The sequence below is a fragment of the Anser brachyrhynchus genome (genome assembly GCF_964034855.1).
Source record: "Anser brachyrhynchus genome assembly, chromosome: Z".
NCBI classification, from domain to species: Eukaryota; Metazoa; Chordata; class Aves; order Anseriformes; family Anatidae; genus Anser; species Anser brachyrhynchus.
This window is the reverse complement of record NC_137697.1, coordinates 60,569,069-60,830,296: the sequence shown is the minus strand read 5'-3', so window position 1 is coordinate 60,830,296 and position 261,228 is coordinate 60,569,069. Positions and strand designations below refer to the sequence as shown.

Genomic DNA, 261,228 nt, shown 5'->3' with positions numbered 1-261,228 from the left:
TGAATGCACTTGGAACCTTTGAGAGAAAGTGAATCTTCAGTGGCTTACTGAATTCACTGTGTTTCTCATAAATTACAGTACATTCTGTAGGTGTGTCACATACAGCATGACATCCAAAAGCAGACTAGGAGGCAATCTTCACCTGAAGCATTTATTTAGACCAAACAATTACGTATGTATTTGTTTTATTTATATTGAGCCATTTCCATTTGAAGACTGCTATGGTTTGATGAGAAAGATCCAGATACATGAGGATTTCTTTTAATGATTGTTGTAATAAAACATAGGGAAGACAGAGGAAGCTTGCCAAAGACATTTTTTCAAAAATGTTCCACAGAAGATGTACCACGATGCTGAAATTATGCAAATTAATTTCCTACAATTTCATAACTTGTCAGTGAATAATGTGGGCACCCAAGAGGATTTTGATGATGGGAGTTACTTTTTTTTTTTTTTTGCAGTTTTTCTTGCCTGTTTTTTGCTGTGCACACCTTAACCTCTGGGCTTCCATTCCATGAGAATAGTTTTCAGGGGCATCCTGAATATGATTCATCTGACCTTTTTTAGATGCCAGCACCTTCCTACTTACTGCAGGGGAAGTGGAGGTAGTAGAGCTGTTGGAAGAGTTACTTAGTAGTTGGATACCTATAATTAAGTGATGTGAATGTACTTGGTTCACTCTTCAGAGTGATGTCATGTTTGGCCATACAGCTGCCATACACCAAGATGACTGAATGCCCCAGACACCCTACTTAGAGGCTTTGGATAAGCACAGAGTACTACTGGATAAAATGGAGCCAATTCAGAGATCAGAAAAAAATACAACTTGAAATAAGAAAAGCATCCACTTAACAGAAATGAAATTCTGAGTTTCTTTCCACAGTTCTTATCTGTCACTTGGCAACGCTTTGGTTTTTGAGCTAAAGTAATAAACTTAGCACTGTAGCTGACCTGAGCTGTGTTGTTTAAAGAAACAACCAAACCTCCAAAAATATCTGTCAGCCAGGAACAGCAGTACCTCTAACTGGGCCTCCCATCGTCTGTGTGTGCATGAAAAATCTAAATGCAAAGTGAGAAGAGACACATGTGCTGCAATTGCCTGTGTGCTGAAATAGAGCATAAGAAAGAGAAATCTGGTGTCAGTGGATGGGCTCAGAACAAATTTGTAATCTGCATTTTTGAGAACATGAAGATCATTGACTGTGGTCATGGCAGAAGCATGAGCTGAATAAAGATTTGTGAAGGACAAATATTCAATTTGAAAAAGCAAATATACAGTTTGAAAGGTCTTAACCCTCACAAATCACCCTTAAAATGACTCACCTGACTTGTTTTGTTTTTCTTTTTTTCTTGTGTGAGAGCAGTGAACAAAGGCTTGAAGGACACAGTTTCAATCTTAAGGGATACTGTGCAGACAAAAAGATAAAAGCATGCCTGGTGATCTTGAGTTACTGGAAATTTGTGAAGTCCACCATAGCTATCACCGTAGCTCTAGCTGCAGCAGGGAATAAATCTGAACAACTGTGAAAGGATCTAAAACAGGTTAAGGTGTAAATATTGTCAAATCCTGGAATAAATAAATTACCAGATGTGGAGAATGAGGATTCAAAAGTCACCTGCTTTTTGCTGGGTTTCAGTTTCTGTACAGTGTATTCTTATACAGCACACATTAAAACAAATTACACAAGAAATTGTAGGGCAATAGGAGATTACTAAATGACATAGGATTGGGATGCCAGAAGACATTCAGGGTTTGTGGTTAAAGATATCTGCTAGGTAATCAAAGTTGTGTCCTGGATAATTGGATAATTGCATACAGCTGGAAAGCCTGGGTGTTTTCAGTGAGAGCTGCACATGCTGCTCCTATGACTCCCCACTGTTCTGAGCACAGTGGGACAGAAAGCAGTTGCCAACTTGATGCAAGCATGAAAAGTAGTGTCTGGAGGGTTTTATCCCTGGAGAAGGTGAACTCATGTATAAACTGCTGGTTTTATTGTTCCTAATTTGTAGTTTGTCTCCCACCTAGGGCCCCAAAGCCTACACGTGGTACACTCTGATGTCATTCCTATTAGAGAAATGCTGATTCTGTGATCTTCGTCTGGCTAAAGCGTGTGCTCTGTATATTTGTATCCTTAGTAGCTATAGAATCCAGGTGCCATAACTCCTTCTGTTTGGTTTATAATCCTCCAGGCAGATCCCCTTGGCATGGGTCTAAGTCAGGCCTCTGTCAACGAAGTATAAGCATTTCCCAGAAGAGCTGATCAGGGATTTTCCAACAAACATCTTCAGAAAATATCATTTGACTACAGCTTTCAACAGCAGCACAAAAGGTTTTAGATTACAGCCCTTGCCAGAAAAGGTCTTCCCCTGTTCCACTGGGAAATTTCTGGTCAAAAGGAGGGAGTGGAGTCATTTGCTAGTGAACCTCCCTGTGTCCTAGTAATGCTCTATCTGTGGGCACTGTGGACATAAAGAATGGCTTTTCATGTTCACTGTCTCGCAAAGACTGCAGAATAAGACCTTTCTGTGTATGTCCTGTAGATCTGTATCAAAGCCAATTGATACGGCATTTGAGAGCCCTGAATTCACAGTTTCATATTGCATGGCTCTCCTAATTTTTGAAGAATGATACCATTCTTCAAAATGAGCGAAAGTCATTTGCTGGGAGCTTTGTTTTTTGTGCTTGTCTGATTGTTTTTTTTGTTGCGGGTATTTGGGATGGACAACACCCAGATACGTGCAGTATTAGGATGTGAGTGTGACACTTTCTGTCATCAGTAGAATGGTGGGCTATGTTTTGTCCTGTAATAATAAAGCAGCATTTTAGTAATATTTTATTTATTTCCCTTTCAGTCTCCAGGCTAGGTGGTACATATGTTGGTTTACTAGGTTACAAGTGAATAAAATAACTATGTTCAGCAAAGTTGGTGTATGAAGGAGATGGAGACAAGCAAACAGTTCAGATTTAATATTCACTTCACTGAGACTGTCATTCAGAAACCTTCTTGTAGCATCAAGCTGACATAAGATCAATATTATGACAAAATATGATTGACAGCATAGCCATAAAAAAATACTCAAAAATCCACTTATTTATAATAAAATGGCAACTGTCTCAGAATGTGTTGTCTGAGAGGCAATCCACTGCATGTTTTATCACCTACCATTACAACAACATCAGAATATGGCCATGCAACACAGTTGAAAGTAAAATGACAGCACATCATCTGCTCAGCATGAATTAATACATTAGTGAATGGATCTTGTGGCGCCATAACTTTTGTCTGCTTGTGGAGTGAGATTCAGCTCCCTAGTACCACAGAAATATTCTTTTGCCTTTTAAAAACCTACTTAATGAAAATCTGACAGAACGGACTGTGAAAAAATATGGTCTCTGCATTCATAGTATCATACTAGTAGGCTTAATTTTCTGTCATGAAGTGGTTTCTCAATGACATAGTGGGAATAATTTCTCAAATTATAGTGCATTTCCTATTGTAACATCAGAAATGTCTGACCGTACATCAACTGTGACCAGGTATAACTTGTTACCTAACTGGATTTTGAGAAATCTTGTTTCATTGTTTATACAGGTACAAATTGAGGTACAAATACTAAGTTGCAAGTAAGTAGGTAATTGTGCATGAGGACCAAGTAACATAGATGAGCACTGGCTAACCTGCAGTTGTCATCCACTGTTTCTGCACAGTATCACGGTTAAATCACCTCCTTGCATACACCAGACATATTACCACTGTCTTTACCCATCTTTTCTTCATTATATTGACCAGTGAATGCATAACTTTGACCCAAGTATCAGAGACTGCAGCCAGGAGAAACAAGGTAGATCCTTAATATGCCACATAACCTCTTCAAAATACAGAAGGGGTAGTACATAAACAGCATCCACCATCCATCCCCCTAGCACACATTTATTAATGCTTTGCCAGCTCTCCAGATACTCCAGCTTTTGTACCATGGGCTGTTTTTGTCTAACATATATGGACTGCTATAAATACCAGCTCAAGCCATCTGTTTCCTGAAGAGAACATTACTCTTTGTCTTTGACATCTGCACAGCCACTTCCTTTCCCACTCTGACTGCTAGGTGTTTTGGTATTGTGCTTACCAGCAAGCAGTGTACGGCAGGAAGGAAAGGATTTATTCTGGGTATATTTGGGAAACTGATAAGAAATCCAGAGGCCGTTAGAACACAGAGCTAGCTTTTATGTATCTCTTTTGTCAGAGTCAGTAGTACTGCTCCAAGAAAAGATGAAATAAAATCATGTGGGTCTGCAAGGGAAGCAAAGAGGCCTGGAATGAATTTAACCTGCTTCAAGTATAGATGTGAACATAAATGTTGATGGTGTAGAGATTTCTGTTGTATCTCAAAAAACTGCGGTGTGGAGATCAAGTCACAGGTTTGGCAATGACTATGGTCCTGCTTATGCTTATGTGTGTCTGTGCATGCATGCAGATAGATTAGATATCTATATGGAAGTGCTATTAGTAGAATAAGACAATCTTTGCACTTTTTGTCACAGCTGTGGATATGGACAGCCAACCTTAAAAAATATATTTAACAAAGAAGCACATGTGAAGCCCTAAGAAAGCAATGAAAACCAGTAATTTACTGGGGAAAATAAATACATAAATAAATTAATAATAAAAAGAGTGACAAAGGCAAAACAACTGTGTTCCAGGGCATAACTAAAAAAGAGATTGGGAATAAATTGCCCCTCTTTGTTGCTCTACACATTGTCTGCTATGTGTAGACCAAGCAGCAGTGAATATAGAACTGTAATAAAAGGGAGAGAGGTAATGTGTTAGTAAAACTTTCCACAGTAATGATAGCACCATAATCAATAGTCTGGGGGAAGATGTGTGAGAGTCATAATTGGAGAATTTTAAGAACAAGTGGGAGAAAAAACTGTCAGAAATGTGATGGGGCAGGCAGCTGAACTTCGATGACCTCCTGAGATCCTTTTCAAGCTGCTCTCTTTTAATGGGTCTGTGATTCAGCTGTGGCAGAATCAGCCTAAGAGAGGAGAAAGCTGTTATGGTCGTTACAACTCGTGTCTTTTATAGCACTGTCAAGACAACCAGCAGTTCTGCCAGAGGTCTGTGATATGGCATTTATTATCTGAGAGCACTGATCAAATAATATCCACATATGGGTTTGCTAAGGAATCTAATAGGTGGCATACATTTAGACTTCCTTGAGAATGTCTGTCTGAACTGTGGCAGCTTCTAAAATGTGTTTCTGGTCCATTAGGAGACCGGATAAATTCCTTCTCTTCAGTGCAAGGCCGGTTTTCGCTGGGTACCAGGTTTCTGAGCCATAAGAAAATGTTGTTTTCCAGCATCCTCAGGTTTTGCTGTACACACAGTGATGGTGCAGGAGAAAAGAGGAGAGAGATCGCTCACTGAGAGTGGTCCACATTTAGTGAAAGGGCCTCCAGCAGCAACTAAAGTTGCCCAGTTTGGTGAAGAGAATTTGCCATTGCCATAGGAGCAAGTGTGGGATGGCAAAGTGGCGGAGCTGAGAGTGATCCTGGCCCTGTATGGTGCCCATTTCCTTCAGCTCTCATCCCTGTTGCTGAAGTGTGTTTTCTGTCTCTTCCTTGCTGGAGGTACCCATCAAAAAGCAAGCCAGAGATATCAAGAAGATAAATGTGGCTTCTACCAGCAGCAAGGGAAAAAGTTACTTTTTCCATTCCGGTGAGAAACGGTTGGGCTATTGGCATGGAAAGGTCGCAATGGCAAAGGGCCCTTGAAAGGCAGACTTGCTGGGGCTGCTGCTGCTGCTGCCAGGTTCTGGGAGGAAAAGAGGAGAGGTGGGCTGCATCCTCAGCCACAGCTGCTGCCCTGAGCACTCCTGCCTCTCCCCTAGCCATAGCCACTATTGCTTCTGCTGCCTGGACACCTGCAAAACAGCATCAGGGCAGTCACACTGCTGTCCTGGTGCCCACACGTCTGTCTGCTCTGCCTGTGATGGGAGCATGGCTTGTGCAGAGGATGAGAGCTGCACTGACAGAGAAAGTGTGTGCAAACCAGGCTGGTGGTGAGCCTCTCCCTCTGCTTCAGAGGAAAATGCCTGTGGGATGCTGTTGGGTAAGTCCATTACAGGTACTGCCAGCTCCCTTGGGACCTGGTGTTGTGGCACACGCTGCACCTCTCACTGCCTGCTGCCATAGTCGGGGCTGACTCAATGGCATTGCTCAAGGACCCACTTGGCATTACACATGAGATTGCTGGCTGCACATGTCACTCCAGGCCTTTTATTTACGTGGGCAAACCATCCAAGTTCTTTTGTTTTCTGAAGCAGGATGCCTGGTGGTTCCCCTAGGAGAGACGATGAACTTCACCTTGGGGTGAAGATTTGCTCCCCAGGACAGCGGCTGAGGCAGCTGCATTTGTACAAAATACTTTCTCAGGTGCTTAATAATGAGCATATGCTTTAGGCCACTCTTTTTAGATGATGTTTCAGTTCACAATTGTCCTTGAACTTTATAAAATCTTACCAGAAATAAGAAGTATCCTCAAAATACTTAGCCTAACTTTTTCCTTGTCAATGATTTTGTAAGAAAGTATTTTTCAATGCACAGCTTTTAAATAAAGTGCAAGTGCTTCTGGGTGCAATGTTCTGACTGTTCTCAACTAAAAGGCACTTAGAAGTCTCAATTTCTTGAAAGTGTTTGCCTAGCATGTTCCCAGGCATCCCCTTCTAAGCTTTGTCTCTGAAGATTTTTTCCCACCGTATTCTGAAGTACTTAGGAGACGGACAAACATATTTATGGGCAACACTAATTATCTGATGGAAAATTCACCATTTTCAGTAGAACTGTGCTTTCTTTGTAAATGTAATGGTGGTGAAGGTAGATACTATAAAGTATACGTCAAACCTTTAAAAGACAACAAGTACAAAGAAAACTCATAAAGCTGAGCAAATGCAGCAACAGATGACACAGTAGAAGAAACAAGGAGCAAATCATTTTCATTCTGTAGGAAAAAAAATAAAAGGAATGAAAAGAAAAAGCATTCTCCTTCTTTGCATTTTATTATACTTCTACAACAAACATCAAAGAAGCACATACTTCAGGCAATGTTAAATCGGCAAAACATCCATATGGAGATCAAATGCTTATCTGTGCTCCAATTTGTTTTGGAGTTTTATTTATAAAAGTCTGCTACTAGAAAATGAGTAATTCTCTTTTTTTTGAATTAGATTTCTTTTGGTGCAGAAATTTGCCACACTTCGGGAGGAAAAAAATTGTCATCTTTAATGAGGTGTTATTCATCCCTTCTCAGCCTTTTTCAATGGAAAGAGAGGAAAGATTTCTACCTCAACATAGAATTTTCAGGGGAGAAGTTGTGTGTGCTTAACAGATGTGTTATCTGCTCTGAACAGGCTTTAAAATACGCCCAGACCATATGCAGCAGAGACTAAGTAGGAGAGAGCTTGGTGTTGATTGAAACCAAAGAAGCTATGCCACTTGGAGATCTCTGTTGCCCCCTGTTAGAGAAGTGCTGGGCTGTCAAGAGACCACTTCATGCTTCTCCTGTAACAGTACCTATTGAAGCTTCTGGAAGTCACCATTTCTTGGGCAGGTAAGTCAGACATGGGAACAGAACAAATTTATTCTGGGAACAGAGAGAGCACAAGCATCCAGGAACAGGGGAACTCCACTTCTGACAGAGAGAGATTTTTGTGCCTCCATCCTTGTCCTACAGACGGATAGGTTGGTAGGAAGGTGGGCATTCTTCCATATGTATATATAAATCTGTATATACCAAAAGAATTCAAGATGTTGCATATGTCTAAGACACAACTTGGCAGTTACCTGCTAAACTAACAGGTGTTCTCTGGCATTTTGTGCTCATTACATACATTTGTGTAGCACAGCTTGTGTCAGCCAGCTGCTGCGTGTTCAGAGCGATGGCACCTTCAAAGCGGTGAAGATCTGCTGTGCAAGACACAAGTGATCTGTACAGGAAATATTTCAGATAAAAGCCTTCTTAGGAGCCAGAATTTTCCTGATGACATGTTTAGGTCTTGATTCAATATCAGTTTGGAAAGAATTTATTTACAAACTTTTTAAAAGTTAAGTTCAAACTACATTTGAAACTCAGTATTCACAAAATCATGTCAGCGGTATGAGCACCCAATTATCACCTATCCTTAGTGCATTCATTTCCCTTTCCAGGCACTTTTTGTGTGCCACTTCCAGGGCAGCCAGGCCCAGGATTTAGAGCATAGCTCTCACGTGGTCTCCAGAGCCTGGCACTGTGGTGTTATGGGAGCAACCTTCAGCAACCTGCTGACAAAATGGTAATTGCAGGGGCTGAGCTGTCAGCACGCAGTGCTTGCAGGCGAGAAGGCAGGCACCGTTTGCATTCGGCCACGCGTTTTTTAAGCTGCAAATGAGCTGTGTCCTGCGTGTAGAGCGTAGGAGGCAGTGAAACTGCAGCTGCAGGCGGCGGCCGGGGCTGCTCCGGGCCGTGCAGCCACCAGGTGGAGACAGAGCGGGGCACGGCACGATGCTAGGGGCCTTGCCTCAAGGCAGGGGGAAACTGTTGCTACTAAAAAGGGCACGTCTGCCTTAATATTTAGTTGCCTCGATACCTTTTTATCTAATAACAACATAAATTCTGGGGGTCAGAGAACTGCACGTTCCCTTTTATAACCGTGATTCTTGCAATTAGTGTGCGCTACAGCGCAGCTGGGGAGACAGCAGGGATCACCTCCAGGGCCTGACACCTCCCCAGCTGTGAGACCTGCCTGTGAACGATGAACTCAAACCTCCCCTGCCAAAATAATCAGCCAAAATAATGATTTAGTGGTCCACAGTGGCAATGACTTCTGGAGGAAAAATAATAATAATAATAAAAAATAATCTGTCATTATTAATTTAAAAATCATGGTGTTGCTCCAGGCAATAGACCTGCAGATCTCAGAGGTGTCATAATTACCTGGATAAGATGGGTTCTCACAGCTACCAAAGCTAATCAACATCTTCTGCTCTCAGGAAGTGAGATTTGCTAACTGCCTAGCTGGCTGAATGTCTCTGCTCTGGTTTCTATCACACCTTATTGATAGGAAAGGAAAAATTGGCAGCTTATTGATTTGAGAGTAGCTGGGCTGTCAGACATTGTTTTTCACTGCAAGCCCATTCAGTGTGGTTTCTCTGACATCTCTCAGAGCAGAACCATCCTTTAATAGCCAAGATAACATGGAGGCTCAAGTACTCTACTACAAAACACATGCAGAAAATCTGTCATTTCTTGCCTGTGCCTGCCTGTGATTGTGGGAGGAATAGATTGCTTTGCGCTCACTTTAAATTAGCAGGTGCAGTACAGTTTTCGGCTATTCAAACACAGAGATATGAAGAGGTCTTCAAAATATGGGGGAGAAAGACCCAGCTCTCACAGCATACAATTGTTCTGTAAGGTAACAAAAATCATTTAATCAGGAATTTTGTTCTGTTCAGAAAAGTGTCTTTGTGTATGGCTCTGGCTTTGATCCATTTTGGCTATTGCAACTCCTTTAGTTTGAGTTTGGAAAAAGTGTTCCATATGCTGGTTTTATGAACCATTTATTTTGCAGCATTGAAGTGAATGCTATTTCTGGATCATTCAGGCCAACGGGGTTACCTGGTTGTTAATTGGTTGGGTTTGGCTTTCATGGAAGTTTTTCGTGTTTAAGAATAAGCCTACACAGCAGGCACATACTATTCTTTTGTTACTTTATTTTCTCTCAGATTCCAAGTTTCTAAGAATATTTCTTTTTTTTTTTCTGTTTCTAACTCTATTTCTAATAAAAATAAAAGAAATAAAATTATTTCTAATATTTTTTCTAATATAGCTAAGCTTCTGCTAGTTTTTACATGGATTCTACTTAGCGGGTAAGGAGAAGCAGCTGTATGTGATTTTGCAGGAAGTTCATGTATTCACCTCGATATGATGTGAGCTGGATGTTTGTGTGTCAGTGTTAGCTTAATTTGCTTTAGGAAATCTCTGTGTTAGAGCAAACAGGAAGTTAAACTGAGGACAAAAAGTTTCTGAAGAAGGCAAAAGCTTAACTTTATACCTCTTTTGAGCACCCATTCCAAGATTTCTTTAGAAAATATACATTACTATTACTTTTACTTTTTATTATTGTTATTATTATTTTATTTTGCTATTTTGCTCTCTTATTTAGTTATTTACACTGTATCCATCCTGAAGAAATTTAGCCATCTGTACTATGTCGTGTGAGCCAAATACTCCTTCAAATGAAGTCCATGGGAATTTTGTCATTAATTTTCAGCTACACTGGGAATTTTTCCCAGTGTTCTGCAATTAAGTAATGCCTTGCATTTCCAGAGACCCTCAGTGCTTCCCACTTGCCGCAGACCTGCCCCCAGGATCCCTGCTCCTTCAGGGAGCTCGTTTCCAGTTATGGGCTCCAGGCTGTCGTTCAGCCCCCCGGGTGTTGGGTGTGCATATATTTAATGTTTTTATATCAAAAGCAAACAGTTTTGCAAAGGTGCTTGTGTCTGCATATGCTTGGGCAGGCTGTGAGCTTTGACCAGCAGAGGCTGGCCGGAGGTGACGGAGGCACTGAGCTCCTTAGGAGCCAGGGAGACAGCTGAGATCCAAAGAAGCAGTTCAATTCTTTCTCATCATCTGCAAAAACATGTTCTCAGCAGGTTGGCGTAGCCTGCTGGGGGCGTGTGTGTGTCTGTCTCACAGCTCCCTGCTGCTGGAAAGGCTGTTTCTTCTCCAGACCTTCAGGCAACTTTGGTGAGGAAAGACCTCTGGCAGCGTGAAGGTGGAACTCACGAGCCCTTCCTATGAGAGGCCAACTTTAGAGAATTATATTAATTAATTAATTAATTAATTTAGTCTTTTGATTTGAAAACTAATATACATTTTGATAGAAACTGCTAATAACCCCCCTTAGATCTGCATGGATCGTGTTGGAGCCTGAGCTGCCACGGCCACTGATTGCTCCTCAAACTCCTCTGTACCTTCCTCTGTGCTCTTTCTCCTTTCCCCAAATTCTGGAGGGAAGGAAAGGTTAAATCCATGTCCTCACAGAGGGGTAATAGTTCTTCCCAACAGACAAGTCACAAGCAAACTATTTAATTGTAAATGTCTCACTGAAGGATTGGTACACGAGTGAGACATGACTTCATCCTTTAACCCACATGCTTCACTGGTCTAGGGAACCCTGGTGGGCTTGGCCCATTTTAGTCATAGTTGTCATGGGAGAGCCTTAATGACTTAGTAAGGTAGCTTAAAAAATCTCCATACAGAATCCAGCATATGGTATATTTATTGGCAAATGCTAATCCCCATAGGAACGAGTTCTGTAGTAACAAATGATGAATTATGTGGCTTCATAAGCACTCATGTCATCAAATGCACCATTGACCTTTTTACATTTTCAGGGGGATTTTCTGCTCTGCGCAGTTTCTCTGGTTTGGAAGTGAAGCAGTTTAACAATGTGTCCTGAAGGAAACAGGTAATCAATAATTTCATTTTTGGTTACCGTAAAAGGTAAATGAGACCCATATATTTGTTGGGCAAGTAAGCAATCCAGGGGTTAGTGAAGCTGAAGCAGGAGCTAACAAAGAACACAAATGCTCACAATACAGGAACACAAAGTAGAAATCCTTGTTGGGGGAAAGAAGTAAGGGTAGGTCAAATATATCTCACAATGACAGAGAGAAAAATGTTTATTTTAAGCATGCTTTTTGGGCAAGAAGCAGAGCTGGGAAAGCACCTAACTCCAGTGAATAAATCTGTTATGAATTTTAGCTGAAGATGCTTATAAGGTAGCCTGCTGTTAGCAACCAGGAGGGTGGATCCCATTCAGATTAATCTGCTAAGTGATCAGAAACAGTTGTCTGAATCCCATGAATAAAATTTTGGGCTTGGGCTTTCTAAGACACAGGAACTGTAGGATCTGTCTTGGGAACAGGAGAAGGGGTTCGTGCAGTGACCAAACTGGGAAATGCAGCAGAGATCAGGGTGCAGCCATGCCTGCGTGTCCTCCTAGCTGGACGCTAACCTGGCTGCAAGATGGCATTGAACCACCTATTCAGCAGAGCAGTAAGACAGCTGCTGGTCCAGAACACCATCCCCAGCAGAGTGGTCTTCTCAAAGTAATGTTTTAAGGTCTGTTAGCAAAGATCAGCTCTCAGTACGTGTATGTAATGCAGACAGACCTGAGTGCACAGTGCGCTGTCTGTGCTGGTCAGGCACCCACACACAGCAGTGCAGGCAGATCTGGGACAAAGAAAGCTTTATTTTTTCTTGTTGACCCTTGTATGTGTTAAATTCAGAGCTACACCCTGCATGGAGCCAGCTGACAACTTTGAGCTGTTCTGTCCTCGTCTTAATCACCGCTGCAGCCTGCTGTGCCCAGGGCTGTTTCTGAAGGCTGGTGCCAGAGCTGGTGCCAGGTCAGGCAGCCCAGCTGGGGGAAACCAAGCCAGGGCTTCACAGGCTGCCTCTGCTGCCAAGTGAAACCAAGGCACCCGTGGCTGCTGGGTGATGCATTTATTTCTGTGCTGGTCTCTCCCTGCATACCATGCAGCAGCTGAGATGAACTAACACAAGGTGGTGGTGCCATGCTTGTGCTGCTCAGCTCTGGGTGGGCAGATAGCTGTGGGTAGCACCTCTTCTCCTTGTGCCTGAGGCTGTGAAAGGCGTGTGAGTAAACAGCGAGTTATCTTGGTTGTTATTTACTCGTGAGGTTGCTGTCAGCAGAGTCCTGAGAAACAGCTTGTATTTGTTTGCCATGTGTCGCACTGGCACGCTAAGTGCTTCTAAAACCAGTGCTAGGGATCAGTGATTAGCCAGAGGGAACAGGTGAGCTCTCATGGATTGCCACCCATGTTTCTTCATGTTGCTGTGTTTCCTATGGTGCTTTCCATCCTTGGCCTGTCTGAGCTGGACCTTACATCATTGCAGAAGACCAGCAGGTGACGTTGAGGTAAAAGTGCCACTTTTGTTACAGTCATGAAGACTGCCCATGACCACGGTGGGGGTGCCTCTGCATCACACATCAGGCTGCCCATTCATGCCCACAGAACAGCTCAACCTCCTCTCTCCTGTCCCTGCTGCTCACCTTTTCAATCCTCAGGTCCCAAGGTTCATAAATGCCTTCTCAGCACCGCAGAAACAGCTCTTGAGGTCCCACTTGCCCTAGACATGTGAGGCAAACCACACCAGACCAGCACAGGCACACTGAAAAACAGAGAAATTTAAGCAGACTGAATTGCTCAGGGCTTGGGCTGCCAAGGGAATTTTTGGGCCCTGAGAACATTTATACGCCTCGGGCCTGGGACGCTTTCTCCATCCCATCATGACTAATGGTCCTAATTGATTGGAACTGCCAAGCCCAGCTGCCAAGCAGAATATTTTTACAATCCCGGGTCTATTTATGCACTGACAAATGCAAAACTCGGTGTCAGAAAGGAAAGTGCAAAGCAGAACTGCAGGAAAAGAAACACATCTGCGGAGAGGGCTGTGAAAGAGAGGAGGCCTTTGCAGCACAATGGGGTGGGACCGGCTGAAAACCTGTGCCAGGTGCCACCATGGGTGGGCTCCCCCAGGGCTCCAGGCAGCATGTGGGACATGATTTGGGAAGGGGTCCTAATCTGAAACATCCACTGGCCTCTGCTGGAGATAGATGAAACACTTGTCTTTCTGATTTTAGTCTATTTCAGGGACAAGTGCTACCCAAATTTGTCACTTGCATCAAAATGCATCAAGATAAAGAACCAAAGCTATTACAAAATGACAAAGAAGCTCAGTAAGAACAGATTGTTTTTACTGTTCATGACTGGGAAAGAAAATATTTAAAAAACAAAAACAAAACAAAACAAAAACATTTTCCTCTGAGGCAGGACTGCAGCTTGTTCAGGGAGGCAGAGGAGAAAGTGTATTTCCTGGTTTGACCTCTTCTGCTTGCCGGACTCATCAGCGCACGTCCACTTGCCAGAGGAATCACCCTGGAGTGACTTTGTACACTAGCACATGAGAACCAAGCTCACCCAAACTGAAATATCTTTTCTCTCCTTGTACTGCCTATGAAGGGCAAGAGCACAGTGATGATGGTGGAGATGGGTGTCCCTGCCCATGCATGAAGTAAGTGACCCGATCTTTTAAGTGATCCTCCATAAGCAGAACTGCTGCAGTCCTTTGCCACCATAGGGCTGGGACAATGGCTGTTGAGTTTTGCCCTTTTGTCTGCCCCCAGATGTGAAAATTGATTGTGTTCTGATTGAATGGCACCTTGGCTTCCCGCTAACACCCTAAATTAGGGCTGTCGATCTGCCCACCTTTCACAGCAGCACAGGCTGGCGCGAGGGGCTATCCACACACAGTGCGCCCTGCCACTGCTCCCATCCTGGCACCGCTGGCAGCAGCAAGGCAGGGGCAGAAAATTGCCACTTGACCCCTGTGAGGGGACAAGAAGCTGTGGCACGGCCGGGCAGCAGCGGGCACAGTGGAAAAAAGCGTTTTTAGGGTGGTCGTATGGCCCCTCGCCCATCTCCTCGGGGAGAGGGGCGGCCAAACCCGCTCGCCATCCCTCCCACAGGAGGGATGCTGGGCTCTAATATTCCCCCCAAAAAAACAAAAACGGCTGAGCCCAAGAACGCCGGCGGCAGCTGAAAAAGCCTGTTTTTCTCCGGAAACTCGTTTCCTGGAGGAGAGCAGCAGAGGGGGCTCTTGCCCTGCCGTGCGGCACCGGCGCTGCCGGAGGGGAGGGAGGAAACCGGGACGCTGCTCCCACTCGGGGAACTAGAGCCCGAGTTTAGTTAATGCCCAGCAGGGGCACTAGGGAGGGTGGGCAGCCGTGTCCTTTTGCTGTTCCCTGCTCCAAACGCCTTTTCCTGCAAGGGGCAACCCGAGAAAATGCTCTTCCCCATCACCATCCAGTGCAGGGTTCGGATGTTTGCGCCCCCTCACTGAGGCACCAGCGTGGGCATGGGTGTTTTGGGCATGGGTAGGCTTCTAAAGAAAAGAGAAATCTAGTGAGAGTGAAGTGTTCCCTTCTTTTTCAGGAAAATCAGCCACTAAGTGTGGCACACAGTCCTATTTGACTTTCTGTGAAAGTAACTGTGAACAGCACACATTTGCACCTCATGAGACAAGAACGACAGACAGTCCGCAAGGAGAGAATTTTCCAGCTTATTTTCCCTGTGTATCAAGAGCATTGTATGAAACTCATTAAAAGTATGGAGTGAGTTTTCCCTAAAAAGGCTTCAATTTTTAAATCATGTACAGAATTAAAGAACAGATTGTGAAGAACAGATTGTGATGTAGCACTCACCCATCACCAGATTTCATCTTATCTCTGTGCCTGAGCCAACGACGCAGCACTAGTGGCGATGGGGCAGTACACAGAAATATTCATGATGGAACCTGCTTGTGAGACCCTGTCCTCACAAAGTGTAACTGTGACAGCAGCTATCACTGCAGAAAGGTTTGTTTTGGTAAATGCTGTTTCCTGAGGGTTCTTGTTCTCTACAGGAATAAGAGTGAAGAATTGTCACATATGATTCACTTTTATACCATTAGTGTTTATTAAGCAAGAATTATGTACCTCAGCATAAAAGGCAACCAATCTATGCTGCACCAGCCTACAATTTAGACACAAGACAGAAATAGAAGGAAAAAGAACAGTACAATAAAAATACACTTTTTTAGAATCACAGAAGGGCTGAGGCTGGCAGGGACCTCTGGAGGCACCTGCTCCAACCCCTGGTCCAGCAGGGCCACAAAGAGCAGGGTGCCCAGGACTGTGCCCAGGCAGATTTTGGAGGTCCCTAAGGAGGGAGACTCAAAAACAACTCCAGGCTTCTGTGCCACTGCTCCTCACCTGCACAGCAAAGCCGCGCTCCTGGTGTTCAGAGGGAGCCTCCTGTGTCCAGTTTGTGCACAGAGCCTCTTCTCCTGGCACTAGGCACCACTGACAAGAGCCTGGCTCCATCTTTCAGCCTCCCTTCAGGTATTTATACGTGTTGGTAAAATCCCCTTCTGCCTTCTCTTCTCCAGGCTGAACAATCCCTGATCTCAGCCTTTCCTCACAGAAGAGATGCTCCAGTCCCTTCATCGTATTCATGGTCCTTCCCCTGGGCTCTCCCCAGGATGTCCATGCCCCTATCATATTAGAAAGCCGAGAACTGGACCCAGCTCTCTGGTGTAGCCTCAACAGGGCTGAGTAGAGGGGCAGGATCACCTCCCTCCACCTGATGGCAACTCTGCTCCTAATACAGCCCAAGTTACCATTGTCCTTCTTGTGACAAGGGCATGTTGCTGTCTCATGTTCACCTTGACATCCACCAAGATTCCAGGTCCTTTCCTGCAGAGCTGCTTTCTGTCTGGCTCCCCCTCCACCCATACTGGTTGTTTCTCCCCAAGTGCAGGATGCTGCATGTCCCCTTGATGAACTGCATGAGGTTCCTGTCAGCCCATTTCTCCGGCCCGTCAAGGTCACTTTAGATGGCAGCACGGCTCTCTGGCATATCAGCCACACCTTCTAGTTTTGTGTCATGAGCAATGTTGCTGAGGGTGCATTCTGTCCGATTGTCCGGGTTGTTAACGGAGATGTTAAACAGGATTTGAGCCGGTACTGGACCCCTGGGATACACTGTTAGTTACTGGTTCCAACTAGACTTTATGCCACTGATCACCACCCTCTGGGCCCTCTGGGCCATTCAGCCAGTTTTCAGCCCGTCTCAGCGAGACATAGAATCACAGAATCATTAAGGTTGGAAAAGACCTCCAAGATCATCTGGTCCAACCATCCCCCTACCACCAATGTCACCCACTAAATCATGTCCTTAAGCACCATGTCCAGCCTTTCCTTGAACACCCCCAGGGACGGTGGCTCCGTCACTTCCTTGGCAACCTGTTCCAGTGCCTGACTGCTCTTTTCTGACAGGCCTGTAGTTTCCCAGGTCCTCCTTACGACCCTTCTTATAGATGGGTGTCACATTAGCAAGTCTCCAGTCATCTGGGATCTCTCTGGATGACCATGACTGCTGATGGATGATGGAGAGTGGCCCAGCAATCACATCCACCAACTCCCTCAGCACCTTCAGATGGATCCCATCTGGCCTCATGAACTTGTCACAGTCCAGGTGGAGCAGCAGGTCTCTGACTGTTTCCACCTGAACTGTGAGGGATTTCTTCTGCTCCCCATCCCAGACTTCCAGGTCAGGAGGCTGAGTACCCTGAGGATAAGTGGTCTGGTTAGTAAAGACAGATGTAAAGAAGGCATTAAGAACCTCAGCCTTTCCCTTATCCTCAGTAGTCATGGAGATTCTCCTTGGCCCTCCTCTTACTGTTAAGATATTTGTAAAAACATTTTTTGTTATCTTTTACCATAGCAGCCAGGTTAAACTCATGCTCAACAGCTGGTCTATGGGGACCTTATGGAAGAAAATGAAATGTTTGAGTCCTCAAATGGGCAAATTTTTTATGATTATCTGGCAAAGAATTTGTGTAGAAATTGTAAAGAACTTCACCATTGTTGTTTTCTTTTTTTTTTTAAAGTGTCTGGACAGGAAGACAGCCTGAGATGGGGAATAAAGAGATAAAAGCATTAAGTTACATACTCTGATTTTAATACTGGATTAGAGTTTTCATGCATAAAGGAGAACATAATTTTCCTTCATGTTGTTTTTAAATAGTCAGGAAGAAAAGTTTAGAAAAAGTGTGGAAAATGGGCAACAACTTGAGAATTTGAAACAAAAGCAGCCCATCCTTTCAACAGCTATGCAGCATGTGTGCCTCGGCAAAGGCATCACAAGGTAGCACCAAACTGGGCTTGCTTGGGACCAATCACCAGATCAGTCTGAGGGCACCTGCACACCTCCATGAACTTGTGCCACCCTGACGCCAGCTGAGAGCCTTGGAGCTGTCTGATGTCCACACCTGCTCATGGGTAGCCAAAAGCACGAGGAGGCTGGCACCTGGGCTAGCAGTTATCACCCAGTGATGCTGCAGCACTGAGCACATTTCTATGGACCTTCAGGGAGCTTTCACTACGAGCAGTCACTGCTTCCCTCAGCTGGGCAAGGAAGCACGGCTCTTCATGGCTTCCTGCTGAGCAGGGGCAGAGTAGTTACACAGCTCTCACCACCTGGAAGCATCACATCAACACTGTGCCTCCTCCCAGTTTGTGGCTCAGCACAGCGCTGAGGTGTCCCTCCTGTCACATTCCCATGGGACCACTGGCTGGAGGTGCTAGGTCCCTGTTATAGTGCAGGTCTACCTGGAGAGATCCAAGTCTGCCTTGGTGTTTACTGTGTCACTTCTATCATTATGCATTAGTGCTGTTGCTTCTTGCTGGATCTTGGTTTTACAATAAGTCTTCTGAAAATAATAATAGGAATAATAATTGAGCATAAATAATGTGCAGTAATGATTATTCCTGGGGACCTGGTCTTCCATATTAACCCAGAAAACCAGCACTTACTGGCTTGCATTATACTGCTGAGGTGCTGCTAACCTGATACTACTTCTTGTACACCTTGACTAAAACGGTAGCATTTGATTTGGAAAAGGTACATTTTTTATTTTAAATGGAATAGAAAAAAATTGATTTTAAGCCCTAATTGCATACATGTCAAATAACACATCACATTTAAAGGCTGCCATGGGAGCCAAACAGTGTAATTGTATATGGACAGTGTTATCTAATTTACCCTGGTTTGTATGATTTACTGGCATGTTTTGCTGTGAGCTGCATTATTTAGTTGTTTGATAATCTCTTTTTACTTTCTCTTGTGATTTATGAGATGGAATTTCTGTTTGTTTTATATCAGTGTGTTATTTTGTCAATCACAATATCTTTGTGCAACAGTGATGTACCAAAAAAAAAAAAATGACACTGGAGAACAACCCACAGAGTATATGTAATGTGTGTTTTAAGCGTTATTTATGGAGAAACATATCAGAGGAACCAATTTGGAAAGCAATGGTTGGTTATATGTAAAGAACAAATGCTGCAATCAGCACTCTGTGGGTTTGCTTGCATGTGTTTGTGGATCTGTACAGTTGTCTACATGATTAATGAGCACAAAATGAAAATTCCTTTTTTCCTTTCGAGCCTTTGTACTTTTCCCTTCTCTCTCCTAATAGTGGAGTCATATGCTCTGTCTTTGCTGCACCGCATTTCCTCCTCACCTTCCCAGCTGTATCGGGACCGAGCACAGGGAAAGCGTGGCTGTTGTCTTTCCCCGCCAGCAGACTGCATATGCAGGCTGGGGGAACTTGGTCATTTTCGTGGGATTTCGTCACTTTGGGTTGGTGGAGGAAAAGGGGATGGCACACATGCTGAGTGGTCAAGGCACTGTGCATACATGACAAAGACTGAGTGTAGAAAAATAACTTTATTGTGGTCCTTAATATCTCCTAGTGAGATGAGGATGCAGGTACTCCGACTGATCTCTTTCTACGCTATCAGATTTAGCATTTCATGGTATATGTAATTTTAAAAGCTCTTTAATGACTGTTAAATTAGGTTTTTATCTGGGAAAAACACTAAGAGCAAGCACTTACTGAAATGAAATAAAATATGCTTTAGACCTGTGAAACATATGGTTTACTATGAACTCTCCAAAAAAACATGGTAATGCAGTGACAACGAGATTGCTATTGTAGGAAGTAGAGCAAAGAATCTTGTGAGGGTACCCAATGCTTAAAAGAAAAAAAAAATCATATTAAACATATTCCATTTTATTGGAACTAACTCTGCTGAAACAGATAGCCATTCATAAAATCACCCTGAGTCCCCAGCTTTTGTATGATGATGGATGCAGTACACGCAGGCAGCCTTCCTGCGTTCTTACAGAGGCACAAACACTCTGCCAGATTGGTGCTGTTCAGTTTTGTACCTCTGAATTCACAGTTCTGTTTCTGGCAATAGCAAAAATCAAACTGGCTTCTCTACAAGACAAAAATTCACCCACTACATTAATTTATGAGCTGAAGCCTTCAGTCTCTAATTATGACCTCAAGTATTTAGTATAAATATGGTTTGTGTAACATACAAATATGTCAGCATGATATAATTGGGAATTTGCATTAATATAAAGAAAAGAATGAAATTACCTCTCCTGAAAGGGAGCAAGTACATGAGTCTGAAATAACTTGGGAAGCTGGGGCTGGTTTGTTGATTTCAAAGAGCTTTGAGGGGCATGCAGACTGTTTAGTGCAATGTTGGTATAAGGTGTGCTTATACGTTTAACGCACTTCACATATTTGTTGGGGAGAAAAAGTGAACCTATTTTTAGAAACAAACTTTGCCAGAGAAAAGGGAGCATGAGAAAGTGCAGTTCCCACCTAAGCTGTGAACTGGTATTTCCGGGTTAAGAGACCAGCAGCCTCCCTGTCCCATGTGGAGTCCCTACTCACAACTACAGTTTTACTTTTTTTTTTTTTTTTCCTGCCTTTATCTCTGCACTTACACACTCACTGGGTGCGAGGTATTTGGCCAGAAGATGACAATCTATTTCCTCAAAACAAGAAAATCTCACAGGTCTGGGTGACTTCAAAATTTTCAAAGCAAAAAAACAAACAAACCCCAAGATGGAAAATGAAATAACATAATTCTTTAGCATCAGAGAGACTGCTCAGAAAAAATCAGGAGTATTCATACTTTATTATTGTTATTATTATTATTATTATTATTATTATTATTATTACTGTTATTATTATTACTATTACTACTACTACTACTACTAATATTTCTAGGCAACCAAAGAGCATTTCCAAAGAAGATATAAGACAAGCAGAATTCTAGTTTAGATGGAGGAAATAAGAAACAGGTATGGTATTTTGTTATCTTTCTGCCAAAATGTAAAAATTCAAAAAATTAACTGCAGAGGCCGTGTTCACAGTGTGTATAAATCAAAGGCTTTCCTTTAATCTATTACTAATCCCTTACTTATCTCTCCTACTGTACAGGCATTGTTAACAAAGATACAAATGGAACAGAGACACGCAGGCACTCTAAGGGAGTTAAATTCCAATATTTCAAGTCCAAAATGCAGAACACCTTCCACTGAAAATGGCGTTATTTAATTATTAATACACAGCGTATTTAATTATTAAGTTCTATAAAACATTTTCACAGTAGTTAGTAGCTCCCATATGCACATTTGTAGATTATTGAAACATTTTTTTTTCTTTCCTTCTTATATTTTTTTAATGATTATTATGTTATATATGGGAGATTTTTAAAGATAATGTAATAATCACCTTTGAACTATACCAATATACTAAATTCTCATTATTGTTTAGGAATAAATAATGGGAATGTAATTAAACTTCCATTTTTTCACGTATCTTTTATGAGAGCTATTGAGTTAAAATATTTACCTTTTGCTAGAAAAATACTTCTGGTGGAAAAAAAAAAAACAGAAGTTGGTCCCTAAATGATATTTCAGTCCTTTTCTGAAAGTTAGTCCAAAATGAAGGTTGGTGGAAATAGTGTAAATTATTGACAGGGAATGCACTGCTTATATCTGAAGAACAGACCATTCATAGTGATAATGAATTTGGCATTTGAGTGTTCCAGAGACCTGCACGCTTTTGTTAAAGGATATCGTGCAACTGGAATTTTCAATCTGCTTTATTTCAGGCAATTTTAAAGAGACATGGCTACAAAAATGAAACGCAACTTTGACTATTTAGGTTAATCTTGGTTTTGTTTGATTCTGTTACATATATCATTTTGACTATAAAGTTGCAGTGAAGGGGAAAACCTTTGTAGATATGAACTTGTATAATCAAGTGTTTTTAATTCCACATCCCTCAGGGTGTATTTTAATGGCTAAATGTGAAGGATTATCAAGTCATCGAGTGCGGAGGTGCCTGTGACTACAGTATTTAATACTAGATATTTTATGAGAAATCTACACCATTGTTCACTTCATACATGATGTTGCTGGAGGAGGTGTGAAGCAAAGTTACAAACAAACTGGGGGAAAAAGAAAAAAAAAAAGAAAAAACTCTTTAGAGACTGGATAAATAGTAAGAAGCATGTTTAATACAACTAATTTATAGATGAATGTGGTGCCAAGCCAGAATACATTAACAAGGTAAGGCTGCAGGGTCTCTAGGTAAGATAATATATTGCTTTCATTAAAAAGCAATCTGCATGGACCATATCCACTAACACTGGAAACTCTGCAGCTGTCACCTTTATCAGGGGAACAAGAGCAAGCCACTACATTTTAATCACTGGAGTTTGTCAGGAACGAAAAACAGCCAGCTTCCCACAAATCAACAGACATGTATCCTGATAAGGAGAGTGAATTGGAAAAGGACAGCTACACCCCGCACTACACCACCTATTCTGGAGTGATCAAAGCGCTGTAATTGTAGCAGATAAATCTACTGAATTAGGCTCTGGGATGAAACACCCGTCTTTTCACAAAACAAATGTGTGGTTTCTTGGGTCATCCATGACACAATTCACTTTTTATTTTGAGTATTTCCAGTAGCTTGCAAAAGCAGTGGCAGAGAAAAATAGGATGCTTGTATCCAAAATCTGGCGGCATTTTTCCAAAGTACTCTTTCCTGATCATTACACAATTATTAATATCTGCACTGCAGCTACTGAGCTATTCTTTTGAGTAGCTCTGCCAATAAAAGTAAACATTTTTTAAAAAATATTCCTAGTCTTTACATTTTGTCATATCTGATATATACAACAACAGATACTATTTCTCTATGATAATTAGTCTTTAAAAAGACAGCAATATGGAATTAGAAGGAGCAATGCCTGAGATGAGAACTTGAAGATTCTTGCAGAATACATATTGTGAGAGAAAAATTTTAACCTCTAGTGTAATCATAGTTATATGATAGCTATAAGGTAGGCAATGATAGTTGATGTGACCCCTGTAGAGATAACATATTTAAAATAAGGATTTCCTTTAATGAACAAAGAATTAAGCATAAAACTGTCGTAGAAAAATCTGTTGTACAGGGCAAATATGGAAATATTTGCTTGTTTGTGAATGGATGACTTAAGTTTTTTAAGGCATGGAAGGAATAATGGGCGGTTTTGTTGTGGGTTTTTGGTTTGTGTTTGGTTGTTTCTTTAATGAATTAACACATTAAAAGCAAATTAGGTTTTGGGGAGACGTACTTTCATTTGTAAGAACTTTGGAATACTGATTAAAATAAGTATCATGTAAAAGATGTCTTTTAAAATGAAGTAATTCTAATTCTGTGTAATCAAAACTTGGAGGGAATTAAATAAATTGGTTTCATAGGATACACAGTTCTACTCCCCACTAACCTATTAAATTGGCTGGGATTAGCCAGTTTCCGTGTGCTGGTACAGGCCTTGCTGGCAGTCCAAGTGAGAGCATTTAGCTAAACAGCTTATTTGTACCTGTAGATCAGGTTCTTCACCAGCAGTGAGAGGGGAATAAAATAACTATTCTTCACAGAGCAGCAGTACTAATTTTGAGAAATACAATGCACCGAGGATCATTACTGTGATCTGTTATTTGCTGCTCATTAGAAGATCAAATTTAGATGGCACATTTCTTCTTATTTATAGCACTACAAAGCATTTTAGTATTCAGAAAATATTCCAAATAAATCAAGTATATCTATAGTATTGGAAACCTTCAAGGTAGTCCATGTGTAAGATGCATTCTCCATTGCTTATCTGCATACAGTCAACAATCATCAAATGGTAATGGTACAGATCTCAGAATTTCAATTTATTTCACGTTTATAGAATTAGGTTGCTGCATAAACTTAGGAAGTGCCTGGGCAGTTGTGCAGTTCATACACCCAAGCTCCCACCAAAGGCTTGAAAACTGAGACTCTAATTTCTAGGGGCAATTTCATATGTTCATATGATCTTTAGCTGTGTGGCTGCTTCCCCCCACCCCTTCCCCACCCTCATAAGGCCATGCCAGTGCACACAGAGGTCACAGGACTGTTCCTCATTTCTTTTGTCTGACTGTAGGCCTGGCCAGCTACGCTTGAAAAGGGCGTGAGGTGATTGCGGTGTTGCCATTGCTAAGCAAGTAACTACACAAACCAGACCCCGATGTAGTTCTGGTTGTACCAGAAGCTGTGACATCCAGGCATCCCCCCTCAGCCCCACAGACACAGGCAGAAACATGCATGCCCGTGTGGTCAGCTGCACTGTGGGATGCATCCACAAATACAAGATTTTGCCTGGTTTCACTAAGGGATATTTATTTTATTCTATTTTATTTTACTTTATTTTATTTATTTTATTTTATTTTATTTTATTTTATTTTATTTTATTTTATTTTATTTTATTTTATTTTATTTTATTTTATTTTATTTTATTTTATTTTATTTTATTTTATTTTATTTTATTTTTATTTTATTTCGTTATTTTATTTTATTTTTATTTTATTTCGTTATTTTATTTTATTTTGTATTTATTTTTACTACTACAGAGATGGAGATGGCATAATTTGTTCTGCTGGGTGTAGGAAGCTCACTACATCAGCGAAGAAGTGCTACCTACACCTATTTTTAGGCTCTCTTTTATTCTACCAATTTTCTCAAAGTATGAGAGAAAGATGTTACTAAAGTCTTTTGGAAAAAAAAAAAAAGAAAGAAAAACAAAACAAAACAAAACCACAGAATATCACATTTGTATCTTCTATATCTTCCAAAGGTTTATGTATGAGGAAATCCCAGACAGAATTTTATAATATGCTTGAAACCTGTTGGTTAGCTGAAGACCAGAAAACCAAATATAAGTCAGTATATTGTTACGTTTCACCCTTCAGAATCAATTATTTTTATTTCTTCTGCATTTCAACAGTCCTTTTAAGGGTAAAACAACATCCAGAATGGAATGAAAATCAAAGATTTCTTTTCAGCTATCATTTTCTTTTGGAATAAAAATTCATGTAATCCATCATCCAGAGAGCTACTGAAATAAAATCACCAATAGTCTGTCAACCCTACTAAGAAAGTCCCATTGTCTTTCTGTTTTCTTGTACTTTACAAGAGAAGATCCGAGTATTTCATGTTGATAGCTTGATTGGCTGCACTGGGACTCTTTAAAAATACTAAAAAAATCAACAGCCTGGTACAAATCAAACACAGGCCTCTATCAATCATGCGCTTGGAGTATTATCTGAGGTTTTTACCCAGAAAGATGTCATTAAAAGTTGCAGAAATTAATTGGTGCCATTGGCTGTAATGGCCTTTCCTGACACAGTTTCTCAAATGTAAAGAAAATTATGGATAAGGCAAATTCCTCATGGGATTTTTATAGATGCCTGCTTTGTTCTGTTATTGTTTATTGCAAATGTTATTACTGTGATCTATTGCCCCATCATGCTTTGTCTGTAATGCTTATGCCATTTTGCAGCCCGCAACAACTGAGGGCTTCCGTCACTGACCAAGAGAGCATTTATTTTTAAATTCTATGTTTTATATATTCCCGTAGCAATCTCTGGGTGTTAATTTTGTATGTATAAAATTTCATACTCAAACAGATCTTGTTTTGATTGATTAAATGTTGCCAATGATCTTCCTAGCACAATTGTGAACCTTCTCTCACTATGTGCATCTTCTACAGTTGGTTTAGTTGCTGTACAAAGCAATATTATTTCAGTTGATGCATTTTGAATATCCGTGAAATATGTTTGTTACAAGGCTGTTTTCACTGTCTTCATTTTATAATTTAGTAATTATAAGATTATCTTCTTAACTACAGGTTAGATTATCCTGAGAGCTAATCTTCAAGAAAGGTAAACCTTCTAGGAGCAGAAAACTGTAAAAATGCAGCCTATGCCTTGCAGCAAGTGCAAATATAGCAGTAAGTGAGTCCAGAGTTTTAGATTTAAGATTAACAAAAGGTTTCATATCTAATACCAGAAGGTCTTCTTAATAGTACCACTGAAGCTGGATCATGCCATTATATAGCACTGCATTTTTCATTCATTCTGGGGCTTGAAAGACCCATTTAAAGGTATTTGGGATCATAAGTCTTGCTTTATTAAAACTTCTGCAAATTAAACTTTAAAGTATTTCTTCATTAAGCATCCTCAGAATATTCTGTGTAATTTATTGGACCTTTAGGTTAACCTGTTCACAGTGCTTTCTGCAGAATGCCATAAATTGAGTATGAAATGCTCTGGCAATGTAATCAAAACCCAGCAAACACAGGGGAAGAGGAATACCTCCTGCTATATTATAATTTCAGCTATGTAAGAGTGTTGTTTCTGTGTGTTTGTTTGTTTGTTTCCCTAGTCTGGGCTTCAGGCTCATCATACACAAACATACGTGAAGTAACATAAAAGGATCAGAGTCTCTAACCATCTGCCCAGCCCTTGATCACTAAAACAGTGATGTTTAGCCTGTCTTCTTCCAGTATTAATCTGCTCTTGTAGTGTACATTAATAGCCTCTCTTCTCCCTGTCTATTTTAACTTTGTGTCTGGTGGTGTAATGACATTAATCTTTCAAGTTCTAACTTCAGCATATGGCTTTTGAACGCACATTTTCTCTCTGTGACTGTCGGTTTGTTTTTGTTTGGATAGCTTCAGAGCTGTGCTTCATTATTTGAATTGATTATCCTGTGCTAAAGTTGTAAATCCTTTCAGAGCCTCAGCAAGGGTTCACTGAAAATGGCAACAATGGGCTGCATGGCCCCAGGGATCAGTAACATAAAGCTTCTCTTCTGTACAGCTTTTTGTGGTGCATGTTCCCTCACAACTGATAGCCTTACCATAGGGCAGGCCTCTGGTGCTTATTTTACACAGCATTGCAGTCACATCCTGGTTCTAACAGTCAAACATAGCCATAGCAAAATGTGACCATTGTCGTGTACACTTCTGTTGTCACTCTCAGGAAAAATGGGGTCTGCATTTTAATAATTTAAGAGGTTGAACATGGCCTCTGTCATGAAGGCAGTCCCTGCCAGGCAGAGTTGTTGGGCTGGAAAGGCTGACAAGTCCCATCCTGAGGATCTCTCTGATCAGTGGGAAAGGACTGTCTCTACCCTTTGCTGGTGATTTCCAAGATTACTGCTCTGCCATCTTCCTTTCTTCATGTTTATGGTCTCACTCCCTGCTCTCTGTTATGGACTGGATGTCCCATACCATTTAATGGCCCTCCATGGGGCCAGTAGGGACCCACAGCTGTATGTCTGGTGTGACATTGAGTCTTATGGATACCCCATCAGAGTGGCACAAATCTAAGCTGGAGCTCCCAGTGACACTGATCCTGTTGGAACAACTGGCCATGTTGTTTTAGGACACCCCCAGAGAGAGCAGGGCCACTTTGCCACCTGCATGGCAGGACACACCATGCTTCCACCCAGTTTGGGTGTCTTGGCAGAAGGACCCCTGTCCTGCCCTGTTACAGCTCATGTACTTCCAAAACACGTTCTTGCTTGAGAAGTGAGGGGGAAAAAGGAAGAGATGTCCCTGTGTTCCCTGAGTCAATTAATCCAGGGTTCCTTCCTCAGGGCTCAGCTACCACATAACTTGATGAGTGCTTGCTTTTGCTGTCCCACACAGGCAGGTATGGAACCATCCACCTGCTGGAGATTGCTTACGTTAAAGCAGCCAGGGCACATGTATTTCTGTGGCACCTGGGACTTAAAGCAGCGCTTAAGGCATGCTGACATCTTGCCTCCCCTTGTCTGAGCATCTCTGAGCTCCATATGGTTTTCCAGGTGCTCATAAATATGCTGAAGCCATTCTGTGAAGGTGTGACACAGACGTCAGGTCATATGGCATATATTTGACAGTTGCAGTAAAAGCTGGAAGTGCTCATAGTCAGGCACATTTTTAAAGCCAACCGTTCATCATATGATTTAGATTACCCATTATTTTACAAAGTTGAGGTCTCTTACCAAGCAGATCACAAAAAAGCTATGTTTGCCAGACTGTTTTCAACACCCTATTCAACTCTCTGTAATTCATACCTAGAGAGCTAAAGTGACATGTCTGAGGTCTCATAACCACTGTGTGTCCTTGTTTGTACTGAAAAGAGAAACTGGGCTGTAAGTCAAGTCCCTTGCTTGTATTTGTTTAAATTCATAGGAAGAGAATCCCTCGGACAGTGTTCTATTTTTAATTTCTCATTCAGATACACTTGTACAAATGCACTCAGAAGCAAGGCATTAGAAAGATTCTGGGTGCCCAAGCTAACCACCCATATCTGGCACCCTCCCTTGGCTGATGGTTCCCACATTAAGACCCTGAGCTGATGTGAGGAGCACCACCAGGGAGGGTGGGCAGTCATTTTTTCCACACATTATCTTCCCTGCACCTTACAGGGTAAGGGAGCAGGCTGATCTCACCCACATCCGATTTCCACCAAGGGCTGGTCAAATGGTACTTGATGAATGCAAGGACATCATCTTGCCAAATCTCAGCCCCCTGCTCTGTTTTGCACCAGTTTGCAGTAGCAGCAACCAACAGGTCTCAGAGTGGTATTTCCAATATGGGCAGCAGAACACAGGCTAATTATGCTCTACATATTGCTTTTCTGACCACCACCACCCTTACAAAGAAGAGCTGTAAAAGTAAGCCTGCCAAAGTGCTTTGGGAGTCGAGTTAGGTTCTCTGGGAGGATATAATTTATGGAGCCCAATGATCAGTTGACAAAGCAACTAGAGAGAAACTTTTATTTTTATCTGGTCATCCATGTAGTCAGGCTACAAGCCTCTGTGTGAAGATCCTATAACATACACACAAAAAAAAAGAAAAAAAAAAAGCCTGCTGTGCTTCTAGTAATGTTGAAGAGATACAAAGAGGACCTTCTGATTCCTCACTGTGCAATTATGATGCTCCCAGAGGTACAGAAATAGTACATAAGAGCATTATGTGGCCTGTTTAAAGCCCTAGAACAAGAGAATGCAGACCTGGCCAGCACTTTTGCAGAAATGAGTATGTGCTGGATCCTCAATTTGTGTAAATTGGCACAGCTGTGACTAGCTCTAGTAGGGAACTTAAGCGATTTAAAACAGTTGAGAGTCTGGTTCCCTAAGCAGAGCAATGAGAAATGTAGGACAGCTAAAATGAGACACAGACCATTAAAAACACATTGATAATCGAGATTTTATATATATATATACTCACACATATATATACACAAACACTAAGTTTGTCTTTAATCTTTAATGTTTTAATTTTTGCCGTCTATGAGTCAGAACATGTCGAATTTTTGATGTATTTTCAAAGGTCAGGCCCGAAGCCACGCTCCTTTAGAGGCCTTATGACTGTTTGTGCTTTTTTTGATGTTTGTACCATCATCCAGACCTGATAAGTAGATGAATGACCATGATAAATGTGCATAATGAGAAAGTGATAAGAATTCCAGCATCTGACATGAGTTATGTCTCTCTTGTCCAGAAATGGAGATGCTCTACTTTTATCTTTACTTTCTAATTTCTTAATTAGAAAGAAAGCATATTTTCCACCCAGTGCATATGTATTTGGCAAGCATGTTGTCTAATAACAAGACATCTCAGCCAATGACCTTATTATAGATACTGCTGTAATTTTATGTTTAAAAATGTCTCTCCTCCCTGTAGAGAATGAGCCACAGGACAAAGCTTTATGCAGTGATATATAACAAAAATTGCTAGACATAAAATCTGATGGGATCCTGACGATTTGAAGAAAAAAAAAAGGAAAGAAAGAAAATAAAAGAAAAAAGAAAAAGGGGTTAGGGCCCAATCCCACAAGCTTTTGAAAATACATGCTCATTTACTCACATATATGGTCTGATTCAAGTTGCTGGGATTAGTTATATGAGTAATGACACACACATGTATTTAGAAAACCTAGCTATGCAGATCAGATTTTAATCTCAGATGCCCAGAAAGTCTGGATCCTGAAAGCCTTATATGGTCAAAATTCCCTTTAATGAGATTTCTCCCATTGATAGGACTCTGGCTTTAGAGAGACAACAAAATCAGAGCCATTAAAATATTTTTCTTAAATGAGCCACTGCATGTTGCTGGAGAATTAGAGCTGTGTATTTTTTTAACAAATAGAGTCTGTATTCAGGAACCTTAGTTTCCGAGAAATCAAATGAACGGTCTGAATTAATTTATAGCAGGGATGCTTTTAATCCAGTGATGGTCTTATGTCTCTTCTCTGCAAAGATTGACACACTTGCATGCTTTTTTGTGACATGTATTTCTGCTGAAAGGAAAAAAAAAAAAGGACATACATTTGTGGAAGCAGAGCTTAATGGATTGAACCTACTTCTCTCCTAGTGAGTGGCAAAACTGTTCACTTGAGTGAGAGGAAGATAAGATTAACCACAATAAAGCTATACTAAGTTAAGAAATTCTGCATGCTGAAAGCTGCAAAACTGTATTGGCTTCAAAGCTACAGAAAGAGAAATTCAGTCATCTCTTTTGATTAACTACTGCACAATTTCTGTAATACAGTATTTTATTCTGACATTTAATTATTTGCATCACTTTACTGTAATAACACCAGATTACTTGTGCTTAAAAGCTATCATGAACTGGTAAAAGCAACTATCCCAGGTGGCTATAATAGTATATTGTGCATTACTTTTTTGTTTGTTTGCATAAAAATGCAAAGTTTATAAACATTGGCAATACAATGTGTAGCAAGCAAGAGAGAAACGTTTTGTGGAGGATGTTTATTTAGATTTTCTTGGTTTCCTTTCAAGCTAAGATTTGTTTACTAGAGGCATTACAATTTAGTGAGACAAATTAGGCTAAACTTTTTATCTCTGGTGGTTTGCACATGCACTGATTGAACTAGTATTTCTTCTAAAGATTGCCCAGGAAGATAAATGAACAAGAGGAGCAATTAGAGTAAGGAAAAACTAAAGATTGGCTGACATGATTTAAGTTTACCGCTAAGGCAGTTTGTCATTTTGTCTCTATAATCTCTATCAGAATTGACTAAAACCGTAAACATAAATCATTATACTAATTTATTTCAACACACTGTGGTCTGGGAGAAGAAGATTTCATTTTTTTCCACAGACTTTGGGGGATTCAAGCATTTGCAGAACTTTTTTTAATATAGTAAAAAAACAAGATAGCCTAAAGAATCATTGATTAGTATTTCAGCTTCTTTAAAATCTAATTTTTTTGGTGGTAAGCCAAGAAATGCCCCATTACTGTTGCTAAAATAACTTTTAAGAATTCAGAATAAATGGGCATGGATTTGATTTTTTAAGTGACTGTATAAAGCTTAATGCATGACAAAATGTAATGCAAGGCCATCAGTTAATACTTCACAGTAGACCAGTTAATAAGCAACCTTCTCTCCTGAGATGCATCAGAACAAAGTCTGTGGGATGGTGGGATACCTTTGTGGGAGAGAAATCAGTAGATATCTGAGGACATCCTGCAGTATAAATCTCCATTGGCTGTCACTAGGCCTGTTATAGACTCTCCAAAAATAGAGCTCTGTATATCTTCATTAGGAACTGTACTAACAATGCTGCCTGCCTGCATTTTATTCAGAAGCCACAGCAGAGCAAGGATTATATTATGTTGTTCTCGTCAAGTGAAATATTCTTTATCAGGGACTTTAAGGGAATGATTTTCCAATGCCATTGACACATATAAGCACTGACCTCTCTGGTTGTGAATGGTCCATTCAACTCACTGGAGCTCCTTGCAGATGCCCATGGCAGCAGGACTGCTGCCTGCATTGTTCCCCCAAAAGAACATGTCGAGATATTTAGCCTCCCCCATGCCTGCACTCCTTCAGACCCCTGACAGCATCACCTAATTTCACTGTCCACCAACCCTACAAAACCAAAACAAATCAAGATCAGTTCTGGTCCCTAGATCCAATGAAGGAAGGAGGTAGAGGCTACCTCATGGTCTGGGAGGGCAGTTAAATCAGGTTAACTAAGTTGCAAATGTTCAGAGTATGTTTCTGAACATGGGCCAGGGGTGATATTTCCTACAGAAACCTTACTTAAGAATAGGTAGTTCAGTAATCACTGGAACTGGAAGAGTCTGGTTTCCTGTGGATTTGTGCTTCCTGGTTAACTTGCTTCATAGCCAAGAAGAGTGTCTGGCACAGACATGTCTTCTGTCAGATTATCTATAGGTCTCTGTGCTCGTCCTTGGCAATTATTTTCATGAAACCTTATGGAGTTTCACTCTCTCTTGGACCATTTCACCTCCTACAGCTCCATGTAATCAAGAGTTCAAATGGTATTATGACAGACAAACAAATGGGGTTATATACAGACAAATATTACACATACCTAGAGGGCATGATTGCACAAGCCATAGGAAATTATATTAAACCAGGATCCATCAGTATTTTCAAGCAGAAAGCTTCAGGGTTTTCAGAAGTCTAGCTTGCCTTGATAAAAGTTTCAGATATCAGTCTGTGTCTGTACTCAGATTAATTTACACTAAATTCAGCACAAGGAAAATATGGCAAAAGAATGTGTCTTTCATTACTTTACTGCTGCTTAACATAATGCACACACCACAGATATGCACATTTTATTGAGAAATGTGTATAGGATTTAATATTCCATTGGTTTCAGAGGCACATCCATTGCAGATGGCAGTTCAGAAAGTGGGATGAACTCTGCTATCTTTATTTTTCTTTCCTTCCATTTCATGAGTTTCTTCCTTTTTTCACTGGAATGTGTATGTAACTGAAATCTCACTCTTTTCTGATTTTATATCTAGACCAGAGCTTTTACCAATTAAGTTTTGTGAACTTTTTTTTTTTTTTTTAAAGTGGCTCTCAACAGCCAAATTCCCACAGAAGACAATAGAACCACAGGGACCATTACTTATTTTCAGCTTGATTTCCTGTGGTAGTTTTTAAAAAACTTGCTGCAAAATATGTTAGCTGAGCTTTTCATCTGTATTATTTTTTTTTTCTCTTCTGTGATGGCTGTTAGATCTGGAGCATTAATTTCCATAATTAATGGTAATGTGTGGGAACAAGAAAATGCTGATGCCCAGAAATGCTAGAGACTTCTAAGCTTCTTTGAAACTTTGTTCTAAAGTCAAGATAAGCATTAGTAATGTAATGAACCAAGATTAGCAGCACTGCTGGCTTGGCCCTAAAGCAAAAAGCGCATTTTCAAGGAAAAAATATTGCAGTGCTCTCTATACCAGCAGGCCAAGGAGGGCAGGCTGACTGAAAGCTAGAAAAATTCCTGCTCTGTTGAAAACTCTCCGGAAGGAAACAAAGAGACTAAAAGTGATAAGTCTTTGCCTGTTCAGGAAAGACATTTTGTGTTGAGAAAACGCTCATCCCAGCATTGAACTCCAGAGGGCAATAGTCCACAGCAGGACCGGTATGCAAGCGTCTACTGGAAAAAAAGGAAAAAAAAAAAAAAAAAGAGGTGATTTCCGAAAGCTTTCATGATACTACCAGCAGGGTTGGGGTCATACCAATACTCGTATGATAAAAGATTGCCAGAACCCCAACTGGTAACAGAATGTGGGACTGATAGGAAAAAAAGAGAGTTTACTTGGCTCTTAAAACTATCAAAGAGAAGTTCAGTAGCGCACTGCAGAAAAAGCAGGGTATTATCTAGGGGGGTGGAAGTCATGTTGTAGAAGCATGTCAGAAAGATCATGTAATTTGGATAAGTCCTTGTGTGTGCTTATTAACAGCTTTAAGCGAAACAAGACAGGTGTATAAAAACTCCTGATTATTTATTCTGATTATACTTATAAAGTCACATTTTTCACATCCTTAACAGGGAAAATTCATATAACACAGGGCTTAAAACTGCCATGCTTGCCTGTAACTAAATCCAGAATCTGTTCTATCACTGCCTTCGTACTGAAAGCACTACATTTGCCTGTTTTAGATACCTGAGGGTCACATTTCCTTCTGCAGAGATAACCTCTTGGGGCAGCTGCATTCCACTCTACCCAGGAAACTACCATGCAGTGAAACTAAGGAGGATTTTGTTTCCTTCTTATTCCTCTTGACTGAGAACAAAGTTTAGAATGGAAGCATGCACACAATACAAAGTGACACTGAGTGAGATGATCCTATCCAGTATAGAAGTAAAATCCAAATCTGCATTTAACTCTTTGAGTTCAATGTGAGTTTAAAATAGAAGGAGTGGCAATTTTGAAAGCTCCAGTACGTGAGGTCACATGTCAGGCAGAAAGGCTCGTAAGAAAACTGTGATACTGTGTTCAACTTTACAGGTTGGTAAACAGTTCATAGCTAACAGAAAACAAGTGATTCAAGCAACTTACTCATACAAGGTTCAGTACATTTCCTCAGTAACTGATCTTGTGGAGAAGATAAAACAGAGCTTCCCAGAGTCCAATAAAAAAATTGATACACCCTAACATGGAAAATGATAAGTTAAAGATTAATATAAGAACTGTGAAGCTAGTAGGTAACAGGATAAAAATGAGGTGACAGCAGGTTCTTTTGAATATGAGATTAAATACCTGGTATGACGTTACAAAGTGTCTGAGTGGGCAGTGATATACTCAGCAATCTTTGCACAAAAAGTGCAGAGTGCATTTATAACAATTGTCTCAGGTGCAGAGCAAAGAAAAGCTGTCAGTAGAAGGGGCTCCAAGGGTCCTTCAGGAATAGCCAAACAAGCATGAGGTTACAGTAACAGAACCAAAATGGACTTAATCATAAAAAGTGCTAGATTAATAGCATAGGCACTGGTAAAAATCTCTGCTTTGAGTGACCAGCTTTGTACTTGAAAATGAGAGAGGGAGGGGAAGAGCAGCAGTCATTGATCACAATATAGTCCTCAATCATGTATGAGAAGACAAATAAATGATGATATAATAAACCAGAAATACCATAAAACTGACAAAGACTTGCTGAGACTTCATGGGGATGTATGGGACATAAAGTTTTAGTGTCTGTTAAACATAAAAAAATTCTGCAGGTGTTGAGAAAGATGTTCAGGGACAAAAAATATATTACAAAGTCATTTCCCTTTACTTGTGTTGCTTCTGTGTGTACTCAAGGTGGAGTGTTCTTATTCTCTAATCTTACAGAGGACAGTTCTTTATACGTGGATTTGTAATTGTTGTAAATCTTGTAACTCACTTCCTATTCTTTCACTTTCACCCTGGCTCTCCTTCTCAATGGTCTTTTTTGGAGAGGTCTTTCAGAGCTCTTTTCCAATGGTGTCATCTTTCTGAATGTGGAAATTCAGTATCCTTGGCATCTGCCAAGGTTTCTTGTGTTTCTTGTGTTTCATCTGTTTCTTGTGCTGTTTCTAACTTTGGAGTCTAAAATGTTTCCTGTGTACCAGGTAAATATGAGTGATATCAACAAGCTCAACTTTAAATTAAGGTTCTGCAGTTATTTAAGAAGAAGATTTCAGGTTAAGACTAGGTGTGATCTTTGGATCAAAACAGAGACAGGCCAGTTAAGAAAGTTACACGAAAAATACAATAATCCACTACCTACCGTATGACCAGTGGTATGTGTGTGTGTGTGTGTCTATTTCCAGTGCAAGAAAGAGACATTCAGTAGATTTCAAATCCTGTATTGGGTAGGAAAGGAAAAAAATTGCATTGAAACAGAAGCTTACATGGGGAATTCTTTGCCTCAATGAGCGTCTTGGCATCAACATTAAAAAAAATCAAAACATTGAAGCAGTACGTCAGCATTACTCAAATACGCAACTAAGGCTGCCGCGTGTGAATGTTGTACCAAGAATTTCCATTACTACTGTTGTATATTAATCTTAATTTATGTGAAAACAATAACTTCATTCCTAGCATAAACTTCATCTGTATTAAAAGCGTATTGTACCTTACAATGCCAAAAAAGTGCTGCAACACTGCAACATGAGTTTATATCCACTAATTCTGTAGGTTTTTTTTCCACCCTTACCTTTCCATATCTCTCCATTCCATCCACTTGCTTTCCAAGACACACACTAACTAGATTAAGCATATTATGGGATAAAACAATTAAGTTTTAGTTATAAATATATTGCATGCTGTTTTTCTTGAAGCACAGTTTTATTCCTTGTATATTTAAATCACGACCTCCTAAATTTGTATCCAGCCTTTCTGACCTTTTTTGTCTGTGCCTGCCTGATGCTCTTAGAGTGCTGACAGCAGTCTGCAATGCTACCCTACTCCTAGTTTTGTGAAGAGTGGATGCATCCACTGAGAGAGCATGTCCTGTATCCAATCTGGTCACAGATTTGCTGCATCTCCAACACTTAAAAAAGCCCCAGTAAGTTCATTTCTAGTGTGTTTCCATGCAGGGTCAAAGTAAAAAGATTGCAAAAAGTAACAAGGGGCTCTGTTCTGAGGTGTAATCAAACCTTCTTGCACAAAAGCCAGCTCCAAGCTGTGTTTAGTTCATTTTATTTGTTTTTCTAGGGATATCTTACTGAGGTACCGTCTACACAAGTCCATACCACTCAAGTATATTTTATTCAAATGCATCTTTCAAAAGGAAAGAAAAGGTATGATGAACAAAATGTATGATTGCTAACAAGAGCTCACGCAACTTTCAAAGTGTGATGTGGCAGGCATCTCTTCACACACTGGGCAAATGGCACACGGTACCAGGAGACATTAGGTTTTTAAAAGTGAAGTTAAACTGATAAATTAGACCTCATTTATTGAACAGCAGTTACAGCCAATTGCCCAGGGAGTCATTTGACACCTTTGAAGACCCTGCTAACTTAATTGGTGATAGTTTGGGGGCTGAAGGAAACATTTAAGCCTGTAGCAGCAGGACACCGTGCAGCATGAAAATGGAGAAGACAGGCATTCTCACTGACAAGGGGAGTCATATATAGATTTTTGTGTCCATTGTTTTCGCTTATTTGTGTGTGTGCTTTACTCAGTCAATCAAATATAATTGACACCACTGGGTTCTGTTGTTTTGTGGATGACAGGAGCAAATGCAAGGGAAAAAAGCTGGAAGTAAACTTCCCCCTGAAAGGCTGTGTAAAGGTTTTTCCACCGGGCTTGTGACATTTTTTGCTCAATTGTATTAATTGATGTAGTGACAAGGCAGTTGGAAAGATGATGGATACTGATCACTACACTTTTCTCTTCCTTTTTTTTCTTTCCTTTTTTTTTTTTTTGAGGTATTTGGGCATTAACATAAACTCTGCTTTTGTGTAAGCAGTAAGAATGCAGCCAGTGAGAGCTTAAGGTGAAGGTCTAAGCACCTGCAGATTGAATTTATGGGACTCCACAGTCACAACTGGACATTGCTACAGAGTGAGCAAGAGAGGTTGCCTTGGGACAGACACTGAGTTATGACACCCCATGTTCCCACCCCTCTTCTGTTCATTTTTTTCCCCTGCTGTTGGATCTCCCCAGATGTTTCAGATATTTGCACCAGCTCAAAGAACATACTTAATTAAAAATTTCCTGGTGTTTCCCTAGATTTAACATATTTTCAAGTTCAGGTTGGACTCTTGATTGCATGAATGAAGAGGGAAAGGAGACCTTGGTTCCTATTCACAGTTAGATAGCCAGTTGGCTACCTCCCAGCTCTGCAGAGTACAAGTATGTGTGATGCCTGGATTCAGGGCACAACATAGTAATTACCATGTGCATTTCAGTGAGGATGCAGACAAAATCATACACAAATTTATTATTCTGCCTCACAGCTTTCCTTAGAGCACACTGTAGTCCCAGCACAAAGAAAATGTCCCCACGTACACCTGACCAAGTCCAGAGACATTGGGAATGTGGCAACACAAGTGTAGCTTTGAATATAGATGCCAGGTCTGGGCTAATACAGACATCAATCAGTTGGTTTCCTAAAGGATGTCATCTCTGGAGTTTTCTCAGTATGTAAATTGCTTAATCATAATCTTAGGGTTTTTTTCTGAAAAGGCACCAACATCAGTTCCTTGCTTGTGGACTTTCATTAAATTGAGGTTGCTGAAAAGGGGGGTTTGTAACAGTCTAGACTATTAAAGGAGAAAGTCTGAGTCCTCAACACAAAAAAAGAAAGTACACCTGTGAATCAACATTAGGGGGAGCATAGGTATTGTCTATGAACACACAGATTAAGTGAATATCGAACCAGTCATATTCTTCCATTTAGTCATTGTCTATAGTCATGGTTCCTAGGTTGGGATGATTAATGCATTTCATGCATTAATCTCCTAATCAGAAACCTCACTTTAAATGTCCTGCCATCTTCTGCTGGATACCATTACCTATCATCGGCTTAAGACCTGCAGATAAGAGGGGATATTGCCCAAAGAAAACTCTCTCTAGAAACCTCATCCAGATACACAGTTTCGTTAAGAAAATTCAGGCAAATTCAGGAAAATCAAGGCATATTCTTTTCAAAGAGAATTGTCTCCATGGGTGACTCTATGTCATAACTATTTTCTTAAGCAACTTGAAAGAATTGTGCCTACAATTTAAGTGATCTGCAATCACTTTCTCCTGTTCCACTGATATTGTGTATGATGGTGGCAATTTAGGAAGAGAGTCACAAAAGAACTTAACCTCTTGCTCCTTCTAGAAATCCTCAGTATAAAGCAAAACACTCTTTTCCTTCCCACAGGGCAAAGATACACAAAAACAAACAAACAAACAAACAAACAAAAACTGGCTATGTTTTGGTCCAAGTTAACCAGAAGGAAATATGTGGAAGGAAGAGACTCAGCTCTGTCCTTCTCTGTGAGCTAAGAAAAAGGAGGCATCTCCTGCAGCCAGACCAGTAGCTGGGTAAATTTCCTTTTGCCAGATTTCTAACTCAGTTCTTCTCACACAGTGCACCTTGGTGGTATAGTGCCTCACAGGAAATGATACCTGGTTATGGGCTGACTGTTCTCTTCTCTCTGACATTGGACACAGTTTTGAACCTGGTCTCCGGGAAGCATCATGACCCCAGGGCTGTGGGATGCCAGAGGAAGGTTCTTGTGTTGACTCATGCTGGAGCTGTTTCAGAAATGGCTCTGGCCACTGTCAAGCCTGGCTTCTGCTGTTGGTGGCTATGGGAAGTAATTCTCTGCTCTAAGCAGTAAGGAGTTTAGTGCCAGGTCTTGTCTGATAGTGCAGGAGCAAAGGTACATAAGGGTTTTGCTGGGGGACATGAGAGTCTAGAGACTCTGTTTTTCTGTATTTGAAGACAGTAAAATTATTTTACATGTATAGTTGCAAATCCCCAGGGAAAGTGTAAAAAAAGGGAAACCATTGTTACCCTCTGATTCCAGCTTCCCAGACTTTCCAGTTCGGACTCTTTGGTGTACCTGATATGTGTATCTGACTTGTGTGCCTGGTGGTGTGCCTGGTGATGTTCCCAGTGGGTAATGTGTAATGTGTGAAACAATCAGGTCTTCTGGAAGGGCAGATATCTTTAGGGGAAAAAATAAAAATAAAAAATGTGGTAAGGCTATAAAATGGGGCCAAGGACACCTAAACTCTTTCAGCTCCCCAGCACATCCTCCACTCTATCCAAAAGATATCAGGCACCCCTCCAAACCTCATAGCCTAGTGGACAGTGGGCATCACGGGGATCAGAGATAGCAGATGCCTCCCAGTGGCTGCTGAAATCACTGAGTGCTCTGTACATACAATAAAATACTGGGATATAGGTTTAAACTTAGAGGCTCACAGAAGGAAAAGTGTCACTTGTATGAGAATGAAATTTTCTTGCCTATGTAGAAACTCACAAATTATAAGGAAACCAAACCTCAGCATCTTGAAGCAAGGCGTGAAACTTAAAATGTTAATGTGAAAAAACTGCTTCGAGACTTTCAAATTTTATGCCAAATTCTTAAGAATATTTAACCTGTCTTCAATATTCAGATGTAGTACAATGTGGAGAACATGATTTTCCCAGAACAACATACCCACTACACAGAGGAATAAAATCTAGAATTCAGTTCTTCTGCAGCTAACGTACAGCTCCGTTCTCTGAAACATACTGTTACTGCAAGCTGCTGATTCTACCAGGGAATCAGCACATCACTTGTGTTAGCAAATTAGTAGGTAGCTTCTAAAATGTGTAAATAGAACCAAGCATTTTCTGCTGCCATAAAAAGCAACACACACCTGAAAATGTGGATTTCTGGATTTCTTGCAATGTGTAATGAAACATGTAATGCTTTCTGTTAAGTCCCCTTTGAGGTCCAGCAGTACAGGTCTCTAAAGATAAGGACCTATACAGAAAAGATGATTTGGACATACACAGGCAAAATGGAGTTTGGAACTTTTTCTTTTTTTTTTCCCCTTTAGACCCACTATTGGTATCACCTTGGCACTGACCTTACTAATGCCAACATCCTTCTAAATTTCATCATATATATTTCAGATAATTGTATCTGTCATGTGTCTGTATCAGGAGCATGGCCTGACATCACTGAAAAATTCTGTCAGTGGGTATTTTGTTTGATTTCTAACAGGAGAGTTTTGTTCCATACAGCCCTTGTATGAACAGAGAAACAAGCTATTTTCAGACTTTCCTGAAACTGAAATAACTTCATGTTCGTACAAACAGTGTGAAACAAATGTAAAGACACTCCCCCCTGCAGATGTTTTTAATTTTCTGGTTAATTCTGTCAATGTAATTATGACAGTGTGGGAAACTTTGGCAACAGTGGATGATTTTGTAGTTAACATCCTTTCTGTGCTTCATTATGAATTTGGAAATACTCCTCTGTGATAGGAAGATAAAATCCAGTATAGCCTGGGAGTTGTAGCTTTGGAATCAGCTATGTCTCCATAGTGAAGTGAGTTTTCTTTTCAAATAAAAACCAAGAAAATTGAAGGTGAGTAGTGGTATTTCTTGTCGAGGCTGTGAACATCCTAAATTAAACATCATGATTTTTATTTTTTCCAGTTATCCTTTTCTTGTCTGCATGGCAATTACATATGTCCTTAAGATAAATAGCAATGGAAATCCAAGTGCAAATTGAAAAAAATAAATAATAGAATGAAGACTGAATTCATTCAAAGTAAAACATTTCCCAAAGTATTCCATAATCAATCATCTGTGGGAACAGTGATGCCTTTAGTAAAGATCACTAATGCATGATACAGCTCATCATTCAATTTACCATCCATCTATTGAAAGAAATCCATGCATTGTTAATTATTAGTCTTCCTGAAGTATACTGAGTGCTTTACAGAAGACATAGACAAACATGACTTTTATCCAAGTGGCTTACAGCATATGCTTCAGTGGTATCATAGTAAATGCGACAAAAATAAAGACAGCAATGGGTGTAACCCAGTATAAAAAATACAAATGTGTGAATCTTCACTGCAGAATTGACATATTGTATTATTTTTTTCCAAAGTACAGTCTCATTGTAATGTTGGTCCCTTCCTACTTAGTCATAACATGTATGTTTTTCAGAAGCATATTGAAAGCTGATCAAACATTTTTTATTTTCAATCTGTAAATTATTTGATAGTATCCTTTGGATGTTTATACCTATGTCATTACCTATGTCATAACAACATGCTGATGGTTGATGGTGTATGTTAGATAACATGTTAGATAATATGTTAGATAACTACAAGTCTATCTACGATTGTATTTCAATGCTCTTTTATCTATATTTAAATGCAGATGTATGCTTGTTATTTGGACAAAGCCAAATTTATCTGTTTATCCACCAGTCACATTTTACAAGAACAGAAAAGCTACAACTTTCTTTTAGAGAAACTTGATGTAGCTGAGACGGCATGTGCAGAGACCAGCTCTTCCATGCACAGAGATGCACCAAATCTAAGTGCATGAGCCAAGTCAACTCACGGCAGTTTGTGCTACTCCTTTCAGGTCTCTTGATAGGTAAATTTTGTCTTAAGATACACTAGGACCCTGACTCATGCCTACTGAAATCATGGATATACATCAAGTAGAGGGCTTATGTCAAGGCAGGGAAGGCTGAAGCAGCTGCACCTTAGGTGCCCATCGGATCATTAACGCCTTGTGGCTTTTCTCTGCCACCACTGCAATGCTTCTTCAGTTTCCCATCCAGAGCACAGCTGAATGTGGTCCTAGAGGTAACTTTCTTGCACCAAATCGTGTGGGAGCTTGCCTTTTAAACACCTCCATTACTGAGATGCCTCTGTAATTAGGCTTATCTAATAGTGTTTATCAGAAAGTAGTGTCCTTTCCTACTTTGTAATCAGCATCTAAATTCTGTACATTAACTCAACATTTTAATAAGGCTTCAGAAGATCTCAGTCTGGAGAGTGTATCAAGGAAGTAAGCAATAGTTTAACAAGTAGCATGCATAAAATATTATGTACATGTGGAGACCATTATGTGCGTGCATTACTTTTGATAACTTCTTGGATTAATTAGTCTGCAATCAGCATACCTGCAGTATAAAATACTGTATTTTGACAATTTAATAACTGCAGCCCATCAGAGCACTTCATTTCCAGTTTTTCACTCAGAGACAAGGCAGGTGCTTAGATGTATATGCAAGTATGCTAGAGTCCAGTGGGCCTTGAATGAATGCAAACAGCTGCCAACATTTATTGTAAAATCAGAATATCCTTTAGTAAATAAATAAAAGATTATTTTTTGTACAGATCTCATGACACTTTTTTACTAAACTTATACTAAAAAGGTCAAGGCTGAGCAGTGAAATTTAGTAATATAATAAAAACAGAGAAGGGTCAGGAAATGTAGAACAAAGTACAGCCTCCAAGTGAATTGTCTTATGCTACTGTTTTTGCTGAACCTATGCAAATGGCACATAGGTCTAAACTTTGTGTAATCACAATGTGTGTGTGTACGCTTGCATTTGCCAAGCAGGATGAATTTTTCAGCTGATTTAAACCAGCATATTGGATCAATGCTGTTCGTGTTTTACATCAGTGGAGAATGCTGCCTGTACTATGCAGCTGGCATGCTAAAATAAAAAGCTAGGTTTTTCTTGAACTTGCTTCTAGGCTTACCAGAGCGGGAGGCAGAACTGGGGGGCACATGCCTTTAACAGTTTCATAGGTGAATGAAAATGTAGTGTACAAGAAATATTTGACACCAGATGCAGTTGGTTTCATGTAATAGACACAACATTTGTATGGTTCACTCTAGCTTTGACACCTGCTCTTCACCAACCCAGTGTGATTGTGCCTGCATGTTGGAGTGAAGCTGACAGCATCCTTGCAGGCCCTCCAGGGGCTTGTGCTATTACTTTCCACAGTAATAGATGAAAAACGAGCACAGCAAACTGTTGGTGTGGTTATCCAAAGTTCATTTTCTCTTTCTGTTTATTGTCCTGCAATTGTTTCTTTAACCCTCTCTATTGATCTAGGGAGGGAAGGCTTAGTGCTGTGCCACAGTCACCTGCTCCTTAGGGAAAGAATAAATGATCCCAGAAAAGAAGGGGGAGAAAGAAGGGGAAAAAAAAAGAAAAAAAAAAAAAACACTGAAGATTGACTGGCTGGCTAGGGGCCCTAGTGGTTTCCTTCTTACACCAGAGCATCATTTAAGTCTATGTTCTCCCATCTACCTTGTTTGCAGTAAATAGCTGCCCATTATGTCAGGTCAGGCAAGCGCTGTGGCGTCACAGCTCAGCAGCCGTGATCAGCTTGCCAAGCATGCAGGGGACAGCCTCTGGGGAGCAGGCACATGTGTCAAGTTCTTGAGCTGTCAAGGCTCAAAGCGACAGTTTATCTGGAGGGTTTAAAACATCCTCGCGAAGTTTCCCCTTCCTTCCTTCCCCCCTCCCCTTGTTGACAATCTGCTTGAAAGAAGACAGATGCTGGAGGAGTTTTCTTTAGACTTGCTTTAATTCCACAAGGTGCAATACAACAAATGCAATTCTGCCCGTTGTTTAAAAGGCCACACTGAGGAGCAAAGCACATAGCTGGGGGGGGAAAGAGGTGTTCCCTTATGCGGGCATAAATATTTCCAGATAAGTTTAATGATGACATTATGTCATCCTTATGTGCTTTGACCACAATAAACACACTACATTAAAGTTCCTAGAGCAAACAAAGAATTGTGGCTGAGATGATGTTTTTCAATCCACTCTTCAACCGCATTTAGCTGAATATTTTATAGCCTTTTAACATAGCACCAAGTACTCCATGTGACATATTTTCCTCTTAGATCATTCTAGGCTAACAACACAATAGGATTGTCTGTGGACTTGTTTGCATTAAAATTTTTCCTGTAAACAGAGCTGAATTGCTTAGGAGAGCATATCTTATGATGCCAGTTTCATATTACTGCCACCTTCACAAGATGATTCTGCTCATGGTACAAATCCAGAGTCGTTTTTTAGTAAATATCTCCTTTAAAAAAAAATAGGAGAAGAAGAAGAAGAAGAAGAAGAAGAAGAAGAAGAAGAAGAAGAAGAAGAAGAAGAAGAAGAAGAAGAAGAAGAAGAAGAAGAAGAAGAAGAAGAAGAAGAAGAAGAAGAAGAAGAAAAAGAAGAAGGAGGAGGAGGAGAAGGAGGAGGAGGAGGAGGAGGAGGAGGAGGAGAAGAAAATTATTCTATACTGTCTTTGCACTTTGTCATCCTCTGATAACAAGGAAGCACATTTTCACTCCGAGCAAACTTTTTTCTTTCTGTTTGCCTTTTGATACACATGAAAGATATTTTCTATATTTGCTTCCTAAGTTGCACCTATATGAGGAGAGGAAGCCTTCAGGCCATCCTCTCTCTTTTTACTATGCTCTCCTACTGTCTTCTGCAAACATTATCCAGGCAGGCATTAATAGCAAACCTCCCTTGGACACCCTCCTGCCATTTGCCATCTCCACAGAATAAAAGAAATTATAGAAGTAATGAAGAAAAACTGGAATGTTTCTCCCCCAACACTCTCATTTCCATGTTAGATCTCCTTGAATAATTGCCTTTGTCCTTCAGAAGTTTAGAAGAGTTCCCAACAGGAGAAGCATAGCTCAAGCCAGGAATTGACAGAAAGGTGCATCAGGTTTCTTCTGTTGCAGTCTCAGTTCTCCAGACATGTTAAGGAGTGCCCCTGAGCTGCCTGCAGACACAAGTGATCAAATGCTTTGGGCTTCCACATAGATATCTTCAAACTCGGGGCCAGCAACCTGGTCTGCATGGCATCCTCACTTCTCTGTATGGTTTTCCAGTGCAGTTCATGATGCATACAAAACAAAGAGACACTGGTTAATCCTTCCTCTAACAGGTAACCAGTCAGACCTGGAGTTAGCATCATGACCCAATGTTAGCTCTCCTGGATTTGCATTGTGCAGAAGATGCAGTTGCAGTCAGTCTGGAAAGCCTCTTGTCACAGAAGCCATCTGACTAATCAGAGAGGTCTGTTATGACATCCAACCATACTTTACTATCCATTTCTTCAGAAGGAAAGTGTTCATAATGAGCATATTTGCAAGAGATCAGCTGATGGCTGAACTTCTTCACGGAAGCTCCTTGCTAAATGCCTTCATGTTGCCATGGTGTATTCAGAAGACTCCTGTGATTTTCTTCTGATTTCCACACAAAGCCAGAAAAAAAAAATCACAAATTTATGCTGGCCCTGTTAGCACTAGCAGTGACATCAAGTCCGTTTCTCTGGTCTAGACAGTTTTCTGTGCCTCTCTCAGATTTCTTAAATGTGTTACATTAGTTATTGCATCCAAACCTGAGCTGTCAGGTTAGTTACTGCCAGGAGGGCACTATTAATCTCACTCAGACACAGCCTTACAGTAGCACTAAGCTCTACATGTATGACCTGCACTTTGCTGAACTTGTGGCATGTACAGCCTAGAACTGAAGAAAAGGAAGGCCAGTCACTGTGGTATAAGTAATCTTTCTTTTCCCAGACAATCAGCAGGCCATTTAGATAATTTTTATAGCGAAAATTGTTGCAGATCAAGTGTCACAATTTATTTATCACTTGGTTGCTCTGCAAGTCTGAGACATCCCCTCTACTTTTGCCTGGCTGCTCACCAGGCACTGGCCAAGGCACAGAACAGGTACATCTGGAGCTCTTTCAAACCTGTAAACCGGGCTGGTATGTGATGGCACAGAAATGCCAGAAAGTAAGGTTTCCAACCTGGAAGTCAAGCTTCCACGATAAAAGAAACAGAAAAGTAAACTTCTCCAGCAGCAAAATTTTACTAGTAATGCAAGTAAATACACTGATATTTGGGCTCCTCAAGCCTATTCTTACAGCACAGGCCAGGCATGGTTCTGAGTCACGGAGTGGGGTTTGGAGTTACACCTTGGTACATGATCTCCAGGCGGGCTCTGTGCTTCTGGGGCAATCTCTTTTCTCTCTGCAGCTCTCTCACAAGGGAAGCACAAGCTGACCTTGCAAAACTAAACCTGCATTATTTTCAGCCCCAGCTATCCCCTCTCTTATCTGTCCTACTTCATATGAGTGTCAAGGAATGGCATGCTTCCTGTTTGCTGTGTCCAGCATCCTTAATCTTTTCTTCCACTAGGTAACTGCACATTGAGTGAGAGACTGAATTAATGGAGCAATTGTAATACTCCATGTTAGAGTTTCTTTACATCCATTGCACAAGCCAGTAAGTTGCGAAGATATGCTCATGAGGCAATTAAACTTTTTTTTTCTTTTTCTTTAATGCAAAGGAAGATGTGAAGGATGTATCCTACACGTAGGGCTGGTCTCAGAATAATGAAAGCAAAATAAAATGTCGACCATGCTTTCTTTTTCCTCACTGAATAATAACAGGAACCTGTGGAAAGTATGAAAGTATGTGTTCTTAAGGCATACAACTAGATGATGCGGTTGGCATCATCATATTTTTGAACGCGTGATGCACTATGCAAACTTGGAGTTATTTCAACAAAGATATTCAGCAAAAATGTTGCATTTTTCTTGTTGTTGTCTGTTTGCTTGTTTTTCTTATGTGCTTTTCACTTGTGCCTCCATGGAGAGGAATGATTGTTCATACCACATTGGAAAGAAGGAGTTTGATTATAGCAACTGCAAAGTACTACAGTGACTGATGAATACAAATTTTAAAATATTTTTCCTATTACATAGAAATCAATAACCTCAATATATTTCCTCACAACTAACATGATTCCAAAGTCACCTTTTGTTCTGTCTCTTTTGTGTCTTCCAATAAATTGAGAAAGTGGTAAGGTTAACTATCTTACGTGGCATTCAGATTTGCTTTTGACAGTGGCCTTGCACACAGCAATCCATGACCATGCCTTTTGAAGGAGCTCTTCTCTGCCATATTGAGGCTTTGAAAGATGCATTGCTATCTTTAGAAAGCCTTTCTCAACTTTGAAATGTGTTTTTAAGAAGATGTATTTAATCTTAGACGGCAGAACTGTATGGATTTGGCTTTCTCCACTAAATTTCAAGATTTCAGAGAGTAATAGTAAGAGAGCTCAGGATAACACTGTTATGATTCTGTTAGTGCCCTACTTGTTATTAGGTCCAGCGAAAACTTGCTAAGCCATCCTTTAGGATATCAAGACTATACATTTCAGAAATGCTCAGAATTATAACTAGGAAGCATTTCAATTCATAAAAAGCAAGCTGTAGCCAGGAAAAGAGGATTTATCAGAATGACATCTTAAAGTGATTTTTGCCGTTAAAATGCATCAAAATGAATAACTGAGCCATACTATTGCTATTCAAGGAAAATTTACCTAGTGATTAGAAAATGTCATTAAAAAGAAAATGATTGGCTTCCCTGATAAAATGTGTTGACCTAAATGATATTCCTCAAAGGTAAGTCAGAGTGTTATGTGATGTTCTCTTATTGATTGTTGATTCTGTGTGCACCTCTGGGAACAGAAACCACAAAGAAATGTTTTGAAAGGAAAAAGAGTGACCTTTTCTGTGGAGGCATTTTAATACTATGTGATGCTGAAATAACTAACTGAAAGTTTAACAAAGGTGTGGGGGGGATTTTCCTGAAAAAGTAGGCATTTTTATATATTCAGGATGAAATCAGAGTTAAAATACAGCAGCTGCTATCTGCTGTGTCAGCTATAACTTCAAACCAGCACTTTAAATTCATGCACTAATATTGGAGAGGTAATCTAAAATGGGTTTTTATTTTTTTTTGTTTGCATAGGAAGTATAAGAACACTCTCTTGGAGAACAATAAACTGTCATATCACCATCAGTGTTGAGAACAGTAATTTCTGCAGTAAGGTTTTGCTATCCTCTATATCACAAAAAAATATATGTACTTTCCAGGGTTTGATATTTCAGCCAAAGCTAGTGGTATTGTTTATTAGCCAAGGTTCTGCAGTCTCATATCCTTAAAAGAAGAGGCTTGGTAGATGCTATAAGAGTGGAAGGAAATTAAACTACTTTTATGTAACTGAAATAACTCAAAGATCATGACTACTTTTAGTGCAATATTTGAATCATGTTACTGGAAATCTTATTTCTGGCCATCTGTCAGGCTGACTTATATATGCTCAGTTATATACAAGGCTTACAGGGAGTACCATGTGACTTATTCTTCATCAGTTTCTTTATGGTCTAAAGAGAAATAAACAATCCATCCTAAGCCTAATGTATTCCAAACCCCGAGAGGAAGAGAGAGGGTAAATGTGGATCTATAGAGGGTTATGACCTTTAAGAGAACTCCAATTACAGGTACGGTGGGTAATTTCTCTTGGATCTTTACATTCCTAGAGACTAAGTAGTTACTATTCTCGTGTTCAAGATACAGCTATATAAACTAACATATATCATGAAAGTATTCCTAAACATTTTAGCTGGAATATATTTTGTACATGGTATTCATGAGTCACAGGAACAATTTAATACTGAAAATCAAACAATGCAGAATGGAAATAATGAGACACTTATACTAGAAAGCGTTTTTGTGGCATAGTGCAAATATAAATATATTTTGTTTAGACAGAATATTCCATCTGTATTTTGTATCTCGTTATTGCTAATTTATAGTAGTCATAAAGCTGAGTAAACTGAGATGAGTAGCTAGTATTAAGAACTAAATCTAGAGTTGGGATGCCAAGTCTTAACTGGGGATAGGAGGCCAGAGGCTTAATCTTCACCCTTCCTTCCAAGGAAACCAGAATTCTCATTTTTATTTTTATTTTTATTAGTCTTAGAGAGTTGATTAAACTGTTTCCAGGTACTTAACTTTCTCGACTTTTTTTAAAATCCTTTCTGAAATTAGAAATGAAGTATGGAGAAATGTACAATATATCCAATCCATTCCTGGACAGGAAAGCAGACGAGGCAAGTATTCAGCTGAATCTTTGTAGCTTCCTTGCAGAGCTATCAAAGGGATACACAAGCAGAATTTCTCCTCTCCAAAACTGGATAACAGATTTGCTCACTTTTATAGTTATTGTTTGTGTGAATTTACACACTCTAGTTTACCTCTGCTCCCCAACAGCATTTGAAGCCAGGGAAGATATCTCATTTTTGCCATGAGTTGGAACAATGACTTTTTCTTTGGATCAAGTTTATAAAAACTCTGAAATTACATTTTGGTAATTTATGCTACTCTACATAATGACACACAAATTAACCTCACTGTGATTGAAGATGTTTTAATTTTAATGTACAGAGGATAAGACAATAGAAACACTGTGCAAGTGTTATGTGGTTCAGTTCATGTACTCCAGACAAGAAGAGGAGAGGAGGAAATACCTCTGGTGCAGAATGTGGGCTGGAGGTCTGCCTGCCCAGCAGATCAGCATGCACCAGAAATTAGAGTATGTCAACATCCACCAGAACTCAGCAAAGTGGATACTACAACAGAAAAGGCAGGTGGGAAAGGACACTGAGCAGATGGCTTGTGACTTTCTCTCCCCAATAAGATGGCATAGCTCTGAGTGGGCAGTATGGGGACTGAACTCTGGTTAGAAGAGAAATCTTCTTTTTCTACATTTAAATATTCCACAAAAACTGTAGGGAGCCTGTCAAACTTGGAAACATTGTCCTTCCAAAAATCAGATTAGGCAATTCCTTCACAATTCATTAATGGATAGGGCTGTAAAGAACAGAACTTTTCCATACTTGCGCAAGCCCAGCATGTTAAATAAGAGAGCAAATCTGATGTTATCCTGTGTTTCTTCTTCATCCCCATGGCACAGGGAATTCTCCTATTTGTTAGCACTGTTCCTCCTTTCTTATGGAGAATCTGGCTCCAGGGTAGTAAGAGGAAACTGAATATCTGGCAAAGAAGAGCACTGCAGAGGAAAGCAATGCTTTGATACTAGTCAGGAATTTTCCCAGCATCTCCAGAGCTTTCTTGGTTTGAAGAGATGGATCAGGACATCAGCTTCACAGCTGGCCAATTCTTCAGGTTCTTTCCTTCCATAACCAGTCTGTTTGTAATTATAAGACATGAATGCGGACAGAAGCACTACCAACAATGCCATAGTTCAGTACTCAAACCTGATGCATGCTCTATCACTAGAGCATCCACTCCATATTGCTATCCAGGATAGCAAACTTCTCAATTACTCCTTCACTTCCCTTCATATTCAGTCCCTAGGTTTCAGGATAGCAAAACCACCAACATGTTACCAGTGTTGGTACTCCATCCCTGATCATAGAATCACAGAATGTTTTGGGTTGGAAGGGACTTTCAAGACCATCCAATTCCAACATCCCTGCCATGGGTAGGGACACCTCCTGCTTGACCAGGTAGCCCAAAACCCCATCTAGCTGTCCTTGAGCACTTCCAGGGATGGGGCATCCACAATTTCTCTGAGCAACCTGTCCCAGTGCCTAAACACTGTCAGAGTAGAGAAGTTCTTCTTTCTATCTAACCTAAATCTACCCACTTTTAGTTTCAAGCCCTTACCCCTTGCCCTATCCCTACACTCCCTGACAAAGGAGATATGGAAGCAATGTAGAGCAGACAAATTAGAGTACTGTGTCTTTATTGCATGCAGAGGCAGCTGGGATGGAGCAGCTTCTAATGGTGTTCCAAGCCTACAGGCCTTCAAGGCCCGGGCTGCTTTGCACAAGCAAGAAGAGCTGGGCACATGGTAGCAAGGCAAGGCCCCAAGCTCTCTGCCTCTTCCAGAGCTCTGGTAGGAAAAAAGTGAGATGGAGAGTGCCAGGGCACCAGTGGTGTCTGAGTGCTGCAAGAGCAGCCAGCAGTGGCATAGTCCAAGGCGCTCACCAAAAGCCCTGGCAAGGGGCCATGCTCCATGCTACAGAGGAAGGAAAAAAAACCCTGGGGACTTGTGCCAATCTGCCATGGGGAAAAATTCCTTCCTGACCCCAGATGGCTGGTGATCAGCTGTTCCCTGAGCATAGGTGCAAGACCTGCCTGCAGGTCCCACGTGCTGCTGCAGCTAAAAGCCCTGCCTCAGCCCTTTCTTCCCTCCAGCTGGAGCCATCTCAGGGGCTCCTGCAAGTGCCAAAAAGCCGCTGGCCTGATGGCTGCATGAGGAAAGCATCCTCTGTGGGTGGCAGGACACCAGTGGGGGCTCCAGAGCTTCATGGCAGGGCACAGACACTGGTACTGCCTGCAACAACTTCGCAGCCCTGTTCTTACAGCTGCTGCCACTGGCTGCAGAGGGGGGATGATGATGGCCACCTCTGCTCCCCTAGCTCCAAGAAGGCATTTCCCAGGGCAGGCCACCAAACCCACCCTTTAACAGGGCTGTCCAGCTGAAAAGGCCAGGGAGCCATAGGCCCCTCCTGAGGGTGGCTGTCGCTCTTCTCAACTCACCATACACTTGTGTCCATTTCCAGAAGGGAGCTTGCTGGGAGCTGCAAGTGGAGCAGAGAACCTCCAGAGGATGCTCCAGGCTCCAGTTTTTGTCCTTTGGCCCCTTCCACTCCTTCCATGGGCTCCTCCAAGACTTGCTCTCTGATGTCGTGGGGCTGGCCCCAAGCCAGCCTTATCCGCATGGCCAAGGCCAGCAGGCTTGCAGGGGGACACATCCCGTTGTATCCTGCCCTGGGCCACTGTGACTGGCAGCACTTTGACACGCAGGTGCCAGGGCCCTGCCACAGCCCTACACACCACTTCTGGGCCCAGTGGGGTCCTGAGGAGAATAAAGGTCCGGGGGGCTGCTGGCCCCAACAGGGCATGAGAGGCTGTAGAATAGCCCCACACCAAAACCTCTGGGGCTTTTGCTCCACTACAAGTTGAAGTGGTGTCAATGGGAGTGCACCTTGGCAGCCCAAAAAGCCAAGCGTATCGCAGGCTGCATTAAGGCCAGGAGAGCCAGCCAGTTGAGAGGAGGGCTTGTCCCACTCTCCTCTGTGCTGGTGCGGAGCTCATCTCAAGTCCTGTGTGCAGCTTGGGGTGCCACAAGAGAAGAAGGACATCAAGCTTGTTAAGCACTTCCAAAAGAGGGCCGCCAAGATGGGAAAGGCCTAGAGTGCACAAGGCAGGAGAAGCAGCTGAGATCACTCGGTTTACTGAGCTTGGAGAAGAGAAGGCTGAGGGGTGACTTCCCTGCGCTCTCGAGCTTCCTGATGAGGGGGAGCAGAGCGGCAGGTGTCCATCTGTCTCTCTGACGCCCAGGACTAGGACAGGACCAACTGCAATAGCAAGAAGCTGCCTCCTGACCAGCTTCAGCCAGCATATCAGGAAAAGGTTCCTCCCTGACAGGCCTGTCAGGCACTGGAGCTGGCTCCCCAGGCAAGTGGTCCCAATCCCAAATCTGCTGCAATTCCAGAAGCCATTGGAGAAGGCTCTCAAACACATGGCTTCCTCTGGAGGGAGTCCTGTGCGGAGCCAGGAGCTGAACACAGTGCTCCTGGTGGGTTCTGTGGCTGGGGGTCCAGCAAGCTGTCCCTGCCCTCGGTGGCCACGCGCTGGGCACAGCTGGGAAAGCCTACAGGGCTCCCTGCCCTCTGGGCATATGTTTCCCGCAGGAGGAGTGAGAGTCAACCCCCCCAGGGGCTTCTCCTGCCACACGTCAGGCAGCCAGGGAGCTTGTTGGCAGAGGGCAACCTTGCACTTGCTCTCAGCCTGAAGCAGTGGAGTGCAGCCCTCCTCTGCTGGGGCCAGGATGTTCTCCACTTGCACTTGCCATAAGTCTTGCTCAGGCTGAGGGGCCACAGGAGGTGACTGTTCCTTCACTTGGACAGCTCCCACGAACAAAGGGAGGTACTTTCTTCTAACTGGTACCCCTTGAAATCCCTCCTGGGGAAAGGATGGATCACAAGGGAGTCCAAGAACAGCGCGGTGAGAAGTCTGAACCTGACTAGCAGTCAATCCCTTTCTCTGTGGTGGTTTTACTGTGCTAGGCAGCTAAACACCACAACTGCTCTCTCACTCCCCCTCCTTAGAAGAGGAGGGGAAGAAGTAAAGGAAAGAACAACTCACAGGCTAAGATAAGGATAATTTAATTAAAGGGAAAAAATAATTATTAAGGAAAGATTATTATTAATTAAACAATTTAACTAAAGGGGAAAAAGGGAAAGGGGAAAAGGGAGGGGGAAAGGGAAAAAACAAAACAAAACAAAACAAGTAAAGGCTATGTGGAAGAGCAGAGGAAAGAAATTACTCTCTAATTCCCACAAATGAGCAATGCTTGACCACGTCCTTGAAGCAGGGCCTCAACACATGTAGCCAGTGTTCAGGAGGGCAGATGTTTTCACAACAAGAGCCCACCACTCCCCTCTTCTTCCTTTTTCCACCTTTTATTGCTGTGTGACATCATATGGTATGGAATATCCCTTTGGTTGGTTTAGGTCAGCTGCCTTAGTAATGTTTCTTTCTCACTTTTTTGTCCACCCCCTAGGAGGGTTAGAGAGAGTCCTGAAGCTGTGCCAGCACTGCTCAGCAGCAGACACAACACTGGTGTGATACAACTGCTATTCTAGCTACAAGTGCAGAGCACAGCACTCTATGGGCTGCTGCAGGGAAAGTTAACATCCCAGCCAGACCCAGTATATTCTCTTAGAGAGAGAACAGCCAGAGAGAAAGGTGGTGGAGTAGCTTTTTCCCCAGCTCAGCTGTAGTTCATGATTAACTCCTCTTACATCAGTCCTCCATTGTCAATCAGTAACAGGCCTAATGGGTGAGTATTAACAGGCACTCCCTGGTCATCTTTCCAACCGTGCAGTCTGGGCTCTGGGGATTACCAGAAGAGTGCATTTTGGAAGGTACCAGAATGGCAGGCTTGGTGGAAAATACCAAAATATCCTGCTCTGAACCACAGTCAAGATGGAAAAGTACAGAGAATCAGAGGATGCATCAGGGAGTGGTTTTGTTGGAAGAGACCTTACAGACCATCCAGTTCCATCCCACCCCCCGTGCCATGGACAAGGACACCTGTCTCTAGACCAGGTTGCTCAAAGCCCCATCCAGACTGGCCTTGAGCTCCTCCAGAGATGGGGCATCCACAACTTCTCTGGACAATCTGGTCTAGTGCCTCACCACCCTCAGTGAAGGATTTCTTCCTAATGTCTAATATAAATCTACCCTTTTTTAGTTTAAAACCATTACGCCATGTCTTATTACTACACTCCCTGACAAAGAGTCCCTACCCAGCTTTCCTGTAGGCCCCCTTTAGGTACTGGTAGCCCACTTCAAGCTCTCCCCAGATCCCTCTTGCTTCTCTAAGCTAAAAAAAAAAAAAAAAAAAAAAAGTTCAATTAGTTGACTTATTTAGCAAATGTATACTCACCAGGGCTTGCTAAAACCAACTCCCTCCCTGAGCTTCTATGTGTTATAAGATCTGGATTGGTAATATGAAGAATGAAAAGCACAGGAAAATTGTTACTGCCTACACAGTTGCTTGTTTTATGTGTGTTTTGTTTTGTTTTGTTTTTTATGTTTTACTTATGATTTTTTTTCAATATTTTATGTACCTTTGCTGCTGTTATTTCCCTTTAATGTTTGTACTCTTTTTTTTTTTTTTACTATCACTGACTTCACTTACTTTTCCAATTCACTCATACAACCTGTTTGCATTTGATTTTCTTGTTCTTATCTCTCTTTGTATTTGATTTCATTGTTTGCACAATTCATACCAATTAAACATTCTGTTTGCACAAGCTGCCTGCCTTCCTTGTGAGAGGTTTGGGCATGGAGGATCAGGAGAACATTAAGACCTACTGAGGACCCATTGCCTGCCATACATAGCCAGTCACACTGGCAGGCAGAAGGTGGAGGGGGGAGAAATTGATGAAGGAATAAGACTAGACCAAATAGGAGCTAGTGCTGGGGGAAACAATTACAGAAAGCAGCACTCAGAAAACATCAGGTGCAAAACATTTCAGGTTCTCCATAAAACAGTGACATGGGGTTTCCTTGCAGTACAGAGCTTTCTTGCTCTCATGAGCAGCAAAACACGGAAAATGGGTCCTGCCATTTCCCCTTGAGTGTCACTATCCAATCCTTCATTTGCTGCAAAACATAGCAAATGACAAGTATTCAATTGACTAACAGAGGGTCAGCCTTGAATGTGGTACAAGTGGGTTTCTGTCTTTCCTTTCAGACCAATAAATACATATAGCAACGCCACACAGAAGTTGCTGAGGCAGTAATTGATGTCCCTTGGTAAGGTATATTGATGCTCATGAATGTTTTTTTTGGAGCAAGATCCAGGGTGCAACTAGCAACTCTGCTCTGTTATCATCCAGGGCTCCTGAGGATGCTACAGTGAGGCTTGGCTGAGTAGTCTTAGCACAGCTGGAGCTGTGAGGCACATGAACATCACACTCGGTTGTGTTTCAGGTTGTGGTAGATGGCCACCACCAACAAAATGATGTCTTTTTTGTCTGACGAAGAACTGTAATGCCCAAGAGGGAGCAAATAAAGATTACCATTTTTTCCATATCTCTAGTGTAATCTTTAATGCCCATACTCACAGTGGTCCTTGCTTAGGCACACACATCAAATCGAGACAGTGTGGAATGTGATCAAGCAATGTATTCTCACAGACTGCAAAGACCAATGACCTTCCTACTCCAAATGGCTCAGGTAAAATATGGAGCTACCAGGAGCAGTTGACAGACAAATACAAAAACCTCTATTCCTTATGGTTTAAGGGAACAGAACATTCATTCACTGATGCAAAGTGCAAAGGCCAAGATCAGAAGTGAGCCCTGTGACAATCAACACCTTTTCATGACCCTCCCAGCTTTGCAGCCTGAACTGCAGTCACCACCCATCCTTCTCTTTCCTATACAGACACAGTAGGTCAGGGTAGACGTTCATAGGATCCAAAGACAGGGTCCAACAGAATGAAATACTGCCAGTTTTGAGACCAGGTGCAGGTCCTCCTGGAAACTGTACTAAGGCACATGGAGAACAGTGAAGTTAAACTAAAAGAAAGTAGATTTAGATTAGATACAAGGAAAAATGTTTTACTTTGGGCGCTAGATGATCTTCAAGATCCGTTCCAACCCAAACCCTTCTATGATTCTATAATTTTTTCCCCTAATTTCCAGAGTTTAGTCTAAAGAAGCCTCCCAGTCCCCCACACCAGGTGCTGTATGACAGCCTCATCTCCCCAGAAGGTTTTCTGATGAGCAGTGGTCACTGATCCATCCACTGTGAATCACTGTAGACACACACATGGGCAGAGATGAGAGAATCTTGTTCCTTCTTAGTTCACATGACAGTCCTTGCTTCCAAGGGCTCATTTTACCCCCTATGTCTAGTGCAGGGCACAAAATTAAGACAGTTTTACAGCTGTTTCCAGGTGCCTAAAAGAATTTTCCACCTACCTGGAAATGTTCAGAGGAAAACTAAGCCACAGCAACTTCTCCCAACAAAGGGACAATATCGTACATTTTGGGGGAGGCAGAACAAAACTGTAATCTTATCCAGCACTTATATCAGTTGTGTCTACAGGGACACGGTGAAATAAGGTCCTGAAAATCATCCTGGCAGTTTTGTAAACAAATAAAATACAAGATCTTATCCAGTGTATAATTTTATTTGCTCAGGTGATAGATTTATTGTGTTAATATGAAACACGACTTTAAAAAATTGTGATTGCCTGTAATCTAGCCAGTCTTGATTGTATCAACATTTTGCTGTAAGGCAAAAATGTGACTCTGAAAAATATCCTGATCTTGTGCAATCTGGGACTTACATGGGAGAGATGTTATCAAGATGTATCCAAACATTAGTTACAACTCAAGGAAAAATAAAAAGAGATCTGTATGGCAACACTAAACTGTGTTTGTCTTCTTCAAGGCACGGACTCTCATCCATTTACTGCTACAGACTGCTTTGTAGGTTTAAAAAATAATACCTGGTAAGAGATTGTGCTCTCTGCTGTGATCGAAAAAAATATAACACACAATGAAGTTTCCTGCTGCCTGCCTTCCCCCTCCTTCTGGTCTATTTCAGTGTCTTTTTACGCCAAAACAATCCAATTAATATTAACTCAAAAATAAGATTACATTTCCAGCTGCCTGCAGACAGATTCCTCTATATTAAGTATTTTTGTAACTCCACAGTGACTCAGTTAATTTTGGTGCAAAGTAATTCTGTAAATTTCTTTTACAGATTAGAACAAAGCACAGAAGGGGATGCTGGTGGAGTATCTATCATTAAAAAGGTTCAGCAGTTCCTCAGGAGAATAAAAGTTTTAAAAGTGTAGCAAATCCTGGTAGATAAGTGAAGAAGGAGCTTAAAAAAATCACACAATATAAATGTGGACGAATGATCACTGTGTTTGTAAAGCAACTTTTTTAAGAGTCTGCTAATCTAGAAATTATCTGATAGATAAACATATCTAAATTTTATTTTGTGGCACTTATGATAAACACATTATTAATATCACTTAAAGGAAGAAGATATATCATCAGCTCCTTCTGAAACATCATTGACTTTTGCTAACCTGAAGAAAAGGCATCTGAGGCTATGAAGCATCAACATGGACTCCGATGGCCTTGGCGCAGTCTCATAGCTTTTTGTACGTTTTGGTAAAGTCAGTTCAAAATCAAATTCCTTCTCCTGGACACAACTGATAGTAAGAAAGACCTTCATCTGAGGTTTGTTTTCCATAGAATGGTTTGTGGGAAGGGACCTTAAAGATCATCCAGTTCCACCCCCCTGCCATGGGCAAGGACACCTCCCACCAGACCAGGTTGCTCAAAGCCCCATCCAGCCTGGCCTTGAACATTCCCAGGGATGGGGCATCCACAGCTTCTCTGGGCAGCCTGTGCCAGTGCCTCACCACCCTCTAAGTGAAGAATTTCTTCCTAATGCCTAATCTAAATGTATTTTATGTTGAACACTTACTCAGTATTATAAGACAGAACAAATATACCTACCACAAACTAAGCATGGGCCTTTATCTGATATGCACTATCAGTAGTAATCTTCAGTAGTTGATCATTGCAAGTCAATAGCCATTTAGGATTTGTTCTCCTTTTAGTTCCACATGAAATATATATTTGAGATTTCTAATTGAATGGGTTACCAGATGATCCATTTTGCAGTTATTCAGTAAAATAGTGAAAGGAAAGAGTCTGTGATTGGATTTCTACTCTTCTGCCCTTAGTCCGTACACATATCCTATTGATTCAGGTAATGCATCCATCAGGGAAATAAAAATGTTAAGCCTTATTTAATTAAACCAAATTACTTTCATGGCTTTTACATACTTCTGTTTATTTTCACCCTTCTGGGAGTCCCAGTAACTTGTGTTAAAAGCTTTGCATTTTATATGTAACCAAAAATATAAGAGCAGGAGTTAATTTTCTGAATTGCAGTGATATGTAAACTATCAGATAGCCCAAATCAAAAACATTAAGTGAATGTCCTTTGAAATAACATTTAACTTTAGAAAAGAATCAGAAAGCCAGCAAATCTCATATTACTTTATTTGAATCTTTGTTGCTGTATTCTTTTATGTATAAAGCCTTTCATACATTCAGAATGGCAGCTGACTGCAAAGCAAGTTCCAGGTCTGAAAAGTTCTCAGCTGGAGACCAGTAAGAGATAAACATGTGATGGTAATTGCCTACAAAATACAGTTGCCAGCAGTAGTGTCATTTCAGTGATCAGTGATCATAACATATGAAATCTGCAGGGTTGAAGACAGAGTTTCATATGTATTTTGGAAGACTCACGCCTGAGCCTTGTTAAAATAATTCAAATCCATAGAATTCTGATTACTTTGTGCACCTTTGAACTCCAGTTATTGCAAATCTGTTAATGATGATGTGAAATGTACTTGCTTCAATATGCATGTTTCCGTGCACCCATGTGATAACAAAATAGGAGAACATAAGTGTAAAACCACCATATCCCATGGCTATCCCCATTCTGACTTGGTCTCATTATGTCTGTGTCATACACTTGCCTGGAATTCACAGAATCACAGAATCACAGAATCATCTAGGTTGGAAGGGACCTCCAAGATCATCTAGTCCAACCTCTGTCCTGACACTAACAAGACCTCCACTAAACCATATCACTAAGGGCTACATCTAAATGTCTTTTAAAGACCTCCAGGGATGGCGACTCAACCACCTCCATGGGCAGTCCATTCCAATGCCTAACAACCCTTTCAGTAAAGAAGTTCTTCCTAACATCCAACCTAAACCTCCCCTGGTGCAACTTTAGCCCATTCCCCCTCTTCCTGTCACCAGGCACGTGGGAGAACAGACCAACCCCCACCTCTCTACAGCCTCCTTTAAGGTACCTATAGAGAGCGATAAGGTCGCCCCCGAGCCTCCTCTTCTCCAGGCTGAACAATCCCAGCTCCCTCAGCCGCTCCTTGTAAGACTTGTTCTCCAGACCCCTCACCAGCTTCGTTGCCCTTCTCTGGACTCTCTCAAGCACCTCCATGTCCTTCTTGTAGCAAGGGGCCCAAAACTGAACACAGTACTCGAGGTGCAGCCTCACCAGAGCCGAGTACAGGGGGACAATCACCTCCCTAGACCTGCTGGCCACACTGCTTCTTATACAGGCCAGGATGCTGTTGGCCTTCTTGGCCACCTGGGCACACTGCTGGCTCATATTCAGCTGCCTATCAACCAGTATTCCCAGGTCCTTCTCGGCCAGGCAGCTTTCCAACCACTCATCTCCCAGCCTGTAGCGCTGCTTGGGGTTGTTGTGCCCCAGATGCAGGACCCGGCACTTGGCCTTGTTGAACTTCATACAGTTGACCTCAGCCCATCGCTCCAGCCTATCCAGATCCTCCTGCAGAGCCTTCCTTCCCTCGAGCAGATCGACACACGCACCTAACTTGGTGTCGTCTGCAAACTTACTGAGGGTGCACTCGATCCCCTCATCCAGATCATCGATAAAGATATTAAAGAGAACTGGCCCCAGCACTGAGCCCTGGGGGACTCCACTAGTAACTGGCCTCCAACTGGATTTGGCTCCATTCACTACTACTCTTTGGGCCCGGCCATCCTACAAGCAGCTTCAGAAGGAGCTCTAAATGAATTGCAAATCTGAAGAAACCAATTTCTTCACTATATTGAGGAATTTTTATAATACTTTTTTTTAGAATATTTAGATTCTCAGCTGACTTAAACTGTCATAATTGCTATCTAAATTACACTGTTCTTTCCTCTAAAAGTATTCCAAACTATGCAACAAGAAGGAGGCTATTCTTCCCGTGGAGTTTATTTCAGTAATCTATTTTGAAACGTAATTTCCAGGGAGGTAGTGGGGGAAATCTCAAATAAGCAAACACATTATCTTAGACCAGCTCACAATCCTATCATTTCTGCTCATTTTTTTCATAGACACTCATAATGGATGCATCTGTTACTCAGGAGGATAGTAATTATGCTAAAGCACTGATTTGTTTTCATTGAGAATGTTTGTGTAAATAACTAGATGAGTACAGAGTGAAAAATAAAACAGGAGGCGTTACATGGCAATTTCCTCAGCATCCTGAGACCATAGTAGGCTCTGTCAGATTACAATGGGCTTTCTTCTTTGCAAATTGGTTATCACACAGAACTTTTCAACCAAATAAATTATTTTCCAAGCTATTTGCTACCTGATATAATACAGAAAAACAAGCTGGGTGTCTGGACTTAAAAACACAGATTAATTCATCCTGTTAAGTCTTTCTTTCCCGTATGCAATATATATACAATTACAAATATATTGCTCACAGATATTTCCATGTTTCACTAGCTCAGCTAAGTGAAGAAAAAATAATGATAGGGGCTTTAACAACTGAAGTATATTCTAACAAAATTTCCCCCATTAATGTTGCAAGAACAAGAAACATCTCCCCACAGATGTTAAGAAAAAGCAATAACTCTGCCCCTGTTGGAGGAAAACTTATGTGCTTCCTAGAATGATTAATGTTACTTGTGAGTGAGAGAGCTTTTTCTTTTTGCCAGATACCTGTCTTAACTGTTGGCACTCGTGTCAAAGGACTGTGAGCGAGCAGGACAGGACAAGACAGCCAGGCCAAACACGGGACAGGGTGACAGAAAATGTAAAGGGGTTCAGTACATCATGGCTGGGAGCATGCCAGCACCATAGCTAGCCTGAGCAAATCGTAGTCCCGATTAGGCATAGTGCAGTAATGGAAAACCATCAGATTCATTCAGTATTCAAGGTGGGCAGCTGTATAACAATTTGTTTCACAACAAAAAGTTGACAGAACAAATCCAAAACAACTCTGTGTGCATGTTTACATGGGAAGCTATTGGCATCAGCAGTGCATTTGAAGGTGTGCTTCAAGTCCCTTATGCTTTTTGTAACATTTTCAAATTCATTGCTGTCTTCAAGATGACAGGAAATTCAGGTCTGCCTTCCTCCTGGGAGATCTTTATTCACAGACAAGTCAAAAACCCTTGACAAAAGGCAACCAAGGGAACTTGCTGACCTTTTAGCTGCCTGTCTAACATCAGTGCAAGTATTGCTTCCTGATAAAATGAGAAATTCAATTTAAGGGGAAACGTAGCAGGTATTTGAGTAGGCTCTCATTTTATTTTACTTCTCGGGCTGTCTCTCAAACAGAAAACAAATGTAAATAAACAGGACTCCGTCCTTCATTCCCTGGTGCACTTACCAGAGCTCACAATGCACACAAAGGTAACATCATTCTCGCATCATTGTCCTCCCCTCTGTCTGCTGATTTTTATCTCCCCAAAATAAAACTGTCATTTATAAATCCTACCCTCATATTATACCACCATTTTTTTTGTCCTTAATTTTAGGAGGAGATGTCCCAGTTATATCAAAAACTCATCCTTTTTTTTTTTTTTTTTTTGAAATTAGCTGAGTGCTTAACTTCCATAGCTTGGTTACTATGGTAACTTCCATAGCTTGGAGGAGAGGCATAATGGGAACATGCACTAAGGTTGCTGGGGGGCAAAGGTAGTCTAGATTTGTGTTTCAACATATCCAACACCTTTTCAATACGAACCCCTTTACATCTACGTAATTTGCCCCTCATGAACTACTTGCCCCAAATATGACCAGCATGGAAGCCTTGAGATGGTGACTTGGAGAGACTTGGTTGAGGGATGAATCAGGGATTGGAGCATCTCTCCTATGGGGAGAGGTTGAGAAAGCTGGGGCTGTTCAGCCTGGAGAAGAGAAGGCTCAGAGGGAGGTCTTATTCAGTATGAATACCTAAAGGAAGGGTGCAAAGAGGAAGGAAACAGACTCTTGTCAATGGTGCCCAGTGCAAGCACAAGAGGCAGTCGGAACAAACTGAAACACAGGAGGTTCCCTCTGAACATCAGGAAGCCATTCTGTGCTGTGTGGGTGCCTGAGCATTGGCACAGGTTGCCCAGAGAGGCTGTGGAGTCTACCACCTTGGAGATCTCCAAAAGCTACCTGGACGTGGTCCTGGGCACCCTGCTCGGGGTGGCCCTGCTGGAGCAGGGGTTGGATCAGGTGCCTCCAGAGCTCTCTGCCAGCCTCACCCCTTCTGTGTTTGTGTGATGCATACAGGATAGTCAAAGCCAATAGATATACTGGGTTCTTCAAAGGAGAAGAGTGTCATTTTATGCTTGGGAAGAAAATTAAAAGAGCATGTGTCTCCAAGTTTGAGAAAGAGGATGACATTAATGAGGCTTGCATTAATACATTATCATTTGCAAATATCTCTCTTTGTACTCTGTCAGATTTTTTTTTTCCTTTAGTTTACTAACAAGTACAAATATTTCATATGTTGTTACTTTATTTGCTTTGGGGTTTACATAAGGATGTATTGTTTCATTTGTATATAGGAGACAAACAGTAGGATATTTGCAAATAGAAATTCTCCAATGCTTGTAGAAACCAATACACGAGTCTAACAGTAAGTCATGGTCCGTTATGAAAAGTAACCCCTAAATGTAGAAAACTGTAAGTACAATATTTGATATCACAGCTTTATTTATCTGACTTGATTTGTATGCATTACATATATTTGGCCTCATTAGCTAAAATTTGCTAAGCTGGTCAGAACAACTGTATCCAGAAGCTATGTCTTCAGAGTTTGTTCCCTTCCTAAAGTTACAATGGAAAAAATACCTGTTGTGAAGAGTCACATAAAAAAAGGCAAAGTCTGTGCTTGGACTTATAAAGCAATTCACATTGTATTGTCTTTTAATTATTTGTTCTTTACCATTATCACCTGTGTTGCAATTGGTGCTTTTAGGAATAGTAGCTCTCTAGCTCTACCAAGTAACGTACTACAGCTGACCCCTGGAGTTCCTTGTGGTTTCAGTTTACTGCAAGTAGCTAAAATATACTTGCTAACTCACTGCCTCCCTCCAAGCAATCTGCAAAATTTACATCTAGTGAATGGAACAAAACAGATTCCTATTTCCTGCATTAGATGTGCAGGAATAAATATAAGCCTTATGGCAATCTGCTTTCTTAACAAGCCTTGCCATTTACATAGCACTGTATTCAAGCACGTGGGACATCCTCCAGCACTGAAGCATGACTCCCTGTCACAGTAACCTACTAAAATTGCCTGGCACCATGTAGGCCTGCCAGCCAGCACCCTGCAAAGCATGTGGAGCATTCCTGGGACTGCTCCTAACAGGCAGCTCATGTGCAGCCAGATGGTTTTGGGCTTAAAGAGATTTTATCTGAACAGCTGTGGACTGTTCTATGCAACTTGGTCTTAGCTGACTCCTTTTAAATAATAACATGGATTCAGCCTATTATCAGGGCTCGTACATGACTGCTGGTAAGCTGTGGAGAGGGTGGAGCTAGTAGAACTTGTGCCTAAGCACAGCAGGTTTTGCAGCAGTCTCCTTTTCACCATGTCCTTCTTCTGCTATCTTTACATTGAAGAATTTCACTGCAATTGAACAAAAAGCACAATCCAGACATATTTTTCTTCAGGTAAGTAATATTTTTATCTGCTGTAAAGATGCATGTGGAAACAGAGGTGACCAGCACTCTGATGTCAAAGTCTATGAAATAGCTGAAGTCTCTCGTCTTCCTCACTTGTGTTGTCCCCTCAGCAAAGCTGCAGTTACAGTGAACGTGGATGCGCGAGTCCCAGAAAGGCTCCCCATGTGATACCAGCAGCAAAATTAAAACTATTAGGAGTGATTTTGCCTTCATTCATATCCATGGTAACAAACTTTACCATGCATACACTGTATGTGAAGGTCTGCAATACTGATTTCTCTTCCTTTTGATTGAGCTGTGAAGTTGTTTTCTCACTGGTATTTTTGCTATGTATTACCGCCCTTCCTGCTTGAGCAGTGGGGTAGAAAAAAGCTTATTGAAGGTACTTCATGGGAGGCCAGAAAAAGACAAGGAATTTTGAAGAAAAAAAAATGGAAATGTAGAACCATGTTATTTCTCCTGAGCTTTCAAAAGATCCAGGTAAATGCTGCAGAGATAGCACAGAAATAAGATTTCAGATTGACACCACAGAGCTCTGTAGTATCCCTCCTAATTATTACATATTACTCCATAGGACCAACGTTTTTCAGAATGTCATTATCAGGAACCTTGGATTAGTGATGGCTATGACAACTAGAATTTGATGATTGAAATGCTGTCTGCATGCTCCATCAAAATATCAAAAGGTTTCTCACTGGAAAAGAAAACACACTTCCCTGTGTAATACCACATGTCCTGCATTGCTTCAGTGATGGTGTATTCAGGATACTGAATATATACAAAGGACATACAATAATCAGATCATACCAGCTGCTTCATATTCAGTCCACATTTCCTGCCAGAAGTGGCAACCACCCTTTGAGAGTAGCCTTAGCTTCCAAGTGGAAAAAGAAAAGGCAAAAGAAACTGTCATAACTGAGCCAGCTGCCTTTCTAGGCAAGTTGCCTCTTCAGATTTATATTTGCTAAACCAGTCCACTTCGTGCACTGCAGCAAGGTGGTCTCCACACACACCCATGTTCTGGTAGTGCCAGTTGGTGCACATAACCTTCAGTGCAGTAGTGCGTATGGAGAACAGAGACTTTAATTGGTGAAACTGGGGAACAGTTTATCAAACGTCAACACCTGCTAGACCTGCTGCCATGAGTTGTCACTGTTCCTAGAAGTCATATTTTTGAAACATTCAGAGAAATTGGTTTTTCCAAATGTCAAGCCGGAAACAGAAATGCAGAGGTAAGGAGGTTTTCTGATAGCTCATTAAGATTTTTACACTTCTGCTCTCTGTTCTGAATAAAATTTTGATGCCACAGGAAACCCCAATAGTTCAAGCTACATGAACCACATATGAACACTTGAACTAAAATACAGAGCTTCTGACATCTGTCTACCTATCATTTGTCTAATGAGTATAGTCTTCCTTGAAGAGGAAGGCCACGGCTAGCAGCACAGAATCCCACAACAAATTTTGGAAAAGTTAAGATGATCACTTCCTTGATGCTTATTAGTGTTTCATTTTGGCTAAAAAAAAAAAAAAAAGGATCACATTTATAAAGTCATCATTCTTTTTATTTGAACTCAACTATTTTGCACTATCATGTGGTTGCAATACATTAGGGCTTCATTAAGATTTAAGTAGTGTTAATTTAAAAAAAAATAAAAGCTACATGCAGTACTATAATTTCTTCATCGTTATTACTAATAGATAATAATAATGCGGAAGTGGATGTCACATTGTGATGGATTCATATGTGAAGATTGCTCTTTCAAATATTCATCACAAATATTTTAGCTAAGCAGCATAAATTCCCCCATAATGTTAACTTCAGCTGCCTGTGATTATACTCTTTATGGTGGCTCCCTTGAAAAATCTGAAAGAAATCCTTCCACAAGGGTGAGCTGAAGGACTCTTCTCAAAGCTGTAGTGATTGCTGTTGCTACAGCGTTTCTGAGTTACTAATCACTGGCAAAGGAGCCATTCAGTGGCTATTGAAAAGAGATTATTTCATCCTCTCTGAAGGTGCAACAGGGCACAGCAGTGCTGTGGCTCTGTGGAAAGAAAATGTTGCTCTACATAAATATTAATATTAATAATAATAATACAGATATTTCCATAAGGAGTAAAGGCATACCATCCTGCATAGCAAAGTCTCCTTGATGTTTTCCTTTCAGACATGAAAAGGAAGGTAGTCAATCACACTTTGTCTTACCCCTGCCATGTCCCATTATGCGTAAGTACCAACTTTTAAGATAGGGTAACAGTCTTGTTGCATAATCTAGATTATATTAAAAGCTAACTTGTTTTCTAAACCTGGCTGCAGCATTCACAGCCTGGAAGAGCTCAGAGGCACTATGTAAAATGCAGCCTCAGAAGAGAACACGGAACAGTCCCTTGGTGGAGTTAACCGCTAGGGATGGAAGACTTGGATGCATAAGCTGGAGCAAGGAGGGTGTAGGAAGGACTGAGAAAAAAGGGCAGATGTAGTGATCACACAGCACAGTCCATATTGGCATGTCTGAGTTGCACTGGTCACAGTCCCTGATGGCATTTACCTACTTGCAGCTTTGTTACTGGACCCAGCAGACACCGGCTATTACACATTTTAAAACGAGGTTCCTTTTGGGCTGCTCTTTCACCTTTCTTAATCACAGGCTCCCCAAGGCCACATTGGTCCCAGCTGACTGCCAGGCACCCAACAATGCTAACTTCTCCAAAGCCATTTTTTCTTTTTGTGACAGCACTTTCACATGTCCTGGGGCACTGCAAAGCCACTGAGCAGCTGGGGCGTGTAACACTGGGAGGAGGTTTTTGAAGTAACCCTGCAACAAGGTGAGCTCAGTGGGGCTGAAGTGAGTCACCAGGTCCACCACAGGTGACATCTTTCTCCAGGAGGTGACCTCTATACAGTAGGAAACATCCAAACATGGCAGTATGTGTCATAAAAGAGAGGCATCTTAGGTGAAGTTACCTATTTGTTATGGTTTATGAGAGGAAGTTCCTTCCGTGTCTTGCCACAAGCACCAGATGGTGAATAAGAGGTAAGGAGAGCTGGAATAGTTGTCCCCTTAGAACAAAGAGCATTGTTCTGTGGCATAAAAAGAGAATGGATGTAAAGAGATGCACATCCCAGACCGCCGTCCCACACAGCTCCCCTGCCACAGCACTGGTGCCAAGGAGCAGGACCAGGCACAGTGCTGGTTTCAGGGAGAAAAAAGGTAAATTTCTGCAGAGCTAAAGCCAGCAGGAGCAACTCATCAAAGAGCTGTCCTGCTGTAAAGGACCTGTTGGGCTGGCGACAGGCTGAAATAAAAGTCCACCCAGCAAATGTCTGGCTCCCTAAGTGCACTCTATATTCTGTTCGGACCAAGGCTGAGGATGCTGTGGTTTGATGGAAGGGAAGCAAAGCAGGTGTCTGAGCCTTCAATTCTTCACCTAGCCCTCCCTTCCTCTGCAACGTGCAGAAAGGATGATGGAATACCCTGGAGACGATTTACAGTTCACTGAGCTATGCAACCTACAGGATTCAAACTGAATTTAGAGATAAATCAGGGGTAATCCAGTGGGTTTTCCACAGTTTATCCCTGCAAAGCTTGTCATTCCCTCGGTATATTATTGCTCTTGAGCCTGTTTCTGACAAGAGATGTTGGTAAAGTGGGCAGATCTATTAAGGTTGAATCATATTTGATAGAATTTACTAGTTCATATTTTATGTGCTAGCAATCCATCTAGAAATAATATTTTGTCCTAATTTTGCCAGATATTTTGAAGATCTCTGCGCCTGGCATAAGGAAAGTGCACTCTCTGTGTTCCTGCTTGAAATCCTTGTCCTTGCAGTTCCCCCAGCAGAGCTACAGGTTCTCAGGAGACCATGGAAGAGACCCAGACTGCTGCATGCTATTGATCACAGGTGAACAGGCTCTGGTAACAAATCCTAGAGATAGCTCGCCACTTTTTTTTTCTGAAGACCTTTTCAAACCTTTATCCAATCACTGGGTGGAAAGCAGTAAATTACAGCAGCAAGTTCAGGCTTTGGAATTGCTTAGCAGGCAGGGTGCAGCAGGAGAATGTACAGGAGTTTGAATTATTGTATGCTGAAACCTTCCACATTTACATTTGAGTCATAAGTTACAGAAGTGAGCATAAATAAGAATTAAATATCTGCAAAGTCTTTTTTCTTCTGTCCTTTGATTACAGCACTATTTTATTTATGACTCCCAAAAGAAAGCCAAACTTCTATTATGTGACATTTCTTCTGTAAATTGTTAAAGAATCACAAAAATGAAATATTTCACAGCGGGTTTTTCCTCTATTGCTACCTGCCTGTGGTATTGGCTTGGTCCCTGTCCAGACCCTTACTTTAGTAGATGATCTTTTTTTGCTAGTAGAGAAGCATCTTATTATAGTTTGCCTTTTCTATAATTTTCTCTTAAGCCAGGTGATTTAGATGCACAAGGTATTTGATGTTTCTGCCACTTTCTAGGCTGCTGTAGTATTTTCACTGCTAGTTCCTGAAAAAGGAAGGAAAGGAAGGAAAGGAAGGAAGGAAAGGAAGGAAAGGAAGGAAGGAAGGGAGGGAGGGAGGGAGGGAGGGAGGGAGGAAGGAAATTTCTGGATGACCAGATGACAAGTTGTGCACCGAACAATGTTAGAGTTGATAAAGGTGTTCATTTGGGTGGTCAAATCAGTATCTTCTTGTACCCCGCAGTGCATCCCTGGGCCACAGCTCTGGAACATCCCTGCATTGACAGAAATGCTCCTCTGAGTTTCATCCTTGGTTTATTTCTTGCCATGTCAAATTTATTTTTCATTGTATCAACACCATCCTTAAATAGTTCTTCTCCCTCACAGGTATTCATACCTAGTTGTATTTATGGAATAGCTTTTTCTATCCTCAGCTTTCATTTTGCTAGACTAAATAGCCCTAAAAATATAAGAAATAGTGCCATGAAGGGCATAAATCTGAAAGTAACATTTCTGTAACTTTATAGTCTACTGCCTCCTGCAGCCTTTATTTGTATTTATTTCATTCTTCCCCAAGCAGAATACCCCCTTAAGTATTGCAGACATGATTACTAGTCCAGTCCATTTCTATTTCTGTCATATTTGGTTTCACGCTTTGCATTGGTAATGGCCATTCTTCCAGCACGCTGTCTGAGCTTCTTGCATTAGTATAAAAACATTTTGGTTATTTCTCTCTGGTCACACTCTAATTCTTCAATGAATTATATTCAGCCTTTTCACTGTTGCTTTTACCTGCAAGACTTCTGCTGTTATCCATATTAGTCTTCATTTTTCTCATCGTCTTTCTTTCTCTTCTCCCTTTTCATCTACTGTTTTACCCTTTCACATCTGGGGTTTCTATAGGAAATGTAGATTTGGAGGATACACGGACTTCGTGACTATGCTCCCTTCGTTTAGAATTCTTATCACTCGTGGCAACCTCCATTCCCAAAAGCTCATGCCCATGGCCCCAGGCGGGGTCCATCTGCCAAATAGGGCTGCTTCTCCCACGCAGGTGACCTTCCTCATCCTATTGCCCTTTCACTGCTCCCTCTCTAGGACAAGATGCCATTTTTAAGCATCTTCCCTTTTCATCCCTGATCTCTTTATAGGGGATCTCATGCTGCCATTTGTCTTGGAGGGAAAGCTTACCATAGGTCCCATCAGGACTATTCCCTTACCTTACACATGCAGCCACATCCCATCCTTGTTCCTGGTGGTCAGTGACTCCTTCCTGGGGCTGCTCTGGCACCAGCAGGACCCACTCCTGATGAAGGACTCCTAAAACCACAGGTTCATTGCTACCCAACAGTGCCAGTGCTCCCTATTGCCACAGCATTAAGCCCTGGGCCATTGGTGATCTTTGTGTCCAGCATTTCCCAGGACTAGCAAAGGGCTCTTCCCTCTCCTCTGCTCTTTTCCGAGAGCAGGAGCCGAGGAGTGCAGGTACCAAAGGGTGACCCAGTGCTGGGTGTGATTCCCACCGCACAGCTGTTCCTGCACAGCGCTGCCGATGTGAGCTGGGTGCTCGGCTCAAACCCACACAGCAACGTCTCAACAGGGAGAGCGTGACTGTACCTCATATCTGCACCACACAGATGGTGCACACCTGAGTGTTATTTTCCAAGAACTGCTAACAAAAGGTCCCTGCTTAAGACACTACTCACTCCTCTGACACCAAGAAGTCTGTTGAGTATAAGTAGAAGCATCTGACTCTTCATAATTCCTTTGGGGTTGTTCAATTGTGTCTGATAATGAGCTTTACTCATTTTATATACACACACACACACACACACACATATATGTATATATATCTTTTACAATCATTTTTGTTTAATTTATTTACAAGTTTGGTGTTTCATTATTCTTTCGAGAAGGGACTTGTCCAATGAATGAAGGAAAACCATGCTTAGGCAATGTTCCCAAAACCCAAACAAACAAAAAAAACCATTCTGTTCAATTGTGAAAATAAAATAAAAAATAAAAGGAAAGCAAGGGAAGGGAAGGGAAGGGAAGGGAAGGGAAGGGAAGGGAAGGGAAGGGAAGGGAAGGGAAGGGAAGGGAAGGGAAGGGAAGGGAAGGGAAGGGAAGGGAAGGGAAGGGAAGGGAAGGGAAGGGAAGGGAAGGGAAGGGAAGGGAAGGGAAGAAGGGAAGGACTTTTGTAAAACCTCTGTTTCAGCATTTCCTATTTTCTACTTGCTTCTTATATAATTTCTTTCTGACCTGTGTTGTAACCAAAGTCTGATCCTGCAAACTGTTAACACTTGGAATTAAGTTTATTTTTGCACAGGCTTATTTTGAAGATCTGGCCAGGTCGTAATGGTCAGAAGGCAAACTGCTGTTTGATCATTTAGCTCATTCCTATCTGTTTTGTGGCAAATCATGGCAAATTATGTTATGTAAGAAACCATTGCTTAATAACAGACACACATTCAGACACATGTTTTGTTAAGCACTGCTGTCTTCAGCATACAGCATTAACAGGAGATGACAGAGATGATAACTTGCCCTCTGACACCTTATATTCTCATTCTCAGTCCATTATCCTAAATGCTGGAAGGGTCTGGACTGAGACCTCCTTGCCATCTGGCTGTCTTTCAATGTTTGTTCCTGTAACACCTATCTCTATGCTATTTATGGACTGAAGGGCACATATGGAGCAGGCTCACCACCCCATAAGCCATTCTTGTATCTGTGTCAGCATGTGGAAATAGCAGAGTCTGACCACAGGCTGTGTACACACACCGCCAGCTAATCCTAGCAACGCTTATAATATGTATTTTGAAAGAAAGGTGATGTCCAAAGAGATCTCTCCAATCTGTTGTTGTTCACTGTTGTTCCCACATGCAGAAAACAACCCGCAGCAGAAATGATGCACCCCAGCAGCCCAAACAATAAAGACAAAAAAATCCTAGCATACAGAGTTTGAGTTAAGCTGCACACAATGGAGTCATTTCTGCTTTTTTCCATTAAGAATATGTTATCAGTAAACTCACAAATAAAACTATATCACATTGTCATCAGCCTTTTCTTAATGTACTTTGAAAATATTCATCATCTAAATCTGTTTCACTCTCAAACCCAGCTCTGGAAGTGAATCAAAAAGATTAAACACGGCTCTCCTAGCTCAGGCTTTATCACACCAGACAGCGAAGTTCCCTCTTCTTCCTGCCTCTCGCTTTTAAATGTTTTTGTAAATGAATTTATTGTTCTTATTTCTCATTAGCACTGCCAATTCGGGGAAACACATTGCTGCTATGAAGATGGAGGCTGTTCACATGTTCCTTTCTGGGACTGGTGTAACGGGTTTCTGTAAGGATCATATCAAAAAAAGATAGCAGAGAGTGTCAAGATTCCTCTTTCCTTGGCCAAGAAGTTTCCCCAAGATTTCTACAGTGTGCAAATTGAAAAAAAAAATTAATTTTAAAAAAAGAAAAAATGCTGTAATTCAGCTGTGTCATCATACAAAGGTTGTCATCTCAGAGTGGGTATCCTGTGTCTGTGGTTTCTGTGCTTCCATCTTAAATCAGCCTCATCCTATACCATGCAAATTCCAGCAGCCCTCTGAGTGTCACCAATCTGCACATACTCTACATTTGCCTTCTTAATTGCATTAAATTTCTCAGGAGAAATATTGGCCCACATATTGTCTACCCAAAATATTTTTTGTCTGTAAAGCATATAGCTTTAATCTTGGAATCGAATAATTTTTAAATCATCACTTGTACTATATTAGTATTATGCTGCTTTCATACATATTCTGTCTTCTCCTCAGAAAAATAATTTTGTTTTTATTCTATAGTGATTTTTATTATTCTTTATGTCCATATTTTGGGGGATTGAATCAGGTAAATCACTCAGTATTACTGCATAATGTTGTCCTCTGACAGAATCATTGTGTGCTCTCTTGCTTGAAAAGTAAGTTGATAATTAAAAGCTGCACTTTTCCCTTAGCTCACAGTGTGCTTTTTTGCTTATTTTTAAAAAATTAAATTCACTCAACAGCACTCAGAAATTAAACTCTGATTCTCAAATGTAACAAAGTTGTAGCTTGGAGTATTGATTTGCTAACTGAACTTTTGTGGCATTATTAGAAAAGTGGGTCATCAAATGAAACAAGGAGATAGAAATTCTGTTTTCCAAAGGACTGTTATGAGCAAGGATTTTGGAAGATTAACTGAGGGGCATGGATTCTTTGGGGAAAACACAGGAATTCTCAAAGAAATAAAAGAAGCAAATATTCCTGATTTCTAGTGAAATGTCAGATTCCTTAAGCAATCACCAGACTCAATTAGGTGATAAGGTAAATTGTTATTTGGCTCCCTGCACATGTTTGAGATCAGACACTCGACTTCTTCCCAAAACACTGGCTGCTGTTTTGGCTCTCCTTCCCTCTTCATTGTTCCTGGAAATCAAACTGGATGTTTTGACAAAAAAATCTTTTCCCTGCTTTCACACAATCTAAAAGCTGTCCCTGTAAGGATTTAAACTGTATTCAGGTAGCTGCTGACTTGAGAAGAGGATTATGTAGTTGAGCCTGAAACCTGAAAGGCATGGTGTCTTTGTAGGTTTTTCTCCCTCTTTGGGCATATCAGGAACATTTTGCTCTGTAGCTCTGATGAGTGTTATGATATGAATGACTGAAGACCAAACTGCTCCACCCCCAGTGCTGCAGCAAAGCTGTTCCACAGAGATACTGTAGTATCAGCCCATGAGGACGCTGCAGAGGCTGTCCTCCCTCATGCTTTTAGTGTCCCCGCTCTGACATGGGACCCCACAAGCATCTGGCTGCTGTGAGAAAATGTGCAGACGTCCTGAGAGATTAGATATCCCCATCTGAGCTTCACAGAAATGGAAACTAAAAGTGATTGAAACATGTCAAAGTCTGCATGCCCTGTCTCTTCCCGGAGGGCTCATCCCATAGCCGGGTGAGGGACAGCCCTGACCGCCTTCCCCCACCGCCCCGCATGCAGCACTGCCCTGGGCACGAGGCGGTGCTAGGCCCATGGGGAGATAAGGGCTGATGGATGGCCTGAATGGCCTGCAGGACCAGATAACGCCAGGGACCTGGGAGCAAGTATGTGGGGAGCAAGTATGTGGTGGGAGGAGATGCTCCCTGCGACCACCACGGCCCCATCTCCCTCCGCCACGTGGGAAGGAGGCAAGGCCTGAGCCCCCGTCTTTTGTTATGGAAGCATTCCCACCTTCTTCAAGGGAAACTCTTACCTCAGAAAAAGGCTGGAAAATGACCTCATACCTTCAGAAGCCTCTACCGGGCATCCTGACCCACACACCTACTCCTCCGTCACACTCCTGGTCCATTGTTCTCTTAAGCACCCAGTGAGCTTGCATGTGCGTGGTGGGTTATTCCCTGCCTTGCTGCCACTTTACACCCACCTCATCTTGCCACCTCTTGGTACTGCGATGCAGGAAAGTCTTCCACCCTTTGTTGGCATCATCTTCAAGAGAAGACGATGACTCTCTTTCATAATATTGAAGACTTTCTTGCAACTGGAAAAATTGTGGAAAGCTCAGAAGGAGAAAAGGTATTCCATAATTCTTTCAGACAAAAAAAAAAAAAAAAGCACAGGAGACTTCTAGAGTTGTGTTTCCATCTGTTTTAATTAGACAGTTCTACTTGCTATATTAAAAAAAAAAAAATTAAAAAATCCCTTCCCCAAATTTGAAATAATCCTTTGAATCTTAATAATACATTGTTAATATTGCTTCTGCCACAAAGGTATCTGTGAAGATGAGGATTTTTTAAAATGAATGTGAAAAAAACAGGTGTTTTTAAAAATGTGAGGTCATGGAATGTGGGAAATGAGATGAACAAATTTATTCTACTTTGAAAAGACTTTTAACATTATCAAGTAAAGCTGGCTGATGATCTCTTCAGGAGTGAAATCTCTTCAGCAAATGAGTGTTTAATAATCCTCATGCTCTCATTTTTGTAATCACTTCAGTCTGATATTAAATATGACTTGTTCAGATGTCTCTCTGATACAAGGTATGTGTGTCAGTGTTTGGACAGAGAATAATTGGATTTATATCTCTGTTATGCTTTCAAATTGCTAGGTCAGATTTGGGTCTCTGGCTGTAAATTCTTCAATTCTATTCTAAGTCAAAGGAATGTGACAGATTTAATACCTAGAATAAGTTATTAACTGCAATGATGCATAAACCAGTGGCACTTTTAGAAATCGCAGCCTATACTGCTCCTGTTTTCCAAAGGAAAAAAAAATTAAATCTTATTTCTTTGTTTCTTTCAGTTCTTGTAAACATTTTTCGTGATTAATCCATGAAGAGCTTGAAACTGATGTGTCCATAAGTACGATCTTCTGTTACTTTTTATTGCAGTAATAACTTCTGTTGGAATTAGTTTTACTTTCAAAATTAGTATTTAATTTATGAAAGTGAGAGGAATTTATACACACTCACAACATTAAAGCATCACTATCTATAAACAGAAAGTGCCTGTTCCTACCATGAACTGTTTATGAAAGACTAATATAGAATTACGGGCTGTGTGGAAAGAAATCAAGAAAGATTAGGCAAGCAGGGAACTTTGCCAACCTGTGCATGTGCTCAGCTGAAAAATAGATGGAGTGACCTGTTGACTTTGTAAGACTGAAAGTACTTGGATTTGTTTCTCCCACAGATTGGTTAGTTGCTGTATGCTCTGTGCTTTCCATGCCAGCCTGCTTTATCCCTGTGGCGGCAGGGACCCTGGTTTGGACCTCGGAGATGTGGTTTCTACATACCATTTTGCCAATAGTCTAACTGTCCCCTCTCATATTTTGGAATCATGGCTTAGCATTACTTCTTTTCTAGCCCTCTCACCCAATTATCCTTTGTGAGAAGAGGTTCTTAACACTTCCTTCTTTAGTTCATAGATGATAGTTAGTGGACAGCTTAGTAGAAGGCAACGTACTAGCCCTGCCAATATGATTCATTTTTCACTTAATTATATTAGTGAATTTGTCTATGTTTGACAGACTAAAGGATCACTGGCCTACTTTGTGTTTGGAGGAAGGTCTGTGGGAAAATGTAATAATGTTTTACTATATAAGCTGATACAACCCAAAAAAAAAAAAAGTGTATCTGCAGCACACAAACCAGATATGGAAATTTTGATATGTGAAACATAGTCATATATTGCCTCAGTTGGTATTTGCTTAATATAAGCTAAAAAACAAGTGCCATACGTCATACATTTCACATGCTGATATCCTCCAAAATCCTCAGCATTGTGTATACCATTATTGCTAGATATCAATTCTTTCTTTGCTGCTATTTGGATGAATGCCTTCAGAAACATGCCTTTTTTTTTTTTTTTCCTTTTTAAACAAAACAGGTATTTTTTTTAACCAGAATAATATTATCTTCTTTTGTTGTCCAAATTGTAGAACTGGTCTCCTACATTACTTCAAGAAAAATGATGTAAAGTAGGTCCTTGAACTTAGGGCTCCTATGTCCCAGAAAAACAGCATAATTTCAGAATTATGTCTCTCATTATGACTGAAAAATTTATCCTAGATCCAAGAAAATGATGTTTTTGTAAAAAGTTCACATCTCAGTATGTTTTCAGAAAACATTTTTACTGAATTGTTGCCAATTAGCCCTAACCAGAACACAGAATATAGTACATAGCGTAGAGCAACTCTAGAAGAAATATACTTTAATGAGTGTTATATCCTTTCTACTACAACAGCGGCGTTTTGGGAAAACTGTCTACTAGTCTAAAGCCAAGAGAATTTATGAAGCTGTCATGAAAGCCTATGAGAACCATGAAACCTGAAAAGGACACTTTTGCTTATTAAGTAGCATAATAATCACAAGACATGATGACAATGTATTGTCCTTTTAGGAGTGCTCTCAAGAGAACCTTCATCCTTCCCATTCAGAAGCCATGTTTAATAAGTGTTAAATATTTTCCCTGAGATAGTCTGTACTAGAAGGTCTAACAGCTCTTAGCTACTAAGTAGTTAAGCACTAGTGGTAGGGGAAAATGACTGGGCTGGGAGACACTATTTATTTATTTATTTATCTTTATGATCCTGGTAATATCTCTATAAACATTTATTATTGCCTTTTGCTTTTTTGAAATATTATACAAAGTAGTTTAATATAAATATGACATCATCATGGCTAAGTGCTTGGGCTAAAGTGATAAATTATAGGAAATCTTGAAGCTGAGACTGCTGTGCTATCTTTAATTCACAGTGTTGTGTCTAGTTATGGCTGGGACCCCAAAGCAGTGGGGAACAATCTGCATCTATAAATCATGACCAGTCATATGCACTCTTGTGTCCTCAGACTTATTTTGATATGAGAATCAGTTTATGATGTTTTGGGTACTTTGGGCTTTTTTTTTTTTTTTGGTTTATGAATAGTTACTTTTATACCAAATGATATATTACACTGTGACAGTGATCAAAGACATTTTTTCTCTTGCACGCGTTAGGCAAGGTCACTACACAGGGCACCACTTACTAGTGGCATCAATAGCGCCTGACCATGGGAGGCCAATATGGCAATAGGAAGCACGCAGGATGGTGCAACCAATGGCAAACAAATTTGTTAGAAAAGCTTTATCATTTCACATAACCAAACACTGTAGCTGCTCTACGGTGGCAATAGGTGGACTGGAGACATGAGAAGTGATAGAATTCTGTCAGTGAGTTGATTTTGATGTAAAGCTCCACAAAATGCAGGAACAAGAATTATCAGCAAGAAAGAAAAGGTCATAGGGATTTCAGAAGATTGTTACTAGGATCCTTCCATTGTTATTTCGTAAAATAAACAAAGCTACTGTGGTGAACTTCATGACTTTAAGGTTATTTGATTTTTGGTTGATTTTTTTTTCTTGTTAAAAGTGGGAAAAATCTCAGTAATTTGAGAGGTATGTCCAAATGAATTGAAATTAATTCAGTTGAAGTTTCCAAATTTTATCTTTTAGAAAGAAGTAGCAAAACCAAAATCATATCTTGGAAAAAATGTTGAAATGGGCTTTCATTTCATTCTTTGTTTGATGTATTGAAGGTAGTTTTCATGATGTCATCCAGATAGTTTAAATAAACTGTTTGCATATAAGGTTAACAAGCTGCAGTGGTAGCAGGGTCTGTGTGGGATTATATTAGAATTAATTTGATCAATTGCTCTTAGTTCCAGAGGTCTCCAGATGAGACAGAAGCCAGCATATGCAGTTTGGCAGATGAAGAATCAGTGCAGTCAACACATGCCGTGAAGGTAATGAACATTCTTTCAAACTTCATTTTTCATCCTGAGCAGAGAAGACAACTAAGCCCAGACACTGCTGCTCAGAGCAGCCAAAATGATAACCATAAATAATCATAATAGAGGGCCCATAGTTTAAATGCATTTGAGAAGGATAAAATAAGTATTTTACCATTAAGATGATGTTGTTAAACCTGGAATTTTCATTATGATTTGCCCCAGAGCACATGAAGGTTCCTTTACCTTGAGATGCAGGTTCTGAATTAAAAGATCGCTGAGCATTTTTGTTTGACAGATGGCTTGAAAGAAGAAGTTGGGGTAAACAGCATTTAGTCAGATCAGGGGAAACTTCTCTGACAATGCATTTCACTTCCATGGCTGAAGTGAAATTCAGGAGGATCAGGTCTGCAGGCCAGCTCTCACAGAAGGCAGCAGGAGGCTCACCCATGAAAGGCTGCCGTCGGTTCAGAATTGCCCAGGATTCGTACTGCTGTGTACACAGACCTCCTGGTGATTCATTAGGAGCTTCTGACAGTGCTGGAACTGTAAAATAGGACCGCAGATTTTCTACATTCAACAGCAGCAGCAAGCAGCCAGCCATCCATAAATTGAAACTGTTACATGATAATGAGAAAAAATTTGTTATTGGATGGAAATTTGTTAGAATCCAAGCATAACTAAAATGATACCTTAGTGGAAATTGGAATGAAAATTGTGACAACAAATGCGAAAATGTTATATGTCATGCATTGTTATGCATATGCACTCTATTTTCTGCCAACTGCGTTTTCTTTCTTTTCCTGTCTCTCACTAATAACCTCTCTATGAGTAAGCCAGATGTGCATATGACAAGTCAGCCACAGGGCCATGAATACCAAACAGTTTGTTGTTGCTCCTGTTTTTTAAACAAATGTAACGATGTTGCTTTTCTAAGACAAAGCCATTGTACATTTAAATTTCAAAACATAGATTTAGCGTGTTATCCTTTATTTATATATGAACTTACTATAAATTTTCATTTAAGGGTAGGTGCAGTTTCACATTAGGTTGAAATTGTCAAGTGGCTTGTATGTGTTAAAAGTGTGAAAGTTCATGATTTGTTTTAAACTATGTAAAATTCAGCTAATACAGTGTTGGGTTTTTTTGTTTGTTTTGTTTTGTTTTTCTTTTTAAATGTCTTCTTATAAATCTAATTTATCAGTTGGAAAAGAGAAATAGTCTTTGTGACTAATTCCATGCAACTTTTTTTAATTTCCACATTTTAAAGTAAGACTATGCAGAATTGAATCACATTCTGTTCCTTTCTGTCCTGTCCTGTCCTGTCCTGTCCTGTCCTGTCCTATCCTATCCTATCCTATCCTATCCTATCCCATCCCATCCCATCCCATCCCATCCTATCCTTTAACTTTAACTTCTTCATTCCAAAAACCTGTGATAGCAATATTTGCAACCTGGTGATTTTTTATACCACAGACATTTATATTTGCTGCAAGCCATCCTGTTCTGCTTTCAAATTCTGAGATGTACAGTCTCAAAGAGATTTATCTCTACCTGCACAAAGGCAAATTGCAATCAACCGAGCTTTGATGCCCAGATTTCCTCTCACCTTCCAACACAGTCATCTCATCTGCATACAGCTATTACTTAATGATTAGATCCACAATCATGCCCTTGTACTTTTCAGTCACGTAGCCATCCCACTGTGCTGCTCTTGAAGAGAGATTCTGGTCAGAAATCCTGCAGGACACCTGGCACATTGATTATCCTTATGTAAGTTTTAATCTTCACTGCAAGAGCAAATATGGCCTTGTTAGAGGCTGTATTATCTCTGCCTTCCTCCTCCACATCTCCCACTGTTTTTTCAATAGCTCACATAAGTGCTTTCTCAGCCTCTTCTGCGTGCAGCACCACGAAGAGGCAGCAAGCTATCTGCAGCACATGCACACCCAGCAGTGGGTGGCCATCGGGTGTACAGCACACCAGGTCATTAACGTCTGCAGTTCGCAGGGAGAGCAAGGAACATGGCATGTATAATCAACACCCACTGTTCATTAAGTGCCTCTCGACTGCTGTAGGTGGTGGTGCCTGTCAACTGGTAGCAGCCCACTGCAGTCAGCCTTGATAACATTATTTCCCTATCAAAAATTTGGCTACCGCAGACATAATGAAATGGTGACAGTAGGCCTTTTTACATGTTTGCAGTGTTCAGGCACTGGGAGGTAGGACTTCCACCATAGCTTTTACTAGATAGGAGACTGTGCATCACCTGGCACCACAGCAGTCCTGGCTGTCAGGACACGCTTGCCTTCAGGCTGTCTCGCTTGCTGTTTTATCTAAGAGCGCATGTCTGAAGAAACGCTTATTGACTTCAGTGAGATTTAGAGCTTATATGTACAGGAACACTCAAGAAAATAAATTCAGGTTAACAAAAGGTGTGAATTTAAAGTTGTGATTACTTTAACTGTGTTACATTCACATTCTCATTCAAAATTAAAGTGGCCCTAATTTGATTTAACTAAATTTACTTCCGAAGTAAATTAATACATTATAAATGAGAGTTGGCTACACAGACATTTAATGTGGTTTAGCCAATCCACTTTAGAAGTTAAATCAGATTGATTTTTCTGCATGTTCTAGACAAAACCATCAGCTCTTAAACCACCTAGCTCTGAAATGGAATGTTAAATCCTATTTCTTTCATGTGTGTAGTTTAAAATGTTACTCACCAGCTCCTCTAAGGATTACCCTACATGTCTGCAATCCATGCATTATACCTAGATATATTCTTTAAGAACTGAAATATTACTTTTTTCATTTGAAGATCTTCTGCAACTGATAGTGGAGGATTCCTACAGAAATGTCACCCAACGTCTCCTGACCTTAAATCAGCAATAACCGAGTGTTTTAAAAAACTATGTTTTTTCAAAACAGCTTTGAGAGCTGTTCTGAGTCTCCAGAATGAAGAGAAATTAACAGATTACTGTTACCTCATAAAAATGCAGAACAAAAGTCATGGCCATTGGTATTTGTAGGTAAAAGTTAAACTGGACTGCATCAGAGAAGTTGTTCCAAAGTTAATATCACAAAGTCAACCATACAGCTCTAGTCTCTTCATAAATTAAAAGCTAATGACATTGGACTAGGACGTGTGACACCAAAGACTCACATTAGCTGCTGGGCCACTGTCAGTGTGTCACACACTTACTTGCTGCCTCATGCAACAGCAGAGTGAAATATAACAAAAAAGCTGATGGAGGATGAGGCTTGATAACACCCCCCCATTCATACAGAGGTAGGGAACGATATTTTCTTAGAGCATGGCATCACTTAATACGTTTTACCTATATATCAGATTTAGAACAGGAGAGCAAATACTATTTTTCACAAAGCTGAAGCATGCTTTGCTCTCCTGGTGAGAACTGTTAGTATATCATTAGTTTGCCATTAGCTCAAACAGCCCCAACTGTTGATTGATTGATAGATAGACAGATAGAAGAACTATATTTATTACATGTATGTCCTGTAAAGATAAGTTAGAGGAAGACTTATGAAGTGCCTCAGTCAGTTAGTATAACAAATTTTACTGGCAGTCAATAAAGATTTGTGCTCCTAACCTTCCTGGTGAATTTGATGAGAAAGTGAAGATACGTCTGCCTAAGAAAGTGCAATTGTATCACATCCTAGTATACAGATTCTAATTTAATTAAGTGTCCCTGGAGAGTTTCTTTTCTGATAGCACACACTAAGACTGTGCTGCTGCAATGGCTGTTATTGCTGCCAGTGCTTCCACTATGAGGTTGGCATGGATAAACTACCATGCTACGGTCATAGTTCAATTGTGTTGCGTAGATGAGCCTGAGGATGACAAAACATCTTTGAAAAAATGATCATTATCTAAATAACATCCAAAAAATTGGAGGCAAATTTAAGTTAATATCTAGGAAAGTTAGATATGAAGGACCTTAGGATTTTTAAAGTTAGGTTATAAATTGTAAGATAGATTTGTCTTCTGGCATTTTGCTCCTATTAATATTTGATTTAACTTACAACTGGAATAACTAAATAGCTAAATTAGGTTTGCAGGTAGGTAGATATTCATGCAGATGACTTTCATGATTTTAACATCTGGTCTTAAAACCTTATCTTTTCCTTTCAGATCCTTTGGTATTTCAAAGACCTAAGGGTAATAAATCTTCCGAAATCAAATATATAAATGCCCAGAAAAATGTCACATGTTTAGGTCTAAAGCAATCAAAATCTTATTACTCAGCACAGTCCTGTCTAGGAGCCATACAAAAATTTAATGTCTCAGTGTGTATACAAGCTGCACTCAGAAGTCAAAGCTAGTTCTTTGGTTCTAGCACTGCATTTTCATACTTCTTTGAGGGTAGTCATGTAAGAGATGTTCCATACTTAAGGAATTTTCTACCACCCTTCTGAACTAGCAGTTGTGCTCATGGAAATAGAAAAAATGAAATTATCTATGAAAAAGAATGCACAGATGATATGCCTCTTAGTCACCTTCATGTCATGCTTCAAGTCCTACTCAAAAGCAGGACCCTCATCACATATAAACCATTTCCAGAGTTCATTCTTATGCTATTAACATAAGGACAATTTGAGAAACAATAAACTACACTAAAAAAATGAAAAAGCTTTAATTAACTGTGGAGCAAATTGATTTCATTTTCTGCTTGGTAAAGGCTATTTAATATTCATTCCTGAACATACAAAGATTTCTCTGGGACTGATAAAGCAAAGTAGTAATGATAAAAGCAGAACACACTCACGTAAAAGTCTAACCTATGCTACCGACTCCATGACATACAATGTTTATTGAAAGTGCTGTTGGTTGCTTGATCTCCTAGGTTCATGAGTATATGAACAAGTCAGATGATCTGGTACAATATATTGGAAAGCCTTATGTCTAATGCATGCGGATCTATTTGTGTAGAAGCTGTAGTTAAGCTTCAGTAAAGCTATACCAAAAATAAATAAACAAACAAACAAACAAACAAGAAAGGTAGCATTACACATTTGTGGGAAACCCATGAAACAAGCTGTTTTCCTAAGGTCACTGCTATCAGGCACCTGTGAGGCATTTACACCGCAGCACCAGGAGAGGTCTCTGGTAGCACCTGTAGGTGTTCTCCTGTGCAGCTGGGCTGGCTCCTGGTCCTGTGCAGGCTCCCACCACACTTCTCTGCTGCTGCTCCTGCTGCAGCTGCTCGCAGCTCCCGGATCACTAGCCAAAAAGAACGGGGAGATTCCACTCTAAACTTCAACATCACGTTTCATTTTGTAGCTCCCAGGGAACAAGGTGCTTGACTTCTGCTGTGTCCCCTGCTCCTTAGCAGCTCTTTCCTGCTGTCCCTCCTTTCTCTGTGCCACGCATGTATGTCCCACGCTCTCCTTCAGTATAGCAAAAAATTCAAAAGGGCTCACAGGGGTATTTCTAGATTTCTGTATGAAAACTGGCCTCCCTGAGAACATTTTGAAATGTGTGTGTCTCTCCAGTCAGATACCTTACTCTGCATCAGAGCAGCCTAGATGCACAAGTAGCACAGTAAAAGTTTCTCCTCCAGTAGGAGTCACAGCACCTATAAAAGTTTCTTTGCTGGTTTTCAATTTCCTTTTACAAATCCTAAAGTTTTCAGCAGACTAGTTTTGATGATCCTTTTATTAATTTTAAGGATGCAGGGGTCATTATAAAGATGTAGCACAGCAATCCCTCTCACTGTAGGTTCTGTAACAAGCATGTGTGTTCAGTTTGGGTTACAACAAATTCTTCTCCCATAGTATTTTGGGTCCTTGGTCATAGATAGATAAGAGTCAGAGCACTTTTGGCACTGGATGAGAACATGCAGCACACAAAGGTATCTACTACCCTTAGACAAGTAGTTTAAGACAAGAAACTGTAAGTAGTTGAAAAAATGGGAAAGACTAACGAAATGGTACAGTTGTACAACAGATGTACCCATTCATTTTCAAGTATGAAGTCTCTACTAATCAAAATAGGATTTTACCTGCCCATTGAAAGAGAGTACTCAAGTTTTAAATGTATTTTTATGCCAGACTTCTTAGGCATTAGTGTTAAAGCTGGTAAGAAAGACCAGCGAAGTGTTTTCTCTACAATAGTGGCTGAAATATAATTTGATTTTATTCTTCTTAAAAATGCACACATTGATTTTGTTCAAAGTTCCAAGAAAAAATTGACTATTCATAAGACAAAAGTATATTTCAGCCCCAAAGGTAAAAATCTGAAATTGGTGCAGAGGAGAATACCACTCCAATGAAAGGCTGCTAAGTTTATTTGCCACAAAAGAACACTTGCCCCCAGATGTTTACAGACAGGGGAACACATACGTGCATCTGCTATATAAAGCATAGGCTTGGAAGGTTACCTACATTATTTCAAGACTTAGTGAGGTCCAAACTCACGACTGTGGCTGAAGAACATACCCACTGGTTCAAAGGAGCTGGTGGCACCATTAAGGTGGCCTCTGTGCCTTTCTGCTTTGAACCAGCTACCTAGAAGTCTTCTCTCCTGGTACTTCTTGAAGGTAGTTCAGCTGTTTGCAGTCCTCAGGGATCAGGATGGTAGCCAAAGGTCATGGCTACAAACAATGGCTGACCTGATGTGCCTGAGCAGCCAGCCAGAGGCTGACACCAGGGTTTCTCTGCTGGCTGGCTGCCTGCAGCTGGTGCTTACACTGGAGCAATCCCCGCATGACAGACAAGTCTGCTTTTGGGAACCAATCTGCACTGGCAGTGGAGCAATAAAAACATCTACTGTAAAGGAGAAATGAGACTTGCTGCCTCAAATACTACCTGTGTTCTGGAGCAGAGCTGTGCAGCAAATCCCAGGAGGTGTAGAGTTACGTGGGAAGTTAAATTGGCTGAAAAAAAAAAAAACCCTCTCTGGCTCAGTCATGGTCACTTAGACTGTAAGACCTTTTGGGCAGGGCCAAAACATACTGCATTTGTACAGCACCTAACACAGTAGGCTCCCTGTTGATGATGTGGGCTCATGCATGCTATTGCATTACAAAATACTAAGAAGCTATTTAGTTATGTTATTACTGTTTGGTGGATGCCAGAAAGTACAAATGGTACTTTTGAAAAGCCTAAAAAAAAAAAAAATTAGTTTACCTCTGTGGTGTTTGAGTGTAACAAATAAATAGTCACTCTCCAGCTCGTCAGGAGAAGTCTAATTACAGCTCACTGAAAGCAGACAAATGAATGTATTTGCAGTCTCAGTTTGCAGTGCAGGCACACACATGCACATCAAAGTGCAAGAGGAATGATGATGAATACTTGATCCACTTCTATATTCCTTTTTCAAGGCATGGGATTTGATATCTGTTCAAAGTACAAAAGAGGGGATAAACAAGCATCAGTCATTTTTAACAAGAGAGGTTCAGTAAAGGGAAAGAAACACAAAATCTGTCTTCAGTTTATGCTACCCATAAAAGAACAAATTCAAATGTTGAGCTTTTGAGGGAATGCAAGGAGAAAAAAAAAAAAAAAACTTCAATATATATTAAAAAAAAATCCACATTTTGACAGAGTCATTTTGGAAAGGGAAAAAGAGAAAAATAGATGTAGGAGACAATCACTTTTCTGTATCCTGCACAAACACACCTAGACAAAATAGCCTGTTAGCTTCAAAAAACATCTCTCTCTGGTGTGGAGAAGGAGCTCCCACTGACACCAGGATGGTCCTTTTGGATGTCAGGGGGCATGGCCTCTCTGCCCTGCGACTTTGCCACAACAAGACACACTCCAGATGCAGCTGTCTAACACCAAGTTTACTCCACAGTCAGTAGCAGTCAGTGCATTCAGACTGAAGTATTTTGACAGGTAGGAGGATACCATGGCACAAAGCCATGGTACCAGTGTTGAGGAGAGGCCTTGCCAAAATACACTCCCTAAAAGCTAGCTGCTTACTCTAATCACACATCATTTATTGAATATGAAAGACAGTCTGATACAAGCAGGGTGCAATGACCTTGCAATTTATTTCACTTTTCTTTGTCACAGACAAGACACATTTGGGTCAGACTGAGGTTCTTATCCACTCTCTGACCAATATATGCTTCCCCCCCTCCCCTTACATTAGTTTTCTTTACACAGACCAATTAGGAAAAATTCCTCTTCAGAAGTTAGCAGCTCAGATACAGTGCAGGTGTTTACACTGACCTGTCTCAACTGCTCACTGTGAAATCTGTCCAGAACACAGTCCAGTATCTCGGTGGTCTCCAGATAGCACAGGGGCCCTTCCTTGCTGACCTTGCCTTGCTTGTCCAGGGCTGGAGTGGAGATCAGGACTGCAGTGACTGGAAATAACATGTCCTTGCATGGTGCATACGGACACCTAAGAGCTTGGGCAGACAGAAAAATAATTCTGTTTTTGTTGTTGTTGATGATGTTTGTTTGTTTTGTTTTGTTTTGCTTTGCTTTGCTTTGTTTGTTGTTGTTGTTTGTTTGTTTATTTTGTTTTGTTTTTCTTGAGGTACCCTTTTGGGAGCATCTTAAAGTATCACTCTAAGTTTCTCACTACTGGAATGTACAGCCCGTATTAAATATGTCTGTACAATTCCAGGCATCAGGTGGTTTTCCTGAGTTTTAACTGGTTCATTTCTTTCATGGCAAACAGCATCACCAAGTGTAATATGTACGTGCACAATAAAATGGAACATGTATGAAAACACTAATCTTGTTAGGGACCTCCATGTTTTGGCTGCTCCCCAGTGCCTGAGCTCTCCTCTTATCTGCAGGTCTTTTTATTTAAATAATTAGTGTGTTTTGTTGATGTCACTGGGTTTGAAAGCTTGAATGACTCAGAGTTTCAAAAGATACATTTACCTCCTTTCACTGCATCAGTCTCTTTCAGTCTTTTCATAGCATACAAACCAGTGGACGCTCCCTGAAAACTCGATGGACTTCATTTACCTGTAGACAACCAGGATAAATATATTATTGACACATATGCAGATAACAGGCCATGGGCAACTTTTGGCAAGTGACCATCTACTGACATGACAAATGTGCTGCATTTGTGCCAAGTGCCATAAACAACCATGTACTTGCTGCTTTTTTCTAATCCACAGACAGGGTAGTTCAGAGATCTATTCTTATGAAATATATATGCTGCTTGAGTAAACATAGATTTATTTACTTAATGAGGTTACCTGCAGGAAGTCACGCAACTCAGGATCAGAAAGCACCATAGGTGTATTCATTCAGCAGGCCCTGCAATCTCCTGTGCCAAATATTCTGTTGTTCCACATGTACGTAAACCTTTTGCTTTAGCTCTACTAGTTAATATCTAAGTTAATATTCAGAGAGCGCTTACTATTATTCTCCCAGGAAAACACTGCATTATTTCATTTTGCCTGAGCAGCTCTTCCCCATTTATTAACATACTCTTCTTTCTTTGTGTTTCACAGTGCATTACTATGGTTTCCATTTGCTTTCCTGTTCTCTTGATCTGAGGTCACAAAATATGATAGCACAAAGTGCAGTCCAAGCCTTTTTCCTCATAAATGAAATAGAAGCAAAACATTTAGCTCTGTATTGCTTTTAGAAATCAATAACTACTGAAGGATTTAGGATTTAGGATTCTTTCACAGAGAGAGAGGGGTTTACAGAGAGTACTAAGGGTCAGGGTTAGAATTACATAAGGCAAAGGTAAATAAGGTAAGAAAGAAGTTGTATACTCCTTCAGTCTTGAGAGTCTTTACTCCTTGGCACTAAGGATGTCATTAAATAATAACAAGAAGAAGATTCCTTCACTTTACAATGCCCTTGCAAGAATGAATGGAGAAAACTTTCAGTACTATTAGAGTCACCCAGACACTTCTGAATTCCCTAGTGAGCTGGGATCCAGCCAGTTTAAGAAAGGGTTCTACCAGATATCACATGGTGGATGCAGCAGAGCATCACGTATAAGTCTCTCCTGAGTCCCTTCTCTATTTCATAACACTGAAAGCCATGCAAACAAATGTTTTGTTGAAAGAGCTGGAGAAATAAACACAACCTGATGTGAGAACATGGTTAGGGAAAATCAGCTCATGAAAGCCAAACCTTACATTAGTTTTGGACTTCACTGATTATTTTTTTTTATTTTATTTTTATTTCTTGGCGCAATTGTTACCTCAGCTGCTGCTCTGGGAATATTAATGTAATGTTTTTCTTCATAGCCTTTAGGGCACCAATTAATGAACTCTTTGTGATAGTTACTATTTGTATAACATAAAATATATCAAGTTTATCTACTTTCCCATGGTGTCCAATGAGAGGGCAGTACAATCATTCTCCTCGCTGAACTTTGATTCTAATATCAAGGAACTAAATCTTGATTCATAGGCACTGCTGGTGTAAATGCCCTGACTGTACCCTATGTCAACCCACAGTGCATCTATCTTACAGAAAAACTCCCTAAAAATTATATTTCCAGCTGCTCTCTGATGGACTAGCTCATAACTTTCTTCAGTGGAGCCTTAGACTCCTGTCTTCCTCATCATCATCTGTGCTTTAGCACATCCATTAACAGACCTTTGGGGATGGATGTTGTGGAGACAGCACAAGACTGGTGAGAATCTTTCCTAGCATCAAAGCTAGCTAACAACTCCAAAACAGAATGATCTCCTAGGAATTATGCGAGCCCCTGCACCTTGTCAGAACTACCACGAATTTTTACTTCAGGGATGTACTTTTGTTACTTTCAATTTGTCTTCTGCAAGTACTTCCAAGCTTTTTTGCTTCTAAATGCAAGTTCTTGCTTGTAAGTGCTTGTAAGAATCCCTGTCACTGGAGCACACTGTTCTTGCCTACAGAAAAGAAAGGTTGCCTGGGTAAATCCCAATATTCTTTGGGGCTTTCCAGGATTCTCACTGAAATGACCACTGTTCAGACTGGATCAACATCTTCTATTTGTACAAGCAAACAGCATGTAGGAAGTTACTATATGTGCTCTAAGTTCTCTCTTGTTCCTTGTTTTCAAATGAAAAGGATCTTTGCTATTAGACATTCAGAAATACAGAATGCTTCTCAATTACTTTAATTCTTCTTCTTGTAAATAGATGATAAAATTAAACGTCTAAGCCTAATGACTTATAAATAATGCAGAGTTTGAAATTCCTCTTCTGAACATGCTCGTTTTCTTCTTCTTTTTCATTTTAGATCATTATTTATAAACTGGATTTTCAAAATCCAGTTGCTAACCTTGGGGTTTTCTTTGCAGAGCAGCACTGAAAGGAATGGTAGGATATTTGTACCAGAGGTTGTCACCAGTTCTTCCAGATGATCCCTACCCTGACAATGGCACTAGCTGCAGAACTGCACAGATACAGCAATAGCTTCTAAAAGAGAGAGGGGGAGGGAAAAATTCTCAAAAAGGAAATTGAAAATTGATTAAAAAAAAAAACAAAAAACACTCTGCAAGCTCTTACATTATTGAAATCCAACTTCCACCACATAGCTATCAATTTTGGTAGCACAAGGGTAGCATGGTCTGTATGATCATGGAATTTAGAAAAATAAGACTCTGTTTTGCAGGCATTTTTCATTAATTTTACAGACCCTTCTGTTTTACGTAATTTTCTTCTGCCTTCAGACTTACCTTGGGTGTGAGAGCACCTTCCAAGAAGCTTAGGCCAGATTTTTCACTGGGAGCTTTTTTTTTTCAAACAGATCAGATTCCCAGAAAAAGTACCCAGGTGGGACATCACCTGTCACTTTTGGCCTGGCTTTCAGTCATGCTTCTGGAATCAGGTTCATGCTGAAAGAGAAGAGAAGGAGATATGATGCCCAGAGGAAACAAGCAGCTGCCAGAGAACAAGAGCAGAAAAGAGCTGCTTGGATGCAACACGAAGTAATCATTGTGTTATTATGTGATGTGTCCAGACCACCACATAAATGCAATCAGAGTAGATAGAGTGGGAAAGTCTTGAGATAATTATCAACAATTACCAATATCATTTTTGTGCTTCTTGCATTTCTGTTTGCTTCAGTGGAAAGATACCTTGCTGCTGGTGGTTCTTCTTGCTCTTTAGCAAGTCATTTCATTAAGTTGTCTTTGCAGCAGTATCTGTGAAGATAAAAAAAAAATCTAGCAAAGAAGAAGAAAAAAATCTGTAAAATAACATGAGGAGGAAAATAAAAATAAAAAACCAAAACAAAACATAGTTAACAGAGCAATGTGTTGGAAGACAGGCAGGGAGGTTCATTGTATTGTACCAGTCTCTGCTTAGGCATGCAATATTTTTCTCTCTACCTTGAAATTTTCATTTCTGTTTTTTTTTTTTTTCCCAAAAATTAGAACAAGAAATCAGAAGAAAAAGATTTTATGTTCTAAAAATGATCTGTGCATTTTGTCAGATAGAAGACAGATAAGCATAAGGCAATAGGATAACTAGAAATTTTCTGAGGTCCTTTCAGCTCCATCTCCGATGATCCCATGATAAGGCAGAAAGCTATCACAGGCAGATACGTAACTGACAAAAATAACTGATCGGGTTGAATAAATGTGAGACAGAAGATCATTTTTTCAAAGAATTCTTAAGAAAATACTATATCAAGGATTTATATTGTGACAGAATGATCTAAGTGATTTTGGTTTATGTTTTAGGATTACTATCTTGCTTCACGTGAATCTGAGCACTTGTTTGTGTTGGATGCTTCCCTTTTAAAAATTCCCCTGTGGCTTCCTTTGCAGATATAAATAAAGTTGGAAAAAATATGTGAAGTGTGGATGAAGGAGGATAAACAACAGATCCAGACTCCCTGGTACCATTCAATGGCAGCAGATGCCAAAAATAACAAATAAGTTTTACAAGCTTTATGCACTAATCACCTTTTTTCAAGAAATCTGTGAGGCAAGAAAAAATGAGTTGAATTCTGCGCCTCTCAATAACCACTTTCAAAAAAATCCATATATCTCCAATGCAATCAGAGAAACCAGTGCTGTTTCTCGCTTTTATGGCTACAGTCTAAAACTGAGCTAAAGGTGTTAGCCTACAGGAGTTGTGTAGATCTAGAGGTAACAGGTCTCATCCTGTGACCTAGACAATCTCCCAGTTCCAACTAAGACCACATATTCCTAGACCACTTTTGAAATACACTACTCAGAGTGCAGTGTGAAGTGGCTCATGAAAGAAATAATCCAGTTGTGATCAACTCCACCAGTATTAGAAAGTCTTCTCATTATCTACCCAAAACCTTTTTATGTGCAAACTGAGCCTTACTTATTGCATATGAGGAAAATGCAAAATGGTTCATGATCAGCTTCTTTACTTCTTAGTTATTAGACTAACATCTTGTCCCCCATTGTTTTCTCTGCTTTTCCTCACAGATCATGTTATGCAACTTCTTATTTTTCTTGCTGCTCTCCTTTAATGTCCTTTCAGTTTGTCTACATCTTTCTTACTCTGCACTTACAGACACAATATTCTTGATTTAATGCTTGACCATTGAGCTAAGTAAAAACAACAACAACAACAACCACAAAACAGTTTTTCATGTCTTATATAAAACTGCTTCTGTTAATATTGCTAGAAGTCCTAGAAAGAGAACTGCCTCTTTTGCAAGTGATCCTCTCATGATCAATGGTCTGCTCTACACTTGGAATTTTGCACTTAATATTTTCTTCTTGAAGCAAATATGCTTTTATCTATTTATTTATTTATTTATTTATTTATTTATTTTGAATTGCTGAATCATAGAACGGCTCAGGTTGGAAGTGACCTTAAAGATCATCTAGTTCCAACCTCCTGCCATAGATCATCTTACTCCAACCCCCCTGCCATGGGCAGAGACACCTCCCACTAGGTCAGGTTGGCCAAGGCCCCATCCAGCCTGGCCTTGAACACCTCTAGGGATGGGGCATCCACAGCTTCTCTGGGCAGCTTGTGGCAGTGCCTCACCACCCTCTGAGTGAAGAATTTCCTCCTAATTTCTAGTCTAAATCTCTTTTAGTTTAAGACCATTCCCCCTTGTTCTATCATTATCTACCCCAGTAAAGAGTCCTCGTCCATCTTTTTCTAAGACCCCTTTAAGTATTGAAAGGCTGCAATGAGATCTCCCCAGAGCTTTCTCTTCTCCAAGCTGAACATCCCCAGCTCTCTCAGCCTGTCTTCATAGGAGAGGTGCTCCAGCCCTCTAATCGTTTTTATGGCCCTCCTCGGGACCCACTGTAACAGCCCCACATCCTGCTTGTGCTGGGGCCCCACACCTGGACGCAGCACTCCAGGTGAGGCCTCACAAGGGCAGAGCAGAGGGGGACAATCCCCTCCCTCGACCTGCTGCCCATCCCTCTGCTGATGCAGCCCAGGACGCAGTTGGCCTTCTGGGCTGCAAGCACACACTGCTGGCTCATGTCGAGCTTTTTGTCCACCAGAACCCCCAGGTCCTGCTCTGCAGGGCTGCTCTCACTGAGTTCTTCAATTTTTTGAAATTGTAATAGGCAATTCTCAAGTTTGTTAATTCTCAATTTTAGAAAATTAGAAATTTTATTTGAAATCCTCTTTTAACTCCTCCCACTTAACTACAAATTTTGTAGACCATCTACAGATTTAGTAAGTGCGATTCTGTTTCACCAACTAAATCACGGATTGAAAGGATGAATCACAATAAATACCTGTGGTATCAGTTTGCAGGATATCTTCATTTTGTATGTGAAGCATTATCTATTCCTTCTTGATACGGCTTTTTGACTCCCTGTCATGGTAGATGGATGAGATAGCAAGATGTAGCCACTTCCTGTCAGTTTCAGATAGCTTCTCAGGGAAGCTGATGTGTCTTTTATAATGCATATTATAATAATTACTCAAAACTATGAAATGAAATTTGTTTGTTTCCTAAACTCAGCAAAATATTTAGGGTTGCCAGCCAGTGGTGTGCAATGGCTTTGATCTAGCAGATTACCATTTTCCATATTGCAAGCCATTTCTTATTTTTTCAGTCTTTAGTGTATTCCTTATCTTCTTGGCTGGGCAATGCATGGAACATTTTTTATCTGGCTAACCAGTGCACAAAGTTTTATGATGCTTTTCTAGTGTACATTGCCATGGCTTTTGTGACTGAATGTGGTATCTGTTTTATAACGAATTGTGAAGACAGGCTCCAGTGATATTATTTGCACAGTAAGTTCTGACACACGAAGTCTAGTTCTTTACCAGTACAGCCACTTAATAAGCCTAGAAAAGTGATGATCATTGGATAGTCTAGATTTGAAGTTAGCCACCAGAGGGAGTTTATGTAGGTCCACATGTAACACGAAATACTCTGTAATCTCAGAAGACAAGAAATATTTCAGAACATAAATTTTAAAACAAGGTCCGAGAATACATCTATGGAATATAAGGATATGAGTGGTAACCCTAAATTATTCTGGGTATAATCTGTGTTTCCAAGTGTGGTTTAAATACCTATGTTAAAAAAGAAGGTCTCTTAATTTACTGAATTCATGAACATCATGCTGCTTATGCTAGCTTTGACATAAGTGTCTGTGAAAATGAAATCTAATGCATTGTTTTTCATTGAGGAAGAAAAAATACAAAATCCTTTGACTGAGACTGATGATTTTTTCCAGAAGTAACATGCTCATCTAAAATAATAGGTTCCATGTCAACATACAGACTTAGCAGAGAGAAATGCATTCTTGGCAATAGCTTGGAACTGTTACAAGAGAACAAAAAGCTCACTGGTCCAAAATAGCTTTTGCTTCATTTTTTAATACTTCTGGTTAAATAACAGTATGGGAATTTCCTAAGGCTGATGGTTTATGTTCATGATTTTTTAAGAGAAATATCTTCTAAATAACATTTTCTCTCCAAACCAGAAAACCCACAATGCATTCCTGTCATACTGAAGTCATAATTACAAATCCACTAATGTTTTCACTTTGATTTCATTTGGATATTCTGATGCTTGGATCTAACAAGCAGCACTATGTCAGTGTTTAAGTTTTTCATCCACCAGAACCTCAGAGAAGACTTTCATTTCCTCTAAGCATTAAAAGGCTTAGGTCAAAATGTATAAGCCTCCGGGGAAAAAAAAATAATTAAAGAAATGTATTCCATGCAGTATTCAAAGGGGTTACACTCATTGTGATCTTGTTTCAGTATGCATAAATTGCTTAGATCATACTGAAAGATGAAGATATACCATATACTCATAATTCTACCCTAAAAAGCACATTGTCTCAGGGAACGTGATAAAATAAATTAAATGACTGTACCTTTACCTACCTGGTCATATTCTCACTGCCAGCTTTCAAGGCACCTCCTGAGTGCTCCAGTTGTATCCACAAGTACAGGGGAGTGGGCAGAGGGTGTGCTAGCACAGTTTTTCAGTCCTCCCTGGACTAGGAGGATATGGAAGTTCATCTGTCACATGCAGTGGCTCAGCAACAGCAAACATTGGGGCAGGTCTCAGGGTCACAAAATGAGCAAATGGTAGCCACAGCTGTGGTTGCCAGAATGTGTGCAGAGCCGGAGCGTGTTCCCGGCCACCCACAGCTGCAGGCACCAGCAGCCTCTCCTCCAGGGCAGACCCTGCCCTGTCAATGCATAGGCTTTGCTCCATCCCCTCCTGCTTCAAGGCTCCAGTGCTGCCATCTGGGAAGGCACTGGGCTTCCTCTGCTCTGGACAGCATGGATGAGGCAGCTGATGACTCTGGTAGTGGCTTGTACCTTGCTGAGAGCCCCAGGTGGATTTTTCCCTTGACAGAGGCAGGCAGCTTCTCAGCAGGTGCCAATTGATAGCACGGCAGTGGTTGCTTTCAGGAAGTCCTGAACGATCCTGGGGCTGTGAGGTAAGAATTTGTAGTTGCCCATCTAACTACATGTCTGTGTGAATCAGGGGTTTGTATGCACAACTTTTATATATGTGCTGCTGAGTACTGCAGCTAAATAATTGCTCAATCATTGGGTATAACAAAATAAATATTCTCTATATGTCAATATTAATTCTGAACTATTTCTGAACCAAAATCATCATGTTTTCTTCACCACTTCTCACATGTTCTCTTCACTACTTATTTGTCATGCAGAATGTTTTTAGTAGTTTTAGTCCTGCATTTCTGTCACCAAGAATGAGGGGGCTCTTTCCAGACTACCTGGGATGAAATCAGCTTCACCAGTTCAGACTGAACCAAACTCAGCTGGGTTCTGCTGGGGCTGGCAAAGTCACCACTTCTGATTGCTCTTCTTGGCTGATCTGTTGGAGGACAAGTGAAGGAATAGACTTAGCAATAGGAGACAGGGCAACAAAAAACAGAGCACAATAATTTCCTCTGCTACCACAGAGGGAACCAGGCTGGATGCTTGGGCAGAGCTCAGTGACCTGTTCTGCACACAACAGGTCCTGTTACCTGCCTGTGCCTTTAGCTGCCTGCAGTTGCATCCTACTGCTCTGGCCATTCATCTGGCCACTGCTGGCAGCGACCTCTTCCACAGATCTGAGCTCCTTGTGGAAACAAATGCTTCAGTGTAACACACATTTTGGAGACACTGGACTGATTTATGAAGAGAAAGGTGGGCATGTTTGTTGGAGGAAATTATTCCAAATAATTCAAAGAGCACAAATATCTTGAAATAATTCCACAGAATTGTTGTGTTTGTCGTTCTGGATAGGTCAGCTTGTCAGCTATTAATGGCCTATTTTCTTATCTTCAGGCAGGAAGTGGGGGGTTACTCTTCCTTCTTCTATTTTAATCGGTAGAACTGCAAACAAGAAAGAGGAACTGCGATATCACTCCATTATCATTACATTAATGTGTCAGTATGGTAGCAGACACAGAAAGAGAACTTAGTGATCTCCAGGAAAAATAAACTTTTTGTTACGCACGAAGAAATTTTACAGAATTATACCATATTACAGAATTATGCCACTTTGACATGCTCATACAGAATTTTATTAATAACATTTTAGCTTATTAAATTTGTCTCGAACAGGTTAAGTGATTTTACTAGTTAACCTTACGGCAGAATCATACTGTATAATCTATAACACTGAAATGAGGTGTTTGAAGCCCTGTTTTTTGGCACACATAACAGCAGGTTAATCAAAGGAAATAGATTTCGGTCTAAAACACAACATATAAGCTAGATAAACAGAGGACCAGAAAACTGCATGCACTGTTCTGTAGATAAATTTCTAGCTTATGCAGGTCAAGTACTTTAAAATGCTTCCTAAGATGTCAAGTGATTCTCAACAGTTTGTCTCCGAAGCTCACATTTCTTTATCAGTGGATTCCTCACTATCTTAAGACTGCATGTTCCTCTATGGACTTCTCTGAGCTCTAGAAGGAGTTTTCTTAATAAGAAATTTGCAAATGTGATTATTTATTTATTTAGGCAGTATATTAGTTGCTTTTTCAATGCTCTTGAGAGATGCATCCTTTTTCTCTCTATCTATGTTTGGCACTTGTTATCTTATGAAACATAGACTTGAAGAAAAAAGCTTTTCCAAGCCCATACTTACTCCTCCATAGGATAAATTTAGCCAGAACACACTGAAATAAAATTTGTCAAAGAAGGACAATGTTGTAAAATAGATTTTTGCATAACGTGTCTGAAAGTAACTTAAAGAAAATTAAATATATATGTATTAATGCTCTTGTGGCTACAGTGCCAGGTCTTTCTTTTGCATGCTGTTCACTGGACGTTTACAAGCTTCCCTGTTACTTTGGGGGAAAGTCGTAATCAACATTAAATTGATAAACTAATTGTTATAACAGCCAGAGACAGTGCTATTTGGTGGAAATCAATTATATTAGAAGTTTTTCATTTTTCCTACTTATCTTTTGCCTGGTCTGGCTATAATGTAGACAGATGCCCCAAGTCAGTTTACAGCAAAATTGTAAATGTTGCAAATTGCAGCTGCATTTGGGCTATGGAACTTTGAAATAAAGCAAATACTGGTGCATGCATACTCGGTGTGCAATTTTCAAGAAAAATTACTTTCACTTGCTCTTATCTTATATGTTCACAAAGGAGGGGGAAAAATCAGTGGATTGGAGATTATGGTCTGAAAAAAAATGACTAGACATTTGGAATAACCATTTCTGTGCCTAGCTCTCTTAATCCATGTAAAAGCAAACATTTTCAAGGACATCTTAAAGTTTGAGTGTTTTGTTTTGTTTTGTTTTTTAATTATTTTCTCTAATTCTAGGGACCTGGACTTTTTTTGTCTATTTCTTTGTTGTTGTTGTTATTATTTGTGTGGGGTTTTATTTGTTTTGTTTTGTGTGTGTGTGTGTGGCTGTTTTTATTATTTTGTTTTTGTTTATTTGTTTTTAAGCAGCAGTAGTATATGAGCCAGCATGTCTGGAGTGGAATTCATTTTTTCTCAGGCTAATTTTGGACTGAGTATTATTAATAGTATTTTGAGTCAGGTTAATTCTACAGTCGGTTCATAATTTTTATGATGATAAACACCACAGTAAGCCAACAAGACACACTTAAGATTAAGGCTCAATAAATTGGAGGGTTTATAATTGACGATACATGCATATACTTTGCTGAATGAGATTTTCTCACCTAACTGCAGTTGTCCTGAAGTTAAGCATCTATCTATGCATCTGTATAATCATCCTCTAGGCAATGGAAAAAGGCACTCATCATGTTATTCACCCCTGCACAGCACTTTCAGACAGGTAGGATTGCAGAGGAATCATCTTTCCCTTTGACTCCCTCTTCCTATAATCTACTTCAAGTAGATTCTTGCATTTTAGCCAGCTAAAGTTAAGATGGCTAAACTGTACCCTACATATATATATGAAAATGCTGGTGAACAACTGAAATGCAGGTTTTTGGAACAATGAGTTGGATATGTGAATTCTTAAAATTCCAGCAGTAATGTCAGAGGGCAGACTTCTCTTTTCTTAGTTTCTACTTTAAATCAGAATGAAATATCTCAGGTCACCCACACACTGCAAGCTGAGAGGGACAAACTATTTTAATGTAGTGAATATCTATATAAGAGTAGATGCAACACCTCTTTCTGAGGAACTACTGGGACCTGTAAACCTAGACTCCCACAAGCTCTTTGAGGACCCTCTTAGCAATTGCCCTAGCAATGGCTTCAAAAGCTTTTCACTCCTGAGAACACACAACAAAATACATTGTCTCTAGCAGCATTCCTTATCCAGTCCAAAGAACTGTTTGCAATTGTGCCCTTGTTTTTTTATGCATATTTTGTAAATGGATGAATTAGCCGGCAGTTTAGCTTAATGCTTTAACAGTGTAGACCTTCTTTCAGAGAAATCTTGTAGCAAGTAAAACCTGGTTTTGCTTCTATGGTAACAACTGAAAACTCTGCCACCTGAGGATACAGCAAGGCCACCAGCACTGTGATCCCACAGCATGGGAGCTGGCTGCTGTGTGTGCGCACTGCAGCCTGTGTTTTGTGCCAAGCAAGAGGACAACAAGCTTCCTTTGCAAAGGCTTATGACTTGGCAGAACAGTACAGTGCTGCTAAGGTTTATGTTTATGGTGCTCAGCTGGGAGGTGACCTGTTTTTGTTGTATGTCACTCCTTTTCTTCCATGCTGCCATTTTCTATACCTTCAGGCTTTTGTCATGATTGCCCATAAGGTTCTCATATATAAAAACTTCTTCTTCGTTCAAATTCTTCAATGCTTCCTCCTCAAATCTTCCAAACAGAGATTAGCCACAGAAATATCTTTCTCTGAAAGAATAAGACAGTACAATATCTCCTCGCTTACCAAGTGATAACACAAAACTATTCTGAGCTCTCATCTAAGTCCTTCACTAGATGGAGATAGTACATCTGGCTGAAAAACATATGCTGAGATGCAGCTCTGATTGAATTAATTTTTTAATAAAATGTGTGCTTTCAGCAGGTTATTTCTTTCTCCCATAAAAAAACCCTAACACTTGCAAATGGATTGTTTGTTTTTTATTTTTCCTGAAACTGTTTTTAATTTTGGTTCTGACCCTAATGTTCTCACTTGATTAAATTTTTCCCTTGAGAAATTAGATAAAAATAAATGGTAAAGTTAAATTCTCTTCTGGTGAAAAAGTGATGGTAAGAGTTAGGAGGCCTTTCTGAGCAGTTTCTGATGCAGTAGTAGCTGTAGAAAAAGAGAATTGCCTCTAACCTTATTTTCCAGGTGAGGAAGGGAAATGGTAAGGGACTGCGCAGTTGAAGAAACTTGGAATCCAGAATCCATTAAGAAAAATCACATAATAGGTACAAGAAACTTATTCTCTGGACAGGGGGATTTCCATATGTTACCTTTATATGTTCCACACAGGGGTGGCACCAACAAGGACTGCACACTGCGTTTTCTCCAGGAGCTCCAGCCTCCAGCCCCTCTTACTGTTTTGTTTTTCTAGGAACTCTTGTATTTTGTAGTTTTGGCTGAAAGATGACTCAATACATCAATATAAACAGGTAGCTCTGAAAAAAGGGGTCAAATAATATTCCATGAAATGAATTGCTCTGAATGTCACTTATGAATCTTTAATCAGACTTACTACTTCTACTGCTCCTACCTCTTTAACTGAAAGCCCAAAACAAAATAGAGAATATTAAAAAAAAATAAAGGGGGGGGGGGGGGGGAGGGATGCTTGTATTATTGATTTGCCCTCACAAATCTTGTAACAATTCACCCCTCATAAAGTGTGTTAAAATTGTTTAATAAACTACTACAAAAGTTTAAACCTCTTCTGGTACCAACTGCAGACCTAACAAGATTTTTTCACCTTCTCTGAAAGTAGGAAAGCAGGTTGAGACAGCTCTGTATTTATAGGAATGCATGAAACAGTTTTAGTTGTGGACAATGGGCATGTAGCTATATGGTCCCAAAATTTTACTGAGCTGTGGATGAACAAATAACTACTCAGCATTTAGGCTGCACTTATGTGAACTCTTAGCTCTCCTTAACGTAATAACGACTATGCTTGTCTCTTCTACAGGGACCATAAGCAGATGCATGCAGAAGGGTGAGCTTCAGGCAAGCAGATATGGCACCTCTTCCAAATACTGACCTACGTCCAGCAATTCTGGAGCTTTTGAGATGCATATCTTCTACTTTGGCAAGAAGTGTCTCAGGTTTTCTACTTGCTGACAACATCCTTGTATTTGTTTTCAGCGTGACTCCTTACCAACTTTGGGAGGCAGTGACAAATGAAGCCCAAAGTAAATCAAGATATCTCAGAGGCTGCTGTGTATTTCTCATCAAGTTACAACAGTCGGGTTAGGATTGAAGGCTGTTAGTGCCAAAACAAAAACAAATGTTTGCTGGAAGGCATTCTGTCTCTTGTAAAGCATAAGCAGTAGAGGACAATCATGACAGCAGATAAATGATGAACATATATCACAGTAACCAGTGTTTCTCACTCAGTTCTCAGCTGCCATAAGCATTTTTGAAGATTTTTAAAAAAAAAAAAAAAAAAGAAAAAAAAAAAAGCTATTCTTCTACATCTATTCTTCTACATTATTTTACCATTAGGGCAAAGAGAAAATAGCCTGCTAACACTTCTAGAACTTCTTTAATCTACTGCAACATTAGACGAACTAGAGAGCAGAAATTCCCATTGCATTAATTGATTGAGGTTGGTATTTGTCACTACCCCAGTAGCAACTTAAATATCCAACTTGTTATTACTGAACCTTTTTCACATAAGTAAAAATTATTTGTTTCTGGTAAATGAAAAACACTGACCACACACTAGCAGAGAATAAAACAAAGATGCCAGAACAAATTTATTTATTTATTTATGTAGAATATGCAGTTAAATACTCAGACAGAAAGATGGCATATGTTTCACAGAACAGTCATCATGAGCTGAAGTCTAATGTTCATTTGGCTAACTGGATGAGTGGGTACATGTGTCAAATACAAAGATTTTGTAAATATTTGTGTTTTGTAATTTTTTGGGGGAAGGATGATTCACTGCAGTGCTTTACTGCTGCATGCAAGCGTAGGCACTATGCAATAGAACATTATTCCTAGTTTAATATTTTCTAAATGGAAAAAAAATCAAATCTCTAAAATTCATCTACTCTAATTCTAAGCACTCTGGTGGTTATTATTCCCTTACTGCACTTAGCCATTTTCTTACAATATTACTTAGTGAGGAAATAGTCTTTAAGTATTTCTTGAACATTCATCCTTTATGATGTTTTCATAAGGAAGCTAATGGAACAGTATATGCAACCTAATATAGAGTAGACATGGAACTGGTAAGAAAACAAACTCAGAGACTGTTTTTCCGTGATTACCATTGTTACAGAAGGATGCATTGAATGAAAAATGACAGTGGTATATCACAGGCCCACTATGATTTAATATCTCTTCAATGCTGGAATGGGGACAATGCATATTATATTTGCAAGTGATAACAAACAGCTGAAGCACAGTAAAATAATCTGAAATGGTCAGAACAGACTGGAGTTAATGCCAGTAAAAAGAAAGGCAAAATTCAGCAGGGAATGTGAGATTTTACTCTGAAGTCTGAGCAAACCACTTCAAGGATACAAAATGAGGCCGAGTGTCTCTAAGTAAGATCACAACGGAAGGCAGCCCAGCAGTGCCACATGAATACCAAGCCATACCTCACACCAGGGTACATCACTAGCAGGAGAGCCATGGACTTTTAGGTGAGGCATGAGATGCCTGAAATATTTTTCTGGTGCTAGATAGCAAAGCACTAATCTGGCTTGCCTGATGAGGCTTTTGGGTCTTCACCATTGGAGATGTTTAAGAAAAGGTTTGACAAACATTTTACCAGCTAAAAGGACCAGATGACTTCCTGGGGCTCCCTGGAGACTGAAATTACAGGCGCTGCCTTCAGGCTTGTGTAACTAACTGTCACTGTTTCCTCCAAAACTACTTTTTCTTAGTCTTCAATCTATTTCAGTTTAATTGATACTTCAGTCATTAAAAAGACATGGGACTGCAGTGGCTGCTCTGTTGGAACAGTGCTGAGGCAAAGTCGATGATGTGTCTCACACGTAAGAAGGTACATGAAATCTGTCACATTTGACGTAAAACCTTGATTCAAGTTGCTTAGAAATTTGTCAACTTCATTTTTATTACGTAATTTAGCTGTTTTGGGACAGATGAATAGAAATATATCCAGGCAAAATAATAATATTATTATTTTACCCATACCCAAATAACTTAGAGCTATTTCAGTCCTTCAGCACCACTGCAGCCTGAATGAGGGAAAGGAAAATAAAGCTCTGGCACTGCTGTATTGTTCATTTTAAAAGCCATATAAGATCAACAAGATTATAATCTTCAGTGAAACATATTTCTGCACAATAAAAATTAACTTCCTTTATTGTACAGCCACTCCCAATAGTGTTTATGCAAAAGGCATTTCTGATTTCTTTATCTCCCCTGAGTGGCTGGGCTGCGAAGGCACACTGCCTGTAAAATGGGCAACATACTCCCACAGGAATACTCTGAAGAAAACATTCATCAGTGCCTGTGAAACTCAGACTGTGTAGCAAGGAACCTCAGAGAAAAGCCTGCGAGGAGATGAATTGTTTTGTCTGCAGACCAGGGTAGGAACTGCATATAATGAATGAAGTATGTAGCTAACTGTCGTATCAAGAAGAAAAACGTCAGTAGCTGTGCAGTCAATGGTCCCTGGGAAGAAGGCTCCTACGGAAATATATGCTTGTAGCCATGCAATTAAAGTGGTCACAGTGCAACCACGCAAAGAGCTGAATCAAGTTCCACAGGTAAACTTTGTCTCATCATTTCCACTGATGAGTTTCTTGACTTCACAACCTTAACACCCGTCTCAGGTAGTGGTGTAGGGGTGGATTTACTGTCTGCAAAGGAATGAGTGACTGCAGCTCCCCTTAGCATACATGGGTAGCTTCCTCTCCTCTCCTTTGGATTCTTACTTTGCAGCATGCGGTAGAGTTGAGCTATTAATGGTACACGTATGAGCACCTGTGTTGATGGGGATGAGGCTTGCCTTTAAATTTAGCTTTTCTTTGCAGTGGCAGATCGCTATTTCACATATGACTGGCTTTTTGAAATCATCATGAGTTTTCTCAAAGCATTAGAGGTTTCCCATTTTATTTCCTCAGGTGTTTTTCTCTGTTTTGGATTATCTTTTCACCCATTTACTAATCCGCAGTTTTCCAAACTGAAATTTCAGTTACTTTAAAATCCAGTAGCCTTTGTATGACTCCTTTGTATTACAGTACCTTTATATTACTCCTTTGGTCCTTCTCTCATAAAAACATCTGTAATGGATTTCTGTGCTCACAAATCTCAGAAGCACTGGAAGAGTAAGTAAACAATAAAATATAATGTTACTTTGAAATGAGAGAATTTAAACTCCTCACATACCAGCATGTTAATCAGTGAAAAATAACACCAAAACTGACATCTTGTCTGCTCTTTATTTTATTCTGTTTCTGTAGCATACTCAATTGGTGTGATAGATGACTACTTCAAGGTATTTAGGAGAGCTGATTTATAGTCTAGCCACATGAGCATTAAAGGCATGAGTGTGATTCTTGATGAAGTCAGAAAACTAGTCAGTCTAGTGGAAAACCATTAAACACCTAAGCACGATGCTAGATTAGTATATTTGCCAGAAATTTAAAAAACATAGTACATATCATATGATCTTTCAAATCACTGAAAACAAAATTATGGTGAGAAATCTTAATGGTATAATGTCAGAGGTATGGAATTACTAGTGAGGTGACTGAAGCATAACTTCTCCTTAAAACTTGTGTGTGCCAGTTATTTGAGAATTTTCCAGAAAGAGAATAGCAGAACAGGAATACCACAAGACATTGGACAAGACATTGGAAAGGCAGTGAGGCTGTGCTATCCAATGATGGTGCCGTTCACAAAAAAAAAGGAAAAGGCCAAAGAGAGAGATTTCTGGACAGAAAATACTTGCACACTTTGAATAGGTTTTCAAGTTTTTCTCTTTGAATTTTTAAGTCTTAAAAATATGTCTGAATGTTATTTAGATACAGTGAAGAGCAATGGGCTGTTTTGTGCCCCTTAGCACAAGAAGGACATCGAAGCCCTGGAGCGTGTCCAGAGAAGGGCTACGAAGCTGGTGAAGGACCTGGGACACAAGTCCTGTGAGGGGCGGCTGAGGTAACTGGGGTTGTTTAGTCTGGAGAAGAGGAGGCTCAGGGGAGACCTTATTGCTCTCTGCAACTACCTGAAAAGAAGGTGTGGGGAGCTGGGGGTCGGCGTCTTCTCACAGGGAACTAGTGATATAGGACTAGAGGGAACGGCCTCAAGTTGTGCCAGGGGAGGTTCAGGTTGGAAATGAGGAGACATTTCTTCTCAGCAAGAGCAGTCAGGCATTGGGATGGGTTGTCCAGGGAGGTGGTGGAGTCACCGTCCCTGGGGGCGTTCAAGGAGAAGTTGGACGTGGTGCTTAGGGACATGGTTTAGTGGGTGACATTGGTGGTAGGGGGATGGTTGGAACAGATGAACTGGGAGGTCTTTTCCAATCTTAACGATTCTGTGATTCTATGAACTTAGGAACACAGTAAAAGTATGCACAGAGTGTGTTTAATCTCGTATTTGCTTTGAAGAACTGAAGTGTTACTACGGTTCTTGGTTTGTGGCGAAAAGGGAAACGTGGATACACTGAAAAACACCCCATTCCCGTGAAACGTAAAAATGCTATCACATCTGGTAAACGACGAGCAAGCTCCTACATCTCCTAGCAGCCACCGCAGCTACTCAGGCCCACAGGGACGACGCGACCACCGCGCTGCCTGAGGCGCGCCTCCCGGCCCCGCGCTGCGCGTGCCCGCTGCGTGGCGGCAGCCGGCGGAGGGCTGTCTCGCTGCGCGCTCCCGGCTCGCGGTCACGTGCCCGCGGGCCGGGCGGGGGCGGGGCGGCGCGGGGCGTAAGATGGCGGCGGAGCGGGAGCCCCCGCCGCTGGGGGAGGCGCGTCCCGCCGAGCTGGAGGAGCTGGAGGACGGCGAGGAGCTCTTCGCCAGCACCGTGTCCACCATGGAGGTGAGAGAACGGCTCCCGCGGGACGCGAGGCCTGCCCGGGCCGCGGTGAGGCGAAAATTGGGCCGGGAGACGCGGCCCTGCAGCGGCGGGGGGCGGGGGGCTCAGCCGCCGCCGCCGCCTCCAGGCCTCCCTCATGTCACCCCCACCCCGCCCACCCCCCAAAAATACCCCAAAAACACCAAAAAAGCGACGGGCCGCGGTCCCGCAGCTGGCGGTGTGAGTGCTTCCTTCCCCGCGGTGGAAAGCCTGGTGGTGGCCTCATCAGAGCGGGGGCTTCGCCTGCCAAGCCCCGGTCGCGCTCCTCCTGCCTGTTCTGCTGGTATCTTCTGGAAGGACTTGGCTCTTCCTTTGCGCAGTTATCCGTTTAAAGAGAAAATTGTTCCTGTTCCTCTTTTCCTGAAGTTTCCTGCCCCTGACCTTTGCAGTAATAGGATCATTCCTTTTTTCTTTGTGTTCTGGCTGTCGCCTGTCCTTAGCGAAAAAGGACAGCACACAAAGAGGCTCTTAAATGTATTTAAAAAACCGCTTGTCTTCTCTATCCAGTCACTTACCTCTTTTTCTTTTTGTAGATGCGTAATCTGTGCAATGGTAGGAAAAAAAAGATCCGTGGAAGCATGCTGTGAAGGATAGCAAATGGTGTGAACCTGCAGTTGACAAGAATCATATTGGTAGACTTCTGTATATCTGTGTATTGTTGGGTTCTTGATCTGTACACCAAGACTGCAGTAAAACACAAATATCGTCTTTTATCTCCTGTGGTTTGAATTCTAGACCATGATAGAATTAATGCCTAAATCCCAGTTAAAAGTTCTCTTAATGATTAAACATAGTTACTGAAAACTCCTCTAACTTGAAAAGCTGGCAGAGAAACACACTTTGCATTGAGTGGCTTGGTTGACAGTTCCGTTGTGCCGCTTCATTTTTGTATGCAGTTTATTTGGAAGAAAGTAGCTAAGTGGAAAGGGGAAGCCTCTTTGCTTAAAGAGAAGCTTTGAAAAGCTTTGTCAGTAAAGCTTTTTTTGTCATCTAATCAGCTACAGCATTTAGGGAAGAGCCTCGCTTTTGTGACATTCTAGCAAATTTGGAAGGAAAATTTGAATCATGAAAACTGAGTTTGGACTGCTCAATGCCGTGGAGCTAGATCATATAATTTAAGTGTATAAGGCACCTTAGTCCACAGAAAGGCGGTTATCCCAGGTGTGGGCTTAATTAACCTTCTGTCTTGAGGGTTGTTTTAATCCTATAAATATTCATGTTTCTAAATGGCTGTGGAAGTTCTTTAAGGTAACAACAGCTCTTTGCAGTTGATTGCATACTTGCTTGTGGATTACCTGAGGGGATGGTGAGGTCCAAAGCTGGTGTAAATGAAGGGGATGGTATTTTGAAAGGGTTCCTAGCTGGTTTGTCTTGGAGCTGTGCATATGATTTTTGTATGACTAATTCCTGTTCTTAGCCATCCTGAGCATTTTTTCTTGCTTTCATTCTCTTTGCAGCTCACAAAAGGCATCTTGTTTATTTCTTACCTGTGATTTGGATGTGCAGTGGAAAAGCTGTAATAAGTCTTCCAAATAGCTTCAGTGTTAAAATCTTTTATTAGAAGACACACACTTATTCATCTAAGTTTGTTCTGACAAGATACAAATTTCATGTGTATTATGAAGAGTATATATGAAATATTTAAATGCAGTTTATAAGGAAGGCTTACTTGTATAATTAAATGGAGACTTGTTTATTTCAAGGTGGTTTCTCTGGATGTGAAGAGAAAGGAGCTGGAGCTTTAACTTTCCAAGTGCACATACTGAAAGTTAGTGTCTTGCATTGAACCCTCTTAATTCTACAATGAAAAACATTAAAATGTCACACTCTGAGCTGTAACATCTGGAATTTCTGGGGCGTAGCAAGAAGGTGTTCTAGGACTTGAAAAGTTGCTGTGTTGGAGTTAAATGAGGGCACTTCCCTTTTTGTGAAAATAGAGCTTGAAAACTCTGGGCAGCTGTCTGAGCAGCAGCTTGTCTGAGCTGGTAGGGAGCTTGTTTCCTTGTCAGATATCTGCAGTGCCTTTGAGTAGTAGAATGATTCTTGGGTTTTTATTGTGCCAACTATATTGTAATGTCTCATGGACTACCTCCCATTGAATTCATGATCACAGAGTGGTCTCCCGTTAGCTGCCACAGTTGCTTTCATCAGTGGAAACAGCCAGACTGGATCAGACAAATGGTCTGTCTAAGCCAAGACTGTATTTCCAACAGTAGTCAGTGGTAGATGCTGTGCAAAGACTATTGCTGACAATTATGTGTATGTGCTGGCACTCACCTGCAGTGCTCTCCCAGCTACTAGGTTTTTGTTCAAGGTTTTCGTGAGCCCTGTGTAGCTTTATAATATTAACAGTCTTCATGGGCTTATCTAGTTGCTAAATTTTCGGATGTTTGGTTTGTTTTTAAAAAAAGGTATCTATGATATGTGTAAGAAGTCCTGGAAGTTAACTCTGTGTTACAAGAAAAATCACCTCCTGTTACAAGTTTTCGTAAACAAATTGCTAATTTGCTGACTGTGTCCTCTGCTGCTATTAGGGGAGACAGCGAATGACCATGTGAAAGTCACCTTTGGCAACATATATGAAAAAGCATACCGTAGATTTTCTGAAAAATAGTACATTCAGTGTTTTTTCATCATTACCTTGTCCTTCTCCTCCTTTCCCTGGTCTGTTCTATTCCACTACTGCTTGAAAATTTTCTTTGCCATCTACTTCCTTGTTTCTGTTGCCACTGTTGTGCCACTTCTTACTCCATTTTCTCCTAAACACTTCTCACTCATTTCTGTATCACCCATCTCCATCTTCTGTAAAGCAGGTGTTGTGTGAACATACAGCTTAGCTGCTAACTACTCATTACAAGTGGTATTAATATTCCTGTGTTCTTTTTTTTTTGTAATGGAAGAATACATGGAGGCACTTGAAAACAATGAGTAAGCAGATGTTGTAATCTATCAAGGACTGTTATTTAGGGCAGGGTGTGTATGCAATCTCATTGCCAGTTTAACAGTTTATGTCAAAGACCTGCAATATGTGCTTGGTTTTCTGTACAGAAGGCAAAATATTAAGTAGACACAAGAATCCAGATGTCTTTCTAGATATATATATTGCATTTAACACTGGCAATTGCAGTGGAAGCAGTAATGATCTCAGTAGAATATCTGAGAATAAAATATTAAGTTCTTGAACACTATACTATAACTTTACAGAAGATTAAGTCTGTGCTCAAAATTAATTGGTGTAATTCTACTGGAAATATGTGTCTTGTTCCTTGGTGTTACATCCGGGCTGTAATGGAAGCACGCGGTAGTTGGTTGTAGGGTAATTGTGTGCTCTAATTTTAGGGCATTATGCTCATACATGAGTCTTTATTTTCTCTGCCCATGCAGCACTTTGTGGGCTTCTGTAACAGTTTCAGTGAAAACCAGCCAGGTGGCCTGGAGCAATTGGAGTAGTATGATGGTCTGCCTGTGTCAGCCTACTGAGATCTCACCAAAGGAGGCTTGGCAGGGCTCAGACAGGTAGCTGAACTGGTTTGGGAGAGACCCTGTTGTTAAGGAATGATGCCCAAATATCTAGGGCTGTAATATCAGCCAACAGAAAACGTGAGAACTTGTTTTGGTGCCTTCGTAAGTCAAGGCTATAAAAATACTCATTTATTGCTACCACAATATAATGCACAATTGAAGGGAAGAAAATTGAGATTGTGGTTGCCAGTTTAGGTTGGAATGGGCCCACAGTCCTCTCATCAAAATTTTGATTCTAGACAACAAGTAGAGGAGGATCCTGAATGTCCTGGCCATTGGGCATCTTGGTTGTTGGGTGCTTCCCTTGAGTTTCGGTGTGGAAGCTTTACAGGCATGTATGTTTCAGGAACAGGTTTGTGAATCACTGGCATCAAGAAAGTGTAACATTTCTAAACAGCTATGCTGTCTGTATGAGTTGTCTGGGCAATGAGTTTGTGCTAGTCTCCATCTTCCGTTTCTTTTCTGATACTCAGATTTTCTCTGTGTTGTGTATTTAACAGCTTCTCTGACTGCCATTTTTATGGACATTTCAGCTGTACTCCATAGGCGTAAAAGAACAAAATCGGGGCTTTTAGCTTGCACCTGTAGGAGAGTGTAACTGGAATAGCTTCGTATTACTAATACTTGCGTGGGTGCATGGGTACATTTTTTTTATTTTTTTTGAGAGGCTGAATAGCATTCTCTTACCCATTTATTGTGCAAAATAATCAGATGGTTAGGAATTATTGACTGTAATTTCTGACACATTCAGGGCAGAGGCTTTCTGTGCCTTCATAAAGTTCTCTGAGAACAGCTGTCTGTTTTGAAGATGACTTCTGAAGACAGCAAACTAAACTGTTATGAAACTCTTAAAAACAGGTTGGTGCTGTGTCCGGAACTACAGTAGCTGTTCAGACCATTAATCATCTTTAAGAAGCTTGTGTGTGTGTGTGTGTGTATATATATACATATATATATATGTGTGTGATTTAAGCTTTTTTCATTTTAAGTTTTTTTCTTCATATAAAGATAGTCCCAAATGTTTGTCAAGATATTTAACTCTATCCTTAACTTATCTCATCTGAGAATGACAGCTGTTTAAAAATTCCAGAGAGCCATTTAAAGATTTATAGGTTGGGAAATTCCGTATTCAGCGAAAGGCTATTTTAAATGAAAGAAATTTTCCTTTTAAAATAAATCATCCACAAAGCTAAATGTTAATACTTATTATTCTTAAAAAGCAGGACTTGAAGTACACAACAAATAGGAATTTTATTTCATACTTATATAACAAATAATGCATAGGAAGAACCTGTGTTTCACTGGAAATCTTCTTGTGACAGTTGCTTCTAGACCTCATGCCTTTTTAACAATTTATAACAGCTGCATGAATAAGCTTTGTTTCTTGCGCTTTCTGAGGTGCCTCTGCAGTTTGTTCAAGGCCTCTCCTTTTGCAAGTATTCTCCACTTGTGCTTCATGGAAATGGGGTAAACAAAATATGGAGGAAGCATGCTGTAACTGATACGTGAACTATGCCTGTGAAGCCTAGTACGTAGTGCATCTTTCTTGAACAGTGCCACGGGCAGCATCTTTCCCAGTTCAGATCCATAATCCTACCAGGGCTCCGTGGCATCTTTCCACATGTTTATGTCTACTCCTACAAAGACTCTTTCCTGTTTTCAAGGTGGGAATGGTTTGCTATTGGCTTAGGTTAAGTCCTCTGGTGAAATTGTTGATTTAGGCATGTAAATATGTTCTTTTTCATATTATGCAGTGTGTGAATCAGGTTTAAGAGTTCAAGATGATTTTTCTGCCTGGTAGGGTTTTTTTTTGTAATTAGAAGCCAGGTGTAATCAAAAGTAATCATCAGTGAGCAAAACAGCTGCTTCAGATAAAACTGAGGAGATAGGCTGGGAGAATATCTTGAAGATGTGAGTATTTTTCACGTTGTTTTTTTCACCATTCATAATCAAGTGCACAGTTAAGGGATAAAGCCGGAAGCCATCTGCTGCGTACAGCAAGTGTCAGGAAGGCTTTCATTCCATGTGCTTGGCCATGTTACAGCTGTTTCTCCTGGAGGTGAACTGACAAGCACGAACTACGTGTCATTCTGTATCCCTGTTAGTGTGGGGTACCCACTATGTGCTGAACCATAAATATGAGTGGGGTTTTACTCAGAGTTGAGCAGTGGAGAAACTTACTTGGAATGAGTAATCTGTGATGTTTCTGTGCAGAATCACTTACGCTGATAAAACTATAAACTGCTGGAGCCTCACAGGGAAATAAAGCTTTTGTTGTTCTAGCTGAGGTACACAACCTTGAACTTGCAGCTCTGTGCAGCCCTACACAGAGAGAGAGGCTGTTTCTTCTGGAATGTGCTACTTGCAAGTTCTCATTTCGCTTAAGTGTTGACCTCTCCATGTGATGCATGCTATCTATGCTGTCGTTTGTAGAATAATGAAGCATGTCAAGTGGTGATTTTTCTTAAACTTGCTAGCTCATTTCCTCTAAACTAGTTACATGTCCTGTGATACAACTTAGGATCGTTCCTCAGAGAATAAACAAATACAATTTTGTTACCTCACAGCACTGTGTTTGTTGTGGGATCATTTGGGCATTGGTGTAGTATGAGATGAGAAGTGTACGTGTGGCTAGTGGGCCATTTGCTTCTAAGTTTATAAACTCTACTATCTTCATATAGTTCCCCAGCCTTTCTGCTTTGACTTTCTTAGTAAGCTCTAGGGTAAAGCACAGCAAGCAGTTTGAGAGGCTCATGACTTGTTGCTCATAACTTTTGTTTTTTTATTGTTTTCCCAACACTATATGTGGGATTCCCAGAGAGAGGCAGCTGGTGGGAGAGGGAAGGGAATATAATCTTTTTGTCATTTGAATGGAACATAGGGTTTATGTTTAAAGGAACACAGACTTTCTGGCATCCTCGTATTTTCTTTCACCTTGCATCTTGAGAAGAAAAAAATCTTGAGGTCAAGAGAGTCTTGGTTTGGTTTGTCCTGTAAAAACCAATTATGTACTGTCTCTGAATTTGTTGGGCAGGATACTGCTTCTTGCTTACTTCCTCTGACCAGAATTTCAGGTGACTGTGGTTTGGGTTGATGTGGGGGCCAGGATGTTGCTCTGTGCTGCTTGGGGTAAAGCTGTGGTTGTGTATGTATGTTGTATTGGAACATACACTGTTCTTTGAGAGCTGGTGGTCAGGAAGGCCTCTCCCTAAGGACCAATGTCTGTGCTACGCTTATGAATGTGCAGTATATAATCTGGACAGATTACTTTCATGGTTTTTTGGTATTTTTCAGGCATTTTTAGTGTTTTATAGCCCATGGTGTTTGTTGAAGTGTAGCCTGAAACATTTCATATCTGTTTTGAATTTTGGTTCTGAACCTAAATGATGACAACTCCCAGCAAAAATTAGGAAACACATAATGACGTAATTTACAGATGCCCTTGAAAAGGGCATGCATTCATGAATAGATATGCTGTTGTTGAAAAGCCCTTAGCTAGCTATCTTGGATGAAACTGTGGGAAGTGAGTCTTGCAAATTTTCTAGTCCTATTGCGATAAACCTGGTTGATGCATACTCAACAGGATTTGGTAACTGAAGCACTGGTCTTCAGTTACATGTGTATTTGTTTTCTGAGTAAGCTGTATACTTAGAACCTCAACTTCAACATTGATTCATCTATTTTCCTGAGTGTCTTCCAAGTATTTCTCTTTTCACAGGGCAAATTCTAGTCTTCAGTGAATTAAAAAAACTGCATCGGTGGCAAGCCTAGCTTCCATGTCAGTACAGTGCGAACCTACGTAGGAATAATCCCTGAATTCAAACCGTTGCAAAGATATCAAAACTACTTCTGGCTGCAAGCAGAGATGAGTAGTTTTAGTGGCATTAATCTACTCTTTAATCTCTGAATAAAATGGGATAGAGAACTTGAAGATTTGTTTATTTTTTTCTGTGTACAAATCCAAATCTAAATATAAGCCTTTTGAAAAGGAGCTTAATCAAATTACATTCAGCAATACTAATAAAGTGATTCGAGATACTTCTGTAGCACCTTTTGTTACATGCTAATTAAACTTGAGGAAATGAATAACTTTTTTTTTCTCCAACAAAGAAATGAAGAGAGTTGTTGACTAGCTCATATCCTTTGTTCATTGTTATCACACTAGGAGTAGGAAATGGAAATAGCTGACAGGGTTTCCTTTCTGTACATCTTTCCCTGTTTCTTTGCAATGAAAGAATGCTTGTTGCAATAATCCTTATGCTGACACGTGGCAACTGGCTCTGTGCTAATTATTTCTTTTTTTTAACAGTCAAGTCCTTCATCTCCAGAGCCAGCAAGTCTTCCTGCAGAAGATCTCAGCACAAACTCCAATGGTCCAAAGCCGACAGAAATCATGCTAGATGATGACAGAGAAGACCTCTTTGCTGGTAATTACTTGTTTCTTCTGGTGTGTCTGTATAAACTTGTTTGCTCTTGGACTTGAAGGAGTATGCTTTTCTGGGGAGGAGGTTTAAAACCTCTTCGTGCTGTAGAAGGTCGTTTTCTTGGCTTGGCTGTAAGGAAATGTGAAGCAGTACCATTGCAATGGAAAGTTTAGATTTTAATTTTATGCAATTGAGCATTGTAGCCAGTCTTAACTGTTTCTTAGTCTGTTGAAGGTACACTTCCTGGAAATTTTCAGTAAGTAATGAATTAATGCATTTAGGTATTAGAAGCATCCCTTGCTGCCTTCACCGTTCTTTGCTAGGTTCAACAATCATGTATTTATTTAAGGTCCTATGGTCTTCTGAAATACACTGTTCTATTTCTGAACTTGAAAATTAGCAGGAGAAATAATGTGCTAAAAAGGAAAAACAGATGAGATTCGTCTTTGCCCAAAGTTGTTCTGTGATTGTTAATACATCTTGCTACTGATTGTATATTGTCGTAAAACTGATTTGGAGTGTAGCCTTTCACTCTCAACTCAAAGTAGAAGATTTTATCTTTCTTGTTAGTAAAAACAAAGTGATATATGACTTCAGGTTAGATAAGTTTTGATTAATTGGGATTTTTTTCAACTAAACTTGTATGTGTTGTCTCAGGAGTAAACACTTCTCTTACACTCTTGACAATATATATTTTTGTAAGGTAAATTAAGAATTACTTTCACATACTGAATTAGCGGCACCTTGAGAAACTTATTTAATAGAAAAATCTAGTGTATTTTCTTAATTTCACAATGATATACAGGTTTTTTCTTGTGCGACTCTATAGCATTGGTTAAGTCTGTGTAAGTACCAGTTTCTCAGTGGTGTGTACCCTGGCTGCGTAGTGTGGCAGAGTTAGCTGGCTAGTAACATGTTCTGGTGATAGCAATAAAGTAGTATTATGTAATTAACAAAAACAAACAAAAGAAAAAAACACCACAATTTAAGTTACATCTTTTCTTTCTGCTTCATACCTATACATAAGGTATTCATGTCATTTTCCAGTTATGAAGAAAGGTAATTCAGATTGTATTATGAGCCAGAGGGTATTTCCTTTTTCACAAGACTCTTTTTTATCATAATGAAAAGGTAACAAACCTTTTATAGGAAAAGTCCTATCAATTCACTAGCATTTGATTCATGACAGTACTGCATGTTTGAAGAGAGATATATGAAAGTTTTGATAAGTAACCAGTCAGTAGTCAATACTTGCAATCCCTTATTAATCAGTCAGTACTTTTAATGCTGGTTGTCTACTATCCTAACATTGGATATGGTTTCTGTCACAATTACAGGTGTATATACTGTTCAGGAAAGGAGGTATAATAGGTTTATGTACATCAAGACATGGTTTCAAATGTTTCTTCTCAATAGCAACAATGTTCCTACAACTACTTCTTGAGTAAGTCTGTTGGCTCTCTGCTTTGAATACAATACTAAATTCATCTTCATTGATTCCCTGATCTAGTCATTCAAAAATAGAATCATCTAGGTTGGAAAAGTCTTCTAAGATCCAGTCCAACCATTAACGTAGCAATGCCAAGTCTACCACTACACCATGTCCCTCAGCACCACATCTATGCGTCTTTTGAATACCTTCAGGGATGGTGACTCAACCAGTTCCTTGGGCAACCCGTTTCAATGCGTCGTCACTCATTCTGAGAAGAAATGTCTCCTAATTTCTAGCCTAAACCTCCCCTGGCACAACTTGAGGCCGTTCCTTCTAGTCCTATCACTAGTTCCCTGTGAGAAGAGGCCGACCCCCAGCTCCCCACACCTTCCTTTTAGGTAGCTGTAGAGCGCAATAAGGTCTCCCCTGAGCCTCCTCTTCCCCAAACTAAACAACCCCAGTTCCCTCATCCACTCCTCACAGGACTTGTGTTCCAGACCCCTCACCAGCTTTGTAGCCCTTCTCTGGACTCGCTGGAGCACCTTGATGTCCTTCTTGTACTGAGGGGCCCAAAGGTGAACACAGTACTCGAGGTGCGGCCTCACCAGAGCAGAGTACAGGGGGACGATCACCTCCCTTGTCCTACTGGCCAAGCTATTTCTGGGTTTTAGTTTCTAAATTAACTAATTAAGTGTTTCTAAATTAACTCTATAGCATTTAGTTCTGGGCTATTTTTTTTATAGATAGATTTATATTCATGTCTATTATGTTTGTTCTGAACTTACCAAACTTATATTTGCATATATTTGAATTTACATTTGCTTATGACACCGTCAGAATATATTAACTAGTTTATTAACTCTCTGAAACTGTTTTAAGAGAAATAGAGAGTAAAAATGAGAGGCATTTTCCTATTTCTTTTGTATTTATATTACCTGATTTTATGACTTAGAAAGACTAGCAGTGCTTTAAAAATGAAGCTTTCTAGTACTAGTAATATATACAGTATTTAAAGTCAGCTTTTTGTAACCAGAGCAGTCTGGAATGGGTATTTTAGGAAAGCCAAATTCTCTTCTGGCTGGATAATGTAAAGGAAGAAGGTGGCTGGAGTAAATATTGATGGGAACTAAACAGAAGGAACAAATGTTAGCAGCCAGATTGTTTCAACTGAAGTGAATTCTGTGAGAAAACAAACGGAACTGATTTAATGAGTTTGAGTTTGCTGTGGGAGGCATTCTTTGAAATGCATATGGCACTGAACTGAAAGCATCTAACATACTGCATGTCTAACACAACAAAAAGTGGTCTGTAAAAGGTCAGTTAATATACAGACTGAGGCTAGGATGGACTCGTAAGCAGGAAAAAGAGCAATTTGTGGAGATTAAGATAGAAGATGACATCTTTCACAGTAAAGATTGTTCTAAGCAGGAAGGTTGCGTGATACATTTGTATCCTAGCAAATAACTTCTCTCTTTTTGGTTCTAGTGCTGTGCATTCACAAGTGTAATTGTATTTTTCTTTATTAGGACTGTTTTGCTAGACAGTGATGTTAATCCAGTCCTTGAATAGAAACAATGCCATGGATAGAAGCAGTGTGTGAAGGCTATGTGAGAGATCTACTTTTTGGCCTTTAGCTTGATTGCATAAGCCTTACTTTCTATGAAAGCAAGACCTAGTTAAAAATATGAGTGAGATTGAATTTTTTTCTTCGACATGTTGAAATTGCAGAGAAACCTATTTCTAGCTGGCCTGTAGGGACAAGAATGGAGTTCTACAGCTTCCTATCACTATTAGATGCTATAAAATCCAGGTGAAGGAAATGTATGGATGGCTCATGGAAGGAGGGATTCTGACTCTTCGTAGGTATAAACAACTATAGTTTTGCAGTGATACTTGTAAAAATGTGGTGATATTCCTCTCTAGCTCCTGTAGGCTTGAAATTTATTTCATTATCTATCTAACAATGCAACCTTAAAAAAAGGTGAGGGAGAAACTCAATGACTTCCTGAATTGTTAATGCAGTTCAGAATCTGTTGGGGTTTTTTTAGGCTTTTTTGATTGTACTTAAGGCCTCTTTGCTACTGTGTTTCTGGGACAGCCATTAGAAAGTACCTGAAATAAAATGTTTTAGCTATTCCTTATTGCTGCTGACTTTTAAGTGCTGTGTCAGAACTGTTAAAAGTGGCCTGTAAAGGTGGAAGAAACTGAGGCTTCCATCTGCTGCTGGAGATGAGAAGACTTTGTTAGTATTGTGGTTCTTGATTCTGTAAACAAACAGTCCTACTAAACATGTTTAAGCACTTTTACGGTTAGAATGAAAGTCATTGTGGTGATTATTTGGCCAAAAATGAATTACTTTATCTTAGCCTGTAGTGTTCTTACGTGGGGGGACCATAATGATCAGTGCTTCAAATCATTCAGTGTCAGGAGTATCTCGAAGGTCTTTGAGTTGTGTCTTTAAAAGCTGGCCACATAAAGTTCTACAAATAATGAATACGATAAGAGTAGTGAATTAATCTTGAATTGTTTTTCCAAAATGTTTGCCTTCAGTTCCGTATCTAACTGCAGAAACATGTCATGGACTGCCTTTGCAGGGCATAGTTGTATATGCTTTCTTAATTTGGTGTTCACAGGTGACGAGCAAGTCTGTTAAGTTGTACCCTTGCTCTGTCACCGTTTTCAGAAAAATGGAAAGTTGTTTTTCCCACTCTGATTGTGAATGTTAGCTTTTTTCAGTTCCAAAAGGTGTTTGGGAGTGTATCCTCTTGTACAAGTAGCTAGCTACTGTGTCCTCATGGAAATTTGATGCATTTTGGTGGGAAATTTTTTGTTGTTATTTGGAGATTTTGTGTTTTGGAGGGGGTGTTGTTTTCCTTCAGGCTGTTACAGATTTGTCTTAGCTGCCTTTGTTTTTTTCTCCTGGAAGTTTGTACAGAAAAGAACACGCCAGTTCTGCGGACCAGACAAGATAATACTTGAAGCTCAGCTGAACAGCAAGTTTTAAGCTAGCGTGCCTGTCAGGCCATTGTCATGTGATAGTCTGAGCAGAGCAGATATGTGCAGATGCCTGGCTGCCTTTTAGAAACTGGTTATTGAATTCTACATCTTTTCTGTGAGAACCAAACACAAAAGCACTTGAACCTACTGGTTGCTGTTTCTCTAATAGAGAGAGGCAGTTCTCATTCTTCTCATTCAAGAGTTCTCTCTTTCTGTTCTCATTAAGATTATTTTTAGTCCTCTTCTTGTAACAGTAAGAGTCATGGGCTATGACTTTAAACATAGCAGAACAGTCAGTTGTGTTAGGATATCCGTCTACAATTTGTGCTAAACCCTGGTGAAGCTTTTTTTTTCTTGTAATAAAATTAATTCTCTGTTCTGGACAACAGTTTCTACTTCAGTTTACTTCCAAATCTGTGATCATCTGAATAAATCTTCAAAGATAATAAACTAATTTGAGCACTCACGTGATGTCAGAATGTTAGAGATCTATGATGTTTAGAAGTGTGATAAGTAAAAATAACTTACTCAGCTGAAGTGAGCTGCTTGTGAAGAATTGCAAGCTTGCGCTTTCTCAGATGATGCTTGACAAATACTGGTGGTGAAAGGTAAAGAAATAGGAGCTGTATAATGCTGAGATCGAGCTCCCTGCTTAAGTGGTGATAGAAACTTGGTGTAGTTGCCTGTAGAATGTTAAACGTAAGTAGTTGTCTTTTGTGGCAGGCAGGTATATTTTCATGTTCTTTTGTAGCTAAGCATCTTGACAGTGATATTTTGTCAGAGACCATTGATAGGTTATAAAGCAGGTATTCATGTATATAAGTCTTACAGCAATAGATTGGTCGCAGTGCTTAATGTGTGCTGATAACTGCCATGGCTGATATGAAATATGTTAGATCTCAGTGTTTCTTCCTTGAAGCTGGGCAGAGCAGTTGCTCCTATTCAAGAAGAGTTTATGCTTTTGAGAACTATACAGTAAAGCAAGACATCCAAATTTCATTTTGCATGCAAATATTAATACAGAGCTTAACAAACAAAACAAAAAAAACCACGCAACCAAAGACCACATCATCTGACTTCTCAAATTGAAAGAATATATGTAAGAAGCATAACTGCCAGAGGTCATCTGAACAAATCTGTTTCTTGGGAAATAATCCTTTAGCAGATATACTAGTCAAAGACTGCTTTTCTGAGGGGAAAGAGTAGCTAGAAAGTGTAATAGCCTGCTATTCTTACTATAGAGCTAATGCTTCTTTTCCCCTTCAGAATCTGTCTTGAATGACAATAACCTACTTCTGAAACTACCTTCTAATACTTCGCTTCTGAACAAGAAGTATGATGTCCTTGTCTGCTCCTGCTCTCTCCACTCACCCCCTTCCACTGCCTTTTCCATTTCACTCTTCTAGATTTATATAATATGCTGGATGCATTCAGTCTTGGGGGTGAGCGGCAGAAAAGAGGGTAGTATAAACTCTTCTTCCTAAAATAACTGACTTGCTGCTATCAGATAGACATACTTTTTTTTCCTGTCCATATTTTCTTCCAGAAAAATAGAAAATGAGGGCTCATAGGCAACACTTCATAAAATTTGTTAATTCTCAACCAACCTGGAGTCACACAGATCCAGAAATGCAGGTGTGAACAAAGTCTCCTGTTATGCCAGTTCTAACCCTGCACTTGCAAGTTGGTGGTCTTTCTGATAGGAAAGCTTCTTGCATTTCCAACTGTTTGTTCCTGCTGCTTCCTCTTACAGAAATAATCCAGCAGAGTAGCTTCAGCTGTTGTCTGAACAGTGGTAGGGGGCTGATCCTGGCTGGATTTCATGTGGTAATCAACTCAACCTGGATCAGTTCATGATACTAAGGGACGTGTGGATACAGGTCTGAGAAAAAGGAGTGGTGGGGAAGGTGTGTGGCACTGTTTTATCTGACAGCAGTACTGGTTTGCCACCTTTAATTCACACTGCCTTTGTGAAGTCATGTTTTCACAGAAATGTTTTCTCAACTGATGATTGTGAGAGATTGGTGTGGTGTGATTTCCTTCATTACTTATGTTATAGTCCTGTCTAAAATTTGAAGGTACACCAGGGTGCTTACCGGTGGTTAGTGGTTCGATTACCAGACATTTGTGCTGGAATACAGCTGGTGGTAGAAAAAGAGTGAATTAAAGCGGAATGGCCCTATGTGTTTATATGTGTGCATGTGTACATACGTACTTCGGTGAAATAGTCAGTTGTATAAATTCTTATGTATGTTGAATGCTGCTAGCTGACAAATAAGAGAACTATCTCTCTTCAGTATATAAATGTGGTTCTTCTACCATCTCAGTCTAAAAGATTCTTTTTTTCCAACTGTGTCAGCATGACTTCCTACCTCATCTGAGGTTTTGAACTAAACTTCTTTATTGTATTAATGGTATATCCTTTCTGTGGCATTTGAGGGTTGGAAGGAATAGCAGGATTCTTCAAAAAGAATTAGCAATAAGAATAAAAAAGCGGAAGGAAAATGAGCTTTTCAAAAAAAATAGTCTTTGCTCATATTAAAATGGATAATTTAAAAAGTGCTTGTGTTTAGTTTGAAAATACTATGTAAATCTGTAACCTGAAAATCAGGAAGAATGTTGCCAGCCCGTCAAGGGAGGTGCTCCTTCCCCTCTGCTCAGTCTCCTCACCCAGAGTGCTGAGCACAGCTCTGAGCTCCCCAGAGCTACTGGGAAGAGTCCAGGGGAGGGCCACTAACATGATAAAGGGCATGGAGTGGTTGGCACAGGAGCAGAGCCTGAGAGAGCTGGGACTGTGGCTTGGAGAAGAGAATCACAGAATCATTTAGGTTGGTAAAGATCCTTAGGATGGTCCAGTCCAACCATCCACCGAACACTGCCGACACATCACTAAACCACATCCCTAAGCACCATGTCCATACGTCTCTTAAATACCTCCAGGATGGTGACTCCACCACTTCCCTGCGCAGCCTGTTCCAAAGCCTAACTACTCTTTCTGTGAAGAAATTCTTCATGATATTGAGCCTAAACCTCTCGTGGTGCATCCTGAGGTCATTTCCTTGCATCCTGTCACTTCTCATCTGAGAAAAGAGACCAACACTGTCCTGACTGCAACTTCCTTTCAGGTAGTTGTAGGGAGTGATGAGGTCTCCCCTCAACGTCCTCTTCTGCACATTATACAACCCCAGTCCCTCAGCCATTCTTTTTAAGTTCCGATTTCTAGTCCCTTCACCAGCTTTGTTGCTATTTTCTGTACATACTCTAGCAACTCCTTAACCTTTTTGTAGTGAAAGGTCTCAAACTGCCCACAGTATTTGAGATGTGGTCTCACCAGTGCTGTGCACAAGGGGACAATCATTTCCCTGGTCCTGCTGACCATGCTATTTCTGATGCAGGCCAGGGTGCCCTTGGCCTTCTTGGCTACCTGGGCTCACTGCTGGCTCATGTTCAGCTCACTGTCATCAACCAGCACCCCCAGGTCCTTTTCTGCTGGGCAGCTTTCCAGCCACTTTCCCAAGCCTGTACTGCTGCATGGGGTTGTTATGACCCAAGTGCAGGATCCAGTGCTTAGCTTTGTTGCATGCCATCTGATTGGGCTCAGTCTGTCAATCCAGCCTGCCCAGATCCCTCTGCAGAGCCTTCCTGCCTCAAGTGATCAGCACTCCTGCCCAGGTTGGTGTCATCTGCAAACATACTGAGGGTGCAATAGATCCCCTCATCAAAATCACTGATAAAAATGCGGTGGTGTCTGTCCCCTGCCTATCACCCCACCCACCACCCTCTTCTGACTCCTCCCCTTGAGCAGTGCAGGGGAACGGGGCATGGGGGCTGTGGTCAGTCTACAGCACTTCATCTCTGCCGCTCATTCACGGTCCCTCTCTGCCCCTGCTCCACGTGGGGTCCCTCCCACGGGATGCCGTCCTTCCTGAACTGAGCCTGAGGGGGCTGCCCACAGGCAGCAGCTCTTCAAGAACTGCTCCCACATGGCTCCGTACCACGGGGTCCATCCATCCCCCAGGAGCAAACTGCTCCAGCACGGGTCCCCCACGGGTGGGCGGCAGCTCCCCCCAGACCCCCTGCTCCTGCGTGGGCTCCTCTCCACGGGCTGCAGCTCCGGCCCGGGGCCTGCTCCTGTGGGGGCTCTCCATGGGCCGCAGCCTCCTCCAGGCCACATCCACCTGCTCCACCGGGGGCTCCTCCACGGGCTGCAGCGTGGAGATCTGCTCCGTGTGGGACCCATGGGCTGCAGGGGGACAGCCTGCTCCACCAGGGGCCTCTCCACAGGCCGCAGGGGAACTGCTGCTGCCTGCCTGGGGCACCTCCTGCCCTCCTGCTGCACTGCCCTTGGGGGCTGCAGGCCTGGCTCTCACCCCTCTCTCCCAGCTGCTGTAGCCCAGCACTTCTTTCCCTTCCTTAACTCTGCTCTCCCAGAGGCCCACCCAGTGTCACTCATGGCTCAGCTCTGGCCAGCAGCAGGTCCCTTTTGGAGCAGGTGGAGCTGGCTCTGCTCTGACATGAGACAGCTGCTGGGCTATGCTCACAGAGGCCACCCCTGCAGCCACCTGCTACCTAAACCTTGCCATGCGAACCCAGTACAAAATATTAAACAAAATTAGCCTCAATACTGACCTCTGGGGAACACCACTTGTGACCTGCCACCAACTGGATTTAACTCCATTTAGCCCTTTAGGTCCATCATGCAGGTATTTTTTTGTCCAGCAAGTAGTAGTACATCCATCCAAGCCATTAGCAGCCAGTTAGCATACAAAAGGAGACTTTTTCACACATGGTGTAACAATTTCAAAAATTTTAAAGTAGATCAGATCTTTAAAACTGCTCTTTCCTTAACCCTTACATAAGGACTTGTAGTACTAATAATACTTTTAGAGCACCAAGCTTTGACAAGGTTGGAAGGAAGGTAGCTTGTTTTCTCTTGACAATTGAGCTGTTACATATACAGAAACTGCAAGAACAGCTCTCTTCAGATTTGTATAGTAAACCATTTTGGTAACTGCACAACCTGGAGTGGATCTGCTTTAGTACCCGAAGCTACGCTTGGTAAAGTGGTTGGAACTTCCTGCAGGGAAGTTTGTAAATGCATCTTGAGAAAAGTTGTGGAGTCAATTTCCATATCAAGTGATGGTTCTGTGGTCATTATTATCCTTTAGGGGTCTAAACTTCTTTAAAATGCACATTTACAAGAACCACAGCATTAGTTAAGTAAACCAGAACGGGAACTTCTCTACACCCAAGAAGGGTATAGTTTGCCCACAGTCAAAACCAGTTAATCAAGGAACACATGCAGGATTTGTAGAGCAGAAATTTAGATCCTCTTTAAATACAGATGAACTGTATACAGTCTTAAAGAAGTATTGTTTCTAATGAACTGTTGTAAGCCCTAAAGAGGTGGTAGAAAATGAAATTAGTTTTGCTAGTCAGAATGCCTCATCTACTGAAAATATTTGTATTTTATAAGTTATGGTCTTGGGGAGGGGGTGCACTGTGGTTCTGTTTTAAACTTCATTTAAAACATACTGCTTTGCTTGGTGTGTTTGATTATCAGCCTGTATGAGTAAATAAGCTGTTGTTCAGGGTGCAAAGCCTGAAACTGGCATAGGTGCTGAAACAGAGCAGTCTGTAGGGTAGAAAAAAGTTCATTAGTTTTCACAAAATGTCTTACGGAAATGAATGACTTCCATGACTGCTTTAAAAGACTGTTTACCTGACAGCATATGAAAAAAGAATTGTGATATTAATCTTACTTTAACCCATTATACATGAGAAACTCAAATATCACATCTAGTTTTAGCTATATATTTAAATAAATTATCTAGCACAAATGGATGCTATTTACAGCTGATCTTACTAAACTTATATATTGTAATTTTTTAGTTTTTGTTATTTATATGATGGGCAATTGTATCAACTACACAAAAACTTATTTGCCAACTCAAAATCTTTATCCAGAAGCCACAGAAGAAGTTTCGTTGGACAGTCCGGAGAGGGACCCAATACTTTCACCAGAACCTACTCCTGCAATCACTCCTGTGACACCTACTACATTAGTAGCTCCCAGAATGGAATCGAAAAGTGTAACGTCCACTGCGATTTTCGATAGATCCAGAGAAGAGGTATCCAGTAAATTGTAAATTATGGAAATGTCTTGTTTGGTTTTTGAAGGTTATCTTTTGTTATTGTTGGGTTTTGTTTTTATTTTTTAAATGATAGTTTCTAAATTTCAACTCACAGGACCATCCACCGGTAAGGGGAAGTATTAAAAAAAAAAATCTATTTTTTGGCATTTAAAGTTTGATAGGCATTTGAATCTTTAAAATATGAGGAGAATTCCTTAGCCAGGTAATTGTAGTGGAGATCAATAGAAATGTTACTGATAATTCTTACTACCGTGTTACAGTTTTTAACTTGGATTTCTGAAGTAATTGTTAATGGAGAGAGCAGTTTTCAGCATTATCCTGCATACAGCTGAGGCTGATTGTGATTTTAAGATGGCAGTTTACATTTGCCGTTGCATTCGAAGTCAGGGCATTGGCAAATGCCATTCATTCTAGAGTACATCCTCTTACTGGACAATGCCAGGGGCAAACGAGTTTGCAAACAAGACTTGCCTGTGACTTGAAGATACCTGCTTTCCCAAATGCTCCAAGATGGCATTTTATTCTTATTTTCCTCACCTTCATCCGTGTCATACTGTCCTTTCTGCCATGATGTTCCCTTAGATCTCTGTTCTACCAAACTTAGAAATATTGCGTGAAAAGGTCAGGAAATTTTGCCAGATTACAAGCAAGTATCTGAAATTCTTTAGCTATCACTTCTCCCCTCCCAAGCTCTTCTGTTTCTGATACCGTTAATAACTAGGAATATCTGTCCTTTGATTAAATGCTTACAAAATCATTGGGAATGAGAAAGTATGGTTCAAAAAAAAAAAAAACCATCTGTTGACATTGGAGGAGATAAAAAATAATAATAATAATATACCCTCAAGTTAAACATATGCTAAAAGTTGAGGCTAACATGGCCTGACAAGGGACTGCCATACTAAAGGCTTTTGCAGGAAGGCTTAAAATTAAAACCAGTATTAGAAGTTATATTCACTTAATGTTGGATGGTGGGTCTGAAACAGATTTTAATTATACAAATATACTTTATCTTCCTCCTACTTCTCCTATACACTTATCCTTGTACCTGTACATAATATGAACATGTTATCTTGCTAAATATGGCATATCCTTTTTCCTAGATTGAAGAGGAAGCAAATGGAGATATGTTTGATATAGAAATCAATGTATCAGATCCAGAGAAAGTTGGTAAGTACCTTTAACCTAGTAAATCAGATAGGGTAGACTGTCACAGTTCTTGAAGACTGTTGTGAGATTTTAGTATGATTTCTTATTCAGTTACCTTTTGGCAACTCTTAATATCTAAATGGAAAGCTATGTGATGTATAGTTTGGAACAAAAAGTACATGGAAGGATTAAAGTAACTTTCTCTAGGCTAAGTATTTTAATTTTCTTACAGGGGATGGCATGAATGCTTACATGGCATACAGAGTAACTACAAAGGTAACTAGCGCAAGAAATACTTGCAGATAACTTTGTATCATAGCTGAGTAGATGCATCAGAAAATCGTAACTAAAACTATTGTTATTTTTTTTAAGACATCCCTTTCTATGTTTCACAAAAATGAATTCTCTGTTAAAAGAAGATTCAGTGATTTTCTTGGCTTGCACAGCAAATTAGCAACAAAGTACATGCATATTGGTTACATTGTGCCTCCAGCTCCAGAAAAAAGTATTGTAGGTAAGTCTAGTATCTGTAAGGTTGTATGTATGCATGTCATTTAAGTACTGTAATACAAATGAAATATTTAAGTACCTGTTGTGCTTTTGAAAAGTTTTTGAAAGTTCTAATCTGTGCAGTCATACTCATGTGCAAGACAAAGCTAGGTCTGAATTCAAGGTTCCCCTAGAACAAAAAACAGCATAAATACTGGTACACCTGGAAGTCAGCAAAATGGTGGGACTTACTGCAAGTGCTCGCTTGCACTACAGCGACCTCAGATTCTTGCACAGAAATTTTCTTGAGGTGTAGGTAAGTTAGGAAAACTCACAGACTCTATAGGATGTTTTCAGAAGAACATGAAAGTCATGCTTTAAACTTGAGCTGACTCCCCTCCAGTGCATGAGTGGTATTTAGTTATGTCCTAAAATATATAGTCCATAGTCTTCTAATTCTGAAGGGATTCTCATTTAAAACGAGGTATCTTAAAGCAGAAAGCTATTAAAACAGCTGAAATTAAACAAATCTTTCACATCACACACATTTATTTTTAAAGTCTTAATATGAAACATTCTATATCCAGTTTTATGTCATGTGTGTTCTACAAAAGACCTTCATCTGTACATTCTATTACACTGGATAATGCCTGAAATTCCAAGCTCAAAAAATGTGTGTTTTTTTTTGTGAGGGACGGGAGTGGCCTGCATTTGAGGCCTTATTCACAAATTCAAATGGTGAATTACTGAATATTCTGTGGAACAACAAGGTAAAACCGAGTTGGTGGTGAGCTGGAGTTTGGCATTCATCTAAACCACCTCACTATTTTCATATCTATTTTGGAAAATCGTGGTTTCTTATTACTATTTTTAAGAAAAAAAGCTGGCAGAGAAATAACTTTGGAAACTGCTCATGTGACTGATCACAGAGTACCTATTCAAATTTTCAGTGTTTTCTGCACAGAACTTATAGCTTGAAAAGCGCAGAACTGATAGAGCAGAAACACACAACAAGTAGAAATTAGTTGTTTGCCCTAAATAATAGCATACCTCTCCTATGTCTTAGAAGATAAGAATAATTTTGAATGTTCAGTGCTTCGTGGTGTTTTTTGGTAGGACTCTGGTTCCTGAACCATCTGAGTTTGGGTCTTTAGCATGAAAGATGCAGTTTGTATTCTCACAGTTTTAGAGTTCTTCTGTTTATAAGGTTGAATATATTTCCCATACCACAAGACATCAAGAACTCCACAGTCATGGTTCTTTGACCACTATTGACTTCATCAGAGGAAGTGATGTAAAGCCGTGTACGTTTTATTCTCTATTCAGCGTGTAGTTTGTATGCTTCAGAATTTTCAGAGCAGACTAGTTAGTTAATTGAAAACCTCTTAGTTTTAGAACGTAGACTACAATAGAATGAAAATATTGGTAATGAACGTACCAGTTAATTGGACTGTAAATGAAGTTTATTTTCTTATTCTGCTTTATTTGTGTTTTCTTCTTTTGAACGTGACTGACCAGTAAGACTCTGATCTTCATTTAGATTGTCTTAATAAATCCAAATTCAAAAGATTTTTTATAACTTTTAACCACAATAATATGTTACAAGAAATTGCATATTTCACAGAACTGTTCCTAGAAGACCATGTAGCATGCAATGTTTACATTCTGTCTGTTCCAGAGTAGTATTTTCATTTTAATTTGACTTAAATACCTAAACTTAGGTGAGCTTTATCTTCTAATTGTATCAGTTATGTTAATGATTTTTGAATAATAAAGTAAAATCAATATGATGACATTTTCTTCAAAGGCATGACCAAGGTTAAAGTAGGCAAGGAAGATTCTTCATCTACAGAATTTGTAGAAAAAAGAAGAGCAGCTCTAGAAAGGTAATATATGTATCTAAAACCTGTTTAGCCTCAAGATGACTTGTGGACTCTGTAACTGGGATCTGGGCCATCTGTACCTAGGTGGATTCTGGAGGCTGTATGCAGCTCCTAAATCTTTGTGTAGAAATTTGTGTAATTCCTATTAATAACTGGAAATGTAGATGTATTCATATAGGGGATTATAGCTACCTCTTCTCGAACTGGTAAGTGCTTAGAATTGAGATTGCAGGAATCCAGTAATCAGAACTTTCTTCATCATGCATTTTGTTCTTCAGGAATTAAGTCATTTCAGAAATATGTCTGTTTCATAGAAAGTCAGCTGCTGGGAAGGGGGAAAGGGTGAAAGAGACCCTCAGTCACTGGAAACTAAAGTGGTGCTCTGACTTCCAATGTGTATTTGTGACTAGCTGAATTTTGGTGTAAAAAAAAAAAAAAAGTCACCCAGCACTGGTATCCAGCTAATATTGTTAAAGCATCTCTGCCCCGTAAGGGTACTTCTGTAGATACACTGCATCATCCCTTCTTGTTGGCATGGATAAATAAAGATGTTAGAAAGCAACTAGAAAAACTTGTGCAGATATACAAACTTAATTTTAGTATGATTTTATTTTATGCTGTTGTTGTGATCGCATCATTTGAGAACAATATTCTATATAACAACAGTTAAATGGGAAAATTAACAAAAGTGGAAGGGTTTAGTTTGCCTCCAGGACTCCAAAAGCTCAAGAACTTCATACATCTGTTTGATGCGTCTTTTGACATATAATGTTAATCAAAATATATCTCTTCAGAATCATGTTACTAATATCTTTCTATTTGCTAAATAATAGAACATCAGAACTGATATTGAACCTCAAAAAACTCAAAATACTGATAGGATGTCCCATCTTAGTTATTTCTCACTGAAAAATTGGTATATGACAAGATTTGCTTCTTAAAATTGCACACAGAAGTTACTGAAGTAATTCTGTCACTTGGGGTAGAACTGCAAAACATGTCATTCATCCTTAAATAAGTCTGTTCCTAAATGAATGGTGCTGTGAGACAAAGACGGAGTAACAGCTGGGATTGGAGTAGATAACTGAGCAGATCCTTCCATACAGCTTTGTCAGTAATACAGATGACTAGTTTCCCCCTGGGTTGCTCATTTGAACAACTTGGACAAATTTAATTCACTAACTTGTGTGCATGCTTTAAATGCTCATTTTTCACTTACTTGTTAAAGGAATTCTACTGGTATACAGGTTATAATGGATGTTAAGTGCGCCTCCTAAACTGGGGAATGAACTTGTCAGGATTTTTGATGTTAGGAAGGCTTCACACTATTACATTTTTTTTTTTCCCCTCAGACTATGAAAATCTTATCTGGCAAGGAGCAACTTTTTCATCATGCCAATTTTAACTGGCTTTTTCTTTCAGAATGAAAATTACCTACCTACCATGGTACTCAAATGCTATTCAAAAGCAGAGGTTTTGTTGCTTGTTCCTAAGCCTAAGCAAAACATTAATGTGCACCAGAAAGTCAAACAGAAGACATCTGCTTCAATTTGCTTCAATGAGCTCAGAGCTGTGGGGAAAGTGGGCAGTAAAGCAATGCGCCTTATTGAGTTCACTAAAATTTATGCCCTAGAATAGTGAACTTACATACTGCAAGTCTGCCAGATACCCTCAAGCAACACTGCCGTTTGTGTCCAATGAAAATACTTGTAACCTCCCTTGGACTAAGGGTTATTCTATAGGAGCAAATTTCTAAAGAAAAATCTCTTTGGCTGCCTGCCATGTCAACTTTAATGTTTTTGAGTATTTGGAAGAGCAAGGAAAAGTTGAGCAATCTAATGAATGAAATAATTTTTTTCTTCCTAAAGAAGCTAAGGGTAGTGAAAGTATCTGGTTACCATATCTAATAGCAAATGGAGAAAATACGTTGTTTCATTGTCAGCATACTCATGCTTTCAGTTGAGTCCCTTTCCACGTTTATTTTTAGGGTCACTTTTTAAGCAATTTGTGAAGGTAATGGGTTGGGTCTGGTAATTCACTGGGGAGGCTTAGGAAAAATTAAGCTTTGCAAAAAGTACAAAGTGCTGTTGATAGTGTTCTGTCAGAACATTTTAATAGGCAATATTATGTACTTACGCTCCCATGACATTTTGAAGTACTACATTTCTATAAAGCACTAAATGTGACACTTTATGCATAATACTAAAGTCAGTTATGACAAACTTGCAGCAGTTTTTAGGGTAAGAATACTGTTGAAATTTCACTCTTCAACCCATACTTGTTTAATAGTTTTTAGATAAACTGGGAAATACAAAAAATTGCAAAGGGAAGGAGCTGCATTAATTTCACTTTTGGGTGGATGAGTCCTGTAGAACTACTAGGGGTTGAAGGTCTAGTCTAGCCAGCAAATAAAGAGCTCATAGCAAGACTTCATTTTATTCTAAAACAAGTGAGGCAAAATTAGCTGTAACAAAAAACCTGTCTACTGCACTGTGCAAGAATTTTTAAACAAGCTCATCTTTTTTTGTTGTAGTTCTTTTTCCTGGCCTAAAGTGACTATTATTAGAGCAGGAGGATTTCATTTAACTGTCAAAAATACAAAGTATAATATTTTAACACTGCATAACGTACAGGTATAGCAGATCCCACCTTAAGGAGTTTCTTGTTTAAACAAAGTAGTTTAGAAACCATCAACTTTGCTGTGTTGTGCAGTGTATGGGGCTGGATCATTTTTAGTCAGAAGTTTCAGGTTTTGTGGCAGCCTTGCTGGACTGAGACTTCATTGAATGTTTAAACTGCTTAGTGGCGCTAGCCTGTAACTCTTTGTAGCCCATAGCCTAAGTATACGTTGGAGAAAGGTGTCAGAATGCAGAAATATGACTTGAACACTCAGCAGAGAGGCAAAAGACTGAAGGGGCATGGAGACTGAACTGTCCTCTGAGCGTTCAGAGGTGACTTTACAGGAGTGTTCAAGCCCCGTTAGATAATAAGGGAGACTGTGTGCTGCCTGCATTGTACCAGTTCTTTAGATGAAGGACACTTTCCAATGCTGTCAGTCACATTAAATTTGTTCTGTTATCTAATATTTTAATTTTTAAAATCATAGGTATCTACAACGAACAGTAAAACACCCAACCTTGTTACAAGATCCAGATTTAAGGCAGTTCTTGGAAAGTTCTGAGGTATTTAAGTTCTTTCAAGTTCTCCTATTTATTTCTAGGTACGGTAATATTCAATATAATATAATATATTCTCTTTGTGTTGAGACCTGATCTCCCAAATTCATAACAAGTAAAATTAGATTGTACCCTTCATGGGACAGAATTGCAGAAGGCGACTTAGGTAATGATGTGCCTGTGCCTCTGATAAAACATAGTCTGATGGTGACCAAAAGCTGTCTGCTTCACAGTAACTTCTCAAATGAGTCAGTCTGTCCAATTTTGAGTGAAACTTGTCATGCATACAGTGACTATCTGTTATTGATGTTACTGATAGGTAAGTAGGATCAGTAATTAGCTGACTTGGAAATGGGTTTCTTGCCTCTACGAATCCAACCTGATGTTTGTTGGGGGGGATAACATGAACACGCTTGCAGCGCTGCTGGCCAGGCCAGGTGTTTTGTGAACAGAGGGCTTCAGTCAATCATGCAGTGAAAGTCTGGCACCTTTCACAAAATTAAATGTATCGTTAAAGATATTATATGTCTCTATACATGTGCATAGTGGATTTGCTGTAACATTGTCTTTTGGCCAGTGTTGATGTCTTAGCTATGCTAATAAGTTTGAAGCCTCACTACTGACAAAAGCATCACTGATAGATAGCTGAAAGTGGTTTTGTCAATGCTGCTGACAGGCAAAATATTACACGTGAAAGGTAAATGGTCTGACATGGGAGCCCACCTTGTACAGTGTAGTTAGACTAAATTGAATAATAAAGACTAAATTAAACAATAATATTAAATTATCATTATATTACCATCTGAGGATTTCTGAATACCTAAACAATACACAGCTCTCTCAACGCTTATGAGGTAGGTTTTGAAATCTGTCTTCTATTGAAAAGCAAAAATACATCAACATTTTATGATCAGTATACAATGCAAATCTTGCATTATAATGAATTACTTCACAGAATTTTTCTTCTAATTTATTGTAAATCCAAGCTTCGCTGCTCCTGTAGTGGTAGATTGTTCTCTGTAGCATATAGGTGGCTAGTTAGGACGTTTGGCTAGTTCATAATAACTTTGGACAAGTAGGTTGTTTGTTCCATTTAAATGTAAAGATGTAGAAGAAAAGTAAATAGTCTATATTTTTAAGTTTTCCTCTGAGAATGTAAAAGTAGTAAATCTGAGAAATTAGATTCTACTATATTGAAACACATAGGACTAAAGAAAACACTATATCCTTTTCTTTTCCCCTTGTGCCCAGTTAAACCTCCATCCTTTTAACCAGTCTGTTTGCCCTTATTTGTCATTCAATTCCAGCTGCCGAGAGCGGTTAACACCCAGGCTCTGAGTGGAGCAGGAATATTGAGGATGGTGAACAAGGCTGCCGACGCTGTCAACAAAATGACAATCAAGATGAATGAATCGGATGCAGTAAGAGCTGATTTTTCGACTTGAATAATGAGACGAATTAATGAGGCTCAACAATTGCATTTTAAAGCTGTAGAAGGAGAAAATGGGTTATTAATTTGCTTATTGGCTTGGATTCTTAACTGTGTCAGTTGACCACCCTGGCAGTACATGGATAATTTGCTTCTTTAAGACAAGAAATGTTGCTGGTAATCTAATTTGTAACGCTTGACTCTTTCATCTTTTGTCAGTGGTTTGAAGAAAAACAGCAGCAATTTGAGAATCTGGATCAGCAACTTAAGAAACTTCATGCCAGTGTTGAAGCATTGGTCTGCCACAGAAAAGGTAATTTTGCTTTTATGTGGCTTCATGAACTTACGTGCTTAAAACTGTAGGAAATAGTGATGGTCTTAACTACTAAGTAGAGTTACACAGTAAACTATAACGAAAAAATCTTATTACACCTATTGTAAACTGCAAAATAGCACTTTTGGTATGCCTATTTTAATCTTTATTGAGAATATCTGTTACCCCTTCTGTTGAACATGAAAATTACTATATTTATTTAGCTCTTTTTATCTTGCAGAGATCTAATACCATACCTAGCAAGTGATTCTGCTACAGTAGACATCCATAAACATATCTCTAGATCTCATGGCAAGAGTAATTTCCTTCCAAACAAAAAGTCATATAAATCCATTTAAACATCTCATGGTTCAATATTGCTCTGAGTTTAAATTCTTAAACAGGAATTTTCTTTGTTTTGTCCACATAATGATACGTCATTAAGCTACTGTTAAGGTAAACTGTTTCTGGAAAGATAACTGATCCTAGAACATCAGTTTTGGGCTTACTTGTGTTACAGAGAAGCAATGCCTGCCTGTTTGTTTTAATGTTTTAACCACCTGTGCAGCTGTTTTGTTAAAAATAGATATTAGATAATTTAAAAAAAATATATCTCTGATTTGTAGTGCAAGGAAGACCATAAATGTGCCTTTTTACCTTACTGCATTAAGACAAAAGTTTGGGTAGATTTACAATGCTGTACTTTAAAAAGTACATGAAGTTGCTTTTTCACAATCCTCCCAGGAATTATTCTCTGTGGTAAAATAAATAAATATTTGTTCAGATGTCCTCAAGATTAAAGAGTATTTTAAGAGTTAATGAAAATGGAAAATAGATACATTTGATTGCTGTTGATTTGACAGCTGCTTGGAGATTTGAGGAAGCAAGGATTTTTTTGAGAGATGTATTTAAATTGTAAGTTTTAATTATCTGAAGACGTTTGTTTTTGTTGGCTTTTTTTCCTCCAAACATTTCTGGTGTTCTGGTGATTCTACAAAAACAAGAGAGTTAAAAACAAGCCTGCACTTTCAGTTCTTAAGTAATTGGATTAAAATACGTGTTCAAAGGTCCTTCATAGGAGATAACTTTGTACAGGAAGGCTTACATGCGATTTGGTGAGACAATTGCCTTAGTTAATGGATAAGCTCAAATCTTCAGCTTCATAGATGCCAGCCATGCTGGTACGTGTTGTTTTGGCTTTGTTTTTTTACCTAAGGTTTGTCAAAACATGGCAATATATTACATTTGGCATGATTAGAGGTACTTCAGTCAACAGGACGGTCCAAAAGAAATATCCAGGAAAAAAAAATGAATTCCCCTTGTGGTGGTGGTGAAATACGTAGTTTTTTTCCCACTGTCAGCTTCATGAAACGACTGTGCTGTAGACCAGTTCAGGTTGGTTTGAAATTGCTCGGTAGGTTTCTTGGTTTTTGTTTTATGGGCTTGGATTTTACCTGAACTAGGCCTTTTGGATAATAGTCTCTTGACTTAGTAAATGTGACATTAACAGGCTCAGGAAAACATTTATGGGTGGAGAGTTTTTTGTATACTATTTTCTCCTAAATGTAGTTTCAATGTGATCTCCTTGCATATTTTATCATCAGCTTTAGGAAATACAGCTTGCATTTTTCAGTTGGTGAAATTAGGGTTGCAGTAGGGCAGAGATCTCTGCTCTGTTTATCTATACTGTAGAGTAACATAACAAATTAGGTACTCGTACTGAGTGTTACTTCTGTATTTCAGAACTTTCAGCCAACACAGCTGCCTTTGCTAAAAGTGCTGCCATGTTAGGTAACTCTGAGGACCACACTGCTCTGTCTAGAGCTTTGTCTCAGCTTGCTGAAGTTGAGGAGAAGATAGATCAGTTACATCAAGAACAAGCTTTTGCTGATTTTTATGTATTCTCAGAACTGCTTGGTGATTACATTCGTCTCATTGCTGCGGTAAAAGTGAGTACTGCGAAGAAAAATACTGGTTTTAGTGTTTAAAGTCCCACTACTAAACTTTTAGGTATAAGGTAAATGAATATTTGTGTGTATTTGCACATTTGTTACACAGTTGAGACTAAGTTTTTATGTTAAGTTCCATCCAAATAAAATGAATGAATCTGTGATCAGTTATTCCAATGATAAAAATGATTGTTATAAGTGAGAATGGATTTTAATTCTGGATTAATAGGATCCAGAAAAAATGTAAATGGTGAATATCTACTTTGAGCGGTACTAATTGTGTACAGTATTTGGGCAAACTATATGCTATTATGTCTAAGCAAGAACATAATTTGGCCATATTTGTTGGATAGCCAAAAGCTTCTGTAAATAAGAAACAAGTATAATTTGTGGATTTCGTTAAAGAAAATATTGGACTTTAAGTCATACTGTATAGTATAATTAGGTTTTGACGTGGGAAGAGGAGTGTAAGAATTTTGAACTTGCCAAATTGTTGTATCTTTTCCTTTGTCTCCTCCCCCTTTCCCATTCTCTGTTGCCACTCTCTGCCATCATTGTTTGCTTTGGTAGTGTTTTGGTGGAATGAGGAACAAAAAATAGTTTGGGGCATGGAGGTGTTTGTTCTGAAGAGGCTTGAATGTCCGCTGTACATGGTGTTTAGCTGTGCAAGCGTGCTGTCCAATGAAGTACAAGAAGATGTAGTGGACACAGTGGAGTTTCTTTGAGTATAGTTGTTCCAGTTTTATACAGAAATACCTTCTCATACTGTAAATTTAGATAGCTCTAACAATTCCAGTTGTTTAATAAATTAATTCGTCATTACAGGGTGTGTTTGATCACCGAATGAAATGCTGGCAAAAGTGGCAAGATGCTCAGGTCACTTTACAAAAAAAACGTGAAGCTGAAGCAAAGCTCCAGCTTGCCAACAAACCTGATAAGTTGCAGCAAGCTAAAGATGAGATAAAAGAGGTAATGTTATCAAACATTATTTTGAAGGTCAGACTCCCTGCATTGACTCATTCATTTTGCATTAATGCACTACTTTATACCATTTTTATTTAAGAACCACTTACTCATTTGCTGTTTTCCATATTTATTGAAGTTGTTGAAACTAATTTATCTTAAAACTATGCACAATTGTTACTGATTGTAAGATCTGTAAGGCGGTTGAATACTGTCTCTACAGAGTCTGGGAAACGGGAGGAGGGGAACATGGACAAGTTAAATTGCTTCTAATTGTTAACAGATGACTTGGGTAGGCAGTGGAATGTCTTCTGGCTTTTAAAGCTAAAATCTCACAAAAACTAATGGAGAACTGTTCCCATGTTTTGCTTTATTATGCAGCATATCTAGCCATATATATGTATGTATGTATATATGGTGTGATTTCAGTAAAAATAAACCTTATGTATTGAAGTGTCATAATCTATACACTTTTTCTGTCATGCTTCACTAAGGAAATTGAAGAGGTAGGACAACTTAATTATTTAACATTAATGCATTCTGATTATGCACCAGTATTCTCTCATTAAATAATGGGAGAACATCATTTTAGATTTCCAACTCTATTATGCAGTTATTTTGTTTGGCTTCCTCATTGGTCACTAACCACAAGTTGCTTTGTTCTTTCTGCACTTCAGTATATTTTGCATATGGTATTGAAATTTCTCATTAACTTGGCTGTCTTATTCTTTAAAAAAAAAAACCAAAAACATTGTTTACTAGCAAAATTTACTGTCAGTCTTATGTGACCACGTTCTTGTTGGTTGGTACTCTTGATGTGACTCATCCATCCACAGTGCTACACGTGAGCCGACTCCTCAGCCAAAATACTTCCTGAGTGTTGGGAGTAGTAGGAAATAGTGATCCTTTGTCAATTCCAATGTGAAAAGAATTAATGATGCTGTTCCTAAGAATTTTTTCCTCTTTACTGGATGAGTAGAGAAGGTTGTTAGTAAGCCCTCAGTTTGAATACGCTGGTGGAAAGATTGCTTCCATTTAAATAAATTCAGAGTTGCCAGATTCAGTGGTAGTAGTCCTTCTGGCAGAGAAATTGCAGCTTGAATGTCATCTGTGACAGAGTTATTTTTTTGCAGGAAAAAAAATTATCCTAGAAATATTGTATTGAAAAGTGAAAATTCCTACTTGTCAGGAATTATAGGATGGCAGACCATCATCCACTGATAATTTATACTAAACCTGGCATTTGGAGGTGATGAAACATGGATGGGGTCCCCTACGCCTATAGAGTCTTGCACCAAAGTCTCAGGCACCACTAGTTGCAGTGGTAGAATGGTAGTGTCTTAATCTACCCTTTCCTTGTCTGAGTTTGATATTGTTTCAGTTATTAGATAACTGTTCAGGCTGTGTTTCCCTGAAGCACATCCTGTTACGACATATTATATGACTTCATAAATGTGTACCTGAAAATACGGGGGTTCTGGATAAACGTAAACTAAAGATATAAATATCTAGATACTTATTGGAATAGGTAGATTGTGTTTGTCTCAACACAACAGTAAATTGATGCTGCAACACAAAATGCCTTTGTAAATAGACAGTACCACTGGATTGCTGACAGGAACATGTTATATTAGAGTATGTTGCATCCTGGCAGCCTTTTCCTGAGGAAAGTGACTGTTACTGGGTCACTTAGCTCCCATGATTCAGTTAGTATGTTGAGATGAACAGATACAGTTGCATTTTTGAAATGCTAGCCTAAATGTGTCTGTGGTGTCAGGTGATAGTTTTTTTCATAGCTACCTACACAAAAGGTTTGAATTTAACAATATAATAGGTATGTAAAACCAGAGGCAAAAGAAAGCCTACTAGTTACAAGGGAGCGTATATGATAATGATCTCTTACTGGGTAGCTGGACGTCTTTTCCCATAAACTAAGGACAAATATAAACTAGTGTCATGTAGTATTTTTACATGAATACCACACTTCCAATATGGCAAAACCTCCAGGCAACTTCACTTTATCTGAATTTTCCTTTTACGATCTTACCTGCAATAGCTTTTCTACTCCTCTTGTATCTTCAGTCACCACTGAAAAAGAGAGTGTGTGCTTTGATTTTAACTGGAAAACGAAACAAAACAAAAGGCATTGTGAGCTTATCTGTAATAGAAATATGAGAAAGATAAGCATATACATGACTGCAGGCAGAGATGGTGGTTGGACCTAATGGTCTTTTCCAACCGAAGTGATTCTATGAAGAAATTAGGAAAGTACAGGGAACTGACTTCTGAGACTCTCTTACGTTTGATTGGATAGGCAGTCACAGGAAGCTTAGTGGTTTAGATTCTTGTTAGAGCAGTGCTTGTGAAGGGAATGGCCAATAAAGCTGTAGAGATCCTTTTTCTTTGCTAAACAATCTCTTAAAGATTTTAAGTATACCTCAGTAACAACACTGAAATATTTTTGTCATCTACAGATGTCGTTGTGATAGAGATACCATCGTTTAATGCGGTATCCTATTCTACAAATATTTTGGAATTGTTATTGTTAGACTTTCCCTTAAGTATGGAAAAGGACAAAGAGGTCCTTTTCAGCTCCTGAATGACTGTCATTAATATACTAAAATGTTGAAATATTGATAAACTGAATGGAGAACACAGTTTCATTTCTGCATGTCTTTCTTTTGCCAGTGGGAGACGAAAGTTCAGCAGGGGGAAAAAGATTTTGAGCAGATCTCCAAAACCATTCGCAAGGAAGTGGGAAGATTTGAGGCACGTATAATTTTGTCCAAGTATATGGCATTTTTACTTTCGATAATATTGACATTCTATGTAAAATTGGTTAATGCCACCATTTATTTCTTAACAGAAGGAAAGAGTGAAGGACTTTAAAACTGTTATTATCAAGTACTTAGAATCATTAGTGCAAACACAGCAGCAGGTAAGTTAAATTTTAAGTTTTGTACAAGTTAATATTTAATGTTACATATTAGGTTAGTTAAAAAAAGACAGGCTGTAAGTGTAGCAGTTCCTAAAACAAAAATAACTACTTGTAGTCTATATGGTACTGGAGAACACAGATTGCAGTTTCCTAGCTATTACTATACTCCTTTGCATAGCTCTAATTCAGGCAAGCAAGGGAGAAGCTCCCGTAGGGGTATGGGGAATGGAGCTTCTTGTCTGTTCTCCTTGTAAAACTGAAGTAATACTTGAACTTTTAGACTGGAATAAATTGTAATAAGTATGTACTTCAAATTATTGAAGCGGCTTGAGTACTTAGATGCTTATTGGTCTTTTTAAAAGCTTAAGATGCTTCTGAATATTTTAAAGCTGTAAAAACAATTTTTAGTGACTCAGAAATAGGCCTTGTTCACAAAATAGTATTTGGAGTATTTACTTTTTTCACTCCGTTATAACTCTTAAGCTTTGTTTAGTTAAAAAAAAAAAAGTGACATTAGAGGTAAGAATAACAAATTAACCTGGCAAACAAATTCTTTGTAACTGTATTCTGTAGTATCTCCCTCAATGTGTAATAACTGTTGCATGAGCAAAGTTGTATATTTACTACTTGTATTTTTTCTTGCTTCATGTAATAATGTGAATGGATAATATGAAGCATCTGTGTTCTTATTGCATCCAGTGGAGACAAGTTTGCCACAAGAGGAGGAAGGTATATGTGTTTTCTTTTCCAACAGTTAGTACTTAATAGTGATTTTTTTCCCCATTTTCTTCAAGCTAATAAAATACTGGGAGGCATTCCTACCTGAAGCCAAAGCTATCGCCTAAAAGAAGAATATTCCAAATGACAAGACACTCTGGATATGTTTGTCCTGAATAAACCTAAATTCCACAGTGAAATCACTTTAAATCATCCAAATAAACCACTATATATTTTATGAATTAACATGTGGCTTTTTTATATACTACAACATTTTATTAACAAGCTGCATGTCCTGACCCTCGTTGAAGTGGACTGTGGCATGATGTTCTGCAATACATTGCTGAATTGAACACTATTTTGTCTTAATACTTGCACTAAAATGTGCACTGCAAGGCCAGAAAGCTGATATTTTTGTTCTTTACAATACAATGTTCTGTAGTTCGTTTACCTGATCTTTATGAAACAAATGTAATTGCATCGATTAATGTTCACTCAAACATTCCTGTACAAAATCATGTTTTTGTGATTACAATAATAAAGGGATGTACCTTGTGAAACATTAAACACTGCCTTTGTGTCTGTAGATATTGGTGTTCTCGGAAGTAGTGTTCATAACAATTTCAGGTTATATCAAAGGCTGAAACAACATCTAGTAAAGAATGCTGAAGGTGGTATTAAAGAGGCACAGGCAAGTATTTGTGGTAAACTGTTTTGTAATTCTGATTCTCTTTGTTACAGGTATTCTTCTCACCTGAAGTTATCAGTACCCTGGTAAAATACAATGCATGAATACTCAGAGTCAAAAGACATACATAAAATGAAGTCTCATACAAAGTTTCTGAATGATTAAGATCACCTGCATGGTCAAATGCTGATGTCCCACTCAACTGATAAATTACATCTTTCTTAACCTTGTTGTTCATGGTCTCAGGATTAAAATAATAATAATAATAAAATCTTGCAAAAATTGTGGTAATCAGGGGAGGAAGAAAAATCACTCCTTCAGCTGAGAGTGTAAGGTAGTTGTAAGGGCTGCTGTTCTACTTGTCTGGGTTTTCCTGAGTAGAAAATACATTTGCAGAGACAGGTAATATCTTCTGTAAGATATTAGAACAGTTAAACATTTTTCTGAAATATAAAAGATTAACATTGGAGATGCTACTTTGTCCATTGTCATTTTAATGACATACTGAATTCATCAATGGTATGTATCAACAATATTAACAATTTAACTAATATTAACTGTTACTCATGTAGTGAGAGGCTGTTGCTTTCAGCTGATCATAAGAGGATAAGCACATGAATGTGTATTGCTAATGGTCAAACATAAAGAACCAAACAATACTATTTCTGAACAGGTGGGAACTTAACATCTTAACATCAGCTGTAAGATCATACAGTCTGACATATGCAACAAAATTAGTGAGAACTTTTCAAGATTACCATCTTCCATTTTGTCTGTACAGAATTCTGATGACTATTTCTGGGAATTTTCAAGTAAGGTTGCACAGAAACAGTTATTTGGAAAAATATCTGTCAAGCTTTTAACAAGCATCTTAAAATGCTGAAATGCTAAAACCTTTAAGCTTGTAGCAACCTGTGCATTAGTGCTAGTCATTTAGCTTGTAACTAATTTTAAAAGCTCAACTATGTGATAAGTGTATAGTGAAGAAACTAATCCAGGCATAACTCTACTAAGTGTTATAAGTTAGCTTGCAGGGTGCTAATGAAAATTGACAATCAGCTTGAAATTTGTTCCAAGGTGAATACTTCTAGAATTACTTAAATACACTCAAATTGGATATGCAAGGCTCAAAATGGGTAAACTTACACATTCTGGATATTTTCTCTTGAAGTGTTTTCTCCAGCTTTCTTAGTGCTGAGTCTTCCCTCACTTCCCATGGTATCGGAATTAGAACTCAGTTGATTTCGGGATCCAGTTTCTTTTCTCAGATGAGAGAAGGAATAGCTTTCACATTAGTCTTCTAGCAGGGACTAGTGTGACATTTTATCTGCACTAGACAGCTGAAAACAAAGTTGCGTAGGCTTTTTTTCTTAAAACCAAAACCAGAAGCCTGTGGGAGTGCAAAAGTATAACAGCATCTCTGGACTTCAGTGTCACAGAGGGTTACTAATATAAAAAATGTGTAGTCTTTTTTTGCATCACAATACACTAGTGAAATCTCACGTGGCTTGCATAAAACTCTTGTGTTTCAAGAATTTGATCATTTACATTGTTTATATTCCCCCCTCTAGTCCACTTATGAGACCCCACTTACAGTACTGTATCTAGCACTGGTGCTCCCAGCATGAGAGAGTCATGGACCTGTTGGAGCGGGTCCAGAGAAGACCCACAAAGATGATCAGAGAGGTCTGGAGCACCTCTCCTGTGAAGAAACGCTGAGAGAGCTGGGGATATTCTGTCTGGAGAAGAGAAGGCTCTGGGGAGACCTCATTGCAGACTTCCAGTACCTAAAGGGAGCATGCTGGAAAGCTGGGGAGGGACGCTTTGTCAGGGAGTATGGTGATAGGACAAGGAGTAATGGTTTTAAACTGAAAGAGGGTAGATTTAGATTAGGTATAAGGAAGAAATTATCTACTGTGAGGGTGGTGAGGCACTGGACCAAGTTGCCCAGAGAAGCTGTGGATGCCCCATCCCTGGAGGTCTTCAAGGCCAGGCTGGATGGGGCTTTGGGCAACCTGGTATGGTGGGAGGTGTCCCTGCTCATGGCAGGGGGTTGGAACTGGGTGGTCTTGAAGGTTTCTTCCAACCCAAACCATTCTGTGATTCTATGATTATGAAGATTAAAGACATCTTTCCTAGTATGATTAACGTCTTTATTAGGAGTTGTTATTCAAACCAAGAGAATGGAGATATTACTAAAATATTTTCCCTGAGGAACTCAGCATACTGTGTTGTATGCGTTGTAAGCATTATTTCCCTCCATCTCCAATCTCCAAACCCAGGTACCACCATCATTAGTATGAACACAACGAATGTTTGCAAAATACTTAATTACTGCTGTAGAAGTAACTAACATTTGGAATGTTGAATAAAAGACAAAGTACTACTTTGTCAAATTTAATTTTTTGGTCTAATTTAGTTTTCTTAGGTTACAGCCAGAAATTTTAAATCATGCCCATTCTCATCTGTTGCTTTTTGAATTAAAAATATATGGCTACTGAATGATGATGTGATGTAGATTAAATTCAAGACATTGTTACCTTTCTCATACTTTCATTCAGTCTTCAGTAAGTCTCTGATTTAGTCACTGTCTATTTTAAAATTGAATAATCTGCTTTTTTTAACAGTCGGTCTTCTACCTCTCCTGTATTTTTCTCTAAAGGCCGCGTAAGGGATTTTGTGTTCTGTCATCTCTTAGGTTTGTGCCCTAGATATGTCAGTTTCTTTCAAATTCTGGTGGAGATGAACTGCTGGCTAGTATATTCTGTGCATTTAACTGAACAACCAGCATCCACTAAAATTATGTCTGCAGTGAAAGGTTTCTCTTTAAATATATTTATTATATGGTATTTCATTTGTAGGCTAGAACAGACTGTAATAATTTAAATCTTTGGCAAAATACGAGTTTATTGCAACTGTACAAGGAAACAAAGTTCAATACTGAAACATGAGGAACTGAGGTTTCAGGCTTATTCAAAATGATTTGCTATATTACTAAGGCGATTCTTTGGTTTGTTTTTGTTTTTTTGGTTTTTGTCTTTAATCTTCTGCCTTCCATAGTTGAGTGGGAAGTGAAGTTGCTAATAAGCAAAGTAACTTTTGACAAAGTAACTTCTGACTGTACTACTAAAATAGCTTTTTATGTGTTTTGTTTTTTTGTTTTGTTTTTCTCCTTAAAATCAACAAGGAAATCACTAATGTAGGGAAGACAGGAAAAAAAAAATCAAGATCCATCTACTGTCATTAAGAAAATTGGGAAAAAGTGTCTCAGAAGAGTATGGGAGGCAGCTTGGACAAAAGGATATTTGTATGAGAACTAGGGTAGAAGAAATATGCAATGAGAATGGGAAGGGGAGAGAAGGCTTGAGGTAAACCACGTATCTGTGGTTTAGAGATATTAAGATAGGAAGAGCACAAGGAAGGAAGATGGCACAAATCACAAGAAAGGAAATGCTTTTATCTTAACATTCACATCCGATGTGGTACTCCAGGGGAAGTCTCAGCAGGTTAGAGGAGCACTGCACCGTATGAAAGTCTGTCGTTACCTTATAGCAACTCTATTCTCCCCTGCCCCACCACCCTTCTCACACGTGCGCTTATGCTGTTCAGAAAATTACTTACTTGTTGGCTCCAAACATTGTGGCCATTTAGGAGGAAGAGCAAGTTTCTTGTTTGGTGCAACGAGTTTGTGCGGAAAACTGACTGACAGCTTTCCAGAGTTAGCCTTTTCTGCATCTTCTTTCCAGTGTGGTCTTTGCACTCATTGCCTGCTGAAAATCCTTTGTAACTCTTCAGAAACAGATACACTGCCACCACAGTAAAGCTAGATCTTTTGAGAAGTGAGGAGGATGTGAACTCCTTAATAAGCAAATTTTGCTGTTCTACCCAAAGTTTTATGAAGTATGTTGAAATTCGCTACTATTTATGTAGGAGACCAGTATCTGTAGAACTACGCTGAGGTGCAGGCTTACTTAAAAAGAATCTTCGTGGCAGCAACTGAAAAATCAGTAAACTGATGTTCTGATCATATTAAGGATTGTCTTTTTAATCTGGTCTTTTGATCTGACTTGTACTTATCATTTTGATTAAAATTCATACATACTTATTTCTAATCAGGAAACTAGTCGTTCAGAAAGTCCTTAAAAGGAGAGCATTACTTAGTAGAAACAGATCTTTGAGAGGTGTCTCTGTCCGTCCGTCTCTCTCCCCCATCTCCCTCATGGATTCATTCCAGAGTAAGGAACACGGAATAGTCTACATAGGAGGAATAGCACAGGAACTATTTTGGAGGAGGAAAAAAAAAAAAAAAAGATAGCCAACAAGTCTCTTTTTTTTTTTTTTAATTCAAAAATGTTTAATTTTTACGTACTGTGAAAAGATGATTGTGAAAATGCCACATTTGCATTCATTTACTTACTGAAAGTGTGGCATGATTCATGGATTGGACATGCTAAATGATGATTCATAGCCTCTGTGATCATGGAAATGTCTGGAAAAGTCTAGTGAGAGGTAACAGTCGAAACAGTAGTGTATTTATCCATTTATTTTACATTCTGGGTCAAGTTAGCTTAAGAGTATAACCCAAGGTTGCAGCATGACCTGCAATAAAATGCAGTATTAGTAATTCTGGGAATACCAAAAGCTACAGTGTCTAGAGGACCTCCTAGGGCCTGCTCAACAGTGGAATTTGAAGGCTGCCTACATAATTGTTACCAGTAGAGCTCAACCATTTTTACTGTTTTCCTTTTAAGGTTACTGACGTGATTTTAATAGAAGTTACCCCAGTTCAAATCATGTTACATTTAGAATACATTCTCCTTTTGCGTGTGGGGGGGGAGGGAAGAGGGGGATAATCACCATATATTGTTTGTGCAATTAACTTTCAAAAGGAAGAATTCTGGGTGGTTTTCAACACATTGATAGCATTTTATGAATTAACGTTTCTTAAATTTTAGTTCCTCAACATATGAGACAACGACGGTCCTTGGTCTGTCAGCCATGCGGAGAAATCCTATTTTTTCCTCGGCAGTAACTTTAGAGACTAACAAACTAATGATGATATATCGTGCAAATTAAGTATTTAACATTTCAAAACATATTGATGTATTTGAATTCAGCTCACCATGTAATCTTCCTTGTTCCTCTTGGCTGATGCACAGTCAAAAGTTCCATTAAGTACTATTGAATTTGAAGCCAGATTAATGTCTCAAACTTTTATTTGTTAATAAGTTATATGGTATTAGGGCAAAAAGTAGCTTTTTGAAGTTATTGGTTATTAGATGGCAAACAACCACAAATATTCCCCCAGCGAAGCTCTTCTACTAGCTTCTCATCAGTATCAATGCATTACAGCATTCAAATGGTTCATCCATTTTGTACTTGGAGAACAGAATCTAAGATTAAAAGATTGGAGTTTTAACCAGAAACTAACAAGTATGATAGACTTATACTCTAGCATGCCCATGTTTATTGGACTAATTAGACTATTAATATGTAACATATCTTCCCTTGGGATGATTATAATAATGTATTCACCAGAGTTCGCTTTGGGGAAAAGTCAGATGCCTTATTCAATGTCTTTAGTCTCCATTGTGTTCCAAGAATTTGACGCCTACAGCACAGGCAATGTCAAATGGCGTACTGGGACTGGGAATGAAATCTTTTTGCTTGTGTCACCACTACCACAGAGCATCACTAGGACTGTCTGCTGGTCATCAGCAGCTGAGGTCACCAGCACAAGGAGCAGCATTATGCAGAAATAAATGTCCGAGGACTAGCTAGCTTTGATTTCAGGCCATTTTTTATTATGTATGGCTCTTACTTTGCTTTAGCTGTTGTTTTTTTTTTTTTTTTTTTTTTTTCCTGCTTGTTTTTAGTCAAAGCATTCTATTTTGTATTGAATTCTTCAGGTCATAGGTCTTTGCTTAGAGCAAAATACAATTAAATTTAGCTGGCAGTAAAACAAAGAGAAATGGAGGGAAAAGAGCTTGTAACTTTTTTTCTTTCTCCTTAATGTTTCTTGTCTAGAATGAAGCCAATTAGTTTTCAGAAGATGCTTCTGAAAGCTGGTCCTAGAAACACTGAGCTAGTGTAGCCATATGCCAGACAACAGCAATCATTTATCATTTGTGTCCGCTTTTAAGGTAGGTTTTTGACTCTGTTTATGCAAAATCAACCCCTGCACATGCAAGAATTTATAATGGTAGCTACTTCTTAAAAGGTCAGTGAGAGATGGTGAAGTTTCCCATCTGACTGTGTAGCCACTGGGGCTCTCCAGCATTCATAAAGGCATACAGAGTGAGGTGCAGTTTGTGGCCACCTGACAGAGCTTCTGCATACTACCTGAAAGGAAGGTGTGGGGAGCTGGGGGCCGGCCTCTTCTCACAGATAACCAGTGATAGGACAAGAGGGAATGGCCTCAAGCTGCGCCAGGGTAGGTTTAGGTTGGAAATGAGGAGACATTTCTTCTCAGAAAGAGCAGTCAGGCATTGGGATGGGTTGTCCAGGGAGGTGGTGGAGTCACCGTCCCTGGGGGTGTTCAAGGAAAGGTTGGATGTGGTGCTTAGGGACATGGTTTAGTGGGTGACATTGGTGGTAGGGGGATGGTTGGAACAGATGAACTGGGAGGTCTCTTCCAACCTTAATGATTCTGTGATTCTATGGTTTGAGGTGCAGAGTTAGCAGGTGTGAGTGAGGTGGTAATGCTACACAGCCTGCTGGGCAGGTCTCATATCCCTCTGCACCCATTTCTTCCTGCATCCATTGCTTTTTGTCATCAGTACGGCTGCAGTAGGAGACCTTAGTTGACTTCCCCAGTAGATAAAAATCACCCACACTTCTCTGCAATGGTTCAGAGTGCTCTGGTAAGTAAACAATTAAGAGTTCAGGCAACTTTCCTCAGTGAGGATCTCTTTTTGTTCGTTTAACTTCCCCTATCCATCCGGAGCGGGCATTGTCACAGACAGGTACTCGCACCGCTGTCGGGAGCCTGTTGGCCGAGGAAGGGCAGTGAGGGCTTTGCGCTGTGTGGATTTAGGTCTGTACGAATACGCCGTTAGATCTGTACGAGCCCCCCTTCGGGTCTGTGCGGTGCCGCAGCCCCGAGCTCTGCCTTTACGAGCCCCCCCTCAGCGCCTCCACCGGCCACTCAACGGCCGCGTCCCAACGGCCGCCCAGCCCCGCGTCACGTGCGCGGCGTCACGTGCGGCGGGCCGATGGCGGCGGCGGCGTTCAACGGCCGGCGGCGCCGGTGAGGGGCGGCGGCGGCGGGGCCGGGGCCGGGGCCATGGCCATGGAGGTGTACATCCCCTCCTTCCGCCACGAGGAGAGCGAGCTGGAGCGGGGGTACACGGTGAGGGAGCCGGGGGAGCTCAGCGGGGCCCCGTCCCCGCAGCCCCCGGTTTGGTTTTTAAATCTTGCCGAGCCGTTAAGGGTAACGGCAGCGGGGCGCCGGGGGTGCGGGGAGAGCGGGCGGCGGCCTTCCTCGCCGGGCTGCTGCTCGCGGAGGGTGCTGCGGGAGCGGTGTGGGGCCTGGAGCCGCGAGGGAAGGCGGGTGGGCACGAGTGGGGAACGACAGCCCAGCAAGCTGCCCCGGCCCGGCTCCGGCTCAGCCGTGTGGGATGCTTTGGGAGCATGGGTGTGAAAGCGTAACTGCCTTTCTGGCTTGGGTCAAGGTGCGTGAGCATCATCCAAATCTGAAACGAAACTGTATTTCTGGAAATCACACTAATAATCTTGAAAGTGGAAATGGTCTGATTGTTACAGCAGCGTTCCGCTCTGGTCACTGGTGATGAGTGGTGAGCATCCGTCTGAAGCCTGCTGTAGCGCAATAGAAACTTAATAATTTTTCATGTAATTACTTTGCCTCTTCAGTCAGGGGTGTGAATTTCTGTACTGCATCCTATTGAAAAACGTGATTCTTTAAGTTGTCCGATGCATCAGTTCTAGGGTTTCCCTGACCATGAGTGAAGCTGTACTAGAAGTCATAGCTAAAGTTTCTCTGGGCCAGGCACACTTGTGGGAGAGGATAGAGACGTCTGTTCTGATAATAGCACGGTGGTTTTCCTTTATGCCTTAAAGAGCTTATTGACTATACATGAGCAAGACTTACTGTCATGTAATTGTATTTTTGCTACTCTACTACGTAGTTTGCATAAGTGTTGTATCAAGGACTGAAAATCACAGCCAGTGCAAGTGAGCCTACTGTAAGCCCTCCCTCCAGCAAAACAGGTTGGTGAGAGCTTACTGTTGCTCTGTGCAGGAAGAGAGATTTACCTAAAAGGAAACAATAACAGCAATCATTTTGCATTGAAAAAAAAGGTGACTTCACTTGGAGACTTGGAGCATGGAAATGTGTCGGTGTCCAGACCACATCAGCTCTCATTTTTTGGGGGGCCCAATGCAGGATTCATAGTCAGAGGCTGTGGTTTTAGTAGATACTGCCCTAAAATATGGAGGTTGCAGGGTATTGAAGACTTCTTGTGATTAAGTAGATGTTTCGCCAGTTCTGGGCTACCTGAGTCTGATGAATTAGAAAAGATAGGTAAGAGGAGAAAGTGACGCTGTGACATACTGACTCTCTTTGAAATGCAGCCTTCAAATTAAAGGGAATGGGTACCATTCTGGAGTACCATAAAGTATATGAACAGAGTATGTTTTTTCTATGAAATGAAATCATAGAATATCCCGAGTTGGAAGGGACCCATAAGGATCATCAAGTCCAACTCCTGGCACCACACAGATCTACCCAAAAATTCAGACCATATGACTAAGTGCACAGTCCAAACACTTCTTAAACTCCAGTAGGTTTGGTGCCGTGACTGTGTCCCTAGGGAGCCTGTTCCAGTGTGCGACAACCTTCTCAGTGAAGAACCTCTTCGTGACATCCAGCCTGAACCTCCCCTGTCACAGGTTGACACCATTCCCTCAGGTCCTATCAATGGTCACTAAAGAGAACAGATCAGTGCCTGCCCGTCCACTCCCTCTCATGAAGAAGCTGTAGACCATGATGAGGTCTCCCCTCAGTCTCCTCTTCTCCAGGCTGAACAGGTCAAGTGACCTCAGCCGCTCCTCATATGTCTTCCCCTTAAGGGTATGGGTAATTCAGTTGGTTATCTTACATCATCAGGCTTATGTACAGTATTAACCTCCAAAACAGTATGATGATGATCCTAGAAGTACTGCTCAACCCAGTTGATCTTCTACCGCTCTCTTTCCTACAAGTGCTAGATTGCTCAGAATGACAGTGCTTTCAAACATGGCTGAAACAAAGGGATACCAGAGATGATGTGATTAATGATGTAGAGGATGATGCAGCTTGGTGCACGTTGGTTCCCTACCAGGCTGGTAATGAATGCGCCAGAAGGTCTCAGAGTGTGACTTCTGTGCTGTGGTTGTCAGGCCATGACAGAGAAATGAGTCTGAAAAAGTGGTTTTTGAGAAGCGTATTGATGGTTGTCCTCGCTTCTTTGCTACAAGTGGTGATGGTGGTAACCTGCTGCGTGAAATGGCAGACTGTAAGGGACCCCCTTCTCTCTGCAGAGTCTCTGCATGTAACAAGACATGCTTTCTTGACATCTCTGGGCTTCTGGTTCCTTCTTTGTCAGAACAGGATACACTCATCCTGCCACCATCTCACTGCCTGGAAAGGAGAGATGGAAAGAGTGTTTGTCCTTTTCTGTAAGGAAGGTTGTTACCAACCGGCTGGTTTACTTTCAGCTTGCTTTCCTGAAACCTGGTGGTTTTCTTTCTCTGCTTGGTACCACTAGGCACCACTGGGAAGACAGCATGGGGAGAGACCTGTCAGGCATCAGCTGCAGAAGCAGAGTGGAGTTCTGGAGAGGGTGAAGGTTACAGAAACTGGAAACCGCTTCCCGGCTTCAAAGGGAAAACCAGGGAGAAATCAAGAAGTAGAAGGGGTGGGGTCTTGGCCAGTGAAAAGGTCAGCTCGGGAGAGAAAAGATTAGAAAGAAAAATGAGGCAAAAGTCTGTAGTGCCACACTTCAGATAGTGCTCAGTCAACAAAGTAAATGGGGAGCTCTCTCCCTTCTGTCTTTGTTTCAGGAGCTCAGCTTTACTAAAGCGCTCTTCTCGGATATAAAAGCCTAAAACCTTCCACCCTCCCCCCGCCCCAAAAAAAAAAGAAAAAAAAAATCTTGAGTAAACTTGCACTTGTTCCAGTTTTATTTGGGGCATACGTAAAACAGTGAAATACAGAATAAGGAAAATGTCTGTTTTCCTTGTGGACAACTAGATTTCATTGTCAGTTTAAATTGATGACACTACCTTCCAAACTATTGAGCCTGTGCTAATAAATGCAACAGTTGTTCATAATTTGGCAGTGAATGACCTTTAAATGTAGACGCTTACTAAGGATATCTCTAGGGAACAATTTAACTTCAAAATGACACCCATGTGTTCTTGTTATCATTTAAATATGCTCCCTTTGTCAATAACAGAATAATAAATACTAGTTAGATTTCTAATGTTGATTCTGATGCTAGGGAACTTGCTGAATAAATTAGTGTATGTTTGATTTATATTGACCAAAAATTTTTTACAGTGGTATATTGCAGGTCAAGGTGACATACATTTAAATGTGTTATAGAGCAGAGGGCATACTTGACTGACAGATGTGCTTACTACGTTTTTAATTAACACTTCAATACTACTCCCAAAATTGCTCTTGGAGTTGCAAATGTTGTGGAAGCAAGATATGACCTGTAAGAGAGTGAGTGCCATAGATTTTTTGGAAAGTATGTAGCCTTTATCTTCACAGAAGCAGCAGTTTAATTACTAGGCTATACTCTTGCTTATGAAGTATAAAATTGCACAGGCTTGAAGTTCGGTATAGATTATGTACTTCAGCATTCTTTGCTCTTAAAGTAGGTATGCACAGAGTCAAAAAGCGAATCTGTTAGATGTTCTTCTATAGGTAGCCCAAGACTAGGCCACTGTAGCAAGTGATAAAGGGGGAATATTTGTAATTATTGTTGTTGTAAAGCGTGGAGTAATTATGTGAATGCGTTTACTTTAGAAACTTCAAGCATTACTGTTCCAAGTCTTTCTCTGAGCCTCTGGACCATGTGAATTCGGTAGTTTAAAAAATCTGAACTGGGTCTGCATGCCTTGAGGACGATACTGGTGAGGATGAAGACTTTGTTCTCACCAGGCTGCTGTGTACAAGCTCACCAAGTGTTACTTTGAATCACAAGTCCTTCTGAAAAGCAGTAACTCCAACTAAGTTCAGGGGAGATAAGTAGAAATGTTGGGTCTGTTGTAGCAAGTTAGATATTCTTTTCGTCACAATATCTAAACAGCTTTTAAATGTTGTGGTGTCTGTACAAGGGAGTCATGGCAGGTGTGTACACATATTCTCTCTCCTAAACAGAAGAAGAAGAGAATAAAGTTGATTTGAGAGATACCAGTGATTCTGTAATGTCAGAAAAATGAGGTGGGAGACCATTGCTTTCTTCAGTTCCAGTGGAGCAGAATGAATTAGCAGATGATATAGAACCCATAATTTAGGACAAAGATCAAAATTTCTTTTTTGGTTAACTTGTGCATTTGGCAGATCTGGTGATTAAATTTCTTTCCTCCAGTCAGTTTTCCTGTTGACAGACTTTGAGTCAGTGATATGAAACTGACTGCTTTGTATGCAATGGGAACTTGAAGGGTATAAAGCAAGTCAAAAGATAATTTTGCAGTGCACTTGAAGGCAGCTAAGGCAGAAACTGGAAAAAAAGTAAAACCAAAGTGAAAAAACAGACTGATCATGTACATAACGATCAGTTAGAGCTGTTTCTGGTTTTGTGTTTAATCAGTTTGGGGATGCAGGCAGATTTGACAGAGACATATAGTTCCGGTGATCTCTCTAATTGTTGTGCAGTTGTTCAAAACCACTGATTCACAGTCACAAAAAGCGCCATGTCAGTGGAAAGGGCCATGTAACATTTCTTAGAGCAAGAAATCACTCTCAATGTGCTCTTTAGGGAGTTCAGCAGTAAAATAGAGAAGTAGCAGAATGATGACCTGTATCAATTTACCATCTGAAAGACCGAGAGTTGACACTTTCTGACAGTAAACCATAACTGCTGAGCGCCCATTCCACAGTTCTCTCACAAGATTACTGATTTGTGGTTTTGATGAGGAAGTTACATTCTCAGAAAGATAGGGGATAACAGAGCATTCCAACATGCATCACAGTAAAGATGTATTTGAATTTCATTAAATCTTTGAGAGGTAGTAGTGGTAAAACTTTGTTAATAATACAATGCTACCAGTGGAATTACTTCATCAGAGGGATTCATGCTTAACTGCTTGTGCTGGTGTTTTCTGTCTATATAACATCAGGTTGTGCTACTTGTAAAATCTTGTCAACAAAGATAGCATTAATACATTCTTCACTTCCCTGGAAGAGTGAAAACATACCAGGCTTAGAAATCCAACATGAGGGAAGATGTAATTGATCGCTCTATTTTTTATTATGGTAATGCACATTTTAATTGGTCTTCGAACTTTTTAATGTCCAATGCAATTCATTTCAGGTTTAACTGTTCATTAGTTATCATTGTAATGTCATTTGTTATCTTGGAATTTCAGTTTGTAATGATACCATTTTTGGTAGGTGGTTGCTGAGTCCTTAAAAAGTTGAAGATGTGTTTTTCATCTACAGCAGTGACTAGGCTATTATATTAAATTCATATTGAAGGAACAGTTTTAGAAAACTGTCTTTTTAATAATAGATATTTATTTTTAGGATAACAGGAAATCTTACACGTCTACTCTTCAAACCATTACAATTCAAAACTATCAGCTGGAAAACACTATCAGATATCCACCCATTTATAAATTCTAATTTTTGCAGACTTTATGAGAATTTGCTAATAATTTGCATGAATGCTTCATTCTCAATCTTAGTAGCTATCTCGCTTTTTAAGTCCATTTTTGAAAGTTTAATACGGAGGAATTTAAAGGGTAGCTTATGTGGAGGCTGAATATACATTCAAATCTTAGTGGATCTTGAATAATGGTCTTTAAGTCTTGGTTGTTCTTGGAATACAGAAAAAAATAGGAAAGAAATCGATGGAACTTTGTACTACAGCTTGGTGACCTGATTATGTTTCTTACTCAGTAGGCAGCTGAGGACAAAGTTTAGCCAGCCTGGATGCAGCTTTGCTGAGGCGTGGAGAGGCGCGCGTTCCCTGACATGCTGGGAATGAAGAGACCCCAGCACAGGCGGCTGGCCTGGCAGGGCGCCAGGCGGTGGGACCGCAGTGCTGCCCCTGAGCCTGCTGAAGTGCTCCTGTTGTTCCGTGTCCCTGGGCAGGCTGCTAAGCAGTTAGTGCGTTTTGATCATTATTACTGTCAGCAAACATCATTTTGCATTATGGTTTTACAAGAATTGTAGGAAGACATGCATCAACTTTTCATTTTCACTTTTTGGTAAGCCTTAGATTTCTGCGGCTTGGGGAGGGCTAAAATAGCGTTTTGTTAGGGTCCTCTGACAGAGGATTTTGATGGCAAAGCAGAGGTGTTGTCATTTACTTTGAAAGTGTCATTGCGTTCTTTATAGGAAATAAAAGGACTTCCTGATGACGAATACCTTGTAGCTAAAACATGGATACTCTCTTCCCTGGAATGGCCTTTATTATTATCATTATTATTATTATTATTATTACTATTACTATTATTACTATTGTTACTTCTACCAAAGTACAATGCAACAAGCATTTCACGTTTTGTAAACCAATAAACATTGTATGTTATGTTTTAAATGAAGTTATCTGCTGCACTACAGCAGTGCTTGGGTACCTCTGGGTGTTGGAATAAGATGGGAAAGAAAGAGCATACGAGAAAGGGGCACCATCTGCGTTCCAGGTGCTCATCGAAACACCACTTTTCCTCCCCTTCCTCCGCTGCCGGTGCGGTGAGAGCTCCCCCTCCTGTTCGTAACAACCTTCAGCTCTAGAAATGTGTGTGTAGGAAATCTGTGAAGATGCTTTTGAGTCCGAAGCTGCCACCAATGCAGGTAGGGTTGGTAATGTATCACGAATGACCCTCAAGCCTCCACAGCATCTTCCATTTAGTAGATTATTTATTTGTGAATCACAGTGTTTGTGGGTCACAGTTAAGACCAGGGCCTCTAGGCAACAGTTGTTAAACTGCCTGCGTGGTACAGAGAGTTTCAAAACTCACTCTTGCTTACACTGGTAATAGCTGTTTCCCGATGAGATGCTGTGAAAAGTAATGTCTGTCCTTACCCTGCATCATTACTGCATTGTTACAGCATCATTATTGCAAGACTACTTAATGCTTTAGTGTAGTGAAAATGGTATGGGACTTCTGTGGTGGTCTTTTTTCCCCCTAGTGTACCTTGAGAACTGTGAGATAAGAATTACTGATCTCCATTATTGTATTTTATGTATTCCTTGTCTCATCCTGCAGTTGATTCACGTTTTAAAAATGGATTCTGTTTTTGTACTGGAGCAGAAGGTATTCATGTGTTGCAGTATTTCCAAATTGGAAAATAATGAAATCTAAAGCTTTCCTATCATCTCTTCCATAAGGACAAACAAAGTCTTGATTGTGCGGTGAAACAATCAATTGTTCAGCAGCAAGTTTGTATTGATTACAGCGAACTGCTTTTATGAAAAGTGACCATAAGTACCTCAGTGAACTGCCTTTACCTGTGGCCTCACACAGGCCTCAGTTTCTTTGCATTTAGATTCCTTTCTTGTTACTTAGTGATCAAGCTCTGTCCAGGAAGAGAACTACCTGGTCATGTGTCTGCCTTGCAGTCAAGCTGTGATGGTAATTACACTCTAACTTTCATGTACTCTTGAGATGTGAAAATATAAGGAACATGTCTTCATTTTAATCATAAATTAAAGAAATAATAGATTTACAGGAATGTCAAAGAATGTTATAACAACATTTACTTTGCTTGAAACCTGTGAAGAAAAAACAAAACGTATTTGGAGTTGAATGCTATGTAACCGTAAAACAGATTTGGAGTTCAGTCCAATGCCATTATAGGATCAGAAAATGTATTAGCCTGTTGCTTTTCCGAGTTCTGCCAAATATTAAGAAAAAATATGTTCTGCAGTGACATAAGCTACATGAAATTCCAAACCATTCCATTTTTAAAAGTATGTTAGAGAACATTTAAAAGTTACATTTTAATAAAAGATCCATTCTACCTCTAAAATACGAAGACCTAGCTTCTGTTTTTAATCATAATGAGAGAGCATAAAAGGGCAGTAAAAAAAAAAAAAAAAGCATCCACTTTTGGTATTGAATAGAAAATATCAGAGGCCTTTCATTTTGCTGAGTGCTTAAAATGTGGATGTGTGACTGGTAGCAATTCATTCTTTTCACCATTCACCGAGAGTGTTTTAAAAAATCTGTTTTGACACAGATTACAAAGCTCAAGTAGATTCTGAAGTATGCTTTTGTATGCTGTATTTTTTCTGCTGTATTTTTTCTATACATCACAATCTGGTTCTTTGTTTTTTTCAATTTTGCCTTCCATTGGCAGAAATATTATGATGTCAGACTTCCAGGCTTTGTCATAAATTTTTCATACCAGTTAGGAAAATGGAACGAATATTCTTCCCTTTTAAAACAGAACTTCGTAAGAACTTATCAGGAGTTCTAGAGAGGATAGTAATTGTCTTCTCTCAGATAAGACAATCTTTGTGTTGGCCTGAATTAGAGACGAAGTAGGATAATATATTTTAAGTTCATCACTTTCAGTTAAGAAATCTTTTAACACTTTCTATTTACCTTCTGGTGCATAATTTCTACTATATATGTATCCAAAAAGTAAGTGTAAAAGGAGTATGCTAATAGCAATCAGGAAAGGTTTTAAGAATCATTTTATTCCTACATGCATTAAGTATTCATGTTTGAGTTTTTCCTTTACTACTAGATGGTTTGTGGCTAATTGCAGCTTTGGAAAATCTCTAAACCTAGTTCTAAGACTGAAAAGGAGGAGTAGCATCTGGTTTGTAACACAGAACCCTAAATTATAAGCCTGATTTTTACCCAGTCCATGGGAGAAGGAAGACATTTTTTTCGGAAAGTTGAATGTTCTGTGAACTAGGAAAAGGTGACTAGAACTTAGTTACCTAAGCCATGAATGCCACTGCTTCTTCTTTTGATCCTCCTTTTTTTTTTTTTTTTTTTTTGTGAATGCTATGAATGTCATTATTGTTCTTAAATTCAGTGGCCAAGATAATACTAGTAAAGCAAGACTTTCAGTCTGCTTGGGTGTTTGAATAGTACATTTTGTGAGCTAACACAGGAAAATGCAGTTACTTTAGTTTAGGAATGCATTTGGTGTCTAGGTAAGAAGTGGCAATGTAGTGTACATTTAAAACTATTTTTTGCTACTCACCAACTAAATTGTCAAAAATTGCTGATTTGAAAGGGGGTAAAAACCTGCTTAAAGTAATCATAGATATAACTGTTATCTGTTAAGGGCTAAGAACTTAATGCCCCATTTCTCAAATGAGTTTTTGCAATAACGAGATAGCTGTATCACACTCGTAAGTGAAAAGCTCATGAACCTGCCTACATGGTTATTTCCAACCTCTACTGTGCTAACAAGCTCCCAAAGTTGTTGTTGCTTATAAAAGTGGAAAATGGACCTGATAAAAATGTTTAGTCTGCAGGGCTGCATTTTATTTATCATATCACAAAAGAACAATGTTTTGTTGCATCATGGTCAAAATAGAAGCGACCTTGCTTGTTCATGAGTGCTCAAAGCTTACAGATAAGAGGCAAAATAATAGAGTACAATAGAAAGAGTGTAGTGTAATTATTTGTGGCTTGTCAAGTGAAGCCCTCTCAGGCCCCAAGTGATTCAAATCTGGGAACTCTGCACAATTCTGTACACTAACCGTAGCCAGCATCAGAGAAATCTCAGCCAGCTTCTCCGACAGTACTGAAATTGCATCAGTTTGTCATGCACTGAGCATGCCAGCTTCACACAATATCATTTGCTTGCAAATCGGCCTGGCCCCAATGCCCTAAGACACATTCTTTGGTATCTGACTCTTGGCCTGTGATTTGTCATGTCTCTAGTGCTATCGGCGTAAAGTAATTTTAATAGATTCTGATGGTTTGCCTGTGGAAGGTAAAGAATGCACTACAGATTGTGTCAGGTAGCTTTCTATGGCATGTAACGTGGAAGAGGCCCTCATGATGGTGATAGCCAAACAAAGAGTATGGAGAAATGAGAACCCTATTTTGAGTGGTATTTAATGCCCCCCTTCTCAACATCCTGCTGTGGACATCTTTGCTAACTCAGCAGATACAAGAATTCGCAGCTTAACAATGCGACATTATTTGTGCTTAAGTGTTGTTTATGGATGGAACATGCAGACAAAATTCAGTGGCTTTGTTTCTCCCTTTTGGGGAAAAAAGTGCTTCAGATGTAAAAATGTTAAGTGATTTCTGCGGACTAGACTGAATATATTTGATTATTATTTTCTTGGTGTTTAACTCTGTTATTTGGAGCTTTAGTACTCTCTAAATAAAATCACTGTGTTTTTTAGCAAGTATGTTCTTCAGTAGTGTTTTTTAAAAAAGAGAGAAAAGCTTGTACAATTTCTGCCTAAATGTATCTTACATTGAATTACATAAATATGCCCTATAATACAGATTTATGAGGAATTTATTCATAGATTTTAATTAGTTATCTGTGTATTGTTGTTTAATTAGATCTTTGTTTACAGTAGTTTTCTTTCATTATGAAATAAGTGTATGACATTTTTTTACTCTTCCTTTGACACCACTGAGATGAGATTATTTCGCCATTGACAACTCTGATCTTTGCATCATTTTTTTTCAGCTGACTTCCTTAATTGATTACTACTTTGATGTTGGAGCCTGCAGCATAGCTCTCCAGAATTCTGCTGACACCAATCGATTAATGTGAAGGTGTTAATGTTAGTGATTTCATCTAAGAAACATTCAAAACCATGTCAGTAATCTGTTCTTAAAAACTGCCAGATCATTGAATCTTGTTATTTTGAACATGTTAGTTTGGGTTAACAAGAATTTCTCTGAAGTGCGGAAAAATATGTATTAGTTAGTCCTGTGGGAAGAGCAAATTTTTATTCAATTGTTGTACATTGCTATGGCATACATGCACATACTTTAATATTTAACAGACTGTTTTAAAAAATGTTCTTATTAATATTCATGGTATCTCTGAGGAATTTATAAAAATGCCTGAGCACAATGCATTTCTTTTTAATTTTACCTAGGGAATTTCTGACAGCAATGTAACTCTGAGCACCCCGCTAGCAAGTCTGTGCAAATCTGCCACTTTCCTTTCCTCTTCAGCTTCCACATTTGCTAGCAGATTTGTTTAGCTAAGCTAAATGGTCAAATGAGCCTGCATTTTTTCGCTCTCTGTTCTAAATATTTTCAGAAAAATACTACTGCATTATACAGTTCCTCAGAGAAACTCTGGGTTAGGGTCAGAACCCACTGTTGCATTATTGTGCATGAAAAGAAAGAAGGAAAATTTCTTTTCAAGCTTGAGGTAGACCAACTTTTGAAAATGTTTTGCTTTTATTCCTTGGTGGAGTTTTTTATAGTACAATTTCTTTGAAACTTACTGTACATTTTTGCAGGGTGCTTAGCATGTGTTATACATGCATCACTAAAAGAGCTCTGCCATATTTTCTAGTTAAAAAATGCTGTGAGTTGTGGAAAGTACAAGTTAGTTGAATCCAGTGCAGATGCTCTTAACGTTTGAGTTTTATTTGTACTGTTGCAAGCTACATCAGCTGTTGCTAAGCAAAGACCAAAGCCAAACTCATTATATTTGCACAGGGGCAGAAGGTAGGCATGCATGCACACACACACGTTGTACATATGTGGCTACAGGTATTCAGAAGCACATGCGTATGCCAACACTGGAAGGATTTTTTGAGTGGTATTGCAGAGAGCTCTGTTTGTGGTCCGGTACAAGCTGATGTTTTAATGACCTGGATGATGGGATAGTGTCCTTATTGAAACTTGCCATCAACACCAAGGTGGAAGTAACAGTGAACATTCTGGAGAACAAGAGTAGAATCAAAAATAAATTTGAATTGGAAATATTATTCAGGAAAGGAAAATTGGGTGATAATTCAACAGGAACTGATGCCAAGTGCTGATTTTAACAAAAAATAATCAGTAACACAGCATAGGATCCAACGGATTAGGTAACATGTCTGCTTAACAGACGTGGGGCTTTTACATCACAAGGTGGCCATGACGCTAATGTTAGCTGTACCTGCCAGGGTTTTGAAAGACGAATATGAGAAAGAGTAGTCCTTACCAATGATGAGTGGAGTGTATACTAAGCTGGACACCTGTGTCCAGACTTCAGTACTGCACTCTAAGAAGCATGGGAACTTGTGGAGAAGAGTGTCCATAAGAGAAAGCAATGTAGAAGGGCATATGACCATATATGACTATTACACTACTTTCTGGACTGATAATTCTTGTGAAGAATGAAATGCACCTTTTTTTTTTTACTGTGAAAGGAGAGAGCATTGGGCAGGAACTTTTTAGCAGTCCTCAGTAACATAAAGGCTGTTAGAAAGAGAAAGGAGGCAAATCAGCCTGCATATTGGAGATGCTGTAATCCTCTTCTGGGCAGTTTCTTGTCCTCTCCACCAGAAGTGAGAAAGATTTATTATGAAATGGTGTTGAATAATGAAGGTACTGCAGCATGAGAGTAACTTTCAGGAGTAGAGTATGGAAACTCTGTCTGCATGAGGTTTAAATGTTTCTGCCAAGACTTAGAAGTATAGTTGGTCCTGCCTTGAGACAGCTAAGTAACTCACAGAGATACAGGACTAGAATAGATCTGCCTGAGGTCTCTCAGTATTGTAAGCCTCTAGCAAAAACTCAGTAATCATTCTTTGCATTATTTCAACAATTTAATCTCTATCCAGTCCCTAGCCTCTTATCACTTACAAATTCTGTGGCTTTCTACCGTTCCTGAGAGTTCACCTGGAGTAGCTGTTTTCTCTTCCCCTTGGAAATATTAGAGGTTCTCATAGTGGAATGGTCACAGAAACAATCATGAGCTGCTACCTCTCCAGGTAGAGAAGAAACATCTTTTCTTTTCTTAGCCTTTTGCAAGGTCTTCCTGGAGGTAGTTCTTTCCTGTTCCCAAATAGCATTAAATTTTGAGGCGAGTGCAGTGATTGGGGCAGACTTGTCACATCAGATTATTTTTTTGTGCCTTGTTTAAACACTGCTAATACTATTCAGTAATGCATTTTGTTCAGTGTTTACACCGACCGCAGTGCTTATTTGTTTAGTACTTCAGACTTACAAACAGTAACAGTGCAGAACTGGACCAAGTGTATCTGTTTCCATAACTGTACATGTACATAGCAATGAAGGGAGGTGCAGACCGGGGGGGAAACATCTGACTCTATAAGCTAGTAAGGAAATGAAAAATATTTGTTTTGACTCTTACCTCAGTGCACCTCTTCCTGTATATAGTTTCTGCCATAAAATGCAAGCTCTTCAAATGTTTAAATTGCTAGATGGCTGGATTATGAAGAGATGCCTAGACTGGTGTTTTACCTGTGAAGCAGAAAGCAGCACAGAGACAGGAATGGCAGTAGGGCTGATCAGAGCTCTGGTTGTCCATCCCTTTGTCCCTGCCCATGGCAGAGGGGTTGGAGTTAGACGATCTTTAAAGTCCCTTCCAACCCAACCCAAACCATTTTGTGATTCTCACCTGTCTGGTAAAAAAAAAAAAAAAAAAAAGGATACAGGCAGGTTGTTACAAGAGGGGAAGGCCCTGCAGGAGCCTTTCCCAGAGTTAACAGCTGAAAGCGCAGATGTGTTCCACCTCAATCCTGTCTGATCTGAAGAGGCTTGAAGGCGGCTTATACAAGTTTGGGAAGTTAGAAGAGTCTTCACATTTCCTGATGACAGAAATCAAAGAACAAAGACCAAGCAATTTGTACCAGTTACCATCAAGAGTTTTCAGGTGCTGATCAGAGACCTCTGTTTTAAAGAGTTACAGAATATTCCAGGGGGATTTGTATAGTGGCTGTTGTTGCTGCACTGCCTACCTGCAGAGCTTACTGAAGATAACGGCTAATCTTGTATTTAGTTAATGCATTAAGTACCTGTTTTCAACTTCATGGGTATGCTCTTCCTTGCCAATGTGGACTTTGGTGCTTAAAGATTAGTGCTATCGTCTTTGCCTGACATTTCTTGCATGTTCCCTGCTAGTGCAGACCTTGCCCATGGCATAATGAAGGAGCCGCTACCACTATGTAATGGATTTTCAGAAAGTTCTTGTGTGCTTGGTCCTATGTGTGTTCTGTTGAGCCCTAACACACTCTGTTGCATCTCAGACCATATGTTTTGCCAGAAATCACAGGTAGAGCAAGGCAGTAAAGCAGTGTTGTGCCACCTGCCATTCCAGTTCCCTTTTGCTGCTCTTAGACGCATCCACAGGTTGCTTAGTTCCATTTTATTCTCGATGTCTGTAATTAATTTATTGTTTATATTTAGATATAGCTTTTTGCCTTTAACACCAAGGAAACAACCAAAAATCTTCAGCAGTTCCTGCAAGACTAATACTTTAAAAAAGAAGGCTTGGTGCAGAACATTGGGTGTGCAGCAGTGTGGCAATGTGCTTCTGGCCCGAGCATTAAATAAGCCCCTTGTATTTCACTGCTGTCCTTGGCATAGCGGGTTTTTGGTGCTGACTGATTTAGAAATCCTTAGTACGCAAGGATCACAGTTATTAACAAAGAAGGTGACTAAGATGAAAGATCTTTATTCCTTGTATCACATTGCCTTGCAGGCAATTTCTGTATTTCTTAAGGAAACAGGGTGAGATTATGGGGGGTGGTGTGATAAGTAGGCAATAAGAGTCAACATTTACTCAGGCCGAGGTTGCAAAATTTTAATGACGGAAGCCCCTTTCTGCCTCCTGCATTATAACAGTTCTTAATTCTTATTTTGTAGACAGTGAAACAACATTCCATTTACAAATCATCAGCAGATTTGCAGAGGAGTGAGTGTTGGGGACTGACTGATCAGTTTATCAGGGGAGGCAAGTGAGTAGCCAGGCAATTTGTGTAGTGGCTGACAGCCTTTGACTGGAGGCCTCAATGCTGGATCATCGAGGCACTTAACTAGAAGAACAAAGTATTATTATTATTTTTTTTCTTAAGAACAGTTTCAGCACAAGCTTGTTTGGAGACATCTAACACAAGACAGAAGATTTGATTTTGATTACTGGTTATGTCCAGGCCTCCATGAGTGTTTTTTACCCAAGAGCTCAGTGCATGCACAGACTGCCCACGCATTGCTGGAGAGGTCCTTTGGACACTCAAATCTGCAGAAGAGACAAGGTACCATGAGAGCACGCTCTGAAAAATAGTTTGTGGAAATTCCCAAACCAGCCAAATATGCTCTTACATCCCTGCAGTCACTGCATGGCTTTGCACTGCTGAACAGAGATCAGGTCTTGGAACCTGGTACAGGTAAAAAGCTGTAGTTTGATCAGAGCAGACTACTGATGCAGTTACATGTCTGGCTTGGCAACAGCTTTGGCATTATGTTACTTTCTACTACGATAAAGAGGGAGTAATGGATTTTAATAGGCTTATGCCCCTTCTGTTAGTGCAAACAGCTTGGAGACAGTCACATTTTTGATGTAATACAAAGCTACAGACTCCGTGTTTCACCAAGCAGACTACAGGGGACAAAGGTTTTGAAAATTTAAGTCCTTCAGCTTTTTGACAGGTTGTGGGAAGGACCAGGTTCACCTCAGGCTAAACTTCTAACAGTGCTTGGCCCTCTTGAGATCTATCTCTTGGGTTTGTCTCAAAGCTGTGCACATGATTTTCCCTTGCCCTGGCAACTCCTCTGATGGTTTTTGACACTCGCTCCGAAGACACCTGGATGGCAGCGGATTCCTAGTTGAACTGCACAGGTTTGGTAAATCATTTCCTAGAGAAGCTTTCTGCCAGATTTACTCCTTGGTATCGCAAATTGGATGTCTGGAATTAGCAAATGTTTCTAAAGTTTTTTGAATTAAGTGTTTCAGTGTGTTATTTCCACATTCACAAAAGATGACAGTAATATTACTTGTATTTGATTTTTGTGAAGAGCTGGCATAGTCCAGTAAGGATACAGTAGAAAAAAGGGTGATAAGGAAGTTGGTAATGCTTGGTTCAGTTCAGGTTTAACGTGGCACTTGCCAGGCCTGTGATCAAATATGATGAGCAAGGCAGACCACGACAAAATTGGAGCACTTGCTCACTGAAAGGCACCAAGATCATGAGAAGTAAGTTTTTAATTATCTCTGAGGCATTAAGCACTAAGGGATTCATTAAATTATATGTTATTTCTTGATGTTCATGTCTTTGGAATGCATGACTTTTAATCTCAGTGTTATTTCGTTTTTGTTTTTTTCAACATAATAATGTCTAAATTTTATACTTTCACAGAGGATGTTGTAGTGCTCTGTGTATTTCAGTGGAAATAATAGCAAAGTTCACTGTTTGGTTTTGAAAAAAATGTGAAGTTACAGTCTTCTTAAATATTTCATAGCATGTCGTTGTTTTTTTTTTTTTTTATTATTCTTTGTGTAACATTGTAAATATTTAAATATGACTCCCCCCAAAAAATCTCTGTAACGTGGAGATCCTGTTGAAGGCCCTAGGGATTTGGTGTGCTAAATTAGCACTGGCTGAATGCATTTCAAAAACAACTTTGGGCTGTAATTGTTCACTTCAACAGCCTGGAGTGGTCAGAAATGAAGAGTCAGGGTGTAGGCTAGACTGCATGTGACCGCTGAGAGTTCAGAGGTCCAGATTTTGCCCCCCGGTTCCAGCTACCCCTGAGCATCCGGAACTAGTGGTGTTTTTTGTGAGCTCCTGGTATGAATAAGTATTGTGCAGCAGTGGGCTGACTTGGTTTAGATGCAGTAGAAATTTTCAATAGCTACAGAATATTTCTCTTAATTTGTAAGAATTTTTAAGCAGGGAGAGAATGTTGAATTTTTGTCTCCTAAGCTTTCTGAGCAGAGGTTTCCTTTAGGAGTGGCAATTAACATTGCTTTCTAGTACTAGATTCTTGAAATGAATACTGGCTGAAGTGAAGTTAAAGGCAAATGTTCCTCTTGTTTGGTGAATCTCCTGCATGCTTTATGTTGTAATTATATGTGTTTGTTATTAAAAAGCTTGATGGTCAAAGAAATGCACTGAGAATTCACATTTAGTGCAAGCTTTGCTGTTTTCAAGTCGGTTTTGAGCCTAGCTGGGTAATGACTTCACATAGTGTGTGTCTAATATATAATTTATTTAAAAAAAAAAAGTGAACATTCAGCACTTCAAATAAACAGACATATTTTTAAGACTTTGTTTAAATTAATATATGGTATATTAGGTGATATGTGTGACATTGATTAGGTGATCAATGTCAGAGCACATTATTGGTCACCTGGCTTATTAGATAGTTGTGTATGAAACCAGATAGCATTTAGACAAATAATTAGATAATTCCATGACTTTGTGTGTTATGTATAATATAAACAGTAGCAAAATTAGTCTGATTCATGGGGGCTTATTGTAGTAATTACTACTCATGTATAATTGGGAAAGCACGGTAAGTATATATTTTTCTCATTTAAAAACTAGTAGACTGAAGTTTATTTCTCCTAGGTGTTTTTAAAGAAATTTTTGGGGAAACATTTAAGCTCTTAATAATAATGTCTGTCAGCCACAGAAAGAGGTATATGTATGGTAAGCATTCTTTACAAGCCCTCTGCTTGTTTATTTTGTTACTTGTATTAAAAGGAAGAATTAATTTTTAAGAGTCCATAGGATGACTGGAGTATTTTTGCCTATGAATTATTAGTATCAGTCATGCTGTAACTTGAATGAAATATGTAAATTCTTTACCTGATGTTTGCCCCTGTAAATTAGGGCAGATTCATTCCCAGGAGTGATGGTTTCTTTCGGTTTTTATCTTTGCTCGGGTGCCTAGCAGACCGGTAGGGGTCACTCTATGTATGCATTGAATTTAGGAAGTATGTAAGTCACTTTAATTACTTTTTTTTAAATTGCATATGCTAACATACTTGAAAACAATAAATTCTAGAGAAGAATTGTACTTGTTATTTGTTATATGATTCTATTATATTTGAGTTGGGGCCGTCTGTACCAAACATAAAGAACATTTCATGTTATGACATTCAAATGCATGTCATGACATGAGTTTTAACATTTAATAAGCTAACTGAAAAGTGTTGCATATGTCAGATACTGGATGTCTAACTTGATACAGCTTCAGAGTTGACTTTGAGAGAGTCAATATTCACATCTTGAAGAAAAGCTGAGTGGTTTGAAAGCAGCTCTGGTTGGAGCTGCTGCGCTTCTGTTCCCTAAAATTCTGAAAAGAGGCTGGTAAAGTCTGGTGAGACAGATCAATGGACCGTGTAAATGCTTCAGTGATGTTTTCTTCTATTTCACTCAAAAAGCGAACTTTAAGGCCATTTTTGACAAGTTCAGTGGAAAGATACCAAGCTTGTTTTTCCTTCTAAAGTGTGTATCTCTAAAGAGAAATAGATGGTTGATAATATCCTGCCCAAGTCTGGTGGTTAATCATGCAACTAGTTGATAATCAATGTGGTCACATCAAACCAATATATAAGATCTATCTGTTTCTAGTTTTTCTGTAATGGTAATGCTGAGAAATATCCCTCTTCCTTCCATAAAATCTATATCTAAGGATTTGAAATATTTTCTGTATAAGGGTGAATAGGGATGAAAGAATATGAACAACCTGATCTTCTCATAAATCAATTGTTTATCAAGTTTTAAGTGAAATAGGAAGACTAAGATTTGTTGTTTGTATTACTTACTGGAATTTCTTAATGAGGGATACATTGCACATAATTATATGGAGCTAGCTTGTCTGTTAATTTTCATGTCCTCCACCTAATGTCTTTTTCCAGACTTATTGCAGTAGTTTCTGTACACGCATTATTCTGTGCCACAGTTGTGCCAGTAGGTGCTTACATGTGTTATCTTGAGTCTTATCTCAATGTTGAAGCCAAAAGGAATCTTCATGTTAAATGGTCTGTGGAGAAATTCCCGTTTTCCAGGAAAATCACCCCAGTGAGTTCCAAAACTAATGTCTCAGTTCCTGGATTTGGGCAGGTCACAGTGGTCTGGCAATTTGCTTCAGAAAAACATAAAGAACCATGTAGAGTTGGTTGAAACTGAGATAAAGAGTAAGAACATCTTTTTACTTTTCTCTGCAGCAATAATCCTCTAACCCTCTGCCTGTCAGGATTAAACTGGTTAATTTCTGTAATACTGGTACAAGAGCAGATGGGAGCAGAAGGAGATAGGAAGGTATGAAGTGGTAGCATTGCTTGTTTTTCTATGCCTGCTGAAGTATGTTTAAATTGATTGATAAGCAGTATCTGAAAGCTTGTGCTGATCACTTTTAAATGCATTGCACTCTGACAACAGAACCAAAGGTCTGCACAAGCATCATCTTTTTCCATAATTAGGTTGAAATTTTAGTGATTTTGGTAATTTGTGCGTTACAATGAGGAATATCTTTGCTTCTTCCTTTCCTTAACCGTCTTCCCTTTTCCAGGCATTATATAGCATTGAGGGGTAGGATAAACAAAGTGGTAGAAAAGAGCATCGTTCTTTACATTGTATATTTATTTTACAAAACTGGTATTTTGGTTGATTAAGCATTCTAAAGAGTGATATCTCACAAGCACAGAAATGTTTTAAAATGACTGATAAATATTTGATTAGCGTAGAATAAAAAAAATAACAATCCTGTAACAAAATACTATAACCAACTTTTCAGCAACTGTTACTTGAATTAATAAGACTAGTTCAACTCCACAGTAAGAATTTCGTAGCGTAGCATGAGATTATTTGTTTTTTCCTTCTTGTAATATTTGTTCACTGCATCTCCAGTGAAGTCATTATAGCGTAAAGGAATGACAGCTTTTCTTGTTTCCACCTGCCCCCAAAAATACTGGTTGTTCTGGTCATTTAAGCTTAACATTTTAACACCTTTATTTCATCAGAACTGGTCTTTGAAACAAAAACCTGCTGTCATTTTCATTTCAAACACTATTAACTTTCATTATGTTTATCAAAAAAAAAAAATATTGAATATTTTTGCCTCTCCAGCAGATGAGTACATAGTGACAATCTGCAGTGGTTCATGTTAGTGATATGTTGCTGACATGCTAGAAACCGAGGTTATTAGTTTCAGTTAGGTAATTCTAATAGTTACAGTTGTACATAGTACTAAACCTGACCTACACATGATTTATTCTGATGGTTAATGATAATTGAGTAGTGATAATTAGGAGAGTAATGTATGTTCTTTTAATAGGGAATATTTTGTTAGAGCAAATGATTGATTGTGTTACTTCTTGCAGTTGCAATTCTTTCTTCAAAAAAAAAACTGTCTGTTCCAAGGATTGAAATAAGGCTTTCAATGAGAGTTCAGGGGTCCAACACAAATTAGTAGTATGACAAAATATCAGCATACTGAACTATACTTTCAAACAACAACTTGGTGAACCAGGTAACCAGGAAAACAGAGTAATTTTGCTTCTTTGTCCATGTTACAAATAGTATCATCTCTCTCCAAAATATACCCAAATAATGTTTTTTTTTAAGTATTTTGACAAGAGCACCAAATTCGTGTGTTCAGACCAGTCAAAGGAAATTGTTTCCAGAATTCTGGAAGGATAAAAATATTTTATCACTTTATTGCTTGCAGCAGTGTTGCTATGGTTTTAAATGAATGTGTTATTCTTTTGCTTTACCTGGTTTTCTACATGTACAAGTTTTGGTTATATTCAGGCTTTTTTCTTCAGTCGCAGTTGTTGTTACATGCCTTTTTTAAAAACTTGATCTGATTTTCAGGTGTATGTGTACACCCACCTATCTTAACTTTAAAAAAAAAAAAGTAAAAATGAAAAAACAAAAATAAACAAAAAAAGAATCCCAAACAGTAATAGAACTGAGTGTTGACAACATGGAAGCCACCCACCAGGGAGGAAAGATTTTTCTACATCATAGAGTAGAAAATGTTGTACTGGTTTTAGATGTTCCTGCTTGTGCCCTGTACGGACGACAAATCAGTAATTTTGGCAAGGAACAGAGTAATGCTGAAGCTGGAAGAAGGAGCAAAAAAAACCATGGAAGTACACTGAGAAGTTGTCGTAGAGCCTCAAGAATTATGTGCCTTCAGTGTAAAGATGGGACCTTCTCTGTGTGGCATGTTTTGCAATGGAAAGATCTCATTGTGATACGTGTTGTAGTGACTAATGCTTTGGGATTCAAAACAGCAGAGAGAACTGTAAATTACTGTAAATTAGTAAACATTGTAAGTGTTTGTGACCACATGCACATGTTTTTCTTAGTCTTTCAGGATTCCTTTTAAAAATGTTAGGTTCTTGGCTTATTGTAAACCTTTTTAAAGACAACAGCCTATGGCACTAAAATCTATACTTTTCCACTAGCAAAGAAAGATGCCCCTGATGCATAATGAATCCAAATATTAGTTTTTCTTTTGACTTTGACTTTAACTCCATTGAGTTTAACCAGGAAAACAAAAGTCATTGCTTCAGCTTAGTGTGCCTGTCTGGAAAGAAGTGATGATACTGCTACAGGCATGCTTTGAGCAATGGCTTGGGCATTTACCCAGTTCATATATCCCTGTCATAAAGAGTCAGTTTCTGTTCTTTTGAAGTCAGATGCAGTGATGTAGGCTTTCTGTGAATCATTCACAGGGAAGAAAAAGTCTTCTGTCTCTTCTGAAGCAGAAACATGCCTGTGATGAATGTTTTCCTGTAATAAAATAAAGGAATATTAAAGTAATGTCCTAAATATGAGCAAATCATTTAGATTATTGCATGCTGCAGTTAGGAGCTGGTAATTGCTTTAGAAAAATAAGAGCTGGACCTAAAAGGAATTAAGTTGTAGCTATCACATGTGAAAGTTGGTATATGTTATCTAAAGACTGAAATAGCAAAGTGTGTTTATTGTAATTCTCTTTCAAATTCTGCATGTCTTCATGTATCCATGTCAACAGCCTGTCATACAGTCTGTGTTTCCAGTCCTCTTAGCTCCTACTCTGTTACAGTAGAAATACATAGCTTCTTGCTTTTCCTGAGAGAACTCTCTCCAAGGTATGTCGAGCAAAAGTTGGGAATAAATACTAAGTAGTGTATCCCTGATTTTCAGAGCAACTCAAAGTAAATTACTAAACGAAGAGAGATGTTTCTTGTGCTTTGTATAGATACTTTGTACTTCCAATAAAACAGACAGTTCTAGATCCAGGGTTAATTTTAAAGTAGGTTTGCTTTGGTTTGGGTGTTGGTTTTTTTTCATAATTGGTTATGAATTGCTGCCATCATCAGTATCAATGTCAAGGCTTTGAGCCCAGATATTTATGCGTATCAGACAACTGAGATGAAGAGAATTTCCTGTTTTCTGTATAAGCACAATGTACAAGAACGAGACTTGGAAAGGACGAAATGTAATTTGTCTGCAACTTCTTGTCTAAAGATATTCTTCCTGATAATTTTAGAGTTGTTATGAATAAAAGTTTATGTAGCAGGGGATTTTATGGCAGAAATGCAGAAAATTTCTTTGCCTCTTTTTTCTTTGTTTAAAAAAAAAAAAGTCACCGATAAAATAAGTTTCTTAAATATACATAAAATAGCATCCTATCTATACTGTCCATTGTCTGAAATACTTCCTCTTCCCTTCCCACCAACTTCAGGAAGATTACAGAGTTTGCTTTTTAGACATTTGGCATCACGTATATTGAGGGTGACTGTTTTTTTCTTTCATTTTCCCGTTAGATCTCTACATATTAAATATGTTTGTTTTTGTGTATGTGCAAACAAATGCTGACAGCTAACCATAGTATCTGAGATGATGGAATTACTACTAGACCTATGCAGAACTAACTGTGTGAAAATGTTGAAGATATATTTGAAAACCATTTGGTAAGATTAAGTCTTTGATTTCATTTTTCCGAGTCATTGTAAATATCAGCTTCTGGGCTGAAACGTTCAGTTACAGGTAATGCACATTGAAATTCTTACTAATTTTCAGTGAGATCAATTCACTTGCTTTGGGGTGGGGTTGGGGGGAGGGGAACAGGCAAAAAAAGTATTCTGCCAAGGTTAATAGAATAAATAGTCTTGCAGTTGCTCTGAGTGTGTGTGTGTGTGTGTGGGGGGGGTTATCCCCTTTTGAGAAGAAATTGGGAAGTTTCATTACAGCAGGAAAAGTAGTTGCTCTCTACCTGAAATTTTATCCAAAATTATCCAGATAGTATCCAAAAATCTTAGCTTACCCCAAGACTTTTTTCAGTATCAAAGCAAAATTCTTCTAGATTTTTTGCAGTAAGTGTGTTACAAGAACACCAAGAAAAGAAGACTTTTCTAACTGTTAGTATTTTTGTCTGAGAAAAGTTTCAGTGATTCAAGAGAGATGAAAATAGCAGGACTGTTGCCATCTTTTCACTTTGTTTATATGTGGTATATGGGATTGTCCACATTGTTTCTACTGAGAAATAGCAGAAGATATACTAATTTACAATATTCAGTTGCATTTCTCTGATATTTTTAAAGCATAGATTTCTTTAGTTATGTAGGACATGGATTTAGTCAACCTCTGGTCTCATGCTGCTTGTCTAAATCAAGGGAAATGCCTTCTCTAAGAGTCTTTTATCTCTTCCCCTTTGAAATAGAAAGAATTTTATGAGTGTCTGAGGTGGCCAATAGATTTGTTTTGAATCTGAAAACTGTTTTAAATTATAAGTAGCTAAATTATGTGCATGTCTTAACTTCTTAGGCTGAGCGACACTTACCAATCGTGAAGAGTGACTCTTGGACCATCTTTTTTCCCTCTAGATTTTCTTCTTTGTTTCAAAGACTTACTTGCTTCTTTCTACTCTAAGATATAACATGAAGAGCAAGATCTTCTGAGGTCTGTTCTGTTGTCAGTGCTCCCCTAGAGTTTTACGATTTAAAGTTATTCAGTTAACATGCTGGCTTTTTTGAGTCTTTTCTGTTTACTTTGTGCTAAGACTACTCTGAGTCTTTCATTTAGACTGCTAATGTAAACGTAGATTCTGTAAGGAATGGTTATATAGTTACATCCTTACAGGTTGCTATGTGGAAAGTGAGTTTACACTGACATGATTTTCTATTCAAGGTAACAAAAAGAGGAAAGTAATAAAATTAAGAAAATGAATGTTTTAGTTTTAGGACAGTGTGTATGGAGAGACTCTGCTCAAGAACTCTTCAGCATTTAAATCAATACAGTTTGAAAGACTCTCATACAAGTTGATGTAATAACCTCTGAAATACTAATGATCAGTTATCACTTCCATTGGGAAACTGTACCAGTCCCAAGCACAAAAATGGTCATTTAAAATGTCTTTACTAAGCAGTACAGAATTCTACAGAAGTAAATCTTGAGTAGTTCTCACTCCCTAAATGGTAATTCCATCTTTTTTTAAAAGGTCAGCTCAATTAGATTTTGGCAAGATTGAGTCTTCAGTGTCTCTTAGTATATTCATCAGGACACATTGGCTGGTAGTTTGCAAGTGTTCATGAACAAATCAGGTTAGTAATACATTGGGTACCAGTACAAATAGATTGTCCTCATCACCGCATAGACGAAACACTCATGAGAACTGCAATTCTTTAAGCACTAGTGGCATGATATAATGAAGTTGTATTCCATTAAGCACTTGTATACAAGGGAGCAAAATGTCATCACCTGAGTGTGGCTGCATTTCTGTGATACAACCTCATCTGTTCCGTCAACTAGTTTTGCTCTGATCAATAAGCAGTTTTCTGTGGCCTTTCACTACTGTCAGATGTCATTGAATGATGTAAATACACGTCAGAAACTAGAAACTTGACAGCTCACCTAGACTAAAGAGAGAAGTGCGGGAGGTGGTGTACTGCTGGGATAGACAGAAATGACAGCTGATGTCTGCTGTGTATAAATGATATGGTATTGCTGTAGACAAGATTTTTCATTTTCCATAAGCATGCAACAAAATGCTTGTGGCTTTTACATGAGTCAATCATTCAAAAAGACTGAAGATGAAAAAAAAGGGCTTTTTGTATCACAGGACACAATGTTTAAATGGTCCACTTACAAGTTACTTCTATTTTATTCTTGTCTTTTGACACTAAGTCGTGGGTCCTAACTGCTGATAAAATAAAGGAAAGTTTAATAAGTACTGATTTTTTTCTCCTGGACAGTATGGTGTGAAGAAAATCTCTAGTCATGGTGACATACTCTTTCATCAAAGAATTCACTTCCATCAGAGAATTCGGGTTTTTGTTACTGAACTACAGGATCAAAAACCTGAGTGTGTTTTTGTGTTGTGTTGGGGTTTTTTTTGGTTGTTTTTTATTTGTTGTTGTTGGTGTTTTGTTTTTGTTTTAATTTTGAAATGTTTTTAAAGTAGTTTTCAAAACTGATAGTAGAGTAGTAATGAAAATAGATATGTATCACTGTATTGAATTGTAGGTTAACTGTGCAATTCTTATTTGAAATTTTTGGTCATACTTCATGATTCCAACAGGAGATCAGCTGTTGTAGGTGTTAATAAAAAGAGAAATGAGCTTAGTACTACTCTGTATTACATATATAATTCATGAATAGTGGGTTCATGGGTTGTTCCAATTTTAACACAAGAAATTTACGACACAAATTCCAGACCCCAGTTTTCTGGAAGGAGGGGAAGTTTTATGGTTGGAGCTAGATAGAAATTTAAGTAAGAGCATAGTATTTGACTTTTTGTCTTGAGCATTGATTTGATTATTCTTAAGTAGCATAGATGTCTTATATTTACCATTTTTGCTTCTGCATAAAAAGGAAAACATGGAAGTTGTGATTTTAAAGGGAAAGCAAATACATTAGTAAAATGAGATCTGCTTAAAAAAAACAAACAAGCAAACAAAAACTTTGATGTAGTATTTCTAAGGTATTTGTAATACTAATCTTACTGATATATCCTTCCACTCTTCCTCTCCTGGCCACTGGCAAAGCTGCTTAGAATACAAGGGTGTTTTCTTTGTGTCATAGCATGCACGTGTACATGTGTCTATAATGAACTGCCTGTCCTATCTAGTTTAGGCTTCACTGCCTGCATGGTATTGTAATTTTTTCAATGTTCTTACCCATGACACTGGAGCATGAGTTGTGTGAAGAAAAGCTTGAGAATTCAGATCTGCAGCAGGCTTTGAGTGTTTGTCATGTGGCCGGTTCTTTTACACTGGAGATTTGGTCTTCACCAGTCACTTACTGTACTGCCCTGCGTGTACCATGTCTTGGCTGACGTGAGTCAGAATTCCCATTGACTTCTGTAGTCCTTGGTTTAGGCTTCCAGGACATGTATCAGCTCCACATCTCCACGGGGTTTCTTACAGGACTTCCCAACAGTAGCTATCCTCAGCTGGGAAACCTACAGCAGGTCTTCTGAGAGAGGCATGAATCTAGAATTTAAAATAGTCAAGGAAAAACACTGTAAATTAACTGCATCCCTATTTTCTCAGATGTCAGGTCTTACCTCTGCCTGTCCTTTATATTGTTAATTATTTGGTGTGACTTACCTTTTTGTTATATGCAAGGAATGGCTATGTGCTCATCTGCAATTATAGATTATGTTTGCAACAAGTGCAATGGAAAGTAAAGTAGGTGTTGCTAAATCACTAATTGCTACTCTGCCAGCATGGCTAAATTCATTTGCTGAATATGACAAACCTATGAGTCTTGAGATGGAAGGGAGGCTGCTACAAGTTTTCTGTGTAGGCTGTTTATTTTAAATCAGACAATTATTTCAGGTTGACTTCTTTATCTGGCTCATCAACTCACTCAGGGGCAGTATTGTTGCTTTGCAAATGAGAAACATTACTGTTTCCAGCACATAAAATGACCAAAATGATGTAAACAATGCTAGGGTGCATAGAATATTGCTACAAAAACATAGTAGTGTCAAGGTATAGCTACTAAACGAGACTTTTTTGTCTGATCTCATAGCGGCCACTTTTTTGTGGGGAAGAAAGGGAGAAGATTGACTTGGGTGGGGGAAGGAAATCATTACGTAGAAGGAAATTATTTTAGCTTCAGTCTTGTGTGTCTGGACTCATCTTGAGAATGGCAGTTGACGATCTCTAGAAGCTAGCATGAGGTCTGTGATGCAACTTAGTGTTTTAAGATACTTTTTAGTGACTTTAAATATATATTTTAGCAACTTTTTAGTAGATTTTAAATGAGTCTACTGTGTATTATTTTTTTCCAATTTATTTTACAAAATCACCTTTATTTTATTTGGAATATTTGGCAACTAGTACTGGCAAGTAAGATTACAGATATCATAATCCAGTGTAACCCCTCTAAATATTGTAATCTCCAGAATACCTTGAAAATCCCCAAAGGAATATTGTAAAATTCCACTTTCCCATCATTCACAATCTCACTCTCAATTTATTATGCTTTTAAATTTTTTTCTAGACCTTTTTCTGCAACAGTTCTGAAATACTCTTGCAGTCCTAAATATACTGCAGTGATACAAAGATTTGGGATAACAGGCAATTGTGTAGTTGCCCCAAGTATGTTCTGATTATATCAATTTTCCATATCCTTCTGTTTTTTCTCTATGTATTGTATGTATCAAAATGAACATATGGTCAGATATATTTTTTTATTTACAGATTTTGCAGTGTTTCTGTCACTTCAACTTCTTGTTCCTTATTAAGACTTCAGAGATACAAACCAGTAGCTCAGTAATTGCTTTCTTGAATCTGCCTTTAATAATTACATTTAGCAAAGCTGTATCGAAAATTAGAAAGGCAGAGACTAATGGAAAACTAGATTTTTCACTGAATTAGAAAGCAAGACAATCCATATATTGACAACATTTCAAGTTGAAACAGATCAGGAAAACTGTTTTGGACTGTCTGTGCAAAGAGGCAAACACAGGCCTGATGTGCAGTGGCATCTGCATTTTATACAGCCAGAGAAACTATAAGAGATTTCATGTAAATAGGTGTCTTGAGAGGGGACAGTACAAATCTGATTTGGAAGCAAGTCACTTGAGGTTTTTTTAGTCAAAGTTCTTTTTTCTTAGCTCTAACAAAAAGTCAAGAAAGTACAACTTTGCACTGATTAAAATACCTTGAAACATGAAGTAGGGGGCAGAGGAAACATGTTTGAAGTTCTTGTTTTAGACTGGACCACAATCTGCAGAAGAATGTTTGTAGAGGTTGTTATGACAGCACTATGAGCCAGTCTGTATGAAGGGGGTAGAAGAGAAAAGGTATTTGGTCATTACTGAGAATTCTCACCAAAAATTTAAGGCATTTGAATTCCTATGTTAAGAAGAAGCAAAAACATTGAAACTGTTTTCAGGCTCTATTCCTGATAAGTTTAATATTTTAGATGCCTCTTATTGTTACAAGCAAGCAATTTATTTACTTTTTTATTAAGTGCAGTGTTTTCAGTAATAACTGGATGCTTGTGGTTATAGTGCTACTTCGAAATTTAAGAACTGGGGGAACACTCTTTACAATGTGTACAGATCTTGCACTGTAAATAAATCATCCTGTAGTATTGTTAGTTGGATTTAAAAGCTTGTGTTTACAAGATTTGTATTTTAAGAGAGGTTTCTTTTCTGCTCTGTCACCAAAAGCTTTAATTTTCCGTGGAGGTATCTGAGCTGTTATGTTGATGAAGGTCATTGAGGTGTCTTTGCATCTTCTGTGGTGTTTTGACCATGCATTACTTCAGTTATCCTCTTAATAGACCCTGCCTAGCAAAGGTTATTTTTACATCTTCAGTGTTTCTGGAGACCCTTATTTTTGCCCAACAGGACATTTACATGGTATACAATTAACTTTGCCTTAAATCCCAATCACATAATATAGAACTTGAATAAAAACTGTCATTGTATAGTCATAGAACTAGAACAGCTCAGGTTGGAAGAGAACTTGAAAGATCATCAGGTCCAATCTTTTGGGGGAAAAGGGGGCCTGGATGAGATTATCTAACGCCCTGTCTGGTCACATCTTGAAAATTGCCAGTGATGACTCCACAACATCCCTGAGGACTTTGTTCCAGTGATGGATTGTTCTCACTGTAAATAATTTCTTTCTTATATCAAGACAAAACCACTTCTGGTGCAGCTCATACTCGGTTTCCCTTGTCTTCTCAGCATAAATCCTTGTGAAGAGAAAGCCTCTGTCCTCTTTGTGGCCAACCTTTAAGTACTGGAATAAAGTGATGAGCTTCCCCCGGACCTTCTCTTCTCCAGGGTGAAAAGACCTAACTCCTTCAGTCTTTTTTCACAGAGCAGGTTCTGTGGTACTTTGATCATCCTTGTGTCCCTCCCTTCGACCCCCTCCAGTCTGTCTGTCTGTTTTGAAATGTGGGGACCAGAGCTGGACGGAGTAGTCCAGGTGCTGCCTGGCAAGCACTGAGTAGTGTGGGATGATCACGTATCTATCTCTACCTGTAACACCTCTGCAGGTGCAGCCCAGCATCCAATTTGCCTTTGTTGCTGCAGTAGTGCAATGCTGACTTGCGTTCATCTTGCTGCCCACCAGGATCCCCAGGTCCCTTTCATCAAGACCACACAGCTTCTAGCCTGTACTGGGACTTTTGGTTGTGTCATCCCAGGTGAAGGAGGACCTTGCAGTTGTCTTTGTTCAGCTTCAGGCAGTTCTCGGTTGCCCACTTGTGGTTTAACCCAGAAGGCAGCTAAGCACCACACAGCCGTTCATTCACTCACTCTCCTGCACCCATGGTGGGATGGGGGAGAGAATTGGTGACAAAAAAGGGTAAAAACTTGTGGGTTGAGATAAAGACAGTTTAATAAGACAGAAAAGGAAGGGAGAATAATAATGATAAAAGAAAATATAAAGCAAGTTATGTACAATGCTGCAATTGCTGACCACCTGCTGACCAGTAGGCAGCCACAGGCCGAGCAGTGGTCCTCCCTACCCAGCCAGCTCTCCCAGTTTCATTATTCAGCATGACACCACATAGCACGGGACATCTACTGCCTACTGCAGCTGACAGCTTGCAGAGATAATTCCTTCTAGCAGAATAGCTCTAGATTATTATAGGGAAATCAAATTTGCATGAAAGCATTTTATCTCTCCCCTTTTTTTCCATGTCGAAGTTACCAAACATTCACGATCAGTTACTTTTTTACACCCCCAGCCTCCTCGCTGGCAGTGCAGCACCAGAAGCTGAAAGGTCCTCAGCTTAGTGCAAGCACTGCTCTGCAACAACTGTAACATCAGTGTGTTATCAGCATTATTCTCATCCTAAATCCAGATTGCAGCACAATACCAGCTACTATGATAAAAATTAACTCTATCCCAGCTGAAACCAGGGCACCACTCTTCGAGCTCATCTGGGTCGAGATGTAAGATGGCATCTCCCTTTTGATGTGTTCACCTCACCACTCAGCTTGGTGTCGTCAGCTGATTAATACATATTGGTAATCCAAGAAGCTTCTTAGCCCAGTAGCTTCTATAACACTGAGAATACCTTAACAAAGGTTCAAAAGATAACTAGCAATAATTGGCAATGTGCTATACCGTTCAATGATAACAATGTAATGGATGAACAGTTGGCTGGCAGGTTCTAGTAAATGGGGTTACATTAGGCTGGTGGCCAGTCACTAGTGGGGTTTCCCAGGAACCTCCATTTTAGGGCTAGCTCTCTTCCATATTCTCATAAATTACTTGGATGCAGGACTCAAATGCACACTAGGTGAGTTTGCAGATGACACTAAATCAGGAGGATCTGTTGACTCTATTGAGGGCAGGAAGGCCTTGCAGAGAAATCTTGACAAATTAGAAAGCTGAGCAATAACCAATAATATGAAGTGTAACAAGAACAAGGACCAGATTCTTGGGCCAGCCAACCCTGTCTGTACGTACAGACTTGGGGATGAGAGGCTGGAGAGCAGCCCCAAGGAAAGGAATCTGGGGTTCTGGTTGACAGCAAGTTGACCATGAGCCTGCAGTGTGCCCTGGCAGCCAGGAGGCCGCTGTACCCTGGGGTACATCAGGCCCAGCACTGCCAGCGGGTTGGGGGAAGGGGCTGTCCTGCTTTGCTCTGCGCTGCTGCAGCCTCACCTCGAGCAGTGGGTGCAGTTTTGGGCACCACATAAAACTGTTAGAGAGTGTCCAAAGGAGGGCTATGAAGTTGGAGAAGAGTCCAGAGGGCAAGACATATGAGGAGTGCCTGAGGTCCCTTGGTTTGTTAAACCTAGAGCAGAACAGACTAAGGGGAGGCCTCACGGCAGTGTTAGGAAAAGGTTCTTCACCCAGGTGGTCAGGCACTGGGACAGGCTCCCCAGGGCAGTGGTTGGGGCACCAGGCTGCCGGAGTTCAAGAAGTGTTTGGATAGTGCTCTCAGACACAGGGTCTGATTTTTGGGTGGTGCTGGGTGGAGCCAGGAGTTGGACTTGGTGATCCTTGTGGGTCCCTTCCAACTTCTGTGATTCTGTGAACAACAAAGAAAGTATTGTTAGATAACCACCAATTTGAGAAATTTCTCCCTTGTTTATAAAACCCTTAAAAATGGTATGTTAATGTTATCCTCATCCAGAATGGAAATAATGAACGTGTAAGAAAGCAGTGCCAGTTACAGAAGAGATGGGAAGAACCACAAAAGTGAGGCGTCTGCAATTTCCTTGTGATTGTTTTGAATTGCCATTTGAGCAAACCAGTGTTATTTGTAATTAAGAAAGGATTTTGTAGAATGTGAATAAACTACTCTATGAACAGTGACTTCTGGATGTGTCTTCTTTTTCTGTACCTAGTGGCAAAGATGAAAGGTTCTTAGAAAGAAAAATGATGTTGAAACTAATGGGAATATCTGTTATCTCCATGGTTTAACACCAGCAAACAGCTCAGCACCACCCAGCTGCTCACTCACCCTCCCAAGTGGGATGGGGGAGAGGATCAGAAATGTGAAAGTGCAAGAATTCCATGGTTGGGATAAAGACGGTTCACTGGGTAAAGCAACAGCTGCATGCACAAGTGAAGCAAAGCAAGGAATCCATTCGCTGCTTCCCATCGGCAGGCACTCCCAGGAAAGCAGGGCCACTCCAGGAAAAGCAGGGCCGAGCATGCACAATGGTTCCTCGGGCAGACAAACGCCATCACTCTGAACGTTCCCCCTTTCTTCCTTCTTTACCCCAGACTGTATTGCTGAGTGTGACGATATATGGAATACCCCCTTGGTCCGTTTCGGCCAGCTGTCCTGACTGTGTCCCCTCCCAGCTCCTGGTGTGCCCCCAGCCTCCTGCTGGCAGGGCAGCACCAGAAGCTGAAACGTCCTTGGCGCTGTGTGAGCACTGCTCTGCAACAATTGACACATCTGTGTGCTGTCACCACTGTTTTCATCACATCTCAACCAAAAGCAGGACAGCCACCCATCCTACCTTCTTCAAGATATTGCAACAGGATCTTCACAGATACAACAGATTCAGGGTATTGATTAATAGATAACAATACATTTATTTTTTCATATTAATTGTATAGCTGAAGTGTAAAGACCTTCTCAATAACACAAAACTACAGATTTGTGATAAAGGTAAAAAAAGGTCTTGAATGTATAAGTGGATCCTCTCTCAGTCTTTAAATAAAAAATGAAACAAACCAACACATAAACACAAAAAAGCAACAGTTTTTAATCCTTTCACTTTGCCTCTTTATTTGGAAGGAGCTTTCATACAAGCATAGTCATTTGTGTGGACGGGGGCCCAAAGAGGTCCAGGTATGCCCATCGCCCCTGCTCAAAGCAGAGCCAACATAGATCAAATTGCTCAGGGTCTTGTCCTGTTGTTTTTTTTACTTTCTCCACAACCTCTACAGGCGTCTGCTCCAGTGGTTATCTAATAGAGGCTTCCTGATGAAACTATTAAATTGGCCAGATTTGGCACTAGATCTGGTGATAGCTTTTTTTTTTTTCCCCTAGAAAAATTGAGTGAGTTTTGTATGCAGTAATTGTCAATTGCTTCTTTAGTAAAAAAGAAAAAACATATATAGAATTAGATTTGATATAAAATGTTGTCAGTGCAAAGAAAGATCTAAAAATAAGATTATACACTTTACAATCCTTATTTCTATTTCAGATTGGTAGAATTTTACAAGCTATTTATTTTGCAGTGTGATAGGTTGACTTGTCTTTTGGAAAGACATTTTCAAAACCCAGCATACTGGGTAATAGTTACACAAAGTAATAACCCTCCAAAAGCATTCTAGACCTAGGGTGTGTTTTTGTTTTGTGTGTGTTTTCGTGGAATAATTTTATAGCTATTATCTTCTCGTTGTAGACTACAGTAATACATCTTATCTTCCTTTAAGATCATGAGATGTGCTGCTAATCTTTGCTGTCAGAAATATTACGTTCAGCTTCAGTAGGACATTGCAATTATATGTAAAGTTAATGGTCAAGATCTTGCAAAGCCAACGTGTAATATGGAGTAAGAAAGTGTCACCCTTTTAAAACTGTAGCAGGTTTTTTACTTATACGTCTTGTTGAATTGGTTTTCTTTATTTTATCAGGGCTTAAAGAATAATTAGAGGAGTTTGTTCTTCTTAAAAATCTTCCACTGGGTTCATTGCGTATTTGTTAGTAATTGCAGTGATTCAGAAGTTTTGAGAAAAATAACTTTTTTCCTATATATACTTCAAGAATGTTGATTTGCCAGTTATGCAGTGTCAACATATCCCAAAAACATTGGCTGCTGCAAAATACTTCATTGGTTCATGGTTCTGGACGTTAATGTCTTTTCGAGACTTTTTTCTCTCATGAGGTAGAGGAGCAAAGAGATATTTTTCACTGAAGAGTCTCCTTCCTCAGGTAGAATAATCAATACCACACTTTGTGGAATAGCTCTTCTATTTCCTCCTCCTCCTTTGTAATATACCCTAGAAGGAAGAGTTGAGAATTGTCGAATCTATGTGTAGAACAACAGTGGTCCCTGCTGCAGCATGACTTGTAATGTGAAATTAGCTAGATGCCAGCACTGGCAGAGTGTGGAGGAGATGACTTCAGGGGATATTTGGGCTTGTGTGTGCACTTGGAAGGGGTTTTGCTTTTCTTTTTTTCTTCCAGATTTCACATGCAATCCTTATTAAGTAGCCTTCCAGAATAATGTTGAAGTGACAAAATAAGAAGCGAGGAATTAGAAGAGTTACAGTTTCTCATGTCCTGAAATAGGGACCAATGAAATGGTGTGCACAGTGGTGTGTTTCTGCTGGCTGCATCTGCGTAAGCGTATTGTCTCTTTCTGTTCTGGGTCTACTGGTTCTCTGAGGGCTTGAGCTTTTAACCGTGGGCCTCTGAATCATGCCCAAGTGGGATGCCTGAAGTAGGTTTTCCTAGGGAAAATCATAACTTAAATTGTTTAGCATTGCAGAAGCAAAATTCCCAAACAGTCCATGGTGTTACCATTCACGTTAATCTTGAGGTCATACTATCCGTACACAGAGTTTTCATGTCTTTTCTTATATTTTTTAGTTCTTATTTTTGAAAAAGCCTGAAAGACATTGTGCTTTGCTCACTTGTTCCCACAGCACCTCCAGTCCTGTGTGTGAGCAAAGTGGACATGCAGTGAAGAAAAGTAGTGTGAAACTAAACTCAAATGTGTATGTTCAGAGAAGATGGATTGCAGTTGTGTGGAAAGCTTAACAGACACCTCTGATGTTTGAGTACTTAAATTTGCAACCATCGTTTCTGAAGGGTTTCCCCTTTTTTTACATTTTTACCCCTGAGAAGGCCACTGCTGTTGAAGGGGCGGGAATATATCATTTGGATAGGTACAGCCCCAGATATATGGCTGGTGGACATGGAGTTGTCAGGTCCCTAGCATAGACCCCTTGAATAACAGGTGCCCGAGGTTTTAATCCAAGCTGTCCTACCAGCAGAGGAGGGACAGAGAGGGATAACCATATGTTATGTTACCAGTAGGTTTTCACAGCAAGCAGATGCAGTGACTTATATTTCTGATTCATACACAACAAAATCTCACATTCCCTTCGAGGTTACTTTAATACTTTAGATTAAAAGCCCTTTTTGCTGCTATTCTTTGGTCTGTTTATTTTAACGGTAATGTACTGTAGTCTTTTCAGGTATTGTTCCCATGTGCCATAGTGTAAATTCCTGCCCAGTGTCTCTTTAAAAAATTAAAAATATCCTCCACTCTTTTTTTTCCTGCTACCTAGTACCATAATGGCTCCTCTTTTTGGATGAACCACAGAAAATTTTTCTGTAGGCTTGAAATTTGCCATAGGTTTGTTGTGGAGATGCCATATACTTTCAGTAAGTGTGTAGGTACTAAAAAAAAACAGAGCACTGGCAGTACTGATTCCATTAGAAAACCTGCATTATGTACATACTCTGTGTTTTGTTAGGAGCTAGAGTTTTTTCAGAAAGGTGTAGGTTGGCCAAAATTGCCTCCTAGCTGTATTCCCGGTCTTCTTGTCCACATCTTGGGGAACTTACTGTAAAATGGTTTGTTTTGTTGTTTTCTTTCTTTCTTTCTTTCTTTTTTTTTTTTAATGAAAAAATATGTTTTTCTCTAAGTAAAGGACTTAGAGAAACTGGACTGTCTTAGCTGAAACTTTCTAAAAATATTTTCTGTCTGAATCACATACCTGGTTTGGAAAATCTAAGCCCAAAAATTAAAGTTGGCAGAAGTGTAAGTAACTGAGAACAGTCTTGTAATGGAAAGTATTAGATTGTTCTAAATACTCATAGCACTGCCAGTAACTCCTGTAATATATTTTATTAAATAAATTCCATCTCAGGCCCTCTTGATATGTTATGGAGCTGCTAATTAAAAATAGCACTATTGTGTGTGAACTGCTGTATGAAACAGGAAGGTGAGGAATCAGCTGATGCAAGGTGAATGTCCCTTCTTCACCTCTCCATATTTCGTATTTGTGAAAAACTTGAGTAGAAGAAAAGGTAAGCAGGCAAAGAGACTGTACAGAATGATGAACAGTTGCTGCCTGAGGCAGTGGGAGATAAAATGGCACCTCATATAAAGTAAGGTAGGTTGCATTTTCTCTGCCCCATAAATAGGGAAGTGGAACTTCCTGTAAATGTGTAGAAAAAACAACTTTCACTGCAACTAAAAACTTTAAGTAAACCAAGCAAAGTTTACATTCTTTCTGCAGGAAGGCACCAGATACTCAAAGTAACACAACCTTTGAACCAAAAAAAAGCATTTGAAGTTATTTATGGCAATGTTTTATGTGGATAGAAATTGCAAGAGTTTGTCTATTCTTTACAAAAGGTGAGAACCAGGAAAATACCAAGATTCAATGAGTTTTACACAGGGGGCCAGTTTGTGATTGAGTTCATAATAAGGCAAGAAGAATATCTGAAGCCTCAGAATGAGGGAATGAATGACATCTGTACCCCACTGAGTCTGTGTAATGACTTCTTATTGTTATTTGTCCTTATTTTTTTCTTGACAGTACTTCTGAATTTGTGCAACAGGATTTAGGGGCTGTATTTAAATAGGTGACTTGGTATCCGCAGGTGGTGAACATCCAGATTTTTCTAGAAGAGTGAAACAAAGATATCTTTCACACCCAAGAATCAGTGCTTGAAAGGTGACTCACATTTCAGCTTGTATTAGTTTGTGGGCATCGTTTTCTCATAGTGCTGTGTTTAGGAATCTTCTAGCTTTTATTGCTGAAATATTCAAGCCAAGTTAGTTCTGTAGTCTATGCATGGTTATGTCATCGTTTTTTTTTTCCTTTGAGAAAAAGTTACTGATTGTTAGACCTATGAATGATACTTTATGACTGATGCGTCTAGTTAGCATTTGAAGAGACTGGTATGTTGTATTATCTTCAGTTCAAACAACAGTCAGCAATGAAACATTTAGCACAACTTTCAGTCATCTGTTGCCTGTCACTTTGTTCGCAGTGTGCAGTATTTGCACGTTTCCAGTATCAGACTCAATTTATAACTTACTTAAAATCTTTCTGAAATTTGTTGTAAACATAATACTTTATCCGGCTGATACATGTGCAGGCATGTAATTACTCAATGTTTGCCTTACTATCTTTCAAGTGATTGAGAGGCTAGTTACAAATTAACATAATCCTCACTGAATCAATTTTCATTGTCTTTGGAATTATAAATATTTAATTGTACACCCAGTGTTCTCTGATAGGTTATTCAATCTTGTATTGCAAAATTGCTGAGAGGATACTTTATTTTTATATATTGTCCTGAATATTGGTTTGTATTAGTATTTCCACTGCCTTTGAATCTATACAATACATTGACATAATTGCACTGGATGTGGTCTCTGTAAGTGGTTCAGATGTTGTCTTTTCTCAGACATCAGTGTTTGAGTCGAATTCTGTACTGCCTTAACTCTTCCTCTAATGCCAATGCAGTTCTGTCTGAAGAGTCTGTGATTCAGTTACTTGCTGTGTTTATACTGTAACTCCAAGGAAAGCAAATTAGAAAATGTTTTTTTTTTCTTCCATGTGTTCTTGCAATGTACTCAAGTCAAGATTTGTGCCTGTATCAAGTCAAGAGTGATGTCCTTGCATCCCTCTGAACTTGACACTCATTTTGCTCCCTTTTGTGGGATTTCTACACCTCACAAACTGCAGCTCCTGCAGACATACCTGGGACAGAGCTAGCCTGGCCCCCATGGCACTGAATTTCGTCCAGACTTTGCCAGGAGTTTTGCAGATTGTGCAGTCCTGACTGCTGCTACCGTTCTGTTGCCAGCAGTACCTGAGCTAATTCTGGCTCAGGAATATCTGCATTCATTGTGACCGCAAGGCTCACTGCAACATAAATGCTATTAGCCCCAGTATGTAAGTTCAGAAGCTTAATAATTTGAATTTTAGTTTGGCCCAAGTTTTATTATTTGTTTGGCACTGTTTGTGATGGCTTTTGCCATTTCTTAAGTAGTTGTGCCAAGGTTTTCATTTCCATTCTCTCCAGTTTCCTTACACTTGAGGAACCATCTTGTTTTCTGTAGTTGGATGCATTGATAACCACCTCCTGGTAGCCGGTTTCACATATTCTCTCAGTAGCAGCAGGCTACTATAAGAAATGAAACTGCCTTGCAACTTTTTGAGCTTATATCTTCATCCCACTTTGAATTGCTGTTCAAAAAAGATTTAACTTAGCAAAGGAAACCCTTGATGAGCAGGGTGGCGTTCTTTGATAAATTGACTCCAGAAGTGAGTGCTGATGTTTGAAATAGAGTTGTCAGTTGTATGTAAGAATAATACAGATAGCACATTGTAGTGTAAATAGTTAGGGTTCTATTTTGCAAGGCAGAACAATGCTAGTTTAGTTAAAGTTTGGGTGACTTAGCTCCTTGAAAGGAAGTACATCCTGTCTGCTCTTCTTTGTTATAGACAGAATAGCACAGGAATCCTCCATTTTGCAGCTGAAGACAGGCAAATCACAATATTTAAATGTAGTATATGGAAGATCTTTGCTAAGCTGCACATAAATGTAGAAAAGTAACCTCCTTTGATGACTTTGGCTGCTGCTCTTGAAAAAAAAATATTTGGATGAGCTACTCCTGTTGTCAGATAAAGAGTAGAGAATTCAGAGGTGGATTACTGCAGAGATCTGAATAAGAAAAGAAGCAAGGACTGGGTGTACAGTATTTCTTTGCCCTGGTGTTTACTTACCATGAAGAATGTGGAGTTGATTTTTAATAGATTGTGCATACTGGGTCTTGTCTCGTTTCTAGCTTCATGAAAAAAAAAAAAAGTCTTGTTTCTGGATTCTTGCAAAATGGGGACCGATGCCATGCATCCCAGGGTCCTGAAGGAACTGGCTGATGTAGTTACCAAGCCACTCCATCATATTTGAAAAGTCCTGGCATTCAGGTGGAGTCCACGGTGACTGGGAAAAGAGACACACCACTGCCATTTTTAAAAAGGGTAGAAAGGAGGACCTGGGGAACTACAGACCGGTGAGCCTCACCTCTGTGCCTGGCAAGATCATGGAACAGATCCTTCTGGAAGCAATATCAAGGCACATGCAGGACAAGGAGGTGATCTGAGACAGCCAGCATGGCTTCACCAAGGGCAAATTGTGCCTGACCATTCTGGTGGCCTTCTATGATGGAGTGACTGCAACAGTCAACAAGGGAAGACCAACTGATGTCATCTGTGTGGACTTGTCTAAGGCCTTTGACATGGTCCCACATGACGTCCTGATCTCCAAATTCGAAAGAGATGGATCTGAAGGGTGAACCATTTAGTGGATAAGGAATTGGCTTGAAAGCTGCACCCAGAGAGTTGTGGTCAATGTCTCTGTGTGGAGGCCAGTGACAAGTGGTGTCCCTCTGGGATCTGTACTCTGGGATCTGTACTCTCTGGAACCACTACTGTTTAACATCTTTATCAGTGACATAGACAGTGAGTTCGAGTGAACCCTCAGCAAGTTTGCAGGTGACACCAAGCTGAGTGGTGCAGCCAATACACCAGAAGGAAGGGATGCCATCCAAAGGGACCTGGACAAGCTGGACAAGGGGGCCCATGTGAATCTAATGAGGTTCAACAAGTCCAAGTGCAAGGTGCTGCACCTGGGTCCGGGCAATCCCAGGCATGAGCACAACTGGGAGAAGAACTCACTGAGAGCAGCTCTGTGGAGAAGGACCTGGGATTCTGATGGATGAAAAGCTTGACATAGCTGTTTCTCCAGAGAAGAGAAGACTGAGGTAGGATCTTGTCAATCTGTATAAATATCTGAAGAGAGGATGCCAAGAGGATGGGACCAGACTGTTTTCAGTGGTGCCCAGTGACAGGACAAGAGACAAAGGGTGTAAACTGAAACACAGAAATTCCAGCTGAATATGAGGAAACACTTCTTTACTGTGAGGGTGACAGAGCTCTGGAACATGTTGCCCAGAGAGGCTATGCAGTCTCCTCCTCGGGAGATATTCAAAACCTGCCTGGATGTGGTCCTGTGCAACGTGCTGTGGGTGACCCTGCTTGGCAGGGGCGTTGTACCGGATGATCTCCAGAGGTCCCTGACAACCTCAACCATACTGTGATTCTGTGCATAGAGTCTGTAAGAAGAACGCATTGAGAGCAGCCCTGCAGAGAAGGACCTGGGGGTTCTGCTGGACAAAAAGCTCGACATGAGCCAGCAGTGTGTGCTTGCAGCCCAGAAGGCCAACTGCGTCCTGGGCTGCACCAACAGAGGGGTGGCCAGCAGGTCGAGGGAGGGGATTGTCCCCCTCTTTTGTCTTCATGAGGCCCCACCTGGATTGCTGCATCCAGGTCTGGGGTCCTCAGCAGAAGAAGGATGTGGAGCTGTTAGAGCAGGTCCAGAGGAGGGCCATGAAGATGATCAGAGGGCTGGAGCACCTCTCCTATGAAGACTGGGGTGGAGCTGGGGTTGTTCAGAAGAGAAAGCTCCGGGGACACCTCCTGGCAGCCTTTCAGTACTTAAAGGGGACTTAAAAAAAGATGGAGAGCAACTTTTTGCATGGGCAGATGGTGATAGAACAAGGGGGAATGGTTTTAAACTGAAAGAGATTTAGATTAGATGTTAGGAGGAAATTCTTCACTCAGGGTGGTGAGGCACTGGCACAAGCTGCCCAGAGAAGCTGTGGATGCCCCATCCCTGGAGGTGTTCAAGGCCAGGCTGGATGGGGCTTTGGGCAACCTGATCTAGTGGGAGGTGTCCCTGCCCATGGCAGGGGGGTTGGAATAAGATGGTATTCTAGGTCCCTTCCAATCCAAACCATTCTGTGATTCTATGAAAATCGAGTTTCTTGCAGCTAGTTGGCTGCAAAAGAGGGACATTTTCATTGTAGCTAGCAGCTCTGTTTTTCCTTGGAAAGTATTAGGATTCTGTATAGAATCTACAGATAAAATGGCAAAGTATTTTGTGACACAATAGAAGGGTCCTTATATTTAATCTTTGAGTTCTTCTGTTTTATGTATATATATTTTTGTCATCAGGGTGGTTTTTTTTTTTTATATTCAAATATTTTATCCCAATGTATTTCTTCTACTAGAAAGTTAATCTCTCTTCCATAAAAAGGCTCATGGTTGTTCTATTAGTAGAATACTTCTGATAAGAGACATTGAGATGATCCAGATGAACAAATGGAGCAGAGCAGGCTAATTTTTGTCTGTGTAACTGTAAGCATTAGAATATGTTAGGAACTTTTTCCTTTTTCAGTAAAAGATCAAGACGTTTTTCTTTAATTTTGATTCAAAGGATGTTAGTCAAATAGGTGACCACAATGACAACTAGATTTTAAAAGGATGTCATCTGCATAACAGTTGTGCTCTGCAGGACTAATAAAGAAAAATATTAAAAGCAGGTCAGATCTTGTGGCTTCTTGGTTTGGTTACAAATTATATTTCCATAGTCAGTGTTTCGCTGGCAAGGGAGAGGCTTTTTAGCTTGGAAAGCCAAGTAAGTTATTTTTCAGGAAATGACAGAGAAGTTCCTATGGGATTTTATGGACCATGTGTTTGGAAAAGATTGGTTTAAAGTGGGTTGAAAAAATCAGAAAACTACTTACTCTTGTATGTCAGCTACTCTTTCATTCAACAGTGACAGTTCTGCAAAGGCCTCCCTCGAGCTTCCCATTTTGTAGGAGTTAGTTGCACTGGGTCGTTGTATAAATTGTTTTACTACCTCTACCTCTAAACCCTAAGAAATATGACATACACTTCTTAAAGGCCATCTTCAGAAAGAATACTCCGGAGTCCTGTGTACTCTTTTTTTTTTTTTTTCACGTGATTTGTACCAACAGTGTGCCATTTTGTGAGTGGGGGAGGCGTCTACTGCAAACGTGGGTAGAATAGGGAGTATAGTTATTTTGTAGAATTATTGGGAAAGACAAACTACATGCTAAAGGTTGTTGAAGAGACTGCAGTCTGGTTTAGGTAGGGTACAGTAACGCTAGTAAGTGTTAGTGAAGTGAAAGCTGTTTCAGTAAGTGTCGAGATTTAACAGGAGTTGTAATTCAGTAACGTACATATCTTCTCAGCATGTTTATGTAACAGGAGGAAATCTCTTTATTGAATTATGATAACAATAAGGCTGCTTCCCAAGACCAGATGGGGTCAGTTAACTTCTTCATATAGTTGTGTGGAATGCACACCTGAAATACTTTAATGATCATTCGCTTCTCTGTGATGGTCTTCCTCTTCACAGACTCTGGAAGAGGAGTGTCTTAATTTCACAGAATCACAGAATCACAGAATCGTTTAGGTTGGAAGAGACCTCCAAGATCATCTAGTCCAACCTCTGTCCTAACACTAACAAGTCCTCCACTAAACCATATCACTAAGGGCTACATCTAAACGTCTTTTAAAGACCTCCAGGGATGGCGACTCAACCACCTCCCTGGGCAGTCCATTCCAATGCCTAACAACCCTTTCAGTAAAGAAGTTCTTCCTAACATCCAACCTAAACCTCCCCTGGTGCAACTTTAGCCCATTCCCCCTCGTCCTGTCACCAGGCACGTGGGAAAACAGACCAACCCCCACCTCGCTACAGCCTCCTTTAAGGTACCTATAGAGAGCAAAAAGGCCTCCCCTGAGCCTCCTCTTCTTGAGGCTAAACAACCCCAGCTCCCTCAGCCGCTCCTCGTAAGACTTGTTCTCCAGACCCCTCACCAGCGTCGTTGCCCTTCTCTGGACTCTCTCGAGCACCTCCATGTCCTTCTTGTAGCGAGGGGCCCAAAACTGAACACAGTACTCAAGGTGCAGCCTCACCAGAGCCGAGTACAGGGGGACAATCACCTCCTTAGACCTGCTGGCCACACTGCTTCTTATACAAGCCAGGATGCTGTTGACCTTCTTGGCCACCTGAGCACACTGCTGGCTCATGTTCAGCTGCCTATCAACCAGTACTCCCAGGTCCTTCTCGGCCAGGCAGCTTTCCAACCACTCATCTCCCAGCCTGTAGCGCTGCTTGGGGTTGTTACGCCCCAGATGCAGGACCCGGCACTTGGCCTTGTTGAACTTCATGCAGTTGACCTCAGCCCATCGGTCCAGCCTATCCAGATCCTCCTGCAGAGCCTTCCTTCCCTCGAGCAGATCGACACACGCACCTAACTTGGTGTCATCTGCAAACTTACTGAGGGTGCACTCGATCCCCTCATCCAGGTCATCGATAAAGATATTAAGATAAAGATATTAAGAGGACCGGCCCCAGCACTGAGCCCTGGGGGACTCCACTAGTAACCGGCCTCCAACTGGATTTGGCTCCATTCACCACAACTCTTTGGGCCCGGCCATCCAGCCAGTTTTTAACCCAACAAAGTGTACGCCAGTCCAAGCCACGAGCAGCCAGTTTCTTGAGGAGAATGTTGTGGGAAACAGTGTCAAAAGCCTTACTGAAGTCAAGGTAGATCACATCCACAGCCTTCCCCTCATCCACCAAGCGCGTCACTTGGTCATAGAAGGAGATCAGGTTCGTCAAGCAGGACCTGCCTTTCATAAACCCATGCTGACTGGGCCTGATCGCCTGCTTGCCCTGAAAGTGTCGCGTGATGACACTCAAGATAATCTGCTCCATGAGCTTCCCTGGCACTGAGGTCAAACTAACAGGCCTATAGTTCCCCGGGTCTACCCTCCGACCCTTCTTGTAGATGGGCGTCACGTTTGCTAGCCGCCAGTCGACTGGGACCTCCCCCGATAGCCAGGACTGCCGATAAATGATGGAAAGCAGCTTGGCCAGCTCCTCCGCCAGTTCGCTCAGTACCCTTGGGTGGATCCCATCCGGCCCCATTGACTTGGGTACATCCAAGTGTTGTAGCAGGTCGCCAACCATTTCCTCATGGATAGCGAGGGCCACGTCCTGCTCCCCATCCCCTTCCACCAGCTCAGGGTACCAGGTATCCAGAGAACAACCAGTCTTGCTGCTAAAGACTGAGGCAAAGAAAGCATTGAGCACCTCAGCCTTTTCCTCATCTTTTGTAACTAAGTTTCCCCCCGCATCCAGTAAAGGATGGAGATTCTCCTTAGTCCTCCTTTTTGCCTTGATGTATTTGTAAAAACGTTTTTTTGTTATCTTTAACGGCAGTAGCCAGATTGAGCTCCAGATGAGCTTTGGCCTTTCTAATTTTGTCCCTGCACAGCCTCGCAACATCCTTATAGTCCTCCTGAGTAGCCCGCCCTCTTTTCCAAAGATTATAAACCCTCCTTTTTCTCCTAAGCTCGAGCCACAACTCTCTGCTCAGCCAGGCTGGTCTAGTTCCACGTCGGCTCGTCTTTGGACACGTGGGGACAGACCGCTCCTGAGCCATTAAGATTTCCTTCTTAAGGAGTGCCCAGCCTTCCTGGACTCCTCTGCCCTTCAGGCCTGCCTCCCAAGGGACTCTGCCAACCAGTGTCCTGAACAGCTCAAAGTCAGCCCTCCGGAAGCCCAAGACAGCGGTTTTACTGGTCCCCCTCCTGACTTCGCCAAGAATAGAGAACTGAACCATTTCATGGTCACTCTGCCCGAGACAGCTCTCAACCACCACATCTCCCACCAGTCCATCACTGTTTGTGAAGAGAAGGTCTAGCGGGGCACCTCCCCTGGTAGGCTCTCTAACCAGCTGCGTCAGGAAGCTATCTCCCACGCTCTCCAGAAACCTCTTAGACTGCTTTCTCTGGGCTGTGTTGTGCTTCCAGGATATGTCTGGGAAGTTGAAGTCCCCCACGAGAACAAGCGCTGACGATTTCGCGGCTTCTGCCAGCTGCCTGTAGAACTCCTCATCAGTCTCCTCATCCTGGTTCGGCGGCCTATAACAGACCCCCACCAGGATGCTTGCCTTGTTGGCCTTCCCTCTGATCCTAACCCACAGGGACTCAACCTTATCATTCCCAGCCTCAAGTTCCTCAACATCTAAACACTCTCTAATATAGAGAGCCACACCACCACCCCTTCTGTGCTGCCTGTCCCTTCTGAAGAGCCTATAGCCAGACATGGCAGCACTCCAGTCATGAGAGTGGTCCCACCACGTTTCCGTGATGGCAACCAAGTCATAGCCTTCCCGCTGCACGATGACTTTCAGCTCTTCTTGTTTGTTACCCATGCTGCGTGCATTAGTGTAGATGCACTTCAGTTGGGCCATTGCCTTCTTCCCCAGCTTTGCCATTGTTCCCCCTGGCACAGCTCCAACAAGCCTAATTTCAGCCCCATCCCCCTTCTTTCCTAGTTTAAAGCCCTCTCAACGAGCTCTGCTAGCTCCTGGGCTAGGATCCGTTTTTCCCTTAGAGATAGGGACCCGTTTGCGGCCATCAGGCCGGGTGCCGAGTAAAGCGCCCCTTGGTCAAAAAAAACAAAATTTCTGTGTTGGCACCAGCCTCTGAGCCACGTGTTAATCAGGTGGGCTTTCCGTGTCCTCTCGGTACCCCTCCCTGCCACTGCAGGGATAGATGAAAACACCACCTGTACTCCCGCTCCATCCACTAACCGTCCCAGTCCCCTAAAGTCCCATTTGATAGCCTTCAGGCTTCTCTCTTCAAGATCATCACTGCCAGCCTGGACTATCAAAAGAGGGTAGTAGTCAGAGGGGTGAACCAGGTTGGGAAGCTTCCTGGCAACATCCCTGACCCTGGCCCCAGGGAAGCAGCAGACTTCCCTACGGGTAGGGTCAGGTCGACAAACAGGGCCCTCTGTTCCCCTGAGAAGGGAGTCGCCTACTACAATCACGCTTCTGTCTTTCTTGGTGGAGGCAGTCTTGAGGCGTGGAGTCGGCTTCCTCGCCCTAGGCATCCTCCTGGGTAGACTTTCTACCTCATCCTCACCCACCGATCTCTCAAGCTCCAGGGCCTCAAATCTGTTACGTAAGGGCACCTGACAAGGTGGGGCTGGTAGGGGGGGGTGTTGCCTGAAAGGTCGAGCAGGGACCTGTCTCCATCCCTCCTCAACTCCTAGGTCGCCTCCCTCTGCCCGACAGCGACAGGGCAGGGGGTCCATCCCCATTTGGGGTGTCTCACCCCGGTACCTCTCCTTCAGGCCCTGCAGGGAGTCACTCCACCAGTCTATCTCCCGCTCACACTCCCTAATAGCCCTCAACTTCTCCACCTCCTCTTTGAGTTCTGCCACCGGGCGGACCAGGTCATCCACCTGCTCGCACCTCACACACACGGTGCCTCTGCCTCCCTCAGATGGCAGCAACAGGCTCAGGCAGTCCCTGCACCCAGAGACCTGAACTGCCGTATTGTTGAGCAGGCGGTCAGTCTGGGTGGCCACAGACTGTCTAGAGAGAGCGCTCTGCCTGGTGAAGACCATCGCAGCCTAGCTAGCGGTCGACAGCCGTTAACGGTGTTGTTCTTGTGGGTGGGGGGGAAACTCTGCCCACTCTGCCCTCCCTCCTTGCCCTGCCTGCGCGAACTGCCGCGCAAACTGCCGTGCCCACCCTTCTGACGTGCCACGCCCTGGTCGCTCGCGCTCCTGGTCGCTCGCGCTCTATGATGCCAGGCCTTGATTTCTGTAGTTTATAAAACCAGTTACTTCTTTCTTGGGCTGTAACTAATACTTTACATTGTAATTGGGTCTGAAGCAGTTTGATTTCAGGTAACAGACATCACAGTGTTCAGTGTGCAGGAAAGGGGCAGTCTGTAGGTCTAATACAGCTTTTGAGCAGACCTGGGATAAGACTGCTGTCCGGAAATGTGATGGCTCTGAATCTCTTGGGGCCCTTCCCTGTTAGTGGAACACCTATGTTGTGTCGAGCTGTGCCAGTGAAGATGGGAGCAGGGCACAAGGAGCAGTTACCTGGGTCAGCAGAGAGGGGAGGTACCTGTGGGCCCATCACCTGCTGGTGAGGACCAGTGCTTCCAGCATCTGTGCAGATGAACTGCCAGTCATCAGCTGCTGCTTTCTGCCTGCTGGTAGCTGTCAGGAAAACATGGTCTGCACATGTGAGGGCTACTTCTTGAAAGGAGAGAAAACCCTCAGCTCTGTCCCTGTTCATCACTCCCCCTTCCCCAGCACTCTGATTACTCCCAGTTCCTAATATCTGATCATTCTCTCTTTTACTGCCTCCAACAGATATCTTCATCCACCCTTAGGGCACCAGCAGAACTGAGAGCAGCAAACTCAGCTCTTCAGGGCTGTTCTGCTCTTTCTTGACTCTCCCAACTTGTTTCCTAGTTCTGCAGCAGGAAGGGGACCCTTTCCCGACAGGAAAATAGTGCAGGAGCTTGGGTATGGGCTGCTTGTTTAGGATGGGAGGAGCAGTTACTACAGGGAGAAGGAGGAGTTGTGTCTGGAAGTGACTTGCCTAAGGCACATAAAGTCTTCAGTCTCAAAAAGTGAGCGTGGAGGGGATAACCAAAAATTAGACAGTAGATGTGGGAAGGAAGAAAACTACAGCTGGGGGATTGTGGCTGGAGAGGAAAAAGGGAGTTTTCCCTGTCCTCAGGTCTCTGTGACCCATGCCAGCCTGACTGCATGCCCTACAGTTGCCCAGCACCCACCACAGAGTTGGATTTTGCTGCCCCTCCCTCCCTCCTGAGGATGAAGTCAGAATAAGTTCATTTGTTTTCATTTGAGGGGTAGCGAGGTTCAGTTTTATCAAGGCTGCTATGAAGTTTGAGTTGGCTCTGCACACAGTCCTCATCTCCGCCCCTGCACTGGAGGCATTCAGGGAGTATGGAGCATTGCCACGAGGTGCTTGCACCCCTGAGATACCAAACTGCTGCTCCAGCAACATGCAGCTGTGGTCATGGCTGTCGTCCAGGTGCTCTTACTGGTACTGAGGACCATCAGTTGGCCCTTGATCAGTAGATGGAAAGAGATTTAAAGTCATCTTTTGATCTTTACTATATGCTGTGGTCTTGTTCTAGTCATAGCACAACTGAGACAGAAAATGTGCCATTGTCTAACAGTAATGAAACATTAAACATGTGGAAATCCTATTAGTGTTTCATGAACTGTAGCTGTCATTTCGTTTGTCCTGGAATTCCTTCCATATGGCCATGACAAAGGTTTGAGGCTGCGTTTCTTGACACTTTGAATGCATTAGCTGTTCCTCAGACAAAAGTCTGTCAAGCATGCTGAAGCATCTAAAGGGATGTATTTATTTCTGTAAGCAATATATTTAAAAGAATTAGTGTTGGTAAGCTTGGTATTGAAAGGGAAAGGTGCAGTACTAGAATTTTCTGGGTTTTTCTTTCCCAGTGAACATTAGACAATGTATCTGTTTTCTGTAAACTTCTCTTTTTCTGCTTCTGGTTTTTCTATCTCCTCATCCTAAAGAAGATTACCCCCAAACTCTCTCAACTGTAATTTTTCAGAAATTTATATATCTTGTAATTAATTTTTCCATATATGTACACATTATGATAGTGTTAATTTGCAATAAACTATTTAGATAATCTGATTTCCTTGAGTAAACGTAAAGATATCATCTGTGTATTTCTTATGTAATAGAAAAACCAAAATGAGGTATTGCCATGCTAGTTGGTTTTCCTCCCTAATCCTGGACATGTTCATTCCTGTCTGGTTTTTGTTAAACTCATCTTTCAGTGTTTGTTTGTTTGGACTTTTTTTTTTGTGAGACAAAATTACTAGGACTGCATATTTTTGCATCAAATTATAAGAGATGGCCATTTATATCATGTAAGCATTTAACATACATAAAAACTGAAGGAGAGTAGTATCAGTTTGATTCTATACAGTTCTCTATGTGTTTTTAGAATACCTATGGACTTAGAGGAGGGCACGAATGGCTCTTGTGTGGTTTATTTGCTCGTATTTTCTTCCGTTTAAGCTATCTCAGAAATTCACAGTGATGCAATACCAATTATTTGCTCTTATAAAATAGATTTTAGTTATTATGTAATACTGCTCAAGTGCTGCAGTTTTTGCACCAAGAGGAGAAATGTAAGTTATTCCTCATGAAAACAGTGGAAAAGGATCATTCACTTGGAGGTTTGTTAATGATCAAAACCTGATAAATAAAGGAAAATGGCAAAATCAGGCATATTTGCTGCCAATAAGAAATGAAGTAAATGGTTTCCAGTATCTGAATATATTCCATTTCATTGGAACAAAGTGGAAGCAAAGAAGAGAGCCAAAATGGTTCCACCCCCTCCTCCTGCCCAGTCATATTTAAATCTGTTTTGTAGTTGGACCTGAACATTTTGACTATCTTATTAAAAAAAAACAAAACAAAACTAAACTAAACTAAAGAATTCTTCTCCAGGAGTTTCCTTCATGGTTTTGATAATTATGAATTTTAATGGCAGTTCTGCAATTTTGGTAAGCAGAAGATCAACATTATTCATACTGATTTCTAACCTAACAATGCTTACCCTGTACATCATTTATGTAGGTTAAATTCTGTTAGAGGAACACTTTCAATGATCTTGTGGCTTTGTGCAAACATAATTAATAGCTGTTGTGGGAATAACCGAGAAAGGTGAGTCATTTCTTGTTTTAGCATACTTGTGAAAAAGTTTTCTAATTGGTATATTCATGTCTATGGACTTTTGTGTGCTAGTTGGGATGAACTGCAAATCTTTCAGTGCAGTGTAATTTCTGGTATTTCACTGACTGTGGGAAAACCATTTTACTTGTCTTATTCAGTGATTAATTATTGCATTTTTCATTTAACGAACTGTCACTTATAAAACGTCATATGTCTTTTCAGAGTTATCTGTTCACAGAACGTGGACATTTTTACAAGAAAAGTAATTTCCTTGCAGTGTTGCATTTTTTTCCCATAGTTCTTCCATCTTTATTTTGGCACTTTCATCTATGTTGACCCGTTTCCTTACATTGTTTTTCTGTCAGGGCCTGCAACTGCTCAATTAAATATGTGAGATTTGTCTATAGCTATTTTGAATCCATGAAAAGATTCTCTCTCTGTTGTAAACTAATGTATCTTGCTGCCTCTTGCACACTGTCTTGTCCTTATATGAAATTGCGACATAAACTTAATTCTGTGCATTTAGTTTACTCTTGTGAATTGAAACCTGGTAAACAGTGAGGAGGCAAACCTGGAATTTATGCAGTCTAAATGCAGTCATTTAATAATATAAAGTTCTTAAGCACAGTATGTGGTATCTCACTTACTTGCAGTTGCGCTTTGTAATTTTTTTTGTAAATCAATTTAGTATTTAAATTCATCTTAAATTAAAACATTTACGGATTGCCTGCTTGATACATTTATTGCTAATTGCTTTACATTTCTGAAATTTAGGTGCCACCATGAGTAAATTACAAGCATAATTTGCAGGGTTTTTTTTTGTTTGTTTGGTTAGTTGTTTTTTTTTGAAATAGCAATTTTCAACTTGATTCATGATAGATCTGCTGTCAATCTTTGTAAGTTTTGGGTGGCTGCTAAAGCTGAATCCAAGGGCTGTGTGCTTTAGGAGGCAAAGTTAAAGCCTCTTAATTGAGGGTATAAATCTAGTAGATTTGAGGTTGTAAAGGTGGCATCATTGTGTAAAAAAAGCATGTCTTCTATGAAAATGACCAGCAAGTATGTATGTCTTCTTTTTGGCAAAAAATATTGCAAGCAGTACTTGAAACACTGCTAAGATATAAAAGGAAGCTGAATAAATGCTGCATACTTTTTGCTGTTTTGAAACCATTTCTTTATTTCATTAACCAGTGGTGACACACAGGACAAAATAGATACATGCTTTGAAAAGAAGACCAGCTAGGGAATTTTTATTTCCCATTTACCCCATATTCCAACTATTCTCCTTTATAAAATGACAGATTTATTGTCTCCAGACGGAATGACATTTCTCTGAAGTTGCACACACGTAACTAAAATCATAGTGGGACTGCACAAGACAGACTGTGATTCACAAGGCAGTTACCTGCCAAGGGAGTGCTTACAGCTGAGGCAGGAGCCTCTTAGACTTCAGGTTGCTCAGCAAGCCCTGTAGCCAATGGAAGTGCTTAAATAACATTGGTGCTGAGGTTCTTAGCTGACTGAGGTGTAATTGGGTGTTATGAGTTGCTAACAATTGCTGGAGTTTTAGTATCAAGTTAATACAAAACCACTGTGACACCTTAACTAGGCATTTGATCATGACTATTTAACTGTTCATATTCTGTTATCCATTCTTTCCACAAATTATCCTTGAAATTCTTACAATGCAATATATTTCCTGTGCAATTGAAAGCATTTTGTTCCTTGTGGAACTATTTCTTTCATGCAATGTGTGTAGAATATAAGATGTAAATAATGTTTTCTTCTTATGTAATTAGGGTATTAAGTCTGAACTAAATAAAAAAGTTTGCATTGATTTTTCTTTGCATGTGATTCTCTTTACAACTCTGAACTTACAACGTATTCCTAAGGGTGCCTTGGAGTTTTTTCACGTGTAGAGGAAAATTGTTAAATAGCCAATAGCTGTTCTCCCAAAATAGTCTAATAGATAAGGAAAAAAAAATCAATGCACCCAAATAAGGTCATTTGCTTTCAGTGATTAGGACACAGAAATAGTCCTTTTCAAGGAGGTAGAATGTAGCACAAGTTATTTTGATGGATTACAAACATCTGAACTAATTTTGGTAATGTAAACATTGGTGTGAAATGACTCCAGTCCCATCCATACCATGTTCAAACAAAGGTAGATGCATTTCAGTCTGGATTAAATAAAGTGCTGTCTGTTTCTAATGTGGTTGGGGTAGCCAGTGAGAACCATAGCATTTTGACCTGTGTTTGAAAGGCAGGTTCTAGTGGACAACAGAAAGTGTTTATCCAGCATGATTTCTGTGTGTTTGCTCTGATCAATGCTAGCTGGACATATTGTGACAGATCCCCCCCCCCCCCCCTTTTTTTTCTGCATTCAGGCATAAACACTGTTTGCAAATTTATTTCAAAGTACTTTCATTTGGCCTAAGTCTTGGGTCTTGATGTAATCATCTGTCCTGAACATTGTCTCTAATTTCTCCCGGAAATAATTATTTCCAGCATTTTGTGAGCAAAACTGAAAACAACAACAAAAACCTCCTGGATAGACTAGGCACTTTTTTTGTATTGCTTTTCTGCTGATCTTGTCTTCATTTAATAGACCGTGTTTTCTTGAGTACTTCAAAATATTTCTCATCACTTGCCCTCAGAAATGACCTTGTGGCCTGAGAATCAAGAAAATGTCATGTTAGTGACTACTAATTAGTGGATCCAGGGAGCTTCTTCTCCTGGCCTTTCAACCTTCCAGTAGCAGCAACAAAAGCTGTCACATGTATCATACAAAGAAAACAAGCATTTGCCATGGTTTTTTGTATGTGCTTCTCCCCCCCCCCCCCCCCCCCCCCCCCCCGGTTATATGGATAGTAGCACAAGTTCAATTGAGACTATATCTGAATTTGTAGGTTAGGAGACAATTAACTTACAGTATAATGTTTGCATTATATTTCTTATTTCAAGTATAACATACAGCTTCTGTTACCTGGCTCTTACTGAATATGTGTTAGTATTGTAGCAGGGAAAGAGAAGGAATCGTTATTTCCTTTCATTCTATTTTGTTGTTGTTGTTCTTTCCATCTTTTTATTTTTAATATTTCCAATTGCATTAAATATTTCTGAAAGGAAATATTTTAACATTTAGTTTTTAATATACAGTATAAAATCCAAACTGAACTGTCTTTTATCTATGAACAAACTTGTTAATAGGAAATTAAGCCATGAAATTAAGCCCTTAATTATTGTTGTACTTCTGCACCTCCTGAGTCATCATGTGTTTTTGGAACCACTGTTTTGGGCATAATGTGCAGTCACAACCATGTCATAGATCTGTTTGTGCAAACAACATTAATTTCCTTTTTATTATTTATACTTTTTCAGGTCTTTAAAATAGAGGTGCTAGTGAGTGGAAGGAAACATTTTGTGGAGAAGAGGTATAGCGAATTCCATGCCCTTCATAAAAAGGTAATTATCTCTTTCTCTATAAGATGTGTCTGTATTTTGCCTTAGTTATGTTTCCCCTCACTTGAAATTGTTAACATTCATGGCTTATCTTAAATACATCTTGTGATTCATGTCTCTGGAAAAGAGTTCTCAATCTACTCAGTTTCTTCTCTGTTTCTTAGAAGCCAGGGAGGGAGGAGAAAGAGGGAGGCTGATCACTTCTGAGATGTTTCTAACTCTCTGTTTTTATTACTGTTTATGTGCTGTATTGCTAAAATGCTCTCTGATTTTTTTTTCTTGCAAAGTCATGAAATATAGCACATTCCTATAGCAAATGAATATGGTTTTGTTTTTTATCCTATTATGCGAATAATTTATATTAGATCTATAAAATGAATTGTTAACATGCTGAGCTAAGGAAACTGTTAGTATACATCAGCAAACTAAGCATGAAAAAGACTGAATAGACTGTCTCACTCTGTTGTTCTTCATACAGTGAATATGTTATAAAATATCAGCTAAGCTTGCCTACTGTGTCTTCTCACTAGTATGTAGAACGGAACTCAGTGCTTTCAAGAGTGGGTATCCAGTAATTGTTCTTAAAATTGTTTAGATCACTATTAAAGGGAAGGTACAATTTCTCCTCCCTGGGCTGAACTGGATGCTTCTATTGTAGTTGTGCTGCTCAAAGGCAAGTTCTGATTTTTTCTGCCTTGTGGAGGACACTTACTGTGAAGGAGAATTCTGGAAAAGTGGTAGCCTGCTAGTCATGGGGATGCAGTCCTTTCGTAAGACCTGGGTCAACTGAACTTTCGTTGGTTTATAGCTCTCAGTGGCAATGGAGTAAGTGGCAACTTTATATGGTGTGTGGATGCAAGCCAATTTGAGGCCACAAAAAGAAACTATTGAACCATTTGTGTGTTGGCCCTCAAAAGTCTGAGGAGCAAGAATATATTTTGCTTTACTGCACAAGTAATTGATATGTGCTAGTATTTCTTTGCTTCTTGCCCCAGTTGTGGTGATTGGCTGCAACTTTTTAATATGCATTTTCTTGTTTATAGTTTTGAGGTGTCTGACACATTTTCTCCCTTGTGTTCCCATTCAATATGATACTACATGAGCAACAGTGGCAGAATCACTGTGCTACCACCAAGTCCTGCAGTATGTGTGCTTTACTTTATGCAAGAATAATCCTACAACTGAAAGTAAAACAGTGTAGATTGAGTAGAGATTGCACGACTAATTAAGCTAGGAAACATTAAGAGGGGAAAAACAGGACTTATTTGCTTAAAATGCATCTACCCAAGTAGACTGTGTCCAGTAGTTGATGTCTAATTCCACTGTAATTTCTGGAGTTGCACAGTTTATTTTCAGTTTGTCTCTTGGTTTACTTGTACATTTCCCCTCATTGCTCTACACAGATGTCTTGAATGCCTCACTCTCTTGAATGAGTCTTACTCTCAGCTTTGTCTCCTTGCACACCAATTCCTCTGCAGCAACTTTCTTTGTAGAGAATTATCCTTAGAACACCAGAAAACCCATACATGATAGTCCTTTTCTCTCTATCCAAATATAGCAGCAAAATAAACACACCTGTAAAACAGGTATGCAGACAAGACACCTTGCACCACCTTTCAGTTTGTTACATCCTACTCCTCATCTGCTTGCTGTCTGTATAAATTACTCTGCAAACTTGATAGTGACTTTCCTGTTTTTTTCCTGTACAGATGAAAAGCACACAGCATATTTTGGCACAACATACCTCTTTTCTTAAATATTTATATTTATATACATATATATATATATTTTCAGTTGTGCTTGAATTTGTCATAAACAGAGTAGTTGAGCAGCTCCTGTTATGAGCCTGCTTCAGTGCTTTCAGTATTGGAGAAATCCTGGAGAAAGTGTTCTCTAGCAATACGTTACATGGATGTAACATCACCCTTTCTTCCTGTCTATTTTGTGCTAGAAAAAGCAGAAGATCTCAGAACTCTTAAGAAAGTACACTTACGTTTTCTTCAGTTGTGTGGGGTGTGTATTTGAAAAGGTTTTACAAAGAAGAGTATTTTGAACTTGTATCTCATTCTTTGTGAGCGGTTTGTTTGCATCCCATGACTACTTACACACACATCGAGTTACCAGTTTGCTTTCAGCATACAAATAGCATTTTATTTTTGGTTCTTTTCATCCCCTTTAATTTAAAGGCAAGTTCCACTCTAAACTGCTGTAAGTGCACGACAATTGGAAAGGTATCTTCAAATGTACTGCATATTCAAGGTGCCCTTAGTGCTGAAGATGTCTGTAGTGAGCAGTAGATATGAAGCTCCTGTTGGGAACAGCCAGGGTAGAAAATGGGAATAGGTGCTTAAGGGGGCAGATTCTCATCCTGAGAACGACATGCTGCACTAGAATCATGAGGAGGAAGGACTCCTTTGCTTCACAAGATAAGTCATTCATTCAGCAAAATACCAATTAATGTTTTGATTCTGTTATTATTATTATTATTAATATTTTTATTATTATTATTTTGTAAAAATAGTGAAGCCCCACTTCCTGTGCAATCTGGCTGTAATGGAAAAAATTATGAAAAAATAAAAAAAATGAAAAATTATAAAAAAATTAAAATCTTTTCAAGCCTGCTATGATACACCAGGAGTACAAATTATTTCTTTGATGGTAAACTTGAACTACTTTTGGCTTTTTTGAAATCGTTCGCATTGACCATTATAATTTGACCAGAGTATGAATGACAAGCTAGGCCTTTCAGGCTACTCACCATTCACATTAAAGAATTGACTTGAAGTCTGAACAAACGTTTTGTTATTTTCATATCAAGAGATTTTTAGAAAGAATTAAAATCTTTCTGCCCATATAACATTAAAAATACAACTATATTCTCATATTTATTCCCTGTTTCCTTTTTATTCTCTTTTTTCTTAAAATCCTTGCTAGTTCTTTTTTAGTATGAAAATGTTAGGAATTTACAATGTTACAACTACTGCAGTGAAATCTGCAAAGATCTTAAGTTCTACGCATCCACTTTTGCAAATTGTGTATAATTCTAGAATAGTTGACTTTTCATACTTGGACAAATAATTCTTTAATTGATTATCTGAGACATCTTTTAGTCTTGAGGTAAATTGGGACTACAGTATGTGAAATCAGCACAAGGCCAGTGTTGTGAACAGGAAGGTATTACGGACACTAATTGTCCTCAAATAAATATTACTTTTGTAGGGGTCAGGTCTGAAGCAACATAACTATAATATATAGACAGATGTGCTTAATATTCTTTGTCATAGTAATCATTATTTGTTACAATACGTTAATGGATTATTCTAAGCATAACAGAGTGGGTTTATCATTTATCCTTTGTACATCTGTATAGCATGTACTTTATACCTACACAGTGTACCCGTGCTTTCACATTTTAGCAATTGTTTATTGGATGCTGCATGTAACGCGAGCACAGAGCACAAATGGATTGTTAATCACTAGCTGAGATACCAGCCACAGTGTATTTATCTTGTAAGCATCTAAGCTTTAGTGGAATCTTGTACTGTTTCCTATTTGTCTTTCCTCATCTGGAGCATTCTCCTCATTTGTTACTCATCTGCAAGTGCTATCAGAGTTTGCCCCAGCTGTGATCATAGCTTCTTCAACACTCTTGAACAATTTAGAGGAAAAAATCAGGTTTTATATTTTGCCTTTAAGATCAGTCAGTAAAAGTACATGGGTTTGGGCAGGGTTTCTTTTTCATTTCATGTTTAATTGTAATCCAGCACTGTTAAGAAACCAGGAAGTTGCAGAATGTTTCCAGAGCAATTGAGGTTTCTGTGCTGGAGCTTCGTTACTTGTGATTGTAGGGACGTTGATATGTTGGCACTGCTTTTTCCTATAGTGACATCTCAGCAAGCTCAAAGATGAAATGTAAATTTTCAGTCTCCCATGGGTATGCATGTCAAAGTCAATTTTGAGTTTCTTTCCTTGCATTCCTTGCCTCAGATTTACTCAGAGGCAATATCCAACAGAAAGAATGTCTAATGTCACCTTCTATTAAAATGCAGTGGTGCCTATTGCAGTTATTGGTTTTGGTCTGTAGTTTTGAAGAAAATGTTAATATTGGTTGGTTTTGAAAAAAAAACAACACATTGCTCCAGAAAGGTAATTATTAGTGCTATCAGAATAGATTATTCGTGTCTATCTGTATGCACTTGTGTATGCATACAGACAGACATGTGTATGTATATATATATAAAAGATTTCCTATGGGAATCTTCAGAGGAACAGTTATGGAGCTCTCTTGAAAATCTGTTCAGTGGCAGTTTTGCCGTTTCTTTGTATAAGGTATTAAACACAGCTGTCAATCAGTTTGTACAATTTGAGGGCACAGATAATTTGCTCTCTTGATTCCAGAAAAATGGTTCTATGCTCCTTTTACTTCTCCCACCTGTTCATAAATGCCTAAATCTAGAGTTAGAAATTATTGTGGTGTTTTGTCATCATACATAGCAAGGCAAACCTGTGTATGTTGCAGTGATGTTGTAAGGTGTCATGCCAGGGTAACTAATGGGGAAACGAAGCACAAGAGAGGCTTATGTTGTGTCTCCTGATGTCCTTCCTTGTGTCTCTACTGTTGTGTGGGGCTAACGTTGGGTGTTTAAGGCTGAGCTGGGTACTGAATCCATCTCTTCGGTGCTTTAGAAGCACATCCTCCTCAGTTGTAACTGCAGTGGGGCTGTGAGCTAGGTTAACCCCTTGCTCCATGGTTTCTGGACGTCTTGCATGGTTTCCTGAGGCTCAGATTTGTCAGTCAGTCATTGGGAGTTTGAGATTGCCACTGCTTTGCTTTAGTTATCATTGAGCCCCCTCTTGTACACTGCTCAGCTGACTGGCTGGGGTATGTAATCAAGGGTGACATGGATCCTCATTTCAAGTATTCTCATGTAGTTGCTGCTCTTTTGTTGTACTAGTTAGTGCTTTATTAGTGACAAAAAATTGGTAGAGTTTCTGTTCACTGAGAAGGGCTGGGCATGGAGATTTTTACCCTGCAGCCTATAGGTGTGAAGAGTTTTTAAAAAGTCAATTGTTATTTCAGTGAGTTGATGATGAGACACTTAGTTGCCATGCTACTTTCCTTTGTTTATGGTTATTTTACTAGTACTCTCTCATATCTAACATAAATGTGTGTACTTTAAAGGGTCACTATTATCCTTCCTTTTTGTCTGAATTTCTTTTTGTTCAGCTCAAGAAGTTCATAAGGACTCCAGAGATCCCTTCAAAGCATGTGAGGAACTGGGTCCCAAAGGTCCTGGAGCAGAGGCGGCAAGGCTTAGAGTTGTACTTGCAGGTAAGTCTTCTCTCATTGGTGTGAAAGTAAAGCAGCAAATCTTTTCAGAGTGGTAGTATCCAAAACTTTTGTAGACAGTGCAGGCACGAAGTGGGCTGTTTTACTGACACACAATTTTAAATGTGGGAAATGAGTTGCATCCTTACTGATTTCTGTTCAGTTAGCATGACTAGCAGCTGGAAATCTGGACTGTTTGCATTTTCTTATTCTGACATAGGCTTCTGACTGACTTTGGGTATCCTACTAGTACCATATTTTCCTGTGCATAAAATAATAATCATTCTTTACTGATTTCTGTTCAGTTAGCATGACTAGCAGCTGGAAATCTGGACTGTTTGCATTTTGTTTCTTATTCTGACATAGGCTTCTGACTGACTTTGGGTAACCTACTAGTACCACATTTTCCTGTGCATAAAATAATAATCATTCTTTACAAAGTTGTTTTTGTTGTACCAATGAAAAATACTATGGAAGAGAAAAAAAAAAAAAAGAGGCTTTATTTAACCAACCTCCGCTTAGATGGACTAGGGAAGAAGCAGCTCATCAAATTATCAAATTTATATTATCTACTGTACATGCATGTATCTGAATTGTTCATCTAGTCGAAATAGGCACATCATCTCATATTCATTTCACTCTGGGCAGTTGATTTAGAGACCTAGTTTATACCTACTTGGGCATTGATTTTGCTACATACAGTAAAGAGAGTCTTGAGGAATGATTTGGACATATAGACATCTAAATATATGGGTAATAAATCTAGTGCTTTTTAAATAGATGGAATTTCTACTCTCACCATGATTGCTTCAAAAGTTATTCTCTTTTAAGTTGAAAATGCCCAGTGGTGTAATTCCACAGCCATTTCTATGGTGACAAAACCAGATTAAGTAGTTCCTCAACATGTCGTCCCAGTTCACTGCACCTTCAGCTCTTTTATTAAAGGTGACCATAGAAATAATCTGAGTGAAAAGATAACATTTTTGGGAGGATGGCAAGAGTGACATATTCTATTTTTACTCAGATAATTTCAGAGATCTGATTTATGTCATCATCCTCAGTTGCACTGGCACAACTGGAAGAGTGGTGGACTGCAACATAATGTACAGTGAGCTGCCATCAAAGAAAATGGATGTTAACCTGCACTGCTCAGGAACGTGCCTGATTTTCAGGAAGGTTTGTAAGAGAAAACTCCTTAAGGAGGAGGAAATAATTACAGTGTGATGCAAGAGAGTATTACTTCTGACATTACACTTTTAAAAACAAGTTTGGAAAGGAGGAAGATACAACTCAAATTTTATTTTGAGATGTAGGAAGAGTTTCAGGCAACATAGTTTATTTTTATTTTTTAATTTAAGTATTTAGTTATTAATTGCTAAACTGAAACATGTAATCCCTTTTTTCTTACTGCTCCACGTGATTTATAGTACCATCGGCATCTAAAAATTAATTTTAATTAATCTGCATCTAAAATTTATTGTTGTGGGTGAGAAAACATTGCTGTTGGAGAGAGTTTAATTTTGAAAAATAAAAGGGTCTTTTTGGTGGCTATCAGCACAGCTTGCGCAATCATCAGTTTGTTTTTCTTTTGTGGATATTTGCTATGACTTGCTTTTTTTATTATTTTCATGAAGCTGTCTTCTGTAGAACACCACTACTAAGGCACATGTACCCATTCCTCTTATGAAGTTGATTTTGTTAAAAAGATACAGGGGTAAATTGCTTAGCACTTTTAATTGCTGATAAACTTTAGAAGAACATCTCCCTCTACTGGAAGAGTTAGTCAACCTTTGCTCTTCTACATGTACATTTAATTGACTTTTCCCCTCATCTGCTGCTAATGGCTATCATAGGAACACACAGGGTAAGGTTGAAGTGGACAGCTGATGAAAACAAGGCCAACCATATTAATGTGCATACCAAATTAAAATAATTAATAATAAATAGTTTAATAAATTAAAATCATTTAAAATAATTAAAATAATAAATCTATAATTGAAATCTGGATAAAAATGAGGTGAAATTTGACTCTTTGAAATGGTCTGTATCAACTAGTAACGAAAGCAAGGAATTCCATTGTCTGAGGTTGAAAATTTACAGTCTTACTTCTTTGTGATCTTTTGTATTGCGTTTACATGGCAAAGTTTTGGTGGCAGGAGGGTTTGCAGGGGTGACCTCTGTGAGCAGAGCCCAGCAGCTGCCCCATGTCAGAGCAGAGCCAGCTCCAGCTGCTCCAAAAGGGACCCGCTGCTGGCCAGAGCTGAGCCAGCGAGCGACTCCAGGTGGGCCTCTGAGAGAGCTGGGTTAAGGGAGGGAAAAAACAAAAACTGCTGTACAACAGCAGCTGGGAGAGAGTGAGGAGTGAGAGCCAGCCCTGCAGCCCCCAAGGTCAGTGCAGCAGGAGGGCAGGAGGTGCTCCAGGCACGCAGCAGCAGTTCCCCTGCGGCCTGTGGAGAGGCCCCTGGTGGAGCAGGCTGTCCCCCTGCAGCCCACGGGTCCCACACGGAGCAGATCTCCACGCTGCAGCCCCCCCGTGGAGGAGCCCCCGGTGGAGCAGGTGGATGTGGCCTGGAGGAGGCTGCGGCCCATGGAGAGCCCCCGCAGGAGCAGGCCCCGGGCCGGAGCTGCAGCCCGTGGAGAGGAGCCCACGCAGGAGCAGGGGGTCTGGGGGGAGCTGCCGCCCACCCGTGGGGGACCCGTGCTGGAGCAGTTTGCTCCTGGGGGATGGATGGACCCCGTGGTACGGAGCCGTGTGGGAGCAGTGCTTGAAGAGCTGCTGCCTGTGGGAAGCCCCTGCAGGGTCAGTTTGGGAAGGACGGCATCCCGTGGGAGGGACCCCACGGGGAGCAGGGGCAGGGAGTGACCATGAAGGAGCGGTGGAGATGAAGCGTCAGGGACTGACCGCAGCTCCCATTCCCCATTCCTCTGTGCCAGGCAGGGGGAGGACGTAGAGAAGTGTTCGAAGGTGGGAAGGTGTTTTTAGTTCTCACTGCTCTAGTCCTTTATTAATTGGCAATAAATTACATTAATCTTCCTTACCTTGAGTCTGTTTTGCCTGTGATGGTAATTGGTGAGTTATCTCCCTGTCCTTATCTCAACCCATGAGCTTTTTCTGTTATATTTTCTTCCCCTGTCCATCTGAATAACGGTGGTGAGAGAGTGGCCTGGTGGTGCTTAGCTACCTAACAGTATTAAACCACCACATCTTTCCATGATGAAACCTCCATTTTAAATCCTTTCAGTGTATGCGTTTTTTTTTCTTGGAGTAGATGGACAGAAGCGCACTAGATTTTTGTGAAGAATAGCAACATCATGAATAAACCAAATATTATTAGATTGTGATATCCAAATGTTTATTTTCTTAAATTTAACAACATCCATTGTCAGCTAATACTCATTGACTGTCTTGTTTTCCTTGGTTTTGAAAGCTAGGTGAAGATTTGCACTTATTATAATCGTCTGATTTTCATGGAGTCCTGAAAATTGATTTATGTCAATTATTTTAAGTGGCTTTCATATTCTACAAACTTGCCTGGAATTTGCAACTTTTTTCTTTTTAGTACTATGGAACAACTGACTGGTAAATACTATTGTATTTATTCAAGAGTATGTATAGTAATTCAGCAATATGCATAATAATAATTCAAAGCCCTTGCGAATGCTGAGAACAATCAACTGACTGACAAGTGAAAGGAAGGATTATATTTAATCTGTTAATGAGGAAACAGATGCAAAGATAAGTGAATGGCCCTAAGTGAAGTGAACATGGCCCTAAACATTCAAGCAAAGTAGTACGAAGCAATAAGCAAGTGCCCCTCTGCTGATCCGTGATAACCGTCGGTGTGCACGAGTTTAGCCTACAGCACGCAAGATTTACATTGAGTTGGTTTCGTCTTTGCTAAAATAGAAAGTGCATGTTACTGACAGTGAAAGAGGATTAAACCAGCTCTAACTAGCTTGTGCTGGTTATCAGCTAAGAACATTCACACAGCTACCACAAATCAATTAGTGTGTGATATAAATTCTGACTTGACAGTAAATTATATAGGCATCTGAGCTTGTGGCTTGCAATACAGCAGAGATTAGAATCCAGTTGTTTAAAATTTATAAAATAAATAATTGGATTACATTATTGCTGACAAAAATCTCTCTGGAAGTACTGTTAGATTGCACAAAGATTTGCACTTAGCTAAATGCAGATGTTAATATGTCTTCTCTTGAGACATTTCCTGAAGAGTTTGATATTGGGAAAAGATAGAACATAAATTTCATGTAGCTGGTTATGTAGTCTCTAATTTGAGAGGGGCAGCCAATTGGACTTTCATTAAAAGTCCATGACTGCTGATAGTTTGAAGAAATGCTTGCTTGAATGTACCGGTAGTTAAAGGTAAGTGTTGAAGATAATAGGACAGGGTGCTAATTGGCATCGTAGCTTCTGGGTGGTTTTATTTTTTATATTTTATTTTTCATCTGCTCCATAACCTTGGAGTGACCACTTGTCACAAAGCAATAAAGAAATAAGTTATGCTTTGATAGTGTATTTAAAGGAAATACAGACTGCTTGAAATGTTCCCTCTTGCACACCATTGTTTGTGTATGAGTTCAGTAAGTCATCTTTTGGATGGGCCAACTGCACCAGTAGTTGGGTTTTTATTTTGGAGACATTAAGACATTGTTGAGATTCCTAAGGGCAGCACCTAGGGACGTTATCTAATTGGATATTGAAGCAACTGCAGCTGTGTTGTCAATCTGATCGGTATTTGTTACAATTAGATTTTGTATGATGTACTCTGGGAGGAGCAGTTTTTATGGAGCTTATTTCCAGTGAATTGGTAATGGGGAAGAATTTGATCTAACCACCTGCCCTCTACTGATTTGGAGTTAGGTCATATCCTTGTCCCAGTAAGCTGACACTGGATGTTATTGCCATCCAGTCTCTCTGCCCTAGGGACTTGCCCTTTGACAGACCTTCCTTTTAAAGTTCAATGGAATAGATATTTTCTAACCCCCTTGGGCAGAAGAAATCTCATCATTTGCTGATATCATCAGCCCAACAAGATAACAGACATTGTTAACAGAATTCACTGTGAAGTGGTACCCACACCTCAACATGAGAATATGTAGCTGGTAGTCTTCACTGAAATGATTTGGTTATGGAGGTTTTGAAGAAGACCCATATTTGTGATGTGCTTGAGGATACTAACTTGGGGTCTAGGTGACCTGAGGAGATTCTTCTTGTGACTGATAGGAACCTACTATAAAACTGAAGGCTGTAAACCTTCTGAACTAGTCTGTATGTATGTACGGTCTGTATGTACATACATTTCTAACCAGAGATAGTACATAGAGCTAATATTTCTCTCTCAGTTGAGGTCAAGAAAACGTACTTGCCTTTTATTTACTCTTGAACTTCATAAGAAGAGAACCGTCCTGATTCCTGGAGATAAGATTGGTTAAAGTGCTGCTTGGCTGTGAGACTTGAAGACTTGATGAACTTACTTCAACATTCCAGAGTTTCAGAAGTCCAAATCTGCAAAATGAATTATGGAGTTTATGAAACTGGACTAGAGATTTGTTTTCCATTTAAGGAAATAATCTGGAGATCTGAGAAGCACTTTGACCTATATTTCAGTATTCTTCAAAATGCAGTTCTCTTAAAAATATTTTAACTACCAATCCTTCCTGAAGAAGATAAATAAAACTGAATCTGTTATGATTTTGCTTTTCAAAAGTAGAACACAATCCTATCCTCCTTAACTGTCTTAGCTTACAGCAGGGTGGAGCTAGGAAAACTGTGGCTATAGTGATGAATAATGTCCAATTGCTTTATGTGTAAGTTCATCAGAAATATAAAGGAGAAAATCACTCATTATTATATTGCATTTTTTACTCTGTTTTGGGGAACTGTTCAATAGCATATGCAAAAAATGAAGATAAATGAGATATTTCTGAGGTAGATGACTGCAGAAAAAAAATATACCTTATGGAGTATTTTTCCTAAAATGTCATTTCTTCATGGGCCATGATGCTTTTCTTTAATTACTTCAGTAAGTACTGTTACTAAATTCATTGTGGTAAAGTTAAAATAAATAAACTGTAAATAAAGTCTTCTCTAGCTGGACAATGGGTATGAAAGATTTATAAATCTCAAAATATTAAATAACCTCCTCTAGCCCCAGGGGAAAAAGAAAAACAAAACAAAACAAAGAAAAAAAACACAAAAAAAACCATCTCTGACTTTAGTCACCAATCTCAATTGTTCGTATTCTGAAGCTGTTGAGATATCCTCAGTTATGTTGATCTAGTTCTGTGCTGTTGCTTCATAAAAGCTTTAGATTCAGTTAAAAGAAATTAAAGTATTGAAAAGATCTTTTTGATGATTTGGAAACTGTTGCAGTGTTGCTCATCTAATACAGTGTTTCATAATGTAAGTAAGGTTCAGCTTTCTCAGTCTTTGCCCCTTTTCACTATCATCCTGAGGAGTTAGATGATTTGATCTTTCAGTGTTGGAGAAATGGAGTTTTACATCACCTTGTGGGGAGTTTCATTAGTTTCTCACTGCTTAATTGATTCAATTTCTGTTGGCCTCTTGTTCTAACAAGGAGGAGTGTGAACCCCATCACTTATAACTTTGTCCATCGTCAAGAAGATTGGAGAAGTCTCTTCTCTAAGAAAAGCTGTCTAGACTCTTGATGCCAGTCTGCAAATGCTACACAGTGTACTTTGGCTAGAATTCTGCCTTTTAATAGCTATATAACACTTCTCTGTAACTATAGCTGAAATACTGCTTCAGAGCTGTCTTGGTTGGAGGAGGGTAGGAAGATGTGTGAAAGTGAGGAACACAAGCTTTTAATGATGCACAGGACTTTTCACTGGTTTCTCTTCATAAAGTGGAGGAAAAAATGTCTTACAGTAGTACATAAAAATCAGCCTGAGCTCTGCTGGGCAGAATAAAAGCTAGGTTGTCGTATGAAGAAAGGGTGTCTTGGTTTGTGGATTACTTGAAACTGATATAGAAAACTAGAATCAGAAGCATTCTGTAAGTGTTTAATAACTGAAACAGTTCTTGACTTTGCATTATCAGTATTAAAGAAGAAAGAAAGGTAATGTCTGTAGACGTAGATGGCTTTGAACCTGTGCTGTTGGAGCTTTTTAGAAATACTGAGATCTCTGCATGTGGTATGTGCACTTCTATGAGACATTCTGTTGCTTTTGCCCAATGAAAATAAATCATTGGCTACTGATTAATTCTGTAAGTGTAATGGCAGAAGGATCATAGAACTACTCAATGATCATTCAGCTATTCAAATTCTAACTCTGTATACTTCATTTATGGCATTTATCCATTCTGTCAATGTTAATATTCATGATAATTGTCCTTCCTTTGTATTCTCAGAAATGTGCTCTGTATCAAGAGTTATTGCTGAATACCTGTGTGTTGTTACCAAAGTATATGGTGAATGCCAGAAGTCTAAACTGTTTCAAGGGAACACTGGAAAAGCTCACGGAAGAGTTCATGTTTGCATAGAAAGTCTGTAGAAATAACTTTTGAGGCTGCTGAAGTATCGAAGGAAACATTTCATGTGTTAGTCCTGGTCATTTATACTCTTCCTTGATATCCACTTATCACAGCCGTTTTTGGAAACAGGATGCAGCGCTAAATGGACCTTTGGTAACACATTATTATTTTTCAGCTTGCTATTGAATTTGATGAAACATCACTGTGTTTTCATGAATTAAACCCTGCCTGTATCATGAACACTATTCTTAAAAGAAAGAAATGTTGAATCATATGGTTGGTAAGATATGGTTGAATCATACTGATATAATGAAGAGGAAAAGACTAATGCCTTTTGGGATTAAATGATCTACTTTACACATGTGAGGTAATTGGCTTTGTGTTTAAAAGCTGAACTCATGAAACTCATGAAAAGTGAACTCACTGAAAGAAATTTTAAACATTAAAGCTTCTGTGCAAAATGTGGGCCAAATTTTGTTCTTCTCCACCTTATTCTGTGCGTGCCTTACCTGTGGGCCTTTTCTCTCTAGACTTCTCTTTAACCATTCACCGTATCTGAGAGCAAGAGCTGCATAGAATTCACTTTGACTTCCTTGTGTCATTCATTAGCCACCACAAAGCTTTCTGTACAAGTGATCCTTCCCTTTGACCTTTGTACTCGTTCTCTGTTGGGATCTATTTCTAACTAATTTAACAGCAAATTGGCTCATTTGCAGAAAAATAAAAATAAAAAATCCTATCAAGTCTAGAACAGATACTTATCTTCCTGATTGCTGTTTCTGGAAAGCAGTGTTATTTTAAAAGCAAATGAATACACCGGGATGAAAGAATCTAGTTTTAGAAAGTTGCAAGTAGAAGTTGGAAACAATGAAATAAGATTTAACTGATGTCCTGCTGCAGAGGCTGTTGAATCACCCCCATCCATTAATCACATTGAAAATTCTCTCCATTATCCAAAATTAATCAGTGTCTTGCTTCTCTAATGCCATTTAGTCTGCAGTAATCAAGGTTGAACTCTACCTGTAAGGAGCTATAAAAGCAATGGTATAAAGTATAAAAAGGCAAAATGTTTCTTTGTCCTTATTAAAGATTGTGAGCAGAGTGTTAAATAATATTAATGGCTGGGATTGTCAGTACTTAACAGTACTTTCCTAGTACAAGTGATTTTATTGATCGATACAGTCTCAATGTAACAGGGCAGATTATTCTACTGATTTTATCGAAACCTTAACTAAGTTTGTTAGTGTACCACATATCTTTAAATAGATCTAGATGATGATGTAGATTAAGAAAAGCAGACCACCATCCATCTTTTTTTGATCGGTTAATAACTTAAATCCATCATTGCTAAGACCAGCTCTTTTAAGATTCTGTTGTGCATACATGTTTTTTCGGTGGTACGGATACTTAGCTGGTTTTAGATGGCTGTGGGTTTTAAAGAAGTGTGCTTGACATGCATAGTTGCATATTGGCTAAGAAGAGGTGTAAAATAAGAGGAAAGCAAAATAATTTTGCAGATAATTTAAAGGTGAGCTTTTTAATAACACTTTCTGCTTGCAAATGTGTTTCCTACAGAAATGTTCCAAGCTTTTTCAAACATGCTTGGGAAAATTACCTGATTTATGTTTTAAAAGTACATATTTTTTCCTTCGGTAATCTGTGTTTGTTTCTTGTTGATGGTGCGGTGGGTGGTGGTTTTTTCTGTATAGAACTCTGCTGCATGAATTTATCTCTCATTTTGCTCTTACATGTCAGAGCTGATCAAAGTAAATTTTACTCAGTTAAAAGCAAAATTTATATTAGATGTCATGACAGGTTTAGAAACCATGTCTAAATGTTCGTTCTCTTTTCACTGTGCTCTATATTATCATGCTATAGTATCACTATCACCCAAATTAAGATGAACATCAAATTGTAGTTATTGCATATTATACATAGAGTGAGAAATGGTCTCCATCATGGCCCAAACAGACCTGATGAGAACTGAAAGAGTTGCCCAGACCTTCAGTTTCAGGGAGGGGACTCCAGAATCTGGAAGTCCCCCTAGGGCCCGAAGGCAGAAGTGAGTGTTGTGGGTGCAAGCATGCCCAGATGGACGAACTTTTTGAGCAATTTGCAAGAGGAGCTCAGCAGCCAGCGTAGGTTCCAGGAACTGGAGTGAGAGATTGAAGGATGGTATTGGGAGCTGGCATGGGCTGAGCAACAGCCCTGCCTTAAGTCCTTGCATGGGAAAGGTAAGCTGGCTTCCAACCCTGATCTGATGGACTTGACTGACAAGACAAGGGAGACTGAACCCTTGTCTCTGCTTGGAGCAGAAGGAGGAGTGTTCCCCATGCACTCAAAAGTGCCCCTAAACAACATATATGGTGCTCTGGGGCTGGAATAGGGAGAGTGTGTGAGTAATCGTCAAGACCCAGGAAAGGACAACCATACAAAGTTGGTCCACCCAACCACCTGTGCTAGAACCAGTGCCACCAGAAAAGCACAAAGGTTGTTAGTAATTGGCAATTTCTCACTGAGAGGCACTGAGGCTCCCATTTGCCATCCAGACAATCTCTCTAGAGAAGTTTGGCTGCCAGAGGCACCACATTCACAATATCATAAAGAGTCTACTGAGCCTGGTAAAGACAGAGGATTAACTCCCATTCCTACTCTTTCATGTAGGGTCAAGTGAGGCTGCAACAAGGAGATGCTGAAATATCAAAAGGGTCTTTATGTCCCTCAAAAAGATGTGTGCTTAATCAAGAACTTCCAAACTTTTATCTAACATTGTTTGTATCTGGTGAAGGGACAGGAAAACAAGACATATGAAGAGCAGCTGAGAGAACAGGGGTTGGATAGTCTTGAGTAAAAGAGGCTGAGGTGAGACCTCATGGCTTTCTACAGCTACCTGAAAGAAGGCTGCAGTGAGGAGGGTGTCAGTCTCTTTTCTCAGGTGAGCAGTGATAGGGCACAAGGAAACATCCCCAGGTTGTGCCAGGGGAGGTTTTGATTGGTCATCAGGAAGAATTTCTTCATGGAAAGGGCGGTTAGGCACTGGAGCAGGCTGCCCAGGGAAGTGGTGGAGTTGCCATCCCTGGAAGCATTTGAGAGATGTGTGGGTGTGACACGTAGGGACATGGTTTAGAGGTGGATTTGGTCATGTTAGGTGGTGGTTGGACTTTTGGGTCTTTTCCAACCAAAATCATTCATTGACTTTACGATTCAGTGTAGACCACTCTGAAGGAAAAAACAAACAAACATACACGCCTATAGAACTAACTGCAGGGTTTTACTGGAAATATACTGAATTAAGTGAGCAGTAGTTCTTGAGCTTCTGTTTTAAGGATATTGTATAGAAAGAGCATAGGCACAAAAAAATATATATATTTGCAAGAAGGGCATGAAAACAAGAGATAGGAACTGGTCTGGCAGAAGTGAGCAGAGGAGGACACAACTAGAATTCCTCAGTTAGGTTGTGGGATGGTAATCAGTGAGCCTTCTGGTTTGGTCCTGCAGTAAAATGCACTCTCCTACCTCAGATAAAATTCTGTTTTATGTGTTGTCTTTTCATGTCTTTTATAGTATCTTGCATGTCTCCTTCTGAAGGACATGTTGAAGGATTTCAGAGTGAGCTAAGGGGGACAAGGGGTAGCCTAGTAGAATAACAAATGCCTGTTATCTTCTGCAAACACTATCTTCATGCACGTCAGCATTGCTTGCCTTTATTTTTTCTTCTCACCAGCTCATTATCTCTGTAATCAGAATATTATACGGATTTAGTTAAGAGTAAAAAAGCTCATTTTATTGAAGCTGTTGACTGTAGAATATCTTGACTGAAACAGACTTGAATTTAAGTGCATGTACAAATAAATCTGCATTACGAAATAATGCTAAATTTATAATTCTGTTACAGATTTTTCACATTGACATTAATGCCAGAAACTTTCATAGAGCTTCTAGTTGTGATAAATACTATGAATTCTACATTAAAAAAAAATCAGAAATATTGATATGAAATTGAGGTTTGCGATGCAGTTTCTTTTTAAAAATTGTTTGTAACTATTGTTGTCTTTATCTAATATACTTTTTCTTCTGTAGGTGAAAAAGTTTACAGAAACAAAGTGTGGAGTAGAAGTAGAACCTTAATTTCATTAGGCACGTTGTAACTGGTGAAGATTAATGCATATATCTCTTGCTAATTCTTTTCAATTACTCAGTTCATATAAATTCCCAAACCTTGTTAATTATTCTGAAGTCAAGTGGTAATTTTTAACAGTATTTCCACAGCAAGGGAATTTTCCTGGTGTAACCTTGCCCTCTGGTAGAAACTCTCAGCAGATTAGGCATTCTGACTCTAGTCCATTCATTTTCAGCACAAGCCTAATTGCTGCCGACTGCCTGCCACAGGTACCCTGGTTATCGTACATTTAAGGGATGCAGGTTCTTCTGAGAACAAATAAGGAAAGATTAATTGTTTGTTTTGTTTCATCCCAAGAGAAATGTGGGAGCTTAATCAAGAAAAATAATTTCTTCTGTTGATTTGGCTTATTTGTGGAAAGGAGTAATTGTATAGAGGCAGGCATAGAGCTATGCATTTTGAAAGAAATGTTGCCGTTTACCTACATGGGAAGCAAAGATACAGCAAAATGAATGTAACACAGCATTGGAATTGATGGGGATGGTTCACATTTCTCATAGTAAGTAATTTGGCTGCTGGGCTTTTATTTGAACCAATATTGCTAGGTGGTATTGTCATTTGTTTTGTCTGCTTCTTTGGAAATCTAATCAAGGAGACAATAGTAGGGGGAAAAACGCTTTTCCAAATTGTCCTTAATTGCTAGAGCACAAAGTGAACTAAACAGTCTGGTATTTCCAATTAAAGAACTTGTTTCCAGCAAGGACCATTAAATCTATCTTTCCCAATCTGATAAATAAGCTATCAAAGAGTGGAACAGATTAATTGAGAGCAATTAGTTCAAAGCTCAGTATAAAAGTCAGAGTAAACCAACGTTATCAATGAATGCAAATTTCAAATAAAGCACTAAGAAACACTGTTGCAGCAAAATGGAGTTGAGAGTAACCACTGATCACAAAAGAAAATTTCATCTGTGATACAGCAATTAGCTTTGCTTCTCCTCACAGCAGAAGCATTAATTGCCATTTATTTTGAAGACTTCTGTTAATGAGGTGTCAAATTGTATTTGACACATTTGCTACATACATTTCTCTTACAACGTGGTGCAAGAAATAAAGGCATAGGAAAATCACAGATCCCGCAATTCAGAGCTGATCACTGGACTTATTCTGATTATACTTAAAACTCATGAAAGCCCTACTTATGCTACCAGAGTTGTGTTTGTAACTGTCTGGTAGACAAGGGAATGTCTAAGTGTGGTTTGTTAGTGTCAATAACCAGTAGCACTTGTGTTTGGTAGAGACTTAAGCCTAGAATGTTAGAGTTTGGTTCCTCTTTAATGCAGGTGGGTCTCCCTACTGATGCATACCTACACAGTGTTGAATGGTGGCTCTTTCTTCCAGATGTCTCTGCACATCAGTTCGTATTGGCCCACATGCTGTAAGCTGCATTCTGCACATGCTCTGGATATTTCCTTTAATGGTAAACTGCAGGAGAGCTGCCTGGATGTTCAACTGAAGGGCCAGCCTTTTGATTTTTGAGAATCATCTGCTTGTGAAGAGAGCCTCCCTGTCATCTCAGAAATAAATTTATTGACTTCGAGTGTTAGTATGCTCAAAGAAAGTATTGAAAGTTGGTTCAATTGATGGTGTTAGCTGTGTGTGTAAGGCTTTAGAGTAACATGCTCCCAGATTTATTCCACCAAGAAGAAAGAGTTGGGCTATACACAGTCTGTTCCACACTAATCAGACTTAATTTCCAAGACAGTTTTAGAGAACTACCTTAGCCTTGGTCAGTGGTATCACTGCTCTTCATGTTGGCATGACTCATGCAAACTGATAAGCACAAACATACCAACTGCCGGAGCTCGTAAGGCTGCTCTCCCAGACCAGCAGATTCAGGGGTGCATCCGTGGCCTTTAAAGCAGCTGTGTGGCTGGAGCCTGCTTTTGTGGAATTACAGTTTTAAAATGGTTGGATAAAAATCTTATTTCTTATGCTGTTGCAACCCACTGGGCATGTCTATTCTAGGAAAATGAAAAGGTCAATGGTAACTTTCCTGATAAACATTCTGAGAAAATGTCACTCCAGTTACATGTAGCAGACTGGGAGAGTTCATCCTCCATTTTTTAGGGTCTTTTTAGTTATTACTTCTAGAATATCATCATCACTAGGAAAATACAGTATTCATAACTGTGATAGTGTGGTGCCATGTCAGCTCATGTATTGGTAATAACTAGCATGCAGCAACAGACAGAGTGCCTTGAACCACATATTTCCAGTATTTTTCTTTAATATCTTCTCTGGCAAGTCACTAAGTGATCACAGTTGTATTTTTTATTCTGAGTAACTGGGTTTATGAGCAGTTGGCTGTAACACTGGTTTCTGCAAAATTCTTAGAATGTCCCCAAAAAAGCGTGAGGAATTTAGAAGAGTGAAAGCTCTCCCAGTTTCCCCAGACATCCAGATTTCCAAGTGTGCTTTTCGGCATGGGATCCAGCTCTCAGACGAGGTTCAGGGGTGGAGATTACTAATTTAGCATTTTAAAAACACTTATTAAGCAACAAGACATCATAGTAAAGCTGCAGGGGAGCAAAGTCTATGCACAGAATTCACAATCAACAGTCCTGTAGCCATCAGCATTTTAGCAATTGTCTCTATGTTATCCCATCAAATGTTCCTCTGTGTATTTGGACTCTTAACCAAGGTCATGCAGCAATACATGCTAATACTTTTGAGCAGCAGCAGTTATATAACTTCATGATTAGGAAGCAGTTTTTTTTTTTTTTATAAGGTCATTGTACTTATATGCTGTGCAGTGATGTTTATTGGCTTTACAGGTAGATATCTTTATTACTAACTTGCATTTATTACTAACTTGCATATTACTAACTTGCATAATCATACAATCTTAATTAGTTATCCAACTTTAAACACTGGAATGATGAGGATGTGTACTGGAAGAGTAAGTTACCACAGCATATTGGGGTCTTTTTTAGTATCAGAAATAAAGGCTACTGGGTTTTATGATGAATTTGTGCTCTAATGATGCAGGTGGCTCTCAACAATTGTGCTCAAATGCAGATACTCAGAAGCAGTCTTAATTATGTAAAAGTAGAGACAATATTTCAGTCTGGTCTACCTGCCAGGCTTGGCATCTCAAAACAGATTGACAGTGGACAAAAAAAAAAAAATTCCAATTGCTCTAGTTTGGGCAATTGTTTTTGCCCAGTTTTTACAGAGGGGTGATATTCACTGAAGAAATCAAAGAGGAGTCCAGCATCGAACCACTTAATTGCTGTGGTAGTGGATGGGTGGAGAAGACAAGATCGTTAATGTGTGGATGGAGACATCTAAATTATTTTTCCTGTATTGTATTTGCCGTTTTTCTCAACCATCATGTTATCATTTTTGTATGTGTATCAGAGTCATTTGGTTTCACGTCACTACCCAGCTTTTCTGGGTTGTTGTTTTTTTTTTCATTTTTTAATTTAATTTTATTACATTACATTAAAGTTGTGTGAATTTGATTCCGTCACAGTCCCCATGACTGGTTCATTCAGTCTAAATATTAGTCATAGTGTTGTCTTCTAATGATCAAGTGCAGGTCAATTCTGTGTCCCACAGACAATTGTAGACATAAATTCTACTATAAACCCTCTCTGAACTCTTATACTGTATCCACATCCCACTTTGATTTCTGGGCACCAGTTCTCCGGACATACTTACACTGATGGCATACTCCACTTTTATTTGCTTATTGTGGAGTCCAGAGTCTAATTAAGCTCTCTGTACCATAGTATTTTAGCATGCTTTTGTCCTTTAATTGAGGCAGTAGGAAAGATGATTTAAAATATCAGTGTAACCTTAGCTTCAGATGCCAAGGGTTACTTGTAGGGTAACCAAGAGCCTACAGGGACAGTAACACTAGGAAGGGTGCAACACAGCCTTTCTTACAAGTTATTCTTGCATGGGAAACCTAGAGAACAAAAAAATTGGGCCAAAAATGAGTAATAGTGGTAAAGAAAGTTTCTGAAAATGCAGAATATGTGATTCATGAGCTCATGAGTCCCAGTTTCCAACTCACTGGCCAAAATTACTGGCCAAAATTAAGTTGTCCTCTGGTTGCTGGTTGAGGAACTTAAAGCAGTTGTAAAACATAGAGATAACAGCAAAACCATGAGATTTATACAGAACACCTTGTCATCCTCACACTGTGTTAATGTTCTGGGAATTTTTAACAGAAATACAGATGGTTATGTTACTTCTGTTAGGGGGCTCGCTTGCAATCTTATGTCTCCTTTTGGGAGAACTTGTCCCTCTTTCAATAGCAAGAATGTGGAGAGCTTTAGCAAAATCAGAACATTATCTGTAGAGTTGCTACACTCTGATAAATGCAACCTTCTGCTGATGCTGCTCATCCTCCATCAGCACAGAAGAGGTAAATAAGCATTCACTGACCAAGTTAGGATCGTCTCTTTTCACAAGTAGTTGCATTGTTCTTCACCTTTATCAAGGAATCCCTTGCTGGTGAGTTTTGGGAGGGACAAGTGTCAAGGAACAGAACCATAATGAAGTACCTGTGATTGAGCAAGGATTACATTGCTCCGTTAATTCTGTAAAAACTTGTCAGTTTGCCACCCAAATAAATGCCTAGAGTGCGTAAAACATGGAACAGAGTGACCTCTAGAAGAAAAATCAATGGCAATTCATATTTCATATGTCTATAATTGCTTGTGAAAGCATGGCAGCAGTTTGTTTATAGAGCAGCTCGTTCTACCAGGGGTTGTTTCCTGACTTTTTCTTCTTTCCAGTGGTGATGCCTCACATGGATTGTGAATTACAGCCAGATGCAGCAATAGACAAGTTTTATTGGTGGCAATTTTTTATTATTGTTTTCACATTACTGTCTTCAGAATTGCTGCGCCGTGCTGTGTTTGAACCAGTGCACTAATCTATAGTCACAAGTAAATCGTGTTCACAACTTTTTCCTTGGAAGAATCCTGATGCTGTTTTTTACTTTCCTTTCAGTACAAAAGGCATTTTCCTCTGTGAAGTTATCCATTTGCTTGTATTTTAACCATCAAACTCAACACATTGTGAGGCCTTCATTTTTAAGCGATTTCTCAGAGAGACAAGGAATTCTCAGTCTGCTAATTTAAAGACAGAATTTTTGAAATACCTCCCCCCCACACCCTTTGCTTTGCTTTGGTTTTTTTTTTTTTCATTTTTTTAAGATGCTGTTGTAAGATTTGTATCCCCACTGAGGACCGAGATGTCATAGGGATAGAGAAAATGCCGCTCACTTTATGGATTACTGTTAGGTCAACAAAACTTTGGCAGCATTGATTAACTTGACAGTGAGTACAGCAGTACATTTATCACTTATGGCTGTGCTGTAGAAAATCTAATAAGAGGCAAACAATTCCCTTTAGAGCAGTAACAGGTTCACTGTGGCTAACGGTGCATGCACTGGAAATTTCTGACTTTAAATTATACCCTTGCTGCTAGTTGGGTCATTGACTCAAAGCTACTGCACTTTCACTGCTATGTTCTGTATTATTAATTTGATCAAAATTGTTTGGGTTTCCATAAATGTGATCAAACTGTATATTGGAGTGCATACGAACTGATATGTGTTCTTGAAGATGACATGCAGAATGAGCTTGTTCCAAGCTTGTAGAAGGGACAGCTTGTATGTAGGAGAGTTAGCTGTCTGTTAAAACTAAATGTTTGGGTTCTTACAAGATTATAAAAGAAAAAAAAAGTGTAGTGTTGCTTATAAATTATCCTCTTGTTCACAGGTATAAATAAACCCAAATGCCAAATGCATCTTATTTTATAAGTTTCATTGGTTGATCAGAAGGACTTTTTTCATATGTGTGAATGTGTGCTTTATTAATTACCAGTAATTGTCTTAAAAATTCTATATAAGTTGGTTTACAGATATGTTCATGCAGTTGTGTTGTTTTTTAAGAGCTGTGAGAAGTGAACAATGAGGAAGTGATTTTTTTCTCTCCAGTGTACAAGTGCTGCTGCTTGACTGCAAGTTACTGTTTGGTACTGATACTTTATTTTTGGTCATAAATTCATTTTTATGCAGAGTTGTTTGGATTCATTTTAATAATGGCCAGTGCACTGGGAAGCGTCTGCATCGAAAATACCTAGAAAATATTTTTTTCTTTTTTGTTGTTGTGGTTGTTTTTAAGATTTGTACTCAGTTGTTCTTTTAAATGGAACCAAGATATTCTTTTATAGAAGTGTACCCAAGCTTTCCTACTGTTGAAATAAGCAAAAGTAAGTAAAGACTGTGCACTTGAATAATTGTGTTCCTATACACATTTTCTTCATTACTCTTTCCTGTTTGTGATAATAAGTGCCGATCTGAACATGCAGTGTGGAATTGAATTTGTGGCTTTATCTTTGTGACATATTCTGCAAAATTACTGTTCAAATGAAAGAGTGCTTAATTTTTTTAATGTTAGGGTATATAGCTCACTAGAGAAGAGCCTTTGTGAGTAACAACTGTTATTTCAAGTACTTTATGTTCTTTTAGGAAACAGTCTAAATTGGAGAGTTTGTTCTGCAATATGTGTAAAAATGATGTCGTTTTCTTTGTTGGGAGAGAAGTATTCTACTTGAATCAATTGTCAGGAGGCTTAATGTAATAAGGCAGTTTGTGGTCTGACTAAAAGAAACCCTGTTCAAAAGAAATTCCCATAGCAGTTTGTTTTTAACAGAAAAACTGAGTTCACCTGAAACATAAATACATTGAAAACCAAGACTTAATAAGGCAGAGCAGCTTTAGAAGGAAGCAGAGCAGGTTGCTGTCCAAAGCATGTCTTGCAACGGCTGTGATTTAACCAAATATCTATGTTAATCATAGTATAGCTCTATTAACAGTATAACAGCAGGTTCTTTGCAACAAATCATCAGGCAGGCTGACATAAGTAACCTTTACATAATAGGGCAAAATATTAAAATTAAAATAGTGCTTCCTGTTTCATTCTTCTTTTTTTTTTTTTTTTAATTTGCCCTGTAGAAGTTGTGTTTCTCCCTCATACTGTATATTAGAGGCAACAAGACATATTTCCACACATTTTCCTGGGTTCATACAATAAAGGAGTTACCCTACCGCCTGCCTTACTGAACAGAGACCTGATATTGATTAACTATCACAGTGGCATCAGAACTACTCTTAGGATTCAATTTTTTTGTTGTTTTGCATATTTTATTGATCAGAAGTGGTAAATGAGCATCAAGCGTGCAAGAAGACGATGAATTGTTTACTTGCATAAAATAACCTTTCAATAAGGGAAGATGCATTGCTCACACTTTTGGTGCTGTTCTGCTGCCCGAAGCAGATGGCATTCAGCTGCTATTGATTTGCTCCTATAGTTACAGAGCAGCATGTAACAAGGCATGCTCATTTCACTGAAAGAGAGGTGAGGGTTTTTTTGCCAGGGTGGTGGGAGTGAAAAAGGAAGGACAGTTTTTTTTTCTTGGGTTTTTTTCCCTTGGCTTTTTTTTTCTTTTTTTTTTTTCATGTTTTTTTTCTTAAGGGGGTGCGAAGTGAATAAGAAAAAACAGAAAACCTTGTAACTTCTGTTAGTAGCTCCACAAAAACAAAAAGCAAGGTTTGCATGGTTGCAGAAAGAGAGTTACTTTCTAGTTCTAGCACTTCTAATAACACTAATTTCTGCTAAGGGCTATACCCCACAGCAGATTGAATCCACGAGCAAGCAAGTACCTAAAATTGTAAAAAGCATGCAGAATTTAGCATCATAAAATCTACACCTAACTTCTTTGCTGGTGTATTTTTATTTATATGTTTTACCCTACTTGTTTAAAGACTGTTGACTCCCTCACAACACAAAATCACTCTACAATACGCTGGGCTTGATTCTGCGAACAGTTGATTTCACAGCTAAGAGAGGAATTTGATAACTTGCTGTCAGATCTCTCCTGTAATGGTGGTGGTGGTGGTGGAGAAATAGGGAATGGGGACAAAATGAGTTTTTTCTGAAAGTTTATTTGAAAGGGTTTTTAATCCAGCATTTTGGCACTAATGTATTAACAAGCAAGATCTATGTTTGACAGATTTTAATGAAATACAGGTATATACTCATAAAGCAGAGTAAATAGAGCACAGGAATGGTTGTTCTGGAACAAAACATTGTGTGTAATTAAGAGGCTTTTTTCAGGAAGAGTACTATGGTGTGTGCTGCTGAGAACAGGGATACAGTCCCCAGTCTTTCAACATAGAAGGAACCCAGCTGTCAAGATCCACAAGTGAGTTAGTATGAGGATTAACAAACTTAGCCTCTTGATGGACCAGTTAAATGTTATGAGAACATGACTGCCGTATATTAAAGTCTTCCCTGCATGCCTGTTCTGCAGTGGCTCTTACTGCTGGAAGTGTTTACTGTTCATTTTTGAAGTCTTGAGCATCAACCTGCTCTGATGGTGTTTGGGAAAATAAAATAATTTACTCAGTTCTGACTGCCCTGCTATCATTCATGTCATTTACATTGTCTTTCATTTTTAATGAAAATAATTAGTCAGTTTTGACCCTTGACAAAAAAATTCTCACAGAATAATTAGTGCTAGTTATTTACCAATAACTGTTCAAGCTTCTGTTGTTCTCTGACATGGATTCCAACTTGCTTGTGTCATTTATGAAATGCTGTTTTTCTAGGGTCCATATGGTTAGGTGTATCTAAATCTTGACCATTTATTTCAGAATACTTCTGTAGTATAAAGAAGTAAGAAGATGTTGCCTGAATCTTCCACTTTAACCTGTTGGTTTGCACCCAGATTAGAAAACTCTTTAAGAATTTTTTTCAAAGAGAACAAACTTTCATGAGGGTGGGTTTTTTTTTTCAGAAAACATGTTTTTGAATCAATGACTATCGTTGTCAGCACAGCATTTACCTCATTGTAAGTTGATTGTATCTTGCTCTCTGATGGGGCTAGGGAAATGTTTTAAACATAAGAATTATTACAAAACAGAAGTTAACGATGTGACCTGGAAAAGCTGTGTGTTTTTAAATGGAATTTCCTGTGTACAGTGGTTCTAAGTGAAACCGAGTTGCTGTCACAAATTAAAACAAATATATTGTTATTATATTCCTGTGATATCTATTCATGCTCTTAGTGCTGACTTCTGTTTTAGTTTTTTTTTTCTGTTTTTCTCTTTCTTTCATTTCTGAGTTTATAGTGGTCAACATTTACTTTGTGCTTCTTTGCTCTTGTATAAGCCACCACTTCATTAGCTCCAGAATTAGGGTATCAAAGTAAATTGTTGTATTAATTATTCAGCAAAAGATAAAACTGATTTTTACCTTGTGTTACCTGTTGAAGATGAGTAAATGTCTTGCAAATGCAACATGGTGTTTTCTTTTTAAGCTGATTAAAATTTAATGTAAGCATCTGATATTTTAAAACTTAGTTTAACATTCTTCTTACAGTTACTCTTCCAACATTGCAAACTCTAACAAAATAGCTTAGAGTCCTTATTTGACACCACATTTTCTGCTGAAAAGACTACCAAATCTCATATATATATATATATATATAAATGCATTTGGTCAGTTACGTTACCCCTTCTTTACCTCTGCAAAAATGACACAATGAGTTCATTAACCCCAAGTGCAGTGAATTCCCTGTGCTTTCTACGTTCTCTTGTTTGGACTTTGGAGTGGGTACGGCTGCTTAGTCTAATTAGTTTCAAAGGGAATGTCGAATCATTTCTCAAGAGTTTACTCTGACCCAAAACCTGTGACAAGAAAATATCAGGGAGACAAAATAAGAAGTTACCTTAGAGTTGAATAGCGTTTTTGTTACACCATCTCATGCAAGCAGTTTAAATGGGGGAGTTTTCCTCTGGTGATTTCTAGATTTTTGATGACATTTACATGAAATTGTCAGTTTTGTGGAGTGCAAGACTTGTTTTCATAGCTAACTCCATCAGTTTTAATCAACCACCTCCTTTCCCAGCAAAGCCAATATTATGAGTTAGTGTGGTGGGGTGTTTCTTATGAGGCAAAAAGCAAAGAAGAATACTATTTCAAGTCTTTTGAGGGGCTTTAAGAGTTTCAGTGTTTTTTTGGGCTTTTTCAGTTTGTTCAAAGCTGTGTTATTTGATCAAAACCACATTATCTGACCAAAAAACTCTAAGATCCAAACCAACATCTGCGTCTTAACAGAATAGTCTGTAACACATTCAGATAGGGCTCATCCACAGGGTGTTCATGGGGAGATTAAGAAAAAATCATGCCGCAGGGCTGCTCCTCTGTGTCTGTGATTGCTGGGGTATCATTCTGTTGCATTTGTCCCTGAAGAATGAAGTATGGCTTAATTTTTTAATTCTGGCCTTTTTTCTGACTTGCTCATAGGTTTCCTCGTTATTAATAAGTATTGAGTAGTAAATGCAGTATATAGAAAATATGTCGATATAGGAAAAAAGAAAACCTATCCTGTGCAGAAATTGGTGACAATTTTTAACTCCCCTTAGAAATGAAACATATTAACAAGAGAAAAAAAAACATTTTGATGTATTTTGTTATGTCTAGAAATTAAACATGAAAATACTTACAGGTACTGCAGCTACTCTGCAGCTAAAATTATATTTTCTTTCAAAGTATTTTTAATAAAGTATGAATTATTTTCAATATATTGTACAGCCTGTGTATGTAAAACTTCTAGTTAATTGAAATAGCATTCACTTCACTTTCACTTCACATTCAGAAATGTGTTTCTCTTAGTTTGTATTTAATACAGGAAAACAAAGCAAGCAGCATTTGGTTCAAGGTGATCTTTTAAGATTTCTTAAAACATTTATTGTGTTCCATTAACTCCTTTCTGTTTTATCTTTGTTTTGCCCTAGTGTTATATGGCTTTTCACATCTTTAAGTAATGTGCACGTTTCTGAAATAAAACTACTCACAGCAGAGAGGGAGAAAGAAGTGTTAGATTATTGTTCCAAAATCACCCCATCGTCTTCACTTCCTGCAAGTGGGGACAGTGTCCACTCACTGCATCAGCCTCCAACTTGGTCTTCAGTCCATGGCAGCCCTTCACATAGGATCTGCAATGCAGAGCAGAGCTCCAGTATCTCCTCAGCAAATCTGCACCCTCTCTAAAGCTGGGAGAGGAAGGAGGTAGAGGGTTTGTGGGTGCGAAAAGCCAAGAAACTACTTTTCACCATGGGGATTTGCTGGTGGGGACTGGCAGGTGGAAGCAGCCTCTTGCCACCACCTGAATGATGGTGTTTGAGTGAAAGAAGGTAGAAGAGTGAGCTATCCCCCAGCCATGCTCCATCTTCCTTCTCTGACAGGGCCATCCGCTACTGCTGACAAGTACACTTGACTGTAACTCAGCTGGTGTAGCATAAAGTAGTATAGGGAGCAGACTAGACCACAGGTTCCTCTGGGAGAGCAGACTGCCTTTGATAGTGGTCAAAAGCAGATACATGAGGGAGAACACAAGAACATTCTTTGACACCTCCCCCTTATTACACTCAGTTTCCATGCATTTTCAGTTCATTGAATTTCTCTTCAATCAAACTGTTTAGTCTCTCATTAAAGACAAGACATAAAATTTCAGCATCTGCAACATCCTATGGCACAAGATTTAAATAACTACCTGTCCCATGAAGAAGTACCTCCTTTTTTTTTCCTAACAATATTATGTATTAATAATTAATAACACTACTTTTTCTTCTAATACTTTTTAATAATCTTTTAATTTGCCTTTTCTAATTGCTGCAGGGTAGTGAGCTTACCTTTTGAGGGACATATTGTAGTCCCCAGCACCTCACTCCTGTGGTCACAAATGGTCAGCCTAAAGCTCATCACACTGATATTTTTTTCCCTATATACCTCACTATGGGCTGTATTCTCCTAACCTCTGTTTGATGACATTTAACTAATTATTTACCTTCGCAAGGATTGCAGGTCTAGGTTTCGGGTTTGCCTTAAAGCCTTTGGTAGGTTTCTTTGTCAATAATCTTTTGGAAATGAAATCAGGTTCTATTGATGTGGCCACCTCTATCTCAGTGGTTTTTGATCCTTTCAGGGGTTGCAGTAAATTTTGAAATGGGATCTCCCTTTACTACAGTACTGCCATCCTTCTCCGTTCAAACATGTTTATCCGCGTGCCCAGTAACTCTATTCCATATTGTAATTATATTGTAATTGTTTCTAACTTGCCTGTTACAGGCTTATAACTTTATAAATTTTCAGATCTCTCCTGATACTTTTGTATTTTGTTTTACTTTGCCTTAGATTGTTTGCCATTTTTCAGTCCTCATGTGCAAAGCAGCCATAAACTATGCGGTATACACCACTGTTAATTGAGAAATTTCATCTGGGAGTTCCCATAGGTGTTTTGGTGGAATACTGTGTGTTCCTGCTGACTTTTTATTACAACAAGCAAATACTCTTCTGTGCATTTTATGACATCAATTAGAGGCATACTTTGATGAGGATCCCCACCCTCTCACCCCCCCAAAACCACAGATGTTTACTATTTAATGCTGAGGTTCCATTGTTTAAATCTGGCAGTGATGAATTCTGCAAGGGTTATCATGTATGAAGAAGACAGGAAAAGGTACTAAACCCAAAATCTAGTGGAACTCTGTTATGATTGACAAAAGCATTGCAAATTTGGAATATCTGGAACTGACATTTTCAGTACCAGCCTTATTCACTCCGTGAGGATGTATTTATGGCAGTCTTTACTTACCTGTCCAGATACTGCTGTAGGTTTTGCTACCATGTTTTCTCGGATGTTCCTTCTCAGAGCATGAAGGCACAAAGACCAACGTAGGAGGAGAGCATCTGGTTATACAAGGAAAACAAAAAAAAAGTAATTTCCAAACTTTCCAGGTGTTGCTATTTGCAGCTTGAATGTTTTTTTATTCATTGCAACTTGTTTGTATTTAGTTCCTTTAAGCTTTCAGTATACACTATTGTAAGTGTAAACATCTTCTGCTTTTAACAATTCTGGTATTGTAGCGTTTGTATTGTGCATTGTTAATGCAGCATTGCTTTTCCTGAGCCTTCTGTCCCTGTGCTTTTAAGAAGTCTCTTAAGACAACTTTTCAAGCAAAAATACCTAAATTCTATACCATCCTGGAACGTGTGTTTTCTGGATATTCTGATTGATATATATATTATTGTCTGAAGTATTCCTGCATCTGTTTGTTTTCAGCAGCATTATTGACATGGTCTTAATTACTTGTTAATTGTTCATTGTCTTAGTGGTCCATTGACTTTTAAAAAACACTTTGGTTCAGCCATTTTAAAATCAACGTTTATTTTGGTGTCTTTCTTTGTCATTATGGATCTGCTTTCTCTTTTGTACTACCTTTTCCTTTTATTTGTTTTTAAAAGGCTTTCTTGTTCCTACTACCTTTTTTGAATATCAACCTGCCTTTCAGCTTCTTTTCCTTTTGCTCTGTTGATTTCTTCATTTCTCATCCAGCTTTGTCTTAACCTTCAATCCTTTGAGCAGTGTCTCAGGAAATAATATTGACTGCTTTCTTTCATTTTTATTTTTCAAAGGAACTGTAGTCTGTTGCACTTTGTTTCTAATCTTTCAAGGGCTAGTCTTCTATTTTGCCGTGAAGAGAAATTCACTGTATGCGCTTACTACATTATGTTTGCAGTCTTCCAAAAAAAAATAATTCAATATTGTATTTTTCACATCAAATGGGTTGTATTTATACGCTTAACCTCATCAGTCTGTTCTCCACTTAGTACTTAAGCATTAATTGGAACTGTAAATGTGTAATTAACTAACCAGTTAACTAAAGTACTCATTAACTTAAAACTTATTTGGTAGTATTTTTAATCAAAATGAGTAAAGTGTGTTAAAATTAGGTAAGACATAAGTGAAAATGTTAATAGCCTATAGACTCTCATGAAGCTTTCTGCATATAGATCTTCAGTGATGATCCAGCAGTCGTTTAACCTATTGCTTCTATGTAGTTCATTTTTCCTCTCCGAATCGTGAAAGCATTGTGATAGATGAATTCGTCACTCAGGAGATACCTAGTGAGTTTTAAATTCCTCAGAAGTATAGTAAATAGATCTGAAAGTTGGTGCAGGAATTTTTTTTTTTTTTTTACTCTTCTCCAGTCTTGAGGTTCAGAGGTGCAATTTCTCCCAGTGCTTTTTTCATTCCTTCTTTCCTTCGTTCTTTTGTTTGTTCTTTCATTCATTCTTTAAAAAAAAAAAATAAACTTTTGCTGTAAAACCTTTTACATTAACTTTCAGATATTATTTTATGGGTCTTTGTTGGCATATAATACCTACAGTCAACATCTTGTTTGCTTTCAAGCTCTACTGTATAGATTGCACACCTCTGCTGTTGATTTCCATTTGATAGGCAGTCTAGGAGCGTTGGCTAGATGGTGCTTTGTATAGAAAGAACATCACTTTAGTGTTGCTGTATTTGTGGTTTTGTGCTTCTTATGTCTTTGTACAGAATTTTAAGCAACGTTGATACCTCCTGCTCTAACAAAACTGCCCATCAGTGGTACCACCATTTCTGGTGGTACTGAAAATTGGTGATTCCTTACTATGACAACTTAAGTGATATACTTAGAGATAATTCTTGTTGATAGCATGCAATAACATTCTCACTGAAGAAAGAAGTAAATTTTTTGTAGGTCTTTACAATGGGTAATACAAAGCACTATTGTATCTGCTATTTAAAAAAAAAAAAAAGAAAAGGAACATTTCTCTTAGAAGTCTGGTTCCTCTGTCTACTTGGTTTTTAGTTAATACATTTTTTTGGTAACCTTTTTATCATTTCATGGGACTGTATAAAGCAGTTCAGGAAAAGGAGGTTAATAGAAGAATATAGGCTCTAAAGTGTTCTAAAAGATGTGGGTTTTGGTCCCAGTGGAGACTGACACTCCAGCCTACTTACTGTAGCTGGAAAGTATTGATTTTCTTCTCCCCCTTTTTAGTTGCACCACTGAATTAGGTATTGTGAAGCATCTTTCCCTGTGAAGAGAGGAAAAACTGTCATGAACTTTTTCACCCTAACAGCACAGCATTTCAAACTAAACCCGATTGAATGGAAAAGTCTGTAAGGACTCTTAAAAACCTTGTAACTCAGCTCCCCATTCTCATTTCTTCCTCTCTAATGGCTGTTCCAGTAACCTTGAGAAAGTATGAGACATGATTGTAAGAAATTATTTTTAAGTCTTTTTATTAAAAACAAAACCAACAATAATAATAATAATAAAATCTGTGAAAATAGTACATTCCTGTCGTATGATCTCCTAAGGTTAGCAAAGTGGTCTTGTTCAGGTTTTCAGCAAGCTGTTCAGTTACTGTTATAATTGGCTGATGAGTAGGTTTGGACCTAACTAGAATGCCAGTGTTCGATTTCAGTGTCCTCTGTGAAGATATGTCACCATTTACCCTGGCTTTAGTGACAATTTTCTAAAAAGAAAACTCGTGGGAAATCATTATGCTGTTTATATGTCTCCCTTGTTGGAGAGCATTATCCTGTGATATTTTAGCACTGTTTTCCACTGCATGATGGCATCTAGCTAAGGTTAAGGCAGAACAAGTCCCTTTGCAATTTTGTGACTATATTTTACTTGCTGAAGGAGAAAAGATAACTGACAATTAAGTATTTTGGATGTCACTGAAAGAACATGTGCAACTAATCAATGACATCCTCAGGGAACATGATTTTATAAAACTGATAAGGTAGAAAAATTGGGATTTTTGTGATTTGTGTTACATAATAATAATTACACCCTTTCGAAGAAAAAATACATTTCTGCTGATATAAACATCAAGCTTTCCCTTGTGTAAGTGTGATTTTTTGTTGTTGTTGTTTTTCTAGAGCATGGAGTAGTTCATTAAAGTATGACAGTAACGGATAAACACCCTTTACGTTTTTTTAAGAAAATATGGCATTTATGCGCTTAGTTCAGCAGAAATCAATTGAGTTTGAAAAATGTATTGTGGGGTCACTGCCCAAATCTGCCAGAGGTTGTTTGTGTTAGGTGTTTTAGTTCTTTTAGTTCTTTGTGTTTTTTTTTTTCCTTCTTGTTGTTTTTGTTTTGTTTTCAGTAAGGAAATACACATTCTGATTTTTGTTTTAAATCAGTCTAATTAATTTGCTGGGGTCCATATTTGAAAATCATTACTATGATCTTGGTAGAATTCAGATGTTACTAATAAAATAATTGTAAAGTTTTATTTCTTTGAAAATATATATCTTTAACTGATTGATTGCTGAGAAAATGAGATGTAGTCATGTTTACAAGCCACTGTCTTATATTCACTTGAATGCAAGCAACATTTGAGCATTTTACATCACAAATTATAGATTGTGGTTTAGAGATTTTACTTACTGGAAACTTTTCTACTCAGCTCTTACCTAAAGATCAAGTTTGCAAAATAGTTTTCAATCATAAGTCAAAAATCCGTTGTATTATGGGTTATTTCCAGGTATATTAAGCCAATTACAAAAACACTTACTTCAGATTTAAGAATATTTTTGAACAACTTAAATGCAAAGTTAAGAATACACTTATATTTTTCTCTGAATATCCACTGGCCACCACCAGATACAGAAAATACAGATAAAGAGATGCACCTAATTCAGCATGGGCTAGTTTTTTGTTGTTCCCAAGGTCTTTTCTGAAGGCATAGTACTTTCTGAAAGCACAGTTTCTACCATGTATATTAAACAGCTAGATTGTGTGCTGTCCATTTTTGGCATTAAAGTCAAACCAGAAGGTAATTTGTTCACTTGCTGGTCATTATTTAAATAAGTAAATATTCCATTATTTTGTGATTCCTTAAAATGTCTGTTGCATTACATTAATTGGAAAACCCCTATTTTTTTTTCAATACAGTCGTATTTTTCTTCATAAAATTCTGGAAATGATAAAATTCCCAGTCAGCAGAGGCAGTATCCAAATACAGTACAGTGCAAAATTGCCTTTGTTTCTCTACAAATTTTGCTGCTTGAAATTTATTGAAGAGCTTATTGAAAAGTAGAGTTACTGACAATTAACATACTTTTTGGAAAAAGACACTAAAACAAAAGCTATTTCCTCACATCTCTTTTGTGAACTACATTTGGTTGGGGCAGTCTATCAGGGTTTGGGTTGACTTGATGCATGTTGTGAAAAAAAATTGAAAGAAACAGAATGAGATATTAATCTGGAGTGAGTGGGAATAGCAGCAAATCGGTTTGTAAGAGCTGTTGAGAGCTTCTATTTTTACACAACAGCATATCCCTAACAATCACTGCTCTGTTGAGCAGCCTCAGCAGGCAACTCTTCTTTTGGAAAAAGCTGGGAACAGGAAGTGCAAGCATGAGGTTGCATGGAAGCACTGGATGCCCTTAAGTATCTTTACACAACTTCTTGTAGTTCTCCATTGCATCTAATTAGTAAGATGGTTTTATTTGAGCACGTCATACACATTGTTATGCAATTCACACAGCCTCTGAATATGCATCCACCTCCACTCCTCCTTCTGTGCATAACCTGAATGCAGAACAAGATAAATTTTGCAGCAGTGAAGCGCTGATTTTACAGAATGCAGATGAAGTGGCATTTTTTAATGCAGCATCTTCATATAAAGGTGAACTGAAAGGCTTAACACTTGTCAACATTTCACATCTTTCTGTTTCTTCCATAAAAGTTGTTATATCCATTACAATCTAGGACAGAAAAGTCCAAAAGCTGTATTTTTCCTTGTTATTTTTTTAACCTCTTTGTGATGGCTTCAACTGTTGAAGAAATGTAGACTCTGAATTCAGATTTGCAGATGTAACATAAAAACAACCATTTACCAAATGTCTTTGTTTTTAAATGTGTTTCTCTCTTTGAGTCTTTGTACACTATGTAGTTTTTAGATCAACTGGATTTTTTCATTACACAAATAACCAAAATTTTTTGCTGTAAAACCTTAGTCCAAACTGCTCTGAGTCTGGAGTAGATGAGATGACCTCTATATGTCTTTTCCAACCTCTTTTTTTTGTGTGTGTGTGTGTGTGCCTGTTCTCCTCTGCATGCTATTGTGTCTTCCTTCTAATATTGCAATGTAGAAGAATATGTACACAGCAATAAGTTATCTCCTGTGTATAAGCAGAGTATATTTTCCTCCCATCACCATTGTTATTTCTTCTCTAGTTTCGTTTCTTCTAACACAGGGTGTGAAAGTGGATAGCTTTACTTGCACAAGTGATTTTATTTAACCATTTATTTATAAATCTGGAGAAGTTTCTTCCATGTATATATTCGCTCTGGGTCAGGCCTTTATGAAGCAAAGCTCTTTAGAGAAGAGCTTGTGACTTTCATTTGTATGTGAAGTACTGTACTCTAATATCTATATAGATGTGTGGCAGTGTGAACAGTAAATAAATAAGAGTTAATCTTTCAGATGAGACATTGATTGAATATATGAACTGGTTTGTTTGCCATGTGAAAATCAACTTTTTTGGTGGTTTTTTTTTTTTTTTTGGTCTGCATTTGTGAAACTGTTAGAGGTCTTCTGTTTCTTTAAAAGTCATTCTTTCATGATGAATATGCATGTAAGCATTTCATTTATTTGCTATGTATTTTTAAGTGTACTTTTAATTAATTTACTAGAAATTGTAAGTCACATCGTCTGTGCAAAAACAAAGGAGGATGGAGTCCATCCAGCCATTATGTCATTGCCATGGAAGAACGTGGCAGGTCTTTGGTGAGAGACCAGAAGGTCTTTGGTCAGAGCTTTGTCTTTAGGAATCACCGTGCAAATATGAAGAGTACGCTGTAAGCTGATCTGTCAAGACAAGCAAAGAGTTTACCTTGTTTGCATGCATTAATTAGTAAGGCATGCATTAATAAAGTTCGACAAAGTTGAGACTTCCTTTTTCCACTGTTGTGCCAGGCAGGGATCTTTAGAGAGGTGAACACTGAAGCACTGAGCTGTAGCTGTTTTATTTTATGTTTTAAACAAATAGAGGTTTATTCACAAATGAATGTGCCTGTAACTTAGTTTCAGAATCAGACATCTCTGTTTGAGAGGCTTCTAGCTTGGCACCAGTGGTGGCAAGTGAAAAACAATGTAGTAGCAGAAGCTGAAAGTATTTATATATGATTCATTAAGAACTTTGGTTTTCCTATTGAAATGAAGCACGCCAAAATAGGTGCTAAAAAGTGAAGAAGAATTGAACAGTGTTGCAAATGGAAAATGTTTTGGTAGCTTGAGTTAAAAGTGTGCAATATTTAAATATATATATAATATAAGTTTTGGTTTTCTATTATACCTTTCATGTATTTATTTATTTATTACAGACAGTCATTTTAGAAAATGAAGAGCTTCCTAAAATATTTCTTGATTTCCTGAACGTTCGACATGTACCTACCCTGCCAAAAGCAGAAAGTTGTGGGTAAGCTCTCATTTATTGAAAAATACATGGAGGCCAGAAGGCCCATATCCACTCAGTGCTGATGCAATTCCATTGACTTAAAATGGTCTTGCTGCCAACTCTAACACTGTAAAATAAATGGGCATTAGGTTCATGTTAAGTATGTTTATATATCCCCAAAAGGTGGTAAAATAAATCCAGCCTGTTCAAAGACAGAAATGGAGTTAAATGTAATATTCTTGGAAAGCAAAGGAGGGTTTGGATGAGAAAAATACGATTTTCTCATAGATCTTGAAGTATCTAGTGAAAAGAATATTAGAAGATATTCATAAACACTGCATAGAAAGAATTTGTATGTGTGTGATTTATGGTTATTATTAATATTTGGACAAAGCAGAAATTTATTCTGTGATCATTTTTATGTTCACCCTGTCTGTGTTTGAAAACGGGGTCTTTCATCTCTCTGATGACGTCTACCCCAATAGCCCCATTGCCCTCCCCTTGGGAAGGGTTTTTGACTAGTGTAGAAAAAGAGACTCTTAGTATGATTATGGTGAATGTAATGACTATGGAAATCCTAGAACAGTGTATCTGGAAGTTCTTTTATTGTCTGTAGGGAGAGTAATTTCTTTCACTATGTAGCCTGATGTGGTTGGAAGGTCCAGCAGCGTTGTTTGAACTTGCTCCCTAGAAAGCCACGTCCCTGTTCCACTCCCCACTGTGTCCCTGTTCCACTCTCAACCCACCCCTCTCCACTACAGATGCACAGAATGTCCTCTGTTCCAGAGGGGTGGGTTGAGAAGCATACAGATAATTGTGAGGCCCTCTTAGACTCAGAGGTGTCAATGGCCCAGAGTGATCTCCAGCATTCAGTCTCCTAAACCCTGATAAACTTGTCTCTATGAAAGCAGATGGGTTGTCCAGCCAACTACACCATTGAGTTGTGGAGCCAAACCCAAACCACAGCTGTCAAATGGAGATCCAAAATGGAGTTGGAGAGGAAGGGGTGATCCCTAGTTTCTTCTGCATGGTAGTAAATATGCTACTGCTTTGAAATCTTTAAGTAGAGCTTTAAGTTATTATCTACCTCCCTAAATGGGCATTCATATGAAAATTATTTTAGGTCTGCATCACAAGCCATGATTTTCCCAGAGAATCATGGAATTGTTATTCCAAAAGTGAGTAGTAAAATTTGAAATTATGGTTCACCAATGGTGCGCCTAATATTGAATATGAATCCACAGGGATTATTCAGCTACAACACATACAGTGGTTTTGAGGGTGATTGTGTCATAGCAAATATGCTCCATATGCAGTCAGCGTGATATTAGCAGTCATGCTACCCACAACAGATACGTAAAACTATGTATGTTCCAACCATGTTGTCCAGAAATAAATAAATAAGCAGCCTTCAGTGATGCAGACAAAAGCCAGCAGACTTGCAGTTTTCACTTGTAGTTAATGACATCAGCCAATACCCAGAGTAGGACAGTGCACCCATCACTTTATAGATAGGCATGCTTGTGAATCTGTTGGAGTAAAGTGGATTCTGTGATTTCCACGTAGTGGTGGTTGTAAAATAATATTGTCTCCCGTGTTTGTTTCTCTCACTGCATTATGCAGCTACTCACCAGAGAAATGTTGCTCCCTTTTATGGTTCTTGAAGGATTTGGTGGTGGTTTATTTTTTTGGTTGGATGATTGGTGGGGTTTTTGTGTGTGTTTATATGTTGTTGTTTTTGTGTTGTTGATATTCTTTTTTTTTTTGATTGTGTGTTAATTTTATTGTAACTAAAGTTTCCTGTAACTTTAATTGCAGCTCTTTTGATGAAACAGAATCTGAAGAATCAAGGTAAGCTCGATTTCTAATCTTTCTAGGATGTCAGATTAATAAGCTACTTGCAATTATTGGCATTTCCTCTATTTTCCTCACAGTTGTCAAAATAAAAGTAGTTTAGCACTAAAATTAATTTATTTGTTAAATGTCACAGCTAATTTCATCAGCTGTGTTAGCTCCATGTCTTTGTGTTGTGAATTGAGCATGCCTTATGCTTATATACAGAAATTCCTTACGAAACCCTAACAGAATACTGTTAGCTGTGAAATATTTCTAGGAGTGTTTTTACCCATTGATGTGTATTTTTTGTAGCAAGAAGATTTAACAGAAGCTAATTAGAGGCTTGGGTTCTTCCCTAAGCATTTGTTAGAGCTTTGTGTATCTGGTTGCACCACCTTGCAAACATATGCACAGAGCAGACCAGGCAGGGCTGGCACTGGCTGGAGAAGGATGTGGGTTGTGTGAGCAGGGTGGGAGACAGTCCTGGGATGCCGGTCACTCTGCCCAGGTAAGGCGTACAGCAGCCTCTAAGGAGGCTGGAAAAACACGGTGAAATTTTGAGCCTGCTCAGTGGCCAGAAGAGCCTACAGGCAGCGGAACCTGGCCGAGATGTTCTTGTCTGCCTTACAGCGAGCAGAGCAGGATCGGGAAGACTCAGGCTGGCTGCACATCACCCCTCCTGGATGTGACCTGTTCACCTCCAATTTCAAATTAATGGTTTCACTTTGTGGTGGCGGAGCAGCGAGTCTTGCTCCTGGGAGATGGCGTCCGCCCCCCTGGACAGCAGTGGTGTGCAGAAACACTCCAGCACTAGTCCTGAGCAGCTTGATCACCTCACTTTATCAAAGCTAGTTTGTAGAATATTCTGTTTACTGTCCCTTGATACTGACATCCCTGTTCTTGACCTTTCCAGCAAACTGTCCCACCAGCCTGTGCTGCTGTTCCTAAGGGATCCATATGTCTTGCCTAAAGCCAACGGTAATCAAACCTGTCATCTGTTAACAGTGCTTTACTGATCTGACCCTGCGCTGCATAAACCACATTATTATTAATACAGGCGTAGTCAAATGACACTGGTCCAAAATCTAATAACCTGCCAATAAAACAATAGTTCTTGTGTAAGAAACCATTAGAACACTGAGTGGGGTGGGTGATTTATAAAAGGGTGTATTTTTCTCTCCTAGTTGTTCTCTGAGACAAATCTACTGAGAATTCAAATCAGGAGACTAAGAACATTGTTCTTCTTTTTTTTGTTGTTGACCCTTTGGGCTGTTTTGCCTGAAGGATTTGAACTTGAGGCCCGGTCCTTTATAAGTGCTTTTTCCCTAAACACCAGTCGATCTACTGTGAGCATGTTTGTATTTCCATTTGGATTATTACTATTTCTTATCATTTATAACCTCTCGAGCTCTTTAGGGGAAAAGAAAGAAAAAAGAATGTATACTTTTAAGCGTAATTGATGTGTTCACAGGACATTTATGTTAGCCTTCATCTCTTAATACATGGTTCAAAAGAGTGTTTGAAATAGCTTGTTATAAACCTTTTTCCCTTTCATTTTTTTTAAAGTTCTTTGCATTATTAATTTAGAGAGCTTATCCTCTGTCTTCTTTCTAGAATTATATATGTGCAGGGAAAAAAATGATATTTTTAGTACTCTGTTACACCTGGATTTGTCATTTTACTTGTTAGAACTGTTATTTCTACTAAATTTTGTATTAAAACACATGTTTTGATTTTTTCATCCTTTTTCATTATGGGTATGAATACACTTTCAAGGAATAACTTTCTCCCAGAGCTCTAAATTAAGATTATTTTAAACATAGTATTCTCTTTGATTTTATAAAATACCATCTATTGAAATCAAGTCAGGTTCTTGAGCTACCTTGAAAATCACGAAATTTTAAAGAGTAAGTATAGAAGAAAACAAGTGTTTGCTTGTAGTTTCTTAGCCACTCAGGTGTACTTCCTTGAGATTTTCTCAAGATACACATATAAATACCTGACAGCAAGGTATAAAGAAGACAGAGCCAGGCTCTTGTCAGTGGTGCCCAGTGCCTCTCATCCTCCTGGACACAGGAGGCTGCAGGTGACCGAGCACTGGCACATGCTGCCCAGAAGCTGTGGGGTCACCCTCCTTGGGGACCTCCAAAAGCCCCCCAGACATGATGCTGGGCACTCTGCTGTGCTTGGACCCAGCACACCCAGAGGTCCCCCTCAGCCTCAGCCATGCTGTCATTCTGTGGATTTTCAAGCTGTCCTTCAAAACCATTGGGTTGAGGCTCCTGTATTTTGAGCAGGTAACAGTTATATATATAGTTACATAGTTAACAGTCTGTTTTGCAGCCTGTGTCCACTTAAGCAAGTAGTGTGGCCCAACAGGACTGACCCCATGGAGTCTTAATATAAAGCCACAGCTCCAGAGTGAAAGAGAGGGTGCAGAAGTCCTGTGTCACTGAGGTCCACAATAGACACATTGTAGGGTGGTTTTGTTTCCTCTTGGGTTAGTGCTGCCTGGTTACATGGACTGAATGTCAGTTTGAGGCTGGAGTACAGAGCACAAAACTGAAGAACCAACATCAAGTGGAAGGGGTTAGAAGAGTCACTTGACAGAGTCATTCCTGACCCAAAATGACAACACTAATGCAGAGGCACCCACAGAGTTACCTCTGTCTAAAATTGTTTCAGATGCTACTTATGCTAATATTTAGAGAGAGAGGCATTGCTTATCGTAAACTTAGTGTTTAACACTCTGCTTAATTGCAAACTTGGACTCGTCTAGAACAGTGTGTAAATTATGAATGTCATTTAATTCCACGTTATTCCCAAGAGAGAACATGGACTTTATGTACAGTTATCTCGAAACATTAAGATAGCGCTTAGTGTTTTCAGCTGACATGTAAGGGTTTGCTCCAAGACTTGTACTCAAGATTTTGCAGTTCTGTGAGGGTATTTATCTTCCTTCCCTAATGTGTACTATGAGTAAGGCTGAGCTTCCTTTTCTTGAAATCATCAGTAGCTTTACAGTGATACTACATATTTTAAGTATTGCTCTATTTTGGATGAAGATAAATGCCTCTTCTGTTGCGTGACATGTTTAAATATTAAGTAGACTTTGTTAGTGACAGCTGAGACAAAGGACTTTTAAGGCTTTTGCCAATGCAAACTTTTTTTGTCTTTGACATACAATATTTAGAATTTTATATGGCAGGTTTGCCATATTTGAAGACCCTAAAATATCAAATTCACTTGCAAATTATTCTTTACCTTAGTATTTAATGAATTAAAACACGAAGTAGAATGTGAGCTCTAGTTTTAAAAGAGGGGAGAAAAAAAAAACAACCACTAGGTCTAGAGGCTCTTCTGAGTTGGCTCAGCCTAGTCAGAAAGAAAACAGTTTTTACACATCTACTGTTGCATTTAAATCTTCTTTGTACCACACAGAAAATACAGAATGAGCTTTCTAAAATTTTGTCTCTGCTCAGTTCCCACTTTGATAGATTCCTTTGTAAAAAGCAGCCAAGGTTGTTCTATGATGAAAAGTGAGTGTCCATTAGCAAATAACTATTCATTGCGTTCACTCTTTGAAGAAGGTCAACTATGACAGTTGTTTAGATCAGAAGTGGAGTTAGTCTTTCCTGGGTACAGAAATGCCTGTGCAAACATCTTTTGATAAAATAGGAAATTGCGTATTTGTGGATTTTTCATGAAATAAATAGCTGTTTCTGGAACATAATAACCTATTTTTTCCCTGTTGTACTGTTATTTGTTTTTATAAAGAACAATGTTGCTATTATTTTAATGACTACATTTTAGGTAGTTATATTCCTAGACAACTTTCCAAAAATTAGATTTACGATTACAAACATCATTGGTTTTCTGACTGACTTTTTCATGACCTACCTAACACAGCAGTGCATGAGCACCTATTCTGAAGAACAATGGGGGGAAAAATCTAAAATGCTGCAAAACTAAAATGGCTGAAAAATAGAATTTCAGATTTATTGTCACTTGCTTGAAAATTATTCTAACAATTCCTGAAGTTATCTAAGTATCATAGAACTGCATGCAAGACAGTGTTTCAGTGTAGTATTACGTTTAACATAAATTAATATGCTTGATTTTTAAGGCATCAAGGCCTCACTGATGCTATAAAGTTGTATCTCTTTTTATTAAATATTTATTTTGCTGTACATCCTGTATTACATACTGTAACAGAACGAGTAAATGCAGGTTGCTGGAGCTTCAGCATTTAATTTAGAAGGAAAACTTCAGACTGCTCTTACCAGTGTATTTTTTAATACACTGGTAAGATAACAGTGTAGAGTTACCCTATCAGGGTGATTTGGGATAGCAGAGTGTACACAACCTGAGAAATCATTATTGGATTCAAAGCACTAACAGGAAATGTATAATGACAACTTACTATGAGAAGTTAGGAAAAATTATGCCTGTATTGTTTAAGGTGGAGGTTGCGGTTCATGACAACATCCTAAAATACCTGTTCGTAAAGCCTTTAGTACATTTGAATCAATTATTAATACCTGATGAGTTAACTCCTTTAAGCTAATAAGGATTTTTTTTTAACTCAGTCCAAACCAATTTTTTCTCGCTGTTTTTAGCTCTAAAATGATATTAGCAACACGACTAGGGGGCAAAACCTAATTCCCACCCACATTAGTAATTTAATTTATCGAGTATCTGATGGTCTTTATGAAAGCTGCATCTGCCCATTTTTGAATATCCTGCAGGCTCATAGCTGAAGGAAAAAAGTTGATTAGGGTGGAAAGTTCTGTATTAGAACCATTCTTTCAATTTTGAGATCATAAAATGTGATCAGAAATTCTTACTTCTAATGCCCAGTGATTTAAGTCAACCCTTCATTAAGAAGGCAGGAGCTGGTTGAAAAATGTTTTCACTTCAGTAATGTACATGCTGCCATTCCCCCGTGCAGATATATTGTCTTTTATCACATAATTCCTTCATGTTAAATTTAACATGAAAATTTAAGTGCCAGTTTCCTTTGCAGCTGTGGTGAGAAGTTTTGTTTTTTTTTTTTTCCTCCTTCATATAATATAGGATGACTTTTTGTAACATGTGACATTTCATGTTGATTAGTCAGCCTGAAATTTTTCTGCCTCAAATAATCATCTCTGATGGTATAGGCATCCCCAAGTCTTCTCAGTCTAAACATTGCTGTAAACCACAATGGAAAAACAGCTTTGAAGTATTCCCAGTAGCAATCTTGGAATTCCTTCAAGTATATTGAGATTTTGTTAGAAATTGAATTGCCAGTGTAATCCATCTTCCTTGTGAGAAAAGATTCAGATAAAGAGCTGGAGCCTAGCAGCATTAAGTATTAGAACATCCCTTTAAATCAATAAGCTACAAATCTGGCAGCGCATTCATGCAATACCCAGTGCTACACTAAAGTGGCTTTAGTGCTGAAACAGCATTACTAATAGCACATCCCCAACATGGATAAACAGTTGAGCGATGTAGTAACCCAGATTACACTAGGCCTTACGTAGTGAAGTTTCACAAGAACACCTATTGCACTGACATAGATAATAAAGCAAGGTATTTTCTTTTCTTTTCTTTCAGATGACTTTCCTAATGTAGTTATAGAAGGCATCCTACATGGAATATTTTATCCTCATTTACTGCCGAGGTAGAAGGGATACGTGGCTAGAAGAAGCTGAATCAAGTCTCCGAGTCATGCTTAATGATACTAGTAAGAATAAGGTTCTGTAATGTGATAATTACATTCAAAATCAAGAGGCACAACCTCAGCTTCAGTTCAAGCATTGTATCTCTTTAAATAAAATCAATGTCACTACAGTTGCTGCTTTTAAGGAAAAAAAAGATACGGAAACAACAATATAGAAGTTATTTATACCTTATATGTAGACATGCTCTAACTATTTAACACTAAAAGCTGAAAGTCATACACTGAATTACACTACCATTTGCAAATAATTACTTTTTAATCATTTCTATCATAAATTACACTAAACTTTTTTGTACCTGGATTTTTCCCAGCACAAGTACCCATTGCTGGCAGTGGATGGATTGAAAGTGCTGGCACTGAAGAGAGCGCGTGAGAAAGTGGAGGGGCAAAAAAAAAAAAAAAAAAAAAGGCAAGAAAAAATTGAAAACATCTTAAAGTATTTTGATCATTTTTCTTAACTTATTTTGAATCTGCTCCTTAATATTAGGTTGGAAAAGAGCCAATGTAGGTGTATGGAGAGTTTCTATTAGAAAATACGCTTCCAATTCTGTAATGCGTAGCTGTCTTTCAGGAAATTGTCTAGATTTTAGTCAAAATGATTTTATCGACCAGGTGATTTTACATGGCATTTATGCATCTCATTTCGTTATAACAAATAATCTGTATGTATGTTTACTCTTTGAGTTGACTTGCAGACTGTATTCCATATCTTAACATTTTATGAGTCACAGAGCATGCAGCTCTGTGGTAAGCTAATGCAAGACTATGATTAACTAGTAACATGATAAAACTTATATATACATTTACTTGTGTATATATGTATTTGTTCAGATTTAACTGGAAATCGTATGTGTGATACTGGAGTTTACCAAATAAATTACTTAGAACTTGAATGTACTGCTTCAATGTATTTTTTGTGCATTTCTGTTCAAACAAGACATTTCTGAACTTATCAGAGATGGTTCTGACATCGCCACACAAAGCATGAGAAAATACTCGGTTGCCTGTTCATCTAATATTCCCAGCACCACGCTATCCAAATATGCTGCACTTATAAAACGGTGTGACTGAACACTGCTAGTAAGTCCTTGGGCTAATCAGAGAAATAGCGTTGCAGAAAAGCAGTAGCAGCTAAGCTAGGCACTAACAGAAGACTGATCCTGGAGACATGGGTTGCCTCCTGCTATTGAATCTGTTTTAAAGCTGCTTGGAAATGGTGAAAAGTTGGGACTTGCTTAAGAGGTGGTTGCAGGACTTGTTCAGGTGGTAGAGCTCTCTTTCCTATCTGAAGGATTAACCTCCAGGAAAGCTAGTAGTAGAGAGCTATTTGGCTAAGGGAGTACAAAATGTTCTTGCTCTTATTTCCAAACACTGCTTCCTAGTGATGCTTTCTGGAGTCTTACCTGGAATGTTTTAGTAGGAAAAAACAAATCCACAGCACAAACTGAACAGAGTTAAGATGGAAGTCTGACTGCGTAATACTAGGCAAATCTGGAGGTCCTGTTCAAGCTTTCCTCTAGCCCTGTTCTAGAGGGAGCAATCCTGCACAGGTCTCCAAAAAAGCATCAGTATTTACCTTCAGGAGAGGACCCAGGACTGTCGGTGATGGACCAGCAGAATTAGCTTTGTAACACCAATTGACATTAGGAGAACCTTTGATAAGTCCCTGCGCAGAGTTTTCCTGATTACTTGCAAACGCAGAGGGTGCCAGTAGGCAGCTCTGCAAGCATAGTGCTCACTCCTACCCTACACCATGCAAAGTCTGAACACCTCGCATGGGCTGCAGGACATCTTCCAGGAAAACAGGCGCTTCTAAGTTAAGTGGCATGCCACCTTGGGTGCAGATGGGTGAATCCTTCACCAGATCTTGGAGCCAGCTCTTATGTCTCAAGTAAGTTCTAAAATACTGCAAACCTCAAAAGAAGTCCGTATCTCTGATGGAAAACACTGTCTAACTCATTAAAGAGCCTAACACAACTGTCCCAAAGCGGAACCTTACGCTAACCTTGTTCAAAAGCTACCAGTTAAGCTGTCAGCTTTTAAGAGTATTTAAGAAGCATTACAAAAATAACGAATCTGAAGTTTCATCTCTGACATACAATAAAACTGAAAGAAAGTGTTTGAGCCTTACCATAGATAACATAATTAGCTATGATACAAAATCCACCATGCTGTAGAACCATGGACTCTTCTGTTTTTATCAGTGTTTAACTGACGATCTTACTTAAGAATAGAAAGAACTGCTCTTCCTTGAGTATAGGATTGTATCTGAATACAGTGCTTTTTTGAAAGACAGTAGGGACGTTATCTGACAAGTTAAGATTAGAGAAATTTACCACCCCGCTCAAATCTTACAACCTCATCTGAGAAGCAGCACCCCTTCACAGTTTGTAGTATCAACTGAAGTGAGAAAAAAGGTCTCTGGTGGAAAAAACAAACAACATCAACACCAACAAAATTAACAAAACCCTCTTCAGTATTCATTTGAAATCCAAGTTTATTTATTCAAAACATTTTATTCCCCCGCCCCGAGAAATGTATTTAAAAGAAGCTGATACTTTTACAGAAAATAACATTTTCAGTTGAAAAGGTGGAAACAAAAATTGCAAAAATTTCCAAAGAAAACAAAATGACTGTTTCAAACCTTGAAAAAAAACAGAGGTACTTCTAAAATTTTTCATGAGAGACCTTTTCTGCAAGATTTAGGATTTAGCTGGATATGTCTTGATTTTCAAGGTGTAACAGGTCCACCAAATTATTACGGAAACAGCCCTATCTATTATGTACGTGGCAAATGATAAGCATTGTCTACACATAGCCTCGTGTTTTAAGGAGAACACTCAATGCATAATCGAGGTCAGTCAAAAATCTGGGCCCCGAAGAATTAAATTTTACTTTCCATTTCAACTGTTGGTGTCACCAGCCATCTACTTCAACTACAAATGGCTCTTTTATAGCTATTTTGCCGCTGTTCACAATCACACAGTCTTGAAGGGGGCGGTCATGTTCATCTGTCTGCTGAAGTTCTATCGAGTGCACCACAGACTGTGTGAAAAATAAAAATAAGTAGTTCTGTTTAGTCACGGAAATGCCAATGGCTCAAGTCTGGCACCAGGTAAGCACCCGAGTGCTCCTAGCATTACTGTTTATTAAGCAACATCTGAACTGAGACCTTTCCCCTGTTTAGTTCCCACAGACACTTTTTTCCACATTACCAGTTGTGCCACTCTGGAACCCACACAAAGTTGGCAGAAGCACATGGAAGGCTGTTTGCCCTTCTATAAAAAAAAAAAAAAGCCAACAAAATATTACGAAGGAGCAGCTAAAAATATCCTTTCAGCTGATCAGCCTAGCGCATACAGAGTCTTATCTGAGGTCTATGAGCAGAAACTGAATCCTGAAATCATAAAGGATGAGCGGTAAATGTTTTTCTAATCCTACATCACCACTGGGCTTACAGGAATCTGATGACTACTTTTACCTTCAGTATAACTGACACACAGATTTTAAGTGCAGTACCATGCCTGCCAGTCAGACAGGCAGAGGCCTCATGTTAGGCAACTAATTAAAGTAGTATTTTTAAAGGACAAAATTCAGTTAGAAATATTGACTATCTGTCTTTGGATATCTGCCCATTAATCTAACTAAACTAAAACTTAGTCTAAATCTCTCCTCAAAATTTTTCAGCTACTACTGTAGCACACAAGAACTGAATTCAATACGCAGGAGGGGACGGGGAGGAAAGCGTTCTGATGAGATTTTCAAACTCCCCACAGAACTGATCAGTGCAGCAGGTCATGTTTCCCCATTTATTTCAAAACATAGATTAAATGGAGTAACCTAAAAGGAGAAGCGTAATCAGTTGGAAATAATATTTTTGAACTTAAATATTCTATTTGCAATGATATATTTGATCGGTTTTGCTGCTACGCACATTTTGAGGATATTAACCATAGATTTCTTCCTTTCTAAATAGATCTGAACATATGTTTGTATACTTTACATGCACATGCTTCTAAAAACTCTATCAATGAAAGTGTTATCCATAATTAGCACATGCTACAAAATTAGATTTTAGCTTGTAGAAGGACGATTATTTCATGGCTAGCAGCATTACTACAAGGGGGACCTCAGCTTACTGTGTGTGTAATCTGCAAAGGTGTCAGTGCTGATTTCAGTGGTTAGTAGTCTGAAACAAGAGATGTGAAAGCCAAAGGGATGATTTAAGTTTCCATTTCTGTAATCATCTTCTGCTATTTCTTTCAATTCTAAATCTCTCGGCTTCAAGCTCTTCACATTGTTTTTCTACCATGTGCACATTAGATTAACAACAAGCTGTCTTGAACAATTGAGGGCAAGTTATGCTAACACAGATATTGTGCAGATTTTCCTCAATTAATCTTACCATTACTTTTAACTTACCATTCCATCAAGGACTTTGCCAAATACTACATGTTTTCCATCTAACCAAGAAGGCTTTGTCACACTGATGAAAAACTGGGATCCGTTGGTATCTGGGCCAGAATTAGCCATGCTAACCCATCCAATTCCATAGTGTTTGAGCTTGAAGTTCTCATCTGGAAATTTTTTTCCGTAGATGCTTCTTCCTGTGATTAAAAAATAAAGAATAAATATAAAAAAAAATCTTCAAGAATGGGAAAAGCAAAGTACAAATTCAAGATCTCAAGATTAAAAGATCTAAGATACAAAATATAAAGATTAATGAATTAATGAATTTGAGTAAACCCAGCAACATCACTCTTGCATCATCAGTGATTCTGTAAACTGAAAGCATTTTATGTGGAAAAAGTAAGGTAAGATAAAACACCAGATATAAGGAGAGAATATTTAAAGCTGACCATGCCTCTGAATTTAACAAGCAAACTCAGTATCTTCAAAGGTCCTGCTAACATACAGCACTGAACAACAGCATACTTCAACCTCTTCCACAAATTTAAATTACATAATTATAGCCACTAAAAATAAAGTAGCCATATTTTGTGACAATTTTAGTATTTCCTTTTACAAGATTTTCCTCCTAATATACAAAATTACTTCAGACATGTTTGGGAATGTATGGAGACCAAAGGGAAGCTAGCCTAAAAGACTCGGTGTGTACTTGTACAAACATTACGTAAGGATTTTGATGTTTTAAAATAGTTTAGAATAAAAAGCGTTAGTCATGTTTAAACCACCACCGCTTTGAAAAGAGAACTCTGTTGCATTCTTTATTTGTACAGTGCCTTGCACAGTAGGGGCACTGCTCCCAACACACTGCCAGATGCTATCCCAATAAACAGTATTAGCAGGCAAACAAACATTGCCTACCTTTAATGCTAAAACTGTGTCTTTGGTATTTTAGCCTTCCCCATTGTTCGCTGCAAGGAAAAGGAATGTGTGCTTTCCATTCTGTCCCAGCGGGGAAATCACTAACACTGTATGCAGACAGTTCAAATTGTAGCGCCTGAAGAATATGTGTGTAAAGGAAGAGAAGAAATCAGAAGCCAGAATGCATGCAATGCAAGAGATGCTGCACTAGGACTGCCCTCAGTGGGCTGGCTGAACTGCTCTTCCAGAGGCTCAGGAGGCAGAAGTTTTAATTTCAGAAGAAAAAAAAAGAGAGAGCAAGACCCTCATTTTCTAATTTCTCTGTCCCTGCTTTGAAAATTCCCTCCCACAGCACATTTCAGAAAGTTCCACAGAAATGGCTGAGATGAGGACAGAGAGGACAGACTATGCCTCCCCTACCTGCCTTCTCTCTATGCTTCCACTCTTTCATCATGGATTAGTTTTCTGCAGGTTGACTTGAACTGGTTCATGTATACATGCAGTGACTGCCTCGGGGAAGAAGCACTGCCGCAAAGCCAGAGCAGGGGAAGGTAGAGATGTCCATCTTTTGGAGACAGGATGCTGCGAGAGCTGCTCAGCTGCTCAGGGGGCTCCAACCCACCACGCAAAGCCATGCTGCTTGAACGGGGACAAGTCAGACAGAAGAGAGCTATCTGCAAAATTTTAGGACGCTCTACATGTAATCTGGTAATCCAAATAGTTTCAGCTTATGCTCCAAGATGCTTGGAAAAGTACTAGATGCTTCCAAAACAAATGTTTTCTTCATTTATGGGAGTTGAAAGAAAGAAAGAAAATGTTGTTTTGCCCATCTTTTCTGTAGGCATTTGAAGAGAGGGGAGGGAAACTGACAGATACTGAGTATGTTACCTCCTGATCCATCTCCAGCTGTGAAGTCCCCTCCTTGAATCATGAAGTCTTTGATCACACGATGAAATTTACTTCCTTTGTATCCATATCCTCTCTAAGAAAATGAAATAAATCTTTTAATGAATATAACATGCAGTTCTATATGATCATATGGAAATAAGTGTATGGTGAATCATCCCGTCAGAGAATACACCACCACCTGAGAGAAATATTGGCAAGAAACAAATTGAAGTGAGATGCTGGTGAATGCAGCTGGGGTGCAGTGCCACAGAGCAGGTATCTTCACCTGACCACAGTGCCTCCACATGCTAGATCTGCATGGTAGGGACAAACTGAGATGCTGATACCCAACTTCTCATAATTACATCTTGTGAAACATCCTGCAAGGACTTTTGTGCCTTACGCATCAGAGCACAGCCTCAGGGATGGCTCTCCTGCACTGACCCCACTGAGTTAAGACGGACAGTTCACAGCTGAACTGGCATTTAACAAGTGTTTATTTCCCATATCCAAACTTTAGCACACGGTGGAAGAAAACTGCAAACCTACTTCTCCAGTTGCCAGTACAATGAAGTTCTCCACAGTTTTGGGGACAACCTTTCCAAACAATCCAATTGTAATTCTGCCAACATCTCTGTCTCCAATCTTCACATCAAAGAAGACCTAGACATTTTTTGTGAAGAGAACACAAGAGACACAAACATGAGTGCAGCAAAAAGACCAAGCTTTTCAAAGTGCACAACAGTAAGAAACAGCCTTTGGCGGATCTATATTAATAGCATCCTTCAGTCCCTGAGGGGGCTGTTTTCCTTCTAGCTACCAAAACCAGATTAGGCAAACTGTCCCACAACTGGTGACTACACATTTCATTTCTAATTGTTTTTAAGGGCTCACTGGCATTGTTATATCACAGGTTTGAAGGTAAGGCTCAGGAAGCTTTTTCCCAGACATGCAAGTATTTAAAGACATATGGAAAACGTGAAATAAGAAAGGAGGTAAGGAAGAAAAATGCTCCCATTCCAGTGTCATAAACAGTGACAAAGAACTATAGTGCCGACGTGTCCCACAGATGATAGTTTGCCATCCAGTCACAATCTTCACTGTTTTAGGCATTTGTATGTATGTGATTAAGTAGAGGGGAAAGCTTACAATTCATTAAATTGACAAACAGCGGGAAGAAAACCCTACTGCTGCAGCAACATGTCACTTTGCCACATAAGAATTCAAAGCTGCCCAGAGAAATAACCAGGCTACACGAGGTAGCTGACTGCCTAAAGTCTTCTATGTACATGTTGCTAAAAAAGCATACTTGGAACAGACAAAAGACTTAAAAGGCATTTTAATATAGTTCAGAATATCTGAAGGCATCGCTGAACGTGCAAAAATGTTCCAACAATTACTGAAAACAGGAACAGCTGTCAGGAAATGAGGCATTTTGAAGTTCTGAAAAAGTTACATAAAAACTATTACAACTTCTAGGAAATGGCAATGTGTATTCCTATGATGTGGTATTTGCTGTTCCTTGTGGCACTCGACCAAATATTACTTGTCTGCAACTCTAAGAAATTAGTCCAATAATGATAATAAATGACCACAGGCTCTCCAATGTGAATGTCTCTTTCATGCTCCCCTACTAAACATTTTTACCGTTTCTTGATCTTCCATGTGGTTTCGACTGTTTAACTTTTGGCTAACATTATAAAAGCTACATACAAAAATAAAATAAAATTCCTTTTGGTACACCTCATTCATTTCCTTGGCACTTGGCACTAAATAACGTAATTCTTAGATGTGTGGCTCCCAAAGTATTAACAACAAACTTTCACTGATTTCTTGACATCCTTATAAGTATACCCCTCTGAATTCTACCATCAGGACTCCCTAGCTACAGGTTATCTATCGCCTGTGTAGGTGTTCTAAGCACACCTCATTTTCCACGGAGATGTTGTCCAGGTACAAGGCTGCCTGAAATACGTGAGCATCTGGCAACATAACCAAGGCTACAGAACGATGCCCTCAAGTAGGAGCAATATCAAACGCTTCCACAGAGCCCAAAGATGCATCTTAAACCTAACCCAGGCAGGAGGCCTCACAGATTGCAGTGCTCCTTGGCCAAGCAGCAAGCCCCGTACTTCCACATTGCATTGCTTCAGCTTATTCTGCATTTGTGAACACCAAGTTCCTGGCTTCCCATTCGCACCCCACACACCTGTTCTACCTGCTTGGTATTTGGAAAGCACTGTGTTTCCTAATTACACACTGCAAAATGTGCCTGTGCATATCTCCAGTATGTCATGTTTGCGTTGAGAAGCTGTGTTCTCCTAAGCAAATCTCCTTAAGTTCTCTGAAAATCAATGGCACACTTAGTGAGTTAGCACAGCAGTCCCAAATTTCCAAAAACACATGGCCAGAATCTTCACTGAAAACTCTCAGAAAACAAACATGATGTGTCTGATTAATATTTATATAAATATTTAATATCGTTTACAATTTGCAGTAAGTGTGTCATGCCTGAAATGAAAGAGTCCAGTTAGTCCTAACTGTGGTCAGTTAGGCAGGCTGGTTATGGTGTACATACCCATACATGACTGGGAGAAAAGGATTTACATCAAAATGAAGAAATGACAAATAGTGTTAAATCAGAGGGGAAAAATTTGAGAAAAAAAAAGCTGACTGTTGAAGGAAGGTCTCATTTCTGCTGACCAGGTATTATGATGACAAATGAAATGAGCTCCTGATAAATGCAGCATATTGCACGTGGAAAAACACCTGTATGGCCGCAGTGAGGGGAGCTAAAAAGGCTTCCACTCAGAAAAGGCATTTGATAGTAAGTTTGACCCTGGGCTCATGAAAATCAGAGAAAGAAATACACGTCAGAAATCATTAAAAGGTGGAAGAGGGCAAGAGAAGGACACGATGGTGCCATGGCACACGTCCGCACTGCGCCTTCGCACCCTGGGCGCTGCACGTAACGCCGGCTCCTGTCGCAGAGTGATACCACCAACCTAGAAGAGGCAGAGAAGAGGGCAGCAGGGATGCTCGCAGATCTGGAGTGCCTTCCACAGGGGGAAGATTAAATAAAATCCTGGAAGAGAGAGAACTGGCACAGTCTGAGGAGCTCTGTGAGGCTCTGAAGGCGACAATCCTCCACGTCCCTCAGAGCAGGAACCGAGAGAGAGGCATACGGCGACACCCCAGGGGGCGGTGGGGAGAAGCACAGTACTTTATGTGAGACCAAACCGTGCAAGGCATTAATTGAAGATAATTTGCGGGGGGGAGGGGGGGGAGGGGGGGAGGGAAGGGCGGGGGAAGCAGCCCCTGCCCCCTGACAGCGAGTGCGATCCCCCGGCCACCACCGTGCCGCCCCACTCGTCAACCTGAGGCGTGCCGGCGGCTGAGGACTCTCCAGGAACAATAATTAAAACAAACCAACTGGTGAAAGGAGAAAGTTACACCATTTATCCCGCCCCCCCACTCCAGCGGCCTCCCCCCTCCCGCAGCCCGGGAGCAGCCAGCCGCCGGGGCCCGGCCCCGCAGCACAGCCCCGGGGGTTGCGGCCAGGCTCGACCCCCCCCGGCCCCACCGCCCCAACCCCGCCGGGACGGGACGGGCACGGAGCTGGCAGGGAAATCCCCGCGGGGCAGGGAAGGAGAAGGGAGGGAGGGAGGCGCCGCCGCAGCCCCGGGGCCACCCGATCGGCCTCGCCCGCCGCCCAGCTGCTCACCTTGGCTGTCACGCTGGGCCCCCTCCTCCTGAATCCCGCAGCCGCCGGGGCCAGGAAGCAGAGGCAGGCGATGGCGCCGAGCACCCCCGCCGGCCCCCCGCCGGCCATGGCGCTGAGGGGATCGCTGCGGCGCCTGCGCCCGCCGCCGGGCGGCTCCTCCTGCGCCATGTGGCGGGGGGGGGAGGGTCACCCATCCGCCTTGCGGCCGGCGCGGGCCCCGCGTAGCTTCGGGGGGTGTAGGGGAGGGGCGAGGCGGCACAGGGCTGTGAGGAGGTGGTGGCGCTGGGGGGTGGTTTTGGTGGTGCCCTTTGGGTTTAGGGGCTCTGCTGGGCACCCCTGTGAGGGGCCCCACCGCTGAGCGCTGAGGAGACACACCGGAACAAGTTCAGCAGACTGATGTCAGGGACCTCAATGTCTCACCCACCACGATGGGGATCAGGGATCCCAGTGTAGCAAACTGCTCTAGCTTTGACACTGACCTGTCATCTTTTCAAAAGTCTTTCACATTCAGGATCTGACCTAAACAGCGATGTGCTGACAGTCCCAGAAAAATCTGCAAGCTGTAACATGATGAAACCTGTGGCCTCCGAAATTCCACCATATGAAAGAAAAATAATTAACACATGCCAACACGCTGTAGTCAAGAGGTTGACAGTGGCATACGTGAGGATATTCAGGATCAAACTGGGTAGCTGTGCCGCACAGGCTGTATGGCACAGCCCCACGACGGAGCCTGGCGCTGTTTCAGAGCTGTCCTGGAGCTGGAGAGCAGTGCTGGAGGAGCAGGGCAGGCTCCACGCCTCTGCGGCTGCGCTGCCATCGCTGCCAAGCCCTGCTGCTTGATGCTAGGCCTGCATCAGCAAGTAGCAGAGGCAGATTTGTGGGGCACCGTGCTTGGTGCTGAACAGCTGATGTGTGCTTTTCTGGTGGTCTGTCTGGTTGGCTGAATGCTGACTCACATCTGAAGAGCGTTGGGCAACATGTCTTCTGGTGTAGTTTCATCTGAAGGGAATCCAGCTGGTGCATGCCAAGGCCTCTCTGCAGTGGGAACCAAAGCACGGTAAATGGAGACGTTGGAAAGATCCACTGCAAAAGTGTTCACCTGATCCCACCTACAGAGTACCACAGACGTACCCTAATGTACTCCTCTGATTCCACATCGGTCACTGATACATTTTTTCGCCTGGGATGTCACTTTGCTGCTGTTATTGATTCTGCCCCGTGTGTAACTGCACTGGTACTCCTGAGTGCAATGAGATTTCTCATAAGGTGACTCCAGCAAAAACTCAGTTGTCAGGTACAGCAAAGAGGGGTTTTCAGAGGTCCCACATTAAATAGTACACTGAGTGATTATCTGGTGTAACTTATGCCTGACTCAGATAGATCCCCTGCTCTCAACAGAAGTAAAATATCTATGACTGGAACTCGTGGGTCAAAAACTAACCCAGACTAGACTAATCTAGGCCTCAGATTTTGCACCTGACCTATACAGTGGGTGATCTCATTTTGTAAAACTGAGGGCTTTACTGAAACCCTGCCTGCACTAACTTTCAGCGCTGGGGGATATGGGGCTTCAGGGCATGGTTCAAGACAGTTACCCAGTCTCTCTTTAGCTAATTACCTGCTTGTCTTAGTGCCCAAACAAAACTAATTCATATATATATAGGTGATAGAAGTACTTTGGTCCTGTTGCTAACAGTTGCTGTACTTCCCATATTCTTTAAATCTGAAAGCAGACTTGGAAATATACTGTCTTATACTAGATTATTCTATATGTTAGTGCACTTTTGAAGAGTATGTGAATGTGAGAGTTTGCTCATAGTAAACTGAGTGTTTGTTTTCTCTGCCAGTATGTTAAGGTACTGAGAATTTCGCATTATGATTCCGTTTCATTGCACCATCATGTAATGGTGTTTGACTTTCTCTGGAGCAAAGATTTACAACAGAAATATAACAAAATCCAAAGATTTACTGACATTTCCAGTAGCTGGGTATAAACTTTATTTGTATGATAACATAGTTCTTTAGATAACGAAGTAGTTAAGGATTTTAGCTAAATAGTTTGCAACCCACATATATATCTAATCACATACATCTCAAATCATTAAAATTCAGAAGATGAAAACTTACCATTTTCCTCTCTCTTTATCACTGCAGCCCACTGTTATTACAGTTGCCTATTTAGTATTTATCTGCTCTGAAGATGTATCTTTATACCAATGAACAAATATTACAGACTGTGGCATGTTCTGAGGAGTATGATGAAAATGGAAAAAGCTTACTCTTAGAACATATAGGAGGGCATGTTAATATTATTCAATACTTTAAAGGTAATGTTTTTTGGTTTAAGGGTGAGTAGGGAAAGACCTACAAGGGACAGAGCATTTCTGATAGTACAGATTTATGCAAGTCATGAGGAAAATATTGACAGAAAGGTGGGAAAAACTGGAGCAGTTACTAATTCTACATCTTGAATCTAAAAGAAGAGAAGTAATAGCTGATGGGACATTCTCAGAACTATTCAGTCATATTAGTAGACTAGTTCAAATCATGACGTGCAGAGGAACAAGCAATGAGCTAGAAAGACAACAAGGAAGAGATGGTTTGGCTAGCCAGCTCCATCTAATACTTTTAATATGGAAGGGTGCAAGTATGCTGAACAGTGCTATCCAGAGTACTACCTAAAGTTCCTTTTTACTCCCTCTCAGTAAAAATATTAGTGTTTGCAAGGATTTCTTTTCCGTTCATTGAGGTGTAAATATGTTTTATTTTGTACAAGCTGGTATGTGGGGTGGGAAGAATGAGATGAGTGCTTCATAGGACTGAAGAGATTTGAAAACAGCAAGATGAGGCAGTATCTGGTTTACATTATTTTGGAAAGTTTATGCACGATAGTGATAATTTTTGGAAGAAGATAAAACGATGTTGAAATGGGAGATCTGTAATAAAGACAGAAAATTAATATGTTCAATGAATAGTCAATATGACATGGAAAATCTTTTTCTGAGGCTAAAACAAGAACTACATGTTCTTTTTTTAGGAGTTTGATGTTGTGATTACCAAACTGAAGGTAGATAAAATTCTGACAAACAGGATTTTTAGTACCTGGAAATAAAGAAATACATAGAATTAAACTAAGGAAAACTTCTCTCAGAGAAGGTTTAGGCTAGATATTAGGAAAAAATTTTTAACTGTGAGTATGGGCAGTCTTCCTGGAGACATGGAGCCTTCCTAGAGAATGGAACAATCTTCCTGGAGAGGTGGTTGATGCCCCGTGCCTCCCCAATCAGGAGGCATTTGGTTGGCACCCTCAATGCTTTAACTTTTGGTTAAACCTGAAGTGGTCAGGCAGTTGGACTCAATGATCTTTGTAGGTCCCTTCAAACTGAACTATTCTAATTCTAATGGCCCAGGTCAAACTGGGAAATAATATTTTTTAAAAATATGATTTCTTTATTTCTCTGATTTATTATTCAGAACTATCTTCAAGATTTTGCAAACTCTTTGCAAAAGCAGACTTAGTACAGTCTGTTGAGAACTACACTGAACTCATGGTGGATATGCACAAGCACCATTTCTCTCCATCTATAAAGTACAAAATCAGAGGAGGATCTACAACAGGAGACCATTCTATCCTCTTCCATCCTCCCTAGGCATGAACAATTTGTTCACCTCTTTGGTGCAGCTGATTTGAAGACTGGTATCATTTCTCCCCTCAGTTTTCTTTTCTGTAGACTAAACAACCCCAGATCATTCAATCTTTCCACATGGGTCAAATACTAAAGCAGGTGTCATCTGCCTGTGTAGCTTTTAGTTGAAATATTACCTCTATCCTTAAATTTGAGTGGAAGTTACAGATAAGCGCATTTTGTGTTTTTTCTTTTTTTTTTTTTTTTTTTACTAAGTGACAAAAGGCTGTTGTGATAAAAATTACATTGCCCATTAAAAGAATGTGTTAAAACTGTCTTGTGCTTGTAATATTGTTCACAGGCTGTTTTGTATTTTAGTGCTAGCAGATATACACTATTTAGGTACTTGTTGTCTTCTGAAGTAATCAAGCCTTTAAAAGAGTAAATGGCTACTGGCTGACAACCTTCAATTTAAGTAATAGTATTTGTAATGAGGCGTTTCATTACTTCTGAGGCGGTCTTTACCATTTTAAATGGGTACAGAAGAGAGATATATTAAGCGTATAGCATCTGACAGCTTTTGATTCCCAGTGTTAGTAGCACTGGCAGTAATTCTAGCACTTCCTTTCAGCTCTATGGCATTTTAGTGCACTATGATTTATGGTAGTGATACAGAAATATTTCATATCCAAACTGCTCTAGTATATCATGTTATACAGGTAAAAAGAATTCAGGGCATGACATACGTAATAATAATGCTTTATGGGTCTGTAGGCACTTTCATCAATGTTAACTGCTTGACAGCTGCCAGGATAAAACTTGGAGTAAGCACTGTGTTCTGTAAGGCTGCTGTAACTGAGCTTTTATGATTATTTCCTCACTCTGAAATAGGTTTTTGATTCTCTGACCTGAATCACTGAAAGCGTGTCATCATTACCAGTCTCAGCCTTGGGCCACATTGTTTCAGAATGCCATTGTATTACTTGTCATGGGTTTTTAGTGCATCACTGGTAGAGTCATATGTTTAAAGACAAACTTTAATCCCATAAAGACTTAAGAAGTGACAGCACTTCATCTTATGCATTGTCTGTTTTATAATCAAGTTAAAAGCTAAGAAGTATCAGGGCCGTTGTGGTACATAATTCTAAGAGACCACAGTTTAAAAAAAAAAAACAAAAAAAACCCCAACAATTAAGGTCCACAAATTATAAGTCACTATATCTGTCCTTCATGAATAATGAAGGAAGAAGTTTATGGGGAGTTTTGTTTGTGTTTTTTGGTCTTTTCCTTTATGTAACTTCAGAAAGATGGAGTGTATCATATGTGCTGTCTCTTCTATTAAATCACTTGTAAAATGGCTTAGACTTCCCCTGTCATCTGGTGCACTTATGCAAAATAAATGCGTCCTATGCTCCGGATAAGTGTCTTCCTTTTGGTGAATAGTTTTTAAGCTTTTTAAATTTTGTATCCAAGCACAATTTGAAGTGTCACCCTTTCCACTCTAATGGTCAAAGCATTTATTTAGGTGATACCAGCAATGTGTTTTCAAAATATTACAGCTGGAGCCAGAACCATTTTTGCTTTGAGCCCATTTGTTTACAGGATATCAGAGCTATCTGTAATTGCACATCTCACTGCAGTGAGCATTTAGCACATAGTCATTCATTTGAGTTCTGTTTTTCATACAGTCTGCAGTTGCGTAAGATTCCTAGGGAAAAAGAAAAAAACTGTGGCAGTAAAGCCTAGCTGTAAGGAAGTGTTTGGTCAGATTTCTTTGTTTTCAAGGAAAAAAAAAAAAGTTAAAACATCTTCATAGCATCTTATAATTATATTTTATTTTGGTGGTGGTGGGTTTTTATTTGTTTGTTGTTGTTGTTGTTGTTTTGTTTTGTTTTGTTTTGCTTTTTCTTTCACTGATCATTACTCGTAATAAAGATTCCAGTTCTCCAGACACTTTTGCACATCCACTGTGCACTATGGCTCTGGTCTTGCTGCCATAGAATTACTTTCATCTGAAGGTAAGTATAATAGTATTTGAAAATTGGGTCTTTGTCAATAACTTTAAGTTCCAGTAATCATTATTTCTAGCCTGATAAAGCCCAAAGGTGAAAATCAGGATATGCAGCTCATGCCTCTGAGACTGGGCTTTCAGAAAAAAGAGGAGAGAATTCCTTCCTTAAAAATCCAAATGGGAGGTTGAAAAAGTTGTAAAACAACATCCCATCGCATGACTGTGGTGAAGAATTGATCCATATTTTCTCTCTGTTTGTGAGATCTTTAATTATTATTAAAGCATATTGAATTATTATTTCTTTAGTAAAGGTGGAGGTAGGGGAATGGACTCATGTGTTTGGAATGAGGTAGGATGTGGGCTCCTTAATTGTTTAGGAAGTAAATAGCAATTCAGAAGTATCAGTCAGAAGAGGAATAGCATAATCAGCAGTGAGAAGCCATGCGAATGCGAATGGGATCGGTGACCACCTTCCAAATACCAGAGAAGACTGTAGTAGTCAAGAGGAAAAGTGGGGCTTTAAATTGTTTAAGGTGGAAGTGATGGTGCCTTGTATAAGAGTTTTTCCTTTATGAGTAATGAAGAAAACGGTCAGATGTTTAGAGAACTTTTATATGAAAAGTGATAATGTTTAGAAAAGACCTGAATACCTAGAAACAAGGAGAAGGCTCCTTCAAAGATGGTTTTAAATTTAAAGATGAGTGAAGAGTGGGGATAAATAATACTTCTCTCTTCTACTTGCTCTGGAACCTGCTGTGCTGACAGAAGTACAATGTTAGCTTCATTAGTACAGGAAATATGGCTTAGAAGGTACAGAGAGAACAGATACGTGTAATTTCAGTGTCTCTAAAGTTCAGCAGTGTTATTACCATGCTAACAGTGGTATCTGATCAAGGACCCCATCTATCTAGTCGGTTTCTAATCAGTAAGATGCAGTGTTACTGTAAAGATGAATTCATTTACTATCTTACAGAGCACTCTAAGAAAGCTATCTTCGGCTGCCTACGAGGATATGAGGCCAGTTCCTCCGCTGTGTATTTCCTTTTAAGTTTGAAAGGGATTTCGTACTTATGCCTAAATATTTCCCTGCATACACTGTGCTTAGATACAGTCCTATTTGTTGTGTGCTTCAGGCCGTTATGAAAATATACACTGCAGTAAAGAAAATACTTTATTATAGCTGTAATATTCTTCCTGAAGAGGTTGCCAATCAGGGATCAAATTTCTGAGAAATGCATTCCAGGATCCTTCGTCTATATGAAATCGTATTGTATACATTTTTGTACGTTAAATGTGTGCAGTAGCTAAAGGAATTCTGCCAGGGTTAAGGACTGAGGAAGGGCCTCTAGTGCAGCTTACAAGATGAGCAGTAAGTGCCCAGCTGCAGGCGAGCATACAGAGTTGGTGTTTTCCTTAGTGCCTTAAGTTAGAAGAGTGTTACACTTAGTGGTATGTAAACAGCAGTACAGTGATCCTCATTAAGAATAGATACATCACAGTATCTAGACAAGTCTGATGGTTTCTCTCACCAGGAAATAAGTATTCTGACTGGCATGGTACAAAAACTCTGTGTATACGGGCATTTTAGTGGTGTTTGTTTGCAGGGGTTTTGTGATATGCAAATGAATGCCATTTAAGCTATTCCTCTTTCCCTACCCATTATCTATTCTACGGCAATTGTCCCTATTCTAGGCAATTTATTTCATAAAAATCCTATTCTAGAATGTTTTCCAAATTCTATATTTTGTACACAGTAACTTGTTACAGCAGTTACCCTTATTGTAGATAGGGTTTTATGTAGTGCTGGTAAGGAAGGGTAATGTTCTGTGTTATTTTTGAGAAGGCAATTATAGATCATTTGGAAATAATTCTGATTTTCAGTTTTGGAGAGCTGCGCTGATGGCAGTGGGCCCCTTTATATTTACAAATTAAATATTCAGAGGTGCTTAAAGGATCTCTGCTTTGAAATCCCATTATCGAAAGAGGTCCCAAGAGGGCTGACATAGTGAAAACCTGGGGATTTTTAGCACCTTGTTCACTTTTGGGAAAGGAGGTTTCAGGCACTGGGGAACTTTTCAGTGTTTCTTTTAGACTTTACAGTGCTAGGCGACTGGAGAAGAGTGGTATTTTAAAGACTTTTTAAAAGTGTCAACAACTCGCTAAGCCCAGAAGACTATGCAAAGCATTTTAAAACAAGAACTTCCTACAAAATACATTGAATATACATAATGAATGGAAATGCAATTGTCTGGAATGGCAATTTGCTTATAGTGCTGTTACTTCTCAATATTTAATTTATCAGGAAGTGATGCTGACGACATGTTCCGCTTGTATTTGTGCACTCTGAATTTACTGTGAAACAAGACTGCTAACCTTTCAGCAGCCTTAACTGTAAGTATTTGTCCATTGTACATTGCCACTAAAGGTTTTACTGATTTTTATTTTTATTTTTTTGTCTGTATCATCCATTCATATGAAGCACTGTAGCATGAACAGGAATTAAGTGTGTGACTGCAAGAAAAGGAACTTGGAATAAAGAGCTCAAGGATCAGATGTGTTAATATCCTTTTACTGGGAAATGCTTTTAAGAAATATGGTTTCACATTGTGTTTTATATGCTGAAATGCTTAGTG

At 39.7% G+C, this 261,228-nt stretch overlaps 3 protein-coding genes and 4 long non-coding RNA genes across 7 annotated transcripts; 5 read left to right on the top strand and 2 right to left on the bottom strand.

Annotated features, from left to right (window-relative positions):
* The first annotated feature begins 11,334 nt into the window (after window positions 1–11,334).
* LOC308186158 lies at window positions 11,335–15,472 on the top strand. The gene is made up of 3 exons (XR_013943937.1): window positions 11,335–11,508; window positions 14,090–14,141; window positions 15,062–15,472. It is a non-coding gene; the product is annotated as an uncharacterized lncRNA (long non-coding RNA).
* Window positions 15,473–63,417: 47,945 nt separating this feature from the next.
* Window positions 63,418–72,255, top strand: LOC308185457. The gene is made up of 4 exons (XR_013943395.1): window positions 63,418–64,101; window positions 64,688–65,345; window positions 67,868–68,017; window positions 71,837–72,255. It is a non-coding gene; the product is annotated as an uncharacterized lncRNA (long non-coding RNA).
* On the bottom strand, window positions 67,865–69,551 carry LOC308185459. Its single transcript, XR_013943397.1, has 2 exons — window positions 69,364–69,551; window positions 67,865–68,846 (listed from the first exon to the last, which is right to left on the bottom strand). It is a non-coding gene; the product is annotated as an uncharacterized lncRNA (long non-coding RNA).
* Window positions 72,256–104,694: 32,439 nt separating the features above from the next.
* On the top strand, window positions 104,695–138,992 carry SNX2 (sorting nexin 2). Its single transcript, XM_080574345.1, has 15 exons — window positions 104,695–104,853; window positions 112,721–112,838; window positions 123,232–123,395; window positions 124,523–124,589; window positions 124,801–124,844; window positions 124,941–125,082; window positions 126,865–126,943; window positions 130,047–130,122; window positions 131,424–131,537; window positions 131,765–131,858; window positions 133,602–133,807; window positions 134,633–134,776; window positions 137,459–137,539; window positions 137,637–137,708; window positions 138,503–138,992. The coding sequence occupies exons 1-15, from the start codon at window positions 104,746–104,748 to the stop codon at window positions 138,551–138,553; spliced, it is 1,560 nt and encodes a 519-aa protein (XP_080430471.1). The 5' UTR covers window positions 104,695–104,745; the 3' UTR covers window positions 138,554–138,992.
* Window positions 138,993–146,310: 7,318 nt separating this feature from the next.
* SNX24 (sorting nexin 24) lies at window positions 146,311–243,908 on the top strand. Its single transcript, XM_080574173.1, has 7 exons — window positions 146,311–146,464; window positions 199,003–199,086; window positions 204,311–204,415; window positions 235,378–235,472; window positions 237,270–237,302; window positions 238,201–238,265; window positions 242,889–243,908. Exons 1-7 carry the CDS (start codon window positions 146,399–146,401, stop codon window positions 242,957–242,959), a joined length of 519 nt encoding a protein of 172 aa, XP_080430299.1. The 5' UTR covers window positions 146,311–146,398; the 3' UTR covers window positions 242,960–243,908.
* LOC308185707 lies at window positions 146,484–164,025 on the top strand. Its single transcript, XR_013943644.1, has 2 exons — window positions 146,484–161,213; window positions 161,336–164,025. It is a non-coding gene; the product is annotated as an uncharacterized lncRNA (long non-coding RNA).
* A 1,586-nt stretch (window positions 243,909–245,494) lies between the features above and the next one.
* Window positions 245,495–253,151, bottom strand: PPIC (peptidylprolyl isomerase C). Its single transcript, XM_080574172.1, has 5 exons — window positions 252,956–253,151; window positions 249,781–249,894; window positions 249,232–249,325; window positions 247,438–247,622; window positions 245,495–246,060 (listed from the first exon to the last, which is right to left on the bottom strand). Exons 1-5 carry the CDS (start codon window positions 253,121–253,123, stop codon window positions 245,932–245,934), a joined length of 690 nt encoding a protein of 229 aa, XP_080430298.1. The 5' UTR covers window positions 253,124–253,151; the 3' UTR covers window positions 245,495–245,931.
* Window positions 253,152–261,228: the final 8,077 nt, after the last annotated feature.

Excerpts from the sequence above, each read along its gene's own strand:
- SNX2 (XM_080574345.1), top strand. The coding sequence starts at position 104,746 with ATGGCGGCGGAGCGGGAGCCCCCGCCGCTGGGGGAGGCGCGTCCCGCC. Across the intron at positions 133,808-134,632 it reads GTCTCATTGCTGCGGTAAAA|GGTGTGTTTGATCACCGAAT; the intron begins GTGAGTACTGCG and ends TCGTCATTACAG. Across the intron at positions 137,709-138,502 it reads TAGTGCAAACACAGCAGCAG|CTAATAAAATACTGGGAGGC; the intron begins GTAAGTTAAATT and ends ATTTTCTTCAAG.
- PPIC (XM_080574172.1), bottom strand. The coding sequence starts at position 253,123 with ATGGCGCAGGAGGAGCCGCCCGGCGGCGGGCGCAGGCGCCGCAGCGAT. Across the intron at positions 249,895-252,955 it reads GGCCCAGCGTGACAGCCAAG|GTCTTCTTTGATGTGAAGAT; the intron begins GTGAGCAGCTGG and ends AAAAATGTCTAG. Across the intron at positions 247,623-249,231 it reads AGCTGGAGATGGATCAGGAG|GAAGAAGCATCTACGGAAAA; the intron begins GTAACATACTCA and ends TTTTAATCACAG.
- SNX24 (XM_080574173.1), top strand. The coding sequence starts at position 146,399 with ATGGCCATGGAGGTGTACATCCCCTCCTTCCGCCACGAGGAGAGCGAG. Across the intron at positions 199,087-204,310 it reads TCCATGCCCTTCATAAAAAG|CTCAAGAAGTTCATAAGGAC; the intron begins GTAATTATCTCT and ends CTTTTTGTTCAG. Across the intron at positions 204,416-235,377 it reads GCTTAGAGTTGTACTTGCAG|ACAGTCATTTTAGAAAATGA; the intron begins GTAAGTCTTCTC and ends TATTTATTACAG.